This window comes from Myotis nattereri (genome assembly GCF_964212035.1).
Source record: "Myotis nattereri genome assembly, chromosome: 3".
NCBI classification, from domain to species: domain Eukaryota; kingdom Metazoa; phylum Chordata; class Mammalia; order Chiroptera; family Vespertilionidae; genus Myotis; species Myotis nattereri.
The window spans coordinates 190,025,533-190,298,846 of record NC_138077.1 but is presented as its reverse complement, the minus strand read 5'-3'; the positions used below and the strand labels follow the sequence as shown (position 1 = coordinate 190,298,846).

The 273,314-nt window shown below is 46.2% G+C and overlaps 8 protein-coding genes, 1 long non-coding RNA gene and 1 pseudogene across 10 annotated transcripts; 4 read left to right on the top strand and 6 right to left on the bottom strand.

Annotated features, from left to right (window-relative positions):
* Positions 1 to 3,409: 3,409 nt before the first annotated feature.
* Positions 3,410 to 26,671, bottom strand: BMP8B (bone morphogenetic protein 8b; the record flags this gene model as incomplete). Its single annotated transcript, XM_081085879.1, has 7 exons — positions 3,410 to 3,559; positions 5,411 to 5,521; positions 6,077 to 6,156; positions 6,881 to 7,075; positions 15,044 to 15,192; positions 15,570 to 15,759; positions 26,338 to 26,671. 7 exons carry the CDS (start codon positions 26,669 to 26,671, stop codon positions 3,410 to 3,412), a joined length of 1,209 nt encoding a protein of 402 aa, XP_080942005.1.
* On the bottom strand, positions 8,468 to 13,948 carry OXCT2 (3-oxoacid CoA-transferase 2; the record flags this gene model as incomplete). The annotated part of the gene is given in 19 exon segments (XM_081087998.1): positions 8,468 to 8,537; positions 11,397 to 11,412; positions 11,415 to 11,453; positions 11,456 to 11,466; positions 11,468 to 11,648; positions 11,651 to 11,689; positions 11,692 to 11,822; positions 11,824 to 11,894; positions 11,896 to 12,062; positions 12,065 to 12,148; positions 12,151 to 12,206; positions 12,208 to 12,256; positions 12,259 to 12,291; positions 12,294 to 12,320; positions 12,323 to 12,394; positions 12,397 to 12,440; positions 12,442 to 12,667; positions 12,670 to 12,717; positions 13,945 to 13,948. Coding segments are annotated over 19 exon segments (1,368 nt in total).
* A 16,729-nt stretch (positions 26,672 to 43,400) lies between the features above and the next one.
* LOC308515262 (activated RNA polymerase II transcriptional coactivator p15-like) lies at positions 43,401 to 43,793 on the top strand (the record flags this gene model as incomplete). The annotated part of the gene is made up of 1 exon (XM_081085877.1): positions 43,401 to 43,793. Exon 1 carries the CDS (start codon positions 43,410 to 43,412, stop codon positions 43,791 to 43,793), a length of 384 nt encoding a protein of 127 aa, XP_080942003.1. The 5' UTR covers positions 43,401 to 43,409.
* A 13,058-nt stretch (positions 43,794 to 56,851) lies between these two features.
* TRIT1 (tRNA isopentenyltransferase 1) lies at positions 56,852 to 99,862 on the bottom strand (the record flags this gene model as incomplete). The annotated part of the gene is made up of 11 exons (XM_081085878.1): positions 56,852 to 58,412; positions 60,872 to 60,989; positions 61,312 to 61,421; positions 64,372 to 64,449; positions 64,700 to 64,812; positions 65,187 to 65,298; positions 67,528 to 67,670; positions 69,673 to 69,818; positions 70,499 to 70,600; positions 76,804 to 76,941; positions 99,689 to 99,862. The coding sequence occupies 11 exons, from the start codon at positions 99,860 to 99,862 to the stop codon at positions 58,243 to 58,245; spliced, it is 1,404 nt and encodes a 467-aa protein (XP_080942004.1). The 3' UTR covers positions 56,852 to 58,242.
* Positions 99,863 to 113,712: 13,850 nt separating this feature from the next.
* MYCL (MYCL proto-oncogene, bHLH transcription factor) lies at positions 113,713 to 118,463 on the bottom strand (the record flags this gene model as incomplete). The annotated part of the gene is made up of 3 exons (XM_081087700.1): positions 113,713 to 114,311; positions 117,494 to 117,998; positions 118,356 to 118,463. 3 exons carry the CDS (start codon positions 118,461 to 118,463, stop codon positions 113,713 to 113,715), a joined length of 1,212 nt encoding a protein of 403 aa, XP_080943826.1.
* Positions 118,464 to 130,095: 11,632 nt separating this feature from the next.
* On the bottom strand, positions 130,096 to 215,527 carry LOC308515261. The gene is made up of 3 exons (XR_013995649.1): positions 215,445 to 215,527; positions 165,220 to 165,276; positions 130,096 to 130,171 (listed from the first exon to the last, which is right to left on the bottom strand). It is a non-coding gene; the product is annotated as an uncharacterized lncRNA (long non-coding RNA).
* MFSD2A (MFSD2 lysolipid transporter A, lysophospholipid) lies at positions 156,473 to 170,394 on the top strand. Its single transcript, XM_081085876.1, has 14 exons — positions 156,473 to 156,746; positions 158,236 to 158,364; positions 160,052 to 160,176; positions 163,689 to 163,812; positions 163,932 to 164,010; positions 164,579 to 164,736; positions 165,208 to 165,298; positions 165,423 to 165,544; positions 165,744 to 165,827; positions 166,448 to 166,531; positions 166,622 to 166,734; positions 167,478 to 167,621; positions 167,713 to 167,889; positions 169,946 to 170,394. Exons 1-14 carry the CDS (start codon positions 156,654 to 156,656, stop codon positions 170,007 to 170,009), a joined length of 1,587 nt encoding a protein of 528 aa, XP_080942002.1. The 5' UTR covers positions 156,473 to 156,653; the 3' UTR covers positions 170,010 to 170,394.
* Positions 204,721 to 205,157, top strand: LOC308516941 (ribosomal protein uL24-like; annotated as a pseudogene). Its single transcript has one exon. The product of its transcript is annotated as a ribosomal protein uL24-like (transcript).
* Positions 215,528 to 215,636: 109 nt separating the features above from the next.
* Positions 215,637 to 243,419, top strand: CAP1 (cyclase associated actin cytoskeleton regulatory protein 1). Its single transcript, XM_081085874.1, has 13 exons — positions 215,637 to 215,840; positions 230,669 to 230,790; positions 231,393 to 231,496; positions 233,083 to 233,160; positions 235,020 to 235,163; positions 235,264 to 235,349; positions 237,823 to 237,928; positions 239,174 to 239,351; positions 240,474 to 240,658; positions 240,835 to 240,958; positions 241,094 to 241,176; positions 241,504 to 241,647; positions 242,251 to 243,419. Exons 2-13 carry the CDS (start codon positions 230,679 to 230,681, stop codon positions 242,332 to 242,334), a joined length of 1,428 nt encoding a protein of 475 aa, XP_080942000.1. The 5' UTR covers positions 215,637 to 215,840; positions 230,669 to 230,678; the 3' UTR covers positions 242,335 to 243,419.
* A 7-nt stretch (positions 243,420 to 243,426) lies between these two features.
* Positions 243,427 to 265,437, bottom strand: PPT1 (palmitoyl-protein thioesterase 1). Its single transcript, XM_081085875.1, has 9 exons — positions 265,282 to 265,437; positions 259,508 to 259,617; positions 259,152 to 259,279; positions 258,531 to 258,601; positions 256,530 to 256,632; positions 248,954 to 249,044; positions 247,869 to 247,967; positions 246,588 to 246,659; positions 243,427 to 244,950 (listed from the first exon to the last, which is right to left on the bottom strand). Exons 1-9 carry the CDS (start codon positions 265,403 to 265,405, stop codon positions 244,828 to 244,830), a joined length of 921 nt encoding a protein of 306 aa, XP_080942001.1. The 5' UTR covers positions 265,406 to 265,437; the 3' UTR covers positions 243,427 to 244,827.
* Between the last annotated feature and the right edge of the window lie 7,877 nt (positions 265,438 to 273,314).

The following is a 273,314-nucleotide window of genomic DNA, read 5'->3' as shown; positions in this document are numbered from 1 at the left end:
GGAAAACCTGGGATGGACCATCCCTTTCAAATGCTCAGGGGCAATTGGTGGGTGCTGAGCACCTTCTACAGGACAGCGGGCTCCCTGTGTCAGGGAACACAGCCAAGTTTCCCAGCCCTGGCCATTGCCAGCAAATCTCAGCACTTGCCTCGGGCCTTCCAAGCAGGTGAGAATTCAAGTCCTGCCCTCAAAGTATTGCAGTATGTAGTTTTTTGAATGGAAAAACCCAGCTCTGAAGTAAATACACTATCACCCTTGGGACACATTCTGGGAGGAGGCTTAGTGGGCAAGCATGGAAGGGGCTCAAGACTAGCAAGTTCCTTTGTAATAACATCAGCAGGTCCCAGTTGTTAAGCATTGATAGGCCAGACATTGTCCTAAATGTTTATGGACATATCTGATCCTTGTCACAGCCTGGGAGGGAAAAGCCAATATCCTGCTATAGAGAGGAGGAAGAACCAGGATTCGCATCTATTTGGTTCCCAAAACCTATACTCCTGCTATGCTGCTCTTTCCTATGTCCTAGGGATTTTTCCAGAACATGTGGCTTCCCTGCCTTAGAAGACAGTGAGCACTAGCCTTGCAACCACTTGGTCTCAAGGCCAGGTCTGCACTGGGACACCAAGGCTGCCTGTGTTTCTCCTTAGCCTGCGTCTCCATGCGTCCCCCCTCCTGCCAACTGTCCCTCGTTTCTCATTGCTGTCGGTGGGTATGCACGGACCACCCGTATTTATCCTTCTGGTCTGGTGTGACCAGATAAACAAGCCATACCCTGAGCAAGAGAAAGGGAAGCAGTGGCATCGGGGCCGTGTTCCTGCCAGCCTGGGCCACCCACTGCAGCTGCCACGCTCGGCTCAGCAAACAGGTAACTCTTGGAGTAAAATGCATGGGCTTGTGTCCACAATTATTTCACTGCTTGGGGCTTTTTCTATTTGATTTCATTTGGTGACTAGGTCTCAGAAGTTGCTGGAAGTCTGATGGCCAGGTGGGTAAGCAGTGACTTGTTTTTCAATTGTTCTGCTCAAAAACGGACTGCAACTCCTATTCATTCCTGCTGTGCACAGCTTGGTTGATAGGGAAGGGATACTCCATATCTACAAACCTTTGGGTCATTTGACAGGCATTTCTATTTCACCCCTACCCACACCAGGCCATTGCCGGGCACTAAAGATACCAGGGGAAGTAAAAAAGTAGTTGCCAGCCCTAACCAGTTTGGCTCAGTGGATAGAGCATCGGCCTCCGGACTCAAGGATCCCAGGTTCGATTCCAGTCAAGGGCATGTACCTTAGTCAAGGGCACATCCCCACTGGGGAGTGTGCAGGAGGAAGCTGATCGATGTTCCTCTCTCATTGATGTTTCTAACTCTCTATCCCTCTCCCTTCCTCTCTGTAAAAAATCAATAAAATATGTATTTTTTTTAAAAAGTAATTGCCAAAATAATTGGCTATTTTAGAATTTACAGTTACCTAAAAAACAAACCTTGATGTTGAGAAGAGAGAACCTTTACACAGGACAAGAATAGCAAATAGGTTACATGTTATGTACCAATTCGTGACGGCCACCTGGTTCATAGCTCGGATTTGTGATGGCCACCAGCTCGTTTCAGGTTATGAGGCTGTTATTTGGGCTCAGCACTCAGACACGGATTCCATGACTGAAGGCCCTCTCATGTTAAAGATGGGAAATGGCCCAGAAGAAGAAGCACCCACAAGTCAGGTCTCCTAACAGCTAGGCCAATGCTCAGGTCCCTACATTGACTGATTGGGAGCTCAATAGCTTCAAGATAGTCTGTGCCCCTGGGAGGGCCTCTTCCTCAGCACTCACTCCTGGAATCCCTCCCAGTTCAGGGGTCCGGGCTGCTGCCCTGCAGCCTGGCCCAGCCTCCACCCCGGCCCCAGACCTGCTCTCCTGGAGCCTGCCCTCAGGGTGCAGAGTGGATCCCAGGGTGCGCGTCCTTGGGCACACGGGTCATTCTGCCTCTGTGGGCCGTGCCTGTGGGTTGGGGTGGGCCCAGGATCTGCTATTAACGACACAGTATTTTAGGGTTCAGGCAGCTGGACTGTCTGCTCCAGCAGGTAAATTACAGGGTTAGCAAGTCAGAAATCAAATAAATACTCCCACTGCCTCGGCTGCTCCAAGGAGAACAGTGGTTTCCGGGAACCTTCCCACCCAGCTCACCCTAATTACTGCCTGTCACTCCCCTGGGACAGGGGCCTTTTCTTGGGCTCACAGGCCCCAAGAAACAGGACGGGGCTCCTGAGCAGACAGGGTGACGCAGACTTTGGTGACCAGCCTGTGTTTTGACAACTTATGGACACAACGGGTGCCAACAAGTCCCTACCCTGGCCCCACACCTGGCCACAGGCTGCCCGGTGTTGCAGACACATGGCTCTGGGTGGAATAGATTGCTCCTTAGCAGGAGACGGCACGGTTTCAATTCACATGCCAACTCTAATGTGCTGGAAGCGGCTGCCTGGAGTTCTGTGCTGATCACTTGAAATTCTATCCTCATTTGGTAGAAAACAGCATCAAGGTTGATTATTGATGCCTGTCATGCAGAAGAGAAAGGCACGTTATGTCATTTGTGCTGGGCACTGTCATCCTGGGCTACAAATGTGCGCCTGGCTCAGTAAAAAGATACTTTCCCACGGAGCTGAACTCCCAACGTTCAACACGATGACAGACAGTGGGTCAGTGAAACCCCAAGATTTTTTGTTTCTCCAAAGGAAAAATTTCAATGCACTGCATGCTGAGAAAGTATAGACAGATCTAGGGCAGGAAGACAGAAGAGAAATGCCATTGGCCTTAGCCCTTCACCATGCTGCTCGTTCAGCTCTTTCTGGAGTTGCCCCACATGCCTCCCTATGGCCAGCAGTTTGGTAATTCACATCTGAAAATATAGAGCACACAAGGCAAGTCCATGCTCTTTAACAAGTACCCAGAAATGCCTACTTTTCCCACTGGGAAGGGTAGGCAACTGGAGGTGGGCCAAACCCTGTCTACATACCCCCAAACCCTGCAATGGAGACTGGAGGACCTGAGCTGGCCACCTTGGGCTCCAGGTGCCTCTCAGGTCATTACACATCTGCCCACAGCCCAGGCCAGCAATGAGTAAGGGCAGGTCCTCAGAGAGCACTTTTGTGCTGACCCCAGGACATGGCTGGGGCAGAACCCTGCCTGATGACTCCGCCCACCAGAACTAAATGCCAGAATCTATCACAACCTCAGGCAGGGGAGGGGCGGCGGGGCCTGGAAGGACCAGCCCTGGCAGGAAGGAGGAAGGGGCATGGACATGTCGATCTGAGGACTCTCCGTGCCAGTCCTGTCTGTGCTCTGGCTGGGTTTGAGGGCCTCGGCCTCTGGAGCGGGGCTGACCTCGGCGGGAGGCGCTGCAGTGGCCGGCGGGGCCTCAGTGGCAGCCGCAGGCCTTGACCACCATGTTGCGGTGTTTGCGCAGGATGACGTTGTTGCTGCTGTCATAGTAGAGCACGGAGGTGGCGCTCAGCTTGGTGGGCGCGCAGCACGCCTTGGGCACGGCGTCTGGCTTCATCAGGTGCACCTGGCCGGGGAGGGGGCGGCAGGCAGAGTGTGAGCACTGGGGCCTCCTCCAGGACCCGCCCAGCGCCTGGCCTCCCGACCCCTCCCATCTCCAGCCATAGCCAGCGCAGTGTGGTGTGAAAATCTGCTCACCTTGGCCCCTGCCCTGCCCCGGGCCCTTAGGACACAGCTTGGGCACCTGTCAACTCCCTGCCATACCCACTCCCCTCAGACCCGAGGACCCTGCTGGTCCCCAGCACACAATGTGCCTGGTGGCAGGTCCCTATGCTGAGGCCCCTGCAGCACCCCCAGCCCACAGAACTCCTCCACTCTTTCCTCTTCTTGGCTTCTTTTAAAAAAATGTTTTTATTGATTTCAAAGAGGGAGAGGGAGAGAGAGATAGAAACATCAGTGATGAGAGAGAATCATTGATCAGCTGCCTCCTGCACGCCCCCTACTGGGAATCGATCCCTCAACCGAGGCATGTGCCCTAACCAAGAATCAAACTGTGACCTCCTGGTTCATGGGTCGCGCTCAACCTCTGAGCCACACTGCCAGGCTTCTCTGGGCTTCTGCAATGACCCTGATCATGCCTTGTCCACTTCCTTGTGTCCACTTCCTTCCCGTCTCCCCCTCCTGGCTGATCCCAAGAGTGTTCATGGAGCAACTGGATAAAGCCTCGGATTCCAGGTTCACCCCTGGGGGTTCAACACCGTCATTTCTCAAAGCACTTTTCACCCTCCTCACAGCTTCTCAGGTGAGTCTGACTCTGGGCGATGAAGGAACAGCGCACACAGGCCACGGGCGCTGGGGCAGGACTCGGACCAGGTGTGGTGAGCCCGCTCCCTCTGCCTGAACCGCTTCCCCACCAGGAAAGAGCCTGACTGTGGAGCTATTTCGGCCTCCACACAAATATTTATCCTGCGACTTGGCAGGATGAGCTGAGTTAGCACTGGACGCCTGGTCAGGCCCCACTCCGGCGGCCCGAGCTCTGGGGCAGGAGAGGAAGGACATGGGCTTCTGTCCGTGGGTGTTGGGGCCGCTCCGAGGGCCCAGGACCGCCCAGCCCTACGGGGGCTGCAGAACCGGGTGAAGCTTTCTGATGGGGGCCTGTCCGGCAGTCTGGTGGCTGTTCCCCCATGCCCACTGGTCCCGGGAGCCCCAGCTCTGGGCCAACCTGCCAGGAGGACTGTCAGCCGGGCACTGGGCTGGCGTGGGGCCCAGAGCCTCTCTGCAGCCACTGGGAAGCCCAGGCCTCTGCGGGGATGTCAGCCAGCCTGGACAGGGGGCCACTGCTCCCAACTTCCCAGCCTCCATATGAGGTGTCTGGGCTTGGCATTCGAAGGCCCACGTGACAGGAACCAGGCAGCACCGTCCGGGCGTGCCGGCCATGGGCTCTCAGTGGGGGGAGCAGGGAGGGCCTTTCCGACCTGGGACCCGGGGGAGAAGTCGGGCCTCAGGGACCTGGCCTTTCGGAGAGGAGAGCCCTGTGCACAAGGGCTATGGGTGACTCTCCCGACTCGCTGTGAGGAGGGTGGTGAGCACACACGCCTGTCTCTCACCTCGTGTGCACGTGTCACTTGAAGTTGAGCAATCCCGTGCACACGGGCACACGTGTTCAGAGTGCACAGGTGCCCAGGTGGGGTGGACGTCTGTTCTGTGTGTGTGCATGTGAGTGTGCGCACCAGCAGCGAGTCTGCATATGCAGCTGGCCACACAGGGACCTGCACGGGTGTGGGAGTTTAACGACACCTGCACTCAGCTGTGCACCAGCCAAGGTTCCACGTGAGAACCTCCGAGAGACGGAGCAGGTGCCCCCACTCCCCTCCAGGCGGCCCTCCCCGGGCCCGGGCAGCACAGGCTGGGTACTGACCAGGGACTGCACGATGGCGTGGTTGGTGGCGTTCATGCAGGAGTCCAGCGGGAAGGAGCACTCCCCCTCACAGTAATAGGCTGAGTATCCTTGGGGGGCGATGACCCAATCCTGGGTGGGGAATGGAGAAGGTGAGTCCCACCATATGGCCCCTCCCACTAGCACCTGTCACAGGAGGATTCAGGGCTGCCCCTCTCCCTCCCTCCCTCCCTCAGCCTCAGGGACCTGTCACTCACCCTCGGCCCCTCCAGAGCAGCCTCCCCGCTCTCCCTCCCCAGCCCCGAAGCCTGGCGTCCACCCCAAGACCCTCAGCAGACAGGACTGGGAACAAGCCCTGTGGTCCTCGGGGTGGTCCTCCCGCTGCCCCGCCCCCACCCTCCCGCAGCTGCTGTCACTGCAAAGGCTCAGAGGTGCGGCCACCCCGGCCTCAGGCTCCCTTTGTAGCGCTGGCATTTTATGGCTCAGGATGCAGACTGTCTCCATTTTCACAGTTTTTACCAAAAAAGGGCCTTTCCACCATAAAAGTAACACATTCTCCTTTTAGAAAACTTGGAAAACTCAGAAGAAAATAATATGAGAAAAAAATCCCCCAAGTCTACCCCCTCCTGGAGACACCTGACCTTCAGGGGGGTCGTCATTTAGGAGAGAAGGGAGAGGAGAAATTACCAGCCAGCCGAGGTCCTGGAAGCTGACATAGAGCTCGTGCCGACGGCACACCTGCCGACCGTGGGAGCCGTGGGCGCCATCTGCGGGGACAGACGTGGAGGTCTTTCCTGGGGCCCTGCTCTGTGCCGCGGCCACGGGGGCTCCCTGGGCGGGGACGCCCTCACGGGCACATTTGTGGGATAAGTGAACGATGGAAAACCAAGCCATTGGGTCCCTCAAAGCCCATCCCTGCTGCTCTGCTGGTGTCGGACCAGCTCAAGAACCTTCGATGGCTCCCAGTGGCTCCAGAGGAAGCCACGCTCCGCCCAGCCTCCCGCTCAGCCTGTGGGCCTCCTGATGCTCCATAAACAGCCCAGGGGACCTTTCTGCCACCAGGTGGCGGCAGCTCCTCCTTCCCTCCTGAGACACCTGCCCGCACCCCACCCGTCCTGCCACACCCCTGCACAGGTCACGTGGCTCATGTTGAGGCCCGACCCCGATTCTGAGGGTCTCGCCTGGTGGGGAGACCTTCGCCTAAACAATTGTGCATCCCGAAGGTGCCTGAGGGGGAGCCGCGGGCACAGGGGCGGTGCTGCCCGGAGGAAGGGCACCTGGTTCTGACGGAGGCGTCAGGGGGGGCCTGCGGAGCCGGGAGGCCTGAGAGACAGTGCCTGGCCGGTCCACAGGGGGCGCGGGGCAAGGGAGGGTGTCAGGAGGGTGGCTGGAGGGTGACCACTGGCTTGACCCCTTGTGAGGGCCAGAAGGTTCTGCCACCACCACTGGTCCTCGGCCTGCAGCCTGGCGCCCCGGCCGCCCGGGCCTCACCAAAGATCCCCGGGAGCTTGTTGGGCTGCGGCAGCTCATTGGTCTTCTTCAGCAGCCGCCTCCTCAGGGGCCTCACCGCCCGAGGGGCCCGGATGGGGCTGGGGCTCGCCCTGAAAAACGTGACCACGAAGGGCTGTTGGGAGCGCGGTGCCCGTCGCCCCAGCAGACCGGCCAGGCCAGGATCCACGCTGTGCCCTGCGACAGAGAGGAGAGAGGGCGGTCACCGAGGGCGGCGGCTCTGCCGTGGGCACAGCAGCAGCTCTGCCAGGGCCGGGGCGGGCCCAGGGGCCTGAAGGCTGAGGACCTGAGGCGGCCGCCGTGCCCGCTCCCCTCATCTGAAGACCGGAGTCCAAGTCCAGCCCCGGCCCCGGGCAGCGGGTCTGAAGGAGACCATGGGAGGAGGGCCTCGCGACCCCAGGGTCAGCGTTGGTGATGTCACAGAGCCACACGGCGGCCCCCCCTCGGTCTGGGGCCTCCTGGGCCCGAGTCTCCCTTCCCGCGTCCTCCTGGGATGTTCCTGTGGGAGGGTGGCGCCCGGCTGATGGGCGCAGCTCCAGGGCGGGGCTGGTGCTCACCTGCCCGAGAGCAGGCCTCACTGCTTCCCGGCGCCACGGACACACACAGGCTCAGTGGGCGGACACTGGGCCACAGTCCCAGGCCCGGGTTCACCCAGGTCGGTCTCATTCCAGAGCCCGTTCCTATCCTCAGGCCCGGTTAGTGGCTACAAAAGAAAGGAGGGCTGCGGGCAGGGCATGACGGGGCCCCGCCCTCGGAGCAGTGAGGTCTGCAAACAGGAACTGACCCACAGCCTAAAGACTGAGGCCGCTGGGAACGCTCACGCGCCCTGCAGCGTCCACTCCCCCGGGCACCTCTCCCCCTGCCCCTCCCCGTTCCCACGGGACCTCGCGATGCTCTCACTGTCGCAGCAACGTCACAACTGCAGGGAGACTTTAGAGAAAAAATGTCCCTCATGCACCACAATTCACTGAGCGATCAGCTGATCGCTAGACGTTGAGGTTGCTTCCTGGCGTTCATCATAAAGAAGAGGAGGAGGTAGAACCTCTTCACTTTCTTTCCTGTGGAATGTTAGCAGGAGCGTGATGACAAACTCATTTCTGTTTCTCAAACACGGTGACCACCATTCCACTTCCGAGTGCATTCCCCTCAGTGGTGCAGCACGGACACACACACATGCACACCCATGTCTGCACACACACACAGGCAGGCATCATCATGTACAGTGTGCAGACCCACACGTACGTAGGCCTATATACGCGTGCCATGAGCAGGTCTGACATGACCCCCATTGGACACCACAGGCCAAGGACAGTGCCTGCCCCACCCACACGCCTGCTCAGAGGTCAGCTCTTAACAGCTGTGCTCAGACCTGTGTCCATGGGCCTTAGTGAACTGACACCTGATGAATCCTCAGACCAACCTTTGACCTATGACATCACCTGCCACAGAACAAAGCTCTGGGCCCATCAGAGGCTCCACGCAGGACTGAACCTGCTAGGACAGGAGGTCGAAGCTGCAGGCGCTGTTGCTGGAAGGAGCCCAGACAGAAGCCATTTGGGAGAGTTTGGGTCATGGTGAGTCGCAGTCAGGAGGACGCAGGGGAACCACGAGGACACAGGCCACAAGACCCATGGACGCTCTGCGAGCAGAGGGGACAGGCCAGTGAGGCCAGGACAAGGCGGCCACGGAGCCATGAGCAGATGGGCGCCTGTCATCAGGTGGCACTGAGTGGAGCTCCACGGCCTGGCTGACGCAGGGGGACGCCTTGGGCCCAGCAGCCCCCAGCCTGTGTGTGCCGCTGCCCTGTCCCTGTTCTCTGGACAGCTCTGCCCACTGGGGCCCGAAGGACATGCCCGGGGGCTATGCTCACTGTGTGTTTTTCTTTATGCAACTGTCTGTTCGGGGATCTTATTGGGGTGTCCTGGGTGCAGAGAGAAGGACATAGCAGATCAACTAGCAGCACCACTGCGGCAGCACGTCACCGAGGCAGCCTGTGGGGAGCCTGACTGAGATCCTGAAGCAGCTGATCCTAGGTCCCATTTCACAGAAGCAGAAACCAAAGCCCAGTGAGAAGCACCTGCTCAAGGTCCAAAGCAGGCTGCAACCAGCCAGGACACCCCCAACCACCCCCAGCACACCCTGCAGAGGCAGGTCTGGGGCAGGGGGACCGGACTAGGGGACTGACTCCAGTCTTTCAGACGGCCTAACCTGGGAGGCCTGGGCATGGACCCCAGGCCCTCCTTCCAGAGCCCAGAGCTCCCCTCCCATCATCTTGAGCAGGGCTCCCTGCCTTCTCCTGGCTGTCTTCTTGGGCGGCCCCTCGGCTGCCAGCTCTGACAGGCCCCTTTCCAGAAAGGCGGAGATGGGAGTTTGGGAGCCTCTGGGGCCCAGGTACCGCCTCTAGACCTGACCTGTGAGGTGCTGGCAGGCATGCCGTCCCCTTTGCAGTAGATGGGGTATGCGAGGCCATGCCTGGAGCTATGGGCCACACAGGATGGAAGACGCTGCTCCTTTGAGCCAGGTGGGCCCCATGGGACCTCTAGCCTCATCCATATCCGAGGCGCCCCATCAGAGCCCAGATGCCTTGGCAGCTCCCCTGCCCGATCCTGTCCTAATTCATGCGCCTCCCAGCTGTGCCAGGCCAAGCCTCTCCCCAGGCTTCCTTCTGCTCTGGGTGCCCCTGCAGCCCCTGCTCCACCTCAGCCTGAAGTCACGGATGTGACCCTGGTGCCACGCTGAAGGTCACTCGGATGCCTGGTCGAAACCCTGGAGGGCATCCCAGCTGTGGGCCTGGTCTGCTTTTGTCCCTTAGGCGACTTCATCGCGTGAGGATGGGAAACCCAGTCCTTTTCCTCCTTTCTACTGCTTAACAGCCCTGTAACTTGTCGGCCCCTGGGAGCCTCTGCCTGTCCCACACTGCCACTGGGACGTCCCGACTCCCAGGGCACATCTGCCCAGGAGCCCCCAAAGGTGTCTACTCCATCCCACCCACCCCCATCTGGTCATGCCCTGGCCTCTTCCCCCCACACCCCCAGGCTGTGCCCACGGTGAGCACTGCCTCCCGCCTCTCCATCCCAGGACCTGTCCCTTCCTGGGGATGAGGCCCCTGCGAGGCCTCCCTGAAAGGCCTTCCTTGACCAGCTGGAACTCCCTGGTCTTACCCAGGGGCTCATGTTGGTCGTGCGCCCCCTAGAGCCATGCTTAGGAAGTGCAAGCTCCAAGTCCGGTTTTAACGCACCCCTCGGCCCACCCCCGCCCCACACACACCTACGAACTCACTTTTTTCTAAGTCTTTGAGACTAAGGATTCAGGATGGAATCCCTCAGGCCCCTCTTGGATGACAAGAGAATATTAACAAGAGGCCGGGTCGGGCTCCACAACAGAGACGGAGGACAGAGAGTCAGTTCAGGAGGACACAGGAGCACTGGGTCACGGTGAGAAAACCCGTCTGAGTCCCTTGGTTAGGTTTCTAGAACTCCTCCTAGCTGAAGCCACAGCCCTTGGCAACACACAGGGGAACTGTCTATGGAGGAAACCCTGGTGGCACCCACAGCCCCTCCCCTGCATCCTCCCACGACCAGGTCACGTCCCCCGGCGCGGCCCTCCTTTCCTTCTGGGACGTGCACTGAGCCACGCGGAGGCGGCGTGTGGGGAAGAGGAGGTGAGGCTACAGGAAACACAATCCAGCCACAAAATGAAAGGCCCAGCAGAAAAGTCAGATGGGCCAAAGGAGACAATCTTTCATTTAGGCAGCATGTCTTCCCACCAGGACCTGATATTTATGGGTATTTTTTTTTGTTTTAAATTTTTTATTATTATTATCCTCACCTGAGGATGTGTTTTTATTGATATTAGAGAGAGGAAGGGAGGGAGGAAGAGAGAGAGAGAGAGAGAGGAACCTCAATCACTTGCTTCCCACACGCGCCTGGACCTGGGTATATGCCCTGACCAGGAATCAAACCCACGACCCTTCTGTGCACGGGAAGACGCTCCAACCAAGGGAGCCACACCAGCAGGGCTGACGTTTACACTTGCATGTTTTCACAGGACTAGTGAATGGTGCCTTTGCTACCCTCTGGGTGGGGTTACTCCCCGCCCCGCCGACATTCATGAGGGAGGAAACCTTCCCGTGGGGTCCCCTCCAGCTGCACGGCTTTCATGTAAAATCACAGTGAAGAGGCGTCCGAGCCCTGGACGCCTGCAGCAGTGCTTTCTGAGGGCCCACAGCGCACACAGACAGACGCCTGTTTTCCTTTTGTTTTGTTTAAAGTCCCTTCCCTCTGGAGAGAACAGTGTTTCTGGTGGTAGGAAGCCCGAGGGGCCGGGAGAAAACGGGTCAGGCTGCTGGTGAAATGGACCAATGTGATCCCGGACTCCTCTGGATGAGACCCTGAGGTTAAAATGAAAGACACGCCTCTGTGAGCAAGGGCTCCCTCCCAGGGGGGCTGTGAGCTGCTGAGGGGCCTGGCCGTGGTGAGCCGGCAAAGGCGCCCCGCGCGCTCTGATGTCCTCCGGGTTAGGCCTTCCCAGAGCTCAGCCAGCGCCAGTCCTTCCCCTTGTGCACGTCACACGGCCTTTTCCACGATGATTCTGTCCACGCACCGCTTCCCAGTCAGGGGTACTGAGAACTTCTCCAAGATGTGGGGTTCGTTGGCCTTGGTGCAGTGCTCCATGGGGAGCACTACTCTGGCCTTGATCCTGGACACCAAGTGCACCGCACCCCCCATTCCCTTCACCTTCTTTCCGGGGTCATCCAGGTAGCCAGGTCACCGTATTTGGAAACCTGCACGGTCCTAGCTTGGTTAGGTGGGTGTGTCCCCCTCGGATCATAGCAAATGAGTCATCGCTGGAGAGAAAACAGCCCCTGGGAAGAATGATGGCGGTTTGCTTGCCAGCACTGATGAGATCTGCATCCACCTCCTCTTAATGGACGTGGACCCACGCCTGGGACTCCATCTTCACTGTGAAGGTGGACAGTTACATTGGGACGGATATATAGTTGCGACCAGAAGAGGGGTTCCTATGCCCACATTGGCATACATGCCATCCTCAAATTCAAGATCTTCCCGTTTGATGATTTGAGCTGTTACATCATCCGAAGACCTAGCTTTTCCATCTTTCTCTTTCTGGATTGTTAACCACTCAACTCTTTTCTCAAACTTTCCCCTTGTACCATGTGACCTACATGAATGTCTTCTGGGGCAAACAACCCCACACCCACCATTTCTTGAACCTCCACCACGGAGGTTCGGCAGCTGTGCACGTGGGCAGGTTGAACTTCCTGGCGCTCCCACAGGAGATAGCGTTTCGCCAGTGTTTTCCACCCTTGCACCAAAGCAACATCCTTGGTGATGGCCGCTCCAAAAGACAGTGATGCCTGTGAAACTCCTCCCCTCTCTGGGCTGGCTCAGGATGGCCACTGGCCGCTGTGACAGTACCTGATGGGGGCGCCTCCTTCCTGAACCTGAGTCCCGCTGGCCCTGGGCGTGTAGAAGGCGGCACCCCAGCCCCGCCTGCGTGGATGCGCTCAGCCAAAGGGCCCTGGAGTCACCTCCAGCTCCAGCTCACCCGCCAAGAAGTGGTGCTCATAGAGCGCGTCTTGGCTCACATACGGGCAGACCATGCGATGCAGGTCATCTGCTTGGCCACCATAAAGGCCCAGCCCGCAGTGGTCCACGCCCACGTTGCTGCTGATCATAGTCAAATGCTCCACTGGGGTCTGAGCAGCGCCCCTAACATTCTCCAGAATCGCACAGAGCCCAAAGCCCCAACCATGATTTTCACCCCATGAGAGATGTCCTTCACAGCCTCCACGATCCCTTAGAACTTGGCGCAGGTACAAGCGCTGACGGTGAAGCCGCACAGGCAGCCCTTGGCCCGTGAGGACCGTGAGCAGCCGGTGGGGACACAGCCCCTGAGCAACGCGGCCAGGAGCCTGCCAGGAATGGGCCCTGGCAGGGACAGGCAGCAGCCGGCCATGTGCGTCCCAGGCCGCAAGTCACAGAGCAGGGAGGGCTCCGGGCTGGGGACGCGCCAGCCTGCTGGTGCCACCAGTCCGCCCAGCCTCCCTCTCTGATCCAACCCTGGAAAGGTGGACAGCCACAGGGCCTGGGACTGGTTCTGGGGCTCATGAAGGTCCCCAGGGGGCGCCCCTCAGGGGAAGGCTCAGTGGCAAGTCCCTTTCCGGCTCCATCGCTGAACTTCTTTCCCAGGTGCCTGCCCAGTTTCAAGCCTCTAAACCCACTTTTCTGTTTCACTGGTTCCCAAACCTGTGTCCCCAGCGCACCTGTCCTGGAATGACATTTTTGTGGGCCTCAGCCAGGGCTACCAGTGAGCCATTCCCCACTTCAAACCTGCCCCTCTTCTATTTTCCCCAACTCAGGGAAGAAAAAAGTATGTATTTTAAAAACCCACTGGCACACAGAGAACAGACTGATGGTTGCCAGAGAGGAGGGGAATTGGAGGGTGGGGGCTGGATGAAAAGGGGAGGATTAAGAAGTGCAGATTGGTAGTTACAGGCCCTGACTGGGTTCTTCAATGGTTAGAGCATTGTCCCCACAGGCCAAGGTTTCCCTCCCATCGGTCAGGGCACATACAAGAGGCAATGCATAAATAATGAAATTAATGCATAAATAATGAAAAAGCACACTGATGTCTCTACTCTCTCCCTCTCTCTAAAATCAGTAATAACAAAAATTCAAATTGGTAATTACAAAATAGTCCCGGGATATAGAGCACAGCATAGGGAATATAGCCAATACTATTGTAATAACCAAGTATGGCGTCAGGTGGGTACTGGAAATATCGGGGGAAGACTGTAAAGTATATGATTGTCTAACCACTATGCTGTCCGCCTGAAATTAACAGAAAACCATATGGACTGTAAACTGTAAATTAAAAACAAAGCCAATGGCTCCGTCCACTTTATTCCCGACCCCTCTCCCCACTTGTCTCCATTTCTGCTGCTACCAGCCGCCCAGCCCTCACCTGGACACTGGCTGCCGGGGCCTCCCTGGCTTCCCTTCACTCTTGCCCCCACAGCTTACACATCTCCTTGCGGTCAGGGTGTATGCTTATGCATACAATAAATAAAGCTTTTACTCACAACAGTTGAGATGTAGAAAAACTTGCAGAGGTGCTTGTACAGAGAATTCCCCTATACCCAACGCAGTGTCCCCCGGGAAATGTTAAATCTCAATTACTATGGTACATTTGTCACAACGAATGGGCCGGTATTGATACCTTCTTAACTCAACAGCATGATTTATTCAGATTTCATTCGTTTCCCCAGGTCCCTTTCCTCTCCAGGATCCCATCCAGGACCCCAAGGGCACGGAGTCATGGCAACGCCTCAGGCCCTCTGGGCTGTGCAGTTCTCGGGCGGCCCTGTTGTTGGTGGCCTTGCCCGTTCAGGCGTTCTGTAGGCCGCCCTTCAGTTGGGTTTGTCTGATGTTTTCCTCATGGCGACACTGGGCCATAGGTTTGGGGAGAAGACCCCCCGAGGAGATGAGCCCTCCCATCCCCCCATATCCAGGGTACACCAGAGCCCAGTGAGTTTCCATGGGAACCTTGATCGCCTGGCTGAGGTGGTGCTGGTCAGCTTTTCCCAGCGTCCAGTTCCCTCCCCTCCCCCTGCACACTGTCCTGGGGAAGCCAGTCACCGAGGGCTGCCCACACTAAGGGATGGGAGTGACGCCACACCTCCTTGGGGGCTCCTCTATGCAAAGCTAACTCAGACCCTGCCGCCCTCCACTGCTGTGAAATTCAAGAAGCTCCCTAAAAACTCCACCCCTTACGCTGGCTTACCCTAACTCAGAATGCCGCTGCCTGCCTCTCTCAGCTCCTCTCCCTCTGACTCTCCCTGACCCCTCTGCTCCAGCCCTGTGGCCCCTTGATGTAGTCACACAGGTGATCCGGGGGCCCACCTTCGGGCTTTCTGTGCCCACTGCCTGGGATAAAGGAGGCTCCGCCCCTAAACACCTGGTGGATGAATGAGGCCTGAATCCTCCTTCCACAGGCGACAAACAAGGCCTGGAGGGTAAGTAACCTGCCAAGGTCCCCGTCAGAAAGCTGCAGAGCTGGGGTGCAACCCGGACCCTCTGATCAGAGCCCGGGAGGAGGTTCGCTGCCTGACCCCGGCCTTACCGTCCTCCGTTTCCACGTAGAGGCGGAGTCCCAGGTCCTTGCTACGGTTCAACAACCCGTGGTCACTGGCTGCTGTCACGTCCAGCACCAGCCAGCCCTCGTCCTCAGCTCGGAGCGTCTGAAGATCCAAAAAGAACAAGTCAGACTCCCTGTGGATACGAAAGAACAATTAACCGAAGCCGGCACAGCTGCCTTTGTGTTTCCTGTGCCCACCTGGGGACCACTCCTGGGGCGTCGGCCCTCCTGGCCCTGAGCTGGGCGCCTCACCGCCTCATCTCACTGCATCTGCCGTAGAAAGGTGCTGCCGCCCCCGGGGACAGAGGGGAACTGAGGCTTGGGGGCTCAGTGACCCGTCCCAGGCCCCACAGCCAGGACGCCAGGGAGGGGGTTGAAGCCAGGGTGCCAGGGCCTTGGGCCAAGCATCTTCCTCTTGGAGGGTGTGCTCCCAGGAAGCCCCCGTCCGTCCCCCCGGGGTTGGGCCGACACACCCACAGAGTTTGACCGGGAGGCGGGTGTGGGCAGGCACCTGTTGGCCCGCTCTCTGACCACCTCGAACATGCTGACGTGGAGGGTCCTGTTGAGCAGGTGGGTGCTGGGCAGCTTGTAAATCCGGAACTCGGCAGCTGTGACCGCCTCCCCCGCCGGGATCTGGGTCAGGTCAAAGCGGAACTCCTTCCAGGGGGGCTCCTGGTGGCCCAGGGAGCGGCCGAGCTCCACTGCAAGACAAAGCGGGCTGTTCGCTCCTGGCTCTGGGCTCAGGCTCCAGGGTGGCAGGGCCCGTGGGAACCAGGGGCCGGACAGCCTGGGAGAGGCATTTCCTCCCTGGGGAACGGGCTTGCCCACAGGCTCTGCCCCCAGTGCTGACAGGGCCCGGAGCCCGGTAGTGAGGTGCCCAGCACAGCACCTGACGCACAGTGGGGCCAACATGGGCAGCTTCCATTTCTGGCCCCCAAGCCTCCGACCCAGCAGGTCCGGCCCCGCCCCCTCTGTCTCTGGGCCCACAGATGAGCAGAGAGGACAGGTCCCTCCTCTGGGAGATGGACGTCAGACCCAAGGAGAAGAGGCCGAGTGGCGGCAGGGACATGACTGAGTGCACTTCAGAGGCCACCAGGTGTGTGGATGGGACGTGGGACGGTGAGCGCTCACAGCTGACTTTGGAGCTGGGCCTTGAGGGGTGACAGTGAATTTACCACGAGGTCACGGGACAAGAATGCTGCACAGGAAGGGACCAGTGTGAGCAAAGGCCTGGAGCTGAGAGATGACAGCACAGACAGGGAGACAACAGCCATAAAACACAGCGAAGGGCGAAAGGGTGGCAGGGTCCTCTTGGAGCAGGTGAAGGAGGAGGGAGGGCCAGAGGGAGAGATGGAAAGAAACAAGAAGCAAGGTGGGAGTGACAGCTCCTGGGGAGACCAAGTCAGTGCGGGAGTTGGAGGTCCCGTGGTGTGGTGGGATCTGGGTGGGCTTCCTGGAGGAGGTGACATCTGAACTGGCCTCAAAGGATGGGATGACGGAGTCTTGGCAGGTGGGGAGGTGGCAGGGAGGGCTTTCTAGGCAGAGGGGATATCGAATGCACAGGTTGAGTGGGCCAGGGCCACCCACAGATCAGAGGGGGGGGGGGTACGGGCTATGAGTCTGGCGGTGGCCTGACTGAGAAGAGTTGGAGTTCGGCCTAGGAGCATGGCTGTGCCTCTGGCCAGTGGGGGGCCAGGCTCCAGGCAGCAGGGAGCAGGGTGTGGTGTGGAAGCTGTGCATGGAGGTGGGATGAAGCATGGGCTGGAGGGGGACCCGAGGTGGCTCCGTTGCGGGGCCTGGTCCAATACTTTGGGCAAGAGGCCGCTTGTGCAGAATTAATCCCACATGCCCAGCTGCCGGAAATGCCCAGGACAGTATATTTAGAGCCGTCTCACTTTAGCCTCTGTCACTTTCAAACACTAAAAATCTGTGTTTCCGGAAAGCAGGGGCGGCAGCCGCCCAGCACCTTCCCCCAAACCCAACACTGAGATTTTAATTACATGTCTGAGAGTCTTTTTAAAAAGTCTCTCTCTGGCTACCGGGCTCAGTGACCACAAGTCACCAGGCGGGTGGCAGAGGCGGATGTGGGAGCACGTCCTGTCCTCGCGGTGGGAACCTGGTCCAGCAATGGCCGGGCAAACAGCTGTGCTGGGTGGGGCCAGCAGACACACATGTTTGGGCAGGAGATGAGTGTTTCATTCCCAGACCAGGGAGGAGAGGAAATAGAATGCCCATCACCAGACAGGAAGCTGGACATGTAGCAAATGCCCACGGGGAGCCAGGCTGTTTCAGAGACACCGGCGGCACCGGGGTCCTCCCGCACAGGCCGAGAGCGTGGGGGGCAGGGTCCTCGGCAGACACACGCACTCGCACAACTTTGGTGACAATTCCCGCGCGTTCGGGGACCACGCAGACCGAGTCCACTACGGGGCCGTGTGGGAATCCCGGGTCCGCGGGACGGAACAGGCCCCGGCTGTTGGCTGTCACGGGGTGTGGCACAGAGGGAAGGCGTGTCGTTCCTTCACACCCTTCAGCGGACGGACCCTCTCAAAGCACCGCTATGTGCACCTATCCCCAGGCACAGTGGGGACTGGCGGGCGGGTCACCGGGACTCTGTCTGCAGGCCTGAGCTGATTCCCATGTTGGATCCGAGGACCGAGGGAACCAGCCGCAAACCTGCCAGCTCCACGTGGGCACCACGCCGTGCGGCCCCCTTCCCTTGCTGGGTCAAGAGCACCTTGTTCACCTGAACCAACTCTCGTTCCAAACTTCCGTCCTGCGTTTTGATAAACCAGCAGGAGCTCCAGCTCAGGAAACAGCCCCCCTGGCTGCTCCCACCAAGCCCCGGAAGATGGGACATTGTTACAAAAATGCTTTCATCAAAAGTTGGTGCAATTTCCTGATGCATGGAACTGGGTAGAGAGAGAGCAACTTGTCAGCGGGGAGGGTGGGAGAAGGACACCTGTGGTCTTGCAGCTTTTGCAGTTGCTTTGAGTTCGGAGAGGTATTTCCCCAGGCAGTGTTCTGAGAAAGCATGTTCTGGCCTCGATTTCCTCCTTGTTAACTGTGCAGATCAGGCTGCTTTCGCCAGTGAGGCAGCTTCGGCAGCTTGGAGTGCAGGCCCGACCTTGCACCCACCAGGCATGTACTTCCTCTCTGGGCTTCGTCTCCTCTGTGAACTGGGAATAAAGATGCTGCCCAGCTTTCCTCACGGGCCATGAAAGAGCTTTGTAAAGAAGCAATGGACTGGGCGGGGTGGCCACTCAACAGGAGTTTAGGATGAACCTGACCTGCAATCTCCCAACTTTGTGCTAAGATGTGATAGTGCCCTGAGGCCATGTCCGAGATTCCAAAGCCACGGGGTGGAGGGAAAGGGGGACTCTGAATGACGTTTTTCTGTACTCATTTATTTATTCTTTAATTTATCAAGTTCAATTTATCAACAAATATATCAAATTCTTACTGTGTGGCTCGGGCCAGTGTGGCTCAGTTGGTTGGAGCACATCCCATGCACCAAAAGGTGGTGGATTCAATTCCCGGACGGAGCACACACTTCAGTAGCAGGTCTGATCACTGGTCAAGGCCCATGGGGGAGGCAGCCAATCCATATTTCTTTCTTTCTCTCTCTTTCTGTCACTTCCTCTTTCTCTAAAACCAATAAACATATCCTTGGGTGAGGATTTTAAAAAAATTCTTATTATAGATCAGTGCCTGTCTGGCCATGGAACACAACAGTAAACAAGACAGAAGTCAGGTCCCTGCACTCATGTAGTTTACGGTCTAATGGGGAGGGAATATAAACAACAAAACAAGTAAAAGAGGGGATGCCATCTATTGAAAGTGGAACAGAGAGGGCTGTGGGGTCAGGAGTAACGGGAAAGGTGTGGGCAGTGCTTTTCTTAGGGTGGTCAGTATGGCATCCCTTTGAGAAACAGGTAAGAGCGGACGTAAACGTTCACACACGTCACTGGTAGGAATGCTGTGGAGAGGAACCTGGCGATACCCTCTTGCAATACCCTAGCAAAATTGCATATGAATTTATCCTTTGACACATTGGTCCCAAGGACAAGATGGCAAAGGATGAGAAGCCATGTGCACGAAGCTATTCATTGGGCACAGAACACAGACAAAGCTACGCCTTGCTCAATAGGAACCTCTACATGTTTATTTTCCACAAAATTACAAAGGCTGCCCAAAATGTTCACACACGGAACCAGCTTCTATCTGGGGAAGCAGCACACAGATTTAGTTTCTGAATTGCCTTAATGTGGCTTCCAGAACAATAAACAGTCCTGAGTCACTGTGTGCTAATGGGACCCTGGCCTTCTCCTCCAGTCCAATCACACAACATCCGGGTCCCGTGTTTGCAGGAAAGGCCCCCGTGAGCAGGAGGCAGCCTCCACAGCCACGACCACCATCAACATCCTGAGGCCCTGCACCTGCCACTCACAGGCCAGACCTCCAGATGCCACACCCTGCACCCACCAGCCCGACACCAGCAAAGGCTTCGGCTATTTTCGTGCCTGGGAGAAAATGTAGTCACCCAGATGACCTAAGTCTATCTTGTTTCTGTCCAAAAAGTAAGACTGCAAAAGACCCACTCTTGCTCCGGCCCAGAGAGGCTGTTAAGAGAACAGAATCTTCCGACCTGCCCGCCTGTCCTTCCTGCCCTCAAACCCTTCCCCAAGCCTGGCAGGGCCCCAGGAGGGGCCTAAGCTCAGCTCTGTGTTCCAGGACCTTCCTGAGCTGGCCCAGGCCGTCCACACGTCCAGTTGGGAACTGGAAAGGCCCGGTTCCCAACACTCTCTCAAGCCCCCCGCCCAAGAAGCCACTGTCTTCTGGGTGGCCCCATCCCATGTCTGAAGGCTGCTTTCCTCTCCGTCCAGCTGAAAAAGCCCCTTGTCCTCCTCTGACCCCACACAGATCAGCCTGCTGGTCTCGCCCTTTCCCCCATCCCAGGGGCCCCTCTGCCCCCATGGACAGTGAGCAATTTGAGGGCAGGGACCAAGCAGTGTGAAGTGGAAGGAGGAGGCTCCGTCCCCTTCTTCCCAAGAGCTCCTGGTCCCCAGGACAGTGGCCCAGGGCCCAGCACCCCAGCTGTGGGCTAGGGCACTGCTGCTGGTCTGGGAGAGGCTGCCTGTCACGGTGTCTCCATCAGAGGCCACGCATGTGTTTCACTTTCCTGTGGGACTTGCCGGCCTCGAGGCAGAGGGCAGCTCAGGGTCCCGGAGGCGGACGGGCTGGGCCTGTCTGGCTGGTCCTATCTGTAACGGAGGCCGACGGGCCCACTTCAGACCTAAAACAGACCCGGGTCCCCTCGGCCGGTGCAGGCCCACGGGGGAGCCGAGGAATTGATCACCTATCGATTCTGCGTCCTGAAAGGCTTCCTCCCACCAGAAATCTCAGCGCTGCCGAGAGGAGCCCCAGGTTGCATGGCTGCGGTATTTTTAGTCAGTTCTCATTACTGACTTTTTTCAGAGTTCTTTCCATAAATGGCTCTGCACACATAATTACCGTCCGGACCTCAGCCGGCTTCAGACCCCGAATTACAGGGGACACCGCACACTCCACCACATCAAGCCTGCCAAGGCCAAAAATAGATCCAAGGGGCTGTGAGCCAGGGGGAGGCGAGTCCTCAGTTCAGACCCGGGGAAGCACTGACCTGTGGGCGTTTCCCAGAAAGATGTGGTCACATCTCGGGGACACGCCTCTCTCCCGTGGGGAATGTGATCCCTGAGGAGGTGGCCGCCTGTGCCTCCTCTCTGCGCTCACCCCTGGAGGAGCCCCCATCGGGAGGCAGGGGATGGGCACATTCTTTGGTCAGAGCTGCAAAAGCCTTCAGGGCGACCCTGCACAGATGGGGAAACTGAGCCCCAGAAGGGCAGAGACTTGCCAGGGGTCACAGGTCAGGTAAGGGTCCTTCACATGGACTCTGACTCGAGCTGCTATAAAATGAGTGGCCTAGGGTTCCTCTGGGCGGCAACACTGGGACGGGGTCACCTGTCTTCAAGGTTCTTCTCTCAACAGGTGCCCTAAGATGCCTGTTGCAGCCACCCCCCTCCAAGCAGGACCCTGCAGGGACCCGGGATCCCAGGGGAGGACCCAGGGACATGCTGCACCCACTGTCAGTTTCTGAAAAGACAGAGAGCGCCGGCCCTGCTCTCCCCACCGCCAGGCCAGGCTCCTTCCCCGGGTCCCGGCCCTGCCTCCCCCCGAATTCCTCTCCTTCACCTTTGCCCACAGAGACGGGTGCATGGCAGAGGGGGCAGGAGGGAACATGAAGAGTCAGATTTGGTCCCTGCTCCCAGGTGGTTCATGGTCTCCTGGGGAGGAGGATAAAGAGGGTAGACACACCCCTGATCTACAGGCAGAAAGTGACTAACAACCAGGAAGCATGGGGGCTCTAACCGTGGAAGGAGCCTGGCTCTTTGGGAGGAGTGGGGCTGGGAAGACTCAGGTTTATGGAAACACCTGTCTACCCCCTTTAAAAACAGACACGGAGGTGAGTGTTGTCTATGCAGAGGGTATGACACGAGCAAAGGCACTGAAGTAGGATGTGATGTATCAATCAGCTCCCATCTATGAAGTCCCATCCGTGAGGCGGGCATCCAGCTGGCCTCACTGCACGTTTCGCTCAGTCCTACACACACGGGAAGGTAGGCCTCGTGCACCTCAAGGTGTCTTAAGAGTGAGGAAGTGAGGGTCAGAGACTCTAATCTAAAAGGAACCTGTGTAAAGTCTCACGGCTCCCAAGTGGCAGAGTCGGGATGAGCACCCGGTTTGATACAGCCACGGAGGGAGGAGTCCAAGGATGCTCAGAGCAGCTTTCTTCATAACCCAAACCAGAAACAAGCCACGTGTCCATCAGTAAGAATGGATCCGTGTGGTGTGGTCATGCAATGCAATACAATTCATTCACGTGTAAAAAATAACTACAGATACAACATCGTGGGTGAATCTCAACAATATCATGTGGAGTGAAATATGCAGAGGGTATCACACACAAGACTATGCACTGTAGGATTCCATTCACATGAGCTGCAAAGAACAGGCCAAATGAACGTGTGGTGACAGGAATGAGACGGTGGCTGCCTGAGGGGATGGCTGGTAGGACTCCCGGGGCCCTCGTGTCATATGTGCCTGTGTGGTCTGAATTTTGCGTAATGAGCATGTGTTATTTCTGTAAACCCCCAAACAACAGACACTTTAAAAACAGGATTCTCAGTTTACAACGTACATTCAGCCCAGTCCGGTTCAGAGGCCCTCACTGGGCCTAATGATAGGCCAGGCCCAGGGCGGGTGGAGAGGCAGCTTCTACGTGGGAGAAGAGCAGAGGCTGTACAGGCCGGGAGACCACCTGCTGTGTGGCCTTGGGAAAATCAGGGAACGTCTCTGAGCCTCATTCTTCTCCTTAGCAAACATGTGACAGTAGCTATGAGATGGCAGTGAAGGGACAGATGTGGAGGTCTGGGCTGAGGTCGCCCCTGGGTGTCATCTCACATGGTCCCTCAGCAGCCCCTTACGGTGGGTACCGTGAGCTTCTCCATTTTACAGAAGAGGAAACTGAGGCTCTGAGAGGGGGACTGGAAAGTCCAGATCACACTAAGCGTAGGCAGCGGAGGCCAGATGCAAACTCTGTCTGGGTCCCAGGTCAGAACCCTGAGCCCCGTCCTGTCCACTCCCCCTGACCACCCCCTCCTCTGTCCAGATGGGGGGGCACTGTCTAGACTTGACAGCCACCTCCGTGGCTCCTGTGTTTGTCACTTGTCTTTCCCACTACAAGGCCAGGCCCACCAGGGCAGGGACTTGGCTTTGTTCACTGTCATATCTCAGTCACTACAACTGTGCCTGGCACAGAGCAGGTGCCACACGACCATTTGTTGAGTGAATTAGTGGAAAAAAATTGGAAGAATTCCCTAGCGAAGAACCAAAGAACGTGGCCTGGGGCTCATGGAGGTAAAGAGTCAGCCCTTCAAGGTCACAGGGCTGAGAAGGACCTGGGCCAGATCCCCGACTCCCAGCAAGCCCCGCCTCTCCTGTTTGTCAACACCTGTCACCCGAGACCCAGGAAGAAATCAGTCTGGTGCAGGGAAGGGTCAGGACGAAAGTGAAGATGGCTCTATCGTTTCTGGCTGGACTTCTGCCTGCAGTGTGTTCGTGCCTCAGTTTCTCAATGGAAGAGGAGCCCGTCACCTGCTCACATGAGGTGAAAAGGATTCTGGGAACAAGCAGGGCTGGTCCTGCCTGCCTCTTTGCTCCCTCAGCAGGGGCTGGGCCGACCTGCAGTGCCTGCGGTGCAGCCGGTCACACCTGTGCTTGGAGGAGAATGGACTGTTTTGTGAGAAGGTCTGTCCAACAGAGCCACAGGGTCAGAGCTGGGAGGCCCGTTTTTCTGACACCATCACTACAGACTGGATGGGAGACCAGAGGCCCAGAGAAGAGGTATCTGAACCCGGGTGTTGCTCAGCTCAGGGCTGTCTCCTCCCTAAGCCCAGGTGACACCAGGGGAGGTTCTGTCTTCTCCACCTGGGTGTCTGCTCCCATTACTGTGTTCCGGCCATAGGAAGCCAAGTTTCTACATGGATGAGATTGCCAGGCAGGTCAGGCAGGGCCGCCAGGTCTGGCCACAGAGGTCTAGGAGAGGCCTATGGCCACTGGGTCCCACAAACTGCCACTGATGGTCAGGGACCTGGCCGGCACCAGGCCTGGCTTCCCAGGAGCCAGATGAGGCCGACAGGAGAGGAGGAGCAGGAGGCAGCAGGTGTGGGAGCCGGGGCGTGGGAGCTGATAGCACAGCGACTCTGCTATTAGACTCCATGTGGCTCAGGGGCCTGGGGCCAGGGCCTCCAAACAAGAAAAGAGTCCTGCGAGGTGTCTAATCCCCACATCAGTCTAGGTAATTACCAGTTGAAACCACTCTCACTGAGAGTTCTACTAGTGCAATTAGTGTGTCAGAATAAAGAAGTCACTGACAGCCGGCTGGGCCCGCCCACAGCTGGGCTTCCACTGAACAAGGACCAGCTTGTTGATCCCACCGGCCTTAGATCTTATGAAACACACAGAGGTGGTGGAGGAAGAAGCTGGGGTTTGGAATCCTCAGCCTAGATGATGACATGGACATGCTGTGTGGCCTGGGCTGGCCATTCAACCTCTCTGAGCCCATGAAATGAGGCTGGCAACACAGCTTCGCATGGCGCTGCATGGATGAAACAAGGAGTTCTAGAGCTATGGACGTTCAAATGCTAGAGTTTATTCTAAAAATTGGTGGAAACGCCTTTGGCTGGCTTTTAAAATCTGTTTCTGGGTTTCACATGCGTATAAGACACATGGGACTTTCCTGTCACATCTGAACCAGGGCTGGGAAGTAGCTGGGAGGGACCAGAGTCGGTGATGAGGCCCAGATTCACCCTCAAAGAGGAGCTGACTTTCCAAGTATCAACCAATCACACCACGACTCTGAGGATGCTCTGATCACTAGGGGCCCCTTTTATAAGGAGGGGCCTGCGGCTCAGAGAGGGGAGGGACTTGCCTAAGGTCACACAGCAGAGTCAGAGGGGGCCAGGTCTTCCTGCGCTCAGGGCCCTGCTTGATCCACAGCAGCAGCTCCCATTAGGGCTGTGCACGTCTTGACCCAGGGGCCGCTGGTTGAAGCAGGACATGGGCTGGGCGCTGACTCACTCTAGGAGATGGCTCCCTTGGGGCATTTTCCCCGTGACTCCATCCACAGCTCTTCTTGGTCCCGAGCCCTGGGTCAGCGTGTCCCCAGTACAGAGCTCCAGCCTCAGTTCCACATATTCTCTGTCCCTCGTCCCCACCATGCCCTCTAACCAGGGAGGCAGCATCCAGAACCCAGTGACCCAAGTCCTGTGCCTGGCACCGGGCTCTCTGCAGAAGTTAACAGCTGCCTCCTACTGCTCATTGCCCCACCTCAGCCCACCATCAGCCCTCCTTGGCTGTGCCCTCTTCCTGCCCTCCTGCAGGAAGCAAATGGCTGAGGACCTCACAGTTCCTGCTGCTGCTCCATCCCCTGGTTCCTCTGCCTGGGCCACTCTGAAAGCTCCCTCCACCCTGAGAGCCTGGTGCCCCGACAGCAGACATGTCCTTAAGGACCAGAAGTAGAGCCAAGCAACCTGGGCCTGCCCTGGCTGGGCTGCCGAGAGGCCCTGCTATCCCAGCTGTGACAATGCCTCTCCCCGCTTCACTGTCCTCATCTGGGATGAATGTCATGGCTGGTAACTGGGCTCTTGGGAGGACTGGGAGAGGCTGTGGCTGGAGGGAGGCTGGTGGCCTTGGCAAGGTCCTCTCCCTGCTCTCAGCCCCTCAGCTCTCCCCACCTCCCCACCTCGAGCCAAGTGGCAGTTCTTGGGTCCCCAGGTCCAGTCTGGTGTCTTTCTGAGCCCAGGCCCCTGCCCATCACTGGCCACAGACAGGAGGCAGAGGGGACGGGGGACATGATTGAACATTAAGGAGAGTTTAGTAATGGAAAAGGTATTTCTGAGAACTTTAAGGGTAAATGGCTCCAGATGTGGCTGCAGAGGGGAAAGCTGGGCTTTGCCTGGGAGAACAGTGAGGTCCAAGCTGCCCGTCGGGCCATGGCACGGGCCTGGACACACTGCATGTGAAGCGGGTCCCAGGCTCTGGGCGTGGTGACAGAGCACAGACTGCCCCACTGAGCTGAGGCTGCGCCTTCCCACCTGGTCCTGAAGCCACACCCCCGCCTACAGGCTGCCGGGAGGCTGCTGTGGACTCAGGACACTGGGTGCTCCCTCGGCTCTGGTCACTTTGGTGATGTGCCGGGTGCTCTACAGTGAACTTTGTCCCTCTCCTCCTACTGCCCTGATCACAGGACAGCATGGCAGCCTGTTTACTCATCGTCTCCCAGGACTGGACTGCCTTCCCGGCACTGCCCAGGTCCACCTGACGGCACATGATTCCTCCCTTTGGGTGTGTTTGGCGGCGGATGACTGTACTCGCCCTGGGACTCGAATTCCTGCGTCTGCCCCGCCCCACCCACAGCTCACGGACCCCCCACCCTTAGACTTGGCCCCGCTGACCCAGGCAGCCCCCACTCCCCTGCGGGGCCCTTGTCCACCACACGGTCACTCCTGGCTCACCGCCGGGGCACCCACTGTCCGAGGTTGGGCACTGCCCCCTGCAGCCCGTGCTCCTGCCGAGGGGCCACCCTGGGGGGCCCGGACCCGCTGGCTTCCCACGCGCGCATCCTCGCGGAGGTCCCGGGGCCCCGCGGATCACCGCCGCCCACGCGGCCCCGCACTCACCCATGTTGACGAAGCTCATGACCAGGTCGGCGCGGCCCAGGCGCCGCTCGCGAGGGCCCCCGTCCTCGTCGTCGTCGCCGGCCATGGCGTGGTAGAGGTCCAGCATGAAGAGCGGCGCGGACGCGGGCAGCCGGGCGGCGGCGGGCGGTGCGCGGGGCCGGGGGCGCCCGGGCAGCCCGAGCACCGCCAGGATCTCGCGCTGCAGGTCGCGGCGCTCGCGGGGGCCCAGGCGGCGGGGCGGGCCGCCGGTTGGGGGGCGCGGGCCGGGGCCGCCGCCGCTCAGCGCGCACAGCGCCAGCCCCAGGAGCCACAGCGGCCCGGGGCGCGCGGCCATGGCGGGCGGGACGCCGCGCTCACCCGACGCGCATCCGCTTCGCCGCGGCCCGACGCTGAGGCTCCCCCGACGGCGCGCGGCCGGCCGCGCTGGGGCCGCGGGACAGGACGGGCGGGAGGTGCCCGCGGCGCAGCGCCGTCCCCAGAGAACCCGCGGGCACCTGTCGCGGCTCTGGGCCGGTGGCGCGGACGCCAACACCTGCGGCAGCAGCCACTCGGGGACTGCGGGCCGCCGGCTAATGTGTCTGCCGCCGCCGTGCCCTGCAGCCGGGCCGCCGACGAGGCCGCGCAGTCCAGGCGCTCGGGGAGGTGCGGACCCACGAGCCCCGCTCAGCACAACCCGCGGGCTCTGCCGCGCGCCCCGCGGCTGCCAGGTCCAGCGCCCGGCCTTCGGGCCCCGCCTCTCCGGGCCTGGCCAATGGGGGCGCGGGGAGGGGGCGGGGCCAAGGCCCAGAGCCCACCTTCGCGGTGAGAGCTCGGAGTCGTAATTGATGTTGTGGGCGGTGCGCCCGGGAGACGCGACCCGGTGGGTGGTGGGCAGGTCCGACCAGGGAAACACAGCTCAGCTGTCGGGGTCGGAAGGGTCGTCCCGGGCTGCCCTCGCAGCCGCTGGCCACGCCATCGGGCGGTTCGGGGCCGCTGTCCGAGGGCTCCAGGGTAGCGGCCGGTCAGGAGAAACCGAGAACCTGCGCTCCCGCAGGGCGTGTCCTTGCGCGCCCTCCCGCGGGCGGGAATCCCGGGTCTGGGTCTGGCCAGCGAGGGACCCGGCAGCCCCGCCTTGGTGGGCTGTGCAGCCCCAGAACCCGAAAAGAGGCCTCAGTCTCGTCTGGAAGGGCCCCGTGAGTGCCAGCCAGGCCCGCAGAGTGGGCGCCTGCTTCCGCCAGCACAGCTGGGCCCAGGATCCCCGCCACCACAGCTCCTGGCCGGCCTCCCGGCGCCTTTCCGCTGTCCCCTTGCATAAATTCCTGGGGGCCTTTCCCTCCTTGATGGCAGCTCAGTCTCTGCTGCCAGTGCGCCCACCCACCTGGCTCCCGCGTGCCCCAGCCAGCGTCCCAGAAGGGCCGCCTTCGCTGGTCCAGCGGCTGCGCGGTCACCACCAGCTGTGCCCTCTGAAGATCCTGTGGTGATACAACCAGGAGAGGCGCACCTGCCTCCACCCTGCGGAGGCGCTCTGGGGCCTCCCTCGGCGCCAGGGAACAGCCTTTGCGCATCTTAACTGGGAAGGCCCTCCGCGTCTTCCACCCTCGGCGACACTGGGCATTATTGTTAAGTATATAATTAAATAAACCTGCCAACATGCAGGCAACGCGGCTCCCTGCTGCTGTAATGTGCACGTGGGGCCTTGCTGACGGCTCTCTCCTTGAAACCCTCCCTCCCTTGGCTCCCAGACACCGCTCTCCCGCTTCTCTTCCTCCCCCCTCCTGCCCACTTCTTCGGCGCTGACAGCCCTTGGGCTCTGTCCACTGTCCTGTCCTCCCTCTTAGACTTGCATGGCGATGAGCGCATCCACCTGAGACCTTAGTGCCATTAGAAGTCATGCCTGACGCCCAAATACATCCCCGCACAGAGCCACTCCTGGAGGTTAGACGTTACAGCCAGTCGCTGGTTAGACACGACCAGAGCCAGAAACCTGGAGCCGCTGCAGTTTGTCTGGTGGCAGTTTGTCTGCTGACTCTACATCGAATGCTTCTAAATCCTGAGCCTTCCCACGCCCTCCTACACCACGTGGTTCACGGAGCATCTTCTCCACCCGGGAGGGCCGTGACAGGCTTCCAACTGCCTCCTTGGTGCTCATCTTATTCCCCACCTCTCCCTCCCTCCTCATTCCCCAGAATGTATTTCCCAATAACAGTCTGATGTCCATGGTCTTTCACTGCTAACAGCAGTTTCCCAAACGGGTTTTTGAGGGGTTTCCTACAAAAGGGGGTTGGGTAAATACTGTTTGCTCCTTTTCCCCAGGACAGCCTAATGCCATCAACATTTTTTAAGCTATGAGGAGTCCTGCAGTAAAGAAACCTGCTTAGCTTGAACTCGGTGTCTTCCAAATGCATTTGATGATGACTTTGGGGGTTTTTGAAGATCACATCTTGGGGACCAGGAGGCACTATGTGATCAAGCGCCCAGTACTCAGTGGTCTGACATCTGCCAGCTGGTCCTTGCTGCTGACCCGTTTACAATCTTTTTGTTTTGTTTTGTTTTAATAATTCTTTATTGTTGAAAGTATTACATGTGTCCCCTTCCCCCCTTAACCCCCTCCAAGCCCCACCTGCCTCCTGCCTCCTGCCTCCTGCCCCTCCCCTTCTCCACCCTATTGTCTGTGTCCAGGGGCCATGCATATATGCATACAAGGTCTTTGGTTGATGACCTCTCCCCCCTTCCCTCTGAGATTCCGCACTCTGTTCCATGCTTCCATGTCTCTGGATCCACTCCGTTCATCAGTTTATTTTGTTACTTAGATTCCACATGTAAGTGAGATCATGTGATTGTCTTCCTCTGACTGACTTATTTCAGAGTGCTAATATTTTCTTTGTGATTTATGTATTTATTTCACTTTATGGCTGTGTGTGTTTTCATTTTCTCCCATCCACAGATCCTGTTCATGATGATATAAGCCCTCATTGATAACTTTAGCAAGTTCGGATGTAATTTTTGCCTGAGACATGTGATTGCTTGTTCAATCTTCTCCAGAATGTTTTCTCACAAAAGGTGGTGTCTGAGTTACAATCAAAATCTTGTTTAAATCCTGGTCATCGATTTCATATTCTGAATCATTATCAGCCCAATCAATAAATGTGGTTTTTTTCTTCTTCTATTTGTTCCATCTCTTCATCAGATAAAAAATCAACTTCTTTTTGATCTTGTTCGTCTGGAGAATAGAGCTGATTTCCCTGTTCACGATCTTGTCCAGCACTGAAGGTGTACACCTCGCTTCAGCCATGTGGGAGTACCTGGGACCCCTCACCTAGCCTGCTGTTGACAGTTCTGTTCATCAGCACATGTGGTTTCCTTTACGGAGAATGTCCAGATGCCCTTTGCCTCCCTGGCCCAGCATTACCTCTATAATGCCGGGGTCCAGCCCCCGGGGTCCAGGGGTTCCCAAAGGTGTGGATGGAGTCGGCAAAGAATGTTTTACACGGAGACAGTGTTCAGAACTCTCTAGCTCTCTTTAGTCTCGGTGGATCTTCCTGTGCCTGGCTGAGGCCACAGAGAAAGATCCTGAGGCAAGCTGAGCCTTTATTTTATAGTGAGAGGTAAACAAGGTAGTGGTCACCAAAGTTACACTGTTCTTGTGAGTTTCACTTGTTTTTGTTCTTGTTGGTGCTGCACTTCCCTCAGCCCATTAGCTTCCCAGATAAGATCTAGGGAGTCATAAGGTCAAGCCTGATTATTCTTAAGAGGACTGTGCCCTCTAAGCTGGGACTTGTTTGTGACTTTGCCAACAGGTCAGTCCGAGGTTTAACCCTATAGTGGCTCCCCACACTAGAAGAGGCAGTTGAAGCAACAATTTGTCTTCTCACTATTGTCTCTGGCTTCATGGGTAATTACATCCCCCCTACCCCCCCCCCAACTCTCTCATTTTATCAAACTGAAGGGCATTTATTTATTCACGTGTTTGCGCCCTCCACTTCCTCTCCCTGCTGTGAACTTCTTGAAGCAATGATTGACCTTTGGATCCCAGTGTCAGACTCATGTTTAGGGTCTCAGTAAAGATTTGCTGAATTTACTAGACTCTGAGAAAGGTGTAGCCTCCAACTGTCATGAGCATTTCCATTGAGAATTGTTCATTATTGAATGGGAGGCAATGAACTGAAGCAGGAAGCTTTTGGAGTGTGGGGATCAGTGGCCAGCCAGGCTCAGTCTCTTAGCTATGTGACTGGTTTTCTTGCATACCAGCCACAAATGCAAATCCACAAATTTTCACTACTGAAACCACAAGGTTACATTCATAATCTCCAAGATCTATATAAAATATAAAAATGAAACAGCAATTTAAAATAATAGAGAGAACAGTTTTCCATAAGAAAGTTACTACAATAATGGAGATTATCCAATATTATTACTGACACCTTTATCTGCATTTTGTGATGTAAGGACCTGTTTAATACTATCACAGGATCCTGTCCTGGGTTCATTTGTTGTTGTTGTTGTTGTTGTTGTTGTTGTTGTTGTTAATCCTCACTCGAGATATTTTTTCCATTGATTTTATTTATTTAAATATGTTTGTATTGATTTTTAGGGGGAGAGGAATAGAGAGAGAGAAACATTGATGAGAGAGGAACATCATCAATCGGATGCCTCCTGCACACCTTCTTCTGGGGACTTAGCCCACAACCCGGGCATGTGCCCCAGGAATAGAACCAGGGACTTCTTGGTTCCTGGGTTATCACTCAACCACTGAGCCACACTAGCCAGGCTTTCCATTGATTTTAGAGAGAGTGGACGTTATGGGGAGAGACAGAAAGAGAGAAACATCCATGTGAGAGAGGCACATCTTTTTGTTTGTTCCCTTTCCTTGGTTTCTGACTTTCTCTTTATTGTTTCATTCCTTCCTGTTTTTAGGGGTTTGTTTTACTGCTCTTTTTTCACCATCTTAAATAAAATGTTTGCCTTATTTATTTTTAGCACTTTATTGAGGCATAACTTATACAACATAAAATTCCCACCTTAAGTGTACAGTTGAATGATTTTTAGTACAGCTACAGAGTTGTACAACCATCACCCAATATAATTTTATATTTCCATAACCCCCAAAAGAAAGAGACATCATATCCCTTTGGAGTTTATCCCCTCCTAGCACTAGGCAACCACTAATGTACTTTCTTTCTTTATACATTTGCCTTTTCTGAAAATTTCACAAAAATGGAATCATGCAGTATATGACACTTTATGTCTGGCTTCTCTCACTTATATAATGTTTCTGAGGTTTATCTATGATGAAGCATTAGCGCTTTCACTCTTTTTTACTGTTGAATAATATTCCATTGTATGGACATACCACATCTTGTTTACTCACTACCAGTTGATTGGCATTTGTACTGTTTTCATTTGGGGGCTATTTAAATGTCTGTGTCTATAACTCCATATCTAAATCCTCTGAGGGTATGTTTTTCTTGTCTATTAGTTCTACTGGTTTTCTTCATGTTAACTACTTATGTGCCTGTTCTGTGTGTGTATGCATGCAGGTGCGTGTGCTGGCCACTATAGATGTATTTATAAAATTCCTCATAGAAACTATCTCAGGCTTCGGGTAGTGTTACTTTCCTCCAGAGAGGAAGTCCAGAGAGGACTTACTTTTGCTTCTTCCCAGCACCTGGAGGGACTTGCAATCGGGGGTCACCCTAATGCAACTCCAGGGGCTGTGATGGTGTGGAGCTGAGATGCTTTCTTTGTGAGGACCTGTCTTCTTCCCATTTATTCATACATAAGCCCAGAGTTAAGCCTTTAGTGTCCCTGCTCAAAGTGAGGGGGTTCCACCAAGGAACCTTCTTCATGATCCTTGACTCCAAATCCTGTCCCACTTCCCCTGAAAATTTCTGGAAGAATTGCAGGTCCTTGAGTAACATCATTTTGTTCAATGTTGTTTCATTGTGATGTTGATGAGATGCCATAGGAACTTAACCCTTGCTAATATCAATCAGCCTCTGGTAAAAATGGGTTTCATTATACATTGTTTTGCTTAAAGTTCCAGACCTATTGACAATCCTATATAATAAAGAGGTAATATGCTAATTGACCATCAGGCCCTCACAATATGGCAGCACCCACAGTCATAAGATGGTGGCACCCAGTCCCCTCAGCCCCACGGGCAGTGAATTTTCACGCGACCATTACCTTTTTAAAAAATCCTTACCCAAAGATATGATTATTTTTTTTAGATCATCTGTTCTCGGGGAGCAGGCCTAAGCCAGCAGGTGGGCATCCCCCCAAGGGTTTCAAACTATGAGAGGGCGCAGGCTGGGCTGAGGGACTCCCTGTGTGCATGAATTTTCATGCACTGGACCTCTAGTGTTTAATAGGTACTACTCAGGCTTTCAGGAAACAACAGGCTCAAACACAAGGCTCATCTCTCTGAGCCTCTATACTTCCAAGAGACCTGCTCCAGTTGGTAATTCTTTTTCTTTTAAAAAAAAGATTTTATTGATTTTTTACAGAGAAGAAGGGAGAGGGATAGAGAGTTAGAAACATCGATGAGAGAGAAACATCGATCAGCTGCCCCCTGCATACCCCCTACTGGGGATGTGCCCACAACCAAGATACATGCCCCTGACCAGAATCGAACCTGGGACCCTTCAGTCCGCAGGCCGACGCTCTATCCACTGAGCCAAACCGGTTCGGCGGTAATTCTTTATTAACTTGTTAACACATCACTGCCTGTAAATTAGCTTTCTCTGTTTCTTAAATCTTCACTCAAAGACATGCTTAGAAAGAGGAAGGAAGAGAGAAACATCAATGTGAGAGAGAAGTATCGATTGGTTGCCTCCCTTACACGCCCTGACCAGGCATTGAACCCACAACCCCGGTGTGTGCCCTGACTGAGAATCAAACCTCAACCCTTCAGTACACAGGACAATGCCCAACTAACTGGGCCACTCAGCTGGGCATATCAGTTATCGATTGCTGAATAACAAATTACTACTAAATTTAGCAGCTTCAAATGTTTTTTTTGTTTTTGTTTTGTTTGTTTTTTTGTTTTTTTTAAATATATTTTATTGATTTTTTACAGAGAGGAAGGGAGAGAGATAGAGAGTTAGAAACATCGATGAGAGAGAAACATCGATCAGCTGCCTCCTGCACACCTCCCACTGGGGATGTGCCCGCAACCCAGGTACATGCCCTTGACCGGAATCGAACCTGGGACCTTTCAGTCCGCAGGCCGACGCTCTATCCACTGAGCCAAACCGGTTTCGGCAAAATGTTAAATTAAAATGTATTACTTCATACAGTGTCTGAGAGTCAGGGTCCAGTCATGGCTTAGCTGGGTGGTTCTGGCTCAGGGTCGCTCCTGAGCTGCAGTAAGACTGTCAGCAGAGGATGCAGACATCTGAAAGCTTGACTGGGGCGGGAGAGCCCACTTCCAAGATGGCACACTCACACCTGGAGAGATCAGTGCTGGCTGTTGGCAGGAGGCCTCAGTTCCTTCACCTTGTAGACCCCCTGCATAGGGATGCTTGCGTGTCCTCATAATAGGGGAGTTGGCTTCTCCCAGAGTGAATAATCCAGGAGGAAACCTTGATGATCTGGACACTCACTGTCGCTTCCACTTTATCCTGGTCATTAGAAGTAAGTTGTGAAGTCTGAGCCACGCCCCAGGACTCTGCCTCTTGAAGGGGAGTGCCATACATTTATGGACATGCTTTAAACCTGTCATAGTTGTTAAGTAGAGTGATTTTTAAGTGATTTTGTCCAGCTTGTCTAGCTGTTCTCAGGAATAAGGTTGCTCAGAATTATCCAGCTATCATAACCTGAAACACAAGTCTATAAATTTGTCTTTTATCCCAGAAATACAAATTACTTGTTTTATTGTGTACTGATTCTTGCCTGCTAATAAATATTCTAGGCTCTTCAGATTTTGCATAATCATAAAAGATATTTCAGGCTGTGTTAATTCTTCTTTCTTCTTCCTCCCAGGAACATAAGAGTCATACTTAAGAGATTAAAGACAAAAACAAACAAACAAAGAACATTAAGAAGGATCCATCACTTCTTGTCTCTTCATTTTGATGTTTGTTTTTCATGTTTTATTATAAATCTTAAATTTGCAAATATCAAAGTACTGCATTCATCCAAATTAACAATATTAAAATGAACCAATAAAAGTTCAATAAAAACTAAAATATTGCCCTACCAGTGATGGCGAACCTTTTGAGCTCAGCGTGTCAGCATTTTGAAAAACCCTAACCTAACTCTGGTGCCGTGTCACATATAGAAATTTTTTGATATTTGCAACCATAGTAAAACAAAGACGTATATTTTTGATATTTATTTTATATATTTAAATGCCATTTCACAAAGAAAAATCAACCAAAAAAATGAGTTCGCGTGTCACCTCTGACACGCGTGTCATAGGTTTGCCATCACTGCCTATCGTAGCCGGCTCAGAGGGTAGAGTGCTTGCCTGTAGACTGAAGGGTCCTGGGTTTGATTCTAGTCAGGGGCATATGTCTGAGTTATGGGCTCTATCCCCAGTAGGGGGCGTGCAAGAGGCAGCCAATTAATGATTCTCATCATTGATGTTTCTATCTCTCTCCTCCATTTCCTTCCTCTCTCTGAAATCAATAAAAATATAATTTAAAAATAAAACCCTAAAATATTTCCAGGCAGTAGCGACTGGGTAATTAGAGGATGATGATAAGCTGGTGATTTTTCTGAAGCAGAGTGCTCTGTAAAGCGGGTCCTCCTGTCACGTGACTCCCTGGGCCCGGCTGACGTCCCAGTGAGTCCTACGGATTCTAACCGTACAGAGGCCTGTGTGGCAGGAGGCGCCTTGGATACATCCTGGGGCCCTACAACCATAGCTTGAAGTTTATCACAGAATTCCTATCATTAACTGAGTTTGTGGATCATTACAGTTGCCGTTGTGCTATTTGCCTAGCACTATGAAAGTATTCCAATATTTCAACAACTGGCACAGCCATGGCGTTGATAATCTTGCCTACTCATCAGCCCTGTGTAGGTAAGGTTATTCGTGGCGGTACTGTTTGTGATGGCGAAAGTCCAGAAACAAACCAAGTGTCCATTAATAAGGAAGGATCTGGCTAAATAAACTATGAAAAAGCACACAATGGAATACTAGAGAGTTGAAGAAAGGAGCAAGACTGGTTAAGCTACAAGATGCATTGCTGAGTGGGAAAGGTAAGAGGCAGAACATAGTATACCCTCCTTTAAGTAAAAAGGGGGCGGAATAAGAATGTATATTCGGGCCCTGACTGGGTAGCTCAATTGGTTGAAGCATCATCCTGATATGCCAAGGTTGCAGGTTTGATCCGTGGTCAGGGCACATTCAAGAAGCAACCAAGGAATGCATGAATAAATGGAACAACAAATCTCTCTCTCTAATCTCAATCAATAAATTTTTTAAAAGAATGTATATTCATACATTCTTGCTTGTGTTTATTTACATTAAAAGGGTACATAAGAAATCAATAAAATTGATTATTTATAGAAGATGGAAGAGGTAGAATGCAAATACATGTAGCAGGGAGACTACTTAAAGCATATCATTCTACATATGGTTTCTTGAATGTTGTAGATATATTTCTTAGCCGAAATATTAAACAGAATTTTAAAAAGGGTTGAATTGCCCTGGCCAGCGCGGCACAGTTGGTTGGAGTATTTTTCCCAGGCCTCCCCCAACCCCAAATGGCAGATGACCTCCCACTGCACTGACGACAGACCCTCCCTCCCAGTTGTAGGCGCCTTTCTGCCGAGTGGCTAGTGTGAGCCAAACACTTCAGCATGTATTCTCCTTCAGCCTCACAACCATCCAATCTGGCAGGTAAGGAAATGGAGACCTGGAGAGGGTTTGGGTAGTGGTGGGGACGGGGAAGGAAAGACTGCTAAAGTAGCCTTTCCATGAGGGAGGCAGGACCTCTGGGCCTGCATGGAGGGATGCCTGGAGCTGGGTGTTGTCAGAATATAGGGAACAGAAAGGTGCAGGCTGCAGAGGTAGGCAGGCTCCCTAAGGGCCACTTAAGGGATTTGGACAACTGTTCCAGATGAGGCATTTGCAGGTCTGGCCTGTGGTGTGGGCAGGTGGGGTCACTGGGGGGAGGTGCAGGAGTACTGAAGGGGGGTGAGGGAGGGAGCTATTGAAGGAATCCAGGAGAGAGATGGTGAGGCCTGATCTATAGGGTGGAGAGGATGCAAGAGAGGCGAGAATCAGCTGGCTTGGTGACTGATGGCCGGTGGAGATGGAGGAGGAGTGATGAAAATGATGATTAGCATTTATTGGGCACATTCTGTATGTGTGGCTCAAGCGTTTCATACTCACTATTATACTTAATCCTCACAACATCCTGATGATGTTGGTACTATTCTAACCCCCATTTAATAGATGGGAATTGGGGCTCTGAGTAGTGGGAACCTTGGCAGAAGTCACAAAGCTAATCCTAATCCCCAAATCCTGGGAGTCACTGTATGCACCCAGCAGCCAAGCCCCGAGTGCTAGGCTGCTGGTGTCCACTAGGGGGCAGAGAGAAACCAGGAATTCAGAAACAGGCTTCCTATTTTCCTGAGCTTCCCCTTAGCCTTTCTTTGTGGTCAGAGATCTTGGTGATCAAGGGATCCGACCCCTATTTCTCATTTTACAAGAGGATAAGCTGAGACCAGGGAGGAGGAGAGATCGGCCCAGGTGGCAGTGCCTCTCAGGAGCAGACATGGGACCAGAGCCCAAGACTCCAACCTCCCAGCAGTTCCCTGGCCCTGGACTCACTCAGGTGGCCCTCAGCACCGGTGGAGAGACCTCGCAGCCGTGAATCTGGACTGAGGCCGGGCTCTGACCCCAGCTGTGCACTCCGCACACACAGGTGGCCTCACACAGGCCATGCCGCCCTGCACACAGAAAGGCTAGAGCTGCCATTTCCTGGACAAGGCTCAGTCACGACTAAGTTCTTGTGAAGTGGGGAGAGCGCCTCCCACACAGGACTACTGTGAGGATTCATGCAAAGCACCCAAGGCAGAGGAAGTTCTCCAGAAGCGGTGGCTATGTAATTGTTGTTGTTGCTATTTTATTATTAATAGCAAGTTGCCCAACAACCCACGGAGGCGTGTGTCATTTATGCCTGTTCTAAGGAGGAAGAAGTGAGGCTCCGAGAGTCCCACAGACAGCGAGTGGTGGAGCTGGGGTCCTGGGACTCCAGGCCATGCTGCCCACACCTGCCTCAAAAGGGCCTCTTCCTTTGGACAGCTCTTTACTCATTCGTCTACCAAGGACTAGTGCAGAATGCAGTCTGAGCCTGGCCCTGTAGTGGGCATGGGGCGCTATGCCCTGGGCCCTGGGTGGGGCGTGAAATGAGCAGAAACGGAGGTCGCCCGGCCCCGAGCATATGTGCTCCCTGGGTCCAGGCACTGAGCAGTGAAGCTGGGCTGCAGAGAGCCAGGCCTGAGGGCGCAGTCTCAGAGCACCGCTGCCTGGCCCGGGCCTGCTTATCTTCCACAAACTGGAGGTCAGAGGGCCCGGGTGGCAGTGGTCACTAAAGCACAGGGTTGGGGTGCGACTTGGTGCTGGCCTGGGGCTGGGAGTTGGGCTGGGGGCTTGGGCCAGTCCCTGTTTGAATGAAAGAGCTGCGGGGAGGTGGCCTCTTGTCCAGAGCCATAGCCCTGAGGTCTGGCTCATGCGGAAAAGGGAAGGGAGGAGAAGGAACTGCTCAGAGTCCCTTGGGGAGTTTCTGTGCCACACCACACCCTGGGCCCGGAGTCTTCTCTGCTGCTCATCCTCCCAGGCCCCTGGCCACATTGACTCCCCCAGTGCCTGCTGTTGGTTACACCCAAACCCGGTGCAGGGCCCCTGGGCATCCACCACCGAGACACAGGCTACACCTCTGACCAGCCATTGCTACAAGACGGACCTCCTGGCTGGGGGATCCCAGGCCGTGGGGGAGGGGGCGGGAACAGGAAGTTCAGGCGCCCAGCAGAGCCCCTGGGGGGGCGGGGGAAGGAGATGAGGGCCTCCCTCTGGGATGCCCACCATCCAGGGCAGCTAGGAAAGTGGTGCCAGCCGGGCAAGGAGCCTCTCCACCGCCGCCTGAGGCCATGTAAGGACCAGACCTGACCTGGCCCAGAGGTCAGATTTGTCAGCTGAGGAGCTCCAGGCACAAGGAGAGGCGGCCAGTGGTGGCGGGAGGACGCCTTTGTTCCAGGTATTTTCTCAACTGTGCGGCTGGGCTGCCTGCCAGGTGCCAGGGCGCGGCTCTGGCCTCCCGCCGAACAAGCAGCTTTGCCGCCAAGCCCTGTACCTGGCTCAGCTGCTCCTTCCCGCGCTTCCTCTGCCAGGCCCGGGAAGGTGAGAGGCAGGACCTGTGGGCCCGCAGCAGCCGGCTCCCAGCCACTGAGAGAGGGGACTCACTCAGGGCTCCTCTGGGCGCCTGGCACTTGGAACTATGCCTTCTTCCAGGAGAAGGGGCTAAAAACATACAAATACAAACTTTGGTTCAACGAAATAGGATACAACTGCGATGTCGGACATGGCTCTCGATATAAACCCCGGCCCCACCGCCGACTAGCTGTGTGACCAGCACATCACTTAACCTCTCTGTGCCTCAGTTTCTTCATCTGAAAACTAGGGACTGCAGTTGTGCCTACCTCATAGGAGTGTTAGGAGGATTTAACAGGTAATTGCATGTGAAGCCCTCAGAACAAAGCCTGGGACGTTGTGACAGCTTGGAGGTGTTTGCGGTGGTCACAATGGTGACATCAATGAGGAGGTTAGCCAGGACTCCTGGTCACACAAAACAGAAACCACCCAGGGAAGCTTAAGCAAAGGAGAGGAAGTTAACACAAGTCATCAGGGGTGTCACATGGAAGTAGGGTGCAACCAGGCCCCAAGAGGCTGAGAGCTAGACCTGAGAAGCCACTGAGCAGCGGGTCTCGGCATCCCCCGGGTCTCTGCACACATGGCCAAATATGAGCGGCTTCGCTTCTCAGGTCAGGTGGCAGCAGCAATTGACTGGCATCTCTGAACACCAACAGCAAAATCATTGGGGGTTGGGGGTGAACTCATTGCCAATCTGGGTCATGCACTAAACGCCCATCAATGATGGCTGGGGGGACTGCCAGTGACCCAGTCCAGGGGGCAGTCGATTGCCCAGAGAGAGTAGCGTGGGCTGGGCAGACGCCCCCAAGAGCATCCATCTGCTGCAGTGGCGCTCTGGAGTGCGGTCGAGACTTGGGCTCCAGTCCTGGTGCTGCCTCGGGAAATCCCGTGTCTCTGATGCCTTTTCCTCTTGTGATCACGCGGTGCTTCTAGTCTTATCGCAGCACTGGGTTGTGTTGTCATTATGTATGCATCTGTCTTCCTCATTACACTCTGATTTTCATTCATTCTTTCAATATATTACTACCCCCACCAGCCATGTGTTAAGGATACAGAGATGGATCCAACCAACTGCCCTCGAGGGCTCTGTGAAACAGGGCAGCATCACTGTCCAGTCCCGCCCGAGGTCGGGTGCTGGGGCTTTCTCTCTCACACCCGCTGATACTCAGTGTCGAGAGCCCACCCTCTGTGTTATGAGGCTTATAAGGTTCCTGAGCGGTTAGGCAGAGTGGGCGTTCACAGAAAACGGCTCACATGGGCCATGGCATGGGTGGGCACCACTTCTGTGGGGTGAACGAAGGCAGCTGACGAGAGAAGGACTTCACCAGCAAGCGGGAGAACAGGGGACGCCGTGCGGACGCAGGGGCCGTGGGTGGTACCCAAGCTGGCTTGGCTGCCAGACCGGCCTCTGCCGGGCAGTTAGTTTCTTGATGCCGACTCTTCTCCTCTGCACATGAGCTTTCCACCTGCTTCCAGGACCACCCGTCTGGGCTCTCAAGTCCCTCCTTTCCATCAGGCCCGCCACGTAGCTTCTGATACCATTCACGGAGGTGTCCACACTGGAGCCTAGCTGGACGCTGAAAAACTCAAACATGGTTTTTCCCCTTTCTCTTTCCGTTCTTGCTACAAGAGGACTAATTCTTGAAGGCAGTGTGAATGCCCCTGGCTGACTAGGGGGAGGGGCACATACAAGGAAAGGTGAGGCGGGAGCACAAATATAGTATTTCAAGCTGTTTTCCTCCAGCCGAAACCGGTTTGGGCTCAGTGGATAGAGCGTCAGCCTGCGGACTGAGAGGTCCCGGGTTCGATTCCGGTCAGGGGCATGTACCTGGGTTGCGGGCACATCCCCGGTGGGGGATGTGCAAGAGGCAGCTGATCGATGTTTCTCTCTCATCGATGTTTCTAACTCTCTCTATCTCTCTCCCTTCCTCTCTGTGAAAAATCAATAAAATATATTTAAAAAAAAAAAAAGATGTTTTCCTCCTACACCCATCACCCCGTCATTGTAAAGACATTGGAGAGGGTCTCTAGTTGTGTGTGAAGAGTTCCCAGAACTCGGGCTGGGGTGGAGGAGACAGCAGGGCGGCCTGTGCAGTGTGGGTGCCACTGAGCCGTGCCTTGAAGGGATGGGTCAGAGTTCCCAGGGAAACGGTGGTCTCGGAGAGCATCCCAGACAGCATCCACGGGACTGACGGAACATGGGTGATGGAGGAGGAGCTGACCGAGTGCCACCCCCTGTTTGGGTAAGGACGTAAACAATATTAATTTAATCATCACAACAACCCCTGGAGCACCAAATTTTTAAAAATATGAGAGGCACGGAGTGGGTACGTTCTTGGCCCAAGAGCTCCGATCTGGCAAGTGGGATTCAAGCCTGAAAAGTGTGGCTCCAGAAGCCCTATAACCACTCTGCTCTGTCTCGGATTGGAAAGTAGCGTTGTGTGGCTGGTCGGGGTTTCGGCTGAAAGGGTGAACAGAAAGACCAGAGAAGACCTTGTGCGCCATCTCAGGAGCTCAGGCTTTATCCTGAGAGTGAAGGGAGATGGGTAAAAGCTCAACCAAGAGAGAGACAAAGAAGATGCAATTAGAAAGATAATGGATTGGGGGGGCAGGACCAGAAGCAGAGACCAATTAGGCTGTTTAACAGCCTCCGTGAGAGACAGTGTGACTCTCTAAGCAGTGACAGTTGGCACAGATGGGTTCCAGGAATGCTAAGTGGGTAGGATGGTGTGAAAGATACCCACACCCTAATGACTGGAATCTGCAAATGTCACCTTACATGGCAAAAAGGAACTTGCCGATGAGATTAAGGATCAGGAGATGGGGAGATTGCCATGGGTTATTGGGAGGGCCCTATGTGAATCACAAGGGTCCTTATAAGAGGATGATAGATCATAGTAGGAAGAAGGCAAAGTGACGATGGAAGCAGAGGGGGAAGTGATGCAGCTGTAAGCCCATAGGCAGCCCTTAGAAGCTGAGACAAGGCATGGATTTCCCCTAGAGACTCCAGAAGGAACCAGCCTTTCCAACACCTTGATTTTAGCCCCATAAAATTCATTTCAGACTTCTGACTCCACAACTGTTAGATAACAATCTTGTGTTGTGTTAAGCCAGAAGTTTGTAGCTATTTATTATATCAGCAACAGGAAACACATTTAGGGTGGGGCAAATCTAGGTTTACAGTTGTGAGTATACAAACGTTTATTCTTGCATTATTATTTATTAATTATTGTATTATTTTCCATGCAAACAACTGTAAACCACTTTTGCCCCACCCTGTGCAGATGGTAAGACCTGCTGACCAGGCAGTTATGAAAAAAGGAAAGGAAGGGGCCACAGGAAGGATCGAGGATGACAGCCAGGATTTTGACTTGTTTGATGGGACTGGGAATGAAATCATGATAATCAGGATTGGGAATAGTGAGGAGGGGACAGTTTGGGGAGTAGCGGGAGGGCAATGTGTTCAGTCTTGCATATAGCGAGTTTGAAATGCCCCTGGGACACCCAGATGTCCAGGGAGGTCTTGAGTCTGGGATGGAGCTTGGGCGCCATCTGCATGCACAGGTTTGGTCTGAAAGTTGGCAGACCCTCTGGCCAGAGACAGAGGCTTCCTTTCCTAGCTCACACTCTGGGATGTGGGCTCCAAAGTCTCCCCCAGACGGCAGCCATTGAGCATTTCGTCCCCAGTCCTAGAGTTTCCCTCAGACCCCTTTTTGGACTGGGTGGCAGCCTTGTTCCAGATGGCAGCCTCCAAACTGACTCTCCCAAGGTGGTGCTCAGGATGTCACCTCCAGTGGCATAGGGAGCCTCGCACCTGCCAGGGCCTTGCAGGGCAGCCCACAAGGCAAAGGTCCAAGTAGACCCGCTATTCCGGGTGAGCTCCGTTAGCTTCTGAAGGGCCACCCGTCCCACTGGTCCATTTGAAGATGCAGCTTAGTGTATAAGCCACTCTAACTCCAGCTACACCTGTGGGCAGCACCAGGCCGTGACCGTGACCGAAATTTCTCAGGCCGTTTCCCTTGGTTAAACTAAACAGAATACAAAGTGTATGGGGTAAAGTCACATATCATTGAAAAAGCAAAGTCTGCTCATCCTGCAGAACAGGTGGGAGCAAAGGCCTGAGAGCAGGCGAGGTCATTCAAGGAGACTGTGGCCGAGGAGAGGAGGCCCAGGGGAACCAACGGCTGAAGGTGGGCCACAGAACAGAAGGGGGAGCCCAGGGCTGACTTATAGGGGGAACGCAAAGGATTCTTGATGAATAGATCCTTTTGCCTTTTATCTTCTGTAGAATATAAAGAGGAAAGAGACTGGAAAATATGTGTATCAATTTAAAAAAAGATATGTTTATTATCCAACTAACTGAATTACGTGTGAAACTGGATTCTACTTAGAAAGGGCTTAAAAAGTAAATAGTATGAATATAATGTTACCCTAGGAAAATGATGGTATTATCAGTGAATAAAACAAATGCAAATTCAAATACCTTAAAGTAACACTATAGGCCCTGGCTGGGTAGCTCCACTGGGTAGTGTCGCCAAGGTTGAGGGTTCGATCTGCAGTCAGGGCACATACAAGAACCAACTGATGAATGCATAAACAAGGGGAACAACAAATCCATGTTTCTCTCTGTCTCTCCCTCTCTCTTAAAATCAATAAATAAAGAGCGAGGAGCAAGCGAGCAGGGCAGGTCGGCGGCAGCGGCGCAGCAATGCCTAAATCAAAGGAACTTGTTTCTTCAAGCTCTTCTGGCAGCGATTCTGACAGTGAAGTTGAAAAAAAGTTAAAGAGGAAAAAGCAAGTTGCTTCAGAAAATCCTGTAAAGAAGCAAAAGACCAGTGAGACTTCAAGAGCCCCGTCGTCTTCCAAACAGAGCAGCAGCAGCAGGGATGACAACATGTTCCAGACTGAGAAAATGAGGTGCGTCAGCGTACGGCACTTTAAAGGAAAAGTCCTCATTGATATTAGAGAATACTGGATGGATCAAGAAGGTGAAATGAAACCAGGAAGAAAAGGCACTTCCTTAAACCCGGAGCAGTGGAGCCAGCTGAAGGAACAGATTTCTGACATTGACGGTGCAGTGAGAACACTGTAAAATCTGAGCCATGTAAACCTGTACTGTCCTAGTTGTTTTAACCTGTCTTTTTACATTGGCTTTGTTTTTTAAATGTTGTTTTGCAGGCTATTGTATATTTGGATTGCAGAACAATTTGTCAGAATACTTTTTTTTTTAATGTGCATTATTAAAAATGTTCTGAGTGAAGCTAATTGTAACTTTATTAAGGGGGTTGCCTTGTGCCCACCACCTAGTGTAAATTTAAAAAAAAAAATCAATAAATAAAAAGAAAAGAAAAAGGATGATATTTAAAAAAAATAAATAATATAGGCAGGAGCATTTGAGATCTTGCTTCCTGCATATGTCATCAGTTTGGCTCGAATAAACGCTTATAAAAATCCTTTAAAGCTGAAGCCGGTTTGGCTCAGTGGATAGAGCGTCGGCCTGCGGACTGGAGGGTCCCGGGTTCGATTCCGGTCGGGGGCATGTACCTGGGTTGCGGGCATATCCCCAGTGGGAGATGTGCGGGAGGCAGCTGATCGATGTTTCTCTCTCATCGATGTTTCTAACTCTCTATCTCTCTCCCTTCCTCTCTGTAAAAAATCAATAAAATATATTTTTAAAAAAATCCTTTAAAAAAAAAAAAGATAACATTATAGGCCCATAAAACTAGAAGAAACAAAACCAGGCAGCAAAGCCCTCAGTTGGTGAGGCCGCGGGAAACAGGGCACCGCCAACCTCAGAAGACAGCAACAGCGGCCTCGAGGGACAGGAGCTATAATAAAGTGCTTACCCCGGGACAGGGGCCTGGGGCTGCACATAAAAGAGACCCACGTAAGCAAAAACAGGGATTTTGATCAGGAAACAGAGGTATCTCAGGAGCCCACAGAAGCACCTTCGGCCTCAGAAGGGTCAGAAACCAGAAAGTCCACAGGAACCTCTCTCTCTCTCTCCTCCTCGTCTGGACAGACCTCACCCATGGCCTCTTCTCTCCTTCTCTGCAGTCTTTCTGCCGTGCACCCACGTTCACACAACAGAGATTTATTTTGTGTCTGTGCCCAAACAGCAAGCTGCACCCGGCAAAGACTGAGTTGCAATTTGAAATACTCATCCAGGGTCCTCCACTGGCCTCATCTGCAAGGACCCGGCCAGGCAGGTGAGCTCCGACCTCCACGGGGTTGGAATCTGATCCCTTTCCCTCCACAAGAGGACCCTTCATCTTTATGTAAATTTGGGAGTGTGATTAGATAAACAGGAGGAAATGCCCCCGGGTGGAGATCAGAGATCATTAACCTGCCTAAAACTTCTGAGCTCCAGGCCCTGGGTCCAGCCAGGACATCCGGTTAAACTTTTTCCTGCTTCCACACTCCACATCCTCCTTATGCCTCACAGTCCATTCTGCACCTAGCAGCCAGACCTATCTCTTCATGTAAATCAAGATTACATCCTACCCCTGCTAACACACACACACACACACACACACACACACCCCAATAAAACCCTCTTCCGTTGCAATTAGAATAAAATCCAAAATCCTTACCTCAGCCTATTATCCCCACCTGACCCAGCCGAAGGCTGCTTCTGGGACTTTATCTTTTACATCTCAGCGATGTTTCTTTTTTAATGTATTTTTTTATTGATTTCAGAGAGGAAGGGAAAGGGAGAAATGGAAACATCAATGATGAGCATTATCGATTTACTGCCTCTTGCAGGCCCCCTATTGGGGATCGAGCCCATCACCTGGGCTTACTCCCTGACCAGGAACCAAACCAGCAATCTCTTGGTACACAGACGATGCTCAATCAACTGAACCACACCAGCTGGGCACTCTCTGGTCCTGGTCCCTTCCTCCCTATAAAATCAATAAAAACTTTTTTTTTTAAAGTATTTGTTGCAGTCTCCCCATATGCAAAATGGGGAGAAGAGCACCCACGATATTGTTTGAGGATTAAATGAGTTCACACAGGTAAAGGGCTTACAAAATGCTTGCCGCAGAGTAAGCACTCAACATGTTTTCATGCATCATTCATTATTGTTAGTCCATTCATTTGAATTTTTAAGATATATTTTTTATTGATTTCAGAGAGGAAGGGAGAGGAAGAGAGAGATAGAAACATCAGTGATGAGAGAGAATAATTGATCGGCTGCCCCTGACCAGGAATTGAACCGTGACCTCCTGGTTCATAGATCGACACTCAACCACTGAGCCACGCTGGCGGGGCTCATTTGAATTCTTAAAACTAACCTGTCACTCTCCTGCCCTCCATATCTCCTTTATTTTCAGGTCTCTATCAGTTTCCTCTGTGCTCTGAGAGTCCATCTCTAGTTTGTTTTCTTTGCTAAATTTAGCCCTGGTGCTCACCTGGCATTTGTTGCTTCCCTGCAGTTTTTTTTAAAAAATATATTTTTATTGATTTTAGAGAGGAAGGGAGAGGAAAAGAGAGATAGAAACATCAATGATGAGGGAATCATTGATTGGCTGCCTCCTGCACGCCCCCCACTGGGGATCAAGCCCACAACCCAGGCATGTGCCCTTGGTCGGAGTCGAACCTGGAACCCTTCAGGCCATAGGCCGACACTCCATCCACTGAGCCAAACCAGCTAGGGCTTCCCTGCAGTTTTTATTTTAATTTTTTTTAAATATATTTTATTGATTTTTTACAGAGAGGAAGGGAGAGAGATAGAGAGTTAGAAACATCGATCAGCTGCCTCCTGCATATCTCCTACTGGGGATGTGCCCACAACCCAGGTACATGCCCTTGACCGGAATCGAACCTGGGACCTTTCAGTCCGCAGGCCGACGCTCTATCCACTGAGCCAAACCGGTTTCGGCTTTATTTTAATTTTTAAAAATATGTTCTTACTAATTTTAAAGAGGAAGGAAGAACGATAGAGAGGTAGAAACATCGTTGATCAGCTGCCTCTTGCACGCCCCCTACTGGGGATCAAGACCAACACCCGGGCATGCGCCCTGACTGGAATCAACCAGCCACCCTCTTGGTTCACAGGTGACACTCAGCCACTGAGCCACACCAGCTGGGCTCCATACAGTTTTTAATTTAACAGCCGCATTTTAACCTCCTCCACATCTCCTTATCTCGGATTATTGCATTGGCAGGATTGCTGGTTGTAAATTAAATAGGTACCCTCTTTTGGAAGCCTATTGCTACACCAATCAGGTAGTGCCTACACTTCCTTCTGTTCCTTGCAACAGGTCTTTTTCTGAGGCAGGCAGCTCCTCGCGGTATTCAGGGAAATGGTAAATTGCCTTCTGCCACGGTAGACTATTTCTTACTCCTCCTTAGGGAGGGAGTCTACAGGACGTGAACAAACCATCCTGTTTGCCTGGCCTGAGCGGCTGCCCAGGACAGGGAACTCCGAGTGCTAGAATCAGGAACGTCCCAGACAAAACCAGACGCGTGGTCACCCTCCCTCCGGCTCTAGACAACATCAAGGAGGAGGGCAGCCATATTGGCACAGATGTTCCTCCAAATCTGTCGCAAAAGGAGGAGACCATTTTCTAGTATTTAGCACTACCAGCTCTTCCAAGTGGCATTTACACATGTGCAAGTCTCTCAGAAATAAAACAACGTCCTTCAACCCCACGCTTCCCCTTGGCAACCACCCTCTCTCCTTTTCATAACTTAAAGAGCAGGCCACGCTCACTGTGACTACCCTCCTTCCTCCCACTCTCTCTCCAAACCACTGAGATGTGACTTCCATTTGCTACCCACCAACTGAGCCTTCCCTTCCCAAGGCTACCACGATGCTCTCGTCACTAAAATCCACGGAAGGTGTCTCCTTCCTTATGGACATGGCCTCTCGGCACAGCCTCCCCCGCTGCTTACTAAAGCTCTTCCCACTCAGCTTCGAGACCCCAGCAGCCTCCTGGCCGCTCCCCTCTCTCTCCTCAGTCTCTGATGCAAGCTCCTCTTCCACAATTGTTGGGTGTTCCTCCAGTTCTGCGCTACACCTTCGCTCTTCTCACTACACCCCCTGCTCAAGTGACCTCATTCTCCACGGCTTCGAATGCCATCCACGCTGATGACTTAGAGATCCCTATCTCTAGCCCAGAATTCTCTCTGGGCTCAACCTGAATCCCCAGTTCCTCGCTGTACTCCCCATTAGGATTCTTCACAGACACTTCAAGCTCAACCACTCCCAAACTGAACGCATCCTCTGCCCTCAGCCCACGTCTGCTCTTTCTCCAGTGCTCCCCATCTTGGCCAAAGAAACCACCATCAATCAGTTGCCCGAGTGAGAAACCTGAGCCTGTTCTTGACCCATCATTCTCCCTTACCGTCAATATTTAGCCAATCATTAAGTCCTGTAAATTCTACCTACCAAACACTTCAACCACCGTCCCCCTGCCTCTGGTTTGTTTCAGCTGATTCATTCTCCACATTGTAGCAGGGATCTCCCCAGCAAACATATCTGAGGTTGTTACCTTGGGGTTAATGGTTTACAAGGACCTCTATGACCTGCTTCCTGCAGACCTCTCCAGCCTTTCTCCTAACACTCCCCTACCTGACTCACTCCTGTTTCTTCTAGTGTTTTCTTAGATGCCGTTTCTTCAGAAATTCTTCCCAGACTTCCCTGAACTGGGTCAGGAACAACTGTGCACGTTCCCCTCTGTTACAGTATCACCACATCCACTGACGTAGCACAGAAGACTTGGAAGGCTCTGAGGACAGGAATTGTCTTGTTCACTGATACATATCTCTAGTGCCTAGCATGGTAAATACTAGCAGTAAGCACTCATTAAGTCTGCTGAATAAATTAACAAATGCTCCTAATTATAAAGCTCTTATCTGTTTATTAGATCAGGCTCCCAAAGTCCTCTATTTGCCGTCATCTTTAGTCCAGTTCAAGCTATCATGGACCTGAAGAAAAATGATGAAGTGATCATTCAAAATAGCTAGAAGCTATTGATACAATAGAAAGAACACAGCTCTGAGGCCAGGAGACCAGGATTCAGGTCACAGCTCTAATATTCTTCATGCTGTGAACCACTCAACCTCTGTGGGCCTCAGTTTCTCCATCTGTGAACTCAAATGGCTCATCTAGATCAGTGCCTTTCAAAGGGGAGGAGACAATCAGAAGGTCCAGAGGCCCCTGTGACCTGCCCAAACCCCACGCGACTCTGTTTCAATCTATATTATATATTGGAGTTCAGGTAGGACTTTATTTGGAAGAAGGAACAAAAAAGATCCACAGCTAAAACAAGTTGGAGAACTGCCTGGCCGGCATTGTTCAGTGGTTGAGCGTCGACCTATGAACTAGGAGGTCATGGTTCGACTTCCAGTCAGGGCACATGCCCAGGTTTCGGGCTCGATTCCCAGTGTGGGGCATGCAGGAGGCGGCCGGTCAATGATTCTCTTATCATTGATGTTTCTATCTCTCTCTCCCTCTCTTTTCCTCTCTGAAATCAGTAAAAAATATATTTAAAACATAAATAAATACAAATAAAACAAGTTGGAAAACAACTGAACCAGGTGATCACTGAATTCTCTGCACGCGCTGACATTTAAAACAACCGAAAGCCAGGAGTGCCACTATCAAGGGAATTCCTAAAAAGCATGTGAAGATTCTGACTGTGAACGTTTGGCAAGGTGGGCTGGCGCCTCCATCTGCCATCAGGAACCCACTGGTTTTCATGGGATTCTACCTCATTGTGCACATCTAGTAGGACACAGAGATATTTTTGAGTCCACAATAACATTTCTATAAAAGTCTTCAGCCCTCAATCCCCTTGATATTAACAAGGAAGCTCAGGAAGAAGACATAGCCTAAATGATTTTAAGTCTCACTTTCAGGTGGTTCATCACCCCCATCTGGAGATTCACAGCTGAGAATGCCCTGTCCGGGGGGCTTTGCACAGCAAGGCCTTCCTTTTGTGTGGGAAGTACTCGTAGTTACCAGACGCCACTCAGGGTGCAGTCGGAAGACCTGGGCTTCTCTCTTAACCTGCCAGTAAGGGCTCTGTGTCACTGCTTAGGATGTGTATCGTTTGGTCTATTTAGCATCAATCCCACACTCACCCTTTCTGAAAATGGTTTTTGACCTCAGCCACGTTCTAGTCACATGGCTCTATAGGGAACTGCCACGTTCTTGGGCAACCAGCTTTCCTGCTTAATCCAGGGGGAGCGACAATAGAACTCAGCTCTGCACGGAGTCCTTCCTTAAGATCTTTAAATTTGAGACACAGGCCCACTTTGCGGTGGGGAAGAGCTATGAGAAGCGAGGTGTGGAAAATGCCAATGAGCATTTGAAGAAAACCGGTGTGCATGGAGAAACGCACGGAGTCAGCACGCAGAGGAGAACAAGGAGGGAGAGACAGGCAGTGCTGGTGGTGGCAGGCCTGGTGCCCAGCTGCACCTGCCCTGCCCTTTTGTAAACTGTGGTACAATGCACCTAACAAAATTTATGACCTTAACCATTTTTAAGTGTCAAGTTCAGTAGTATTAAACATTGCACAGTGTTGTGCAACCAATCTCCAGAACCTTTTCTGTCTTGCAAAATTGAAACTCTATACCCATTGAACAACTCCCCATTTCCTTCTCTTTCCTGCCAACCTCAACTCTACTTACTGCCTCTATGAAATTGGTAACTTGACAAAAGTGGAATCATCCAGTAATTGTTGTTTTTTTTACTGGCTTATGTTATTTAGCATATCTGTAGGGTTCGTCCATGTTGCAGGATGTGTTAGAATTTCCTTCCTGAAGATTGGATAATATTGCATTGTACATATAGATCACATTACGTTTATCCATTCATCTGTCGAAGGACGCTTGGGGATTATTTCCACCTTTTGGCAATTGTGAATAATGCTATGAACATGGGTGTACAAGAAGGCCTCCAACATCCTCCTAGCCCTTCTGGATATGTACCCAGAGGTGGAATTACTGGATCATATGGCAATCCTACTTTTAATTTTTTGAGGAATCTCCATATTGGCTTTTTGTTTTGTTTGCTTGTTAATCCTCACCTGAGGATATTTTTTTCTATTGATTTTTAGAGGGAATGGAAGGGAGGGGGAGAGACTAACATCAATGTGAGAGAGACACATCGATTGGTTGCCTTCCTGCTCGCACCCAGATTGGGGTCGGGGATCAAACCTGCAACCGAGGTACGTGCCCTTGACTGGAATCGAACCCAGGACCCTTCAGTCTGAGGGCTGACACTCCAACCCCTGAGCCAAACCGGCTAGGGCTCCATACTGTTTATCACAGTGGCTTCAGCATTTTACATTTCCACCAAAAGTGCACACGCCTTCCAATTTCTCCACATCCTCATCAACATTTATTACTTCCTGGTTTCTTAATAGGTAGGAGCCATCCGAATGGGTGTGAGATGTCCTTGCACTTTTGAACTTAGAACCAGAGAAAGCATCGACAATCCCCAAGCGTCCTTTTACACTCCGAGAGGGATGTAAAAGCTCTAAGAGGTAAGGGTTCGGTGCTACTGGCAGCCCTGTCTCCCACCCTCTACAGAAAGTCTGTTTGAAGGGAGGGAGAGAGGAAGTCTCCACAGCATCAGATCAGGCAGTACCAGTTGTAGGTGGGACCTTGATGCCCTCTCACCCTTGAATTTGATGAAACAGCCTATTATCAATTCACCTTTCTGCTGGAGTTTGGTTTGCCTGGTTTCTGCTTGAGTATGTTTCACTTGTGAGCATGGGTCTTAACATAAACATCTTAGTAGAAGAGCTAATTCTTCAGAAATCTTTCTCTTTTCCTTTTTTTGGGGGGGGGGGGAGGGGGTGTCTTGATTCCTTCTTATAAGGAGGTGGACTATAAATAGCTCCTATCTTCCCTCCCCACCACCTTTAGTGTTAGCACGGGCCCTCAGTCTCCATCAATCTCACATTCCCTATGTTTTTTAAATTCTCCTCTTTAAGATCGCATCAGACAAGATCTTGTCAATTGAAATATATCAGAGGTCAGCTCCGACAACTCCCTGATTTCACGGCTGGGGAAGTGGAGAGATTTGCCCCTGGAGCTAATTGGTTAAAGCAGCCTGGAATTCGGGCTCTTTCCATGTTACTAACTTAGTGGAGACTGCAAGTTGCCCACCAAGATCTGTTCTCCCAGTCTTGCTTGGCACATGGCTAGCCTACACTTCTCAGCCTCCTCTGCAGGTAGGTGCCGTCTGACTGAATTCTTGCCAACAGAAAGTGAGCAGTCCCCACACCACGGCCGGGTCTGGGCAGTAAGGCATCAGGGTGTGCCTCCTCCATGCAGTTCCCTTCCCACTGGCTGGAGCCACTGATGACCCAGCTTCCGCCGCGCAGGTGACGACAATGCCCCCAGGAGATTGCAGGCAACGTGATAGCAGGAGCCTGTGTCCCTGAATGACCGCTCGGAGCAGAGCTGCCCCACTGACCTGGGCTGCTCACTTCAGAAATGCTAACTCCCCTCAGAGTTGTTCTGTGAGAAACAAACCTCTTTGTTTTTGAAGCCACTGTTTTGTTGAGTCTGTTACAGCAGCTTAGCTTTTCACCCTAATACAACCATGCAACTTCCTTTGTGTGTATTCAGAATAGCTTTACAAATGACCAGTTAACCATCTTTTTAGAAAAAAAGCCCTAACCTCCCAAGTATGTGATAATCAAATAATGACATTCCTTCCTGTGGCTACTATCCCAGAATGTCTTCATCTGGTTAAATGCTATTTAACAATTGAAACGGATCATTTAGGGAGAGACTCACTTGGTTTTTATGCTTTCATGCAATTAATTCAACAAATATTTGGCTTTCTAGACGCTGGGGATATATAGAAAGGTTCCTACATTTATAAAAGCTTGCTTTCGAGTGAGTAGTGTTGTTTTTGTTTTGTTTTTAATGTTGTGTTTTGTTTTAAGCAGAAAAGTCTGTGTGGAATGTGGAACTGAGTCTAAGAATACAAATAATGACTGAAAGTTACAAAGGATCAAACCATGTGCCTACATTTCAACTGTTTTCTTTTTTTTTTTTTAATATATTTTATTGATTTTTTACAGAGAGGAAGGGAGAGAGATAGTTAGAAACATCGATCAGTTGCCTGCTACACATCTCCTACTGGGGATGTGCCTGCAACCCAGGTACATGCCCTTGACCGGAATCGAACCTGGGACCTTTCAGTCCGCAAGCCGACGCTCTATCCACTGAGCCAAACCGGTTTCGGCTCAACTGTTTTCTTGTTTAGCCCTAAAAATCAATCAAAATACTTTTAAGGACTAAGAATCCAGTTTTCTTTTCAAAGTATTTCCTAACCGCTTAGAACTGCATTGTCTGAACTGTAAGAAGTGTCCATAGCCTAGTCAAGATTTTTACTTTGTCAATTACATCTCAATAAAACTGGGAAGAAGACTTTACTGACAGGTAGACGGACCTAACAGCTTGCTGAGTGTTGGAATTAATTGCCCCAGCCATTCAGACTGGAGATGCTGAGTACCTGGACTTGCCTGGGGATTAGCTAAGGCCAGATGGTGTGAGATGGCGCTCCTCATCCTCACTATAGGCTGAAACAGCCCAAAGCTAGTCTCTATGGCAGGGGTGGGCAAACTTTTTGACTCGAGGGCCACAATGGGTTCTTAAACTGGACCGGAGGGCCGGAACAAAAGCATGGATGGAGTGTTTGTGTGAACTAATATAAATTCAAAGTAAACATCATTACATAAAAGGGTACGGTCTTTTTTTTCAATAGTTTTATTCATTTCAAACGGGCTGGATCCGGCCCACGGGCCGTAGTTTGCCCACGGCTGCTCTATGGTCTTTCCCTTGCCCACTCTCAAGTGAGATTTGCTGAGATTTAGTAGTTGAATGAGAGGTCCTGGCTTTGCCACAACTTGCTTCCTGACTACGGAACATTCATGTTTTGGGCCTCAGTCACCCCATCTGTACAGGTGATATGGCTCCTTCCGTCTCTACATTTATGACAACCACTAGAACTACTTCCCTTCCCTACACTCAACAGCCATGTCATTCAGAGGGAGCAGGCAGAGAAGGGAACGTCTACCTGCCGCAGACCCCGGCACCCAGCAGATCTCTAGTGTTTGACTTCCCCAGGTTCTCTGCTGCTGGTGGCGAAATTCTAAGAACAGGGGCACTGGACACAACCACAGTGCCTTCAACTTTGTAGGTGCTTTCTTTTTTTTTTTTTTTTAAATATAGTTTATTGATTTTTTTACAGAGAGGAAGGGAGAGAGATAGAGAATTAGGAACATCGATGAGAGAGAAACATCGATCAGCTGCCCCCTGCACATCTCCCACTGGGGATGTGCCCGCAACCCAGGTACATGCCCCTGACCGGAATCGAACCCGGGACCCTTCAGTCCGCAGGCCGACGCTCTATCCACCGAGCCAAACCGGTTTCGGCTGTAGGCGCTTTCTTAATAGAAATTCATTTCCAATTGCCAAGAGCAGCAATTTTCAACTGATGCGCCACAAGAATTTTTAAAACATGCAATACCTAGTCAGGGACACTGACCCATTTCCCCCTCAATTGTAAAAATTAAAAAATTACAACAGCCAACACAATAGCCATCTGGTGTGAATGAATCAACATCATACCCTTCTTTTGGTCTCACTGGCAAAAAACTGTATCTGGTATGTTGCAGAATTTTAGTAATTAGTTTATGTGCCATGAGACGAAAAAGGCTGAAAATTGCAGCCAGAGATAGCGATGAGTTGAATGGGAAGTTACTGCACCAGGTATTTCAGATGGAGGGATTAAAGGCTTTTTGAGGGTGAGTTGTTAAAACTAGTTTTTCCTGCTTGTCCACTGAAGCTTTTTAAAAGCTTTAAAACACATTTGGCAACTCGAGTGAAGAGCATTTCAGAAAGACTAAGGTCCCCCCTAAAAACAGCCGGCTTCACACAGCTCCACAGCCTGAGCACTGGAGTCTGCCGGCTCCGCTCAATGCCAGCTCTGCCGCTCACTAGCTGCACTCTCTGCCGGGCCTGCTTCCCATTGGCCAACAGGGACAGACGGGCATCTCCCTCCCAGAGCTGTGTGAGAAGATAATGTATACAAACTGTTGGTCCTGCTTGACTCACAGTAAGTACATCCCACTTCCAGTGGGAAGATGTGGCTTCCACCATGTTAGCTCCTGAAGTAGTTAACAAACTGCGAAAATTATGCCATGTTTAATGTAAAGGCCAACATGGGGTGAATACGATGCTAATTTCATCTCTGACCTGAGAAAATTTTATTCTTGAGATTCAAATTAGATAAAGTGGGGGAGGGTGTAGGGGGGGGCTAAGGTGCAATAAAACTCAAGGGAGCCAGGACACCCCACAGACTGGGAGAAGAGGGAGAAAAGAAGCCACTGAGGTCAAGTAGCAAAACCCAGCTTCCCAGGTCACATGGTAGCATACCTGCTGCCCTGGCCCCGACTCCTGCCCTGGCATCACACCGTGCCACATCAGGTGCCTTGACACAAACCTCCCCCAACACACACACTCACTCCCACACACAAAGGTGAGGCAGCTGCTCACACTGCCTGCCCTTGCAGCAAGTGTCCTTCCTTTGCAGACCTTATCACAGATATCCTATCTAATAAGGTGGGAATATGAAAACTGACCATCATGCCATAACAAGGCTGTACCCACAGAGAGGCCGAGTTCCTGTAACAAACCTTAATGAGCAATCAGCAGGGACCTCAGGGCGCACCCCTCCACCCCAGCACCAGGCCGGGGGACCTGAGGCCATGCCCCACGCCCAGCAGGGCTTGAAATGGGACCTCAGGGCACACCCCCCACCCCAGCACCATGCTGGAGGACCTGAGGCCGCGCCCCCCGCCCCGGTACCAGGCCAGGGGACCTGAGGCTGCGCCCCCCCACCATGCGGGGCTTGACGGGGGACCTCAAGGCGCACCCTCCACCCCGGCCCAGGCTATGGGACCCGAGGCCGCCCCCCCACTCCCGCGCTGGGCCAGGAGAGCTGAGGCTGCGCCCCCCACAACTGGCAGAGGTTGACGGGGGTGGGACCTGCCGGGTCTGGATCTAGCCCAATAGGGGTGGGGCCAGCCGGGTCTGGGTCTCATGCGACTTCGAGGCACACGTGGGTAGGCAGGGACTCGACTTGGGTTCCCGTGGCGTGCCCCAGACTGACAGGAGGAAGATTTTCATGCACATTTTACTAATTTTCTTTCATCTCTGACACTTCTATTACAGAGAAAGGGCAAACAGCAAATTAAAATATTTCCTCTAATTAATTCCCTTTTAATGTGCACGAGTTTTGTGCACCAGGTCACTAGTAATTCTATAATTATATGATCAATGTGGATTTTTCTCATCACCATGTATTCCTAGAGCCTAGCATGGCACATGGCACATCATTTCTAAAATGTGTGCTGGCTGAATGAATGGGCTGGCCATAGCTTGAGAATTTATCAGAGGCTGCTTTCAGCCTAAACTCTGGCATCTGAATAAAGATCACTATACAATGGTGAGAACACTGGGGGACCCTAGGGTGGTGGTCAAGGCCAAAAACAGGAGAACTGACAGAGGTGGCAGGAGAAATCCATGTGTACCCAGGTATTGCCAATAGGTAAGGTGACAGATAAACACAGTATGTGCTATATGCCATTTTTTTTGGGTAAGGGAAAAAATAAAAAATATATACATTTGTATTTGTTTGGTTTTGCTTAAAAATTCTTGAGATATGTAAGAAATTAGTAAGTGATTATCTATGGGGGCAGAAGGGCATGGAGGTGGGAGTGAAATTTCTCAATGAATTCCTTTATATCATTTTGATTTCTGAACTATGTAAAAAAAGTCTGGTAAAAAATAAAACTTTAAAAAAATATTTGAAGAAAAAGAAAGGAGTGAAGCTATGGAATTCAGCGCTGTTTAAAAGCTCAATCAAGTTTGATAGTTCTTTTACTTTACCCTCTCCTTATATGCACAGCTAACAATACATTTACCAAGAATTGCTTTTTAAGGTCTAGCAAAAGTGATCTTTCTTCCACAATCCCTTACTCTCCCTCCAAAGTGAAGTTCTATACAGTTCTTAGAGCCTTTGATATTCTCTTACCTAGGTCAGTTGTCTGTGTATATATACGATATTTATAAGCTTCCTGAAAGCAAGAATCACCTCATTTTTAAAAAATACTTTAAAAAAATATTTTTATTGATTTCAGAGAAAGGAGAGAGAGAGAGAGAGAGAGAGAGAGAGAGAGAGAGAGAGAGAGAATATCAATGATGAGAGAAAAATCATTGACCAGCTGCCTCCTGCACTCCCCACACTGGGGATCGAGCCTGCAACCTGGGCAGCTGCCCTTCACCGGAATCAAACCTGAGACCCTTCAGTCCGCAAGCTGGCGCTCTATCCATTGAGACAAATCAGGTAGGGCAATAATCACCTCATTTTATCTCTGTATTCCCTCTTGCCTAGTTCAGGGACTCTCATATAGTAGGCTCTGAACAAATAAAATATTACTTGAGAAGAGAGTTATTGCTTAATGGGTACAGAGTTTCTGCTTGGGGTGATGAAAATGTTTTGGAAATAAATAGTGGTGATGGTTACACAACACTAAGAATGTAATTAATATAAACTTAAAAATGCTTAACTTTATGTTATATGCATACAGACATATACGTAACATTGTTGGCAGCTCAGGTCATTCCAAAAAGAGAGCTTCAACTGGTGATAACTTAAATCTCTAATAAAATGAACAGAAAGTGTGATCATATGAAGAATGTCAAATTTGAGAAAAAGCCATCTGTTGGTAACAAATCAGACTGTATATAAACTAGATATATACATATATATCTTTTTAAGGACTAAAGAGGCTCTTTCAAACTTTTTCTTTATTTAAAATGTAGATTCCTAGAAACAAAAAAACAAAAAATAGATAAAATGTAGATTCCTAACTCAATAGAGACAGTAGTCACAGTAATTACCACACAAGAGGACCTCAATAAATGTCGATGCCCTTCGTTTTTCAAATCCCATGTCACAGCCACCTTGGGCTGGGTCTCTCCTCTATGGAATTCCAAGAACTGGTTTGGTTCACCTAATCATCTAACTGGGGCCAGTCCTTTCCTGCCATTCACTCAAATCCAAAACTCCTGATTTGTGGGGCGCACAATCCTTTGGTCATCTATAAAAGTGTCTGGAAGTTATCGATATTTTTAGTCAAAGTCAGGGACATAAAACTCATTTTTTAAGGGATATAGTGAATCTTGGTATTTATCAGCAAAAAGAGTCCCTCCAGTGTGAAAAAGTGCAATCTGTGTCTCTTTTAAAAATAGAACCTTTAAGGTTAAAAGAAAAAAATCCCTTCCTGAACTCACATTGCCAGACACATCAGCCACACAGGAGCTGACAAGACCTGCTGTTTCCATGACAGAGAACATGACACTTTGAAACCACACCACTGAATGAAAGAAAATGGCGGGAGCTTTTTGCATAGCAGTCCTCCGCCCAGACTGGGGCACAGACTCACCCTCCCCCTGAACCAGATTCCTGCCACTTTTGCAAAGGCCACTGGCCATGTCCCTTAAACACTAGATTTCAGGTCTTCATCATTCTGCCCTACGGATCCCTTCTCTTCAAGCTCTTTGTCACGGTCTGGGGAAATACTCTGACTTCCTATGGTGGTGAAGGCATCTGAGTCCAATCGTCTTCTTTTCTTCATTTGGTGTAAATGGGATTTGGATTTCATATGTGCTAAATAAAACAACAACAACAAACAACTCATTAGGCTTTTCTAGAATTAATCCTAGCAGCATATAAAATTAGCTATGCAAACCTTCCGTTTAATAATAACAAGAACAACACATGTATTGGTATAGCTGCTTAGCAATTTTAAAGGAAGAATAAGTTATATGGCCAGCGAGCTAGCAAACTATAGCAAGCTACCACGTATCACACACACCCTGCTACGTGCTTTATATCACTAATCCTCCCCAAAATCTTGCAGACAGTACTATGCAGCTCATTTTATATGGGAGGAAACTGAAGCTCAGAGATGTCTTACATTTTGTCCAAGACCACACAGCAGGAGAGCTCCTCAGCTTACCTATAGTTCTGAAAAGGGGCCAAATTTTCCAGAATCAGAACTCTTAACTCAATTTTTTGGTATAGGGCTCCCGTTACAGATACATTTCAACTCACATGACTAAAAAGTTACAAATTCAAATCCTTGTCTGTATTGCAGGACAGCCTGCCACAGGCCTGGGGCACCCAGAGACGCCCTTCCTACTCCTTCCCTGCTCTACAGGTTGCCCCTCCTGCACTGACATCCCTCTGCCTGGGTCAGATAAGCCATCTGAATGACTAACCCACAAGGCTCACATTATGCAGACACACAATGCTCTGGGCAGATAACAAGAAACCTTCTCTGACATCCCTTCTGAGGGTCCACAGAAGCAGTAAAGCTACTATTGCCTGATATCAATTCTGACCTCTCACTCCAGACAGTTCCCACCCTCTGACTAACTCACACAAGCTCCTTTTCACTAGCCTGTTCTTTTTCAAGGAAATCTTATTTGGGAACACCTAAAAAAATAAACAGCTAGATTAAATTCTATTTCTACATATTTAAATAATCATTTTTAAGGGTTTAGAAGCAAAAATAAATAAGGAAGAGGTTAGAAGTCAAAGAAAAGCTTACTTGGGGGGAAAAAGTCAGCTTTGTTCTCCAGCTAGAGGCTAAGGCAAAAATAAATAAATAAATAAAAGGGGGGTGGGGACACTCTGGACTGGCTCTCCATGGCAGCAGGAGATAGGAGGACTTGACAGATGGCACTATAGAAGGGCTTATACAAGCTAAGCTCACAAAGGCTCACAAATGTTGCTTCTCTAAGGCTACCCCTGAAGGACACTGGACAAATCGAACCACTAAGTTTCCTTTAGAAAAAACAATCAGACTCTCTCTCTCTCTTCCCCTTTCATCATTATAAACCAATGACAATCGAGGCTTCTTCTGCTGCTTGGGCAATCACAGCCGTCCCCAGTCTCTGACAATGGAGTTCATTTTGCCAGAGTTACCAGTTAATAGAACTAATCATTTTACTGGTTGGTATGGGGAGAAAAATCAACTTCTAAAAGAATCCCATGCAAAGCAGTACTCTGAACAGAAGGATTCCAGCCATTAGATAATCCAGCTGTGCATAAAAGGAGTGAGCCTTAAACAAGTTTCTAAATGTGATATAAATTCAAGGCTTGGAGGCTAAGGCCCTTTGGGATTTGACTGGGTGACTACAGAAATCCGACAGGGAGTGCAGTGTGACTCTGGCAGAGGCAGATCCAGGCTCTAGAACAGAGCGGAGCCTCCACGCAGGGCTGATCCCTGGTTGGCCGGAAGTACCTTATAAAGGAGACGTTATCCATAACCACCTTCTTTATACATGACTGATAGCCTTGCTGTCACACTTTGCTAGGTTGAATGTTAAGTCTCCCTTAACACTTTTCATCAGTTTTAACAACCACCACCATTTCAACATTACCTTAAAAATTACTGAAGAGCCCTAGCTGGTTTGGCTCAGTGAATAGAGCGTCGGCCTGCGGACTGAAGGGTCCCAGGTTCGATTCTGGTCAAGAGCACATGCCCGGGTTGTGGGCTCGATCCCCAGTGGAGGGCGTGCAGGAGGCAGCCGATCAATGATTCTCTCTCATTATTGATGTTTCTATCTCTCTCTCCTTCTCCCTTCCTCTCTGAAATCAATAAAAATATATTTTAAAAAAATCACTGAAGAGACACCACTTCTGAAGAATGTACTCAGGAAGAGTAACTGTACTTCCTGCTCCTTCCACCTTTGTTTGGGTGAGTTACCTGGCTTCCCTTAAAATCCTACCCCATCCCACTGAGATCTAAACATGAAAGGCCAAGGAACTCCTATAAGGCAAGACCACAAAGGACTCTGGAAAGTTAACTGTAGACCCTTTAGTATAAAATATCTACTCTAGCTGTGGGCATATGATCTTCCTTTGAAATTCAGAATACAGAGATAACTGTCCAATTTGGGAAGATAGCCATGAAATTTGAGTACAGGCTCTCAGAGGAATCTGGCCCTCCCTGTACAAATACGCAGACTCTAGCATTCAACCTAGCAAAGACCTTGAATTTCATGAAGTTCGTGTAACACACCCTTACAGATTTCTCTGTGCCATTCCCCAGACTCTACCTGCCCATTCACGGTCCCCAATGATGATTCGACCACAGAGGTCACACATGTGAGAACTTCTCTTGTTCTCCGTGCTACTGTATGGCATCTTTACTGGAGCAGCGTCAGGCTTACGGCCCTGAAATAACAAAGGGGGTGGGGTGGCAGAGAAGCATTCAATTCAAAGAGACTTGGATATCACTCTCTGATATTAAGGATAGAGGGACAGTCCCAAGATTCTTTTTTCTCATCCCAGAGAGCAGGTGGACTGTGAACAGATTTTAGCAACAACCTTTCTGAATGTGAAAGTAGAAACACAGCCTCCAGGGATCTAAAAGCAGCCAGCCCTTCTGCTCTATTCCACGGAAAAGAAGGCTTGGTTCCCAACACAGCAACAAAGGTATAAGCTAAGGAAAGTTGTTTGAAAACCAGACAATAGACAGTACCATGATAATAATCACCTGGATGAAACTTTGCACAATTTCAAGAGCAGGTTCAAGAACAGACTCCTCCCACTTCAAGGTATCAGATACTTCTAAGCCATATATTGGGGGGACACCGGGACCAGGTCCTAAAGATGACAAAGAAAAGCTGTGAGAGGTCAGCCCCCAAGACATAATCTATTCTGCTTCCAGGACTTCAATTCAAGAAAGACCTAGAAGGTTGACTGGTCTGCAGCCAACAAGTCTAGCTATATAATCCAGAGTCTCGAGTGTAGGATCTTCCAAATCAGAAAGCAAAACAATATAGAGCAATAGCTCTCATAACCAGTGTGGGCTATAATGTAAAGACAGTACAGCAAAGGAGGAAATAAACTAATAGCTTGAAGTACTTCTGAATGGAGATGAGACCAGAGGTAGCCAAGAATACAGCTGTAGGCATTTCATCCATCTGAGCCAACCAGGTTCGGTCTCTGCTGGTAGCTTCCCCAGTTTGTGGACACACTGAATTGCCTTCCACAGCTAGGTTAAGTCAGTTGCCTAAAGGCAAAGAGGATTGCCCCATGGACCAAACATCAAAGTCCTCAGGATGCCAACGGCAGGCAGGTGCTAGCCTTTTGATTGTGCCAACCACAAATAAGATTCTTCTTAAAATGGACTGGGCTGCACCTGCCACCACATGGAAAGGTGAGACAGGGAGGGTGCAGGCAGCATCCACAGCACACCTGGCCTTGGCTAAGCTCTGCACCTGTTTCCAGGCCACTCTATATTTTCCTTTCCCTCTAAGTCCTTTGTTGGGCTTCTGTGCCCTGTCTAAGCACCTTTCAACAAGTTCTCGGCTCCCAGCTGCTATTCCTGGCTTGAGTCCAAGGCCAAGCTGGGGTGGGGAAGTCCCTCTGGCTTCTTGCCAGAACCATATCCCAGCAGACCAGCCCTGGCCAATCACACACAGCTCCTGATTTGCAGGGCAGCTGTGCCTTTCACACTAGCACCAGGACTGTGCGGGCATATGCATGAATGAGGAATGGGCATATGATGCACTCACTGTGCCATCAACGCCTCCTGACTCGGAGATGGGGGAGTTATTGTGGCTTTACCACAGAAGGAAGCTCCAAATCATTACAAAAAAACATCTTTTGTTACAGACTAATTGTAGCCCTGGGGAGAAGAGAAGCTGCATTAGAAATTCATGGTAGTGAACTTCAATTTCAGCTGACTCAGGCTTCCTCTATCTAACAGGACATGCAAAGAAAGCAGGATAAGTAGAATAAAGTGTCAAGAGCCTCTTGGCACCATAACAACAATGGAGAGCTCTGTCAGAGAGTGAGAGCTGGGAGAGAACTTCAGCAATCTGGTGGTCAACAACATGAATCAAGGTGTTTATGTTCAGAGGCACTGAGGAGCAGGGTGGAAGGCCTCGCTGCCCTTATCTGAACTGAAGGCAGAAGTAAAAGGTAAACAGGGGATGATTCAGAAGCATATTTTAAAAGTGTCCACAATGGGTTTCACTTATGCTTAATCTATATGTATAAAAGGCTAATATGCAAAGTGTCCCCTTGGGAGTTCGACCGGGAGACCAGGAGTTTGATTGCTCACTATGATGTGCAGTGACCACCAGGGGGCGGTGTGAAATAAAGGAAGGCTCCGGCTGCCAGCCGGAAGGCCGGCCCTGATTGCCGGCCAAGCCTAGGGACCCTACCCATGCACGAATTTCGTGCACTGGGCCTCTAGTATCTTAATAAGCACACAATTTCTTACCCAAGGCCAATACAAATGCTGTCTAGCTAAAGTTATAGCTAAAGGAAATAAGAAGAATGGTGGAAAGCAGAGCATGGGCTTCAGAATCAGGTCTGCATTCAATCCTCTATTGCTTAATAGCTAGGGGATTCCTAGCAAGTTATTTACTTATTTTTTTAAATATATTTTATTGATTTTTTACAGAGAGGAAGGGAGAGGGACAGAGAGCTAGAAACATTGATGAGAAACATTGATCAGCTGCCTCCTGCACATCTCCTACTGGGGATGTGCCCGCAACCCAGGTACATGCCCTTGACCGGAATCGAACCCGGGACCCCTCAGTCCGTAGGCTGATGCTCTATCCACTGAGCCAAACCGGTCTTGGCGCTAGCAAGTTATTTAACCTGTCTGAACCTCCATTTCCTTACCTGCAAAAATAAAAGAATAACAACTACCTGGAAGACAGAATAACTTATGTATAGCACCAAACTTAGTACCAAGGATCAAATGAATGAGATTTTCCTTTCCTTTTCCTTAAAAGTGCTATCCAGCCCATGTGTTTAGTGGTTGAGCATCACAGGTTCAATTCCCAGTCAAGGGCACATAGCTGGGTTGCAGGCTCAATCCTGGGCCCCAGTCAAGGGGCAGGTGGGAGGCAACCAGTCATGGATCTGTCTGTCTCTCCCCCGCCCCCACTACCCCACCTCCCTCCCTTCCACACTCTCCAAAAAAACTGATGAAAAAAATATCCTCGGGTTAGTATTAACAACAACAAGAAAGTGCCATCTAGGGTGCAGGTGCAGGGTAGAGGGTGTCAATGGGGAAAAGGAAGGGGGACATCTATAATACTTTCAACAACAAAGATAAAGTTTTAAATAAAATAGTGCTATCCAACTAAAATCAAAGGTGAAGCAGTTTGAAGCACCACATATCTGAACACAGAACACTATGGTGAAGGTTTTATCTTTATACTACTCATCTGGCCCAAAAACCATTTTAATTAGGAAAGCCTTCCTATAGAAATTTGATTGCTCTTCAAAATTAGAACCTAAAACAACCCTGAGCACCAGCTCTGCTAAGATGTTGCTATTTTGCTCTTCCCAGTTTGCAGCCAGCATGCATATGTTCAAGGCATAAAGCAGACTTCTCATTGGAAAGATTTGTTTTCTGAGACATCACAAGAAAATATCCCTGGACGATCAATTATGCAATAGACACCCACCCAGGTCATGTCTCCAATCTTAATACAGGTCCAGAAACTGAAGTTCATTTTCTGAGTGAGCTGAGGGCATCTATAGTCTATTGAAAACAGACCCAGGGGATAAGGAAAAACATGAGACTTACTGCTCAAAAAACGATTTTTAACCCATCGGTTTTGCTTCCGGGCATATCTCTTAGTCACTTGTTTCAGGGCCTCAATACCTGAAAGATAAAGTAGATATAAGAACCTCTAAGTACTTTTCACCCTGCCAAAAGGAAGGCCCATCCAGCCCAGCAGAAGAGAACATTAGCCACAGCAGCACACTAGGGGACATTTGGTCGACAAAAATCTTAATTCTGAGCTGCAGGCCATTTGGGACTCTTCTAGCCTTAGCTCTTTCTCAGACCATACCAGCAGGAAGCTCTGTCACCCAAGGATGTCCATGGCTAGGTTAAATGGAGAAATTCACACCTTTCTTTAGGAGCTGGTTACTAGTCTCTGGTGTGCATTTTCCCTCAGTGATCAGGTACTCGTGAAATTCCTTGAAGCCAATTGATTGGAAGATACCATGTTGATAGTCCTGGCTGGGAACAGGAGAGCATCAGCAGATGAGCCATTGCATCTGAGCACTAGCAGGGGCCTTGGAGATGATCTAGCTGAGCCATTTCATCCCTCAGATGAGGAAATTGAGATCCTTAGCAGTTATTGCCTCTCTGAACTCCTTCCTCCACCACCCCCACCAACTGCCAGGTTACTTCCCTTGAAAATTAACTCCTGAGAATGCTTGACAGATTAGAAAACTGCAACTGTAACAAGTACACCAAACCTCCTCCAACAAGCCTTGCCAAGGACAAAGGCTAACAAACAAAAAGATCCAAAGCCAGTATTATGTTTATATAGTCTTTTGACCATAAGCAAAGGATGGAGAGTAGGTTAAAGTAGTAAGTCAAATCCTCACCTATTTTCTTCAATTTTCTTCTGATTATAGCGTCTGTGAAAATCCCTCAGTTCATCCAAGAGCCCAGCAGCAAGCATGTCATCCACCCTTTTATCCAAGCGCTCATCTAGAACTTGAATCAAATTAACCCATCACCAGTAAGCCTGTTGTAAGTGTGTACTATATACTTACATGATGAATGGACATGCTGCACAAAGAACAGAATTTGTGCAAATGGAAGAAAGGGTTCAAAGTCCAAAGATCTATAATAATAAAGGGTAATATGCTAATTAGACCTTCTGGATGAAGCCGGGTCTGTGAGGGAAGCCTGGGTCCCGGGTGCCAGGAGTCGGAGGGAAACCCAGGTCCTGGGTGCCAGCAGCCCGGGAAAGGAAGGCCTACTCTTGCATGAATTTCGTGCATTGGGCCTCTAGTTATATGATAAATCATTTCATATGACATTTAGTCACGCTAAGACTCTGCAACTCCAATAAAAACAGCCAGAATGAAACACACATCTTCTTATTATATAAAGAGAAAGCATACAATTGCACCTTTTAGGGAGAACAAATATTTTTTATTTTATTTTATTTCATTTATTTATTTTTTAAATCCTTACCCAAGGATATTTTTCCATTGATTTTCAGAGAATGGAAGAGAGAGGGAAAGACAGAGACAAATATCAATGTGAGAGAAACACATGAATTGGTTGCCTCCTGCACACGCCCTGGCAGGGCTGGGGAGGAGCCTGCAACCAAGGTACATGCCCTTGACCAAATCGAACCCAGACCCTTCGGTCTGTAGGCCAACGCTCTATCCACTGAACCAAACCAGCTAGGGAATGGAGAACAAATATTTTATTCTCACATGGAATGTATTTCCATTGTTTATTTCAGAGGCAGCAGAGAGCCCCCTGGTTTACCCTTACTTTTTTTCATCATAGTTGTTACTCTAACGTTGTGTTATTTCACATTTAAGAATTCTCAGATGACTCCTTCGATAGGAACAAGGAACTTTAGTCCAAAGCCATCCTCAGTGTATCCTGAACTACTGCGCCAGACAATTGAGTAAGAGGTCATAATCATTCAGATGCGGTGGTCAAACACAACTTTATTATAAATCAGATACCATTATATTATGCTAAATTACAGGACATATTTTAATTTACAAAAATTTAATTTGGCCCTGGTCAGTGTGGCTCAGTTGGTTGGGCGTTGTCCCATGCACCAAAAGATTCAATTCCCAATCAGGGCACATGGTGGGGGATTCAAGCTTGATCCCCCACAGAGGGAGTGCAGGAGGCAGCTGATGGATGTTTCACTATTGCATCAATGTTTCACTCTCTCTCCTTTCCACTCTCTCAAAAAATCAATTTTAAAAAATCTCTTTAAAAACTTTTTTCATTGTGAAAACATTCTTTTTTTATAAACTTATAACTAAAATTCATAATAAATTTTCACCATTTCAGTCATGCTCTTCTACATCTCTGCCATTGCTATTTCATTGCCTGCAATGGAACTAACCCATGTTCCTGTCTTCCTAAAAAATTTGCATGTATTGAGGACTCTAGATGTGTCAGGCACATTCTCAGTACTTTATTTTATTAACTCAACTAATCTTCAACGAAGCAGTGAGATATGTACTGAAACATTATCTCCATTTTGCAGGAGAGAAAATGGGGGGCACAGAAAGGAAAACTAACTTGCTTTAAAACTCACATAGCTAGAAGATGATGGGTCAGGAATCTGAATCCCAAACAGTCCGGCTCAGAGACCATGCTCTTAATAACCACACCATACTGCCTATTCTCAAATAGTCTCACCTTTCCAGACCTAGCTCACAGGTTACCTATACAGACTGGTCCCTGACTCCCCCGCAGAGAATGTTCATCACTTTCTAGCCAACATTTATCACAATGTAGTATCTATCTCATTATTTGTTGCCCCACCAGACTAAGAGCAGGCACTGAGTCTCATATTCATCTCTGAAATCCAAGTACCATGCAGAATACTTGACACTTCAACCTCTTCCACAGGAGCCTCCCTGCTCTTTAGCTTTCTCCTTTGGCTCTTCCCTGGATAGCAATCTCTCTTCCATCCCACTCATCCCATCTTATCCCACCCTTGATATCTTATCCTGGTGCAAGGGCTGCCCTTACTCCCTTTCCAGATAGATACTTAGGGGGATGGCCTTACTGTGCCTTACTAAGTCAACAAATAATGGTAAATGAAAATAAAATTAATAAGTAATACTTATTTAGTGTTTATTATGAGCCACTCATGGTTGTAAGCATGTTATATATAGTAATATATTACTGTAAGATCTAACTCGAATGAACTCTAGGGCATCAAAGGGCTTTTACCTGACTGGTCAGCATGAAGCCAGAGGATGCAAGAGTTAGGGTACTTCAGAGGGCCTCCAAGGGGACCACCACCTTCCTCTGCATGTTGACGATGAAGAAATTCACTGTGAGAGATTCCCGTTTCTTCAAACACTTGCAAACTCCTAAGTCATTTAGGGGTGGGGGGAACGAGGGGGTAAAAGCCATAAAAACTATTAGGAAATATTAATTCTCAAGGAGAGAGGGTGTTTATTATAAAACATCTCATTCTCACTTTCACTGCATCAGCCCATGAAGATATGAAAGTCCAGGTTACTGATTCTATAGCTATTCAGAAAGGGGTCCTAAGAAAACTTTAGGTAAAGTAAGAAATAATACTGTTCCTTTAAAAACATATCAATTTTTCTAAAATCAGTTAAACAGGTTTAGAAACAACAGGTTTCTTCTATACATACAAAATGGGACTTACTTTCAGGTAAGCAGTAAAAGAACTTGTTTGGGACACTTTGTTACAAGCTAACAAGTCTAGTCTCGCTAGAATGCCTTTCCCACAGTAGAAAAGTATGTTGTATAGCCAGCTCATCAACTTTCTTTTAAAATATGTCTAAAATTCTGACTAATTCAGTATTCTACTAGCACAAAGACCAATGAAAAAAGAACTCACATACTTACTCTTAAGCCACCATACACTCTGTCAGTATCTGTTATGTTACACAGCACTAGGTAATTTAACTCCCAATTCTATACTCTACCACTCTGGGTGATTGTAAGTTATCAGTGTGAAAGTGATCTTTCCCTTCCTGACCCAATTCTACTTCCTGAAACCCTAGCACAAGAGTAAAGACCCCTTGTTATTTCACATCACTGGTCATTCAAAGAGGATCTATGAGGAAAAAATGTATAGTGACAATATCTCACTTTTCTGGAGGTTGGACTACAGGCTCAAACTAAAAGGAAGATGAAAAAGTCCTCCAATCCTCAGACTCTAGAACTCTTACTTAGACTTGATTGATTCCGACGAAGACACAGTTCTCAACTCATTACTAGTTTAGAAGTAGAAAATGAGGAGAGGTGATAAGAGAGAACTACTTGATAAAAGGAGAGGAAAATATAAACCAAGCTCCAGAATCATATCATAAAACAATATAAAAATGAATGTTCATCATAATGTTCCTGAGTTTTCAAAAAAAATTTTTTTAAGATTTTTATTAAAATGTTTGGATACTAGAAAATATAACCTTCATTTATCTACTAGACTATGTATTATCAACAGGGTGATATTGCCCTCAAAGAGGCAAAAACAACCCTTACCTAATACGAGGTGTGTGTCCCTCCAAAGGGCAACCATACCCAAAAAAAACCATAATTCTCCAGTATTAAAATTTCATTGGTGTGAAGAAGGAAAGGGGCATAATTAGGAAAAACAATTCTAAAAAGGCTTCTAGGTGGGGTGGGAGGCAATAATGAAAAAAGAATTCAGTAACATGATCTAGAACATTCATTTGAGTGGAACACTTCATAATCCCTATCAATACCACATGTTGCCATATTTAATCTTTATAACCATCCACATAGTTGGTACTTCGTTAGATCTTCTACTCTACCAGATACTCCCAACACAGAAAAATACAGCCAACACATGAGGCTGCAATTTCAAAACAACCTAAGAAAACATGACCTTATGAGTTCATGCACCACCTCTCTCTTCCCTGAAGAAAATCTCCATGTGTAAAGGTGAGCTGATCTATGAGACAGTTTATAACTCTGCCTCCCACTGGGAAAGCTGTTGGGGCAGAACTCAGCATTGCACAATCAATTATGAAACCCAAGTCACAATGTAAACCTACTGCATGCCAGAAAAATTTATATGAAAACTGTTATACAAGCAAAGATCAAACAGAAAATGAAGCAAGATTACATAGGCCCTAGGGAAAAACTATATTGTATATGTATTTTAAATGTAACAACAAAGTAGGGTACAACTATTTATTGAGGGAGTTGGTCTGCGGCAGTAACTCAGGGCCTCCTAACCTTTTAAGCTGTAACTCATCAATCTCCACTAAATACTATTATCACACCTCTCTCTCATCACCCAGGCACACTGAAGAACTGACTATCCTCTAACTCTAAAGGAACTCAGGGGTCAGTGGGCCCGGGCTTTCTTACCTGGCCACTTTGCGCTTGTCATGTGGGTGCAGCTTGGCAGCCATTTCTGGGTCCACCTGGCTTAGGCGTTGGTGAAGTACATGGCCATCTTCCTTTTCAAGCTCTACTTTCCGGTCAAACTCTTTCTCAGTGCCCATCTCCTGGGGCTATTAAATGAAGGTGTATAAGTAAATTTAACTCAACAATTCAATAAGCACCAAGACAGTGTGTGTACCAGGCACTCGGCTAAATGTTAGGAATACAGAATAGAGATGATTCGGAAGGTCTTGCCATACAGTGAGAGGCAGATCATAAACAGAAAATTCCAATACATCAGGGTAGTGCTATAAGGCCACAACAAATAAGAGGAAGGGGATATACTCTGGTACCCTGCTTCCTTGTCAGGAATACAAATAGGCACCAGGGCTAACATGTCTATATTAAGACATACAGGAGTCTAGTGTTCCCAGCAAGTTTGACCAAAGAGTAGATCAGAATGGCCAAAGTCCCACCCTATGCAATAGCATCTCTGTAAGAAAGGTTAGTATTGGATATCTCCCTGACACAGATTGTTACAGCCAGGAAATGCTGAATCAGACTAGTGCGCTGCTAACTATATGGAGATGCTAATTAATCCACAGAGGAGCATTTTTCCCACACACAGCCCCTGCCCTTAGGCCTGCCTGGAGGAGCACACTTCACATATGGAGGTGGCATTTGCTTCAGAATATTAAGTTGAAAATTACAGTTGCTGAGTATAAGAAATAGGCAAGAGTCCTTCCACTAAAATTAGCTGGTAAGAAAAAAGAGCCCATTTTCTTGTGACTTACAAGTGAACTAAACATACCTTAGCACTGATAAGAACTTTCCAGAGTAGAGACTCAATGTAATAATTGGTTCCTCCCACGACAATAGGAATTTTGTGTCGGGCAAATATATCTTCAATGTGAATATTAAGAAAGACATCACAATATTTAATTTCAGAAGAGAATCCTGACTCACTCAGAAAGGAGGGTATTAGCAAAAAAACCACATTCACTTGGAATTGATACTAGTCTTCACTGTTTGCCATGAGTTCTCAGAATTATATTCTATCAGTTCTGGAGGGACTTTCATAAACCAGAAACATAAATGACTGTAATTATTTCCAATTCTAGAACTTTCTAGGCCTTGCTGCTAAAATTCAAAGGTTGCTTGGTATTCCAATCAGCTTAATGAGCACAAGTCCAAGGACTTTCACAGAGCCAAGTGTCAGCTGCTCAGGAGCCACCAAGGTGACGTCTGACTTTGCTTTCTAAGGCAAAACACAAATTGGTTCTCTGAGACGTGGCTTAGACTCGGTCTTCCCATTATGTGGTGGTAGTGCACATTTCAGCCACTTGAGACTCCACTAGAAAAACTCAGAAGCACTGGTTCTAACGACAAACAGATTTCAATTACTGGTTCCAGTTCTTGGGCATGTTATTCAACCTGAGCTTCAGTTTTCTCACCTGTAAAAATCCTCATGAGTTCTTATGAGGATTAAATGTGACAATGAAAGTAAGTCCCCAGTCACAATGCCTGAAATATCTTTTCAATTGTGTCAGCATTCAATTTATAATTTACTTCAGTCACTATTGTTTTTATGTCTCTGCTACTTTGAATTCTTTTCTTTAGAACTCCGTTGAACAGGTAATTATCTGCTTTAAGAAGGCTTTGCTTCTGAGAATAATTGATAAAAAGAGACTTTCAACCCAAACAAAGACTCATTTACACACTTCTTTCCCTTGCCAGCCAGTCAGAGTGCACAGACAAAGATGATCTCTTTTCTATCAGAAGCCCACTAACCTTTAAGAAGTTGGGGTGGGGTGGAAAGATGTTAGCAATCAAGGATCATATAGAAAAAACATGTGTTTCTTTAAAGATAAATTCTATATTGCCCTCCTTAAATTAAGTACAGGAAGTATACAATTACACAGTAGTTGTAATAGAACTTCAAATATATAATTAACAAAAGGAAAAAGGACAAGGAAAACAAAAAGGGAAGGCTAAAAACAGTGAGAGAGCAGCAGTGGGGGAGAGCGGAAAAGAGGGAGGGAAATAGGCAGGAGGAGACATGGAGTGAGAAAGTGTAACGTGTTTGCACAAGCCATGAAACGACTGTGATCCCGGGCAAACCCTCTGTCTGGGCCTCAGTATCTAGTACCTTCATCTGTCTAATCAAGAAGGCTGACTGGCCCTGACCGGTTTGGCTCAGTGGCTAGAGCGTTGGCCTGTGGACTGAAGGGTCCCAGGTTTGATTCCGGTCAAGGGCATGTACCTTGGTTGCGGGCACATCCCCAGTAGGGGGTGTGCAGGAGGCAGCTGATGGATGTTTCTCTCTCATGGATGTTTCTAACCCTCTATCCCTCTCCCTTTCTCTCTGTAAAAAATCAATAAAATATATTTTTTTAAAAAAGAGAAGGCTGACTGGCTACTTCTGAAGATACTTTCAATTTTGAACTCTGCTTGTAGGTTCTTACCTAAATTCACTACATCGCCAATCCTATAAATGACCTGATTAAATTAAATCATCCCCATTGTTGCTGCCCTTTGGAAATTTTAATTCTCTCTCCATTTTCTTTAAGTTCTTCCTGAACAACCAAATTGTCCTATAGCAACAATATACTTTGGTGATTTATTTTATTTTCCAAAGGGCTTTCATATAATTTATCTCATCTGATACAACTGCCTTGTAGAGCAGGTAGGGCAAGAATTACTATCCACATTTAAATCTCTGCCCTTTGAGAGGCAAAAAAAACACCCAAAAACCTCATTATTTTTATTTGGATGGTCCTGATTAACAGTAAGGACAAACCCTTTTTCATGTTTATCACCATTTCTATTTTTTCTTTGTGAATTAGTACTCATGACCTTTAATTTTTGTACTGATTCATAAGAGTTCTTCATATTTAAGTATATTAACATCTTACCTTTCCTGTGTTACAATATTTTCCCCCTGGTTTGTAGTCTGTTTTGGGGTTTTTTGTTGTTTTTTTAAATATTCTTATTGAAAAAATATTTTTATTGATTTCAGAGAGGAAGGGAGAGGGAGAGAGAGAGAAACATCAATGATGAGAGCAAATCATTGATCGGCTGCCTCCTGCACACCCCCTACTGGGGATCGAGCCTGGAACCCAGGCATGTACACTTGACTGGAATCAAACCTGGGACCCTTCAGTCCGCAGGCTGACGCTCTATCCACTGAGCCAAATCGGCCAGGCTATAGTGTGTTTTTTAATTTTATTTATGGTGGGCTGTTTTCCCCATTTTATACACACACACACACACACTTCAGAGAGGAAGGGAGAGGGCGGGAGATAAAAACATCAACGAGAGAGAATCATTGATCAGCTGCCTCCAGCATCCCTCCACTGGGGATCGAGCCTGCAACCCAGGCATGTGCCCTTGACCAAATTGAACCGGGGACCCTTCAAGTCCACAGGCTGATGCCCTATCTACTAAGCCAAACCAGCTAGGGCTCCCCCCTTTTTAAAAATATATTTTTTATTGACTTTTTACAGAGAAGAAGGGAGAGGGACAGAGAATTAGAAACATCGATGAGAGAAATCTATCAGCTGACTCCTGCACACCCCCCACCGTGGATGCGCCCGCAACCAAGGTACATGCCCTTGACTGGAATCGAACCTGGGACCCTTCAGTCCGCAGGCTGACGCTCTATCCACTGAGCCAAACCGGTTCGACTCCCCCCTTTTTTTTTAATTATAAAATATCCAATATATACACAAGAACATTTTGACATATGTAAATTATGAAGCCCAGTAATAAACAAATACTAATGAACCCAATGTAAGAAAAAGAATGTTAGTCATTCCTTTGAAGTTTCTGTGTATTCATTCCCAAATCAACCCCCAACTTCTCCTTTCTCTGAGGGAACCACTATCTTGAGTTATTTCAGGGAAAAGAAGGGTATTTGTTTTTCATCATTCCCTTGTTTTTCTCTACATTACTACTGATGTGTATATATTAACACATTAATATATAAAATACATAGTCAATATATAACAATATATAATTATGATCAGTTTTGTTTGCCTTTTAACCTTTATAATGGTATGAACATGTATGTATCCTTCTATAATTTTTCATATTTTATGTTGTTTTTGAGGTTCTTCCACATTGATTGATACATGTACCGATAATTTATTCATTTTCACTGCTAAAAAAGTAAACTTATATGAACAATGCAAATGTTATACATTCTTCTGTAAGTAGGAATTACAGTGTTTATATGTTTTTGCTGCTTAGAGGAATGCTATTATAGAATGAGATCTACCACATATCTCTGGGTATACTTGTGACAAGGTTTCTCTAAGTAGATACCTAAGAGTTCTAGCTGATACACATTCTTGCCAATACAAATTCTTAATCCTTACATATTCAACTCTAACAATTTTCCTTTTCTGCCCAGCCGGTGTGGCTCAATGACTGAGCCTCAACCCACGAACCAGGTCATGGTTCAATTCCCAATCAGGGCACATGCCTGAGTTACAGGCTCAATCCCCCAGGAGAGGGCATGCAAGAGGCAGCCAATCAATGATTCTCATCATTGATGTTTCTCTCTCCCTCTCCCTTCCTCTCTCTGAAATAAAAAAGTATAGCCGAAACCGGTTTGGCTCAGTGGATAGAGCGTCGGCCTGCGGACTGAAAGGTCCCGGGTTCGATTCCGGTCAAGGGCATGTACATGGGTTGCGGGCATATCCCCAGTAGGAGATGTGCAGGAGGCAGCTGATCGATGTTTCTCTCTCATCGATGTTTCTAACTCTCTATCTCTCTCCCTTCCTCTCTGTAAAAAATCAATAAAATATATTTTAAAAAAAGTATATATCTTAAATATATATATATACACATACATACTAGAGGCCTGGTGCATGAAATTTTGTGCAGGGGGGGGGTCTCCCTTAGCCCAGCCTGCACCCTTCCAATCCTGGGATCAGGCCTAAACCAGCAGTCGGACATCCCTCTCACAATCCAGGACCACTGGCTCCTAACTGCTCACCTACCTGTCTTCCTAATTGCCCCTAACTGGCCCCCCTGCCACCCTGATCACCCCTAACCACCTCTGCTGTCGACCTGATCGCCCCTAACTGCGCCCCCCTGCTGGCCTAGTCGCCCCTCACTATCCCCCCTGCTGGCCTGGTCACCCCTCACTGTCCCCCCTGCCGGCCTGGTTGCCCCTCACTGCTCCCTCTGCCGGCCTGGTTGCCCCTCACTGCTCCCTCTGCCGGCCTGGTTGCCCCTCACTGTCCCCCCTGCTGGCCTGGTCGCCCCATGCAGCCTGCTGCTCAGTCATTTGGTCGTCCCTCACTGACCCTCCTGCCGACCTGGTCGCCCCATGCAGCCTGCTGCTCAATCATTTGGTCATCCCTCACTGACCACCCTGCCGGCCTGGTCGCCCCTCACTATCCCCCCTGCCGGCCTGGTCACCCCTCACTGTCCCCCCTGCTGGCCTGGTCGCCCCTCACTGCTCCCTCTGCCGGCCTGGTAGTCCCTCACTGACCCCCCTGCTGGCCTGGTCGCCCTATGCAGCCTGCTGCTGAATCGTTTGGTCATCCCTCACTGACCACCCTGCCGGCCTGGTCGCCCTATGCAGCCTGCTGCTGAATCGTTTGGTCATCCCTCACTGACCACCCTGCCAGCCTGGTCGCCCTATGCAGCCTGCTGCTGAATCGTTTGGTCATCCTTCACTGACCACCCTGCCAGCCTGGTCGCCCTATGCAGCCTGCTGCTCAGTCGTTTGGTCGTCCCTCACTGACCCCCGCCAGCCTGGTCGCCCTATGCAGCCTGCTGCTGAATCGTTTGGTCATCCCTCACTGACCACCCTGCCGGCCTGGTCGCCCCACGCACCCTGCTGCTGAATCGTTTGGTCGTCCCTCACTGACTACCCTGCCGGCCTGGTCGCCCCACGCAGCCTGCTGCTGAATCGTTTGGTCGTCCCTCACTGACCACCCTGCCAGCCTGGTCGCCCCACGCAGCCTGGTGTTCAGTCGTTTGGTCGTCCCTCACTGACCCCCCTGCCAGCCTGGTTGCCCACCGCAGCCTGTTCGGTCATCCGTTCAGTTGTTTTTGATGTGACGGCCCCTAGCTCTTTATATATATAGATATAGATATTTAACTCTGAAATCATGTCATATATAAAGAGGACTTGGTTTTATTTTTTTCCAAAACAATGAACTGTCTCAGGAATAATTATTAACTACTGCATTATTTCTTCATTTATTTTATTTTATTAGATATAGACTGTTTCACAAATTTGCATGTCATCCTTGTGTAGGGGCCATGCTAATCTCTGTATCATTCTAATTTCAGTACCTACATATACTGCCGAAGTGAGCACTCTTCACTATTTTTAAATGCTATCTTAATAAGCTAATATATATGTCCATTTGAATTTGTATCTGAATTTTCTATTCTGTGCCATAATTTCCATGCTATTTTAATTATTATGAATTTTTAATGTCTTAGTATCTGGCACTCCAGATGTTAAATGCAGTCTGGACATTAAAATATATGGACAGCCCCCCCCCCCCCCCCTTTATACTATTCCTTTTTCAAAAATTGCTGGTATTACCCAGAACAATTTTTTTCCTGTCCCATCATTTCTACTCCAAATATCCCTTTGAAATTCTAACTGGAAGTCCATTATATTTATAAATTAATTAAGGGTAGAAAACTGAAGCTCAGTGAGGTAAATATTTAACCAATAAAATTCACATGATCAAAAGAGGGGGTTCTAAGGCTGGAACACAGATTTTTCTGGTCCTAAATCAATGTTTTCTCCACTAAAACAGTGCTTCTCAAATTTTAATGTGCACATAAATCACCTGGTACTCTTGTTAAATGCAGATTCTGATTCATATGAAGTGAGGCCCAAATTCAGCATTTCTAACAAGCTCTCGAGGGATGCTGATGTTGCAGTCTGAGGACAAGACTTGAGTAACAAGGACACCATATCTTTCAATCCACATATGCTGATGGGATGCTCCCTATTGGTAGTGAGGTCTTGCGTGCCCTTGCTTAGCAGAAACTGTCACTAGAAAGAAAACTTCTTTCTTGGCTTGGGCTGCCTTGCCATCCATCAAGCCTAGTTGCTGTCTTTCCTAAGGATATCACAGCAGTTGCCTTGTTCCTGAAGTCCACCACTGTGTAATTTGTCACAAGAGGATCCACAAAGCTGATCATGTGGTGCTGGCATAGTCTCTGCTCTTGGGTAGAAACCTTGTTGGTGATGATGTCTAGGCCTTCATAAACCTAGGAGAGAGAAAATTAGCATGAGAATGTCATAGGCCTCCTTTACTGTACACTTGATGGGTGGAAATGGTGATCTGCTCCTCCCTCCAGCCAAATACTTGACTGACCTAAGGCACCAGAGTAAATGTGATCTAACCAGAGCATACCCAGATCCACAAAACCCAAGGCAAAGGAAGCAGAATATAGAACACCAGCTTTCTTATCAAATATAGGTTTTCCCCACTTTCCCAAAGTACAGTGTTCCTATGAAAACTTTCCATAAGATAAAATGGGGTAAAGCAAAGAAGCAATTATCATTAATTTATATGAGAACAATTTTGATCTTTCCCAGACCCCAAATTCAATCTATATACATTGTATATACATCTATACAATGTCTTTATTTTGTTCACCACAATTGAAATGCTTACTTGCATCCAATTTTACACTAAGCATAACACCCTTACAAGCTTTTTTAGGCTTTGCTGACACCTTAGGACACATCTTACTAATGGATACACAAAATAAATTGAGATAAAGCACAGATGCTCACAGACACTGTTTGAAGCTATGAGGGCTCGACACTGAACTGGTAGGTGAATTTCCCAGGGAAAGGGTTGGTGCTATCTTTATAACAACTTGCTGCAAAACAAATGATGAACGCTATTTTCACTTTTTGCCTTTTTTCATAAAAACAAAAATTCTCTTTGGATTTCTTATAGTAAACAAAAATAGTACAGGTTTCCCACACTATCCAAAAGAAGAGCATTTCTATGAAGCCTTTCATAAAATTAAATGGTGTAAGGCAAAGAAGCAATTACCATTAATTTAAAAACCCCTTAATTAATTAAAAATACTCTTCAGATTTCGTTTGGTTACCAAAAACAGGTATTAATGTAGATCCTACTTGTAAAAGTGAAGTGGCTTTACTGAAAACTTTTGAAAAGTGGGAATACCTGTCGTGGCTATTAGCTCAGACTTAAAAATGAAAAGGTTATGTAAATCAGTGCCCAAATGAGAATTAATTCTGCAAGATTAACCAGAGGTTCTTTGGCCTGAACTTTAAGCTTCTAAACATGGATAGGCTGTTTTATTTATTCTATTTATCACAAGTCTCCAGAAAGGTAACATTTTGCATTGCTCATAGTTCTACTTCAAATGCTTACACATCTTGGGATTTAAGTGGCTCTGAAAGGTTTTTAGAATCTGTATTAGATTGGCTATCTACAAGAATATATATATAAAACACACAAAGTCAACTATTCTTTAATAATAAATAAATAAAACACATAAACACTTTGAAGTCAGACCCCTAATACTGCTGTACTCTGGTGAAAACATAGTGATAACCAAATTACTGCTTAGCACACCATAAATGCTACATAAGAGTTCTTATATAACAGTCTAAATACTCAAAGGCAAGCCCAGCAAGTGTGGCTCAGTGGTTGAGCATTGACCCATGCATGACCCAGGAGGTCACATTTCCATTCCCAGTCCGGGTACATGCCCAGGTTGCGGGCTCAATCCCCAGTAGGAAGCAGTCGATCAATGATTCTCTCTCATCACTGACATTTCTATCTTTCTCTCCCTCTCCCTTCCTCTGTAATCAATACATGTTTTTAAATAAATAAATAAATACTGAAAGGCAATATATCCTATCTGCAAGCTCTTGATCTGCCAATTGAACTAAAAAGTTCAAGTGTACTTTTTCTAAATGCAAGTTCTCAGATGGAGAACAAATCTGAAAATACTAGTTTGAAAGGAGGGATGAATGCTTTGAAATTAAATGTTCTCTCTGTAATCACTGATTCTACAGGGAGCACTGAATGAACAAATAATAAGTTCCATAGAGCCCACAATGATGTTAAAAGCATTTTTTATCTCACATTTCCCTTTACTTATATGGGTGTCATATAAGTACAGTACAGTAAAATAGTTAGAAGGAAAGACCCTGGCGCCAGACTGCCTCAGATCAATTCCTAGACCTGCCACTTACTAGTTATTTGTACTTGGAGTGGTCACTTACTAAGTTCCCTGTGATTCAATCTCTCCTCAGTAAAATGAGGATGATAGAGTCTATCTCATAGGGCTGTTATACGGATTAAATGAGTTAATATATGTAAAGCACTTATTTTGCTTGGCACACCGTAAATGCTACATAAGAGTTCTTATATAACTACTTATATTAAGACCACTACCACTACTATTATCACAACAGCATAGGGAGAATGGGAAATAATTTTAGTGTCACTATTTACTGAACTATACAGTTATGAATTAACTATTCATGTTATGGTATACATTATCTATCAATTAAAATCAATGCTCAGCCAAAAAGCAAAAACACAGCAATATTTTACACATTTGCACTAAGAGTAAATATGTAAACAAACCAAAAAAAACCCCAATCCATTTTGTAAATGTTACTTTTGGTCTATAAAGATACTTATATTGTAGATGCCACAATTGGGCTTATAATTTCATTAGCTGCCTAGAAAACATTCATCCAATAAAATAGGTTAGATTTGTAGCTGATTGTTTTACATTTACCCTATTTTCCAGCTTCAATTATATATGTATTTTAAAATATATTTTTATTGATTTCAGAGAGAAAGAGAGAGAAACATCAATGATGAAAGAGAATCATGGATCGGCTGCCTCCTGCATGCCCCCCACCGGAGATTGAGTCCACAACCCGGGCATGTGCCCTTGACCAGAATCGAACCTGGGACCCTTCAGTCCACAGGCCGACACTCTATCCACTAAGCCAAACCAGCTAGGGCTTCAATTATATTTTTCAGTGTGACTCTACCTATAGAACAGTCAGCCCTGGGTGCCAGGTAGAGGACCTGTGGTATCTTTCAAAAGGCAGCAAGTCATTCTGTTCCATTTCCCATTCTTCCAGAAGACACCTGAGATCTGTGTACATAGAAATTACTGGATAAAATAATTCTCTCTGCACAAATCAGAATTTGACAATATTAAGGGAACTCTGGCCTCTTTGTGAGGCTTGATAACTGACACTGAAAAATTATAGGTTTAAGCTACTTAGCTAATTATCAACATAACTGACATTTCAGCAAACATTCACTGAGCATCTACTATGTGCCAGGCACCCTGCAAGATGTTTGGTATGCAAAGATTAAGGAAGGATCCCTGTCCTCAAGGAGTCCAGGCTAGTAAGAAACACAGATACAAATAACGTAGTACAAGGAGATAAGAGATATAAAAGTTCATGAGAGTTATTAAAGTTTGACTACACACTCTTTTCTAAATACCACAACCCCAAAACATTTAATTTAATGGTTTAGGTATCTAACTGGCTGCTTACTGATAGGGAAATATACCTCTTTGTCTCACCTGTAGTGAGGGTTTATTTCCAGCCTGAAAATTTTTTGGGAAAAGGTCACAAGGCTGAAATAACTCAACTCTCCAAGCCAACCGAGGTGAAGTGCCTAGAGGGGCTAATGAACGTGAGAGGAATCTATAAAAGACCTAGAGGAAAACCAGAAGAATCTAGAGTTGTGATTGTAAACCAGAAGTGAATCTGTCCACCAGGAGATACCTGCAGTGTCTGGAAACATTTCTGGCTGTCACAACTACGGAGGTGGGGACACTGCTGGCCTCCAATGGGTAGAGGCCAGGGATGCTACTCAACAACCTACAATGCATAGGACAACTTCCCATGCCCACATCAAAGAATTATCCAGCCCAAAACTGTCAACAGCCCCAAAGTTGAAAAACCCTGATCCAAAGAAATTTCACCCTGGAAAAACTCACCAAAATTTTTATGTATACAGCCAAGAGCCAACTCATGCTGTAGGGTGGCCCTAATGAGTGTGCTAATTAACAGCATCCTGGGCACTGGGCAGATCAGAGAGCTCTGAGTGCTGGCTGGCTCTGATACCCCAATACAGCCTTTTACAAGCAAGAGTACAGTCAAACCTCGTTTCTTGAACATCTCCCATCTTGAACAATTGGGTTGTCGACCAAGTGGTTCACAGAAAAAAAATGTCTCTCGGTTGTTGACTAAAACTTCAGTTTTCCACCTGACAACTCAAACGTTTCATGTTGATACCTCAGCATCACAAAAAGCATCTCTCAGGCAACAAAGGAGAGAATGCTTTTGTTGCTGGCTAAATCAATGATTAGCACAATTTTAAGACATTATGTTGCTAAGGGTGTGAAAGTGCTCACAAAATAAGAATCATATGCAAATGAATAGGTAGAAAAACTGTTGTTTGGATAAACAAAAAGTAGCTAGCCAGTGACAGCATCTCAGAGGCAATGATATATTAAAATTCATTTAAGGCTAGCAAGGATGGTTCTATAAAGGTAAGAAGTTTTTATTTATAGACTAAACAGTACATTAGATATGTACTGTATATAAGAAAAGTTAAAAAAGAATCATTTGGGGGTCTGGAATGGATTAATTCAATTTATATTATTTCTAATGGGGAAAATTATTCGGTTTTAGAACAATTCACTTCTCAAACAGTCTTTCTGAACAAATTAAGTTTGAGAACCACGGTTCCACTATAAAAGCAGCTTCCCCCTGTTCTCCCCCCAGTTTGGTTCCTTCCCTCCAAGTTATCTTCCTCTTTTGACTTCATTTCCTTCCCAACCAAATTAGATCCTGAAGTCCTTCAATCACTTTCTTACCCCTATGGATTACAACTGCATTGAAACACACAATCTTGGATTACGGATCAATACAATCATAGCTACCTACCCCCACCCCCAGCTCCATTGATATCACACTCTCTGAGATCACTAATGAATCTGACTGCCAAATATAACACTTTTCCACTAAGCTCCCAAAACATGTCATGAAAAGGAAAACACAATCTGGTACTATTGAGCTCCCTCTCCTTCATAAATCCTTCTTTGGGGCTTCAACTGCACTAATCTCTCTAGCTTTTCCTCCTATCTCACTAGCCCTTCCTCAGTTTCCTTTACTGAGGTCAGCCACTGCTCAATTAGCAATGTCTGTCATGGGAACAATATGCATTAACTGGTGGCCTATGGGCAGTAACACAATCTCATATGAAGTAACCTTAGCCATCATTCTCTTATCAATTTTACTTATAAACAGCACCTTTACATTATCAACATTGATCACTACTCAAGAATATATTTGACTAATTTTTAGGGCATCTACCTGCCATTTCTATACTATAAACTTTCTCTGGGTGACATTCATGGCTTCTACTTATGCTCATAACTCCCCAAATCCATATTTGCAACCTAGTTCTCTCTCATGTTGCCATGCCAGGCCTGGATACTTAACTGCCTAATGAACATTCCCATCATCAATGAGAGGCATATAATATAGTGAAGTGGTTAACAGTAAGGACTCAAGAATCAGGTTTCCTGGATTTAAGTTCTGGCTAAACCACTTACTAGCTATGGAAACTTGGTCAATGTAACTTATTTAATCTCTGTGCCTCAGATTTCTTATTTATAAAGTGAGGATAATCTTAAATATAACCTCAAAAGGTAACCGTGAAAATTAAATAATTAATACATGCAAAGCATATGGTATAGGGCCTGCCCTATAAGAAACAGTCAATAAATGTTAGCTAGCTAGCACCATCATCATCATCATCATCACTCCAAACAGGCACCTGAAACATGATATGCCCAAAATTGAATTCCTTACCTTCCCAGCCATACTTGAGTGAACCACCCAGATCCCTGGTTGGCATACTGCGGCTCTTTGGCCCCTTGAGTGTGGCTCTTCCACAAAATACCACGTGCAGGCACGCGTACTGTGTGACTGAAACTTCGTGGCCCATGCGCAGAAGTCGGTTTTTGGCCTGGGCGAGTCTATTTTGAAGAAGTACTGTTGCTATCTGGCTCTGCTGACTACTGAGTTTGCCGACCACTGACCTAGATAATCAAACTAAATACTCTGAAGTGATCCTAGTATCTGACTCCCTCATCCCAGTTCCAATCTGTCTCAACTTCTACCTATACTAGTTCCTAAAATTATCTCAGTTTATCACATCACCATTACCACATTTCCCACTGCCACTAAATCAAGTGAAGGCTTCATGATTTCTCAACTAGACTATCCTATCAGCTTCCTCATTGATCTTCTTACCTTTAGAGTATAACCACTCAAATTTATGTCCACTACAGCCTGATCTCAACCAGTCCCACACTCTTTAGCATTACTTCCCAACGAAAGCCTGCCTTGAGATGACTCCCCAGCTGTACTTGCCCTCTGTCTGCCATAGTAGCCTGCACTTACCTCTATCACAGAACTTATTGTACAAAACTTTAAAACATTTCTATCTCCCCCACTCGACTACAAGCTCTGAATGAAGAAATGGTGTATTTTATCTCTAGTCTCAGCACAGAGCCTCATACATAGAATATACTCAACGAATACTGGGTCCAGATTGCTAGATCCTATGCTGAGTTTCACATCCTATGAAGTTACATTGCCCTTGTTTTATCAATGAGGAAATAGAAATTAGACACATTAGGTAACCTGCCCAAATTCACACAGCTAGTTAGTGGCAAAGGCAAACTATGAATCAATTTTACAGTCAGTGTTCTTTTTCCACTATATTACTTATCTCTGTTCTGTACAAATCAGCTTGTGACTTTGGGAAGTCAACTTTCTCTCCTGAAACCTCAATGTCCTCACATCTAACATCCCTTCTAATAGTCCAAGCTTCAGAAAAAAACTTTTGGCAAAGGAGGGTAAAAGAAACAATTATTTGTTTAGAGGATGTTGGCACATCCCAGAAAGTTGATTTTCCTTTTTGATTAAAGAAATTTGAATTTGATTATTCAACTGAAGAGAAATTGAAGAGTAGGGAAAAGGTCAGCATCTTGACTTTTATTTCTTAATAAAAGGATGAGTTTTGTAAAAATTTACGCTTTATTATGTTAGAATGAATTAGCTGCAGGAACATCATGGCAAGCAACTACTCCTTTTTAGCTTTGTTTGGCAAAAATTCAACTGCAGACCTGCTGAATATATCAGACAGATTAAGATGCTCAATAAGTGGGAGAACCTGTACCTGACTTGTTCAGTCAGTCTGGTAAGAGGAGTGGTTTGGAATTTATAGTGCAGATCATGGCCTGTATTCTTCCTATGCCTGTCTCTAAGGGGAAAGGGACTACAATAATAATATAAGGCCATGCTTCTCAAATTGAGAAGTGCATACATAAGATGTATGTGATGCATTCTTCCAGAGCATCAATCTTACCAAGTGGTAAAAGGAATTTGCAACATTTTTACATCTAAATAAGATGTAGGGTAGAGAATGCAAAATTGGCACATTTTTCAGAAATTCAGAAATCATCCACTAGTCCAGTGATGGCGAACCTATGACATGGGTGTCAGAGGTGACACGCGAACTCATTTTATTTGGTTGATTTTTCTTTGTTAAATGGCATTTAAATATATAAAATAAATATCAAAAATATACATCTTTGTTTTACTATGGTTGCAAATATCAAAAAATTTCTATATGTGACACGGCACCAGAGTTAAGTTAGGGTTTTTCAAAATGCTGACACGCCGAGCTCAAAAGGTTCGCCATTACTGATCTAATCCAATCCCCTGAAATTTTATACTTGATAATACTAAGGCTGAGAGGGCTCCCCTGTCCATATAATTGACTGGTGGTAGAGACAGGACTAAAGCCTGGATGCTCTCCCTATAATACAAACTGTTGCAGCAGCCTCATACCAACAGAATTTACACCTCTTTTACTCTGGTCTATTTGCTCGCTTGAAGTACTGAATTCCTACTAAGATGAAATTAAATTCCAGTGACTGAGAATAGTTACCATACACCGGACCCCTTTCAAGGTTCTCAAGAGTTAGTATGACAAAAGGCAAAACAAACACAAACTCATAGTCACAGACAAGAGTAAGGTGGTTACTGCAGGGAAGGAGGGTGAGGGTGGTGTAGTAAAGGGTAAAGGGGGTCAAATATACAGTGACGGAAGAAGGTCTGAGTGTCTGAGGTACAGATTGCTAGATCCTATGCTAAGGAAAACAAAATACAGATAATGTATCATACAACTGTATACTTGAAACCTTTATAATTTTATTAACCAATGTTACCCCAATAAGTTTAATAAAAGAGTAAATGTAATAGAAAGATGGAAATATACACATAGACAATGCTATGTGTTCAATGAATGCATAAATAAGTAGAACAAATCAATGTTTCTGTCTGTCTTTCTCCCCGCTTCCTCTATCTAAAAATAAAAATTTTAAACAATAATAATGTTTCTATTCTATGGCCATCTTTACAGCCTCATGATTGCCCATTTTTGATGGTTTCGGTGATATTTTATCTTATGATACCTGTGATAGAGTATAACAGCTGAGGTGCTCCATTATTTGGAGGTCTACGTCTAAGTTAGGGAGAGGCAGTAGAGTATAATGAAGGCAGAATGCCTGGGTTCAAATTCTGGCTCTACTATCCAACTATAGCCATTATCTGGCAAGTTATTTAAGTATCTAATTTTTCTTTGCCTCAAGTTTTCTTACCTATAATCTTCACTGGGTTACTCTGAGACTTAAGGCTTTTAGAATAGTGTCAAGCAGATGGTAGGCACTATATGAGTGCTTGATATTATCTATATTTAATTGGTGGAGGCTAACCAAGATTTTCCTTGGCTCTTTGTATTGAGACCCCTGCCTAGGGTTTAAAAGAGAACCACAAAATACCAGAGCTGAAAGGAGCTTTAGACACAGTGACAGACAAACAGCGTATGGCCCACAAAGCCTAAATTATTTACTACCTGGACCTTAACAGAAAGTCTGCCCATCCCTGGACTAATCCAATCAGTTTCCCCTATCTAAGATATCCGAAGAGGGAACTAAAGCCCAGAGAGGATAACCTGTCCACAGTTATATATTCAGTGAGTTAGTGGGAAAGCTGGGACTAAAACCTAGTAAATAAGAATAAAGATTAACTATAAATTAGGAAAAATATTGGCAGCTGAAGAGTTAAATAAATCATCTATTTCTAATGGATATTTACTGAATATTATAAGCCTTGGCATCAATGTGTGTGTGTGTGTGTGTGTGTGTGTGTGTAATTTTATTTTTGCATCAGTGTTTTTTAATGCTCTCCAGGTAGATCCAATGTACAGCTGGAGGCGAAAACCATTGTGACAAGTACTGTGCTGTGCAACAAGATATAAACTAATCACCTTCCCCCCTCAAAAAAAATCAAGGAAACTGACTGGGTAGTTAACCAAAGGTACCCATACCTATAGAATCCCATATTTCACTTGCAATTACCTACACGTTTGTGTAAGGAACTCCACAAAGAAGAGCAACAGGAATGCACAGTGAAGACAAAGAGGCCCTGGGTATATCTTCATTTACACTAGAGAAGAGAGTCAACATCATTTTTTATTTACATTTGTACGTTCCAACAGTTAAGTGAATTATAAATTTCAGACAAGAACTCTTTCTGAAAGAATGTTAAAATAACTTGTACTCCTAAAAACTGTACAAGAATATACTAATTTAAAACTTTTATATGGCAAAAAGGATCATAAAAGTCAAAAGACAAGTGACCAACTAAAAAAATACTTCTGATGCATGAGATTATACAAAGGGTTATTACTTGCAATACACAAAAAGCTCTTCCAAATCAATAAATACAAGAATAAAAACGATTATATACAAGTGGACACAACAGGAATGAACAGGAAATTCAAAACATAAAATACACAAATGGTCAATGTACCCTTAAAAAAAACAATTAACCTAAGAAATGAAACCCATTTCTTGTTTACCAGACTGGCAATGAAAGAGACAGGTAATACACAAATTGCAAGGGTGAGGGGAAACAGACATACAGCTGGTTCAAACCTTTTTTAAAGCAGTCTGGCAATATGTATCAAAATATAATGTGTGCATCTCAACAACAACAACAACAAAAAACCCAGTTTAAAAAACGAGCAAAGGACCTAGTCTCCAAAGAAAATATACATATGGCCAACAAACACATGAAAAGATGCCCAACATCATTAGTCATTAAGGAAATGTAAATGAAAACCACAATGAGACACCACTTTCCAACCCAAGAGGATGGTTATAATTTTTTTTAAAGGAAAATTAGTGTTGGAAAAGATGTGGAGAAATTGGTATCTTCATAGATTGCTGGTGGGGATGTAAAATGGTGTAGCCACTGTGTAAAAAGAGTTTGGCAGTTTCTCAAAAAGTTAAACATATGACCCAGCAATTCCATTCGTAGGCATAGGCCAAAAATAACTGAAAAGAAATACATGTACACATGTATACATGTACACATGTTCACAGCAGCACTATGCACAACAGCCTAAAGGTGTTAATCTCCATCATTAGATGGACAAATTGTGTTCTATATACAATGACATATTCAACCATAAAAAGGAATGAAGTACAAATAACTACAAGTGAAGAAGCCAGATGAAAGGTTGTATATTGTATGATCCCATTTATATTAAATATCCAAAATAGGTAAAAACAAAAAACAAAAACAAACAAACAAAACAAACCAGAAAGCAGATTGGTGGTTGTTAGGGGCTGAAGAGAAAGGGGACTAGGGAGTAACTGCTTAATAGCTACAGGGTTTTCTTTTGGGGTGATGGACACATTTTGGAACTAGATAGAGGTAGTGGTTGTACAACATTGTGGATGCACTAAATACCACTGAATTGTTCATTTTAAAATGGTTAGTTATGTAGAGCACTTCCAGCACCAGGTAGATGGTAACCATAAAGTTCAACCCTTTGGTCACCTCGCACCAAAAACTGCAAACACGCTTCAATGTCCCCTCACACATGCACTAGAACAGCCGTGGGCAAACTATGGCCCGCGGGCCGGATCCGGCCCATTTGAAATGAATAAAACTATTGAAAAAAAATACCGTACCCTTTTATGTAATGATGTTTACTTTGAATTTATATTAGTTCACACAAACACTCCATCCATGCTTTTGTTCCGGCCCTCCGGTCCAGTTTAAGAACCCATTGTGGCCCTCGAGTCAAAAAGTTTGCCCACCCCTGCACTAGAAGATGATCATGTTGTCCCCGCTCCCCAAGGAGCTGTGGCAGAAGTACAACGTCTGCTCCTTGCCCATCCACAAGAATGGGGAGGTCCAGGTGGTTTGAGGACACTACAAAGGCCAGCCTGTAGGAAGGGTGTACAGAAAGAAACAGGTCATCTACATCGAGCGGGTGCAGCGTGAGAAGGCTAACAACACATTGTCCACGTGGGTATTCATCTGAGCAAGGTGGTTATCACCAGGCTAAAACTGGACAAAAATCAGGAAAAAATTCTTGAACGCAAAGCCAAATCTCAACAAGTTGGAAAAGAGAAAGGCAAATATAAAGAAGAACTCATTTAGAAAATGCAGGAATAAATGTAACCTGTTGTACAACCACAGTTTAGATGTAGATTTTTAGCCTGGTGTATATTCCTTTGAGACGTTTCAAGATGTCTCGAGAATATTTCATTTCCTTCCTGTTCTGTTATTGATATGTACCTCTGTAAACCTACTGTTGCTGTTTTAATTTTATGAATAAAAATTGGAAAAGTTGAATTTCTAAAAAATAAAAAAGTTAACCCTGGCCTGTGTGCCCTGTGATTAGAGCATTAACCTGCGTACCAGAGTCGAGGTTCAATTCCCAGGCAAAGGCACATATCTGGGTTGCAGATTGGATCCCAAGTACAGGAGGCAACCAATCGATGTGTCTCTCTCACATCAATGTTTCTCTCTTTCCCCCTTCCACTCTATCTAAAATCAATGGAAAAATATCCTCAGGTGAGGATTAACCAAAAAGGAAAAAAAAGTATACCCTCTAATAAATGCCTTAGAAAAGTGGAAGAAGAAAAAATAATGTATACATCCTCTCATCCTATGAATTTACCCTGAAGAGAATCATACAAAAAGATGTATGTGCAAAGATGTTCACCTTAGCATCATTTATTACAGCAAAAAACAGAAGAACCCTCTAAATGTCCTTCAGTAGAAATCTGGTTACATGAATTATGATACACCTGAATTCTACACAAAAATTAAAAACAATAATGTAGATAGAGAGCTTTGCTATCCAATTTCAAGACTTATTATAAAGCTATAGTAATCAAGAAAATGTGATATTGGCAAAAGAATAGACATAGGTCAATGGAACAGAATAGAAATAGCCCCACACAAATAGAGTCAATTGGTTTTTAACAAAGGCGCAAAGGAAAAAGGATAGTCTTTCAAAAACAGTGCTGGTATGCCCTGGCCAAGTAGCTCAGTTGGTTAGAGAATCCTCCTAATTGACCAAAGTTGTGGGTTCGATCTAAGTGTTCCCTGAATGGCAAAATTAGCCCAGATTGAGACCACTGATGTAGACTTGTATACATTAATACATAAAGATATCTATAACATACTGCTAAGAGGGGGAAAAATAAACAAGACACAGAATAGCATGAAATATATGCATCAATTTACATAAAAACACATACACATGGACAAAACTTAGGGACATTATGCTAAGTGAAATAAGCCAGTCATAAAAGACACAAATACTGTATCATTCCACTTATATGAAGTACTTAAGAGTAGTCAAAATCATAGACACAGAAAGTTGTATGGAGGTTGCCAAGGGCTGGAAGAAAGGAAAATGGAGAGTTACCCTATATAATAAAAGGCTAACATGCAAACAGACCAAATGGCGGAACAACCGAACAACCGCTCTCTATGACTTGCGCTGACCACCAGGGGGGTCACGCGGAACATGGCGGGCATCGGCCACGGCAGGATAGTGGAGCAGGTGAGCGAGGGCGCCAGACCAAGGTGGAGCGCCGATCACTGTCATCAGGGTCAGCCTCTGGTGGTTACAGAAAATTCTTTGCTCCCGCAGGTCGCGGTCCCACCTGGCGCTCGCACCTGCTGCCGGCATCAACCCCGCTCACACCCGCACCCACTGCCGGCACCAGCCCCGCTTGCACCTGCAGCCGGCACTAGAGCCACTGCTTGCACCCACCGTGGGCACCAGCCCCACTTGCACCCACAGCCAGCGCTGAAGCTGCTGCTCACACCCGCTGCCGGCACCCAGCGCCAGGTCCCGATCGCTCAGCTCTATCAGCAGGTGCGAGAGGCAGTTGCTGGCCCCAATTGCCCCTGAGGGCTTCTCCACCTCCACCGCTTCTGAGGGGCAATAAGGGTAGCAGCCACAGCTCACACCCGCTGCTGGCACAGTCCGCGAAAGTGAGCAGGGCTGGCCCCATCAGAGCATGGGAGCAGTGGCAGCGGGAGTGGGGCTTCTGGCAGAGAGGGGATCAGGGGCCACGGCAGGAGGGGCCGGGCGGGGGCGTGGAGGATGGGCCGAGACCCACCCTTGTTCCCACTGCAGCCTCGCAGCCCACAGTTCCTTTCAAGGTGCACGAATTCATGCACTAGGCCCCTAGTTGTTTAATAAGTATAGAGTTTCAGTTTTACAACATGAAAAAAGTTATGAAGATGGATGGTGGAGATGGTCACGCAACATTATGAATGCATTTAACCATTGACCTGTATACTTAAAAATAGTAAGAGAGTAAATTTTATGTGTATATTTCAATTAAAAATTAGGGGGAAAAACACACATACACATGTGCATATAAATACATAGATAAATGTCTGGAAGGATGTGCATCAAAATATTAAAATGATTATCTCTGAATGCAAAGACTATGGTGATATTTCCTTTGTACTTTTTAGTGTTATCTGGATTTTTTTCCAATAAGCATGTATCCTTTTTTCCAAACATAAAAAAGGCTTTTGTGCCCAGCTGGTGTGGCTCAGTGGTTGAGCATCTACCTATAAACCAGGAAGTCACTGTTAGATTCCCAGTCAGGGCACATGCCCGGGTTGCAGACTCGATCCCCAGTGTGGGGCATTCAGGAGGCAGCAGATTGAGGGTTCTCTCTCATCATTGATGTTTTTATCCCTCTCTCCATCGCCCTTCCTCTCTGAACTCAATAAAAATATTTTTAAAAGGCTTTTGTTCTCTATCATTTTGTTTCAAAATGATCCCATTTCAATAACCAAAATCCTATTAGTCTGTCTCCAAAGTGACAAAATGGTTACTTGCTATCCTTAGCCACAACCCAACTCCAGCCTCTTTCATACCCAGGCTAACATAACAGAATCCTAAACTGTTCATCTCTCCACCCAGCCAGTGGAGTTACCTTATAACACAGATTTACTATCACTTCCCTATTTAAAACCCAAAATTCCATAGCATGCTTTCAATGGCCTCTAAAATTTGTTCTAAGAGTCTATATTTTTAGTTTGGCCTCCTACAGCTGTCTCTCAAGTATCCTAGATGCCAGATAGTTGCTGGTCACTCCTTGAAAACATACCATGCATTTTTTTTACTCTTTTTACTTTGCTCATGCTGTTCTTATGTCAAGAGTATTCTTCTCCCGCCCTGGCTGGTTTGGCTCAGTGGATGGGGCACTGGCCTGGGAGCTGACAGGTCCCGGGCTCGATCTCCGGCCCCAGTCGAGCACGTGCGTAAGGGAACCAATTGATGTGTCTCTCTCACATTAATGTTTCTCTCTGCTCTCCCCCTCCCTTCCACTCTCTCTAAAATGGAAAGATATCCTTGGGTGAGGATTAACCAAAAAAAAAAAAAGAGAGAGAGAGAGAATATTCTTCTTCTTTCTCTGCCTGATGAAATGTATACAGTAGAATAAAGGAAAAGAATGGAATGAAGGACAAATGGATAAACAAATAGGAGGAGGTGGAGAAAAAAAACATAAAATAGCATGGAGATGACAGTTCAAGAAAGCAATTTTTGGTAGGGATGAGATTATTATAGTGCCTACCTCATAAGGTTATGGTGAGACTATTAAATGAGATAATATATGTCAAACTTTTAGAACAGTGTCTGTTATCTATAATAATCTATAATAATAAAAGCATAATATGCTAATTAGACCAGATGTCCTTCCAGACGAAGCCACGGTGGGGGCCGAGGCAGCTGCTGCAGCAGCAGGGGACCTTGCAAAACTTACGTGTATCGGGCCTGTAGTGTGTGTGTGTGTGTGTGTGTGTGTGTGTGTGTATTACTGCTATTTTCAGTATTGTTATTATTATTCATGATACAGTGCTAAGAGCTTGAACTCCTGCTGCCACAATGAGGAAGGAGCAGTGGTGAGGCTCCAGCAGGGCTCCAAAGGTAACCAAAGAGACAAACGGGGCACTGGTCTGATTCAAATTTATTCAACAAACTACACGCAAAACCAAAACCAACTAGGTTAAGCCATACTAGAGTACATACAGAGCATGTAGGTGAATTCCTATACACCGCAAATAACTTTTACTCCTCAAACATATATCCTTTTTAGAAGTGGAGCTGTTTCAAGTGAAACATGAGGACAGTACTCATGCTCACACATGTGAATCTGCAAGTCTTATCTACGCTCCCCAACAGTTTTCCATTTGGCCAGGAGTCATTTCTCCTTCCTTACATAAAACAGGTGGTTTGACTACAAAGTTCTTCTCATAGCTGCAAAAAAAGTGAGTATATATGTAAAAACCACCCACACTTAATAATGTAGCAAAGGAAAATTAAATTCACTCACAATAGAGGTGAGTAAAGAAACCTTAGAGACTCATCCTATATAATAAAGAGGTAATATGCAAATTGACCATCACTCCAACACACAAGATGGCCACCACCATGTGATCAAAGATGGCCTGCAGGGGAGGGCAGTTGGGGGGGAAACAGGCCAGCAGGGGAGGGCAGTTAGGGGTGACCGGGCTGGCAGGGGAGTGGTTAGGGGGTGATCAGGCTGGCAGGCAGGCGAACGGTTGGGAGCCAGCAGTCCTGGATTGTGAGAGGGATTCCCAGATTGGAGAGGGTGCAGACTGGGCTGAGGGACGGACACACACACACACACACACACACACACACACCCATGCATGAATTTTATGCACTGGGCCTCTAGTATATACATAATTTTAGATGAGTCAAAAATTTGAGATTTCCTTCTTTGCCTCTTATCAGGCTCAGTCCTATTAAAAGATTGCCTCCAGAGAGGTCAGAGTGGGACCATCCAGTTTGCAGCTCCATGGAACCATAAAAGACACACTCAGGGGGCAGACTCAGTGAGCACCAAAGCCCCATCGAAGCAAGTCTAGCCCCAGAGGGGTGTCTCCAGCACAGAAGTTCTCCCACTGAAGACACAGCTGATTCTCACAGCCAATTGGCCTGGAGGTCAATTCCTCACAATGATAACTACAACAATCAAGGCTTAATTACAACAAGACTGTGCACAAAGCCCACAAGGGGGGTGCACCAAGAGTGTCTACCTCAGATAATTGGGACACTTAGCACAGAAAGGCACTCTATCGACACAGCGAAGCATAAAAAATGCCGAGACAAAGAAACAGGACACAAACGACAGGATTGGAAGAAAGCAAACTGCTGGATATAGAGTTCAAAACCACACTTTTAAGGTCTTTAAAGAACTGTCTAGAAGCCGCCAATAAATTTAATAAGGCCCTTGAAAAGACTGGTGAGACCGCCGATAAATGCAGTGAAATCTTCAAGAAGACTGGTGAGATTGCTGATAAATGTAGTGAGATCCTCAAGAAATCTAATGAGACCCTCAATGTTGTGATAAAGGACCAATTAGAAATTAAGCATACACTGACTGAAATAAAGAATATTATACAGACTCCCAACAGCAGACCAGAGGATCGCAAGAATCAAGTCAAAGATTTGAAATACGAAGAAGCAAAAAACACCCAACCGGAAAAGCAAAATGAAAAAAGAATCCAAAAATATGAAGATAGTGTAAGGAGCCTCTGGGACAGCTTCAAGCGTACCAACATCCGAATTATAGGGGTGCCAGAAGAAGAGAGAGAGCAAGATATTGAAAACCTCTTTGAAGAAATAATGACAGAAAACTTCCCCTACCTGGTGAAAGAAATAGACTTACAAGTCCAGGAAGCGCAGAGAACCCCAAACAAAAGGAATCCAAAGAGGACCACACCAAGACACATCATAATTAAAATGCCAAGAGCAAAAGACAAAGAATCCTAAAAGCAGCAAGAGAAAGAAAATCAGTTACCTACAAGGGAGTACCCATAAGACTGTCAGCTGATTTCTCAACAGAAACTTTGCAGGTCAGAAGGGAGTGGCAAGAAATATTCAAAGTGATGAATGCCAAGAACCTACAACCAAGACTACTTTATCCAGCAAAGCTATCATTCAGAAGTGAAGGCCAGATAAAGAGCTTCACAGATAAGGAAAAGCTAAAGGAGTTCATCACCACCAAACCAGTATTATATGAAATGCTGAAAGGTATCCTTTAAGAAGAGGAAGAAGAAGAAAAAGGTAAAGATAGAAATTATGAACAACAAATACACATCTATCAACAAGTGAATCTAAAAATCAAGTGAATAAATAATCTGATAAACAGTAAAAAAAAAAAAAAAAAGATTGCCTCCAGATAACCCCCATCTCTTTTGGTTACCAGGTTTTCATGACTTTTATTTCATATCCTAGTAATAAGCCACTGTGATCCACTATCCCATCTCTCCTTCATATCCCTCCCCGATGCATCCCAGACCTCCCTTGAGCACTATCAGACAGTAGGCCTTTAGTTTAAAAGAAAAAAAAAGCAAAACACTGCTCCTAAATTATGTCCCAAAGCGGACAAAAAGAACGTAGAACTCTACATCTATTAAATGGCACGTAGCCTGCTTACTAGTCAGACTGCCAAAAATCATTTGCTTCTCCTCTTGTAGGTTTAGACAAACACAAAGGGAACTATGCTCCTATGTATGACTACTACTTCTCCACAGGACCTGAAGGACTAAGGCATTAGAGATACTTCCTCTCTATAAACCCAAATAGAACACTGTTTATTTTCTCTTGGCATACAGTTAGTGGTCTGTATTTCCAGACAGTCATTGTACATCTTTTGGCAAGTGCCTTCAAGTTTCTCAGTACAATGTTTCATCCAGTCACTGAAGGCAATGCATTGTACCTTGAATTTACATGCCAAGAAAAGACAGACTGAAAAGAAGACCTTCAGTATCACCTTCCTGCAATAGATGAGACACTACAGGAGTTAGAAAGCCCAGATCCAATTCCCAGGTGTGCAAGTGTCTTGCAGTATGATCTCCAGTCTGCTCTTTAATCTTTCTGTACTTCAGTTTTTCCATCCTGGAAAACAGGGATTGTATTATCTTCCCCTCCCTGAATTTAGACTCTTACTGCTGACTGAGAATATTTATGTTTCTATAATTTGTGAAACTGGGGTTTGGAAAACTCAGAAAATTAAGCATAAATGTCATTTCTCACTTTTGTCAGGTCTACCATGCAGAATCCACAGAAAGTGGATTTAGCAGGAGTCTCTAAATAAGTAATCCCTCAGAGAGTAGTTCTGACTTCCCATTCAACAAGTAACACCCATGAGAATGGGAGGCAAGAGGCCAGGGAGGACCTTCAGATGCTACATGGCTAGCTACAGAAGCAAGTCATTACACATCAGGCTCCATTACAGTATTATCACCCTAGACATGCTATCCTTAACACCCCATTGTAGTTCTACCTCAAAGAAACTACCTCAATATTTAAAGCACTTACTTAATTCAATGTTTACCAAAAACAAGCACTTTCCCTGGATGGTAACTGCCCTGGTAAGGGTTGCCTTGGGGTGACCCTACAATTAAGGCAGGACAAAGGGATGACACCCCAAGTATGAGTGAGGTGCAAGACAATTTAAGATTTAAGGCAGTATTTTACAGTCCTTTTTGAGTTACTAGTACACTTTTTTTTAAACTGTTAAATGACTTTTTTAAATTAAGTTTTATTGTTGAAAGTATTCTATATGTCCCCCCTTCTTCCCCATTGAGCCTTTCTAGCCTGTCCCCAGGCCTTCACTACGTACGGTCTGACTAGTACACTTCTGAAATACAAAATTCTGGACAGGATTCCAAAAAATTATTAAAATGCAAATGTTGGTTTTTAAAAAGATAAACTTGGACCCTAGCCAGTATGGCTTGGCTGACTGGGCGTCATCCTGTGTACCAAACGGTTGCCAGTTCGATTCCGGGGTGTGCAGGAAGCATCCAACTGATGTTTAGCTCTCACATCAATGTTTCTCTCTCTCTCTCTCTCCTTCTCCCTTCCTCTCCCTCTTAAAAAAAAAAAAATCAATAAAAAATAATTTTAAAACAATTTTTTTAGCCCTCGCCGGTTTGGCTCAGTGGATAGAGTGTCAGCTTCGGACTGAAGGGTCCCGGGTTCAATTCCAGTCAAGGGCATATACCTTGGTTGCAGGCACATCCCCAGTAGGGGGTGCGTAGGAGGCAGCTGATCGATTTTTCTAACTCTCTATTCCTCTCCCTTCCTCTCTGTAAAAAATCAATGAAATATATTAAAAGAAAAAAGAATATCACTTTGTGCCCTGGCTGGTTTGACTCAGTAGATAGAGTGCTGGCCCAAGGACTAAAGGGTCTCCAGTTCGATTCCGGTCAAGGGCACAGCTAAAGTTGCACTTCATGAGTGTGTCCAGCACCATGTGGATATGGCTGGACACTAGTTAGAGTGTCGCTGGGCACTCTAAATAGCAAAAGCTCTAGAATAACTGGGAGGCAACCAATGGATATGTCTTTCTCACACTGATGTTTCTCTCTCACTGTCTCCCCCCGTATCTTCCACTCTTTCTAAGAATCACTGGAAAAGTATCCTCAGGATAGGATTAATAAATAACAAGAAATTTTAAAAAAGAATGTCACTTTGTTCATATGCTTACAAAAAATTTTCTGACTCAACCTCAAGTCACTGAAAAGCATCACCTCCTTCCATTAGCTAAAAAACAAGCAAAGCAGCACTACCCTAACAGGGGGGCATGGTAAGCAGATATAGAAATGAAGAACTGAATATTCACAGTGAATGGGGCAAAGATACTTTATTTTATTATTTAGACTGAAAAGTAAAATCAAAGGTCAAAGTTTTTCAATGGGACCAAGAGGAAATGTTATGAATATCCAAGATATAATCAAAATTAAATACAACCTATACCCAATTCAGAAAGCTCAATAATCATTAAAGTATTTTTCATATATTAATTAATCCTCATGGCATCTCGAGGAAGTTTGATTCTCATATTCTAATTACTTATAACCACAGGAAAAATCTGCATGGACCAAGATGCACCATTTTAACAAAACAAGTCAACAAATATTTTCTTCTTTCTTATCTATCTATCCCAACTTCACCTACCTTTCAAGTCCCTTTTCAGAGAGATTTCCATGACTATGCCATCCTTCACTGATTTCTCCCATCTCAGGAATTATTTAATTTAATTTATAATAAAATCTAACACTTGTAGCCTCTCTTCTCCCTACCTGTCCACCTTACAAAGCATCATTAATATCTCAGTTCAAACACTTATTAACTCTATTTTGTTTCATGTTTAGCTGAAATAAAACTTCTTGAGGACAGGGATTATGGTTTTGTCTCTCCAAAAGGACATTTCAGAATAGTACCTACCAGTCCTAGCTGGTTTGGCTCAGTGGATAGAGTGTCGGCCGGTGGACTGAAGGGTCCCAGGTTCAAATCTGGTCAAGGGCACATGCCCAGGTGCGGGCTTGATCCCCAGTGTGGGGTGTGCAAGAGGCAGCCGATCAATCATGCTCTCATTATTGATGTTTCTATTTCCCTCCCTCTCCCCTTCCTTTCTGAAATCAATAAAAATATATATATTTTTTAAAAAGAATAGTACCTACTATATTTTTACCACTTACTATGTGCCATATGTTGTATTAAGTGCTTTACATACTTTATCTCCTTTAATCAGTACAATAATATTGTGTTGTTGTTATTATTCTGCCTATTTTACAGAAGAAAAAACAACAGTACGAAGAGGTTGGGCTGCAGTTGCATATCTTAGAAAAGATAGGGCTGAGATTTGAGTCTCAGCCCTAAAGTCTATCTCTAGAAGTTGGCACAAAGTAGAGATCACAAACAATATTTGCTGAATTATCCTAATCATCTCGTGTGTGTTGACGGTTGTATCACCCCAAATGAACTAATGAGGGCAGAAACCTTGCCCAGAGGTTTATAAGGTAGAGTGGGGAGCGCTGCCCCTCCAGGCCCCGAACCTAGGTGGAATTTCACATCAAGCACCTCATTTACTCCATAAAAACGTCTATTTGTAAGTTCTCTTCAACAAATAGCACCTGTAACTCTTCCAGCAGAGATTTACCCCAAAAGTCACCCTCTCTCAATCCGAACACAAATGCTCCCAGGTGCCATGTGTGCTGCCTTCCTTCTGGGCCTCCCTCTGGTTCAAGGAAGAGGACAAAGCCTCCTGCTCCCCCGCCCCCCCTCCCGCTGCCAGTAGCTTAGAAAGTTCAGCTCCTGCCGGGCCAGCCGGCTCAGTGGCTGCGCAGCGACCTGTGAGCCAGGAGGTCACCCATCGGTTCCCCTGTGTGGGTCATTTGGGAGGCAGCTGATCAATGATTCTCTCATCATCGATGTTTCTATCTGTCTCTCCCTCTCTCTTCCTCCCTGAAATCAATAAAAATATGTAAACTTTTTATTTTTTTAAATATATTTTATTGATTTTTTACAGAGAGGAAGGGAGAGAGACAGAGAGTTAGAAGCATGGATGAGAGAGAAACATCGACCAGCTGCCTCCTGCACATCTCCTACTGGGGATGTGCCTGCAACCCAGGTACATGCCCTTGACCGGAATCGAACCCGGGACCTTTCAGTCCGCAGGCCGACGCTCTATCCACTGAGCCAAACCGGTCTCGGCTAAAATATGTATACTTTTTAAATTTCAGCTTTTTTAAACAAGCATTTACCAAGTGCCTGGTCTTCTTCAGAAAAGGCCATCCTGCTCTTCATTCTAACTCTATTTTAACCCCAGTTATTAATCACGACAGCCCTGTGAGGTAGGTAGTGTTTTCTCCACTTTACAGATACATAACGTCCCCCAGAAAACTACATTATGAAGGTCAGGAGGCCGGTGGCCGATCAGGGGCTGGAATCCAGGTCTCCTGCCCATCCAGCGTGTTCCGTTCCCTCGGCAGAAACTCGCAGATAGTAACCGACCTATTCTGGTGTCGCTGGGCACTCTGAAGAGCAAAAGCTCTAGAATAACTTTCATTTAAAAGCTAATTATCGCCCTGACTGGTTTGGCTCAGTGGATAGAGCGTCGGCCTGCGGACTGAAGGGTCCCAGGTTCGATTCCGGTCAAGGGCATGTACCTGGGTTGCGGGCTCATACCCAGTAGGAGATGTGCAGGAGGCAGCTGATCGATGTTTCTCTGTCATCGATGTTTCTAACTCTCTATCCTTCTCCCTTCCTCTCTGTAAAAAAATCAATAAAATATACTTAAAAAAAAAAAAAGAAAAAGCTAATTATCGGACACGTATACGTCAGCCTTGTAGGTTCAAGTACTATCTCCTCTACCTACCGGCTCCGGGGCCCGGAGAAAGTGTACGGCACCTCCTTCGGTGAGTTCCCTCGTCTATACATGGAGATGATAGTGCCGACCGAACAGTAATGTCGTGAGAAGCAAATGAGACGAAAGTGAAACGCCTGCAACTGTGTCTGACAGGCGGTGGGCGGCGAGTAATGATGGGCTCCCTTCCCCTACCCGCTCCGCCCCGCAGGCCTCGGGGTTCACTCACTCTCTCTCCCGCTCCGGGGCATCCCCCTGGCCCGAGGCCTGCACGCGCGCGGCCTCCGGCTTCCACGGGCCGGGGCCGGCCGCACCGTCATACCTGCATGGAGTCGGCGCTGACGACCTCGCCGCCCAGCCGCTGGCCGAGCTGCAACGCCAGGGTGGACTTGCCGGTGCCCGTGGCCCCGAGAATCACTACAAGCGGCAGTGTCCGCTGCACGCCCCGGAGCCCGGGGCCCACAGACAGGGCGCGTGCAGCCACCGCCGCCGCCATCTTGAAGACATCTGCGCTTGCGCGGGAGCAGCTGTCCCCATGGCAACCGTCAGTGCGCCTGTGCCAGCCCGGGGCTCAGCAGGGAGGGGGAGCCGGGAGGAGGGAGCTGCGGTGTCAAGGTCCCCGGGCTCCCGACGTGAACGCCGCCAACTAAGTGGTGTCACAGCTCCAACTACCAACTCTCTACATAGGGGCTGGCAGTCCTATCTAATAGAGTTATCCCCATCATTCTTTTCCAGCACCCAGTTCTTCATAGCACTGATTACAATATAAAATTATAAATTGACCTCTTGTCTGTTGTCTGACTTTCCACTCCAGGCTGCTGGCTCCATCAAAGCAAAGAACAGCTCCTGCCCAGGTCATTGCTGTATCTCCAGTACCTAGCACAGCACCTGATACCGAGTAGGCTCCCAATATTGTTGCTGTTTTAAATATATTTTTATTGATTTCAGAGAGGAAGGGAGAGAGAGAAAGAAACATCAATGATGAGAGAGAATTATTAATAGGCTGCCTCCCTCACGCCCCACACTGGGGAGGGAGCCCAGAACCCGGGCATGTGTCCTGACCTGGGATCCCACGGTGACCTCCTGGTTCACAGGTCAACGCTCAACCGCTGAGCCAAGCCACCAGAGTTTGTTGGGGTTTTTTTTAATGAAGCACTTTACAAGTGTCAGACTTTTTAAAAATAATGAATCACCCTTTTTTTATTTTATTTTTCTTATTGGTGAGAGAGAGAGAGAGGAAGACAGAGGGAGAGAAAAAGAGAAACATCGATTTCTGTTGTTTCACTTGTTTATGCATTCATTAGTTGTTTTCTTATATGTGACCTGCCTGGGGATCAAACTCGGCAACCCTCTAACCAACTGAGCTGGGAGGCCAGGGCCCAATATTGTTAAATAGAGAGGAGAATGGCTTGCCTATCTAGTGCTGGAGCCAGTCAGCTCAGAGGTGTGGCATTCTCCAGGATCAAATCTGCCCTGTTATCAGGCCAGGGTGGCTGCACTAATGTTTTCATCCCACAATGCAAACTCAGACACAATCAGAAGACAGGGAAAAACCCTCCATCCCTTTGGGGAGAAGATGCAAGAGATGGAGTGAGAAAAAAGAACAACAAGCAAACTACCCACAAAATATGAAGAAGAAAAGTAAAGCAGGCAGAAAGGATGAAGTAGTAGCAATCCTCCCATGTGGCTCAGTGGTCAGAGTGCAGTCCTGTACACTGAAAGGTCAGGGGTTTGATTCCCAGTCAGGGCCCATGTCTAGGTTGTGGGTTCGATCCCCGACCTGGTCAGGGCACATGCAGGAGGCAACCGATGGATGTTTCTCTCTCACATCGATCAATCTCCGCCCCCCCCCCCCCCCACTTCGCAAAATCAATGAAAATGTCCTTGGACGAGAATTAAAAAAAAAAAAAAAAGGTGAGAATTAGAACAAGAGAAGACCAAAATCCAGGGGACTCCACCATCTTTAAGAAAGGGCTTTGGAATCAGATGGACTAGGTTCAAATCCTTTGCTCTGTCACTTATCATCTGTGTGGCCTCATACAATTAGCCTCAATTTTTGTATCATTAAATACCTCTCAAGAATATCATAGGGAGAAAATGAAGTAATGTCTGAAAAGTGTCTGCTACAATGCCCTGGCACAGAACAACCATTTTTTGAACACTTTGTATTATTATCAAAGTAACACTCCATCTGCCTCACTAAAGAGGTAAGAGCAGCAGCCTAAAGGTCCAAAATTTTCAGTAATGTGTAAAAGTGTCTAAATACCTACTGTACTAACCCCTTCTTAGCCAATTTAAGAGTTAATTTTTTTCTCCCTGAGATTACTTGTCTCTGTCTAGCTCTCAGATCATGTCACCAGGATCCCCTGGGCCACAGGAATTACTCCTGGAAGTTTAGAGCATATGTGAGAATATCCGCCAATATGTGCCCTGCCTGGAATAACTACGAATACATTTCTTAATCACTTGGATCACCCCTGGCATAATGGCCACTCTTATAGCCACACGTATTGTTTGGAGAACACCAGATCCCAGGGTCCCCATACCTCCTTTCTCAATCCAATCTGCTTTGATCAAAAGCCTTGTTCTCTCCAATTTGTGGTACCTGCCTGGGGCTGGAATTAAAATCAAAATGGGAGGCCACATATTGGCAGACACTCTCAACATGATGGTTGTTAACTGTAGAGCCTTTGCCTGGAGACTTTCAGAGGGTACAGTTACCATGACAACCAACAGAAAGATGACAGGCTGGAGAAATGATGCAAATAAAGCAAAAGGGAGGCTAATTTCATGATGACAATCTGACCATGACAGAGTATGCTCACTCACAGATGGGAAAGCATAGTCCAAGTCCTGACCAGGTGACTGTTACTAGAGAGAGGAAAAGAAGGGGGTGGAATTTACCACCGAGAGACCAGAAGAGGGAGAGGCTGGTTGCCAAGGCAACTGGGAAGAAAGGAATGAAAAAATGGAGCTTTACCACAGCAGCAGAAAATTGCTTCTAGCCAAGCAACACAGGACTGTTGCTATAGAAACAAAGAGAACAGGGATCCTGTAGACCATGGGGAGAATTATCACTAAAATGCTGAGCAGGGAAGACTCCTAAATCAGAATGGAGTCCAGGGTCCAAAACAAATGAGAAGTGAGAAAAACATGGTACCGTTTCCATTCATTGTAATTCTACCAGCCCTACCAAAAGGGAATGGGAACATATTTTGTAATACCTTTATAGTATTTTATTTGTACATCTGTCTCCCTAATGATCCTCTAAACTCTACTAAGAATAGTTCCTGCAGGTGATCTGTAATTTGAAATCCTAATTGGAGAGATTAAGTTCAAGGGAAAATCAGGAAATTGAAGCCTATGACCAAGAGTTAATAAGTATTTCTGAAAACAACATAAAACCCTCTAGGGCAGCGGTTCTCAACCTGTGGGTCGCGACCCCTTTGGGGGTCGACCGACACTTTCACAGGGGTCACCTAAGACCATCGGAAAACACATATATAATTACATATTGTTTTTGTGATTAATCACAATGCTTTAATTATGTTCAATTTGTAACAATGCAAATACCTGCATATCAGATATTTACATTACGATTCGTAACAGTAGCAAAATTACAGTTATGAAGTAGCAACGAAAATAATTTTATGGTTGGGGGTCACCACAACATGAGGAACTGAATTAAAGGGTCGCAGCATTAGGAAGGTTGAGAACCACTGCTCTAGGGAGAAGCTTTGCAGGATAATAAGGAGACAAAAGGTTACAAAGGGAAGTCAGAAAAGCTACATGTAGTCATGCCCAGGTATTAGCTTTGTCCCTCTCTCCACCTTTTATGAGGCCAGATGGGATGGAGCTCAATCTTTTCTGTAAGATAGCTCAAGAGGAAAGGGAGCCTTTCACTTAAAGTATCTATATCTATAAAAGCCTAAGTGACCATTACGATGGAATGACTGGAACGGCGGGAACGACCAGAATGACCGGCCACTATAACATGCATTGACCACCTCGGGGCATACACTCAATGCAGGAGGTGTCTCCAGCCCGCAGTCCCCAGTCACCAATGGGGCCAGGCCAACCTCCCGGTCCCTCCCCCGAGCCGGCAGGCCCCAATTGCCTGATCAGGGCTGGGCCCCTGGACTGGGATGGGGATCTGGGGATGGATGGCGGCGGAGGCATCCCCTTTCCCAGGGTGTCCAAGGGCTGGCTTCCTCCTCGAGGCCGGCGGCCAACCTCCTGGGTCTTTCACCTTGTTTTTCTCCTGGCTGGCAGGCCCAAATCAGCCTGCTGCCCACCCTCCGCGGTGGCAGTTGGCCCCTCCCCACCTGGCCAGCAGGCCCTGATTGCCTGATGGGGGCTGAGCCCAAGGTGGGACGGGGAACTGCGGGTGGGTGGTGGTGGACACCGGCTGCAACAGAAGGAGGGGGAGGAGGCAGAGGGGGCGGGGAGGTGGGGAGGCGGGGAACCTGATGGGCCCTGATCACCGGCCAGGCCTAGGGACCCAAGCCGTGCACAAATTTTGTGCACCAGGCCTCTAGTATGTATATATGTAGAGGTGAAGGATGCATGCAGAGTTTATCTCCAACATACTCCACTGCTTACAGATTGTTTGGGGTAAAGAAATTCTAGTTTAAAAGGCAAAAATGGCCCAGCTGGTGTGGCTCAGCAATTGAGCATCGACCTATGAACCAGGAAGGAGGTTACAGTTCTATTCCAAGTCAGAGGGGCCCAGCCTGACTATAGAGAGCACATGCCCGGCTTGCGGGCTCCATCCCCAATTGGAAGGCAGCCAATCAATGATTCTCTCTCATCATTAATGTTTCTAGCTCTTTCTCCCTCTCCCTCCCTCTCTGAAATATATATATATATATATATATATATATATATATATATATATATATACACACACACAGACACACACTGAGTGGCCAGATTATTATGACCGGCCAGATTATTATGACCACCCCATCAGTACTTCATTGACACTTCCAAAAATACTGAATATTGAAAACTTCCTAAACAAATACTCTCAAGGTTTTATTATTAGTATTATTTGCATAACTAATTCACTTCATTGTACTGATGGGGTGGTCATAATAATCTGGCCACTCCGTGTATATTATATATTTTAAAGGCAAAAATGTTGGGATAGGTTCAATCTGGAAGGGCATATCTAAAATGCAGGAATGAGGTACTAGGGATGCTCAAATTACTTGGAGGGTAATAATTCCTTGCCTGCCCTTCTGAAAGTCCACAGCATCCACTAATTGTCACCCACAGTGTGTGAGTGTTGTACCCTAGGAGCAGATGTATAGTCAGGCTGGGCCCGTCTACCTACCTCCTGTTCTTTAGGAAACTGGGAGCAGAACATTGGGTTGGATGCACATGGGAACATGATAGAAAAGGAGAAAGAGAGAAGTGCAGAAAGATAGAAGGGAAAGAAAAAAAGAGAGAGAAGGGAAATTTGGGTGATGACTCGTTAGTGTTTATTATGTTACTTTCTATCCTCTGTATATTTTAAATAATTTATTTTAAAAATTTTTGGAAAAAGAAAGAAACTTGAGAAGGCTAAAAGTGAAACCATTAGAGTGGAAGGTCCATTCAAAGTGAAGCATCTAGCCGTAACCGGTTTGGCTCAGTGGATAGAGCGTCGGCCTGAGGACTGAAAGGTCCCAGGTTCAATTCCAGTCAAGGGCATGTACCTTGGTTGTGGGCACATCCCCAGTAGGAGATGTGCAGGAGGCAGCTGATCGATGTTTCTCTCTCATCGATGTTTCTAATTCTCTATCCCTCTCCTTTCCTCTCTGTAAAAAATCAATAAAAAATAAAAAATTCAAAGTGAAGCATCTGGAATGGGATTCTGGAGGATGCTGTGACAGTCTGGACAGAAGGAAGAAGGTGGGAGGACTGAAGCATCCGTGTCCAAGGTAAAAGAAGAAAGTTGGGTCAAAGACAAACACCAGTTTTTTTGGTAAAACTCAAGGTGCCTTTGCAACCTAACCCCATACTAATTAGGTATCGTAAGTAAAAAATATTTCCTGCCGGAGTATTTCATGGTGAACTTGGTACTTGTATTAGTTTCCCAGAGCTGCCATGCTGCCATAACAGATTACCACGGAGGGGGTGGCTTAAAACAATGGAACTGCACTTTCTCACAGTTCTGGGCCAGAAGTTCAAAATCAAGGTGTAGACAGGCCATACTCCCAGGCTTCCATCTATGGAAGAATCCTTCCTTGCCTCTTCTAGCTTCTGGTTGCTGGCAATCCTTGGCATTACTTGGTCTGTGGCAGCATGACTCCAGTTCTGCCTCTGTCTTCACATGGCCCCCTTCTCTGTCCGAATTTCTCTCTTTTTTTCCCTTGTTTTTTTTTAAATTGATTTGAGAGAGAGAAACATGGGTTTGTTGTTCCACTTACTTATGCATTCATTGGTTACTTCTTGTATGTGCTGTGATCGGGGATTGAACACACAACCTTGGTGTATCAGGATGATGCTCTAACCAACTGAACTACCCCACCAGGTCCTGAACTTCTCTCTCTTTAGGATACTAGTCATTGGATTAGGGCCCAGCCTAATCCAGTATGACCTCATTTTAGCTTGATTACATCTGCAAAGATTCTATTTCCAAATAAGTTCACATTCACAGGTTCTGGATAAACCTGAATTTGGTGGGGGATATTATACAACCCAGTACAGTGTCTGTCAGTAATCACAACACATCCCATTGGTTTGGTGAATTGCTGTTTCCAGCGGTGATTGGTTAATTCAAATTTGGGAGCATCAGAATTGCGCAAAACAGGCAAGAAGAAGAGAGTAGAGCTCACTGTGTTATACCTAAAGAGTTACAGGGTTTGCTTTAGAGCACAACCGACTATTTTCAAAAGACACTTCACTTTGGACCTTCTGGGCTCCCTAAGAGAGCCCGCATACCCGCAGGTCATCCCTGAAGGCTGCAAAATCAGAGTGGGGAAGGTGCAAAAGGAAAAAGAAGCAGAGGTCCTTGCCAGTTCTAATCTCAGGGCTCTTTTTTCTTTTCTTTCTTTCTTTCTTTTTTTTTAATATGAAATGCTTCATGAATATGTGTGTCATCCTTGCGCAAGGGTGATGCTAATCTTCTCTGTATCGGTCCAATTTTCATTTATTTATTTATTATCCTTTCAATTTTAGTATATGTGCTGCCAAAACGAGCACCTCACGACTCTTTTAAGCTTTATCCTGTACTCCTCGGCCCTCCTCTTTCTCATGGCGTGGCATTCTGGACCTTCATCATCTTTATATCTTGAGTTCCAAGCCTGTGTCTTCAGTTCAAACCCTTTCTAAAGCTTCAGTGTCACATTTCCCACTTCCCCTGTTTTGGATGACCCATCACTTCAATCTCTGTGTCCCCAACCACAATCAGTTTCTTTCTTCCCTGACTTCCCTATTTCAAAGAATCACAGAGGATGTTTGCTATTGAAAGGATCCTCTTAGAAATCTAGTGCAAACCCTCTTGTTTTGTAAAAATGAGTCCAGTCAACAAAGCACACCAGATTTTTGCCCTTCCCCTAGGTTCCACATAACCTTCCCAACCCCCTTTCCCCAAAGCTATTCCCTTAGTCTAGAACGCATTCTCCTCTTCATTTAGCCAAATACTACCGGTACTTCTAGTTCCAATATCCTCCACAGGAACTTTCTTAATGACTCCAAACAAAGTGCTCTTCCCCTTCTGAGGCTTGTCACCCTTGTCTGAGACACAGACTGCCTTAGCTTGTAATCATGTTTGCACGCTCATAAACTTTCATAAGGAACTTTATCTTCATAAGGAACTTTAGCTTTATCTTCATTGCTCTTAACTACGTGGGAGCTACCATTCCAGGAACTTTTCATATAATAATTTATTTACTCTTTACAACAGTTATTGAGGCAGGTGTTAATATTATATCCATTTTAGAGGAGAAGGAAACTCACTTGGGGCGGTGATTTGCCCAACATCACATGGGCAGTAACCTCAAGTCCCTGTCTTTAACCTTTATACAGGGTGGAGCAAAAGTAGGCTTACAGTTGTTCTTATGGAAAGTAGTACAATAATTAATACGAATAATACAAGAATAAACTGTTTCGCATACTCACAACTGAAAAACTACTTTTGCCAAACCCTATACTCTGCCATCTATACCACCTCCTGTGAATATTTTTGTATCTTTGCATCTCTGCAGGTCTTGGCTCTAAACCCTATTCCAATGTTTTTCTAAGTGTGACCTCAGGGATTCCACCTCCCTGCTTGCTCATCAGCAACGTAGATTTCTGGCCCTGACCTCCTGCATCAGGGTTTTGGAGGTAAATTCTAAAAACACCCTCAGATTTGAAAATCTCTGCCTGAACAAAATAGGCGTTAGAGGATTTAATGACTGAATGGAGTCAGTTGACTCCAGCTCAGACCGAAGGTATTGCAATACCGAGTAAGGACAAATGGAGGACACATATGTGCACTGGCATCATAGACTTGCGGCTCCTGCCTGCCATGGGTCATGGGATGCTGTGGACCCATCAGAGATTCAGATCTTTGCTCTCTTCCTCCTCTGCCCATCTCAGTCTCTCCAAACCCTGGCTACTCCTTCCTGGATAATTTACTGCCTCTTGAGGCATCAGTATGTGTACTCAGATTACTTCAAAGTAGTCCACTTGGGAAGCTGTCTTCTTTTATCAATCCCTCCTGTCTGTCACCTTTCAATAGGATGAATCTGTACCCTAGGTGTGGCTTGTTAAATGGCTTAAATAACACTAGTCATTTGGGGAGAAAATACTTGCAAATTACATATCTGATAAGGTTAATATACAGAATATATAGAGAACTCCTAAAAAAATCCAATTAAAAACTGGGCAAAGAACTTGAACAGCCATTTCTCCAAAGAAAAAATACAAATGGCCAATAAGCACATGAAAAGATGCTCAATATCACTAATCATTAGATTTGGTGCCAAAACCACAACAGCTACTACCTCACATCTGTTAGGATAATTACTATTAAAAAAAAAAAAGTGGCCCTGGCCAGGAAGCTCACTTGGTTAGAGAGTCATCCTGATATGCCAAGGTTGCAGGTTCAGTCCCCAGTCAGGGCATATACAAAAGCAACTGACGAAGGCACGAATGCATGAATGGGTGGAAAAACAAATCGTCTCTCGAAAAACCAATACATTTTAAAAAATGGTAAAGATAATAAATTAAGATAACTTATGTATATTTTACTACAATAAAAATAATTGGGGGGAAACGATAACAGCTAACATGCTCATAGAATGCTTACCATGCGGCAAGCACTGGTCTAAACACTCCACATGTGAGAACTCACTACAAAAAAACACTAATCATTTACTCAGCACTTACTATTGCTCGCAACAATCCAATGAAGCAGGTGCTACTATTTACACCTATCTTACAGATACGGAGGCGAGGAGAGGTTAAAATTTGCCCATGGTCACAGAGCTGGAAAATGCAGAGCCAGAGTTAGAACTGAAACCTGTTGGGTGTGAGAGCCCACTTAACCATATTGCTTCCCACAGTTTAAAGGTGATCCATCACTTCCTGGGCACTGAGTCTCATTGGACGCCTGGCACTGAATCTCATTGTTTTTAATAACTCACCTGATTAGAGACTTTAAGAACATATTTACATTTCTTCTGCAAAAGAATGGTAACATTAATACAGTGGATTCCTTTGGCAGCAATTCTAAATAAAGACATTAACAAGAGCTACTCACCGGACTTAAAGTAGAAATGCCCACACCCCAAGGCAACTTCAGCAGACACATTTAGATACCTCCCCTTCATCCCTCATCAATTATCTCCCAACTGGTTATCTTATCCTTAGAAAGGAACCTCTCTCCTCTCTCTCCCTCCCATCACCTTCCAGATCTACAAGGCATCCCCATGCCCCTTTTCTTCCTAAAGTGAATCTTCTGCAACATCCTGACCCAAGGAGCACTTTAGACAAATTCAGTGTCTAAGATAACTCAAGCTGTCTCAGTCCCCCTGCCCCCCAGATAGCTGCCAATAGAGGCAGGAGTTAAGCACATGCATTAACCTTTTCATGTCTAAGAGGACAACTTTCTTTTCTACACCAAGGGTTGCTTCTTGGCTGCCCCTTATTGTCCGTGCCCACATCCCCAAGTTGGGTGTATATTCTCCTAAATTCAGGAATAAAATTCTAGCTATTTCCAGACAAAGATAGAGGTAGGAGTCTATAGAAACGAGCTAGGAAGGAGCTTAAAATACTTCACATTCCAGAAACACCCTCCCTTCCCCCCAGGAGATGGCTTTATTCCCACTCCTTTCTCAGCAGAGTTGGACTCAAAGGAGCTGAAGCTTGGAGTCAGGCAGCTGGTGCTAGCTGTGTGGGCTTAGATAAATGACTGAAATGTCTCAGCTTCAGTTTGCTTATCTGTGAAATGGGGGTGACACCATCCTGTTCTCCAGGTTACCATGAGGATTAAGATACGTAAAACAACTGGCATCTTATTGAGGACCAGGAATTCATTCAAGATCTAGTAAAGGGAGAGAACTCCTACAAATGAGTTTCTTGACAAATGTTCTCAAAAAAGGATGGGAAGCCTGGCTGGTGTGGCTCAGTGGGTGAGCACCGATCTATGAACCAGGAGGTCATGGTTCAATTCCCAGTCAGGGCACCTTCCCTGGGTTGCAGGCTCGATCCCCAGTGTGGGGTGTGCAGGAGGCAGCCAATCAAAATGATTCTCTCTCATCATTGATTTTCTCTCTCTCTCTCTCTCTCTCTCTCTCTCCCCCTTCCTCTCGGAAATCAACTATATATATATTTTTTAAAGGATGGGAACAGCCCTAGCCAGTTTGGCTCGGTGGATAGAGCTTCAGCCCACGGAAAGAAGGGTCTCGGGTTCTATTATGGTCAAGGACACATACCACATTTGCAGGCTTGGTCCGGCCCTGGTCTGGGTGCGTGTAGAAGGCAACCAATTGATGTGTCTTTTTCACATCGATATTTCTCTGTCTCTCCCCTCCCCTTCCACTCTCTAAAAATCAATGGAAAAATATCCTTTGGCGAGGATTTACAACTAAAAGGATGGGAACAGAGTTGACATTAACTAAAAGGAAAATTAAATTTTAAGACAAGAGTCCCAGCAACCCAAGTCTCTTTCTATCAAACAGCTACTTATAAACTGGGTTTGGTGATGTAGGGGCAGTGAGGGTGGAGTGGAAAGTTTACCTGACAGGAGTCTGGGTTTGGGATTCTGATTTTGTTATGCGACCTTAACCCTCCAGTACCATGTGGCAGATATTGCCTACTTACCAGGTTGTGATGAGGGTCACTGGCTAAATGCCAGGAATTTATAGTTGTTGTTTTTTTTTACTCTACTCAGGCTCCATAGGAGTGCCGGCAGGCAATACCAACTCAGGTTTTAGCCGTAAGGCAGGGGTAGCTCAAGCAAGGTGGCCTTCTCCCACCATGCCGCTCATGGCCCTTCGAAACAGCAACCGCTTCCCTTTCCATCCCACTGATGGGCAAAGGGGCTGGTTATGGAACATATGCATCACTTCATCCCAGTAAGTGGCAGGCACAATGCGCCCCCCCCCCCCCCCCCCCGCCCACACACACACCTGGAGTTCCAAGCAGCAGTTAAGCGATGGAATTTCATGTTTACCTCCTCCACACACCCCATGCTAACAAAACAAGCTGATCGTTACTATACTGTGGGGAAGATATTCAGAGGTGGTTTCAAATCCCAGCTCATTGACTTACCAGCTGTAACTTTGGGCAGTTTTGTTTCGCTCTAAGAACCTGTTTCCTCTTCTGCAGTCCTGGTGGGTGTGGCACAATATGGAGAAGTAAGCTCAGGCATAGGCAGTACTCTATCAGGAAGAGCTATTATTAAGTTCTCTCCTCTTGCATTTACAGCAACTTTATAAGAACTACGGGAGGAAAGGGAGTCTTCATTCTCCTTCATTAAATCCAGGGAAAAAAGGGGGGAGGGTCACATTACATCACAAATTCACTGAGAATTTCTAAAAAGACATCCTGCCATGGGTCATCAGACCACTAACGTAAGAACAGTACCACCCTAAATACAAGGCTTTACAGTTTAGAAAGTGGTTTATCATCTACTACTTCACTGAATACCTGCCAAATCCCTGTGAAGTAGCATTTATCCCCATTTTACAGATAAGGAAACTAGGACTCAGAAAGATTAGGCTAAAGGCACAGAACAAGTGGTGGAACCTGGATTTCAAGCCTTCTGAAGTACAAATTCAGCATGCTTTGCAATTCACAAGGGAATTTCGTGTTCACCAAGAGCCAAGCCTACGTTGTTTAGACATGTCTGAAATGGCATTTCAGCAACCCAAAGTGGAATGACCAGGTGAGCAATGTGGTTAGAGAAATGCAACCCTCTGGCTCCTTTGTAGCTACCCTGAAACAGTCTTCCTTGGTTCAGGGAGACTCAGTTGGCATAAGCTGCCCCCACTCTGACATGTTTGAGAAAGTTTTATTAGCTGTCCCAGAAGGCAACATTTTTAAATCAGGCGATCAATAATTACAACTAAATACATAATTTCAGATAAACTTGCCTTTCAAAATAAGTCAAGACTCTCACAACAGGATAATTGCCCAAGAGCTTTTTTCTTGTACAAAAACGCCACCACTTTGCAAAAGGCATACAAAAATACAGTATTAAAAAAAACACACACAAAAAAACTGCTTCCGGTATAATACCCAACAGCAGCTCATAAAACACAAGCTATTCAGGTGAGACATCAGTAACCTATTTCCCACCCATTCTCCAAAGACAGTTCCAGAAGTCACTTGGCTCCAGAAAACCATGCTCCAAAAGGTAGAGAGGCTTTCTCCAAACTTCCACTGGGGTTTTCTCTAGGGCCAAGAAGCAACCTCAGAAACAGACTCTCGTGCATAACAGGTTTAGAAGTAGCAGGTGGCTTTCCAGAGCCACATACAGCTCTCAACCATCCTTCCCTCCCCCACTTTCAAACCCACAGCCAGCAGAGCCCTGGAAGGGGGGGTCGATCCTTTTTTCAGAATAGGCTTGGGGGCTCGTGAGGTTGCCCACAAGACACTACAGGGTTAGGTTTTTTTACAGACTGGAAGTTGCACCTGGAAGCCACTTGGAGGTGCGGAGTCCAGCTGGGGCAAAATGCACCATGGTCCACTGAGCAAAGCCCCCACCCCGGGAAGCCAGGCGGCCTTCTGGAGCACTGGATGAGTCCCAGCAGCTCTCCCAGGAAGACCTTCAGTAAGGCCCAAGTTCTGAGACAGGGATCTGACTCATGGCAGGCTGGCAGGTGGCCCAAGGGTGGCTGCAGAGACACAAGCTCCTTGGAGCTGCACGAGGACAGGTTTGCACGGTTCTAGTAGAACTTCAAACTTATCAGTCAGGGCTTGAGATTAGAGGAAGCTGCGAAAGAGGAAATGGTACAGTTCTCACTCCTGATGTGCCTGACGACCGCCTTGAGAAAAGATTCCAAGATGGAAGACACCTGGGTGGGGAACAAGTTCACAGCCAGAACCCCAAGCCTTCCCTTGGTTCGGACCCATGTCCCTGCATCTTGGGGAAATATTTCTGACCTCTGGGAAAGGGGTGCTCTAACGCCCATTGCTAACAAAGGCAGAAGGAAACAAAAAAGTCCCTTGTGAGGACAGAATGGTCTTTCCCTCAGAGGAAAGGGCCCAGAGGGCTTTGAGACGAAGAATCTAGAGGCCAAGCTCTTTAAATGTTCTCAAGGCAGCAGCATTGAGTGGAAGGAGGGGTGTCATCTGACAATATATATGTATATATTGGAGGTTTCCAACTCCTCAGCTACTGTAAAGTGTCTGACAGTGAGGTAACGGTCCATGTTGATCAAGTCTGCGAGCTTGTCTTCACCCAAGACAGCTCGTATGTCTCCTGGAAAAAGGAGCCTCAGGGAGTGCATCCAGGCCCAGCTGTCCCAGCATCACCCCAGAGACACCAGTGGGAGCATCCCTTCCCAGCCTAAAGCTCATCCGGAGTGTGAGATTTCATGCAGGCTGGAGGCCCCGACAACGTCCACCACCTGTTGCATAGCATCTGTCAGGCTTTTCTTCAGAGCTAGTGAGCTAGGCAGACCCCAAGGCTCCTCAGTCAGCTGCCCGCCTGAGAAGCCAAAGGCGCCAGAGAAGACACAGTGCTCCTGTTGAGTCAGGGAAGAGGGAGAGCTGGGTTTCCAGGGTGCACCAGCTGCAAAGCATCCTGGGATCTACTGTCCAGACTGTCCCGCCGTAACCAAAATGTGCAAATTACTAAAGGGGAGAGGGACGGTTAAAAAATTAACTCAGGTCTTTGTAAGAGCAGTCAGGCGTTTTGGTCAGTTAGTAGCCACTGAGATACGCAATTCTTTTCTGCAGTTGCTGCTGCCGGCATCGAAGCTGCCTTTTCTCGGTAGCCATCCTCTTCTCCGCCCCCACCAGGGCCTGCAAGTATTCCAACGCCTTGCTCAGGATCACCACTTTAGGGGCCTTGGAGCAGCTGGCCAGGGTGGGTACCTGGTCCCTCAGGGCCAAGAACCTTGAACGGAGGTCATTTCGCCTTTTGCGCTCCAGGAAGTTGTGGTTCTTCCTCTTGGTCACATCCTCGGTGTCAGAGCTGACAGGTCTGGGGTGGCAGGACTGGGGAGCCTCACTTTCTATCGGCAGGGGGCTCCCAACCTCTTCATGTACCTCATCTTCCTTTTCCTCTGGAGCATCTGTCTCCAGAGCCTCTTCTTGAGGACCTCTCTCTGGAGGCCCTTCTTGGGAACAGCTCTCGGGAGGAAAACGGGCGGCATAGTTGTGCTGTTGCTGATGGATGGAGATGTGGAAGTGTTTCATGCAGGGGTCCAAAGGGTCTGCTCGCACTGTGATGGTGACTGGCTTCCGCACACCCAGGGACTGTCTCTTCTCCACTGTCACAACATCAATTTCTTCACCCTCTGTCCAAGAAGAGAGATCAAGAGAAAAACACACCCCATGAGAAACATATACAAGGATCCTACGCTGGGAAAGGAAGTGACATTTTTCTAATTTAGATATAAGCAAACTGAAGTGAAGGGAAAGACAGCTGATTCATTTGTAATGGGTAAGGGCAGTGTGGAGGAAAGGAAGGGAAATAAGCAAGAAGGGAAATATTCTCCAATTTCCTTTTGCACAGCAAGGCTTAAGTAAGAACAAAAGGCAGGCCCAAGCCAACAGCCCCCAGTCTGCACAGGCTCTCCCCTCCCCCACTGAGAGGATGGAGAGAAAGAGCTATCAGCCTGGGACAAAGTTTAGCTATAAAGATCTTCCCCAGTCGGGTTCTTTCATGCCCCATCAGAATTGTAAATGAGGGGTCTGTGGGCAGAGTTGCCCTTTGTTCCTGCCCAGCACAGCCTGCACTTGGGGAATTGTTACTTTTCACAAGTTATAAATCCTATTATTCCCCCACCTCTCTATTCTACTATCCCTTTCAGACGAAGATTCAGAGAAGGGAGGGCTGCAAGGCATCTCTCATCTCTCCACACCCACAGAGGGGAAGGAAAGGTTTCCGTTAGGGGCATTTTGCTATCGGGTTCAATGGGTTTCTAAAGTCATCCATCATTTATAGGTTGCCTGCCCCACCCCCTTCCCTGGACCAGAATAGGGTTGGATTTGTAATTGCAGGTCGGCAAAAGCTGCAGGAACTTCACAAAGGTACGAGCGACCATTTCCACGCTACCTGTGCCAGGGATAAGAACCAAGCAGAATACCCCCATGCAAGGGCTGAAACACCAGGGGCCTGGACATGCCCCATCATTCCCTGGCTTGAGGGTCTCTTAGGTTACCCCAACCAGGAGAGGGGCATTTAGGGGGAAACCTTCCTGCTCCACACGTTTTTCAGACCTCCACATAGCAGACCACCTAACGCATTTCAGCCTGACAACAGAAGAGCTCAGTTCTCTGTCTCTTTTGCATATCAGGAAGCTTGAGCCCCTTTGTCAGGAAGGCTTCCATTGTGTGGACAATCGCATTACTTCTCCATTAATAAAACCTGACCATTCAGCCCTCCTGGCCCCAAGGCCTGTGATTGGCTGGCTAAGCTGTGTTTGGAATGCTGTTTTACCCAGCCCCTACCGGCTATTGGCTGAGCTTTGCCATCAGTCACTCTCCCCACCCCCCTCATTGTTTGCAATCTGTTGCATTTTGTTCTGAGCCATGTGGCCTGTGAACCAGGAGCTTGCAAACAGGTTCAGGTTAAAGGGCAGGTCAGAAGATTATTCAGCAGGCTCCCCCGCATCCCAAACTTTAATATTTCAATGTTAAACCTGGTGGCTGGGAAGGCTCGGCCTAAGGAAGAAATAATGTAAGACCACTATTCCCCTTTTCAGAGAGCAGCGTCTAACTCTCCCCAGACAAGGAAATGCCCTCAGCTGGACAATCAAGGCCAAGCCCCTCATATGCCAAGGGAGAAACAGACCTAGATCATCCAAATCCACACATCACTTTTGTAACATTCTGGACCTCAAAGTAAGATCTCAAACTCCCAAAACAGTGCTCTTCCCACTCTTCCACTCCATCAGCCTTTGTAGAGATCTATCTTTACTGGTTTCTTGATCTCCAAATTCCCATTCCAGCCATTAAATAAATACAAGCTTTTGGTATAGGAAGCAAGCAGGTTAAAAATGACCTTAAACACAGTGGACTGGAAAATAGTTGACTTTTAAATTTTTCTTGTTATCCTTACTTTTTCCCTTCAAGTGTATGACGACTTCCATACCCTATTCCAGGGGTCCTCAAACTTTTTAAACAGGGGGCCAGTTCACTGTCCCTCAGACCGTTGGAGGGCCGGACAATAGTTTAAAAAAATAACTATGAACAAATTCCTATGCACACTGCACATATCTTATTTTGAAGTAAAAAAACAAAACGGGAACAAATACAATATTTGTATTTGCATGTGGCCCGCGGGCAGTAGTTTGAGGACCCCTGCCCTATTCCCTAGTCCCCTCTAAATGGTCATGTAAAGTTATCCTTAAAAGTGAACAAGTGGGACATCTGTAATACTTTCAACAATAAGATACATTTTTTAAAAAGTGACAGGCTTTTCTCTGTCCTGCATCTTATAAAAGCACCCGCTCCGATATTTCCTATGGATACAGAGGTCCGAGAAGAGGGTAGGCTAAGAACATTGTAGCCTGGTGGCCTGGGATGCTGGTCTGCCCTTAGTGAGGTTTACACTTGCATTCAACGGTGGGGAAAGTGGCCTGGAATTCCATATCCTTGACCCCCCAGCATCTAGATTCTAGAGAGTTTGGCACAAAGTAGGGGCCAGCGAACCTTTTTCGAATGCACGGAGGCAGCTGAAGCTCTCGGATGGATTGGGAGGGAGTTAGAGGGACACCTTTCCAACTCAGGCCAAAGCAACAAGGCAAGACGTAGCCCTTCTCCGATAAACTACACTGAAGACCCTCTAAACATCAAGAAGTACCTGGTTGAGATGGAGGGTTGGGCAAAGAAGCTGGCTAGATGGCAGGAAGCTGGGGCTCACCTCTAGTGATTTCCTATTTCTAAGCCTCAGTTTTTCCATCTGTTAATGGTCAGGGTTCATTCCTTCCTTGTCTCATGGGTAATGGTGTGGATGCACAAATGATAAGGGATGGGAGCATTTTAAAGTCAAGCAGACAGGAGACTAGGTTTTTAAAAGGATGAAGGCTTTGGCTTTGCACAAAAGGCTCCTCAGCTTCCTCTCTCCCTAGGGGAGTGTGAGTTTCCCAGAAAAAGAGGCAGTAACAAAAAACTTCAAGCCTGGAGTGACCCTGAAGGGACCTCTTCCAGCCTCCCAGGACAGAAATCCCCTACTGTCCAATCCCGTATTGTCCTCTCCAAGCCTCACCCTTGTCTCCCTTGTCCCCTGGGGTTCCAATCATCATCAAAGAAGCGCTGGCTCCCACGCCACTTCTTCAAACTGTTTACTAACACACCCACGTGCCAGACAGACACTGCTGGGGGCTACACTGGCAGCTTCAGCCCGAGGAAGGGGGAGGTGGCCGAAGGGCTTGCGAAGATTCAGTGCCTGACCTCAAACTGCGGCAGAGTTTTGGCCACCCATGGGGTGCCCCCCTCCACACACACCTCCTGATCAGCCCGGGGCAGTCCTTACCCGAGTCGCTAGGGCTCTCGGACCCCGAGCAGGCCTGGGTCTTGGGCTCGCCCAGTGGACAGGGGGCAGCGGGCACCGGGGTGCCGACTTCGAGGCTGGGAGCGCAGTCCGGGGCGGCGGGCAGCTTCGGCGGGTTCCCCCGGGGCGCGCCAGTGGCGATCCGGTCGCTCACCGCTCTCTCCAGCCGCTCCCGGGCTGAGAAGCCGCTCCACATGCAGTCACGGCGGATGATGGAGGCGTAGTTTCTGCCCCAAGCTTTCGAGTGGCCCCGGGATTCTGCCTCATCCCCGGCGCCCCCTCCGGGCCACGGCTCCGGGGGACCAATTCCAGGGGCCGGGTCCCCGGCGCCGGGACCCGAGCCCCAAGGCGGCGACGTGGGAGGCGACGGCACCAGCTCGAATTTCTTCCAGATGTCCTCGCTGGGCGCCGTGGAGCGGTAGAAATCCTCCCCGCAGTCATAGTCGTAGAAATAGTGCTGGTACGAGTCGAAGTCCATGTCCGCTCCCTGCGAGAGGGAAGGGGGACGTGCTGATTGGGGTACGGGCCCGGGGAGGGAGGCGTTCCCGGATTCCCAAGCACAGCCGGCTGCAAGGCTCTACCCCTCCCGAACCTCTGGGCTTGGAACCCACGCCCTTCCCTCGCGTCCCGGGAAGCCCGGTGCTGGGTCAGCGAGCCCGGGGAAGCCGCTCACAGAGCGCGGACGCGGCTGCAGGAGCGAGTTCAAAGCAAACTTTGCCAGCGCCGCCCGGGGCGCAGCTCCCAGGGCCCAGCCGGGCCGGGCGGGGGCGCACTGTGCCCAGAAGGCAGCCTGCAGCCCGCCCCCCGGGACCCGTGCCCGTACCCAGGCGGCCCCTAGTCTCACCTCGCTCCGGCCGCCCGCCACCGGGAGCGGACCCGCTCGGGGCCGGCTCGGGGCAGCCCGGCAGCCCGCACACAAGCACATGCGCGCCACCGAGCGCGCGACCCGCATCCAAGAGCGCGCCCCCGCGCGCGCCCTCTTTCCCTCGCTCGTGCACGAAGCCCCAGACGCTGCTACCGGGATAGGCGCGGGAGCGCGAGATGCAGGCGCATTGTTTCCCGGCTGCCTTATATCTCGTTGCGCGCTCTAGGCTCCGGGACCCGGGGGCGGGCCCTACGGGACAAGCCCCTCCTCCTATTCGCCCCCTCCCAGCAGTCGACAGGTGGGGACTCGGAGTCTCCGCCCCACCCCTGCTGGCGGCTCTCTCCGGCTCCATTAGTCCCTATACCCCACAAATAAATTGCACACGGGGGAGGGCAGGGCAGGCGGCAAGCTGATGCAGCCCGGCGGTCGCCTGGTGGGGGAGTGACTCTTCCCCAAGACCCAGACGGCCCCTGCAGACCGAACTAAAACGGTGGTCCTTGCCCACTCCGGGCTGGGAACGAGGGCTACTCCCCGCCGCGCCCCGCCCTGCCCAGCCCCGCGAGTCTACTTCCCAGGCCTCGCCCAGCCTCGTTCAGGTGCGTCTGGCCCGCGGGGGGTGAGGTGGGGAAGCCCTCGCACCTACACCGCGCCACCTGGCGGCCCGCACTCCCGCGCTGGGGCTGGTCCCCAGCATCTGGTTCTTCACCCGGTGACCGGTTTCTTTAGCTAGGTGTTACAGACCAGGGCCCCAGCGAAACGAGGTGGTGAAGATTCCGGACTTTGGAGCCTGAAACTTCACTTTTTTTTTTCTTTTTAATCCTCACTCGAGGATATTTTTCCATTGATTTTTTGAGAGAGAGTGGGAGAGAGAGGACAAGACACAGAGAAACATCGATGTGAGAGAAACACATGGATTAGTTGTGTCCTGCCCCTCCGCCAACCAGGGCCCGGCAGGGGAGGAGTCTGCAACCAAGGTACGTGCCCTTGACTGGGATCAACCTGGGACCCTTTGGTCCACAGGTGGATGCTCTATCCACTGAGCCGAAGTTCACTTTTCTGTGCCTCAGTTTCATCTACAAAATGAAGGGACAGTAATACCTTCAGAAGTGCGAGTTTTTAAGAAGATAAGGGTATCTAGAGAAGGAATCAGGCCAGGAGGGAGGCCAGCAGAACAGAGCCCCTGGTGCGGTGGTAAGGAGGATAATTTTCCTCCAGGGCCAGGCCACGCGGAGGCCTCTTCCTTACACCACACACAAAATACTCTGTAGGAGTTGTAGTATTAGAGGAAAGAATGGGAATTTGGCGTCTGGAAACTGTTCAAGCTCTTACTTTGCTACTTGCTAGCTGTAGAGCCAAGACATTTGAAGGCCTCTGTCTGCCTACCTGTAAAATGGGAACATTGCTTGCAGCTGCCTCTCTGGCCAACATAATGGACATGTAAACCCTTTATGTCATTTTACATGTAGACTATCTTCGGTAAAAGAGGAAAAGCCAGACTATACAGTTATTCTATTGAGACCAAGGAAAGTAACTTGGAATAGCTGCCAATTAATCTAGAATGCTTCACCTGGCATTCAAGGTCTTGTCTCTGTCTGCAAGCAGCAGCCTGATGGCCTGCTATCTGTGTCTTTCCCTCCCACCTCTGCAGTCTAAGAACAACAACTACTCACTGTTGGCATCCCAGCAGAGAGAAAGGAGAGGTACAAGTAGTTCCGTGTTGTTGGAACATGGGACACACAGTGTGAGTTGATATATGAGTTGGGAGGAGGCAGGAAAGATGATCCCCTGAGCTTTGGATATGTTGGGTCTAAGGTGTATGTGGGACATCTTTGAAAGCTGCAACTAGCTCTTCCTAGCTTTGCAACCTCAGTACCTGGTAGGTATTTATGAACTTACTGAGTGATTCAGCCAACCAGATATTATTGAGACAGCCTGGGTGCCTTACTTTGTGCTAAACAGAGGCACAGATCAGGGAAAATTCAGGTCTGGTTGCAGCCCTGAGGCAGAAGGATTGGAAATGTCTTTTTGGAGACTTATTCTCTGGTCCAGGGGTCCTCAAACTACGGCCCGCCGAAAACATTTATCTGGCCCACCAGGTGTTTTTGCCGCCGCTGTGTGCATAGGAATTTATTCATAGTTTTTTTTAAAACTCTGGTCCGGCCCTCCAACGGTCTGAGGGACAGTGAACTGGCCCCCTGTTTAAAAAGTTTGAGGACCCCTGCTCTGGTCCATAAAAATGTCTGAAGTGGTTGCTGTATCAGAGTTCTTGGTTACAAATGACAGGAACTAACCCTGGATAAATTTAAGCAGAAAATCACTTTATTGGAAGGATTTTGAGTTTAGAATCCATTGGAAGCTGGGAATCTATGCTTGGAATATGAGTCTTCTTTCTTTATCTAGACAAGAGTCCTTACTCAACAGCCCCTCTCCGTGATTCATTGTAGTAGGTGATATCTGGGGGCAGCCAGGAGATGACTCCACCTCAAGAAATAGGATACAGTAAATTGTCATCTGAGAGGCTGTTCCTTCACTTTGCACTTTGTTTGATGTTGGTCTTCCTTACCAGACTATAAACTCAATGAGGGCAGAGACAAATACCAGTCTGGCCCGCGGGGGGTGGGCAGGGCCAGCGGCAAGCTGTAACTTAGAACAGAGTCTGGCACATCATGGGTGTTTTGTAAACGTGTTGCCTGTTTGACTGGACCTACATCTCTACTGCTTTAAAATAGAAATGTGTCAGCTTCCAGTGGCAAGGTATTGGGAAGGGGTAGTAGGCCCATGTCTTTTCATCATGAAGGTGGCAAGAAGAAGGGCCTGGGCCCGGCCAGCAGTTGAGCTCACTGGTTTGATTCCTAGTCAGGGCACATGCCCGGGTGGCAGGCTTGATCCCCAGTAGGGGGGGAGTGCAGGAGGCAGCTGATCAATGATTCTTTCTCATCATTGATGTTTCTGTCTCTCTCGTCCTCTCCCTTCCTGTCTGAAATCAATTTTTTAAAATATTAAAAAAAAGAATAAGAAGCCCCTGAAGCAGCCCAAGAAGCAGGCCAAGGAGGTGGATGAGGAAGGTAAGGCATCTGAGCAGAAGCAAAAAGAGGAGCAGGGGAGACCCGCGGAGCTAAAAGTGAAGGCCACAGGGAGGGGCGCCCTGGCCACAGGTGGTATTAAGAAACCTGGCAAATAAATGGTGATGGGAAAGGAAAATAAAATAGAATACAAAATAAATGAATAAAAGTAAATTTTTATAAAAGAAGGAGGAATCTGGCAAAGGGCTCTCTCTCCCTCTCAGGATCACAGCTGCGCCTTTCCTGTCCCCTTCCGCTTCCCCCCAGTCGCATTGCCTGTACGCTTCTCTCTCCTAAGCTCCAAGGGCCCCTTCTTTTGCCTCTGTAACTTGTTTCCAAAGCCCATTTCTTCTATGGCTCACTTCTTCTACTTCTGTGACTTTCTAAATAAACTTTCTCTTATTAAAAAAAAAAGAAGAAACACCTATGGATTCTTTTATAAAATCACCCCCCCCCCCCCCCGGGATTCAGGGCTCCGTTCTCCTGGCAGTTTGCTAATTTTGCGTAGCAATTAGTACTGACTTCTCAAAACGGGCTATCCCAATACAGTTGGAGAATGTCCCACGTAGTTCCTCAGAGACCGTGGGTAACCCTGTGCTTTTTTATTGCACACTGGAAGAGGCGGAACTTGAATAATTACTAAATTCCCAATCGGAGTGGTCTGGAGGAAGACACAGCAATCCGAAACTAGACATTAATTCAAGCCCTTCCTGAGACTGGGCAGCAAAGAGCCAGGATATGCCTTATTTGAAAATCTGTCCTACCTATTCACTGGCCGCACAGGCCAGGCCACATGGTCCTCTCTTGCAGCCAATCCAACTGTGAGCAGCAGATGGGATAATTTGCATTTTTCTTCTTATATTTTCTTTGACAGGCAAATTAAAGGGTTTTTTTTTTTTAATTAAAAAAAAAAGAAATCTGGCAAAAGGTGAGCTGTTCCTTGTGCCTGGTGATCCTTCATTCCATTCCTGTTTGTTTGTTTGTTTGTTTTGTTTTGTTGTTTTTAATAGTTTATTGATATTTAGAGAGAGGAAAGGAGAGAGAAGCATCCAAGTATTTTTATTGATTTCAGAGAGGAAGGGAGAGGGGGAGAGAGATAGAAACATCAATGATGAGAGAGAATCATTGATCGGCTGCCTTCTGCATGCCCCACGCTGGGGACTGAGCCTGCAACCTTGTCATGTGCCCTGACCAAGAATTGAATCATGACCTCCTGGTTCATAGGTCGGATGCTCAATGACTGAGCCACGCTGGCTGGGCTTACAAATTTTTTGTAACAGCAAAACATCAATGGGCTGCCTCCTGCACACCCCCTATTGGGGATCAAGCCTGAAATGCAGGCACATGCCCTGACCAGGAATCAAACTGGCAACCTTTTGGTTCACAGGAGAATGGCCAACCAACTGAATCACACTGGTCAGGGCAATTCCATTCCTGTTTTAACATATGGATTCCCTGTCATAACATCTCTTGGCACCTATAGCTAGAATGAAGTATTGTCTTGGAGCCTGTTATACATTTAGGAATAAACTTTTGTTTAAAATAATAATAATAGTAATAATAATGCAGTGGCTAATCTCTTTAGTTCTTCTCATTCGGCCAATTCAACCTCAACTGTGAGGTCAGAGTAAACCCAGCCCAGAATCCTGTCAACTTGTGCTCTTCCATCTTTGTTGTATTCCGAGTTCTGTACTGCCTGGAATTAAACCAGCTCACTTGAAAATAAAATAATAAAATGAAATGAAATGAAATAAAATAATAAATAAAATAAAATAAAATAATAAAATAAAATAATAAAATAAAATAAATAAAATAAAATAAAATAAATAATAAAATAGAGATGTGTCAACTTTAGAGATAGGGACAGAATAACTTAGGCCCAGTACAGACTATAACCTGAATAACTGTATTAATGCAGCTAAAGAAAAGAAGGTGCCAGTTAGGAGGGGTCTGGACAGAGATCAAGAAGAGTTGTCAAGCCCTAACCGGTTTGGCTCAGTGGATGGAGCGTCGGCCTGCGGACTGAAGGGTCCCAGGTTCGATTCCGGTCAAGGGCATGTACCTTGGTTGCGGGCACATCCCCAGTGGGGGGTGTGCAGGAGGCAGCTGATCGATGTTTCTAACTCTCTATCCCTCTCCCTTCCTCTCTGTAAAAAATCAATAAAATATATTTAAAAAAAAAGAAAAGAAGAGTTGTCAAGGCAATCACCAGAGTGTCCATCCCTGCACTGCCTGGGGACAAGATGCTAGTCCAGGGACACGGGAGACGGAGGCATCATTCTTTGAAACCACCCAGTTCAACCCACGCTTCACTGGTGCTGTGGGTCACCAAGCAACATGCTGAAAACCACTCTGTTCCCTGTGCAGATTCGCCTCCAGGGAGAGAGTGCGCTCAGCAAACAAGAAGATCCTGTCTGCTTCAAAGCTTTGCCTCCCTTTATAAATTAATGAATTGGTATTTGATTTGAAATATCGGTCTCATGAGCCTGGCTAATGTGTGTCTGTTTATAGAAATGCTGCCACTTTTAGGGCTGACAGCTCTGGTTTCTTCGGAGATGTCTGGAGCCAAGATAGTGATGAATTCACTAAGGTAACAAATGCTACCCTAGGGACGCTCAATTTGTCTGCAATTTTAAATTTTCTTTAAAAAATATTTTTAAAATGTATTTTTATTGATTTCAGAGAGGAAGGGAGAAGGGGAGAGAGATAGAAACATCAATGATGAGAGAGAATCATTGATCGGCTGCCTTCTGCATGCCCCACGCTGGGGGTTGAGCCTGCAACCTTGTCATGTGCCCTCACCAGGAATTGAATCATGACCTCCTGGTTCACAGGTCGATGCTCAATGACTGAGCCATGCTGGCTGGGCTTAAAAAAGATTTTTAATCAAAATAAGACATGTACATAGTGTTTTAAAAATCAACTAAATGTATGACAAGGTTAAAACAAAAAGGCAGTCTTCTGCCCTGCCTTTTCCATCCCTGATTCCCATTCACAAAAGGCAACTAGTCTTTTTGCTGTTTTGTTTTTTTTTGTCCCCAGTACTTACTTCCATATTTTGACCAATCCAGAGAACCTATTTTTTTTCCTGATTTAAAAATTCTTATTGACATTTTACAATAAAAGGAGAAGATGTAGCTCTTATATTTCCCTTTCTACCCCCACATACTTGGTCTTCCCATTTTTCCAGTAGAATTATAGTTCAAATTTAAAATTAGTCAATATTTATAGTATTTTGGCTATATGAATACGGAATACTAACTATATTTCCTTTCTTCTACATTTTTTTTCAGATTTAAATTGTCTCATTTTTCTCTTTTGCTTAGATTTCTATGTATATGACTTTACATATCCATTCCCACTAGAGCTACAATGATCACTTAACATGGTCAAACATGTCAAGTTTGTTTTTTTTCTTGAAAATATCCCTTCTTGGAGCCCTTTGTCTTTCTGTTCCAATTTGAATTTATTGATCTGTAGGCCTGCTCCACAATTTTCATTCTGCAACTTTGTCACCATCATCCTGGAAATTCCCTTTGCTTCTCTCCTATTCTGGCTCCCGTTTTCTGGAGCTCATTTCTTCTTTCTTGATTTACTTCCTCCCATTGGTTAAGCACATCCTCCAGCAGCTGCCTGAGAAAGGGTACTTTTACCTTGCATTTCTGAAATTGTCTTTATTATACTGGCACCTTTGGTTTGTGTGTTTAAAATATATATATATATATATATATGTATATATATACACATATATATATATATATATGTATATATATACACATATATATATATATATATGTGTGTGTGTGTGTGTGTGTGTTTTAATTGATTTGAGAGGAAGGGAGAGGGAGATAGAAACATCAATGATGAGAGAATCATTGATTGGCTGCCTCCTGCACGCCCCCTACTGGGGATCAAGCTGAAACATGGGCATGTGCCCTAATTAGGAATGGAACCAGTAACCTTTTGGTGCATGGGATGGCACTGCAACCAACCGAGCCACTCCAGCCAGGGCTTCCCCCAGAATTTTAATTAATTAATTAATTAATTAATTTTTGTTTTGTTTTCTTCCCAGAATTTTAAAGGTATTGCTTTCCTGTTTCTTAGTAACCAGTGTTGCTACTGAGAAGAGTAATATCATTTAATCTCTAAACCGTTGTATGCGACCTGTTTCCTCTGGAAGCTTTTAGGATGTGCTCTCTTTGTCTTGGCATTCAGGAAAAAAATTTTTTTTCTAATATATTTTTATTGATTTCAGAGAGGAAGGGCGAGGGAGAGAAAAATAGAAACATCAATGATGAGACAGAACCATTGATTGGCTACCTCCTGCACCACACAGGGGATCGAGCCCACAACCGGGCATGTGCCCTGACCGGAAATTGAACTGTGACCTGGTTCCACTGAGCTATGCTGGCCGGGCTACATTCTGAATTTTTTCATCGGTGTGGGTCTGTTGTATAAGAAAGAACTTGACTGGCCCTTGTATGAGCTTCCACCACTGCCTCTTCCTAGGAGGTAGCCTGGAAATCCTTGGAATTTCCTGAGTGATAGAACAGTCGGTTATTCCTGGTGGGCCCTAATGGTTTATGCTAATGAAGGTACTCATGGTGAGTGGCTAGATAATTTAAGATGATTTAGGGAAAGGGCTGGCCCAGCCAGAAAAGCCAATTATGCAATTACAGGGTGGAGGCTTTGAGCCATGTGTTATCTGCCTGCCTTCTGGGAAGGAGAAGGGGGCTGGAAATTAAGTGGGCAATGATTCCATCAATCATGCCTACATAATGAAACCCAAGTAAAAACTTTGGACGCTGAAGCTCAGGTGAGCTTTCCTGATTAACAATAGTATATGTGTATTCTACACATCCATGTGCTGATAGGATCTAACTTCTCCCATTTATCCCTTCCTTCTATTTTTTTTTTTTCAGCCTTTACCACTAATTTCAGAACATTTCACCACTCCAAAAAGAAACCCCAGAGCCATTAAGCAATCATTCCCTCCCTTGTGAGTTTATATATTTTTTCCTAAATCATTTACTGTCATTTTAATGGAATTTCAAGAGTGAGTGGAGATAAACACATGTGATCAATCCTCAGGTTTAGCCAGAAATCTGCTCTTCCTTTCAAACTGCAACAATTCTCATTTTCATGAGGTAGATTCCTGAGCCAGGTTGTCTGAGAGGGCCTTTTGGAGGAGGGAAACTTGATCTGAGCCTTAAAGATGTCTAGGATTCCAGCGGAAGTTAAGGAGATGAAGGTGGGAGAGGATGCGAAGGGAGCGTTAGGGAGGAGAAGGGGGAAGGAAGGGAGAGGAAGGTCTTTGGCAAAAGCACCAGAAGAAATTTAATCAGATTAAAGTCTGGTTTCTTATCCCATGTCTGTGGCTCTGTTACCTCTGCTTGAATTTCACTGAAAAGCAGCCCTTTCCTTAGAACCCTCAGGAATGTGGCCTTGCCTTGAGTGTAGGGAGGAAGGCGTTCTGGAGACGTGGTGCCTCACTCTCTGCAGCCAGCCTAGGGTAAAGGCCAGGCCTAAAGAGATGCGAACAGTTTTCAAGAACAAAGAGAAGTAGGCTGAGTAGAAAACTTATCTGCTGGCAGATAAATAAATAAAAATCACACGTATCTGTTCGCAGACTGTGTTACCCGGGGCCAGCTTGTACGGACTCAGTTTCCTCATCTGTACAGTGGTTATTGCCAGTGGCATTATTGGAGAATCAAATAAGATGCTGTTTGCAAAGTGCTTATCACAGAGCCTGGCCCAGAAAAGAATTTCAAAACCCTCCGTTTTCTTCTCTTTCTTTCTTTGGAGGTTAAAGGCGAACAGTATGGGTGGAGTCTCAACCAAAGCCTTGAATAGCTGACTGAGGACTGATGCTGAAAGCCATGCAGAATTATAGGAGGTTTGTGAGTGGAGGAGTGACACAGAGATATCTGTGCTTTAAAAAGATCACTTCTGGCCTGGCCGGCGTGGCTCAGTGGTTGAGCATTGACCTATGAACCGGGAGGTCACAGTTCAATTCCTGGTCAGGGCACATGCCCAGGCTGTGGGCTCGAACCCCAGTGTGGGGTGTGCAGGTGGCAGCCGATCAATGATTCTCTCTCATCATTGATTGTTTCTATCTCTCTCTCCCTCTCCCTTCCTCTCTGAAATCAATAAAATATATATTTTAAAATGAAGAATGTAATATTAAAAAAAAGAAAACAGCACTTCTGAAGAAGAGAATCCAAGCATAATGCAGGAGAGTCCCTGAGTCCCAACTCTACATCTGATTGACTCCATTTTCTTAAATGTGTCCAACCCTCATCCGTGTTTCCCCAGTGGGCTATGAGTTAAAGAAAACATTTAATCCCTAACACAAACAGGGTCTCTCAGCTTGCCTTCTTAGAGATAGGCCTAATGGGAGGAGCTCCCCATACTTGAAGGGCATGTGGGATGAGATGGGATTTTGAGAAGCTCTGGAGATTGTGATATGGCTGAAGCGAAGGGGGCCTTCCAGGCACTGCCCCTCAGAGAGGGGGAAATGCTTAGTGCCTGAGGACAACTGTGAAACCATATGGCCCCCCTTAAAAAAACTTTCCTCAAGATGGATGATAAACCTCATCCATACCCTGCTTTGGGTTCTGAACTCTAGGCACAGGTAGAGCAAGATAGTCACCTGGAATGATTCTTCTGTCCACTAGAGGGAAACCCAGGCTAGGGAGATGGTGAATGGGCACAGGATCTCTGAGGCTGGAGGAAGCAGAGGATATGCTGTGTCTGATTCTCTCGTACTAGTTCCGTGAGAGCTGGTTGCATTTTCAGGAATTGTGGGAGCTGCTGGTTAAACACAGTCATTAAAAATTAAATTATTGCCCTGGCTGGTTTGGCTCAGTGGATAGAGTGTCGGCCTGTGGATGAAAGCGTCCCGGGTTCAATTCCAGTCAGGATCCCAGGCCCTGGTCAGAGCACGTGCAGGAGGCAACCAATACATGTATTTCTTTCACATCAGTATTTCTCTCTGTCTTTCCCTCTCTCTTCCACTCTCTCTAAAAACCATTGGAAAAACATCCTCGAGTGAGGATTAAAAACATATTAAAATTAAGTAATATAAATGTACACTTAAATTATATCAAAACCAAGATAGTAAAGACTCTGAACTTAGTCCTTACTTTTTATTTTACTAGATCTTGCTATTATCTATTGCACCTGTTATGGTGGGAGTACTATATAATGGTGTGCTACTGTCCAATTCCAACTTTGGGAGCTTGGCATTGACCGTGGTGGAATATTTACTCCATGGAAACCCACAAATGCTACATTCAGGGTTTCTCCCCATTCTGTGCTAAATGCTAGATCTCACTGAGATCGAGGCCTTTTCCACATTAGGTTTTGTGGGAGGACATAAGCTTTTCCAGCTGTCTGGCCAACACAGACACACTTAGAGATGTCCCCATGGATTCAGAAGGCAGAGGGGTGAGAGAGTGGGGGTGGGGGGAGCGTTCTTGTGTTGTTGCAGGAGTTTGACACAGAGGTCCTCACCCAGTCTCAGGCTTTGTGCAAGCTGCCCTGCCCCGAAATCTCTCTGTGCTCAGGCATGCCTTTCTCTCTGCCTAGTTCCCCCAGTAGAAAGGGTGCTTCCTGAGGGGTAGGAAAGTGCCCACCTGGATGTGTATCCCCAGGCCTGGCCCATGTTAGAGTGGCTACACAGAAACCCTATTCGGGAACAGGACTCAGACAGATCTGGGCTCTGCCAGCCCTACCCGCATGACTTGGGAAGGACATTTAAGCCCATCTGGTCTTCAGTCTCCTAACTTGTCAAATAGGGATAAGAAGACTCCTCATGCACTGCTGCTATGAAGATTAAGTAAGATTATTCACGCCAAGCTCTCAGCTGGGCATTCCATCACCTAGGAGGTGTTTCCTGATGTAGAAGCTATTATACGGAGGGGTGGGGTAGGTACTAAATTTAAATCGGCTCTGAGTGCCTGACCTCCCTGACACTTTGTGTGGCAAGGAGATGGGAGCAGGACGGGAAGGGCCAGGAGGCGACAAATCCGTGGTGGCACTGCTGGCAGAAGTGTCCCAAGCACAACTTGGAATTGGAATTGGGACGGGGAGCCTCTAGCCAGGATTTGGAGAACGCTGGGTGCCGGACAAGAGGCGCCTCCTTAGTAACCCCCTCCCCACCTCCAGGCTGGGTGGGGCTTTGGGGCCGGAGGGCGGGCCACCGGACATCGCAGGCCCCGGGCTGTGCGCAGGAAGCGGCGGCCCGGGCCGTCCTGGAGCTTCAAAGCGGCGGAAGGGAGGGAACAGCCCGCACCTGCATTGTGCAAGCCCGGCTCCCCGCAGAGTCGCCGCGGACCCTTGGCGCTGAGATCCTGGCCTGCGCGGCTAGGGCCCGGCCCTCGGCTTTCAGGCAGGTAGTGACTGGACACAGAAGACTCTCTGCACGTTCGTCCATTTATTTCTACATTCACTCATTCATGCATCCAGCGGTTATCCAGCTCCCGCAGGAGCTGGTGAGCGGAACAGTCCGTGATTCCAAGGGCCTTCACAGTTCGCGGCTCTGTGGTCAGATGGCTGGGTCGGAAGCCTGGCTCCTTCACTCGACCAGCTGTGTAATTTAGGCAAATTACTTACCCTCTGGCGTCAGCGGATGGAGAGCTGGATTAAATGCGTGGGGGACTTGTGATCCATTACTTCCTTGAGTGTTGGATTTAAATGAATCCACGTGAAGCACTTGGAACCATGTCGTGCCTGCAACGACCAAGCATTCATTAAATGTAGGATTTTTTAAAAAAAAATGCTCTGCAACTTACCAAGTTAATTTTTTTAATTTATTGATTTTTATTATTATTATTATTTTTAATATATTTTATTGATTTTTCACAGAGAGGAAGGGAGAGAGATAGAGAGTCAGAAACATCGATGAGAGAGAAACATCGATCAGCTGCCTCCTGCACATCCCCCACTGGGGATATGCCCGCAACCCAGGTACATGCCCCTGTCCGGAATCGAACCTGGGACCCTTCAGTCCGCAGGCCCACGCTCCATCCACTGAGCCAAACCGGCCTCGGCTAATTTATTGATTTTTAGAGAGAGAGAAACATCGAATTGTTGTTCCACTTATTTATTTATTTATTTAAAATCCTCACCCGAGGATATTTTTTCCATTGATTTTAGAGAGTAGCAGAGAGAAGGAAAGAGAAAGAAATATCAGTGTGAGAGAAACACATCTGTTGGTTGCCTCCTGCACGTACGTGCCCTCAGGGTCCTGGCTGGGAAGGAGTCTGCAACTGAGGTATGTGCCCTTGACTGGACTCGAACCTGGGACCCTTAGGTAGATGGACACTCTATCCACTGAGCCAAACTGGCTAGGGCATTCCACTTATTTATGCATTCTTTGGTTACTTCTTGTATGTACCCTGACCGGGTCCAACCCCCAACCTTGGCTAATCAGGATGACATTCTAACCAACTGAGCTGCCCCGCCAGGGCTAGGATTTTTAAAAAATAGTTTTTATTATTGCAAAAGGCCATCTTAAGAGTCCTGTGAAAGATGTACTGGAAGGGCCCAAAGTTATATACTGAAGGTCTGAACAGTGGATTTAAGATGATTTTTAAAAGTTTTTTTCTTGTTTGTTTTTTTAGCCAAACTGACAAATATACAGGGGAGCAACATCTCATATGCTCTCAGATTTAAAGATTTTTAAAAGCTAATATCCAACATTAAAAAATTGTGACATTTCATCTAAAACTCAGATTTGGTCTTAAACGATCCAAGGCCTAGGAAGCTTGTGTTTCATAAGCTGCTATTGGGTGTTTTGCTACAGGCAGTCTCTCTCTCTCTCTCTCTCTCTCTCTCTCTCTCTCTCTCTCTTTTACAGTACATTTTTGTATGCCTTTTGCAAAGTGGTGTTAATTATACCAGAAAAAAACTCTTGGGCAATTCCACTGTTGCAAGGGTCTGCAAGGCAAGTTTATTTCGAAAGGCAGACGTTGTAATTATTGATTGCTTGATTTTAAAATGCTGCCTTTTGGGACAACTAGTAAAAGATTTCTCAAATATGACAGAATGGGACAGTCTGTGCCATTGGAATCCCCTGAATCAAAGAAAAGATCTGTATGCCATTGACTTTTCCCAGTGAGGCTAGAGGCCAGAAGCTAGTGAGTGGGTGGGAGGTGGGCAGTCCTGACCAGGAAGTGGAGTGGAGGTAGAGGGAAGGAGCAGGCAGATGACAGGCACTTAGTAGAACTGACAGGATGTGGGGTATGAAGGAAAGAGCGGAGGCTGGGCTGACTCAGGTTTCTGGCCTGGAACAGTGGGTGGGAGGTAGACCCATTCACTCACTGACTTGCGGTTCAGAGGAAAAGAATGAGTTTGCTTTTAGCCATGGGGGTTCTGAGAGTCTGGGTCTGTTATGAGGAGATTAGTGGTCTGGTGGTCAGGAGAGGGAGCTGGGCTTAGATGTGCCTTGGGGAGACGAGAGGCCTGGGGAGTGGGTGAAATCACCCCAGGGCTGTGTGGGATGAGCAGGAGGCCTAGGATGGACCTTGAGGTCCTGTTTACAGTAAGGGATTAAGGATGATTAAGGGATTGGATTAAGGACTTTAAGGGATTGGAAGGATAGTAAAGGAGAGGAAGAGGAGTTTGAAAGACTGCAATACCCAACTGCCTCCTCAGATGGTTTCAGCCTTCATCCTGCAGGACTGGACCCTGGCAAACCTCACTGCAGAGGTGGACTGAGGAATAAGTGGGCAGAAGGGATTCTGACTGGAGCCTGCTGCAACCCAAATGAAAGGGGAAGAGGGGCAAGACCCCAGGCTCCTGCCTGCCTCCCAAGGTCACTCGGTGGGCTTCTGGGACACTATTGGGAAGGGGATCTCAGAGGAAGGGCCATGCTGTGCCTCACTGGCTGGACAGAGAGCAAACAGGGCACCCAGGACATTCTTCTTAACTGAGGGGCAGTTGGGTGGCCAGGGGTGCCAGTAGCTGCCACGTGGTAGGATACCTGCAGGTCAGGCTAAGGAGCCCCATCCCTTGTGCCCAGCGTGTATTGTGATTGTCATTGATAGAGGCCAGCCGACTTGCTTGGGAGCCAGAAATTTGGGCTAGGGCAGGGCTGAGCTTGGAACATGCATTGACTCTTACTATGTGCTAGATACCGCACACGTTTCCTCTAATGAGAACCTTATGGAGGAAATAAAATTCCCCCCATTCTACAGAGGAGGAAACTGACGCTCAGAGTGCATAGCAACATTCCAAGGACACGCAACTGCTGGGAGGCAGAGTTGGGAGGACAAGGAGCTCAGGCTCTGCTCCTAGGGTTTCTCCTACGGTAGCCCCTCTGCTGCCATGGCCTCTCAGCCGCCTGGACCCCTGGGCTCTACCTTGGGTGTCCTCCCAGCCTCCACTCTCTCCCTCACCCTCAATCTAAAAAATGATCACCAAATCCTGCCCCCTCTACAGATCTTGCATCTGTTCCCTCTGTCCATTCCTGGAAGGCTGTGGCTTTTTTTCCAAACAATATGAGAAGGTTTATTTTAAAAGTCACAGAGGTGGAAGGGAGCTGTAGGAGAAATGGGCTCAGAAACAAGTTACAGAGGCAAAAGACGCGCCTTTGGAGCTTCGGAGAGGGCAAGGGAAAGGTAACATGCCTAGGGAGAAGAACGGGGTGGGGAGAGGCACAGGCATGCTCCCAAGAGGGAGAGCTGCCCTGGAGGCATTGCCCCTGTTTGGGCCTCATGATCTGCTCTGGCTATTACATCAGCCTCCGCTTTGGTCTCCCTGCCTGCCAGTTCTCCCACCCCCATTCTTTCTCCACATCAGCAGCTAGAGGCTCTTTTAAAGCACAAGTCTGGCCTGGCTGGTGTGGCTCAGCAGTTGAGCGTCGACCTATGAACCAGGAGGTCAAGCTTCGATTCCCTGTTGGGGCACGTGCCAGGGTTGTGGGTTGCAGGTTCCATCCCCGGTGGGAGGGAGTGCAGGAGGCAGCCGATTGGTGATTCTCTCTCATCACTGATGTTTCTGTCCCGTCCCCCCCTCTCTCCCTTCCTCTCAGAAATCGATAAAAATATATTTTAAAAATAAATAAATAAAATGAAATATAAGTCTGACCATGTCCTTCTTAATACTTGCCAAGGATGGCCGGGTGCCCTTTGATAAAAATCCAAATTCCTGTGCAGGTGGGCTCTGATCACCAGCCTCAGCAGCCGCATGTTCACTGGCTCCCCTGGCCTGTTCCAGCCAAATATGCTAGTTCACCCTCCTCTGAACAAGCCGGGAGCTGGGCTTTCTCACCTCTGGACCTTTGCTCCCACTGCCTACTCTGCTGACCACAATCTCCCTCATCCATCTCCGCCGACTAAAGTCGGGCTTGCTCCGTAGAAGGCCCCTTTGCCAGAGCCTAGTGTGCCTTGGATTAAACTTCTCTGTGTTCCTATCTCTCTTTCCTACTGAGCAGCATGAGCTCTTGTGTGTCCCTCCCTCTGCGCCCAGCATAGTACCTGAAATGCTGGGGAGGCTCTGTAAGTGTGGGGTGGGAACACCATGGCCTCCATCTCCCATCCTCTCCAACCTGGCCTCTGGCTCCTGGTTCAATCCCTCGCCCTGGCCTGGGTTCACACCAGTGGTGATAATAGCTCCAGGTCAGGCTCTTGGCTCACTTCCAACTCTGATTCTAGCTCTGATTTACTTCAAGCTTTAGCTCCAGCTCCTGGTCTAACACTAACTTTGACTCAATATCCAGGACTCAATGTTTAGCCCAGGGGTCCTCAAACTACGGCCCCCGGGCCACATGCAAATACAAATATTGTATTTGTTCCCATTTTGTTTTTTTACTTCAAAATAAGATATGTGCAGTGTGCATAGGAATTTGTTCATAGTTATTTTTTTAAACTATTGTCCGGCCCTCCAACGGTCTGAGGGACAGTGAACTGGCCCCCTGTTTAAAAAGTTTGAGGACCCCTGGTTTAGCCTATGGCATTGGGTCTAAACTTACAACCCATCCAACTGCTTCCTACTCTCCTGACCCCCAGCTTCACTTTCCTGGGCTGACGTTTCCTGCTTTCCTGATTAGGAGGAGGGAGAGCAAGAGAAGACTAGAACAGAGCTCCATGCAGCCTCCCCACTTCTGGGATAACCCCAGCCTTGGAGCCACCTTGCTGGAGCATCCTGGCCCAACCTCAGGCCCCTGACCACTGCTGCGGGAACAAATAATCCCAGGTTCACAGCATTTGAACCATTTACTGGCTGTAAGGATTTAAGCACCTCCTTGGGCCCCTATTCTGCTCCAGCCGAACAAGCCCGGAGCTGGGCTTTCTCACCTCTGGACCTTTGCTCCCACTGCCTACTTCTATGAAATTGGATAACAGATGATGTAAGAAAGACAAGAGACAATGCTGTGGAGGTCTGGGCATGGCGCCTGAAACAGTGTAGATGTCAATAACCTTGTGGGCCTTTGCGCTTCACCCTGTCCCCAGGTTCATGAGGTCAGCTCCTGCAGGTGCCCAGCACATTTCACAGAGCCCATTACATAAGGGCTTTTCTGTAACTATGATGTTGGTGGGCCTGGCACAGCCTTGTTTCCTGGCTTCAAGCTTGGACTGTTGTCCCTGGGGCCTCTTGGCCAGTAGGGGCAAGGCCAAGGCACTATACTGGATCCCCTGCCCAGAACTGCATGTCCCTGATGTCAGGAGTAAATACAGACCCAGAAGGTACTGGGGGAAAGGCTGGTCTCCCCTCTGTGGCTCTCCCTTGTTGTGGGTTGAATAAAAGTATTTGGATCGGGGAAGTATGGGTGCTTCCTTCTCACCTCTGATTGTCTTGCTGAATTTCTGTCTCATCAAAGCTGAGAAGACAAGAATTCCAATGGATAAGGGAACTTGGGGACCCTGCCCCTCAAACACAGGAATCAACAGTGGAGGTCAGGGTGTCATCTGGAGATGAGAGAATGTATATGTATGGATGTATGTGTGGCATGGTGTGTGGTAAGTATAGTCATGTAAGAATATCATGTGTAGTATGTATATGTCTGTATGTCATGTGTGTGTGTCTATAAGTGATGTGGGTAGTTGGAGGGCTGTGCCTATATGTAGCATGAGTATGGTACATATATGTGACTTTTGTGTATTACTATCTATATATGTGGTGATAGATGTAGACCTGGGTATGTGATGTAAACAATGTGTGTTGGTGTATCTATATGTGATGCGTGTCTCATGTGAAGTAGGACGAGTGTGAGCTGGAGAGTTGTGTTAGGCAATGGGGAAGTGTTGGTGTGTTTGGGATTTCCTGCTAAACTCTCTGAGGTGGCAAGGTTATTGTCCATTCGCTGCAGGGGTATTAGGGGCAGAGTAAGGGGGTTGGGCCTATTCTCTAAAGATCCAACATCCTCCACACCCAGCTAACCGCCCTGCCCTGATGTCTGTAAATACTCCAGGGAAATAAATATAACCTTTGGAAGTCTTGGTGATGTGTCTGGGAGAACGCTCCAGCTGGTAGCTCATGTGGGCAATGCCCTGCCTTTGACCAGAGGTGAGGTCAGTGAGGTCAATGGCCTTGCTGCCACTAACAGGTCCTAGATGATTGCCTCACTGTTGTCTCAGTATTGCAGCCCTGCTCCAGAGCTTCCAGAGACTCCCTGTTGATTGGCATCTCTAGAAACTCCAGGCCCAAGAAGGAAAGTTTAGGGATGTGTAAGGCCAGGCCACACCCAGGCTTCTGAGCTCTGGAGGAACCTAATTTTAACCCCAGCTGTCTCCTCCCTGCTCCACCTCTAGAGGTGCCTCCCCTCTCAGAATGACTCCTTAGATTATGTGATCCTGCCTGTGTCTCCCATCGTTCCCAGATACGCACTCCCTGCTGGGGACACCCAAATTGCATTTTCAAGAAGGCACTCTGCAGTCTACTGCCAAAAACACTCTACTCTGCCCTGCTAGCTCGGATTCATCCCTCAAAATTCAGGTTAACTGTCAGAATGCTTTCTGAGGCTGAAACTACTAGTTGTTCCCTAATATCCATCCATGATCCTGCTTGTCCTTAGTCATAAAACTCTGCTTTTTAGCTGGGCACAAGGTTGGCCTGGAGTAAAAACCGTATTTCCCAGAATTCCTTGCAGCTAGGCATGGCTTTCACTTCTTTGCACTAAGTGCTGGTCAATAGAAGTTGTGAGCAGAAGAGTTTTGTGTAACTTCCAGAAACTACTTTTACAGGGAAAGTGTGCTATTTTCACACCTTCCTCCTTTAAAAAAATGTTTTTTATTAATTTGAGAGAGAGACAGAGGAAGAGAGAGAGAGAGAGAAAGAGGCATCAATGGGCTACCTCCTACACCCCCCCTACTGGGGATCCAGCCTGCAACTGGCTCATGTGCCCTAACCAGGAATTGAACTGGCGACCTCTGGGTGCATGGAATGATGCTCAACCAACTGAGCCAGGGCCACACCTTCCTCCTTCAGACTGGCAGAATGCAAATGTGATGACTAGAGCTTGAGCAGCCATACTGGACAATGAGATAGAAGCATCATGTGAGGGATGGCAGAAGGCGGTAGAGCTATAGAGCTGGGTTCTAATGATTATGGATCCACCATACTAGCTTTGGAATAGTTAATTCCTGCCTTTTAACTGCTTGTAATGACTGTTATTTAGGGTTTTCTGTCATCTACAGCCAAACCCAAGCCTAATTGATACACTTTTTTATTAAGAGACTAGAGGCCCAGTGCACAAAAATTTGTGCACTGGTGGGGGAGGAGGGTGGGGGGGGGGTGTCCTTCAGCCCCACTTGTGCCCTCTCACAGTCTGGGACCCCTTGGGAGATAACCACCTGCTGGCTTAGGCCCACTCCCCAGGTGGCAGATGGCAGGCCCGATCCCTCGGTGCCTGCCCCGCCTCCCTCCGTCATGCACACGGCAGGGCCGATCCAGGGTTTGAGGCGCCGCCCTGGCTTGGGTTGCACACAGGACGCCCGAATGGCGGCCGTGCGGGCTGGCCAATTGCTGCTGCACCGCCTGGCCGCCCCAGGTCAGGTTGCACACGGACACCTGCCGCCCCGGGAAGCAGATAGCAGGGCCGGATGGTGGCAGAGCAGGCGGGATGGCGCTGTCCTGCCCTGCCTGCAGTATTCAAATTAGCCGCCATCTTTGTTGGCAGTTAATTTGCATATCGTGCTGATTAGCCAATGGGAGACGTAGCGAGGGTATGGTCAATTACCATGTTTGTCTATTATTAGATAGGATTTTCTCGCTTTAGCTGGTTTTTCTCAGTGGATAGAGCATCAGCCTGAAGGGTCCAGGGTTTAATTCAGGTCAAGGGCACATGCCTGGGTTGTGGGCTCGATCCTCAATAAGGGGTGTGCAGGAGGCAACTGATCAATGATTCTCTGTCATCATTGTTGTTTCTACCTTTCTCTCCCTCTCCATTCCTCTCTGAAATCAATAAAAATATATATTTTAAAAAAAGAGATTTTCTCGCCCTGGCTGATTTGACTCAGTGGATAGAGCGTCAGCCCACATACTGAAGGGTCCTAGGTTTGATTCCGGTCAAGGGCATGTATCTTGGTTGCAGGCTCAATCCCTGGCCCTAGTCGGGGCTTGTATGGAAGGTGGCCAATTGATGTGTCTCTCTTATATCCATGTTTTTCTTTCTGTGTCTCTCCCCTTTCCTTCCACTCTCTCTAAAAAATAAATTGGAAAAAATATTCTCAGGTGAGGATTAACAAAACAAAAAACAAAAAGGATAGAGAGACACTGAACAGACTGTCCAACCTCAGAGGGAAGGCAGGGGAGGGGGAGGGGGGGTAAGAGATCAACCAAAGAACTTGTATGCATGCATATTAACATACACATGGACACAGACACTGGGGCAGTGGGGGCTTGTCCTGGGGGATGGGAGTGGCCGGAGAGGGATCAATCGAGGAGAAAGGAGACATATGTAATCCTTTAAACAATAAAAAAAAAGAAATTTTCTTTTATTTTAAATCCTCACCATAGAATATGTTTTTTAAAAAAACACAAGAATATATTTTTTAAAATATATTTTATTGATTTTTTACAGAGAGGAAGGGAAAGGGATAGAGAATTAGAAAGATGGATGAGAGAGAAACATCCATCAGCTGCCTCCTGCACAACCCCTACTGGGGATGTGCCCACAGCCAAGGTATATGCCCTTGACCGGAATCGAACCTGGGACCTTTAAGTCCACAGGCTGACGCTCTATCCACTGAGCTAAACTGGTTACGGCCAAAATAATATTTTTATTGTATTTATTTTTTAAAATATGTTTTTATTTATTTCAGGTAGAGGAAGGGAGAGGGAGAGAGAGAAAGAAACATCAAGGATGAGAGAGAATCATGATCAGCTGCCTCCTGATGCCTTCCACTGGGGATCAAGCCCACAACCCAGGCATGTTCCCTGACCAGGAATCGAACCATGGCCTCCTGGCTCATGGGTTGATGCTCAACCGTTGAGCCACACCAGTGGGGCTGGTATATTTTTATTAATTTTAGAGAGACAGGAAGGGAGAGAGAGAGAGAGAGAGAGAGAGAGAGAGAGAAACACTGATGTGAGGAACATCGATCAGTTGCCTCCCGTAGTACCCTGACAGGGGATCGAACCCACAACCTGGGTATGTGCCCTGCCAGAGTCAAACCCTCAACATTTGGTGAACTGGGACAATATTCCAACCAACTGAGCCACCCGGCCGAGGCCTACACTTTAATTGGCTCAGATGTTTCTTCTCTTGTCCCCTCAGCTCTCTGCCAAGACACTCCAGTCTAATTTCCTAGCTCTATCTGCTCACAAGACCCTGAGCTCAAACAGGCAGGGTTCATGTCATTCACCAAGCACAGTGTGTAACAAAACAAAAAATTTAGTTATGTATTAACAGCTATGTGAAATTCACGATCAGGCATCCAGATTTGGGTGGAGCTATAGATTGGGGAGTTTTAAGTATAAATATGATCGCTACAGGGATGGGAGAAAATGGGGTAAAGAGGAAAGAGGAGCAAAGAAAGAAGTCCTTAGACCTTTAACACTTAAGGTCATGTGAGTAGAAAAAGACCTAGAACAAGGCTGAGAAAAGCAGTAAGTTGACAAGGACTGGGCAAAGGGCTTCGGAGCAGGTGAGCTCAGAGAGAACATGTGATCATGTGGTTTCCTCCAGCAGCTCGCAGTAGCCTGAGATAGGAGCAGAGAAGGAAATCAGCTGGGTCTGACCCACGATGAAGGCAGGGGAAGGTGCTGGCAAGAGAAATGCCAGCCCTATGGCAGGTAAAACTAGGAAGTGCTGGTAGGTTGGGTGAGGATAGAGCGGTGGAGGGATGGGGTTGAAAAACAGGTGATGTGGACCTGCGGGCATGCGCGAGCTGAAGGGAATTTGACATTTTTTCAGGGCCCAACCAGGGCATGCCATGCCTGGGATAAAATCAAGGCCACCAAGTAGTTGTTCTGGTTCTGCAGAACCTCAGCCTCCTTCAAAATCTTTCCCGAAGAGCTTTGGGAATCCCAGGGGCTTTTCATATATGCCCAGAGTTCCTTCATGAGGCTTGCTTCCCATTTCTCTTGTCTTGCTCAAGAGAAGCCGACTCTTGTCATGCTAATACCCAATGAAGGCTCTGCTGCTGGTGAAGCTTAAGGGGGGCTGATGTGACTGCTGGTGCTCACCTGAGAGGCCACCCCTGACCAAAGTTAAGGGCACTACTGTTGAAGGAAGCGGTGGTCAAGGGCTCAGGATTCTAGAGTCCAGGACATCTGGGTTTCCATCCTGGCTTTGCCATTCACCGGTTCTGTGACCTTGAGCAAGTTGACTAACTTCTCTGAGCATAGATTTCCTTACCTGCACGGGAGGCTAATAAAGAACCTACCTCATGGAATTGTGGTGAAGTGAAAATGAGGGGGAAATTTTTTAAATATATATTTTTATTGATTTCAGAGAGAAAGGGAGAGGGAGAGAGAGATAGAAACATCAGTGATGAGAGAGAATCATTGATTGGCTGCCTCCTGCACGCCCCACACTGAGGATCAAGGCCGCAACCTGAGCTTGTGCCCTGACTGGGAACCAAACCTGTGACCTTCTGGTTCATAGGTCGGTGCTCAACCACTGAGCCACGCTGGCCAGGCTGAAAATGAAAAAAGTTTTTTTAAAGAAATTTCTTCTTTTATAAAAAAAATATTTTTTATTAATTTCAGAGAGGAAGGGAGAGGGAGAGCAAGATAGAAACATCAGTGATGAGAGAGAATCATTGATTGGCTGCCTCCTGCACACCCCCTCCTGGGGATCGAGCCTGCAACCCGGGCATGTGCTCTTGACCTGAATTGAATCCAGGACCCTTCAGTCTGCAGGCTGACGCTCTACCCACTAAGCCAAACCAGCTAGGGAAAAAATGAGAACATTTATGTAAACCACTTAGCATAATGCCCAGAATGGGTGGCTAATGAATATTAGCAATTACAAAAATTTTTTGATTAATCTTCACCTGAGGATATTTTTCCATTGATATTTTTTTTTAAGAGAAAGAGAGCCAAAAGGAGGAGGAGAGACAGAAAAACATCGATGTGAGAGAGAGAGACACACATCGGTTGGTTGCCTCTTGCACAGCAACTGAACCTGCAATGAGGCAGGTGCTCTTGACCAGAATTAAACCCGGACCCTGCAGTCTGAGGGCCGACGCTCTATCCACTGAGCCAAACTGACCAGGGCAATGCTTTTTGTTATTTACAGTTGACCCTTAAACAACACATTTGTACTAAATAGGTCCATGTATATATGGACTTTTTTTCAATAAATATACACCTGGCCCTCTATATCCCCATTCCAGGTGTCGAATCCATGGTTGGGAATGTGTGGGTGTGGAGGGCTGACTATATGCATTGTTCCATGCCGTTATTTATTTATTTGTTTGTTTGTTTCACATGGTGGCTGTTTACCACCTTCCTGGGCTTTTTATTGTTGTTGTTTTGTTTTTTTATTGATTTGAGAGAGTAAGGGAGAGAAAGAGAGAAACATCAATGATGAGAGAGAATCATTGATCCGCAATCTCCTGCACACCCCCTACTGGGGATCGAGCCCTGACAGGGAATTGAACCCTGACCTCCAGCTGGTTCATGAGTCAATGCTCAACCACTGAACCACACTGGCCGGACTCTATGCTGTTGTTTTCTTTGTTGTTGTTTTTTTTGAGAGCAAGGAGAGGGATAGAGAGATAGAAACATCGATGAGAGAGACTCATCATTGATCAGCTGCCTCCTGCACACCCCCCACAGGGGATTGAGCCCACAACCCAGGCATGTGCCCTAACCAGGAATGGAACCAGCGGCCTCTTGGTTCCTGGGTCAATACTCAATCACTGAGCTACACCAGCCGGGCATCTATGCTGTTTTTTATAAGGAACTTGAGCATCCCCAAACTTTGGTATTTGCAGGGGGTCCTGAAACCAATTCCTGGTGGATACCAAAGGACTACTGTGGTTAACTTTTAGGGGAATCTAAAGTTATATGTGGATATATATATATATATATATATATATATATATATATTAAACACATAATATACTAAGTAGACTGGATGTCCTTTGGACGAACCTGGGGCTGTGAGGATGTGAGGGAAGCCTGGGGTCCCAGGTGCCAGAGGGAAGCCAGTGCCACCAGCCTAGTCTTGCATGAATTTCGTGCATGAAATTCATGCACATTAAAAAGGAATTAATTAGAGGAAATATTTTAATATTTGCCCTTTCTCTATAATAGAAGTGTCAGAGATGAAAGAAAATTAGTAAAATGTATATGAAAATCTCCCTCCTGTCAAGAGTCTGGGGTGCACCGCAGGACCCAGAGTCAAGTCCCCACCCACCCCGCACTTGCCTCCAAATTGTGCAAGACCCAGACCTGGTGGCCCCACCCCTGTCAAGCCCCGAAGGACAGAGGGCGTGGCCTCAGGTCCCCAGCCCGGCACAAGGGCTCAAGGGCATGATGACCATTTGCATATTAGCTCTTTATTATATAGGATATATATTACTGATTATATATATATATATATATATATATATATATATATATATATTGATTTCAGAGAGAAAGGAAGAGGGAGAGAGAGAGAGAAACATCAATGATGAGGGAGAATCATTGATCAGCTGTCTCCTGCACCCCCCCTAATTAGAATCAAGCCCTCAACCTAGGCATGTGCCCTGACTGGGAATCAAACCATAACCTCCTGGTTTAACCACTGAGCCACACAGATGGGGCCATATGTGGATTTTTGACTGCACGGGGAGGAGATTGGTGCCCCTAACCTCCATGTTGTTCAAGGGTCAACTGTATAATCCTTCTTACATTCACTAACTCATTTAACAAATAAGCTATAGACATTCCCCCACATGTGCCCAGTGCTTCTGCCAAAAGGTATTTCCTGATATTTCCCAACATTTAGCATGTCCCCTCCTCCTGCTGTGGCTTTGCACATGCTGTTTGCTGTGCTTGAATTGCCCTTCACTCCTCATCTGCCTGGCCAATTTGCCCTTTGGGCTAACACTTAGTACCTCAAAGAACTTGCCAAGACTTATCAGGCTGGGTCAGATACTTCCTCTGGGCTTGCACATGACCAGGGCTATCTCATTGCACAACTCCAGGGGGGACCGATCAAATAGAACCCTATTGTTTTGTGACGTGGCAACGTTGCCCATATCTCTCCTCTGTTTCCCTTTATCATAATTTTTATCAGACACTTACTATAATGACTTATTTACCTGTTGATCTCTACCTCTAGACTCTGAACTCCTCGAGGACTCTGTCTGACACAGTGTCAGGACTTAGTGAATGCTCATCTGAATGAAGGGATTCTGCATGCATCCTTTTTTTTTTTAATATATTTTATTGATTTTTTACAGAGAGAAAGGGAGAGAGATAGAGAGTCAGAAACATCGATGAGAGAGAAACATCGATCAGGTGCCTCCTGCACATCTCACACTGGGGATGTGCCCACAACCCAGGTACATGCCCTTGACCGGAATCGAACCTGGGACCTTTCAGTCCACAGGCCGACGCTCTATCCACTGAGCCAAACCGGTTTTGGCAGCATGCATCCTTGCATTTTGGGACTCCCAGTTTGGCTGGGAAGACAGAATGGACAAACATAAAACATGTCAAATATTGAACATGACCAGAAGTTTCACAGCCCTATGTGTTTCAGACCGAGATTTTCTAGAACAGACAAACAGTAAGGGAGGATGAAATGGTCAGAGTGGTGGACTGGGGCTGAGACATAAAGAATGAGTTTGCAGCCCTAGTCGATTTGGCTCAGTGGATAGAGCATTATCCCATGGACTGACGGGTCCCAGGTTTGATTCTGGTCAAGGGCATGTACCTTGGTTGCAGGTACACCGGCCCTGGTTGGGGTGTGTGCAGGAGACAACCAATCAATGTGTCTCTCTCGCATTAATGTTTCTCTCTCTCTCTCCCTCTCTTTTCCACTCTCTCTAAAAATCAATGGAAAAATATCCTCAAGTGAGGATTAACAAAAAAAAGAAAGAATGAGTGTGCACTTGGAAAACCCAATGCCCCGCACTTTGGGTTGCTCTACTCAGAAATGGGAAGAATTCTAGCCTTCCCCCATGATGTTCATCTAGGCCAAAGTGAAGGAAGTAATCTTTTCAAAGTTCTTACAAGAATGTTATATATCTAAGAGGGACCATCATGGGTTGATGCTCTTTGCCAGGCGTCCTGCCCCCGCCTTTTTTAATGCATGCTAATCTGGGGCATGGCTTGAAGCAAGAGGATGTACCCAAAGCAACTGACATTGCTCTAAAAAATAATTTGAGTTATCCCCATTATGGGCAGGGATCAGAGTACAGGGCTCTTAGGAGAGTGTGACCCCACCCAATATGGATTTAGACAATACTGTTCCTGAGAATAAACACTTTTTAAAAACATATATTTTATTGATTTTTTACACAGAGAAAGGGAGAGGGACAGAGAATTAGAAACATTGATGAGAGAGAAACATCAATTCAGCTGCCTCCTGCACACTCCCCACTGGGGATGTGCCTGCAACCAAGGTATATGCCCTTGACCGGGATCGAACCTGGGACCCTTCAGTCCACAGGCTGATGCTCTATCCACTGGGCCAAACCAGTCAGGGCAACACTTTTTTTTTTTGTAGGAGTGTGTGTGTGTGTGTGTGTGTGTGTATGTGTCTGTATTTGATCTACATTTAACCACCCCTCTGTCATCCCCACTTGGCCCAAAAGGCCAAATCTGAACAATGAGGAGGAGGTATAGCTCCTCACTTCTCACTGGCAAAGAGACTTTCAAGAGATGGGACACTGAGAGAAAAAATGCCAAGCCCACCCTAGGTTATTTGGCTGAAGCCCATTTCCTGCACCCCTCCCACCTCCTGCTGTGATGTGCTTTTAGGCTGATAACTCAGATTTGGGGAAGTGTTCTGCTAAGTATTTCTTTTAAAAAATATTTTTTAATTGATTTCAGAGAGGAAGGGAGAGATAGGAGCATCAATGATGAGAATCATTGATCAGCTGCCTCCTGCACACCCCCTTCTGGTGGTGATGGGGAATAACCCAGGCAGGTGCCCTGACCAGGAATTGAATCATGACCTCCTGGTTCATAGGTTGACGCTCAACCACTGAGGCACACCAGCTAGGCTGCTACGTGTTTATTATCCTGTTGCTCCTATCCCATTGGCATAGGGGGGTGAGGTTTCCCGCAGAGTTTGATGGAGATTTTGCTTGGTGAGAAGGTGGTCTCTTTCTGTGGGTGCGAGGGAAGGAAAATCTGACACAGGAGAATAAAGTTAGAAACTGAGTGTCCTCATGAGGGGACATTCTGTTAACAAGTTTTGGTTCTCTTTTTCCCTGTGGGCAGTCATGTGACACGTACAACTTAGAATGATTTCTTCTAGTTGTATTTCCTTACAGGAATTCCTGCCCCTTCAGTGAAGTCTGTCGCAGGCACCTGGACCTTGAATTCATGGCAGCATTGTAGAGACAGCATGTCCAGCAGGGGGGTTGGAAAGGAGGCCTACTGGACATTAGCTCCAGAGCAGGAGAGGGAGAAAGGGGATTTTCCTTGAAGGGGAATAAAATATGAAGCAGTCCATTGTAGGGTGAAGGCAGTGAGGGTAAAGGGCAGGACTTCAACAAAAGCTTAGGTAAACCCTGGAAACTACCTTTTCTGGGGATGGAGATCTTCAAGCCCAGCTTCTGGCTGGAACAGAGGGTGTGGTGACATCTCAGGGAATGAGGTAGGAGAGTTAGATGTGGGTGCCCCTTCGTCCCAGTCCCAGTTCCTGTGGCAGCCTGCCTCCCATGCCCTCCTTCCCTCAGGGACTCAGGCTGTAGGCTGTGCCCATGCTTCTTCACTGCTCTGTGCTCTCTGGGAAGGTCCTGGATAACTAGCAGGATGCATTCTGACCACCTGAAGACACCTCCACATAGCCCCTGCCCTACCCTTTACCTCTCTTTTCTTGCTGGTGGTCGAGGAAGTCCTCCAGAAGCTCAAGGAAAGCTACAACCACCTTCACTTTGGCCCTTTCTACCATGAGGGAGCCAAACTGAGTCTCCAGCCGGAGGAGTGGGCTGAGGGGAGAGGCTCAATAATTTGCTACTTTCCCTTCTGTGACCACCTACTCCTACCCAACATAGTAAGCCCAGAGCCTGGAGTTCAGAGGGCAGAGACCACAGCTTACCACCTAAGGTTTAGAACCCAGCCCAGCCCAGCTCCAGAGGTCAGCTCAGGGCCTAGAACAGCCGTGGGCAAACTACGGCCCGCGGGCCGGATCCGGCCCGTTTGAAATGAATAAAACTAAAAAAAAAAAAAAAAAAAGACCGTACCCTTTTATGTAATGATGTTTACTTTGAATTTATATTAGTTCACACAAACACTCCATCCATGCTTTTGTTCCGGCCCTCCGGTCCAGTTTAAGAACCCATTGTGGCCCTCGAGTCAAAAAGTTTGCCCTCCCCTGGCCTAGAACCTAGAGCCCAAACAAGCCCAGCTCTGGTCCAAAATCCAGCTCAGAATCCAGAACTAAAGGCTGGAGTCCAGAATCCAGACTAAGAGACCAGAGCACAGCTCACTCCAGGACCAAATACCAGCCAGAGCCAAAAACCAGGGCTTAGAATTTAGAACAGCTGAGAACCCAAAGCCAGAAGGCCCAAAGCTCAGAGCCTAGAATTCAGGCCAAAGCTAAATCCAAAATCTAAACTCCAGAGCAGTCTGACTTCAGTTTAGAACCGATCCAGTGAAAAGCCTACAACCCAGCACAGACCCATCTTAGCTCTAGAACCTAAAGTCCAGCCTAATAATTAGGGTGGTCTAGAGCCCCACCACACCCAGCCCAGAGCCTAGCAGATCCTTGATGCTCCTTTTAGGGGCAGCCCCAAAGGGAGAAATCAAGGCTGCAAACTGAGGAGGAGGAATTCCAGATCTCAACCTTACTTCTGGCTGGAGGTGAAAAGGAACTGATTATTTGTGTGTGTGGCAGGGGGAGTGTTCTGTGGTCCTCCTAGCCCTGGCCTGGAAGGTCCATCCTGGGGAGTCAGATAGCAGGCAAAACATGGGCCGCCCCTCAGAATCCCACTGCTGCTGACTTGCTATGTGACCTTGAACAAGTCCCTTCCTTTCTCTGGTATCACTTCTCCTAGAAAGGAAACCAGGAAGTGCTTTATTTAGACCCATAGATCGGGGAACATAGAGGAAGGAGTTATTACAAATAGCCCTTTCATCCATGTAGTCTTTCATTCATCAAGCATTTATGGAACACATATAATAGGTAAACTTTAAGCAGGGGTGTGAAATGGTCAGGTTTGTGGTCTTTTAAAATTTGTCTGTTGTTGGAAACTGGATCAGAGGGAATCAGTTAGGGCATTGCTGCAACAGTCCAGGAGAAATGGGATGAGGGTCTGAGGATGACAGTAATGGCACTGTTAACTTTATAAAGTGACAGATGTAGTCACTTCAATCCTCTGCTCAGAATCTTTTCATGTCACCCCCCCCCACCCCCCATCTTCAGGGTGAGGATGCAGGCCTCCTTCCATCTTCTCAGCCTTAGGGCTTACCAATTCCCATCCAGCAAATGTCCAGAGAGTCCAAGCTGCTAAGTGTTTCTGTACTCACCATCCTCCATCACATCTCCAGGCCTGTGGTGCTCCCTTTGCCAGGCACCATCCTTCATCACATTTCCAGGCCTGTGGTGCCCCCTTTGCCTGTCACCATCCTTCATCACATCTCCAGGCCTGTGGTGCTCCCTTTGCCTGTCACCATCCTTCATCACATCTCCAGGCCTGTGGTGCTCCCTTTGCCTGTCACCATCCTTCATCACATCTCCAGGCCTGTGGTTCTCCCTTTGCCTGTCACCATCCTTCATCACATCTCCAGGCCTGTGGTGCTCCCTTTGCCTGGCACCATCCTTCATCACATCTCCAGGCCTGTGGTGCTCCCTTTGCCTGGCACCATCCTTCATCACATTCCCAGGCCTGTGGTGCTCCCTTTGCCTGGCACCATCCTTCATCACATCTCCAGGCCTGTGGTGCTCCCTTTGCCTGGCACCATCCTTCATCACATCTCCAGGCCTGTGGTGCTCCCTTTGCCTGGCATGCCCTTCCATGTCGCAGGCACTCTTACTTGCCCTTCAGGTTTCGTTCCATCATCGCCTCCTCGGTGAAGCCTTCCCAGGCTTTCACCCCTCAGACAAAATCTAGTGCACTCAGATCTCCATTTAGGTCTTTGTCACATTACTTTGTAACTTTTCCTGCTTGTGTTTGTCTCCACAATTCGATGTGACTTCCTCAAAGATCACCCATGCTTTACTCAATTCTGTGTTGCTGGGTGGGCCCAAGTAGGCTTAGTGAACACAACACCAAGGCAACTTTCACCCCTTCTCCAAGTATCTTTTCCTTTTCTTTTTTTTAAAGGCCTCATGTCCTGGCTGGTGTGGCTCAGTTTGTTGAACATCGTCCCATACACCAAGAGGTCGCAGGTTAGGTTCCTGGTCGGGGCACATGTCCAGTCGTGGGCTTGATCCCCAGTAGGGGACCGATGTTTCTCTCTCTCCGATGTGTCTCTCTCCCTCTCCCTTCCTCTCTCTCTGAAAATCAATAAAAACATATTTTAAAACAAACTAACAAAAAAACAACCTGAAACTATTTTTTTTAAAAGGCTCTCATGTTTCTTTTGAAAAAAATCCTCACCCAAGAATATGTTTTTTATTGATTTTACAGAGAGAAGAAGGAAGAGAGAACCATCGATGTGAGAGAAATATTGATCAGTTGCCTCCCATCTGCACCCTGACCTGGGATTGAACCTGAAACCTTTTGGTGTACAGAATGATGCTCCAACTAACTGAGCCACCCAGCCAGGGCAGGCCCTCATGTTTTAAGTTTTTAAACCCAGAACAGAAATGTGTTTTTCCATTGTCTATTTGTTATTGTTGTTCTTATTTATTTCTTTTTCTTTATTTTATTTATTTTTCAGCACCATTTATCCCCCCCCTATACCCTCTCCTACCTCCACACCCGCCCCACAATCACCACACTGTTGTCTGTGTCTATGAGTTTTTCTCTCTCTTTCTTTTTCTTTCAATCTCTTCCTCCATCATTGTCTGTTCATCAAAGGCATCTTGCCAATCAGAGGAAATGGATAAAGGAAAGAAAATTATCATTTGTTGAGATCCAACTGGAAGGTTTGTTTTGTACCCACAAATTGTCTCACCTGACCTTCAGGATAAAAATGTGAGGCATTATTACAGATCAGATAAATGAGACTCAAAGAAGTTAAACGACCGGCCCTAAGTCACAGAGCTAGCTAGGGACAGAAGTAGATTGAAACCCGGATGAGCCTGACTTTAAACTGCACTTGTCAAGGACCTCAGCGATGCCATTATCTTTTGCTCCTGATCAGCATACGATCACCACAAAGTCTGAAGGCAGCCACCAAAAGCCGGAGGCCTCCACATGCCACAGTGAAAATGGAAGCAGCCATCACATGGTGCTGGGTTGTCCAACATGCTTTTTGAGCATGTGGGGCGGGGAGTCGGGGGGTGGGGGGACTTCTGGGCTTCCCAAGGCAGGCTTTGCTTCTGCCATGCTGACCTGAGTCCAGCAAATCATGTACTCGGAAAGACTCTTCCAGTTCTGAGAGGGTCCAGGCCAGGAGATCAAGGCAGGGCCTCCATGTGGTGGGAGCATGAGGAAAGCCAGGTCAGACTCCTGGCCAGCCAGGAAGGGAGAGGTATGGTTCAGGCTTCAGGCCCCACCCCCGCTCCTGCCCCGAGTACACCTCACCTGATCTTGTGGTTCCTGAGGCTATGGGTAGGTTGGTCCAACCCCTGGGGCTCCCTCAGAGCGTGCCAGGGCCTGAATAGCTATGACTCTCAGCTGACCTACCCAGCTTCTTCCACTCCGTCGTTCTTAGGTCTTCTCAGCACTCAGAGTTTTCTTGGCAAGTGGGATTGTTTCTCTCTCCTGGGCGGACGTTGAACTTGGGGGAGTCCAGGATGAGAAGATGCAGGGCACTGGTTGGTGGGGGCAAGGGAGGGCCACCAGGTGTCCCAAGTGTCGATGTAAGAAACATTCAAACCTGTAGAGAATCCTTAAGAGTTTATTTGAGCCAAACTGACGACATGTACTGGGGAACAAGTTCTTAAATGTTCCAGAGAACAATAGTTTAGCAGCTTCTTTTACGCATTTGAAATTAAGGAGGGGCTGTAAGGAAGATTGAAGAGAGCACTGTGGGGATTGGATCAGAGGATATTAACAAGGTTATGTGCTTTCTTAAGAAAGGTTATGTCTTTAAGGGGTGTTACTGCTGACATCTCAAAGGTATGTTCATCTATCAGGGGTGGGGAACCTTTCTTCTGCCAAGAGCCATTTGGATATTTGTAACATCATTCATGGGCCATACAAAATTATCAAGTTAAAAATTAGCCTGCTATATTTGGTCAAACGTTTAATTAACGCACCTCACCCCTAATGCCTTGGCATGGCAAGACCAAATGATTTCTCGGGTCTTATATGGCCCTTGGGCCAATGTTCCCCACCCCTGAAGATGCACAAGAACAATGGACAGAGCTTGCTTAAGGCTAAGATAAACCTATTTATTTATGTATGTATTTTTGAGAGAGAGAGAGAGAGAGAAAGAGAGAGAGAGAGAAACATCAATGTGAGAAACATCAGTTGCCTCCCTTATGGACCCTGACCAGGGATCAAACCCACAACCTAGGTATGTGCCCTTACCAGGAATAAAATCCAAACCCCAACCTTTTGGTGTACAGGACAATGCTCCAACCAACTGAACCACCTGGCCAGGGTGGCAAAGACAAACATTTTTTAAAATATATATAGTTTTATTGATTTCAGAGAGGAGGGGAGTGGGAGAGAGAAATAGAAACATCAATTATGAGAGAAAATCATTGATCGTCTGCCTCCTGCACACCCCACACTGGGGATTGAGCCTGCAACCTGGGCATGTGCCCTGATCAGGAATTGAACCGTGACCTCCTGGTTCATGGGTTGACACTCAACTACTGAACCACACAGGCCAGGCAAGATAAACCTTTTAGTAAAAAGTTAGATGCCTAGGCACTGGTTGGTGTGGCTCAGTTGGTTGAGTGTCGGTCTGTGCCCCGAAAGGTTACCGGTTCAATTTCCAGTCAGGGCACATGGCCGGGTTGTGGGTTCAGTCCATAAGGGAGGCAATCCACCAATGTTTCTCTCTCTCTCATTGATATTTCATGCACTCTCTCTCTCTTCCTCTCTCTTTCTAAAAAAAATCAATAAAAACATTTTTTTTTTTTTTAAAAAAAGGGAAAATAAAACTTATATGCCTAGGGCATGATCCACCATGACTTGCCTACTTAGGAACCTGTGAGGTGACTTTCAATAGAACCCTTTTATTTCATCCACACAAGGAATGTCTGGGAACTCTTCATGCCCCTCCTCCCCCTGACAACTGAGGCTCAGAAGCCAGACTCACCACCCAGCCCATTCCTGAAGCCCAGGATAGGGGGCCTCTCTCTGGAGTGGTCTCTAGCTTTGTGGGATCACGGGTCAGCCTTGGGACTTGTGCCCCACAATTGCCCAACCAACATCCAGGCAGGAACTGGCAGCCTCAGGTGACTTCAAGAGTCCTCAGCTACTTTTCCCCCAAAGAACCTCTCCTGGGATCCTCAGGAGTCCCTCCTTCCTACTTTCTGTCTGCCACCCCCCATCCCCGCTCTGCCACCCTCCTCCCCCCACACCCCCCCACCCGGGACAAACAAAGGGACTAATTGGGAACAGGTTGAAGTATTCCCAACACCGTAGCTGTTCCAGGAAGCTCTTGTTCCAGCCTGTGCCTCTTCAACCTGGCCATTCCCTGGGCTCAGGCCTTAGAGCACCATCCGGCAGGATGTAAACTTACCAGTGGCTATTGAACTAAGTATTGTTAGGGTATGGGCTGGGCTCCTTTTCTCCAGAAGTCAGGGTGGTAGGTCTGCTAGTTAGGGACTGAAAAGATCTTACCATTAGATAACAGACCGTAAGCTATACTACTTGGCAACATTGGCATCTGACAACACCTTCACTTAGCAACAATCTCCTAGCACCAACACCTCAACAGCTCTACCTGACAATCCTGCCTAGAAGCATTCCGGTCTGCTAAAAATACCACCTTGAGTCCCTGACATAGAGCTAGTCCCTAGCCATTCATACCAAATTTTCTCCCTTCTGACTTAAGTGGTCTTACTTGGTGAGGTTTTGCTCAGCATACTAATACTGATAATGATAATAATAAACGCTTTTAAGTGCTTTCTATATGGCAAGCAGTGTTCTAGGCACCCCACTTAATCCTCGTGACAACCCTATGAGATAGATACAATTATTATCCCCACTTGGCAGGTGGGGAAAGTGAGGATCAAAGAGATTCACTAATTTGCCCAAGAGTAACCTGTAATGGTAGGGTAGGCTATGAAGCCTGGTAATCTGTCTTCTGGGATCTTTGCACTTACCTCTGTGGCTCTGTTTCCCAAGAAGCTCAGGGGACCTAGGGAATTCCCCCAAAGGCCTTCAAGGGAGTATTCTGGGGCATTGAAGAAGCCCTCAAGGCTGGGCATGGTGCCCTGTGATGGCACAGATAGGTGCAGAGCAACCAGGTGAGCACTGACGTTCATTTGCCTTAGGTCATGAGGCTGGGCTAGATCCAGAAAGGGTTAAGGATGGCCAGGAGGGTGTTCCCACCACAGAGCAGGGAGCTGTTGGTCTGCTCCTCAGGGAGAAGCCCTTGTCCGCACTGCTATCCTAGGTAGAACATTGCTATGAAAAATGGGCCCAGGTCTCTGCTCCAGGCTCTTGAGGGTAATAGGGCTGGAGAGGTTACCTTCTGTCCATTGTGGACTGGAGCCTCACCAAAGCCCCTTGGGCTCCAGGCCTGGTGGTGTGGGGGTATGAGGGTAGGAGGGAGAATGGCAAGAGGCCCAATGGAGATACATGGTCAGGACTGTATTCATCTGGAGGACAACATCTCTAAGTGACAAATTCATTGACAGAAAAAGATGCCTGATTCTGGGGTTATAAAATTAGTTCCTGCTTCCCCTCTCTTAGTTTTAGGTTCATCATGGTAAATAGGGGTAACAACAACTACCCTTTTCAGTGGTGGTGTGAGGAGTAAATGCGATTGTGTAAATGGCAGGTGCTTTCCTCGTGCTTGCCCAGCACACAGTGGGTGTTCAATAATTGGGAGCTGTTGGATTAGCAGTTAATGGTAAATGAGTGTCTGTAGTGATGTGTTATGGGGCTCTTTCCAGACCAACAGTAGGTATGGTGGAGTTGAAGTCCCAAGGAACAGCCTAGATCTAAACATAGAGAGGGAGAGCCCTGGCTGGTGTGGCTCAGTTGGCTGAGTGTTGTCTCATGCAATGAGAGGTCACTGGTTGGATACTCAGTCATGGCACATGCCTGCGTTTCGGGCTCCATCTCCAGTAGGGAGCATGCAGGAAGCCGCTCAATGTTTCTCTCTCTCCCTCTCTTTTCCTCTCTCTCTAAAATCAATAAAAACATATTTTAAAAACTAAACTTAGAGAGGGAGAGAAAACAGGGGGCAATAGAACTGACATTCAAAACAATTTTGGTGCCCTAGCCGGTTTGGCTCAGTGGATAGAGTGCTGACCTGTGGACTGAAGGGTCCCGGGTTTGGTTCTGGCCAAGGACATATGCCCACAGTAGGGGCCTGTGGAGGCAGCCGATCAGTGATTCTCTCTCATCATTGATGTTTCTGTTTGTCTCTCACTCTCTCTTCCTCTCTGAAATCAATAAACTTTTTAAAAAATTTGGTGAAAACACAATACAACATACAGATGATGTATTATAGAATTGTACATCTGATATCTATATAATTGTATTAAACAATGTCACCTCAATAAATTCAATAAAAATGAAAAATGGGGTTTTATCTTTAAAAAACCATATAGACAAAAATTAACAACAACAACAAAAAACCCACAAAATTTTGACATGCTGGAATAAGCAAGATGACATTGTCCTTCTGTAGCTTCAAGTCTTTGCACAAAGCAGAGGCAGGGGAAGAGACCTCACTTGACCCCAGCTCCAGTGAAAAGGATCTGAATGATTTAGTTGACCACAACCTGATGGGAACTAATCATGGGAGAGAAAGACTCGGGAGCCCAGCAGCCTTAGGCTGCATTAACAATGTCTCCAGTCCAGACTAGGGGAAATAATGGGCCTATTGTGTTGGCTTGGTCAGGCCATATCTGGAATCTTGCATTGCTACACTGACAGACTGGAATCAGGCCAGGACTGGGACCAGCTCAGCCTCAGCTCCCAGGCACTTGTGCTAAGCACTTCCTGTGCATTTTCTTGTTTCACACTAAAATAACCCTTTGAGATAGTCACTCTTTAAAAAAAAAATCTTTATTGATTTCAGAGAGAAAGAGAGAGATAGAAACATCAATGATGAAAGAGAATCATTGATCGGCTGCCTCCTGCAAGATCGGGAATTGAGCCTGCAAGTGGGGCATATGCCATGATCATGGGATCGAACTGTGATCTTCTGGTTCATAGGTCAATGCTCAACCAACTGGGCCAGATACTCTCTCTTTTTATTGTTGTTAATTCTCACCCGAGGATATTTTTCCATTGATCTTTTAGAGAGAGTGGAAGAGAGAGGAAAAGACAGAGAGAAACATCGATGTGAAAGAAACACATTGATTGGTTGCCTCCAGCACGCACCCTGACCAGTGCCTGGACTGGGGATGAGCCTGCAACCAAGGTACGTGCCTTTGATTGGAATCAAACCCAGAACCCTTTGGTCAGCAGGCTATCCACTGAGCCAAACTGGCTTGGGCCAAACAGTCACTTTTAATATCCCTACTTTATACATAGGAAGGTTAACTGGGTTGCCTAGAATCAATCACACAGCTAGTAAAAAGGCCTGTGGCTTTTCTGAATGGGCCTCTCTTGTACCTGGGGAAGGCTGAACATGCACCATTGAACATATGTTTATTTATTTTATTTTATTTTATTATTTTATTTTATTTATTTCATTTTATTTTATTTATTTTATTTTATTTATTTTATTTTATTATTTTATTTTATTTTATTATTTTATTTTATTTTATTTTATTTATTTTATTTATTTTATTATTTTATTTTATTTATTTTATTTTATTTTATTATTTTATTTTATTTATTTCATTTTTTTATTTTATTTTATTTTATTTTATTTTATTTTATTTTATTTTATTTTACATACTAGAGGCCCGATGCACAAAATTCGTGCAAGAATAGGCCTTCCTTCCCCTGGCTGCTGGCACCAGCTTCCCTCTGGCACCCGGGACCCAGGCTTCCCTTGTAGCCCTTGTTTCATCTGGAAGGTCATCCGGAAGGATGTCCAGTCTAATTAGCATATTACGCTTTTATTATTATAGCTATTTTTATTGATTTCAGAGGGGAAGACAGAGGGAGAGAGAGAAGCATCAACGATGAGAGGGAATCATTGACTGACTGTCTCCTGCATGCCCTCTACTGGGGATGGAACTCGAAACTGTGCCCTGACTAGAATTGAACCGTGACCTGGTTCTTAGGTCAAATCTCAACCACTGAGCCACACCAGCCGGGCACCACCAGGTGTCAGAAAGACTGTTATTGGCATCTATGTGTGGTCTCTGTTCTAGACTAATGTCCTCTCATCTTCTTTCAAGGACCAGGTTGATTACTCAGTACTCTCTTTTTCAAACCTTTCTTGAATTATTTCAACCCAGAGTGCCATTGTAGCTTTGTATCTCCCAGGGCTTCTTGCTGGGGAGACACATGCGGTCTTCGGGTGATGTTTGCCAGAGGAAAGAGGGAAGGCTTTGGGATGGGACAAAATCTTTCTGGCCTGGTTCCCCCACATGTGCGTCTCCCTTTCTTCAACTGTAAAATGGAGATAATAATAGTACCACCCTCATTTGGTGGCTGTGAGGGCTGAATGACATCATGGTGAGCATCTAGGAAGCTCTCCATAAAAGGCTGCTCTTATCATCTACGTGTAGTAGTGTAGTAGCGGCTGTGGTCCCCGCTCCTCTCCACAACTTGGGGGTTTGGTGACCGCAGGGGAGCGTTGCCTCATCTTTCTCCCCATCTCTGAGGGCCCCAAAGATGCCAACGGCAGGAAGAGGAAATGGGGAATGAAAGAGGGGAAATGCCAGTGCCACATCCTCCAGGTTTGGAGGAGAGGGAGACTCAAGCGATTCCAGATTTTAAAGGGGGTTCTGAAAAAACTACAGGGAGGCTTCTGAGTCCCTACCTTTCTCAGACTTGGGGTCGTGGAGTGCAGGCTGAACTCGGGGAAAGCTTGTTCTGGGAGGCCACGCGCGCGCTCAGCCTCAGGCTTCAGCTTCTGGTGATGTCAGGTGGCTCTCCCCGCCTTCACTCGGTAGCGAGGTTCGGGCTTCAGAACGTGGCTCAAAGACTGAGCGCCTCAGGGGTGGAAGGCGGGGGGCCGGCGGGCGAGCGGATTGGCTGGAGGCGGGGCAGCAGGGCGCCGGGATTGGCCGGCTCCGGGAGGGGGGGCCAACCTTTAAGAGGTGCGAGGGGGAGTGTAAGGGAGTGTGCACTCGCGTCTGCCGCCGGCCTGCGGGCTTACTCTCGCGCGGTGACTGTGGCGGCGGCGGCGGCGGCGGTTACTGCCCGGGTCCGGACGGAGCAGAGGCCGGCGGAGCAGGAGAGCATCCCCGCGTCCCGATACCAGGCGGCGTGGCCCGCGGGTCATGGCCAAAGGAGAGGGCGCCGAGAGCGGCTCCGCCACGGGGCTGCTGCCTACAAGCATCCTCCAAGTTGGTGAACGCCCGGCCCAGGTGAAGGTGAGAACCTGGCATCCGGGTGGAGGGCCAGGGCCGGTGTGTGTGTGTGTGTGTGTGTGTGTGTGTGTGTGTGTGTTCGCGCGCGCGCGCGCGCGCAGGCTGATGGGGGCATCAGGATAAGCCTGGGTCTGGGATACATTGGGCTGCCCGCGGACTGGCGGCCCCAGGGGCAGGGGTGAGCCTGGAGGGGCCCTGGGGGCCGGGAGCGATGAAGTAGTTTGTAAACCCCAGCACCCCTTTTGCTCACCCTCCCTCCGCACCTCTACGGAGCGCGCCGAGCGCGCCAGCCCACGGCTCCACGAGGCTCCCGGCTCTGCCTGGCTGTCTTTCATTCTTCTGTGACTTGCGCGGCTTAGAAGCCAAAAAGATTCTAAAAGCCAGAGAGACCCCAGAAGTCTGGGAAAGTCCTCTTGGTTCCCCATATCTCCCCCATACTCCCCACCCCCACATGCCTACGTTTTCGCCTCAACTCTGTGAGGGCCGCTCAAGTTCATTCATAAGAACAAGGACTCCGCTCTTAAAGGAGCCGCATTCCTGAGGCGTTTGTGTGAGTGTGGGTGCAGGGGCTCATCTCCTGCCTGTGCTTTGGGCGTCTTGACCTTGGGCACCACCCCCAGCTCTTCTCTGGATATAATGAAGGACCGAATGAAATCAGGTAGCCCCAGGGAGGGATCCCAGGTCATAGATTTCTGCCTGGGTGGTGATTGCCTTTTACTTTTAGTTTTAACTGATCTTTGAAAGGAGCCCAGGCAAGCAGTTAAGCCGCTGCCGTGAGTGAGTAATCTCTACTTTTCCATGGGCAACCTCAACCTCCCTGCTGCCCCACCCAGAGAGAACCCAGCCCTGCACCCGGAGGCTTTTCCTCCCCTCTCCAAGGTCCCCTAGGGGCTAAGGAAGGGCAGGGCAGCTCCTGGGTTTGCCTGAAGCTCTGGCTGCCCACAGGGGCCAGGGATGCTCTGGGACAGATGGAAGGAACAGCTGTGCCTGCAGTCAGCTGGGCTGGGCCCCTACAACTCTAGAGCCCTCGCCCAGTAGGCAGGTGGGTCCTGGCCTCTGAGCCAGGGCAGGAGCTGGGGCTGCGCTTCGGCAGCTCTTGTCAGCAAGAGGATTTTCAGGTTGTGGCAGTTGGTGCTGGGTGGGGACAGGTCCGCTGCTGGAGCATGTTCCTCTTCCAACCTGGAAACGAGCATGACTGAGGCCTTGGGGGGAGTTTTTTAAAGAGGGTGGGCTGATAAGAATCTGGGGGTGGGGTAGGTTGGGTGGCTTAAGGGAAACTTCTTAAGTATGGACTCCCCTTTTCCAGGTTCCTAAGAATAGAGAATACCTTTCTTTTCTTGTGGGAAGTGCTATCTAGCTGGGTGGGAATAGAGCAAGACAGATTTGTTCCGCCTGGCAGAATTGTCTGGAGGGATGGTCCTGTCTTTGGAATTTTCTAGGATGGGGACTAGGAACTTGGGTCTCCTTTTATGCTTTTCTCTTCTCCCAAAAGGAACCAAAGAAGAAACAACAGCTGTCCATTTGCAACAAGCTTTGCTATGCAGTTGGGGGAGCCCCCTACCAGATGACAGGCTGTGCCCTGGGGTTCTTCCTACAGATCTACCTGTTGGATGTGGCTCAGGTGAGTGGACTGAGCATGCCAGGGTTCCTGCAGCATCCAAGGTTTTCCCCACCTGTGAAATGGGACTGGGAATCCCGACTTTGCTGCCTGTCAGAGTCACACTGGATGAGAAATAAGGGTTTGGAAGTATCCAGAATGAGAGTCTATATGCCCCAGGAGGCATAGCTGCCGAAGTCAGGCAACTCCTCCTTGTCTGGCAAGAGCAAGAGAGCCTGGAAGGGTAGGCGGTGGTATGAGGGAGAATGGAGCCTGTTGGTGACGCTGTTCTTAGAAGAGACTGGCACACCATGTCCCCAGCTGGACAGCAAGCAGTCAGCTGGCTTGGCTGTGGGGCTGGTAGATATTGCCAGGCATGTGGATGAGGTGCATCTCATTTTCACCTGAGGAGCAGAGGCATGTGGGGGGAGGGAGGGGAAGGCTCAAGTGCTGGACTGAGTTAGGTGCCCAGTACATGGGATCTTTGACTGGGAGGGTATTTAAGGTGAAGCTGGGCTCCTCTGTACTCGAGAAGCTTTAGCCAGAAGCTTGGCATCCTGAGAATTCATCTTGTCTGAGAGAGTGGGAGGCTGCACAACCACGGATCTCAGGGCTCCCACACTGGCCATCTTTTTTATGTAGTATCGGACTTTGCAAGCAGGGCATCTCAGTTGTATGCATTTACATGTCGGGAACACTGAGCCCCAGAAAGGACAAGTGGCAGCATTCAACAGCTAGTTTTCAAGCAACTTTCATGGGTTGCGCCCTGAGTGGGGTGCAAATATGAGGAACCTGCAGCTAAAGTGTAAAACTGTGTTGTATGTTAAAGTTGGAAGTCTGATTAGGGAGACTGCCATGTGGGAGAGGCCAGAAGTTCCCCAGCTTCCTGGAGCAATAGCAATAGTAGGGTCTTTTCTTTTGAAATATGTTTTTATTAATTTTAGAGAGAAAGGAAGGGAGAGGGACAGAGAGAGAGAAACATCGATGTGAGAATGTAACATTGGTCAGCTGCCTCCTGCACAAGATTGAGCCCACAATCTGGGCATGTGGCATGACTGGGAATTGAACCAGCAACCTTCCGATGCATGGGATAACACTCAACCAGCTGAGCCACACCGGCTGGAGCGCAATAGTAGGGACTTGATGGGTGAGGGAGAGACAGAGACCAAAGAAGCTGTCTATTCAGGCCTAGAAGATTTGGGGGAGGAAATAGCTTGAGTGGGTAGTGATAGGCCACTTTTTAAAAGCATCTATAGGTTCCTTTTTCCACGTCCAAGATAGAGCTTGAGCCATAAGGTAGGGATCATGACTCCCATTATATAAATGGGGAAATTGAGATCTACTGTGGTCCTAACCAGCAAATGGTAACTCTGGTATCAGGTGGCTGGGGGGTCAGGGCTGTGAAAGGGAGGCAAGGAAATCATTCTGGATTCATTCTAATTGATGGGAGTGTTTCAAGGGCAGTGAAGGGGAGGATGTAAGGGAACAGATCTGGGAAAGTTTCTAAGGAGGCACACAGTGCTATAGCTATCAGAATTGTTACTGTCATTATTAACAAGGCAAGTGAAGGTGCTTAAGGCCTGAGTGAGAGCAGCACAGTCTGCCAAGGGTCTGGCTGAGGAGGGGAGGGAGCCCCTGCTATTGCCTACCAATGAAAGCTGAGGTAGGTAGAAGGATGAAGGGGTCATTTTTTGCCTGTTCCCCATTCCAGGTGGACCCATTCTCTGCCTCTATCATCCTATTTGTGGGCCGAGCTTGGGATGCCTTCACAGACCCCCTGGTGGGCTTCTGCATTAGCAAATCTTCCTGGACCTGTCTGGGCCGTCTTATGCCCTGGTGAGTAGAAGAGGTTCCTTCAAGATGGCAGAAGGCAGGGCTTCAGCATGAATACTACCCTTCAGTTTTTCCATGTGCCTTGTCACAAGCTGAGGGGTGAGGAGAAGGAATGACGCAAAAACCCGAGTGTCGAAATGCTAGCTGAGGTCAGCTACCCCAGGCATGGGGCCTGGATGCCATGCCAGTTTATCTCCAGTCTGGCCAAACTGTTAAATTGAGCAACTTCCCCCTGCCCAAACCCTATTGCTTCCCAAGTTCCATTCCCTTCAATGAAACTGGAATTCTAATTTTTCCCACTGAGTCACTGCCCATAGTAGGACAGGTAGTACTGCATAGTGGTTGAGAGGAGCCAGCCTGACTCATTTTGAATACCAGCTTCACCACTTACAGCTGTGCAACCTTAGACAAATCACTTAACATCTCTGAGTCTCAAGTTTCTTCATCTGTAAAATGGGGACAATAATATGCCTATCCCATAGGGTTGTTGTAAGAATTTCAAAGGTTATTTTATTTTATTTATAAGTACTTAGAACAGTGCCTGGCACAGATTAAGTGATATCTAATTTGGCACCCCTTCAGAATGACTCCTAGTGGGGGAAGACCGAGAATGGGATATAAGACCCATAACCCCTTGGTACAAAACCTACAGTACTCAGCCTCCGACTATCTGGCAAAGTAGGAGGGGTGCTACAACAGATCAGACAGCAAAGGAGGCACATGGGACAGGCGGAGAGGCGGGAGCTCTGGTTCCCTCCAGGACATCCTGCTTGGTGGTGGTGGTGGTGTGGGGGGGATATTTCCTTTCATCTCCAGCCCATCCACGCTCAAGTGGGCGCCTTCCTGCCCCTGGGGTGCCCATACCTGGTCTCCGGCCTTCAGCCTTCAAAGCTCTTCCCACAGCCCCCGCCTCTCCCCCACAGCTTCCTTTCCCACGAGCCCCCTCCCACTACAATCCTGCCAGTCCCTGGCTAAGGCCCAGGCTGGGGCCTTTGATCCAAGACTTCAGGGCCAGAGGGCAGGACAGCCTGCCTTACCTGGGCAGCCTGCTCAGGGCTCCCTAGGCCTGGAGCCACACACCCAAGAAGCTATTGTACCCGCCTCCCTGGGAGCGAGGCGGCGGAGGCGGGGCTCCACTGCCACATCGCCTCATGAGGCCCAGCCAATGGCAGGCAGCCCCTCTCGCCAGCCCAATAGGCAGCAGTCCAGCCCGGGTTACTCCCAGTCACATTCAGTTCCTCGTCAGCTGCTGGCGAGCAGAAGACGGAGTGTCTGACCAAAGCTGACGCCCTTGTTCCCTGAGAAGACACGTGGGTCTGGGAGGGGTGGAGGAGGGCTGGGAGGGAGAACTGGGGAGGCCCTGGGCAGGTGTGGCAGCAGCTTGGTGAAGTTGCTGAGGCCCTCAGGCTGGTTTCTGTTTTAGGACATGTCCTCACCTGTGTGGGTGATGCCTCTCGAGTGGCACTACCACCCTTGTCTGAGGGCACACTGGACCACTCATGGGCTGAAGGGCTGCCTTGTAGTATTGTGACCTTCTCCCCGTCCATGCCACAGTTAGCACCTAGGACCTGACACCCCTTCAGTCAGTATAGGAAGAGGCTGGGCCTTTCTGAGTTTGTGAGCCACGTGGCCCATTCTCCTCCCAGGCTTTAGACCAGATCTGCCCTCAGCCACCATTTAAATCCCCCTTTCAGACCAGGAAGACTTTGACAGATAGTTTCCTGGGGGTTCCCAAGGCTGTCCCATGAGAGGCAGGGTGTCAGCAGGGCCACATGGGAGGCCGAGATACAGCAGGGCTGGACCTGAGGCCTGACTCCCAGCCCAGTGCTCTCCACAGCTCCCTGGCTGTACTCTTCCCTTTTAGTTTTCCTGGTGTGATAATCACAGCAAACACTTACTATATCCCAAGCTCTAGTCTACATTTTAATACCAACTTATTTAAGTCTCAAAACGACTTCAACCCTAGAATATAGAATCGGGGTCCTTACCTGGCTTGTAAACCCCTATATGACCTGGTGTCCCATTTCCTCTCTAATCTTACCTCCTAACTGCATGGTGCATGCTCACTCCACTCCAGCCTCACTGGTCTCCTTGCTATTCCTCATACCTGCCCGGCACAATTCCCGCCTGAGGATGTTTGCACTCACTGTTCCCCTTGCCTGACACACTCTTGCCTCAGACATCTGCAAGGCCAACTCCCTCCTCTCATTCAAGTCTTGGCACAGATGTCACCTTCTCAAAGAAGGCTACCTTGTCTACTCAGTTGTGAATTGCACCCCCATACTCCTAATTCCCATTTAGCCTGCTTTATTTCTTTAACCCATAGCAATTAATCACATTTTATTTATCATTTTTTAAAATTTCTACCCAAGGATATTTTTCTATTGATTTTTAGGGAGAACAGAAGAGAGAGGGAAAGACAGAGAGAAACATCGATGTGAGAGAAACACATCCATTGGTTGCCTCCTGCATGAGCCCCAACCAGGGCCCAGGCTGGGTAGGAGCCTGCAACCAAGGTACGTGCCCTTGACCAGGACCCTTCGGTCTGCAGGCCCATACTCTATCCACTGAGCCAAACCAGCTAGGGCTTAATCAACTTTTAATATGTTTATATGACTTTTTTGTGGTAAAATATACATACCAAAATTAACCATTTTAACTTTGTTGTTGTTAATCCTCATTTCCCCCCCATTTATTTATTTATTTATTTTTAATATTTTTTTTCTCCACTGATTTTTAGAGAGAGTGGAAGGAGTGGGAGAGACAGAGAGAAAGAAAAGAAACATTGATGTGAGAAAGAGACATCAATCGGTTGCTTCCCTCGTACGCCCGGACTGAGGGCCTCCGAGATGGAGCCTGCAACCAAGGTGCATGCCCTTGACCAGAATCAAACCCTCGACCCTTTAGTCCGTGGGCCAACGCTCTAACCACTGAGAAAACTAACTGGGGTTTAACCATTTTTAAGTGTGCAGTTTAGTGGCATTGAGTATACTCTCATTGTTGTGTGACTTACTAACCATCCATCTAAGCTGAAACTCTATCCAGGGGTCCTCAAACTTTTTAAATGGGGGGCCAGTTCACTGTCCCTCAGACCGTTGGAGGGCCGGACTATAGTTTAAAAAAAAACTATGAACAAATTCCTATGCACACTGCACGTATCTTATTTTGAAGTAAAAAAACAAAACGGGAACAAATACAATATTTGTATTTGCATGTGGCCCGCGGGCCGTAGTTTGAGGACCCCTGCTCTATACTATTAAACAGTAACTCCCTATTCCTCCTCTCCCTAACCCCTGGCAACTACCATTCTTTTTATCCCTGTGAATTTGACTACTCTAGTTATGTCATATAAGTAGAATCATACAGCATTTGTCCTTTCGTGTCTGGCTTATTTCGGTTAACATAATGTCTTCAAGGTTCATCTGTGTTGTAGCATGTGTCAGAATTTCATTCCTTCTTAAGGCTGTATAATATACATATTAGATGTGTATAATATATATCCTCCCCTCCCTCAGGATCATCTTCTCCACACCCCTGGCCATCATTGCCTACTTCCTCATATGGTTCGTGCCTGACTTCCCACAGGGCCAGATCCTATGGTACCTGCTTTTCTATTGCCTCTTTGAGACACTAGTCACGGTGAGTGTGGGCACCTCCCCTGGATGTGAGGGCAGTCCCTGGGGCCTCTAGGGTTGGTGCCCAAAGCCACATCTGTTTGTCCATCGTCTGACTGGCCGAGGGCCTCTCTTCCATGCCAGTGTTTCCACGTTCCCTACTCAGCTCTCACCATGTTCATCAGCACAGAACAGAGTGAGCGGGATTCGGCCACGGCTTACCGTAAGTCTCTCCCTAAGCCACTGATCCCACCTACTAGGAACCCTGGGTCCCCCATTCCTTGACCGTCCTGCCACATTTCTTCCCTTGCTGGGAATGAATATGAAACCGTCTTAAAAATAACTCAATCCCCTTATGGCTCTGGTGAGACCAGACGCTAGTCTAGACCAGAGGCAGGGACTAGTCAGAGGTCACACAGAGCAAGGATATGAGTTTAGTGGTTCTCAACCTTCCTAATGCCGCGACCCTTTAATACAGTTCCTCATGTTGTGGTGACCCCCAACCATAAAATTATTTTCGTTGCTACTTCATAACTGTAATTTTGCTACTGTTATGAATCGTAATGTAAATATCTGATATGCAGGATGTATTTTCATTGTTCGCGACCCACAGGTTGAGAACTGCTGGAACTTAGGCCAAGGTGCCATCTGTCCCACCACCCTATGGCCACCCTACTTGGAGCTGCTACCATGATCTGGGGCTAGAATTTGGCTTCTACTCATCTGAACTCCCTCCCTTGGGGCCCACAACCCATGGGTCCCCTTCAAAGAACCTTCTCTTTATTACTTAGGGATGACTGTGGAGGTACTGGGCACAGTGCTGGGCACAGCGATCCAAGGGCAAATCGTAGGCCAAGCAAATATGCCTTGTCTTGAGGACCCCAAAGATTCAGCAGTGGCCACGGAAGATGCCAATCATACACACAGCACCACCTCACTCAGAGAAACGGTGAGGCCCCTGTCAGGGCAAGGGTTTGGGGAGATGAGGAACAATGGGGTGGTTGCAATCATCCTCAAAACAGTAATACTGTTGCTAAATGTTGGACATTTGATATGCAAACTATTAATGTGGCCATGGCCACTTTGTAGATAAGGAAACTGAAGCATAGAGAGGCTAAATAATTTGCCTCTCTATGAGTGGTGATAGAGTTAGTGAGTTGCCGAAACTAGATTTGGGAGAGATTTTTCTGTGGGTTCTCAGACTCCATAGCCGGCTTCTTAAAATTTTGTTCTGCTGGACTTTTCCAGCAGAACAGCCTTGGGAAACAGCAATAGGCCGAGGATGACTTTTCCATTTCACAGATGAAGTCAGTGAGGCCTCAGAATAGAAGGACTGGTCCAAGGCCATTGAGTGGAGCTACTGAGTTGAGATGAGACCAGACTGACTGTCTCTCTATGCTGCCTTTATCCCGCTTTATAGAAAAATGCATACCTGCTGGCGGCAGGGGTCATAGCCTCCATCTATGTCGTCTGTGCTGTCATCCTGGTCCTGGGCGTGAGGGAACAGAGAGGTGAGAAGCCGTGAGGCGGGTGGGGTGCAGGCCCCAGCACAGAATGGCTTTGTCACTCTGCCTGGGTCTCAGGCTTTGGAAGGAGCTTCTGCTCTCTTTCCTTACTGTTCCCTCTGGTCCCCAGAAGCCTATGAGACTCAGCAGGCTGAGCCGATGCCCTTCTTTCGGGGTCTCCGACTGGTCATGAGCCATGGCCCATATATTAAGCTTATTGCTGGCTTCCTCTTCACCTCCCTGGCTTTCATGGTGAGTGGGGGTCTGACATGTTCAGCCTAGAGGGGGGAGGAGGTGAGCAGAGGATCAGGATGTGACAAGCCTGAGAGATGGTGGAGTGAGGGGTGGGGGTAAGCAGAGACCCCTGGAGCATAGGGAATGTCTTGGGGAGGCCCAGCCCCAATATCACGTGTTTCTCTGTGCTTCCCCCCTCCCTTGTCCTGCCTCCCAGCTGGTGGAGGGGAACTTCGCCTTGTTTTGCACCTACACCTTGGGCTTCCGAAACGAATTCCAGAATCTGCTCCTGGCCATCATGGTGAGTGTGGGGCCCCGAGGCTGGGTAGGCAGCCTGGGCGGAAGTGGCAGAGATTGCGAGATGGTTCTTAGGAGAGTCAGAGGGTATTTCTGAGACTGACCCAAGGTCATAAAGGGGTGAAGGAGGTTTCTCAAAATAATTTGGTTGGATCTGACCTATCATTGCTTAGATAGGAACGTGAAAAAGTTTGGGTGCGTGTGTGAAATCCATTATGTTGTACCCTTAAACTACTAATACAATGTTGCATGTCAATTATATCTCAATAACATGGGATGGGAGGAGGGAAGAAAGAGTTTGGAGTTAAATGGAACAACACTGGCCATCTTTTTTATGTAGAAAACTCCTTGCTTAGAGTTAAGTGTCCAAGCAAGAGCAAAGAGGTAGAGGCCAGGAACTGTAGAACTTCGGCTTAGTGTGCTCAGAAAAGGCAGGAGATGAGGTTGGAACCTATTCTCAGCCCCCTTTGGGAGCCATCAAAGGTGCCTGTCAACTTCCTCACTGCTCAGATGAGGTCATCTGGCTGATGTCAGGCAGGGCTGGGAGTACCTTTGGGGTCCTGGGAAGGGCAGGAGGGGTTCCACAGCTCTAACCCACTTCCCTCACCCCTTTTACATCTACAGCTCTCGGCCACATTCACCATTCCCTTCTGGCAGTGGTTTCTAACCCAGTTTGGCAAGAAGACGGCTGTATATATTGGGATCTCAGTGAGTGGGACTAAAGGGGGAAATGCCTGCGCTAGTGGTTGCTGGTGGGAGCTTCCCAGCTGACTCATCTTCCTGTACCCACTTCCCTAGTCAGCAGTACCATTTCTCATCCTGGTGGCCCTCATAGAGAGTAACCTGATTGTCACGTATGTGGTAGCTGTGGCAGCTGGCATCAGTGTAGCAGCTGCCTTCTTACTACCCTGGTAAGTATATAGACCCACCTGGGTATATTTCCCAGTTCTCCACCCCCACTTCTAAAGTTCCTTTGGGATAATTCTGTGAGGGCTTCTCTTCTCGAAGGCCATTCTGTGGGCCCAGGTTGCAGGTGTGGGGCAGGTCTTCCCATATAGTTATACAGGTTGTAAACTGTAAAAGAACACCTAATCAGCTCTGGCTGGTGTTGCTAGGTGGTTTAGAACATTGACCTGCCCACCAAAGGGTCCGGGGTTTGATTTCAGGTCAAGGGCACATACCTGGGTTGCAGGTTTGATTCCTACCCTGGTCAGGGTACATGTGGGAGGCAACCAATCGATGTGTCTCTCACACATTGATGTTTGTCTCCCCGCTTCTCCCCCTCCGCATCTCCCCCTAACCCCCCAGCCCTCTCAAAAAAAAAAAAAAAAATCAATGGAAAAATTATCCTCGGGTGAGGATTTAGAAAAAAACACACACAAAAACCCCACACCTAATCAGACTGAGAAATGGGGGCTTGAGTCTAGTCTGCATGCTGCTAGTCCAGTGGAGCACCTGGTGGGGCTAGTTCACCATAGGAAGGAAGGGGCCTTAATCACATCAAGTTGCCATCTCCTCACTGAGCTGTGTCCATGGGGCTGCAAACTCCCAGAGAGCCACCTCTTCTCATTGACACAGAGAGGTACCGAATGGGCTAGTAGGGGCCTGGGGTTCTAGGTGGGTGGGTCCTCATGGCTGTCACTACTCTGTACAGGTCCATGCTGCCCGATGTCATTGACGACTTCCACCTGAAGCACCCCCATTCCCACGGAACCGAGCCCATCTTCTTCTCCTTCTATGTCTTCTTCACCAAGTTCGCCTCCGGAGTCTCACTGGGCATCTCTACCCTCAGTCTTGAGTGAGTAAGGTGGGGGCCTGGGACAGTGCTGGACAGGTACAGGCCCCAGGCATCCCATCCTTACCACTCGCCTTCCTACTGGGTCCCACAGCTTTGCCGGGTACCAGACCCGTGGCTGCTCCCAGCCAGCACCCGTCAGGTTTACATTGAAGATGCTGGTGACAATGGCTCCCATAGTCCTCATCCTACTAGGCCTGCTGCTCTTTGAGCTGTACCCCATTGATGAGGAGAAGCGGCGGCAGAACAAGAAGGCCCTCCAGGCTCTGAGGTGAGTGAGGGAGGGGACAGGAGGTGGAGGAGAGGCACCATCCAGACTACGTCCTCAGCTTATGCATTCTGTGGCCATTCCAGACTTCCACACACCTTCCCTTGACAGCTCTTCCTCCACCCCTTTCCCCTGCCAACTTATAATGGTTCCAGCTGATATTTCGCTTTTTAAATATATTTCTTATTGATTTCAGAGAGGAAGGGAGAGGGAGAGAGAGATAGAAACATCAATGATGAGAGAGACTCATTGATCGACTGCCTCCTGCATGCCCCCCACTGGGGATCGAGCCCACAACCTGGGCATCGAGCCCACAACCTGGGCATATGCCCTTGACTGGAATCGAAGCCGGGACCCTTCAGTCCGAAGGCCGACGCTCTGTCCACTGAGCCAAACCAGCCAGGGCCCAGCTGATATTTCTTAAACATATAGTTGCATGCCAAGTGGTTTTACACTTATTTATTCATTCAACAAATGCTTATTGGAAGCCTACTATGTGGTAGGCATTGCTCTAGTGAATGAAACAAAAATCCCTGCCCTCAATGGTTGAGCGTTGACCTATGAACCAGAGGTCATGGTTTGATTCCTGGTCAGGGTATGCCCAGGTTGTGGGTTCAATCTCCAGTGTAGGGCATGCAGGAGGCAGCCAATCAATGATTCTCTCTCATTGATGTTTCTATCTCTCTCTCCCTCTCTGAAATCAATAACAAAAATATATGTATATATTTTTAAATCCCTGCCCTCAAGGAGTTTGTTTTAGAGAATATACATTCATGACCTTCTGTAGTCCTCCGACAACCCTAGGTGTCACAGAGCACTATGATTCCCACTCTGCAGGTGAAGAAACTCAGGCTTAACCAGGAAGAGTGACTGGCCCAGCTGATAAAGGGTAGAGCCGGGTTTGAGGCCTGGAGTTCTGACTCCACACCATGTACTCTTCATGGCACTCCTGGCATGCAGGACCTCAGGTGTGGCCTGAGCCCTGCCTTTTGGGAGACCAGAGGGCAGGGTGGAGTGAGTCATGCCAGCCCATCAGCCAGCCTAGGTCAGAGCATACTCCTTGGGCTTGTAATGTCTTATGGGTAGCAAGAACAGTGATTAGACCAACCAGCAGTTTCTTGGCTGAAAGGGAGAGTATTTTATTTTTATTTATTTATTTACTAGTAGCCCTGCGCGCCAGTAGCTCTCTGCGGGGCCTGGCCCCTCCTCGCCCACTGCCCAGAGGCCCATCCGTGGCCTGGAAATGCAAATGACTGCCCTCCCTGTTCTCAGGAACTCCGATAAAGGGCTTCCTTCCACTTTCATGGGCTTTCACCCCTATGCCTCCGCCACCAGCCCCTCCTGTCACACTATCCTCCACCCCCTCCACCCTCTGGCCGCCCAGACTTGACCTTGCCTGGGAGTTGGGGGCCACTTGACTCTGCTCAGCTCGCCAATTCCTTCTCTTCTTACACAAGTGTTCCGTGCCCCGGCCTGGCCAGAGGCCCATTCACGGCTGGGCGCGGAATGCTTGCCTCATCACCACAGCGATGAAGCAAGCATTCCTCTAGGCCGCTCACGCTGCCCGCTCTCAGCGGCTGCCCTCACGGGACTGGGGGCTCTAGCGAGCTGAGAGGACTGGGTGCCACCATCTTGTGGCTATGGGCGCCGCCATATTTGTGATGGTTAATTTGCGTATTACCCTTTCATTAGATAGGATTTTAAAATCCTCACCCAAGAACATGATTAGAGAGAGAAAGGGGGTTGGGGCAGAAAAAGAGGGAGGGGGAGAAAAAGAGACATGAAAGAGAAACATCGATCAGTTGCCTTCCATAAGTGCCTACAATCCAGGAACCCAGGTATGTGCCCTGACCAGGAATCAAACTGGCAACCTTTTGGTGCACAGGATGACACTCAACCAACTGAGCCACTCTGGCCAGGCAAGAGACAGGGAGGGTTTTAGACTTGCCTGACAGCTGGCTAAGATTGCAGGGCCAAAGATTATGCAAGGAAGTAGGCATGTGGGGACAGGGAAGAGGTAAGTATGATTCTTCTAACCTGTCTTCTCTGGCTCTTGCAGGGAAGAGGCCAGCAGCTCAGGCTGCTCTGACACAGACTCTACAGAGTTGGCTAGCATCCTCTAGGATCCGCTGTGTTGCCTGAAGTCACCAAGCACAAGGCCTGAGTCACCAGGTCACACGAGGAATCTGGGTCTGCTTGCCTGCTCCAGGTGCCAGGAAGGGAGCCAAAGACTTGAGAGTATGTGGCCCAGGACACCTCCAATGCCCACCTTGGGCAGTCTATTCATACAGCCACCTGCCTCTCTCCCCGCCCATGGGGCCGAGCCCTGGGGCTGCTACTGTGAATATGCCAAGGACTGATGGGGTCTAGCCCAGGACACTAATGTAGAAACATTTTATACGGACACTAATTAATAACTTAATGACTGTGTATATAGCTATGTGTGTGTATGTATATGTCTGTGAGCTATTAATGTTATTAATTTTCATAAAAGCTGAAAAACAGAGCACTATGTTTCTGTCTTTGTCCTTCACCACTGAGGCCTTCTGTGCCAAAATTCAGATAGTGAGAGGGGAGCATTGAGCCAAATGGACCCTGGCTAGGGAGAATGAGTCTAGAGGTGTGATAACAGCATTAGCTAACATTAACTAAACACCTATCTGTACCAGGCATAATGTGGAGTATTTTTTAATATATATATATATATATATATATATATTTTAGAGGCACAGTGCACAAATTTGTGCACCAGTGGGGTCTCTCGGCCTAACCTGTGGGATCGAGCTGAAACCCGCTCTCCAACATCCCCCAAGGAGACCTGAATTGAAAGAGGGTTCAGGCCAGGCCAAGGGACCCCACTGGTACATGATTGGGGCTGGGGAGGGATGCTGGAAGTTGGCCAGCTGGGGAGGGACCACGGGAGGGCTCCACGGCCGGACCCCAGCAGCAAGGTAACCTACTGGTTGGAGCATCTGCCCCCCCTCCGGGGAGGTCAGTGCACATCATAGCGAGTGGTTGAGTAGCCTTAGCATATCATTAGGATATTACGCTTTTATTGGTTGACCGGATGACCAGATACTTAGCATATTAGGCTTTTATTATATAGGATTTTTTTTTTTTTTTTAAATTTCAGAGAGTAAGGGAGAGGGAGAGAGAGATAGAAGCATCAATGATGAAAGAGAATCATTGATCGGCTGCCTCCTGCATGCCCTACACTGGGCCCACAACCTGCAAATGTTCCCTGATGGGGAATTGAACCATGATCTGGTGCCGGAAGCCAGTCCATCCTTGCTGCTTGACACAGTCACTGCAGGGAAGAAACATCTGCACAGCATATGTTTCAAGGGACCTGGCGTATATGGCATACTGTTCTTAATATGTTTGCGCACCTTCTTGGCGCTATGTGTTTTAACCAAGGTCACCTCTCCGAGAAAGGTTGTTTCCCCAGGTAGGGATTTTTCCCTGAAGTTAGGGAGGGAATAAAATCCCTTAACTAAGTGCCAGGCGGGTAGTTAATCACTTTTAACTACGAACAATCACCCTTAAGCTATATAATCTTTACTCCCTGGACTGGAGATAAGAAACGCCCTAACCTTTGGAATAGAAATTGACAGGATTAAAATCAACTGGTATAAATACAGATGTAACAAGACAATAAAACACAGAACCTGGCTGGGGAACCTAACCAGAACTTGGCTAGAGATCCTGGCTAGGCTGCTGATCAACTGAACGCTGTCTCCATGTCATTCCTTCTTCGCCGACTCCGTCCACACCTTTGGGGACCCCTGGACCTGCTGGGGTTGGACCCCAGCATCTGGCACCTGAACAGGGACTTGAACCCTGGACCCTAAGAACTTGGCTGGAGATTCTGGACAGAACTTGGCTAGAGATCCTTGCTAGGCTGCTGATCAACTGAATGCTGTCTCCATGTCATTCCTTCTTCGCCGACTCTGTCCACACCTTTGGGGACCCCTGGACCTGCTGGGGTTGGACCCCAGCATCTGGCGCCCAGCAATCTGGCAGGCGAGAATTCTACCACTGAACCACCAATGCTCCAGCTAAGCAATCTGTTTCATAGGTCGACGCTCAACCACTGAGCCACAGTGGCCGGGCATGGTATGGAGTCTTTACATTCACTTTGTCGGTGTTCTCAACCCTGGAAACCATCCTGCTATGTCAGAATTTGTCCCCATGTTATTTATTTTTTAAAAAGAACTTTATTGATTTTAGAGAGAGGAAGGGAGAGAGAGAAAAGCATCAATCAGTTGCTTCCCACACATACCCTGACCAGGGATGCAACCCACCACCATTTGGTGTGCGGGATGATGCTCCAACCAACTGAGCCACACCAGCCAGGGCTGGACTTGCACCCATTTTAAAGATGAGGAGCCCTGGCAGGTGTTTCTCAGTGGTTAGAGTGTTGGCCTGCACACCAAGGGGCTGCAGGATTGATTTTATGCCCCTGTTGGGGTGTGTGTAGGAGGCAATTTATCCATGTGTCTCTCTTACTTCGATTTTTCTCTCTCCCCTTCCACTTACTAAAAGAAAAAAAAATCAAAAGGGGTGGAGGGAAAGATGAGGAAACTGAACTCCAGTGTTGAGAGGAACTTGGCTAACATCACATAGCCAAGAGGACCTAACGAATTCCACCTTAGGTCTGTGAGACTCCAATATGTTCACCACCAACCTCTGCTCCCCTTTGTCTGATAATGACTGATCTACTGTCAGATAGTAGCTCTGCCCAGACCCGCACTGGGTGTTCTGCATCCTGTGTAGGCCTGAGTATGTGGGCCTGGCTGTGCTAGGGCAGGTTCTGTGTGATGGTCCATGTGGTGTCCTAGAGTCCTGTGATTCTTCACAATTGTTGGAAAGTGAGAATGTACCTGACTGGGTATATGTGTGTTAGTTGAAGAGGGGTTTCACTGGTGTGCAGGTGAAAACCACCTCTGGCAGGGAGCACAGTGGCAGGAGGCGGGGAGATTGAAAGCCTAGTTTGTAGCATGTGCCTATTTCCACAGTGTAAACACTCCCACTATAACCAGTTGCTAGTTCTACATTCTTGCAAAATTCCTGAAAATTTAACAGTTGGCTCTTGCAAATAGATAGGAGCCTGCCCTGGCACATCACTGGATTTTATACACTTTTTAAAAATATATATTTTATTGAGCCCTAACCGGTTTGGCTCAGTGGATAGAGCAGCAGCCTGCGGACTCAAGGGTCCCAGGTTCAATTCCAGTCAAGGGCATGTACCTTGGTTGCGGGCACATCCCCAGTAGGGGGTGTGCAGGAAGCAGCTGATGGATGTTTCTCTCTCATGGATGTTTCTAACCCTCTATCCCTCTCCCTTTCTCTCTGTAAAAAATCAATAAAATATATTTAATATATATATATAAAAAATTGATTTTTTTACAGAGAGGAAGGGAGAGAGAGTTAGAAACATCGATGAGAGAGAAACATCGATCAGCTGCCTCCTGCACAACCCCTACTGGGGATGTGCCCGCAACCAAGGTACATGCCCTTGACCGGAATCGAACCTGGGACCCTTCAGTCTGCAGGCTGGCGCTCTATCCACTGAGCCAAACTGGTTAGGGCAAGGATTTTATACACTTAAGCCAAGCTCCAAAAATCAGAAAAAGTAAAGCTGTTAGGATCAGGAGCTACCAGTCCAAACTCTCTATTTTATCGATTGATAACTGAGGCCCAGAGAAGAGAAGCACTTATGAGTACTTAAACTTGGGTGTGGGGCTCCATTTTTTGCTAATGAAGTTCCGCCATGCCACTTATCCTATGTAATAAAGAGGTAATATGCAAATTAACCCTCACACCCTCACAAGATGGCTGCCTATGACCAGGCCAGTAGGGGCGTTAGTGAGGGATGACCAAATGATTGAACAAGCAGGCTGCCTGGGGTGACCAGGCCAGCAGAGGGGGCAGTTAGGGGCAACCAGGCTGGCAGTGGGGGACAGTTAGGGGTGACCAGGACGGCACGCAGAGGCAGTGAGGGGCGATCAGGCCGGCGGCGGGGGGGCGGGGGGGTGTGCATGGCGGGGCAGTTAGGGGCGACAAGGCAGGCAAGCAGGTGAGCGATTAGGAGCCAGTAGTCTAGGATTGTGAGAGGAATCAGGCCTAAACCGGCAGTCGGACATCCCCCAAGGGGTCCTGGATTGGAGAGGGTGCAGGCTGGGCTGAGGGGACCCCCCACCCCATGAACGAATTTTGTGCACCAGGCCTCTAGTAAATTTATAAAGTGATACTAATAGGCACTTAATAAAGATCAGTTTATTAGTGAATGCTAACCACCAAGTCCTGTTGTTGTTTTTTAAAATTTCTATGCTTTTATTTAAATTTTTATTGTTAATACTATTGCATATGTTCTCCATCCCCCACCCCCTTTTCCCACCTTCACCCAGCCCCTGCCCCCACCCATCCCTTGACCCTCAATGCACTATTGTCTGTGTCCATGGGCTATGCATATATGTTCTTTAATCCTTTCACAAGTCTTGTGTTTTTTTTAATTGTTTTTAATTTCCTAAAGCACTCACACTTGCTTCTTTCCCATGCCTACAATTATTAGATGTTATCTTCTCTTCTTTCCCATCCCTACAATTATTTATCAGAACACTAAAACCAGCATTCTCACTGATCTGTCTTTGATTTGATCTCATATTCCTCCTACAAACTACCCAAGATAACCAAGCAGCTCTCCTGTTTAGAAACCCTCCTGTGAGTCCCTGTTGCCTTTAGGAGGAAGTTTGAGAGCCCCTCCAGCCTCACCAGCCCCAGATCGAGATATAAGCCCTTTTTGCAGGCCACTGACCAGCCCTGGAATATTCCTCTGGCCTCTGGTCCCCCTGGCAGACATTGGCCCAATGTGTCTTGGTTTCAGTATGCTTCTCTAAAGTCATTTCTGACCCCCTACCCTTAGGGGCAGCTTTGAAATTTCCATGCTCACTTCATTGTGGTCTCCCACATGAGTCCAGGGCCAGGTATAGTGGGCTGGGGCTTGTGGAGCTAAATAAACACGAGCTATGTCAAGAGGGCTTTGTGAGCCAGGCCCAATTCCTAGTGACCCACTACGATGCTTCTCTCTTGGCTTCCCCCAACTGTACACTTGGGATTTGGAAATGAAAACCCTTGCCTCTCTCCAGTTTCATGCTCACAGAAAGTTGTTCTTTTTTTTCAAATTTGTTTTCCTTTTCAAAGACCCCCAATGGAGGGTTTGGGGGTGGTATAGGTGGGCGAGTGGGAAAGCAGTCTGAGGTCCCAGAACCCCCTCGGGTCACTGGCTACTCCAGGTTCCTTTTGGACAGCTCATATCTACCCATCCTTGGGGAGAAGTGCCATCCTGACTTTCTTTCCACTTGGATCCAGCATTACCAAAAAAACCCCTGCTTCTCCCCTTTTGACCCTGTCCTCAGCAAATCCACATAACCCCTTACAAATCCCTGCCAAGGACCAGATGTAGCTTTGGCTCCACCAGCTGGAAGAAAGGAGCAACATCTTTCACTATTGCAAAGAAGGAATTCCAGGTCTGTCATTGACTGGCTTTGTGATCTTGATTATCCACTTATTGAACAAATATTTATAATGGACCTACTATGTGTCATGCACCAGCTACACCCTGAAGATAGAGTGGTGAACAAATTAGGGCTTACATTCTCAGTGGAGACCAACGACAATGAAGGGACATATAAAGAAGTTCAGATTGTAATAAGCACCAGGAAAGAAAGAAGCAAGTTGATAAAGGGAACTTGTGTGGGGGTTATTTTAAACTGATGAAAGAATTTTCTGAAAAAGTGATGTTTGTCTTAAAGCATGAAGGAGAATTAGCAGACATCGAAGAGCTTCTAGGAAAGCAATGCAGGTGGAGGAGACAGCTAGTGCAAAGACCCTGAAGTAGAAAAGAGCTTGGTGACTTCAAGTCCTGGAAGAAAACAGTGTGGCCAGAGTGGAGTGAACAAGAGGGCAGATGGCATGAGGTGAGTCTAGAGCAGCGATGGCGAACCTTTTGAGCTCGACATGTCAGCATTTTGAAAAACCCTAACTTAACTCTGGTGCCGTGTCACATATAATTTTTTGATATTTGCAACCATAGTAAAACAAAGATTTATATTCTTGATATTTATTTTATATATTTAAATGCCATTTAACAAAGAAAAATCAACCAAAAAAATGAGTTCGCGTGTCACCTCTGGCACGCGTGTCATAGGTTCGCCATCACTGGTCTAGAGAGGTATACAAGAATAAGACCATCCAGGGCCTTGTAGCCCACAGTGAGAGTTTTGCCATTTTTTAAAATATATTTTTATTGAGAGGAAGGGAGAAGGAGAGAGAGAGATAGAAATATCAATGATAGCCGAAACCGGTTTGGCTCAGTGGATAGAGCATCAGCCTGCGGACTGAAGGGTCCCAGGTTCGATTCCGGTCAAGGGCATGTACCTGGGTTGCGGGCACATCCCAAGTGGGAGATGTGCAGGAGGCAGCTGATTGATGTTTCTCTCTCATCGATGTTTCTAACTATCTCTCTCCCTTCCTCTCTGTAAAAAATCAATAAAATATATTTAAAAAAATATATCAATGATAAGAGAGAATCATTGATTGGCTGCCTCCTATATGCCCCCTACTGGGGATCAAGCCCACAACCCAGGCATATGCCCTTGACTGGAATTGAACCAACACCCTTTAGTCCCCAGGCCGACACCCTATCCACTGAGCCAAACCAGCTAGGGTGAGAGTTTTAATTTTATTTTGAGACCAAAGAGCCATTAAAGAGACTTAAACAAAAGTGATTTCTTTTTCTTTTTTTAAAATGAAGACAGTGGCAGATGGCACAGTGCTTTGTAGGCCATGTTAAGCACTTTGATCTTTATCCTAAGAGCAGAAAGAAGCCACGGATGAGTTTTAAGTAGGAGAGTCATATGCTAGATCAAGATGTGGACAAAAAAGGGGCTCAGATTTATATCTGATATAAAGTAGCCTCATAGGGTTGGATCATATAATTTCTAAACTGGGCAGGTCAGGGCAGGTAGTCACTGGCTCAGGCCTATAAAAAGTTTAATCTTTGCCTTAAGCAAGCCCTATCCCTTGTCATATATATATATATATATATATATATATATATATATATATATATCCCAGTGCACAAAAATTTGTGCACTCGGGGGGGGGGGGGGGGGAGGAGGTCCCTCAGCCCGGCCTGTGGCCTCTCACAGTCTGGGACCCCTTGGGGGATGACCACCTGCTGGTTTAGGCCTGCTCCCCGGGGGATTGGGCCTAAGCTGGCAATCAGACATCTCTCTGGCAGCCCGGCAGCCCTCAGGGGATGTCCACTTGCCAGCGAGGAGCAGGCCTAAGCTGCAGTCAGACATCCTTAGTGCTGTTGAGGAGGCAAGAGAGGCTCCCACCACCACCGCTGTACTGGCAGCCATCAGCCTGGCTTGTGGCTGAGCAGAGCTCCCCTATGTGGGAGCACACTAACCACCAGAGGGCAGCTCCTGCATTGAGCATCCTCCCCCTGGTGGTCAGTGTGTGTCATAGTGACCAGTCATTCCCAGTCTTTCTGCTGTTAGAGTCAGTTTGCATATTACCCTTTTACTATATAGGGTAGAGGCCTGGTGCACGGGTGGGGGCCGGCTGGTTTGCCCTCAAAGGTGTCCTAGATCAGGGTGGGGGTCCCGCTTGGGTGCCTGGCCAGTCTGGATGAGGGGCTGATGGTTGTTTTCAGGCTGACCAGCGACTGAAGCTCCCAGCCTCTCCTTTTTTTCTTTTTTCTTTTCTTTTTATTCTGGGATTTATTTACCCTCTATAATTGAAACTTTGTTGCTTTTGGAGCTTAGAGTGGGCTGCAGCAGGCGGAGAACCTCGGCTTCCTCCATCACTGGAGCAAGCAAGCCTCCTGCTCACTTCAGCTGCGTGGCTGCTGGCCGCCATCTTTGTTGGCATTTAATTTGCATATCTCACTGATTAGCCAATGGGAAGTGTAGTGAAGGTACGGTTAATTACCCTTTTTGTCTTTTATTAGATAGGATATATATATATTGATTTCAGAGAGGAAGAGAGATAGAAACATCAATGATGAGAGAGAATCATTGATCGACTGCCTTCTACATTTCCCACACTGGGATCGAGTCCGCAACCTGGGTATGTGCCCTAAGGGAATTGAACCGTGACCTCCTGGTTCATCCACTGAGCAATGCTGGCTAGGTTCCCTTGTTCTTATGCATCTAGGTTAACACACCTTTGAAATGTCAAACTAATTCTCCTTTTCAGACCCTTAGGAGGTGTAGCCATCCTCAAGGAGTACATAATATTGTTAACTATCCTGTAATCCCCACCTTGCTTTCTCCCACCTTCATATAATCTTCCTTAGTTCCCTTAATTCCAAAGTATAAAAGGAAATGCAAAATTGTCATTCTCCAGAGTACTTGTGATCTTGGTTCCCAGTATGTCATCAATTTGGCTCAAATAAATTCTTAAGAAATTTTCTACATGTTTGGACATTCTTACTTGGACAAAGAATTTAGAAAGACCATATCATCTGCTTTGTGGAGAAAATATTGAAGGAAGTGAAAGTGGAAGCAGGATGAGTTGTGTAGAGACTGCTCTTGCAATATTCTTAAGCAATGAAAAGGACCAGACTGGGTGGTGATAACATAGTAGGTAGTTAGACATAAGCAGAGTAGAAATGATAAACCAGTGATGGACAATTATAAGGTGGAACCTTGCCCCCAGGGTGACCTTTCCTCCCCTAGCATATCGAGCTTTAGAACCCCTGACCTTTCATACCTTTGGTCATACGGTTGGGCCCCTTCCCTTGCCTTTCCTCCCCAGGCATGTTGACAATCATGCATTAGACCCACTTAGAGGAGGAACAAGGAGGACAGAGTATAACCTCATATAACTCCCATATAAGCCCTTGCAGGACCACTCCCTTAAGCATTAAGCCCTCTGGCCCCATCAAACAATTTTAGGAACAAAGCCTCAGGTCTGTTGACCATAGAGACAGAGTTTTGGTCAAACCAGAGATAACATCTAGGCCTAAGTTGTGTTTCAGCTCCAGGCCCGGAAAAGCAGCAAGGCCAGCCCAGTGACAGCATGGCTGATGTCAGGACCAGCTACAATGACCAATGATCCCCTGCCCTGGAGTTGACCCATCAGCGGAGACCAAAACCCTCAGTAAACACACCTGGAAAAGCTATTCTATTGAGATCCTCCCCTGAGATCTCCCCTAAAAACTCCTCCTTTGGAAACCAGATAAAAGCCTTTAAGACAAAAGACCCAGTGGAGCTCTCTTTGGAGCATGCCCAAGCCTTTCCCCCTCTTCTTCCCTGAGGTGAGTTTTCTTTGCCTTTCTCCTAAGCTTTGTAACTTGTTTCCTGAGCCCTTGCAGCCCAGCTGGCCCACTTCTTCTATCTCTGTGACTTTCTAAATAAACTTTCACTGGTGATATGAGTTCCTTGGCTCTGAATTTTTTCAAGGACTGATAGCTAACATCTGGTGCTGTTTTGCTGTTAACAGTGGCAGTGAAAATGGAAAGAAGACAGATTTGACAGCTGGATGGCCTGGATAATAAAGAGAGATTGGGGTGGGCAGGCAGGGGAGAGGGAAAGAAAGACAGAAATAGGGCGATGCCTAGATTTCTAACTTGGGAAACAATGCTGCCTCAGGGATAACTGTAAGAGGAACAAGCTTGGGGGACAGAACAATTCATTTCTCACCTCTTTGTGTCCTATATAATAAAAGACTAATATGCAAATAGACTGAATGGCAGAATGACTGGTCACTATGACTTGCACTGACCACCAGGGAGCAGACACTTAATGCAGGAACTGCCTCCTGGTGGTCAGTATGCTCCCACATGGAGAGCGCCACTCAGCCAGAAGCCGGGCTTATGGCTGGTGAGCACAGCAGTGGTGGTGGGAGCCTCTCCCACCTCCACGGCAGTCAGACATCCCCCAAGGGCTCCAATACTACGAGAGGGTGCAAGCCAGGCTAAGGGACCGCCCCCCCCTGGAGTGCACAAATTTTGTGCACCGGACTGCTAGTTATTCTATGTAATAAAAGCTTAATATGCAACTTGTCCCTTTGACTGGGCATTCAACCGCTCGCTATGATGTGTGCGACCACCAGGGGGCAGCATGGAACATGGTGGGTGTCGGTGACGCAACACTGGCAGCAAGTGGCAGTGGAGGCACTGCCAGCCCTGATGGGCCCTGACAAGAACAGGATCACGGCGAAATAGTGGAGCAGGTGTGCAGGCAGCACCAGACCAAGATGGGTGCAAGCAGAGTCCCAATCGCCCCACTGATCACCCTGCAGATGGTGACCAGCAGCTGGCAGGCCCTGATCACCCGATCAGGACTGGGCCCCAGGCTGGGACAGGGAACTGGGTGTGAGTGGCAGTGACCAACTTCTCATGGCACCCAGGTAAGGAGCTGCAACCTCTTGCCAGCTACCTGGGGGTAGGGGTGGCAGGGATGGAGGTGTGGTGAGAATGCAGGGTGTCTGCTAAGCTTACTCTCACTCCTCCAGCTATCCTCCCCCAGGATGCCAGGGCTCGTGCACCAGGGAAGTCCCCCCCCACCCCACGCTCAGGTGCCAGGCACCCACGAGGAGCCTGCCCTGCACCCAGTCGGCCTCTTCTGGGTGAGCCAGGCCACAGCCGCTGAGACCACAGGGGCCAGTGGGGCTCCCCATGGAGCAGCTGGTCTGCGAGGCCAGCCAGGAGAGAGCACACTGCCCATTCGGCTTCCGTGCAGCGCTGCTGAGCGGCCCAGAGGCCCACATTGTGCCCCGGCCTGCGGTGTCAGGCCGCACTCACCACATCTCCATGTGGGGACTTGGGACCACGACTCAGATGGAGGAGGGCTCATGGGGTCCAGGGGCCCAGGTGCTGCCTAGGGCCCAGAGGTCAGCTGGGACCTGCTCTTCCACACCAGATGCTCGCACTTCAATCACTGGCCAGGCCTAAGGACTGTACCTGTGCATGAATTTCATGCACCAGGCCTCTAGTTTTCATATAAAAAAAGGAATCAGCCCCAGTTGCAGTGGCTCAGCGGTTGAGCGTAGACCTATGAACCAGGAGGTCATGATTCGATTCCCTGTCAGGGCACATGCCCAGTTGCAGGCTGAATCCCCAATTGTGCAGAAGGCAGCCAATCAATGATTATCTCTCATCATTGATGTTTCTATCTTTTTCTCCTTCTCCCTTCCTCTCTGAAATCAATAAAAATGTTTTGTTTTTTTTAAAGAGTGGATTATTTCAGGTAAGGTTAACTTTCCTTAGGGGAAAACAGGGGTCTTATCAATCAGATTACCTTACTAGTGTTTTCAGGAAATTCCAGACTGACTGATTTAAAATTTCATTCCTTGGGGAGATTAAAACTGCAATTAAGTTAGGTATTAAGTTTTGGTGGGGTTTACTACAAGTGACTCCATTTTGGGTCTGTTGTTTCTTTTTAACATAGTCAATGCAATTAGATAAGAAAAACAAAAATTGGAAAGGAGTAGGTAAATTTATCTTCATCTATCAATGACATATTTGTATTCTAAGAGAATCCAAGTTAATCAACTGAAAAACAACTATCAACAAGAAAATTCACTAAAGAAATGAGTATAAAATTTTTATTTTTATCCTCACCCAAATATATGCTTATTGATTTTAGAGAAAGATGAAGGGAGAGAGGGGGAGGGAAAAAGAAAGAGAAAAACATGGATGTGAGAGAGAACATCAATCAGTTGCCTCGTATACACTTTTGGACTGGGGATTGAACCTGTAACCTAGATATGTGCCCTGACTGAGAAATGAACCTCAATCTTTTGGTGTACAGGACAATGCGCCAACCAATTGAGCCACTTGGCCAAGGTGGGTATAAAATTTAAATTAAAAAATCAATACCCTTTACATAAAACAAACAGTTAAAACTGCATTGTCCAAAATGATAACCACTACTACATGTTGCTATATAAATTTAAATTTAAAATAACTAAAATTAAATAAAACTTTAAATTCAATTTTTTTCACTCATACTAGTCTCATTTTAAGTTCTCGATAACCACAAGTTTTATAGAACTTGTTCATTGTTGCAGAAAGTTCTGTTATCCAGTGCTGAGTTAGAAGATATGGTGAGAGAAAACAACATTTATGAGCTCAACAAAATACCTGGGAATAGAAAAGAAATACTGTAGCTATTTGATTAGTTTTTGATTATAGGCCCCCTGTCTGGACCTCTCTGTATTCCAGGCAGGGTTAGAGGTTCCTCCAAGGGCCCCCAGCATAACACACAGCTGATCCTCATTCTTTGCAGATTCTGTATTTGTGAATTTGCCTACTTGCTAAAATGTATTTGTAACCCCAAGAAGGGAGGCAGGAGAGAGAAGGGAGAAGAAAGAAGCAACAATGACAGAGGAGGTAGTGGGCCAGAGAAGGTGTTTTGGATTAGATCCAGAGCTTCCGCCTTTTCCTCCAGGGCAACTGGGCAGGTAGGGTGGGGCTCAAATCTCCTGGGCAATCAAGGAAATCCCTGATTTCTGTGGCTTGAGGCCCTTTCTGGGGTGAGGCCCTAAAGAGGCCCAGCCCAGAGTCAGCTCTGATTGCTCACCTTCCAGGAAATTGCCTTCAGTTTGGCAGAGATTCCACTGAAATTGTCCTAGGTTGGATGGACTGCGTCCTCACCCCAAAGCTTTCAAAAATCACCTGGATAGTTTGGGAGGAGTCTTGGATGTCTTGGGGTGGCCTACGGTCAGAAAAACAGGGAGCTATCTGCCCTTCTAGTGGTTCATAAGAAATGGGGAATGAGACCTAGAGCCTCTACTGTCTCCCATGACAGTCATGGCAGTCACTCATCCCAGTACCTTCCTCTTCAGGAGTCTCATGCAGCCTCAAAGGATGCCTGTATGTATTAGGGAAGGCAGAGGAACAACCCAGACTAGGGATTTGCACAAGGTACACAGTCAGAGTCAGAAGAGAATGGAATCTAGGGCTTATTCGCAAGCTCAGAGTTATTTTTCTTTTCCCACCAAGTTGTTTTTCCCTCCCCCTTCACTTCCACCAGGACCCAGTCTCCAAAGCTAGTTCCACATTTTTCTATGGCTACCAGATCATTAGCTTGGTCATAAATGATAACACCGAGGAACAATGCAGTGGGGGAGGACCTGTTCCACTCCCTGCTTACAGGGACCCAGTGGCAGAGGCTACAAGGGCAAAGACCTAGGTTTTCTAACCCTGAGGAGGAAACTGGTCTTGCAAGGTGTGTCAGGCCATAAAAACTGTGAACAATACACTGCCCTGGGGGAGGGGGGGAGGTAGTTATTGCTGGCCCCAGGACAGATCATCGGATATGGCCTGGGAATTTCCAACACCTGCGGGCCTTCCTGTAAGCCCACAAAAGGGGGCAGAATCATATCTGCAAGACAAAGACCCCAGAAGGTTATAAAAAGTGAAGCCCTCTGCGTGTTACTCACTCTGATTTGGAAATTATTCCTGAGTCCACTAGTGTTAATAAGCAGGGTCCCTCCCTTTCTCTAGGAAGCGTGCTTGGTATTTCTTTGGTCTTCTGCAACAGTACTTTTAAAAAAATATATTTTTTGCCGAAACCAGTTTGGCTCAGTGGATGGAGCGTCAGCCTGCGGACTGAAAGGTCCCAGGTTCGATTCCGGTCGGGGGCATGTACCTGGGTTGCGGGCACATCCCCAGTAGGGGGTGTGCAGGAGGCGGCTGATCGATGTTTCTCTCTCATCGATGTTTCTAACTCTCTATCTCTCTCCCTTCCTCTCTGTAAAAAATCAATAAAATATATTAAAAAAAAATAAAAAATAAAAAAAAATATTTTTATTGATTTCAGAGAGGAAGGAAGAGGGAGAGAGATAGAAATATCAATGATGACAGAGAATCATTGATTGGCTACCTCCCACACACCTCCTACCGGGGATTGAGCTGTGACCTCCTAGTTCATAGGTAGACAGACACTCAACCACTGAGCCACGCCAGCTGGGAGCCAGATGTTCTCATAAATTCTGGGAAAAGTCACAAAGTAAAAGGGGGACCTTGAAATCCAGTCTGTTGCCCAAGATATCTGGCAGAGGAACCTTGAAACCTATAGACAGAAAAGTATAAAACCCTTAAATCTCTACCAGGCAGGGTGCTCAGACTAGCTGGGTTGCCCACTGTACTATATGCCAAGTGTATTTTTCATCTGTATATATAAAAGCCTAAGTGACTGGCCAACCACCAGGGGACAGATGCTCAACGTAGGAGCGGCTGAACAACAGCAACTTTGCAGAGTGCCCTCTTGCACTCCAGGACCCCTCAGGGGATGTCGAACTGCTGGTTTCAGCAGGCCAGGCAGAGGGATTCCATCAGTGCACAAATTTGTGCACCAGGCTTCTAGTTTTTAATAAATTTTCTTGCTTTGCTCCCATGCTGCTGTCTGTCACTTGTCTTAAATCTTTCTTATAAGATTGACAAGAGCTGAATAGTAGTATAGCCCCCTCCGACTCAAGGGACTTACCAATAACAGTTGTATTTGTACTAAACACAGACAGACTTTTTTCTTGTCATTATTCCCTAAATAATACAGTATAACAACTGTTTACATAGCATTTACATTGCATTAGGTATTGTAAGTAATCTAGAAATTATTTAAAGTATATTGCAGGATTTTCATAGGTTACAAGCAAATACTACACCATTTTATTTAAGGGACTTGAGTATCCTTGGATCTTGATATCCTCTGGGGTCCAGGAACGAATCCCCTGTGAATACTGAGAAATAACTGTACAGCGATATGAACTCTACCTAATTCAAGATATAGAACATTTCCATCCTCTGGAAGGTTCCTCATGCTCCATATAATCAATATCCATTCCACCAGAGGTAAAAACTACAATAGACCCCCTTATTTGCAGGGGATATTTTTCAAGCCCACATTAGATGCCTGAAACCATGGGTAGCAACAAACCTTATATATAATTTTTTTCTATACATACATATCTATGATAAAGTTCAATTTATAAATTAGGCACAGTAAGAGATTAACAATAATAATCAGTAATAAAATAGAATTATTATAAAATATACTGTAATAAATGTTACATAAATGTGGTTTCTCTCAAAATATCTTATTGCACTGAACTCACCTTTTCACTTAAAGCACTTTACAGCTTCTCTTTGGCATATTCAAATTGCCAACATCATTATTCTTGCACTTTGGGGCCATTATTAAGTAAAATAAGAGTTACCTGGCCAAAACCGGTTTGGCTCAGTGGATAGAGCGTCGGCCTGCGGACTGAAGGGTCCCAGGTTCGATTCCGGTCGGGGGCATGTACCTTGGTTGCGGGCACCTCCCCAGTAGGAGATGTGCAGGAGGCAGCTGATCGATGTTTCTCTCTCATCGATGTTTCTAACTCTCTATCTCTCTCCCTTCCTCTCTGTAAAAAATCAATAAAAAATATATTAAAAAAAAAAAAAAAGAGTTACCTGAACACAAGCACACAATACTATGACTGTTGGTCTGATAACCAAGGCAGCTACTAAGTGACTAACAGAAGAGGGGTGCGTACAATGTAGATATGCTGGATAAAGGGATGATTCATATCCCGAGCAGGATGGAGTGGGATGACGTGAGATATCATCATGCTACTCAGAACAGCACACATGCAATTAATACTTATCCATTTTTTATTTCTAAAGTTTTCCACTTCATTTTCTCAAATGATGATCTTGGTTCTTATTTAATCAGAAAAGCAATCAGAAGGTAACCTCTATGTTCTACTACCACCGCATCAACCTACCCACCAGCATCTCCACTGCCTTATTCAAGCACATTCCTTCTACAATTAAGTTATTTCTCCCTCTTGCATCTTCCATTTTCCCCTTTTACTGATACATTCTCAGCAACTTACAAACATGCCATGTTATCTCCTATCTTAAAAATCATATAAAATCAAAATCCTTCTCTGACAGCACACTTATTTTCTAGCTACCACCTCACTACTCTAATCTACTTTATAACAAAACATTTTGGAAATTTGACTCTATCCTCTCTCTACTCCCATTTTCTCTTTTTTTAAAAAATATATTTTATTGATTTTTTACAGAGAGGAAGGGAGAGAGATAGAGAGATAGAAACATCGATGAGAGAGAAACACCGATCAGCTGCCTCCCGCACACTTCCCACTGGGGATGTGCCCGCAACCAAGGCACATGCCCTTGACTGGAATCGAACCCGGGACCCCTCAGTCCGCAGGCTGACGCTCTATCCACTGAGCCAAACCAGTTCGGCCCTTTCAACCTTTTAAATCTGCAGTGGTCCTCCTCCTCTCCACATCTTTTCTAGTTGTCCCTTTACTGTCTTGAAGTGAAATTCAGGAATAATGTAACTACTGTATTAGTTAGAGCCTGGAAGGAAACAGATGGCACACTCAAGCCAAGTCCAGTTGAGGCCAGTTTAAGCAAGGGATTATTGACAAAGATGTAGGCAAAGTTAAGAGAACAAACAAGGAATAAGAAAGAATTAGAGGGTGAAAAAATGTCAAATAAACTCATCAAAATTTCTCAAAAAACTAGAGGGAGTGTCTGCCATCCTTAGGCCTAAAGGGCCAAGATAAGGGAGTGGTATGTTCCTTTGGTTGAACCCAACCAGAAAGTACAGGGCAAGGGAGCTTGACTCATGCCTTTCATAAAGCTGGCCCCCCAGGGCAGGAAGCAAGGGTGCAAAAGAACATCGGGTTTGGAGGGGTAAATGCAGACTATCCTTCACCCCCTCCAAATTATCTTCACATGTAATTTCAAAATAATGAATTTAAGTCCCTATAATAAAAGGAGAAATAAGGGGAAACTAATGCATACAACTATATATTTGAACATGTAAAATTATGCACAACTTCAGCAGAAGCTCTAATGTAATAATCAGGTGCTTGCAGCCATCCATCCCTAGAATCACTGTACCTGCCAAAGCTGCATACGCAGACTGATTTAGGATTGGCATCTAAAATACAGAGAGCATGCCGAAACCGGTTTGGCTCAGTGGATAGAGCGTCGGCTTGTGGACTGAAAGGTCCCAGGTTCGATTCCGGTCAGGGGCATGTACCTGGGTTGCGGGCACATCCCCAGTAGGAGATGTGCAGGAGGGAGCTGATCGATGTTTCTCTCTCATCAATGTTTCTAACTCTCTATCTCTCTCCCTTCCTCTCTGTAAAAAATCAATAAAATATATAAAATAAAATAAAATACAGAGAGCAGTGGTGTTATTGATTTTCCAAACAAGACAAAGCACTCTCTCCCATCAATCACATTGTTGGGAAGCTCAGTGTATACTAAAACCATATAAAAAAATACTGTGTATGTGCAGAACCGATGTAGGTTGAAATAAATATAAACATATTTTCACCAAATGAATGTCCAATAGGACATTTGAAAATGATGTAAAATGTAAGATAATTTCTATAATATAGGATTATCTTGTGCATTGCAGGATGCTTAGAAGGCCTGGCCTCAACCATAAAGCCTTATAGTGTTCCTCACCCTAATCATCATGATCTCCCACTCCTATATCCCCCTTCTCAATGTTTTGGTGATTTTCTAAAACTTTCTCTAGTGGGTAGATCATTCCGGTAGAGACTCATTGGCCTAGATCCGTGGTCGGCAAACTGTGTCTTGCAAGCCACATGCGGCTCTTTGGCCCCTTGAGTGTGGCTCTTCCTAAGCCTTAGGAGTACCCTAATTAAGTTAATAACAGTGTACCTACCTATATAGTTTAAGTTTAAAAAATTTGGCTCTCAAAAGAAATTTCAATCGTTGTATGTTGATATTTGGCTCTGTTGACTAATGAGTTTGCCGACCACTGATCTAGACGAGTCTCAACGGGCTGACTGGGCACTTCAAGTCTCTGCCACGTATCTGTTCCATGCCAGTAGGCTACCTCAGGAATATCCTCATGGAGATGACAGAAACACAAGAAAGAGCAAGGCCTCTCGAGTTGTAGACTTAGAAGCACCATACTTGCACTTCTGCTTCATTCTATTACCCAAAGTCAGGCACGTGGTCAAGTCCAGAGACAGAGGCAGAGGACACTTCAAAGTTAAATGCCCAAGGGGGTGGATGCAGAGAGGGTAAAGATCATTCAACCCATCAGCAAGACCTATCAATTCTACCTTAGAAATACTTTCCACACCTGTCCAATACTCCTTCTATCTTATTGCTACCACCACTTCAGTTCACCATGATCTCTCTTACCTATCACCACCTGACTGCTCTGTCCAAATCTTTCTTGTCCATTCCTTCTCAGACCATTCTCAATGCAGCAACAAGAATAAACTTAGAAAGAAAACCTGCTCTGACCACTCATTTAATTAAGTCTGCCAAATGGTTTCCTATTGTTCTCAGAATAAAGGTGAAAATCCTGACTAAGGCCTGAATTGTTTTCAATTTTCAATTGAGGGGTTATTTTATTTATTTACTTTTAAATATATTTTATTGATTTTTTACAGAGAGGAAGGGAGAGAGATAGAGTTAGAAACATCAATGAGAGAGAAACATCGATCAGCTGCCTCCTGCACATCTCCTACTGGGGATGTGCCCGCAACCCAGGTACATGCCCTTGACCGGAATTGAACCTGGGATCTTTCAGTCCGCAGGCCAACGCTCTATCCACTGAGCCAAACCGGTTTCGGCGAGGGGTTATTTTAAAGCAAATAGGTGAACCTGGTGAAAGGGAGAAAGAGAGTGAAGAGGAAGTGTGGGAAAGAGAGGTTTCGTAATGACTTCCATGTGAGGACAGCCTGGGACCCCTTTCTCCAACCTCATCTCCTTCCATCCTTTCTTTCACTTTATGGTTGGAACACATCATAATTCCCCAACTTGTACACTATTTCAAGCCTCTGGGGTCTTACTTGGACTGCTCTGTGTCCAAGTAGAGTTCTTTATCCCTCCTTTTGGTACGGATTCAAAACCTTCTGCCTTTCTCCTTTCCTTCTAGGGAAAAAGAAGAGAGGATAAGAGCCCCCCAAAAAAGAGAGGAGAAGAGCCCTGATTGGTTTGGCTGAGTGAATAGAGTGTTGGCCTGCGGACTGTAGGGTGTCAGGTTCGATGAGAGAGAAAGAGAGAGGAGAGGAGAAGGGAGAGGAGGCCAGTTTAGGAGTACCCTAATTAAGTTAATAACAATGTACCTATATAGTTTAAGTTTCAAAAATTTGGCTCTCAAAAAGAAATTTCAATCGTTGTACTGTTGATATTTGGCTCTGTTGACTAGTGAGTTTGCCGACCACTGGCCTAAATCATCTCCTCTGGTCCTGTGAATTTAAATACACTGCACCTTCCAAATTACTCATTCAGCTTCATCCTCTCTCCTGAATACACATTTGTAGACTCAATTTCTACTTGATGTCTCTATTTACATCACTAACTGACATCTCAAAATCTTGAATCTACACCCCAACACAGGAACCCCACCCTTCTCTCCCAGACTTATTTTAGTTTTGGAAGTGGCAATTTCATTCTTGTAGTTGTTTTTGTATTTTTGTTTGTTTTGTTTTGGTCTTGTAGTTGTTTAGGCCAAAAACATTAGCATTATTCCTGACACCTCTCATTTCCCCATACCCCACATTGGATCTATCAGCCAATCCAGTTGGCTCTACCTTAAAAATATATTCCAAGCCTGCTGAGCTCAGTGGTTGAACCAGGAGGTCACAGTTTGGTCAGGGCACATGCCCGGGTTGCAGGCTCAATCCCCAGTGTGGGGCGTGCAGGAGGCAGTCAATCAAGGATTCTCTCCCATCATTGAAATTGTATCTCTCTCTCTCTCTCTCCCTTTCCCTTCCTCTCTGAAATCAATAAAAAAATTTTTTTAAAAATTTGACGAGTAAATTTAAAGATCAAATTGGCTTTATTAAATCATTCAATAATTGGGTAGCATCCTATCTAGCAGATACAAAGGCGTTCCAAAGAGCTGTACAAAATGGAAGGCTTTAGCCCTGGCCGGGGAGCTCAGTTCCTTAGAGCATCATCCCAATATGCCAAGGCTGCCAGTCTCTGGTTAGGGCACATACAAGAAGCAACCAATGACTGCATAAATAAGTGGAACAACAAATTGATGTTTTTCTCCTTCTCCCCCTCCCCCCTTTAAATCAATAAACAAAATGGAAGGCTTAAATACACAGGAAGGGGAAGAGACAAGTCTGGCAATAAGATCTTTTTTTTGCAGAAGCAGAATGGACTTCATCCACATGTGTCACAGCCTTTATAGATTCTGTTGCTGCTGCCTTTGCAAGAAAGTCAGCTAGGGCCTTTCCCTGATACTCAGGTCAGTCTTTTTAGTGTGCACCTCAATTTGATGACAGCAATTTCAGAGGGTAAGAGAATAGCAGTAAGAAGGTTGTTTACTTGTCCATTTTTAAAAAATATTTTTTATTGATTTTTTACAGAGAGGAAGGAAGAGGGATAGAGAGTTAGAAACATTGATCAGCTGCCTCCTGCACACCCCCTACTGGGGATGTGCCTGCAACCAAGGTACATGCCCTTGAACGGAATCGAACTCGGGACCCTCCAGTCCACAGGCCGAAGCTCTATTCACTGAGCCAAACCGGCTAGGGCTACTTGTCCATTTTTAACTGAGGTCCCAGTTGACATAAGAAAACCCCTGCCATCCCCAAATCATGGACAACCCCTAAGGCATATCAGCTATCAGTATATTAACCATTTGTCCTTTTGATAACTGGCATGCTCTGATAAGGGCATGGAGTCTGCTTGTTGGCTGATTTAGATCATGGGAGACTTCCCCTCTCAAGGAGTTCAACAACATAACCAGTCTGGTAATTCCCTTTTTCATTTTTACAATATGACCCATCAACAAACAAGATTAAATCCAGATTAGTCAGAGGAGTGCCTTGTAAATCATGACACAGTGTTGCGAAATGGGATGTCATTATCTCACGGTCATAGGGCTCATCTTTGTCAGGCAGGGACAGTAGCTGAATTAAGAATGTGATGTTTAAGATGCAGATTAGGTGGTGAAAGCAGAAGGATCTCATGGGAGGTTAGTCTGCTTGGAGAGAAGTGTTGAGTCAATTCAGAGTTAAGAAGACTCTGAACAGTGTGTGGAGTTTGCTAAGTAAAAGTCATGTTTTGGCATGAGCATTCCCGGGGTTTGGTCATCTCTTTCATAAACAAATAAGGTGAAAAGTTTTGAACAGTTAGGTAGCTGTAGGGCAGGTGGTTCTTGCAACCCTTGTTTTAGTCTTTTAAAGACCTGCTCATGTTTATTTTCCCAAGGAAGGGGTCCAAGGACTGACATTTTAGTAAGTTAATAGAGTGGAGAAGTCAATTAAGAAAAATTAGGGCCCTGACCGGTTTGGCTCAGTGGATAGAGCATCGGCTTACGGACTGAAGGGTCCCGGGTTCAATTCCAGTCAAGGGCATGTACCTTGGTTGCGGGCACATCCCCACTGGGGGGTTGTGCAAGAGGCAGCTGATTGATGTTTCTCTCTCATCGATGTTTCAAACTCTCTATCCTTCTCCCTTCCTCTCTGTAAAAAATCAATAAAATATATTTAAAAAAGAAAAAAAAAGAAAAATTAGGAACCAATAGCCAGTCAGACCTAGAAATCCACAAAGCTGTCACTTGATTGTGGGCCTAGGAAATTCTTGGATTAGCTTAATTCTTTTTGGAACTAGCTGGATTCCTTGAGTGCTTCTATGACCTAGATAATGAACAGTGTCTAGAGATAATTGTAATTTTTCCTTAGATCCTTTATGTCCCTTTTCTGCTGACTGTTGTAGCAAACAAAATCCTGTATGGCCACCTCTTTGGTAACTGAGCATAGCGAAAAATCACCTACATATTGTAAAAGGGTTGATTTCCTGGGGAACTAGAGGATGCTTACATCTTGGTGGAATACTTCAGAGAAGTAAGAAGGGGCCTCAGCAGATCCTTGCGGAAGGACTGTCCAGGTATATTGTTGATTGTTCCAAGTAAAGGCAAGTGGATACTGGCTGTTGGGGTCTCTAGGGATGCTGAAAAAGGCTGAACAGAGGTCTACAACAGTGAACCATCTTGAATCTGGTGAAACTTGTGACAGAAAATTGTTCAGGTTTGAAATAACTAGGACATGGAAAATAACTATCATGTTAATAGCTTTCAAGTCTTGGACAAATTGCCATCTTCGCCCATTAGGTTTTTGGAATGGCAAGATTGTCCCGGTTTTTTGTTCCACATGGCAGGTAGCCAACCCATAGCTCCTAAGTATACATCTCCTCTGTGTGAACTTCCCAGATTGAATTGAGTTGGACACTCCTTGTTCTAATTACAGATTAGAGAGAGGGAGAGAGAAAGAAATGTACCCTAGAGTTGTATACTTGGTACATAGAGCTGCCCACAGGGGGGTAAGATACTTCAGGTGGTACTTTAGGGACTTTAGCTCTCAACTATAGAGATATTTAGGTCCTACACTGTATTTATCACCTGCTGAGAGACCAAGACGTCTCTCTCCTATGGGAAAATCTCTTTGTACTCTACTGGCAGCCAACCTCAACCTTCCAGGGACAGCTAAGTTCAAGTGGAAAGAGCCTTATATGCAATCTGAAGTCCTGGGATGGTATCAACATCCAGTTTACCACTTACTAGCTGTGTGACCTCGGGCAAGTTATATAACTTCTATGAGCCTCTGTGTACTCATTTCAGAAAAATCAGAAAATGCTAACAATTGTAACTAGTAAAAGAAAACCACACTCTTTGTCCCTTTCTTTCTCCCTTTCACAGGCTCCTTTTTATATAATATGCACAAGCACAGCCTGGAGGAGTTTAAGGGTTTAATTTCAAAGCTTTGGCAGGGCCTTTGTGTCTTTGTGTAGAAAAGGGAGAAGCCATTAAGAGGTACCTGACTCTTCAATAGGCCAGCTCACTATTCCCAGCAGGCCTAAAAGAACACAGTTTGGAAGGCCAAGGAGCAAAGAAATAAATACAACTGTTCTGCATTGCAATAGAAGTCCTAACTCCACTGTGAGAGAGGCGGCTTTCCAAATTATGGTGGTAGAGGGAATGAGGTAGCTAAAGCAGGAACAATTAGTGAAACCCAAGAGTGGAGAATTGTATAAACCTCCAGGGGAAGGTAGGTGAGAAAGTGTTATTTAGGACATGTATGGGAGGGGTAGGTTTCCCCTTCTTGTTCAGACACAGCCAGTGGCACCTCTATCCCACAGAGGCCCTTAGAGGAAGTTAGTAAATGGTGCCCCCTCCCTGAGTAGAAGCAGCTCTGTGCCAGGATGCAGGACTTGGTGTGTGGAGTGTGGGCTAGGCACCATCTTCAAGGTTATGCTCAGTGGCCCTGCACGTCAGCCCTTATTGTAGACTAGCGGGCTCAAGGAAGATCTACCAACAGGAGTGGACCCAAATGGACCCAAATGGACCCAAATGGAATCACAAGGGTGATTCCTAGGATTCTGCCCCCCCCTCCCTTCGCCCCCCTATCTCAAGCCATACCTGGTAGGATGAGAAAAGGAGAGGCCAAACACACAGGTTTTATATGTAAACCAGCTCCCTACCCTTCAAATTACGTAAGATTATCTCTAACCTCTAATCCCAAACTGAATGGAAAAAATCTGCACATTGCTTAAATCCTGTTAATTTGCAGGGGTTACATTTTCATATTATCCTTCTGGGTTCCAGATTCCTTCCAATTATATGCTGTCCCCTCTTCAAGTTTTATAAAAGCCACTCATACTAAGCATTAACTTGAGTATTAGGTATTATAGAAAATTAGGAGTGGGAAGGGAGAAGATGAAGGATGTACACTTAAATTTTGCATAAGGGAAAACTCCAACCGTAAAATTCTTTTCAGTTATCCTGCCATTCTACAGATTTCTCACTGACATTTAACTTCATGTACACCCAATCTTCCAGAATTTTGCTGGCTCCCATCTCTTTCCCCTTTCTATGTCCTCCTTCTTCTAGAATTGCCTTATATACTCCAAATTTGTCTTCTCTATTATGCAGAGCAACTTAGCTCGCTTCAACTCTGAATCTGCAACATAAATCTAAACCCAACAAGTAGTCTTATACTGTGACATATGATATAGTTGTAAGAACCTAAGGGAAAAAATATTAGCTTTGTTCAACCAACCAATTTGCTGGTGAACCTCCATATATTAAGTATGTGATACTTAATAAATAGGAGGCATAGAATATTAGGTAAAGTTGGAAGTAGAATGATTTTTTTAGCCACGCTGAAAATTTGAATTTTCACCTTGCCCTTCACATTGCTGGGAGATGTGGAATATTCTGCATATATAGTTTAGTCAGGAAAATATTGATCTTTTATTAACTTGATCTATAAGTAAAAAATTAAGGTCTCTCAATAGTGAAATTTTTGATTTGCCACTCACTGAGGTATGAAAGAGAAGAAGTTGGGTTATATGGGGGTCTGAGGATTATATATTTTTATAATGGTGGTTTAACATTTAAAAATTATTATTAAAAATGTAACTCAGTGAGACTTCAATGTGTGATGAAGGGAGGGGTACTACACCTAGGAAGTGCTAAGACTAGTCCAGTTACTTTGTGCAATTTTGTGTAAAGATGGAGCTACCTAAGTTAATGCAAGTCCAGAGTGTTTTGATTGTCCATAACTTGGGGGCAGAGATCAAAGCAAAAAGGGGGACACACCTGATGTCAAAAGTGTGAGCGTAAAAAGGAGAAACACTATTTTTTCTTCTAAACTCCACATATAGTAATATGAAGAAAGCCAGATATATTTAAAAGTAATTATCCTTTTCTTTCCTTTTCCTTTGCCCTAGAATAGCATATGGTGTGGGTTGGTGATGGATAAGTTTGTCATTTTGTCCACAAGTTGCACAATATGCAGGGGGATCATGATGGAACCAGGGAACGGATGCCATAACTGGATGTGGGCTGTCTCCTTTTAGAAATTGAGTGTATTTTTTTGTTTGCATGTGAGATAATTATATTGTTAGGCAGAGGCATTTAAAAAAATTATATATGATATAAAAAAAAGTGGGAAGACGTTGCTTGGCAACCCATGGTTGGAATGCAGAAAACATCTGTTGTTTTTCTCTATCAGCATTCTATCTCCTTGTTTTGTACACTGCCTCTTCACCATTGCACACTGGTTTGATGGGGCTGTCAATCATCATTCTCTGCCCTTCCCTAGTCAGAGGATGGTATCTAATCCCAACTAAGGCAAATGGAAGAGCTTCCTCTGTCTCTTTAGTGAAAGACAGGAGGACAGAAAACTCTTGAAGCTGACTCATTCTGGGGTAGCATTCTGAAGAGACTTTTTATTCATTTCTGCTACCTACAAATGCAGAACTGCCCTGATTCCTGAATATGTTGAAACTTGGCTGCTCAGATTGTCTTTTGACTTTATGAATTTTCATATTTTATTTCAATAAGTTCCTTCATGTTTCACCTTAAGTTATCCAAACTTAGCTTCTGGTGCTTGTAGCCAAAGTACTTTAACTAGTAGTTGGTCCCTTAGCATTAAGCTCAATTAAAAGGGTCCCATAGCCCAGCCAGCATGGTTCAGTGGTTGAGCATCAACCTATGAACTAGGTGGTCCCAGGTTTGATTCCCGGTCAGGGCACATGCCCAGGTTGTGAGCTGGATCCCCAGTGTGGGGCATGCAGGAGGTAGCCGATCAGTGATTCACTCTCATCATTGATGTTTCTCTCTCTCTCCCTCTCCCTTCCTCTCTGAATTCAATAAATATATATCCTATATAATAAAAGCCTAATATGCTAAGTGTCTGACACGCACTGACCACCAGGGGGCAGATGCTCTGACCAGTAGGTTAGCTTGCTGCTGGGGCCCGACCAATGGGGACTGGGCAAGATGGGCTGGACATGACCTGGAGCCCTTCCAAGGTCCCTCCCCAGCCCCGTGCACCGGTGGGGTTCCTCAGCCTGGCCTGCGCCCTCTCGCAATTCGGGACCCCTTGGGGGATGTCAGAGAGCCGGTTTCAGTCCAATCCCTGCAGGATCCCATAGCAAAAGGACAATAAACTCAGAAGAATACCATAGATAGCAAAAAAGACCCGCAAATGAGATGATATTTAATGATTCAACTTTTTCAAATCATGTATATAGCACCTTTCTCCCCAGACATTCCAACACAGTGTCTGGATTGGAAAGGTTTCAGGAAGGGTACCAGTAATTGCTGATACATTGTATTCAGAACTACCATTTAGGTATGGCCTTACAGGTTTTGCACTACAAAAAACTCCAGGAACTTCCATTCACAAACATTATGATGTGTATGGTGTTTTTGGTATTGTGTAGTGCAGTGACCTGTTACTCCCCTCTCATAGTCCGTTACTGGATTTGTCTTTTTTTTTTTTTTTTAAATATATTTTATTGATTTTTTACAGAGAGGAAGGGAGAGAGATAGAGAGTTAGAAACATCGATGAGAGAGAAACATCGATCAGCTGCCTCCTGCACATCTCCTACCAGGGATGTGCCCGCAACCCAGGTACATGCCCATGACCGGAATCGAACCTGGGACCCTTCAGTCCGCAGGCCGACGCTCTATCCACTGAGCCAAACCGGTTTTGGCTGGATTTGTCTTCTTATGACAGCCTCATGCAGCCTCCTCCTTCCCTTTAATTTTCCCTCAAGTGCACACTTGAGCTTCCTGAAATCAGTCAGGGCCATACCAACCCATCAGATGAATTTGTATGTGTCTGAATCAAATAGTGGACAGAGATCAAGATTGTTTCTCAGGAGGTTCCTGAGAAATTAATGTATACACTGAATGTGTCCCCATCCAAATTCATATGTTGAAGACCCAACCCCCAGTGTGGCTGTTTTTGGAAATGGAGTCTCTAAGAAAGCAATTAAGGTTAAATGCGGTCATGATGGGGAGTCCCTGACCTGACAGTATTAGTGTCCTTATAAGAAGAGACACCAGCCCTGACAGGTGTGGCTCAGTTGGTTGGGCAATTTCCTATGTACCAAAATGTTGTGGATTCAATTCCTGGGCAGGGCACATTTTCAGGTTGTGGGCTCGATCCCTCGTAGGAGTTCGTGTAGGAGGCAGCCAATGCACATTTCACTTTCATGTCGATATTCAATATAAAAAAAAAAAAAAGCCCTGGCCAGTGTAGCTCAGTTGGTTGAGTGTTGTCCCATGCAATGAAAGGTAACTGGTTCAATTCCTGGTCATAACACATACCCAGGTTGTGGGTTTGGATGCAACCAATCAATGTTTCTCTCCCACATGGATGTTTTTCTCTCTCTTTCTCCCTTTTTCCTGTCTCAGCAGGAGTTACTCAGAGGACTGCTCAGTTGTAAACTCAATTTTCTTATGGAAAAGGAAGAAATGATTCAAAGGGTTGAACCAAGCCCACAGTGAAAAAGAACAACTCTCAGGCAATTGGATTAAGCTCTAATCAACATAGACTTGTTGGACTTCAGAATTGGCTCTGTTGTGTGTGCCTCCTACTTTCCCTCTCTTGGAAGGGGAATGACTATACAGATTATCCTGTGCCTTTTCCACCATTGTGTGTACAAAATATATAGGGGAGAGATAACTTGCCTCTTACAGTTCACAGATCTGCTATGTAGGGAAGGGTGTTAGGGAGAGACCAAATGAAGAGGTAAATTAAGAGGCTCTTAAAAATAGTCCAGGCAAGAGACAATAGTGATTTGGAGTAGATAGCAGTGGGAAGAGGAATAGGTGGTGAGATTCAGAATATATTTTGAAACTGGAGCCCACAGGCTTTGTTGATGGAAGTGGGACATGACAGAAAAAAGAGTTGAATATGACTCCCCAGTCTTTAGCTTGAAGAACAGAGTAAATGAATGTTTCCCTCAAAGCCTTTTGATTGTCTCATTTTCAGAGAAAATTTTTCAAGTGACCTACAATGCTGTACCCATTTTCTCACCTTTCACTTATCTACTCCTATCTAGTCTCTGCCTACTACCACTTTACAGAATTGCTATTGATAATATCACCAATGGCAACCATGTTTCTAAATCCAATGGACACTTTTCCATCCTCTTTTCATTTGATCACTATTGCATTTAGTACAGGTATCCACTGACATTCTGAAATATTTTCTTCCCTTGGCTTCCTTTCTTTTTTTAAAAAAATATATTTTATTGATTTTTTACAGAGATGAAGGGAGAGTGATAGAAAGTTAGAAACATCGATCAGCTGCCTCCTGCACACCTCCTACTGGGGCTGTGCCCGCAACCAAGGTACATGCCCTTGACCAGAATCAAACCTGGGACCTTTCAGTCCACAGGCCAACGCTCTATCTACTGAGCCAAACCAGTTAGGGCTCCCTTGGCTTTCATGATTTTCTGTTACCTCTCTGGTTGCTCCTTCTAACTATCCTTTTCTTTTCTTTTTTTAAAAATATATTCTATTGATTTTTTACAAAGAGGAGGGAGAGGGATAGAGAGTTAGAAACATTGATGAGAGAGAAATATCAATCAGCTGCCTCCTGCACACTCCCTACTGGGTATGTGCCCACAACCAAGGTACATGCCCTTGACTGGAATCGAACCTGGGACCCTTGAGTTTGCAGGCCGACACTCTATCCACTGAGCTAAACAGGTTAGGGCCTAACTATCCTTTTCTGGCTTCTCTTCCAACTACTATTAATGTAGCTCCTCAATAGCTCTGGCTGACCTTTTTCTGGTCTCATTTTATATTCTTTCAATCTTAGGACTCCTAAATCCACACCTCCTGGCCAGACTTGTCTTCAAAGCTCCAGTCCTAGGTCTACCTGCACATTCAGGAAATCTCACAGACACCTCAAACTGAACATGTCTAAAACTGAACTCATCACTTTTTCCCCTCAATCTTAGTCTTCCTCCAGTGTTCCCAGTCTCTATAAAGAAATACCGTCTCCCCAGCTGCTCAACCCAGAAAACTAATAGTCTACTTGACTACTCACACACTCTCATAAACAACCTAGTTCCTGTAATGTCCAACTCTTAGATCACTCACTCTCAAATCTGTCCATTTCTTTTTATCTACTGCTGTCCAAACCATTCGCATATCTTGCCAGGACATCTGCATCAGACCCTCACTCCTAACCCCACTGGCTTCTACCCCATGGCCAGAATGTTCTTGTTCAAACACAAATAGGACTGTGTACTTTCTCAGTTTAAAGTCTTTCAGTGATTTCCTAAAAGCCTTGGAATCTATATATATAAAAGGCTAATATGCTAAGTGTCTGACTAGTCGCTATGACGTGCACTGACCACCAGGGGTCAGACGCTCAATGCAGGAGCTGCCATGACGTGCACTGGCCATTTACAGAGAAATGGCACTGCGAACCTGGCACCCACAAAGCAACACTTGGCTTCCCCCAAGTGGGACACAGGCCCCGCCACCACTCCGGAGCCACAGCCCACCAAATCACAGCCGATGCTGCCAAGACCCCATGGTGCAAAATGCAGCCCACAGTCCAGCCCAGCCCAAAATGGTCACTGTGGGTGCTGGGTAATGATGTCATGTAGCAACATCCCGCTTCCTCTCCCTAGTGACGACTAGCCTCCTTGCAGTTTCTTCAGCCCAGGAACACGACTTGCTTTATAGCCAGATGCAAACATTTCACACTTTAACCAAATGTCTGTAAAGCGTTTTCCCGTGCCTCATCTCATTTGATCCTCACAGAAGTCCTGGAGTAGGTAGATAGGAGACTCGGTGGAATCCTATTTTCTGTTCATTAGCCAGAAAACAGATTTAGAAAGCTTAGAAACTTGAGCTGCCTGAAAAGAAGTAAGAAATGGTGGACCTTGAAAATGACTTCAGGTTTTCTCACTGTGCAGAATATAGTCAAACACTGCTGCAGTTAAATATTTTACCCTTTGTTCTCCCTGCATGATCTACAATAATAATCTGCTTCCTGTTGATATTTACTGCTGTGTTGCTGACAACTACCTGAAAGAGAATTTGGGGTGCTTCACTGACTGGGCTGGGAAAAGGTTTAGCTAAATCAGAAAGCAGATCTAATTAAGCAAGTTTATTCTATATATACTAGAGGCCCAATGCACGAAGATTCACGCAATAGGCCTTCCTTCCCCTGGCTGCCGGGGACTGGTTTTCCTCCAGCACCCGGAACCCGGAACCCAGACCTTTGGTCCAGCTGCAGTGGAGAAGCCAAGCCTCTTCAGTCTTCAGTCTTCACTCTGGCCGGAGCCTTCTGTCTTCGCTCTGTGCCTGCATATACAAATTAACCACCATCTTTGTTGGGTTAATTTGCATAGTCACTCTGATTGGCTGGTGGGTGTAGCGGAGTAACACCAATTTGCATGTTTCTCTTTTATTAGTGTAGGTAAAAGGCTAAGTTGACTTGTGCATGCACAATACATATAAAGCTCTTGCTGGCGCCAATCGCACACATGTGTTTCCATCTGTCATTGTTGATCATGAATTTGACTGACACTTCTATTACAGAGAAAGGGCAAATAGCAATATTAAAATATTTCTTCTAATTAATTTCCTTTAAATGTGCATGAATCCATGCACCGGGCCACTAATATATTATAGAATCCTTCATATAGTTTAAAAGAGCTTTGCAAGATCTGGACCCTGATGTCTCTTTCACTTCAATCTCTTATCACTTCCCTTTATTCTCTGTGTCCAGCCACACTGAACTTTTCTCAATCCCTTGAAACTGCTGATCTTTCTCTCACCTTTGGACCTGCACACTTTTTCTCTCTGCTCAAACAGCTCTTCTCCAATCTCTTTGTTTGACTAATCTTACTCATCCTTCAGGTCTCAGTTAAGAAAAATTTCCTCAGGGCAGCTTGCCCTAATCTCCCCAGATTGTCTGTTTACTGTTTCTTGAATCTTTAGAACAAGCATGTCAAACTCAAAGGCTAACAGGGACCAAATAAACAAGGTTTAAGTTTAGGTGGGCTGCAAATAAAACCAAAAGCTTCAATTTTCATGGAAACGTAGGTTTATTTCAATAGAGATATGCTGAATACAAAGGGCTGAAGTAAATAAGTAACCGTTAACATAAAATAATAGAGTATTTTAATAAAATTAATATTTTTTCTTGAACATTAACTTACCAGACACTGAATAACTGCACAAATTAATAAGCGTAACACAAATAAACCTATTTTTCTTATTCTCCAAAAGTGAAATATTTCCTCTTGCACACACCAAACAAGTCAGTCCAAGACTAATGACATGGCAATCAGCTGCTAAAATATTCACTGCTCGTATTAGTGGAGAGAAATGGTGTGCCTGTGAGTAAGGCACATAGGAAAATGAATGCAACATGATTATAGTAATGAGTCATTATGAGCATTGTAGTTCGTTATTAATAATTATGTATAACAGGATATTGTGAAAATTAAGTTATGAAATTTTTTTAAATATATATTTTATTGATTTTTTACAGAGAGGAAGGGAGAGAGATAGAGAGTCAGAAACATCGATGAGAGAGAAACATCGATCAGCTGCCTCCTGCACATCTCCCACTGGGGATGTGCCCGCAACCCAGGTACATGCCCTTGACCGGAATCGAACCCGGGACCTTTCAGTCCACAGGCTGATGCTCTATCCACTGAGCCAAACCGGTTTCGGCAAGTTATGAAATTTTTAAATTTTTATTAAAACGTTTCTTGCATACTGTTATTTTGGCTGAGCTGCAAAAATATTCATTGTGGGCTGCAAATTTGGCATGCTTGCTTTAGAACATCTCTTTGTCCATTTAGCCGTCACTTGTGGTTAGTGAGGAAAGGAGAGGGATAGAGAGATAGAAACATCAATGTTGAGAGAGAATCATCAATTGGCTGCCTCCTGCATGCCCCATACTGGGGATCGAGTCCACAACCAGGGCATATGACCTGATCAGGTATTGAACCGTGACCACCTGGTTCATAGGCCGGTGCTCAACCACTGTGCCACGCTGGCCGGGGCTGCTTGTGATTCTTATAATTATTTAGTGGAATATGTTTCATGTTGTCTTCCCCACTAGAGTAATTTCATGACATTCTGTACCTATTTTATTCACCTTTATATCCACAGTGCCCGGTAGTGCCTGGCATGTAGTTAGATGTTCACTAAGTATTTCTGGACTGGCTGACAATCAGGGAAGGTCCAAGTAGCACTGGCCTCAGGCAAAGGCTATAATTACCTAAGGCTACACCCCCATCCCTTTCCTCCCTTAAGGAAATTTGTAAGGGCCAGGGGAAATGCAAACACCGGATGACTTCCTGCACTGTCTAGTACAAAATGAAAGAATATTCATCACAGTTTTACTTATTAGAGTGAAAAAATAGAAAAAAAAAATCCAACATCTCCCAAATGTGCAACAATGTGGAAATGGCTACATATATTACTTCAGTAGTTTAAAAGTATTGTCTAATATAGTTAATACTTATTTTTCAAATTGAACTTTCATGGGGCTCAATATCTAAAATGCATTAAAATTGTGCTATTTTATTTCCTTTCCCCTTGCTCCTCCCTTTCTCCTCAAATCTTGAAGGCTTTCCAGTTTCTGGTTTTACTCTCTCTTCTCTCTCTCTCTCTTTCTCTTTCTCTTTAAAAATATTATTTTAGAGAGGTGGGGGGAGAGAAGGAGAGAGACAGAGAGAAACATTGATCAGGTGCCTTCTGCACACCCCCTACTGGGGACCAAGCCCACAATTGATCAGGAATGGAACAAAAAAACTCTTTCAGTGCATGAGACAATGCTCAACCAATTAAGCCCCACCAGCCAGGGTCATTCTCTCTTTTAAAGCCAGGACATTGTTTCTGCTTAGGGTTCCATGAGACACTCCCAAATGGTCTGTTGTGTTGTTGTTAAGCTGGTTCAAGTTGGTTTTCTGTTAATTGTAATTAAAAACAAAAAAACGTAAATAATACTGTTGCAGTTTGAGATTTACTTATGTAATGGAAAAAGAATTGGCTTTGGAGTCAAAACTGATTTTAAATCTAGGTCCTGACTTTGAGCAAGTTAACCATTTTTAACTCAATTTTCTCATCTGCAAAGGGAATTATACTTAACTTTTGCAAATATTAAAAAATACAAATAGCCAGAACCGGTTTGGCTCAGTGGCTAGAGCGTCGGCCTGCGGACTCAAGGGTCCTGGGTTCGGTTCCGGTCAGGGGCATGTACCTTGGTTGTGGGCACATCCCCAGTGGGGGGCATGCGGGAAGCAGCTGATCGATGTTTCTCTCTCATTGATGTTTCTAGCTCTCTATCCCTCTCCCTTCCTCTCTGTAAAAAATCAATAAAATATATTTTTAAAAAATACAAATATATTCAAAGAATTGATATTGAGTAGGCTCTCAACAAGTATATCAATAACATTAAAGTCTTACTAGAAGTCGCTCTTAACCCCTCCAACTTGAAGAAGTGAATAACTGGATTCAGGGTAGCCAAAACTAGCAAGGCTGCCATCTTGTGGTGATTTACTGACATACTGTCCAAAGTCATTTAATATATTTGAAGCAAGATACTCAAGAACATAAAGCTACATGAAAGGATGGCAGACATACCAGAGAGCCATTGGAATGAAGATAATAACTAAAGATACAGGATAAAGGTAATTCATCATTGGAAAGCACAAGAAATAAAGAACCTAAGACTGAACTTTTAGGAACTGTAACATGCAGTAGAGAAGTCAGAGGAAGAAACAAAAGAAGTGATTGATGAAGAAGGAGAAGTAAATAAGTACTTTAGTGTATCACTCAAGCCAGGGTTGACATATATATTTATGTTGATAGCTAACCTGATCCTGTTTTTTGTTTTTCAATACTTCAACAGCCATTACAAAAGCCAACCCAAGGGGGGAAAAAAAGCCAACCAACACCATCTATACTTCTACACTAATAAAAGAGAAACATGCAAATTGGTATCACTCCACTACACCCACCAGCCAATCAGGATGAGTATGCAAATTAACCCAACAAAGATGGCAGCTAATTTGCATATGCAGGCACAGAGCGAAGACTGAAGAAGACTGAAGACTGAAGAGGCTTGGCTTCTCCGCTGCGGCCGGAGCGAAGGCCTGGGTCCTGGGTGCCGGAAGAAAACCAGTGCCGGCAGCCAGGGGAAGGAAGGCCTATTGCACGAATCTCTTTGTGCAACGGGCCTCTAGTAATTATTATAATACCACTAGAGGCCTGGTGCACGGAATTCATAGAAGGGGCTCAGCCCTTGCAGCTGCGGCAGCTTGCCTCGGCCCTCACAGCCCTGGCTTCATCCAGAAGGACATCCAGAAGGTCATTTGGCTGTTTAGTCCAATTAGCATATTATGCTTTTATTATTATATTGCCCAGGCTATTCAAATACTATCGTTCCTCTTAAATCAATGTTTCACCTTCCTTCTATATCTTATTACAATATACCACTAGTAAGAATTTTACTAATTATGAGATTACTGTATGTCAAGGGTTATCATCACTCCATTTACCACCAACAATGGGATTCTCATTGCTGTCTGATCCAATTCCAGAATCCCATCCTGAGACTTTTATTTCTAAGGTCACACCCACCATCAAATCTTTTAGACTTAATTTCCCCCAAAAGTATAGCCTGAGACAAGGGCATGAAATAGGTTTTTTTGTTTGTTTTCAGAAGTGATCCCATGGAACATGAGTCAAAGAAGGGAAGAGTAAAACAGGAAAGTCAGGCCAAGGATGAGGGATAGGAGGTCACTGCTTTGGACACACGGGGTTCTATTCCCCTGGAAATATTCTGAGGCCATGTAGAATGTGTTTTTCAATTGTCCAACCAAGGGAAGGAAGAGAGAAGTATTCATTCACTGGCTCCTGCCTTCATTGGTGAAGGATTAACTCCCTTGCACTTTCGAGAGTTAGCACTTTCAGGAGCACTTCTGGAGCCAGACGGTCACCGTGAAGTTCAACCCCTTCATGACCTCGGAACGCAGCAAAAACCGCAAACGCCACTTCAATGCCCCCTCGCAGAAGCGCCGCAAGATCATGTCTTCCCTGCTCTCCAAGGAGCTGCGGCAGAAGTACAACGTCCGCTCCATGCCCACCCGCAAGGACGACGACGAGGTCCAGGTGGTTCGAGGACACTACAAAGGTCAGCAAATCGGCAAGGTGATCCAGGTGTACAGAAAGAAATACGTCATCTACATCGAGCGTGTGCAGCGTGAGAAGGCTAACGGCACAACTGTCCACGTGGGCATTCACCCCAGCAAGGTGGTTATCACCAGGCTAAAACTGGACAAAGATCGGAAAAAAATTCTTGAACACAAAGCCAAATCGGAAAAGAGGAAGCCAAATATAATGAAGAACTTATTGAGAAAATGCAGGATTAAATGTAACCTGTTGTGTAACCACAGTTTAGCTAGGTTTTTAGCCTAGTGTGTATTCCTTTAAAATTGTTCAAGATGTCTCTGGAATATTTTGTTTCCTTGCTGGTTTGTTATTGATATGTGGCTCAGTATATCTATTGTTGCTGTTTGGATTAATTTTATGAATAAAAATTGGAAATGTTAAAAAAAAAAGAGCACTTTCAAGATGACACAAGGGTCACATGGCTGTGTAAATTCCCATGGGCATCCTATGAGGCTAATTCCATGAGAGAAGCCCTGAGGCAGAAAACAAGAGATATTTGGAGAAAGCAGTTGAACTTTTGGGCTGTCAGGTCATACCTGCATGCACCTGATAGCCACAGAAATGGCTGGAGTAGAAAGGTGGCCAGCAGAAGTAAGAGACAACAACTTGCAGGATAGAAAAGTAGCCTATAGGATGCACTATAAGTTCTGAACCAGGAACCAATGTGTGGTGGTGTTTTACTCATAGCCAGAATAGATGGATCCCGGAAGAAAAAGGGTAAATGTGGAGTGGCAATTCTATTATACTTAATTGACTACTTTTATTTATTTTATTTTTATTTATTTATTTTTTGAGAACCAAATTTTTTTTTTTAATTAAATCTTTATTGTTCAGATTATTGCAGTTGTTCCTCTTTTTCCCCCCATAGGTCCCCTCCACCCGGTTCCCACCCCACCTTCCACCCTCAGCCCCCGCCCCCACTGTCCTCATCGATAGGTGCACGATTTTTGTCCAGTCTCTTCCCGCATCCCCCACACCCCTTTCCCCGCCAAGAATAGTCAGTCCACTCCCTTTCTATGCCCCTGATTCTATTATAATCACCAGTTTATTCTGTTCATCAGATTATTTATTCACTTGATTTTTAGATTCACTTGTTGTTGTTCATAATTTGTATCTTTACCTTTTTCTTCTTCTTCCTCTTCTTAAAGGATACCTTTCAGCATTTCATATAATACTGGTTTGGTGGTGATGAACTCCATTAGCTTTTTCTTATCTGTAAAGCTCTTTATCTGACCTTCAATCCTGAATGATAGCTTTGCTGGATAAAGTAATCTTGGTTGTAGATTCTTGGCATTCATCACTTTGAATATTTCTTGCCACTCCCTTCTGGCCTGCAAAGTTTCTGTTGAGAAATCAACTGACAGTCGTATGGGTACTCCCTTGTATGTAACTGACTGTCTTTCTCTTGCTGCTTTTAAGATTCTCTCTTTGTCTTTTGCTCTTGGCATTTTAATTATGACGTGTCTTGGTGTGGTCCTCTTTGGATTCCTTTTGTTTGGGGTTCTCTGCGCTTCCTGGACTTGTAAGTCTATTTCTTTCACCAGGTAGGGGAAGTTTTCTGTCATTATTTCTTCAAAGAGGTTTTCAATATCTTGCTCTCTCTCTTCTTCTGGCACCCCTATAATTCGGATGTTGGTACGCTTGAAGCTGTCCCAGAGGCTCCTTACACTATCTTCGCATTTTTGGATTCTTTTTTCATTTTGCTTTTCCGGTTGGGTGTTTTTTGCTTCTTCGTATTTCAAATCTTTGACTTGATTCTTGCGATCCTCTAGTCTGCTGTTGGAACTCTGCATAATATCCTTTATTTCAGTCAGTGTATGCTTAATTTCTAGTTGGTCCTTTATCATAACCTCGAGGGTCTCACTAGATTTCTTGAGGGTCTCACTACATTTATCGGCGGTTTCTAGAAAATTCTTGAAAAATCTTAAAAGTGTGGTTTTGAACTCTATATCCAGTTGTTTGCTTTCCTCCATTTCTGTCATTTGTGACCTGTTTCTTTGTCTCCGCATTTTTTATGCTTCCCTGTGTTGGTAGAGTGGCTTTGTGTGCTAGGTGTCCTATAGGGCCCAGTGGCTCAGCCTCCCCAATTACCTGAGGTGGACACTCTTGGTGCACCCCTTTGTGGGCTTTGTGCACAGTCTTGTTGTAGTTAAGCCTTGATTGTTGTAGGTATCACTGGGAGGAACTGACCTCCAGGCCAATTGGCTATGAGAATCAGCTGTGTCTACGGTGGGAGAACTTCTGTGCTGAAGACACCCTTATGAGGTAAGATTTGCTTCAGTGGGGCTTTGGTGCTCACTGAGTCTGCCCCCTGAGTGTGTCCCTTATGGATCTGAGGAGTTGTAATTGGATGGTCCCACTTTGACCACTGGGTACACTGGCTCTTGGATCTCTGAGGAGGTGCTAATTTAGCCACTGCCTGAGGCTACCCAGCAGGAGCTACGAAGAGATCTGCAGATTCCCCTTCCTTGTTTGGGGTTTGGAGGTGCCCAGATGAGGCCCAGCTGTGAAGCAATGCAAGCTGTTGTGGGGCCTTGGGCCTTCTCTTGGAAGTTCTGGGTCTGTCTGGCCCAGCTGCAGTTTTGTTAGGTAATTTTCAGATTACAAAGGGTCAGGGCATTCATATGCAAAAGCCTCTGCCACAGCTTGGGTGGGGCAGGGTCTCAGGGAATCAACAGGGGGGGAGCAAACAGCTATGGCCGATCCTCAGCCCTGCCCTAAGGGGCCCTGAGTCTCAGTGTCCTGGTAATTGCTGCAAGCACCTTTGAGAGAAAGCCGCCCTCAAGTTCCGAGTTCTGCCAGATAGTCCAGTTTCTCCCCATATGAGTCTAGGTCCCCAGAGACTCACCCAGAACTGGAGTTCAGAGCAGTTGGGGGCTTGTGATTCCCTCCTGATTCAAAAAGACAGCCGCGCCCTCAGTTGCCAGCCCTTGCCACGTGCGCCTCCGTACCTCTGCGCTTTACTTCCACGCCTCCTCTGAGTCTCAGTGTGCTTTTCTCTTTCCTTCTAGTTGTAGAATTTCCACTCAGCCAGCCTTCCTGTGGTTCTGGATGATGTCTGCTTTGTCTTTTAGTTGTATTTTTGAATTTGTTGTCTTAATTGACTACTTTTAAATGTTTATCTTAGTGTCTTTGTGATTCTGAACATGGCTAATCATGTTTTATTATCTTCTACTAGAGGACATGTAAATAGTTTCATTGGATTGGAAACTAAGGATGGCAGTTGACAATTTGGGCTTGTTATTTACCAATTTGGGCTTTCATGCCAGTAGGTGAATAGATTTAAAAGACAAAGGTGAATTCAGTGGTGTGCTAGAGCCAGCTCACATAGGCTTACAAGAGTCAGTTACGTGCTTGTATTAGTTTCCTATTGTTTCTATAACAAATTACCCCAATTTAGTGCTTAAGACAACACAAATTTATTACCTTACAGTTGTGCAGATCATCAGAAATCCAAACTGAGCTAAAATCACGGTATCAACACAGCTGTGTTCCTTTTAAAGGCTCTAGGTGAAAATCTGTTCCTTGCCTTTTGCAGTTAGGGGCTGCCCACATTCCTTGGTCATATCACAAAGACTTCTACTTTCACTGTTACATTTATTTTTTAAAAATATGTTTTTATTAATTTCAGAGAGGAAGGGAGGAGACAGAGATAGAAACATCAATGATAAGAGAGAATCATTGATTGGCTGCCTCCTGCAGACCCTATATTGGGGATCAAGCCCACAGCCCAGGCATATGCCCTGACCAGGAACAGAATCGTGACCTCCTGGTTCACACAGGTCATCGTTCAACCACTGAGTCACGTCAGCTGGGCTTACATCTCTTTTTCTGCCTCTGCCTCTCCTGCTTCCTTCTTTCCCTTATAAGGATACATGTGACTGCACTGGGCCCACCTGGATAATGCAGGATAATCTGCCCATCTCAAAATCCTTAATTTAATTATATATGCAAAGTCCTTTTGCCATGTAAAATAGCATATTCACAGGTTCCAGAGATTGGGATATGGACATCACTGGGGGACCATTATTTCACCCACTACAGTGCATTTTTCTCAACTCTATATTCAGTGACATAACATTGGTTGTTTAAAATTGGCCCTGGAGGTAATATTTACACTGTAGAAATTGGAAAATTCTTCAAATCAGGGATATTATCGCTGGAGAGCTTATTGTTAAACTTTACCTATCTCTGATTGTGATGATTGACTGGGATGAATGAGCCTATTATCAAGGCAAAAGAATTTTCATAATAGAGGAAGAGAGGATTATGGATATAATCCAGAGGATACCTAGGGTACCTCCTATTCTTGCCATGTTTAGTGAAAACAATTATGGGAATATCATACAGGCAGCACCACCAAAGTCTCTAGTCCCCCAAGAAAAAAGGTTTGGGTCACCTCTAGAAAACTTACTTATATGATTAAGTTCTAGTTAATGCAATGTAAGTGGAAGTGATATATGCCACTTCTGGATCAGGGCCTTTAAAACAGTAGCATGTCTCCTTCATGCCCTCTTCTCTTCCCATCACTATGACCCTGAGGAACTGAGGTGCTGGTTGAAGACCAAGAGAGTATGGAATGGGTAGTAGATATGTGAAGTCAAGACTATCAACCAAGGCCAGGCAATCAGGTACAGAAAGGTTTCTGGCCATGTCAGTTCAACAGTTACATACTATATTTAATTTTCTCCTCCTTTCCTCCCCCCACCTCATATATGTAGAATGTGGTATATCGTGGTGGTTGACTATATATATATATATATATATATATATATATATATATATATATTATTGATTTTTTACAGAGAGGAAGGGAGAGGGATAGAGAGAAACATCGATGAGAGAGAAACATCAATCAGCTGCCTCCTGTACACTCTCCAGAGAGGATGTGCTCGCAACCAAGGTACATGCCCTTGACCGGAATTGAACCTGGGACCCTTGAGTCCGCAGGCTGACACTCTATCCACTGAGCCAAACCGGTTAGGGCTGTGGTGGTTGACTTTAAAGTTCAATCCATATACTGAAGAACATTGAAGCAGGATCATTATGGAACTGAAGGAAGAATGAACATTATTCAGCACTCCTGGACCTGAAGCTACATGATGTAATTAATGAGACTTCGGTTGATTCCTGTTTGGGAGTGGGGAATAAATGTAATGATGATATTTCAGGCGATAAAAGGTAGGTTATTTTAGTTAAGAGTCTTGTTTTGTTTCATTTTTTGAAGTGGAAGTATAGAAAGAAGGGTATATGTTGATGTTGCGCTGTCCCAGGGGTTTATTAATGTGGACTTGTATCATTCTTATTGGACACTCAGCATCTGCAGCCCCTTCATATATTTGGGCAATATCCCAAACAGAGAGAGAGTGCACACCTTATACTATCAAAGCTGACCATGCTCACTGTCACTTTCCTAGCATCACAGACCCAGCCAATCCTATCCTCTGTTTAGTTTGGGTTCCCTGAGACAAGTGAAGTGGGGAAGAGAGAAAAGTCAATACAGGGTTCATTAATGAGCAGGTTACTTCTGTGGACAACTGGGGGCTCAGTTCCTATGGGGACTTTCAGAAACAGTGTGAAATGAACACGTTGGAAATGTCCCTCTGAGGGAAAGGAAGCTGCAGTATTTGTTGACTATTGTTTCTGGCTATGAGACAGAAAGCAGGGTATGCTTTATGGAGTTTGGCTCAGTGAATAGAGCATCAGCCTGCGGACTAAAGGCTCTTGGGTTTGATTCCGGTCAAGGCCACATTACTGGGTTGTGGGCTCGATCCCCAGTAGGGGCCATGCTGGAGGCAGCAGCCGATCAATGATTCTCTCTCATAATTGATGTATTGATGTTTCTATCTCTTTCTACCTCTCCCTTCCTCTCTGAAATCAATAAAAAAATATTTTAAAAAAGAATAAGTCAAATGGAATCACAGAGATATCAACTCATATTACTGAGCCAGTAAAACTGCCCATTTCCATTCTTCCTGTATATGAAAAAAAAACCCACTTTGTTTTAAATGTTTCCACAGTCAAGTTTTCTGTTATCTGTCGCAAAAAGCATTCAAATTCCTAACTGATTTATCTAGTCTTACTTGCAGCCAAGGGCACAGGCCACAACTTGGAATCAAAAGGTAATGATATAAAGAATAGACACTGTGGGCAACCTTTCTTGTGATGGGATAGTAGTGGCAGTGGTTATGGTGGCACCATCCATTGTGTTGATACTTCAGACTTTATTTTGCTTCTTGGTGGTCTTCACCAGGGACATAGACAATAGACTCTCTGTATTGAATAATTGTTACTACTCATTGAGTCAATGATTTTTGTAAATTTTCTCTCTTAATCACCATATCAGCCATTCAAGATGGATATTAATATCCACTGACCTGACCAAGATTTCAAAATTAGCAAGTGGCAGAGTTGGGATGCAGGTTCAGGTCAGAGTGACACCAAATCCAGATCTTAACCACTACATTATAGTGCCAATATTTATTTTGCCAACTTGTAATTTTTGGACTTGAGAACCTAACTCAGGCTGGATCCTAGGGCTACCCTAAGAGGGGAAGAAAGATGGGCTTGCATCTTTGTCTGTCATCAGCCCCTTCTGGCAGGGGGAGAGAGGATCCGCCCAAATGCAGACAGGCTCTGAGCCAGGCAGCACAGATGCAGGCAATCCTCTGAGCCACGTCGGGAAACATTCCAGATAAACCGGGAAACATTCCAGATAAACCGCTAGACTTCTGTGTCTGAAATGCTGAGAGATAAGAATCTTGGAGACAAAGATAAGAATCTCAGAGACAAAGCTATTCCGCAGGCTTAGAAATGTGCTGAAATCTAGGCAAAATGAGAAAATGGCAAAGTACATGAAGACAGGGCATGTGTGAGAATCAATCAACTCTGTTGTCAATTCTTTTTTTTTAAAATAGATTTCAGAGAGGAAGGGAAAGGGAAAGGGATATAGAAACACCAATGATGAGAGATAATCATCGATTGGCTGCCTCCTACACACCCCACACTGGAGATCAAGCCTGCAACCTGGGCATGTGCCCTGACTGGGAAATGAACCGTGACCTCCTAGTTCACAGGTCGGCACTCAACCATTGAGCCACACTGGCCAAGCATCTGTTGTCATTTCTTGTTTGCAAAATGATTAACTGCACTCCTTTCTTTCTTTCTCTTCCCAAGACTGGATTTGTAAGTCTAAGGCTCAAAACCCTAAAATACGAATCCAGTCTTCCTCTCACCTTCCATTCACCCATGCTCCAAGTCTCAGAGCCACCTTGGCCCCTCCATCCTTTTCATTTAGTTAACATTTTCCATAAATATCTATTGAGTATCATTTTTGAGCCAGAGAGGCAAGGACTCTCACTTCAAGGTACTTACAGAGAAAGAAGACATTACAAGATAATTGCACAAATAATTAATTAAGATTGTGAGACCTGCCAGGAAGGAAAAGTAGTATTCAATGGGAGTATATCCCTGGGGAACTAGATCTAGACTGAAGGCTCAGTCAAATCATTCTCTTTCCATTTGTCTTACTCCTTATCCTCCTCCTCCTCACTGCTCCCTTTATAAGAATGGTGTCTTTTGCATTGTCCCTTCCCCTGCATCCCCCTACCATAGCCTTGATTCAGGCCCTTGATACATTTTTGTATCTGTCTTCTAACAGGTTTCTCTACCCCCCCCCCTTTTTAATATGTTCTTATTGATTTCAGAGAGAGGGAGAGAGAGAGAGAGAGAGACATAGACTCATCATTTGGTTGCCTCCTGCATGTTCCCTACTGGGGATCAAGCCTGCAACCAGGGCATGTACCCTGACTGGTAATCAAACCATGACCTCCTGTTTCATGGGTCGACACTCAACCACTGACCCACACCAGCCGAGCTCCCAACCCCTTTTTTTGCCCACTCAAGTCCATGCTTTGCATCACAGCTAGAGTTATATTTCTAAGTGAAATACGACCAGCTCTTCCTTGCTTTCACATTAAGGTTTTACCTCTCTTGCCTGGCACATTGCTCAACCTCTTTTTTTTTTTTTTCTTTATCTCCAATTTCTACAGGAAGCTCTCACGTCAGCCATCTCCACTATTATTTACTCATGTTTGCTCTGCAGTGTTCTTCCCATTTACCTCAGCTCAGTAAATGACTATTCTGAATTCAAGGGTCTCACTGAGCACGTGCTTGATGAGAGCCCACCATGGATGAGGCACTGCGTAAGATCAGTGAAGAAGAAAAAGCTGGAAGCCAGTAGTCAGCCCTTGTTCTGATGACTACTCCAGATGTAATACCTGTTTCCACAATAGACTGTAAGCTCCATTAGGGCAGTGAGAGGATCTGAATTATCCACTGCTGTGACTCTAGTTGTGCCTGGTACAAAGTAGCAGGGTGCCTAGCACAGAGGAAAAAGTCAATAATTTTTTTCCTGTGTATAAATAAATGAATGAATAAATAAAAGTGACAAACACTCTTAAATTGCCTCCCACTAGAATTGTAAATGCACATGTTTAGAGTCCTTAAAAGATTAGAAGTGTCCTAGGGGGAGGGGTTGTGCCTTACTCATGCGTGCACTCTTTACAAAAAAAATCACTTTTATAGAGTGGTTTCACATAGGTTATTTACTGCCTGTTTCACATTACAACCTTACGAAATTTTTTAAAAGATTTTTTAAAATTGATTTTACAGAGAGAGGTGGGGAAAGAGAGAGAAAGAGAGAGAGAGAGAGAGAGAGAGAGAGAGAGAGAGAGAGAAATATCAATGTGAAAGTGATACAATGATCGGCTGCCTCCTGCACGCTCCCTACAAAGGATCAAGCCTGCAACCAGCATGTGCCCTGACCAGGAATTGAACCCGCAACCTTTTGGTGCACAGGATGAGCCCAACCAACTGAGCCACACCAGACAGGGCAACCTTATAAATTATTGTCTCAATTTTACAGATGGAGAAACTTCCTTCCTTCCTTTCTTCCTTCTCCTTCCTGATTCCTCATCTCTCCTTTTCCTCTAGGGTGCGTATGTGGTCTAGGTATTTCCTGTCTTTAATTGAGAAAGAAATTTAGAAGGGCTAAATGTAAAGGTGATTACAATGAGAGCCAGGGAGGCTATTTGCCCTAGGTTGCACATATATGAAGCACTCAAATACAACCTTTTGATGTTACATCTGAATAAAGTCAAAGTCTGTGTGTGTGCTTGTGTTTTCTTGTTAAATGTAAAAATGTACAATTTTTGTACAATATTTTGTCTTGCCATTTTTCTTGTAAACATACTAGGAGTCATAAAATTGGGAAGAGGCCCAAGTTCAAAGAAATTAGGTAACCTGATAAAAGTCTGGCCCCTACTTAAGGGCCTAAGCCAGGACTAAAACCCAGGATGTCTCCTCCTCCAGAGAAGCAACACTGCCTCCACACTGCCCCAGATGATTTCAGTTTGGTCTCTATATGGAGGTCAAGGGATTTAAAGTCAGGTAGATGTGTTCCTTTCAAAGGTAAAACAGTTACTTTGCAACCTTGGCAAATAATTCAGCTTCCTCATTTTAAAACGGAAGGCTATAATGGTACCTACCGCAGCGTGTTCCTATTAGGATTAAATGAAAATGCATGCACTTGAAGTATTCAGTGCAGGCCTGGCATGTAGTCAGCGCGTAATAAATGGTAGTTCTTATTATAAGAGCTGCATTTGTGGAATGAATGACTGGCATATAACGCCTGCATTCAACTTGAAGCTTGGAACTACCACAGTCGCTCAATTGAAGGGACAGGAACTATATAGCCAATTTTTGCTGGAAATAAATCTTTGTGGGAGGATAATCAATAGTTGGAAAATGTGAGCCTTGAGGCATCAAAGCTCTGATCCCCAGGTCCGAGCCAGGAAGACAAGCCTCCCCGGCGGGCTGCAGCGCCGCGCAGAACCTCCCCTGAACTGAGTGGCAGCGGGCGGGGCACGCCCAGCCCGGGGTGAGGCTGCTTCAGAAGCCGGGTTTTAGTGGAGTGGAGCAAGCAGTATCTCTTCTAATTCCGCTCATCTTAGTCTCGGAAACCACACCCTGGGGGCTTGGAGGAAGGACTCCAAACCCGCGGGGCGGAGGCTTCCGCGAGGCCCCAGACCTGACCATCTATGGTCACAGAGCGCACCGAACTAACAGGAAGTGGGGCGAGCTTCCACCTTCCCAGTCGGGGCAGAGCGAGCGAGGCCGCGGCGGGCACGCCCAGAAGCCCGGGGCTGAGCCCACGCGCCCTCGTCCACCCTCTCCTCACACCCAGCCTCTGCAGGTCCACCCAGAACACTGCCCAAGGCCAACGTCACAAACGGGGAAACCGAGGTATACACGCCCCGAGAGAGGCGGAGCTTAGCCTTCATCGCCTCGCATAGTTGATGGCCGCCGAGAACTCCGCCCCTCAGAAAAACTACCCCTTGGTCCCTCCAAGACCCCTTCTGGACGGTTGTGAAAAGGGAGCGGCCGTTGCCATTGAGTCCGTACCGGTAGGAGCATTAGCCACTTACCTGTCCTCCTTCTCTGGAGGTGGAGCTTAGCCAGCAATTTCATCCCTTCATTGGTCCCGGCGCCTGCGGCCCCACAGTTAGATGGAGGCGTGGCCAGATAGGACACGCCCTTCGGGGGGGTCGCTCCCGCCCTGGGGGCGGGGTTGTTATGCCTGTGCGCTCCTGGCTGGCGGGTAGACGCCGGGGCGTGGTGAATAGGGGGTGGAGTCACGAGCAGGGCGGCCGGACTTCCTCCCCGCGCTCCTCCAGCCAGGCATTTCAGCTGGCCGTTCGTTTCCGGTGGGGGTGCCGCGCCCAGTGAGGGCCCGGAAGTGGGTCGCGCGAAGATTGCTGGGCGGTTCTTGCCGGAAGTGGAAAGCGGCTGTTCGCAGTCCGGAGGTGAAGCCGAGCTCTGAGGTGAGGGTTCGCGGTCCGGTAGGGACTGGGCTGCCTTCCGCGGCCCACTGGCCCCTGGCGTTGTTAATGGCCTATGTGCCTGGCCTATGTGCGCGTGGTGAACCCTGCCGAGGCGTCTGGGGCGGAGGCCCTGAGGCCGACCTGGTAACCTGGGCGCGGTCTCTTGAGGTGGGGCCGGGGTGACCAACTGAATTGGGCTCTCCCGGGGTGGCCCTTCCCCTGGATTTCGCGGTCCGGGTCATCAGGTTCAGCGGAGGCCTGATTCCTAAGATGCCCTGACTAAAAGGAACCTCCGAGACCTTAGTAGTCTTCCTTATCCCCATCTCGCCCCCATTGCACGGATGGGTAAATTGATCCCGGAAAGAACAGGCTGGTCTACGATCGTATAGCTAATGAGGGAAATAATTGGAATCATGACTTCAGTTCTTTGAATCCAAGCCCCAGATCCTTACTACATTCTTTCCCCGAGAACCTGCCTCGGTACGGTTTTCCGGTTGGGTGTCCTCTCTTTGGCATCTGTAAGTTAAAGGGCACCAAGATAAAGGCTTCTTGGAACTATTTTTTTTTTTTTTTTTTGTAATGCCGCGTGTTTGGGATGCCCGGGGAGTTTCTAAATGGAGAGAGGGGCAGGTCCTTGTATTTGCATTCGAATAGTCCTCCCTTCCTCCTAGTCTGTTGCTCTTATTCTGAAGAGGCAAGTTAACTTTATTGCGGGTGTTGCATACTCCTGGTCCTGAAATCAGGTGGCTGAGGTTTGGTCTTGCCCCACTGCTGAGTGTCTGTGGCCATAGATGCCTTATTTAACTTCTTTGAGCCTCTTTCTCCCCCCACCCCTACCCCCCATCCTTTAGGTGGAGATCTCCACTCACCTCACAGAATTAAATTTAGAACAAATTGTGTTTACTCTGTCTCAGGCACCCTGCCACATCCAGGGAATGCAGTTTTGAAACAAAACCAGCTAGATCCTGCCATCAAGGAGCTAACTGTTTGCAGGGACGTTTGTTTAAGAAGTAATTATAAATGTGATGTGTTAGGAAAGAACACGGGATGCTATGGAAGTATGTAACAAGGGGCTCAGGAAAATTCCTTCTGCAGAAGCAATGTTTAAGATGAATTTTGAAGGATGAGTAGGAATAAGAGAGGATGGCAACCTTTTTAAGGCAGAAGTATCAGAACTGCCAGTTGAACTTCTTTGTAGGAATTCCTGTTCAAGTGAAAAACGGGACAGCCCATCACCAATGATTTCTCGAGCCTTTAACATGTGTGAGGCACAGATTAAAGGAGGCACTTGGCCCTGGTGGCTAAGAATACAGTTCTCATAGAGTGGAGGAAGGGGCAGACTAGTAAAGCAGGGGTGGTTTACAATGTTCAAGTGCACTGTGTGAGCACAAGGCTGAAAGGCAGTAAGAGGAGAAATACCTGAGCCAGATTTTCAGGCTTTGAGGAGGAAATGGGAGCTAAGTCTTGGAGATTTATTTAGCCATATGGTGAATCTGAAAACGGAATTGCCGTGCAAAGCGTACAAAACCAAGGACATGGAGGTCTGGACATGTGAAGGACCATGGCTAGTTCAGTGTGACTAGAATTCTAGCAATGCTTGGAGAAGTGAAGGAAATGGGAAGGGGTGGGGGTCAAATATGAAGGACCTCGTAAAACCATGTTAGGAAATATGGATCTGGCCCAACTGGAGTGGCTTAATGGTTGAGTGTCAACCTATGAACCAGGAGGTCATGGTTCGATTCCCAGTCAGGGCACATGCCTGGCTTGCAGGCTTGATCCCCATTGGGGAATGTACAGAGGCAGCGATCAATGATTCTCTCTCATCATTGATGTTGCTATCTTCTCTCCTTCTCCCTTCCTCTCTGAAATCAATAAACATTTTTTTTTTAAAAAGCAATGTGGAATATGGATCTGACCCTGAAAGCTATGAGGAGGCTTTGAAGGCTTTTATGTGGGAAAATTATGTTGTCAGATTTATGTTTTATTGTATTTATTTTTAAATATGCTTTTTAAAAATATATATATTTCATTGATTTTTTACAGAGAGGAAGGGAGAGGAATAGAGAGCTAGAAACATCGATGAGAGAGAAACATCAATCATCTGCCTCCTGCACACCCCCTACTGGGGATGTGCCTGCAACCAGGGTACATGCCCTTGACTGGAATCGAACCTGGGACCCTTCAGTCCGCAGGCCGACGCTCTATCCACTAAGCCAAACCTGTCAGGGCTAAATACGCTTTTATTGATTTTAGAAATGAAGGGAGAGGGAGAGAAGCACTGATGTGAGAGAAATATTGATTGGTTGCGTCCTGCATGGCCCGCCACCCCCCACCCCACGCCAGGGAGCTAGTCTGCAAGTCCGACATATGCCCTGACCAGGAATCGAGCCAGTGACCTTTTGGTGCATGGGATAGTGCTCAACAACTGAGCCACATAGGCCAGGGTAGATTTATGTTTTAGAAAGCTCAGTCTGTCAAATGGGAAGAGACATGAGAGGAAGTAGACCAGTGTTTGGAAGCTGTTTTCATAATCATGATTTTAAATAGGGCAATGACAGTGGAAAGAAGAGGAGGAATCAGGCTTGAATAATGTTAAAAAGATGGAATCCATAGAACTGGAGGTTGGTTGCTTATGGGAGTGAGGAAATAGGAGTAGTCTAGGGCAGTGGTCGGTAAACTCATTAGTCAACAGAGCCAAATATCAACAGTACTTCTTCAAAATAGACTCTCCCAGGCCGAAAACCGACTTCTAAGCATGGGCCACGAAGTTTCAATCGCACAGTACGTGCACGCCGCACGTGGTATTTTGTGGAAGAGCCACACTCAAGGGGCCAAAGAGCCGCATATGGCTTGTGAGCCGCAGTTTGCCGACCACTGGTCTAGGGTGATTGCCTGGTTTTCTGGCTTAGGGAACTGGGTAGTACCATTCACCAAGATAGGTATTATGAGAGGGAAGGCTGGGTTGAACAGGTGGCAGGGAAAGAAAATTAATTTTGGATATATTGAGTACAAGGTGTTTGCAGCACATCCAAGCAAAGATGTCTAATAAGGTACTCAAATAGTGGAAACAGCAAGAGCAAGATGTGGAGGCAGGAGAGGGCATGAAGTACTGGAACCTGGAGTTTGTGGCAGAAGATAAGATCAGTAAAAAGGTAGATGCCTGCCAGGTTTTGAATGGCTTTTGATACCTTATTTGACTGCACTTGTATTTTATTCTGTGGTTGACAGCTTGCTTATTGTATAAGTTGTTGCAGTCCAACATAAAGAAAATTCTATAAGAACTTCCTGCTCTTTTCTCACCCCCCACCCCAAATACTTTATGAATCAGGTGGACATAATTTATGCCTCAAGTTTAAATAGAATGTAGCAGTGAAAGTACTTTGTCATGTACAACCTGTCTTGCAAACTGAAAATGGTGGTAGTGTTAAGATTCGAATAATGTGTTTTTGCCTTGAGGAGGTTAGCTGTTTAGTTTGTAAAATGTTTTGTTTCCAATAAGTGGTGATCTTTATTGTCACCCCTTTTCTTGGTTATACATACATTTGTTTAATTGCTATTATTTTTTTTTAACGAGGGACTAAGCCTTTAAAAATTTACTTCCTCCTTTCAGTTTTCTGAAGCATTGTGAGTCAACGATTCATTTTACTTAAACAAGCAAATGCAAAATATCATTTGAATTTGAACCCTCTGGTTTGGAATTTAATCCTGAGATTTGAAATCTCAGGATTCTCAAGCCATAATTTACCCAGTCCTAGTGATTATGCCTTGGAATTGTCATCATCAGTTTCTTTACTTTCTACTAACCTGGCTTTCATGCCTATACTTCAACTTCTGCACCACAACTAGACTAATCTTACGAAGAACCATTTTCATCTCATTACCCTTCACTTTGCCAAAGAATCATATTACCAAAGAATCAAATCTAGCCCTGGCTGGTTTGGTTCAGTGAATAGAGCATCAGCCTGCAGATTGAAGGATCCAGGATTCTATTCCAGTCAAGAGCACATGCCTGGGTTGCGGGCTGGATCCCCAGTAGGGGGCATGCAGGAGGCAGCCGATCCATGATTCTCTCTCATCATTGATGTTTCTGTCCCCTCTCTCCCTCTCCCTTCCTCTCTGAAATCAATAAAAATACACTTAAAAAAATCATAGGAGAAATGGAAATAAACATAAAATTTTAAAAAAGAATCAAGTCTAAACTCCATTGTCCAATTTACAAAATTCTCCACAATCAGACTCTTATCTTAGTTTTTTTGGATGTTTCAGATTGACAATATAATTTAGAAAGTCCTAAACTGCCACATTAGCATTTTATTTGTATCTCTTGAGCTTCCCTTTGCTCCTCACTATATTGGGACAGGTTTTCACAATTTGGCACAGTTGACAATTTGGGCTGGATAATTTTTTGTTGTGGTGTTGTCCTGTGCATTGTAGGATTTTATTTGTTTACTTATTTATTTTTAATAGATTTTTATTGATTTCAGAGGGAGAGAGAGATAGAAACATCAGTGATGAGAGAGAATCATTGATCGGCTGCCTCCTGCACGCCCCCTACTGGAGATCGAGCCAACAACCCAAGCATGTCCCCTTGGCTCAGTGGATAGAGCGGCAGCCTGCGGACCAAAGGGTCCCAGGTTTGATTCTGGTCAAGGGCACATACCTGGGTTGCAGGCTCAGTCCAGCGTGCAGGAGGCAACCAATCAATGATTCCCTCTCATCATTGATGTTTCTATCTCTCTCTTTCTCTCCCTTCCTCTCTGAAATCAATAAAAATATGTTTAAAAAAAAAGAAAAAGTATCATATCATAGCTATGATTGTGCAATGCCTTATCTCTCCAACTAATTTTTCTAAAGGCAGGCTCCATGGCCATGCTTAGCACAGTGTATGGCACATGAGAAGTACTAGGTATCCTGCAATGAATGCATCATACGTTTCATTGAGACATCAATAATTATTATTTATTCAGAGAATTCCTGGGTGGTCCTTGAAGGACTTGCCTTTTTGGGTTTTTTTGTTCTTTTCCTCAGAGGGTGTGATCTTAATAGAGAAATGCTACTGATTTAGGCACTCACTAGAAGAAAGCTTTGGGTTAGTTGACAGCGCAAGTGAGGAGATTTATAGAGGGTGGAGCAAAAGTAGATTTACAGTTGTAAGAATGAGAAATACAGAATTTATTCTTGTATTATTTATTAATTATTGTATTATTTTTCATATGAACAACTATAAGCTTACTTTTGCCCCACCTTGTATGTCCCCTATATTGGGGATATATAAATTCCTGTTTTGTTCATGTTGCCTGCATTTAGGCAGCTTGGTTTAGTGGACAGAAATTATTTATTTTAAACTGCATATAATTTATGATGTTGTATTCAATGTTTATTTGATTGATTAAGTTGTTATAGTTTATCATCTTTAATGCAGTTACAGCATCCACCATGAAGCAGTTTCTTCGTGATATACTGTTCATGTAAACAGCATAAAAAGAATCATGGCTCTAAAAATATTCCTCATGCACAGTGCAGCTTTGTTTGCTTTGTATTACCAAACCTGTCATGTCAAACTTTTCCGTCTGACTGGAAAATAGTTATAGTTGAAATGTTTCATGGAAGGAATGAGCTTGCATTTTTTGTTTTGTTTTGTTTTCTTTTTCTCCTCCAGAGGTCATAAAAATTCCTGTATTTAAGTTAATTATAGACTTATAGTCACAGATCTTTTCATACATCTAATTGTAGCTAAATCATGGGTAGGGACAAATGGCATCCTTGAATCTATCTTTATGCATGAGAATGGGAAATGCTGTTCTGTTTAAAGCCACTGCCCAGCTGAAATCAGCCAAAGCAGTTTTTCCTTATACAATGTCAAAGATGCCTGCTAAATGTTCCTATGCAGTTAGTCTTCATCATATTCCTTGCATGTAAGACAGAGAGGAACCCATTGCCACATAAAGTTATGTTTGCTCCAGACCTTTAAAACAGCTAGTTCCCAAGTCTTGACTCCAGCTTGTACATTATTACTAGCTTTACTCCTGGAGTTTCAGATAGAGGACCATGTTAAGGAGGGAACAGGAGACAAGTGCTGATATTGAATTGGATTCTTTCCCTCCCTAGAAGATAGGCCTTTCATTCTCTTAATCTAAGCCTCGGGTGGCAATGACTCAGGCACTAAATGTCATTGGTTTCATCAGTGAAACCAAATGCTTGGGGAAGAACAGTGGCTCCTGATTTGGGTTAGATTTAGATGGCATCTTTACTGGGGCAAAGTGGTGTCTGTTCTTTGGTTTCTGGGTTAAAACAGCCAACTTGTAAGTATCTGTCATTAGCATGTCTAGGTTTTGCTTTCTGACATGTTAGAGGCTAGTGATGAGAATTTCTATATTGTTAGTAGAACTAAGTGATGCCTTATAGCTCACTGGTAGCTAAAGAGATATTCCAAGTGGAGCTGTTTGGCTTTATTTTCATTATAAAGAAATTATATAACTTTGTTAAAGAAAGTTTGGAAAATGGAGGGGTAAATTGTCCAAAACCCCATCACTCTAATGTGACAAATATTTTAAAATTTGTTTTCTTAAAGTCTTTTTTCACAGTGCATTTAGCTACTCTGTTATAATCAGAAGTCTAAGCTAACATTGTAGTGAGCATCTTCCCACCTATCATTTTTCCCACATTAGGATGATTTTCTTAGGATAATGTCTCAGGAAAAGAATTACAAGTCAAGGCCAAGAGAAGCCTTTTGAAGTAGATCAGTTGTACTATCATAGTATACAGGCTGAAATGTATAGTTTCTCTTCAGTTTCATTATAACTTAAGGGAACAACTACCAGACAAAGTAGAAAACATTTAAGTGTAGCAACTTCCTACTCAAGTAGAAATTCAGACCACTGGTTTAATTGCCTGATGAGATGAGACAAAAATTGCAGGAGTAACCTGGTTCCATTTACTTTTGCACAATTTCCTTGAGTAGGCAGGAAGAATTGGGTTGCTTCAATTGTTAGAATGATGAGAGTATGAAGCAGCTTTGACAGGTATCACAAAAGCCATTTCTGATTTTACTTCGTTTCAGATCACAAAAGAAATTGCTGGAGAACCAATGTTCTAGTTTCTTTTTGCTCTGCATGATATCCCTTCAAGAGCCTATCCATTCTCATGACTTCATGACATTTCTTTGCTGATGACTTGCAGACATTGATCTCCAGTCTTGATCTTCCCAAGCTTAATTTCTAACTACTTAACTGGCCATTTCTATTTGATGCTTCATCTCTTCACATACTGCATATCCAAAAATGACCAGGTTTTTTTTGCCCTAACTAGAACATTGTAGAACATGTTTCCGTCTATAGTGTCATCATTCTCTTAGGCCACTGGATTTGCAACTCTGGAGTCATCTTCGGCTCCCTTTTTCTGAATGCTACTGTATTCATTAGTCAGCGCTGCACAGTTGTTACTTGTTCTGTGTTTAATGCACACTTGTTTTGTGTGACCTTCAATGGCAAACCAAGATCAGTGGGTGGAAGTTGCAGGGAAGCCAATTTTGCCTCCATATAAGGAAGAACTTTTAAATACTTTGAGCTGTCTGAATGGGATGGGCTGCTTCCAAAAGTCTTGGGTTCTCCACACTGAAGGTAACTGAACAGAGGCTACCTGACTAATTGCTGGGAATGTTGAAAGGACTGTTTTGGCATCAGATGGTGTTTTTACAAGATAGTTCCTGCACTCCCTCCTAATCCTGAGAGCCAGTGATTCAGTGGAAGGTAGCTTTGTTTCTCCTGCAACTCCCTTAGGGCAGAAAAACTACTTTACCATTCTTTTATATTTCCACAGCACTTAATTCGTGTGCTGGTCACTTACTTGCCTAAAACTGATTATTTGTGGGTTACTCTATTCTTTTCCTGTGTTTCCTGTATCTGGTTAGACACTAGATGTTATGGTTGTTTAACTTTGAAATATAAAATATATTTTTTGTAGTAGCCTTCTTATTTTACAGATGAACAAGAGCTTTCAACCTAACTTAAACCCTAGTATCTTCCTTTTCCCCCCAAATCCCATTCTGTTTCTCAGACAGTATTTGTTTTGTGTGTGTTTTTTCTCAGATAGTATTTGTAAAATTTAACTTTCATTATATTATTCACTCAAAATCCCTGAATGGCTTCACAATTATCACAACATCAAATTCAAATACTGCCTGGCCTTCCCATGATACTTCACATTGCATGATATATGCGGTCTTGTACTTTTTATGCATTGCCTTGTTCTTTCTTCTTTGCTTCTGATTGCTCTGGAATGTCTTTCCTTTTTTTCTTTTACCTTTTCTATCAAGATGCCCCACTTCCCTCCAACCAGATTACTTTCAATCCTCATTGATTTCTTCTGAGCTCTCAGACCACATAGTAATTTATACTCTACTAGAGGCCTGGTGCACGAAATTCGTGCACGGTGTGTGTGTCCCTATCCCTCAGCTCAGCCTGCACCCTCTAAAATCCAGGACTGCTGGCTTCCAACCGCTCATCTGCCTGCCTGCCTGATTGCCCCTGACTGCTTCTGCCTGCCAGCCTGATCACCCCTAACTACTCCCCTGCCAACCTGATCGATGCCTAGCTGCTCCCCTGTTGGCTTGATTGCCCCTAACTGCCCTCCCCTGCCAGCCTTGTCACCCCTAACTACCCTCCCTTTCAGGCATGATCACCCCCCAACTCTCTTTCAGGCCTGGTCCCTCCCAACCGCCCTCCCTGCAGGCCTGGTTCCCCCCAACTGCCCTCCCCTGCAGGCCTGGTTCCCCCCAGCTGTCCTCCCCTGCAGGCCTGGTTCACCCCAACAGTCCTCTCCTATAGGCCTGATCGTGACAACTGCCCTCCCCTGCTGGCCATCTTTGACCACATTGGGGTGGCCATCTTGTGTGTTGGAGTGATGGTCAATTTGCATATTACCTCTTTATTAGATAGGATAATTCAGAACCATACAACATTCTGCAAAGAAAAAGCTTTAGTATAAAGGTTGACACTTTAACTTACCCTGATCCAAGTGAAGTTAGATATCTAACGACTTTTAAAAATATAGTCTTTATATAAGTGTGCATGTGTATATTGATTGCAGAGAGGAAGGGAGAGGGAGTGAGATAGAAACATCAATGACAAGTTTTCAGGATTTATTATGTTGCCATTTCATCTATGTTGTCCTTCTCAATAAGAATGAACGCTTCTGGAGGGCAGACACTGTGTCTTCTATTTCTGTAGTAGCTGCCACAGTGCTAAGCACTTTCATTTATGAGCATCTTCTGTGTGCCAGGTTGTTCTAGATGCTGCAAATTAATGGGGCTGGGGTTGGGGGAAGAGAATGGATAAATATCTGTCCTCCTGGGAGGCCTACATTCTAGCACACAATATGCAGTGATAACATTTTAACTACATTTTAAGGCTCTCAAAGTCACTAGTCATCTATAAAATGTACTCCTTCAATCTTAAATCTTAAATCTGTGTGCTAGGTGAGGATCCATTAAATGACTGTTCTAAAGTAATACAGTTAATACTGCAGAGTTGAGACTCAGACTTGGTTTCCTGAATCCTAGTTTTATTTAGATTTGTGTAATTAGGTTTGCCTCTTTTTCTAAAGCTTTTATGATAAATAGTTGGGAACCTATACATTCATTTATGAAGCTTACATATAGTTCTTGGTTATTGTCAATCAAAAAATGGCAAGGAATGCCTCGCCATCATGGCTCAGTGGTTGAGCATCAACCTGTGAACCAGGAGGTCACGGTTCGATTCCTGGTCAGGGCACATGCCCTGGTTGCGGGCAGTGTCTAGTAGGGCGCATCCAGGAGGCAGCCAATCAATGATTCCCTCTCATTGATGTTTCTATCCCTCCCTCCCTCCCTCTCTCCCTCTCTGAAACCATTAAAAACATGTTAATAAACAGAAGAAGAAGAAAGAAAGAAATGGCAAGGAACAAGATGAGGCGGAGTTTTCTGCTCTGGCAATTCTGTATTTTGGAGAAAACTCTTATTTTAAGCATTTGCCTTCTAGACCTGTATCATCTAGCCTGAATGTGAAAAATATTGGCCTCCATGGAGAAAATTGAAAGCTGCTAATAATTTAACTAAGACACCATAGAGAGGCCTTGAATTCACAGTACTGTGCTTAGCAAACAATGGGGACTGGATGCTCTGATGAAACATAGAGTCACATAATTGCTTAAAAGCCAGGTGGGCCGGCCAGTGTGGCTCAGTTGTTGAGTGTTGACCCATGAACCAGGAGCTCAGGGGTCTATTCTTGGTCAGGGCACATGTCCGGGTTGCAAGCTCAATCCCCAGTAGGGGGCGTGTAGGAGGCAGCTGATCAGTGATTCTCTCTCTCATTGATGTTTCTTTCTCTTTCTTCCCCTTTCTGAAATCAATAAAAAAAATATTTTTAAAAAAGCCATGTGGGGTCGTGTAGAGAGATTTAGAAAATTTGTGCCCAGTGCCTAGGTCAGTGATGGCGCACCTTTTGAGCTCGGCGTGTCAGCATTTTTAAAAACCCTAACTTAACTCTGGTGCTGTGTCACATATAGAAATTTTTTGATATTTGCAACCATAGTAAATCAAAGACTTATATTTTTGATATTTATTTTATATATTTAAAAATGAGTTTGCATGTCACCTCTGACACGCGTATCATAGGTTCGCCATCACTGGCCTAGGTTCTCTGCCTACTGGTTGTTTGATATCTGGCAAGCTTTTTAATTTTTGTTAGTTTCTTTTTTTTCTTCTTCTAATGAATTGTAGAGAGTGGAAGGGAGAGAGAAAGAAACATCAATGTGAGAGAGAAACACAGATCCATTGCCTCCTGCACACCCCCAACCAGGGATCAAATGAACAACCTACATATGTTCCCTGACTGGGAATTAAATCCGCCAACTTTTGGTGTATGGGGCCACACTCCAACCAACTGAGCCACAGCAGGGCAGTTTCTTTATTCTAAAGATAGGAATCAGTATCTTCATAATATATCTCATAGAATTAAGTCTTTTTTTAAAATCAAGTCTTAGAAGAAGCAGTTTGGTGATATAAAGCACACCTATAAGGGACTATTATATTTAATATATAATTTAATAAACAAGAATTGGTTTGGAAATCTCTATAGCAGTGTGATTTGTGCCCAAGAAGGCAGCATTTATTTGAAAGATCAGGGTTTTTGTAAAATCCTAAAATAGACAAGCAAAAAAGAAAGTAAGGGGAAAAAACCACTTCTCAGATTTGTCAGAGAGAGGAAACAGCCAAACTTGTGTTGAGGGGAGGGAGAGGGTAAAGGCTATTATTATTATTATACTAGAGGCCTGGTGCACAGGATTTGTGCACTGGTGGGGGGATGTGGCCCATGGGGAACGGCCTACTGCAGGAGCAGCTACTCATCCAGGTCAGCCAAGCAGCTGTGGACCTGCCCTCTGAGCAACTGCTCCCAGAAGCAGCTGCTCATTCTGGTGAGCTGAGCGGCGCTGCCACTGTGGGAGTGCACTGACCACCAGGGGGCAGCTCCTATGTTGAGTGTCTTCCCCCTGGTGGTCAGTGTGTGTCATAGCAATTGGTCGACCAGTTGTTCTGGTTGTTCCGCTGTTCGGTCGCTGGGCTTTTATTATATAGGATAGGATTTTTATTACCTCAAGGACTCTTACCAACCTACAGTATTTACAGTGCATAGTACATTTATAGTACATGGTTTCTGCCCTCAAGTGGCCAGTTGCCTATTAAATGATTAAATAAATGATTTAAAACGTATATGTTAAATGTGTGGTAGAGGTAAGTGCACAATGTGTGGGAACACATATTGGAAATGCTTCTTGGAGAGGTATTACTTTAGTTAAGACTTAAGGGACCATAAGAGTTCTGGAGAGGGGGCAGATTGAGAAGGAAAAGCATTTGAACTAGAAAAGCTTCCCTGGAGAAGGCAGCACCTTAGCTAAGTATTATAAGGCAGTAGGAGGTCTGAGACAGGTCAGATTAGGAAGGAAATCAACAAAGCAAAGAGGATAGCATTATAAAGGCGTAAAAGTGAGAGAAAGTATGACTCTTTCTGGAAAGTGCTAGTAGTCCTGGATTACTGTACTGTGCTGAGGAAAGGTGTGGCAAGAGATAAAACTGTAGTTGTAGGAGATAAAGCAGGACCAGGTTCCAGGTTATGGAAACCTTGTTTGGACTTTACCCTGAATGCCCTGGGGAGTATTGAATAATATTAAATAAAAGACTATCATAATTACATTTGCATTTAAGAAGGATCACTATGGTAATATGGAGACTGGATAAAGAGAGTGTATTACTAGAATTGGGAGACTGGCAAAGAAGTTATTGCAATCTGGCAAAAGTTATAAATTCTTAATTTTTGTCAATCAGGATGATGCAAGATGGAGCCTGTAGATTTTGATAACTGATTAGATTTGAGGAGTAAGGAAGAAGATAATTTAATTAACATCTATGGAATCCTTACTATTTTTGAGGACTGAGCCAAGTACCTCTACATGCATTTCCTCTTTTTTTTTTGGTTTTTTTGTTAATTCCTCACCCAAGGATAATTTTCCATTGATTTTTTAAAATATATTTTTATTGATTTCAGAGAGGAAGGAAGAGGGAGAGAGAGATAGAAACATCAATAATGAGAGAGAATCATTGATTGGCTATCTCCTGCATGCCTCGCACTGGGGATCGAGCCCGCAACCCAGACATCTGCCTTTGACCGGAATCAAACCTGGGACCCTTCAGTCTGCAGGCCGACGCTCTATCCACTGAGCAAAACCAGCCAGGGCTTCCCATTAATTTTTAGAAAGAATGGAAGGGATGGGGAGAGAGATGAAACATCTCATATCAATTAGTTGTCTCCCACATGGTCCAGACCAGGGCCAGGGATTGAGCCTGCAACCGAGGTACATGCCCTTGATCGGAATCTAACTTGGGACCCTTCAGTCCACAGGCCAATGCTCTATCCACTTAGCCAAACCAGATAGGGCCACGTCTTTCCTCTTGATTCTCACTGTAGCCCTTTGGATTTCAAACTGCGGTCTCCGTTACACAGATAAGGAAGCTGAGGCTCAGAAAGTTTGATAACACTCATAGTTACAGAGCCAACGAGTGCTGTTATTCAAACCCCTATCTGTCTGACTTCTCTAAAGACAATGCTCTCAACCCTCTATACTTGACTACCTAACAGTTTCCAGGCTACTAGTTTGGTCAACCAGGTGACTGATGGTAGTGCTGGATTACTGAGACAGTGGGGGTGGGAGATGGGAAGTTGACTATTTCTGTTTTGGACATTTCATCTTGAGATGCCTTTGAGATATCTAGGTAGAGATGTCTCTAGGAGGAAGCTGGATTTAAAATTCTGAATCCCAGAAGAATGTCCTGCACTGGATATGCTGCTCTGGGAGTTGTTAATCCATAGGTGGTTGTGGCCATACCACTCAGCAAGCAGGCTGGATAATGATAGTGGAAGGTTTGGGAGTGGATCCAACCGCCTAAAGAATGTGAATGTGTGCATAGACAATGAGACAAGGTGTACCTTTTGGTCCCTTCAGTTCTGGACATTCTTTCCCATATCATCTCACGTTTCATCCTACCCTCACCAAAAACAAAAAACTAGGTGCTGTTCTATATTTGGTTAGTGGTAGGATGAGATTAGCTATAAATGATCGCTGTTTTGCCCTTCCTTTCATTCTGCTTAACTTAGCAGAACTAGCTTGTTTAGCAATTAAAGGTTACAAGTGGAGAGAAAGGAGCCAAAATCCCATGAAGCTGTATTAAGCTTTTAAGATTGGTGAGTCTTCACCAACCTTGGCAGTTTTTAGAGACACTTGTATTGTGTTTCTGTGTTAATACTGTAGCATCTATTGTGGGAACATGGAGAGAACATGTTTTAGAACAGGTGGTATCTATTAATGCTTGGGAGTTTATTATATTTGCTGCCTTTCCCCCTGGGATTTATTGTGTGTGGTAAATAATATGTTTATCCCTGGAGAGTATGCAGAATTGACAGCAATTCAGGAACTCAAGTGATGGTAGCATAACATGAGGGAGACTATATTGGCTGCTTCTAGTTTCTCTGTTTGTGAGTAGAACAGAGTTGGAGACTTCTGCTGCATCTCCAGGCCAAGGAATGGAAAGGTTTGTCTGGTTTGCATTCTTATTTTTTTTCTTTTAAACAACATTCTCTGGAAGTCATCGGGCCCAGAGAGACTAGAGCCCATACACAGGAAAGAATGGACAGGGATACTTTATCTTGTGAGCTGCTTATCTCTTCGACAGAGAGGATAATGTGTTAACTTGAGAAATTCTGGCATGTCATCTTTGGGGAAATTGTAGTTGTTATGGTCATTTTAGGCAGCTTCAAGGGAGTTGAGTTCATTCAGCTTCAATTACCTGAACTAATTAATTCTTTGAAATGGAATCCCTCCAAGTCAAGGCTTTGATTGAAATTTCACAGATTTTGCCCAGCTGGCATGGTTCAGTGATTGAGCGTCGACCTATGAACCAGGAAGTCATGGTTCAATTCCCCGTTAGGGCACATGCCTGGGTTGCAGCAGAAGTCTCCAACTCTGTTCTAAATTTAAAATTTTGTGATACCATATTCAGTAAGTATTTGAGTGAGTAAACATTTGCTTTCAGTGAACACCTTTTCCTGGGTAGTTCTCTTGCTTAACGAGGTCTTTATGATCTTGCAAATGTTCTAGACTTCTTTTCCATCTTATTTTATTATTAAATGACTCTGTTCCTCAGAATTGGCATCCTCTTCATCCCTCAGTATTCTTTCTTCTCCTTAGGTAGGTACTATGTAATATTAAAACAATAGATGACTTTTTATCTGTTTCAGCAGGTGGTGCATTATGGCTGACATGCAAAATCTGGTAGAAAGATTGGAGAAGGCCGTGGGCCGCCTAGAGGCAGTATCCCATGCCTCTGACGTGCACTGTGGGTACGGAGACAGTGCTCCAAAAGGTAAGCAGTATACAGCCCGGCAGAATATTTTGAGTGAAAACTCAGTGTCTTGGTCTGAAATTTTTTTCCTCAGTGTATTCTCTCCTTTGGAACCAACTTCCCAAAATGCTTAATCTAGAAAGTTCATTGCCTGTAATTCGTATTGCTGTGAACAGATAAGGGAGGAAGTGACTTATGCAGGGAGGCCTGTGGTTAAGTTATTTTAACACAAGACTTCCTGCTTGTGTGCTGTTTCCTGTTCTTTTGCAAAATGACTCCAGTGTAAGACAAATGACAGGTGATATTAAAATTTCCTCTCCCAAAATGATTGGCAAATTGGCCATTTTGCATATGCGCCAATTGAGTCATAGAGTGTTAGAGCCAAAAGGAACCTTGGGGGATCATTTTTTAAATTTTCATTTTATACATAAAATTAAGCTCAGAGAGGAAAAAAGGACTTAGTCAAGGTAACACAACCAGTTTTTGTTGGTAGGTATTGGAACTAGAACCTAGGTTTCCTGCTTATGTTCATTGTATAGCCTTGCCTCTCCACTTTTATATGGAAGTGCCTTTTAACAAGTCATTTTTCTGATGCTTGACTGATTATTGGTGTCTGTCTTCAGCAGGAGCAGTTCCCTATGTGCAAGCATTTGACTCACTGCTTGCTGGTCCTGTAGCAGAATACTTGAAGATCAGTAAAGAGATTGGAGGAGATGTGCAGAAACATGTAAGAATGTTTTGCCCTTTGCCCCCCTTTTAAAGACTGATGGCTTTCTTTAGATTCTGTTTATCCTTGATTTAAGAGCCCTTTGTGAGGCTCACGGCTCCTTTCTAGCTAACTCATGCCTGAAGTTCAGTCCAGACACTGGAACCATCCTCAAATTTTTCTGCTTTTATCACATATTCTATGTGGGCTTCTTTTATATACAGATAACTTGCTTGGTTCATCAAATAGGTCTCTGTTCATCTTTGTTGTGAAAACTGCTACCAGTCTCATCCCAACATGTTCTATAACCAAGCCTATGGTGGCTTATTAAAAAAAGGTCACTATCATGACTTAGCATTTATAAAACTATGCTTGATAGTTACTGGTTATGCTAATATGAGTTATTTTCACACGTATCCCACAGCAGGAATATGAAGTAGGCAGTGACAGGTGCCTGTCCACCCACCTCCCTTCATTTGCTGTTACCTCTCCACCCACTTCCCTTCATGTGCTGCCACCTACTTGTCACCACCACCTGACATTCGTATGCATATAGTTGGTCTCTCTCTTTGGGATCCAAAATCCTTCTAGTCTTTTGAGTGATTCATTGTAAGCAATAATCATGTTTAGGATCTTCCTGACCCTTCTGCAGGACTGATTGCTTGATCTTTGGAAGATTTATTTTTAGCCTGTTATAAACCATCTGTTGGCAGTGGTGTTAGCTCCAGAGAATGGGACTGGGCCTTAAATAGGGGTATTAGAAGCTTGCATTTTTACTTTAAATAGTCTGTAACATATGAAAACATTTTAAAACATGTATCACTTTTATATTTAAAATGCAAATCCCGAAGAAATATATTATCTTATTTTAATTTTATATTTTAATAGTGCTTATAGCCCATGTTTCTTAAAAACTTTTTTTGACCATGACCCTCAATAAGAAAATACATATTTGTAACAGATATGTTCACAAAATAGCCCTTATAACTACTTGTACTGCACTCTCATTTACTTGTTGTTGGGGGAAAATAATTTCAAGCTGACATACTGTGCTTACTGTTTTGTTTTATTTTGTTCTATTTCATTTAATAAAGTGCTGGTTATGGCTCACTAAATTGATTTTGATTAATTACCTCTGAATGGATCATGATCTAACATTTGAGAAATAGCTTTAACCTAAAGGAGTAAATACCTTGAGAATTTTAGACATAAATTTAGACTTTTGCCTATATTTCTGCCTCTTTTTTTTTTTTTTTTTTTTTAAGAAAATAGGGTCTGGGTGTTGTTCTTGTTTTTGTGAGAGGCCAGAAGGGCTTTTTCAATGAACTTCATATCACACTGCATGTGCAGTTGCTAACTTAATTGATTTCATCCAAGGCTAGCCCTCATCTTCATTTCCTGGATATGTGTCCCTGATTAGTGCAAGAGGATCAGTGGTACATGTAATGCTGCCATCAGTCCCTGGAATCTGGAATACCCGAGGAAAGCAACGCGAAGTGCCTAGGTTGCTACCAAAGTACATGGAAGTGGAGGTTTCAGGTTATTCTTATCAGGACCTCTCCAGTTGTAATGTGTCATTGATAGCTGTTTCTTCTCCTTTCCGGCAGGCGGAGATGGTCCATACAGCTCTAAAGTTGGAGCGGGCTCTCTTGGTTACAGCCTCTCAGTGCCAGCAGCCAGGAGGTGTAAGTTCACTACTAGTTGGTTTTGTTTTGGTTTGATGTTCAGAAGTTGAGAGGTTTCTGCTGATCTATCACAACATGCTAAAATAAACCTACCAGGCTCATGTATGATCACAATATCCAGAAGTAGAGTCAGAATTAAAGTGCCAGTTCTGGGACTGTACTATTGAGTATTTATTGAGTTGTATTAGCTTTTCTTCTGTCATTTTACTTAGGATTGTAGTTACCCCTGGGACTTTGCTGCTTCCCTTTTTTTGTTTAAGAGGAAGTTTACTTTAAAAGTTACAGAGGTAGGAGAAGTGAGCTGTAGAAGAAATGGGCTCAGGGAACAAGTAACAGAGGCAAAAGAAGGGCCCTTGGCGCTTAGGAGAAAGATAAAGGCAAGGAAAATGTACCTGGGAGAAAGGTGTGGGCATGCTCCATAGAGACAGTGGTGCTACTCTTTTAATAAACAGCCTTTTTTAGCCTTTTGGTTGAGGCTAAATTTATTGTCCCCTAAGCCCTTTGGGTCATAGGAAATGGTTTTCTTGCTTTACTGTGAAGTGGACTGTAGTAATGCTGTGTAGATCCTAAAACTTCTAAAGTACTGCTTCTCCCCTTTAACGCTACTTCTACCTCAAAATTGTACACTGCCAAGTATAAAAATGAATTAGAGAAAGTTGAGATTTTTGTTGGAGCCAAAGATTTTAATTTTGTTTCTTCTTTTTGCATTTGGCTTTCCTGGGCAGAGGGGCAATAAAACTCCTGCTAATGTTATATTAAAATCTTTGGACCCTTGGCATGCCTAAATAATGTAAAAAATAGTGTAAGATAATGTTAAATATATTAGACTTTAATTATTAATCTGTCTTGAATGGTTAAAGCATTTTGTTTAAACCTTTTCTCTAAAACAAATCAGATAGTTGAGACACTATTATAGTTCCCCTGATGTAGACTAGGGACTGGCAAACAACAGCCCACAGGCCAAATCTGGCCTGCCACCTATTTTGTAAATGAATTTTTTTTTTTGGAACACAGCCATGTTCATTCTATTACTGCTTTATGCACCACAATGGCAGAATTGAGAAACTGCAGAATGTTTGCTATCTGGCTCTTTACAGAAAGTTTGTTGACTTTTGCTCTAGACTGCTAAGAACTGAGAATTAAGATGTTCAGAAAAACTGAGCTTTAGAGAAAGGATAAAAACACAGAAACACAAGCCATCTTTTTTGCTAAGCTGCCTGCTCAAATGACAAACCCCCTAATTACATTTGACTCAACAGATCTCTACTTAGCAGCTGCTATATGGCTAGGAATGTGTTAAAGGCTATAAGGATTATAAAAGAGGGTTAAGACAAAGCCTTTGTCTTTGAAGAATTAATGAGTTGGCAGGCGGGGGTGGTGAGGGGGATATAGCATGGGGTCATTAATAGTTTGGGCTGGTGTGTGATACAGTGCCAAAATTGGTTATGCTGACAGTAAGTGCTGTAGGAGGCCATTGTGGCTGGAGTTGGAGGGCAGTTCCTCATGAAGCATGAGGAGCATTTGGATAGATGGAGAAAGAAGAGACCATTATGAGTAAAACCCCAGAAATGAACCAGTATCTCCTATTAGTGGAACAGAAGAGAGGCTGAAATGGTAGAATTTTGTGATATAGCCAGAGTGTGAGTCCTAATCATGAAAATTCAGCCTGAGAAGTTGGAACTCTATGAGGAGAGAGAGATGAGGAGCATTATTTTAGCCATATGAATCTGTGCAGAATGAATACAAAGTTTATTTGGATGCTCGTTGTAGTCCATAAAGAATTCTTGCCTTCAGGATAGAGCTGGCAAAGCTTTTATAGAAAGACGGTAACATGAATCTTTTTCTGCATCTTTTCCTAGAATAAGCTTTCTGACTTGTTGGCTCCGATCTCAGAGCAGATTCAAGAAGCAATAACCTTTCGGGAGAAGAACCGAGGCAGCAAATTGTTCAATCACCTGTCAGCTGTCAGCGAAAGTATCCAGGCCCTGGGTTGGGTAGCTGTGGTGAGCAGCTCAGCTTCCATGGGAGGGGAGGGATAGGGTGAAAAAGGTAAGGAGATAGGGCTGGAGAGGCTCCGAGTCACCGACAGCTTCTCTTTCTTAGGCACCCAAACCTGGTCCTTATGTGAAAGAAATGAATGATGCTGCCATGTTTTACACAAACCGAGTCCTCAAGGAGTACAAAGATGTGTAAGTCCGGCCATTCCTCAAGGGGTAAAGGACAAACCCAGTTGGATAGTTGTTGGAGTAGTGCTTCGGGGTTCAGGGTTGGCCTTGGCTGCTATGTTAGTTCTCCTGGCTCAGGGCTGCTTTCTAGAAATTTTAGCAGATAATGGCACCTAGAAGGTGCATTTATAAGCAGGAAGTGTTTCTCCTTCCACTTTTGCTTCTTCAGGGTTTGTAGAGGCCCAAAGTTTTCTAATGCGTACCCTTCCAGGTTTAGGAGGTTTTGCTGGAGATAAATGGACTAATGCCTTTTTTTATTCTGACCTGATATGTTTATTATTTTAAAGCTCTAAACTTGCCCTTTTTTTAAAATATATTTTTTATTGACTTCAGAGAGGGAGAGAGAGAGAAAGGTCAGTAATGAACGAATCATTGATCAGCTGTCTCCTGCATGCCCCCTACTGGGGATCGATCCCATAACCCAAGCATGTGCCCTTGACTAGAATCGAACCTGGGATGCTTCAGTCCACAGGCTGATGCTCTATCCATTGAGTCAAACTGGGTAGGGCTGAAGATATGTTTATTGATTTTTAGAGAGAGAGGGAGGGAGAGAGAAAAAAACATCGATCTATTACCCCTCATACGTGCCCTAATCGGGAATTGAACCCACAACCTTATGGTGTACAGAACAACGCTACAACTCACTTAATCACCCTGCCAAGGCTGGACTAATGCCTTTTAATTTGCCTGTTTAGATAAGATTTTTTTTCCCTTTGTTGAGGATTTCCAAACAGCCCATTGGCAAAAGTTTTAGTAAGATTTTCTAGGAAATTATCCTGACTATTGATGTGGTCAGGTAAAGTGAGAGGACGGCTACCTGGCCAGTGCAGGAATTAAGTAAGGGGAGTCATTGTATGGAGTGACTGCAGGTAGCTATTACTTAGCTGCATAGCTACCTAAACCCTTCCTTTCTTCTGTTCATCATCAATCAACCAATATTTGTTGAGTAACTACTTTGTGAAGGAGTAAGCCTTCATGTGTGTGAAGTATGTCCCAGAACACCAGGCACCTCCTTGATCTTTCTAGCAACCTGGAATTAAGCATCACATGTTTTGATTATACCCCCTCACTTTACAATTGAAAAAAATTAGGTCTTATGCTAAATAACTATAAAGTCTTCTAGCTCATATATAAGAAGAGATGAGATGTGAACCATACTTCAATACAATTTCCTCCTGAAGGGAAGTTTTTTGGGTTTTTTTTTTGGGGGGGGTGCATATCCTATATAATAAAAGCCTAACATGCTAAGTGTCTGGTCGGCCATTCAGCCAATCAAAGCGTAATATGCTAATGATATGCTAAGGCCACTCAACCGCTCGCTATGACATGCACTGACCACCAGGGGGCAGACGCTCTGACTGGTAGGTTAGCTTGCTGCTGGGGTCCAGCCAGTCGGGACTGAGCAAGACAGGCTGGACACGTCCTGGAGCCCTCCTGCAGTCCCTCCCTGGCTAACCAACCTCCTGCGTCCTTCCCCGGCCCCCATCGTGCACCGGTGGAGTCCCTCGGCCTGGCCCGCACCCTCTCACAATCCCAGCTGTGGGACCCAGCTGAATTTCATGCACCGGGCCTCTAGTTTTGACATAAGGAACTAGGTCATATAGCTCTCAAGTTTCTTGGAGTTCAAGAGTTTCACAGTGATGGCTTTCACAGTGAAAGATCTCTACTATGGCTTCATGCACAGAATGATTACTTTCATCAGTTTTTATGTATTAGGTTCTGTCTAAGGTCTACTGTGAAAAAAACAGTTTTGCTACTTTTAATTTATAAAAAATATTTTTATTTTTTAATTGATTTCAGAGTAAGATAGAAACATCAGTGATAAGAGAGAATCATTGCCTGGCGGCCTCCCGCACTCCTCCCACTGGGGATCGATCCTGCAACCCCAGGCATGTGCCCTGACCAGGAATCAAACTGTGATCTCCTGGTTTATAGATTGATGCTCAACCATTGAGCCATGCCGGCTAGCCAGGCTATATATATTTTAATTGATTTTGGAGAGAGGAAGGGAGAGAGAGATAGGAACATTGATGAGAAAGAAACCTCAACATCTTTTGGCTACCTACTGCACACCCCAACTGGGGATGAAGTCTACAACCCCAGCATATGCCCTGACCTGGAATCGAACTGTTCATGGACCTACACTCAACCACTGAGCCACACTGGCCTGGCAACAGTTTTACTACTTTTTAAAAAAAAGTTTGAATAATACTGCTATAAGAGAAAGATATAATCTTAAGTGCCTATCCTAATGGACTTTGGTCTGATTAGAGAATAGTTTTTTTAAAAAAAAGAAAAGCTCAGTGATGATAGAAAAGCTACAATTGAGCATAGCCTAAGGAACACCAGGCATGAGGATGTGAGCTCACAGAGAGGATTCTGGAATCACTATTGTAATGTACCCTGACTGCCCGTGATGAGTGCTTTAATTTTCCAGGGATAAGAAGCATGTGGATTGGGTTAAAACTTACTTGAGTATATGGACAGAGCTGCAGGCTTACATTAAAGAGTTCCATACCACCGGACTGGCCTGGAGCAAAACGGTCAGTGCATCCTCCTTCTTTTTACTCACCCAGGATGGGGTCCACAGGTTTCTTAGACTTTGGCACTACCAAGGTCCCAGAGCAATGTTAGTCTTTCAGTGTAGGGTAGAAAGAAAAAGGAGAAGGAAAGGGAAAAAAGAAAGACTAAAGAAAGCAAGAGTCAGAATATTCATTTCTGTTCAGTTTCAGTAAACATGAGTGGGGAACAGTGGAATGGAGGGGAGACATTAACGAGTTACATTATTTCAGCACTCTTAAGGCTTAAAAATATAGATACAAAACCCCAATATAAATCATCAAAATAAATGCTATAATAAAGATACACTACAGCAAGCATGTCAAAGTTGTGGCCGGCGGGTTTAAATAAACGAGGCATGTAGCTCGTTGGCCACGAGTTTGACGTGCTTGCACTACTGAGTATGCGAAAGAGGAATGATTCTCACTGGGAGAGATTGTACTGAAGGGATATATTCTGGTCTGAGACTTTTTGCAAGTCTAAGGCAGTGAGAAGTGGGGGAAATGGGGAAACTAGCATGTGGCAAAGCTTAAAGTAAATACAGAAAAATCGGTCATCTCGGACTTCAATAAGGAAAGATAGACTTTTAGGAGAAAGGGCAGGGAAGGAAAGTAGGTTGAGACTTTTAGACTTCATAATAGGTGATAATTATAATCGATATTTGAGCAAGAAAGTGATAATGATCAGATTTGCCCTTAAGAGGGCCTCAGTTTCCAGGTTAGGGATAAGGACATATGCACAGACTTTGAAAGTGTTCCTAGTGCTAAGGGCTGCTATAAAAGAATTTGTAGGAGATGTAATCAAAATACAAGGAAGATTTAATGAGATTGAGGGGTTGCAAGACTTAAGGAAGATTGAACAGCCAAGCGTGGGAGCTGATGTCTTTCACTGAGATAGAGATGAGGTGGTGATTAGACAAGTAGGGGAGCAGGCAGGAGATGAAGAACTCAGTCTTGGACTTGTTGAGTCTGAGATAGTGGTGACACACTTAAGTAGATTTTTAGAAGTATGGGTTTAGAGTTGGATTAGAGGCCAAAGAAAAAATGTGAAGGGTGAAAAGAGCTGAGTTGGATCTTAGAAAGGGTGGGAAGGAATAATCAAGCTTTACTGGATAGCTTGACTAGTATTTATCACTGTATCAGGGGTGTATCCTGCACACATGTAGGACCCAGTTGGAAATGGTACAAAGGGGAAGAGAGTATGACTGTTGTTTGCGTTTATTGTTCCAGGGGCCTGTGGCAAAAGAACTGTGTGGATTGCCATCTGGACCCTCTGCTGTATCAGGTCCTCCTCCCCCACCACCAGGCCCACCTCCCCCACCAATGCCTACCAGTTCAGGGTCAGACGACTCTGCTTCACGTTCGGCACTGTTTGCGCAGATTAATCAGGGGGAGGCCATCACACATGGTGAGTACTTTGGCAAGAAGAGTTGGTACAGTAAGTTGCTTGGGCCAAACCTTACCAACTAGGGATTGGACAGTGTGAAAAGCAGAACTCTGGTTTGTGTATGGTAGAATTCATTTGGGATGTCATATTACATTTAGTTGCCCAAAGGGACAGCAGAGTTGGCTTAAATAGAAATTTTGAAATTAGGTGATTGTAGTTGGAGGAAGCCAACTTTAGAGGAAAGTGATTTATTATTAAGTGGCATGTACTGAGTCCCCTGTTGTGCCAAGGCATGGGGCCTGCAATTTTCCCCAGAGCTTTTTCCATGTCTACTTGGGATGACGTGTTGGGGGTTAACTTCCTCAGCGGATACATAATAGTCATGGAAAATTTGCATAAGAATTACCTAAAGTTGGTGTAGAGAAAGTATATACTCTTATATAGCAGGCAGAAGTCTAAATTATATAGCCCTATTTTGGGGATCTACTTATAAAGTATCTAAAAGACCAGTTTTATAGTATTATTAATAGCTAAATAATATAACAACCTAAATATTCAACAGTAAGGGAAATTGTTAATTGTAGTTTATCCTCTTGATGAAATACTATGCAGTCATTAAATCTCTTTCTGCAGTGAACCAAGCAGAGTTTACGAAAAATCTAGTATTTAAACTACTACCACCAGGAGTGGTGGAGCTAAAAAGGCCATTCAATATTGGTTATGTAGATTGGCCATGTTCAGGAGTAAGGAGTGGGTTAGCCTGTTGAGGGTAATTATGGAATCTTTTCCCTAAAATTAAAAAAATTTAAAATAGCCCAGCCAGCGTGGCTCAGTGGTTGAGCGTCAACCTGTGAACCAGGAGGTCATGGTTCGATTCCTAGTCAGGGCACACACCCAGGTTGCGGGTTCAATCCCTCCATACATACACATATGTTTTATCTTTTTGAGTGGAACTATATAAGTTAACCTTAGGGTAGAAGAGAAATTATCAAGGTGCTTCTCTAAAATTGCTTTTGAGAGAACATCTCAAAGGCTCTAGTTTTGGCTTTAATTTTTTGTTAAGAATCAGTCTGAGTTAGTTATTGCCTCAGCCCAAAGCCCTGATATGAAGGACAGAAACAAGATAGCTTGTTGTTCTTTCAGCCCTAAAACATGTACCTGATGACATGAAGACTCACAAGAACCCTGCCCTGAAGGCCCAGAGTGGTCCAGTACGAAGTGGCCCCAAACCATTCTCTGCACCTAAACCAGGAGTTAACCCATCCCCTAAACCAGCCACAAAGAAGGAGCCGGCTCTACTTGAACTGGAAGGCAAGAAATGGAGAGTGGTGAGTTAATAATTCCGGGACTCGGGTAACAAGGAGTGGACGGGGTTTTAATGGAGCACAGCTAAATAAATGCAGGGTTCTGACTTAAATTGCAAGAAGGAAAGTTTGTGATAGTCTGTTTTGGGGATGGTGTGTGCTTAGCGATGAGATTGCTGAAAGGGGTATCTCTTTAACAGGAAAATCAGGAGAACGTTTCTAACCTGGTGATTGATGACACAGAGCTGAAACAGGTGGCTTACATATACAAGTGTGTCAACACGACATTGCACATCAAGGGCAAAATTAACTCCATTACAGTAGGTGAGTCCTTGTTGTCCTAAGCAAGCTCTGTTTTAGAGCCTGAGCGGGCGGAACCATACCTACCCTGTTCCTAAGATTCTTAAATATATTACTTTCCTTTAAAGTTATACTGTTGACCTGCTCCCTTTCTTCTAGATAACTGTAAGAAACTCGGTCTGGTGTTTGATGACGTAGTGGGCATTGTGGAGATAATCAATAGTAGAGATGTCAAAGTTCAGGTAACTTGATATTTTGGCTTTTTCCTTTGGTCCCTGAGGAATTAATTGAAAGAGAGACAGAGCCGACCCACAGATGTTGCTGTGGTGGGAATCTGATTCTACAAAGTCTGTAAGCTGAGCTGCTTTGGACGTGGCAGAAGCGGAGTTGGCTCTTAGAGTGAGCTCTTTCCAGCACCCATCCCAGCCTGCCCCAGTATCCAGTATCTGTTGTGCACCTGCAAGCTTTTCATGTAGTTGTTAAATCATGTGAAACAGTGGAAGCTTTTCCTGTAAATTTGTTACTCTCCCCAACTGCTGGGACTTAAGTGTTCTTGGTGTTCTCTGCAGGTAATGGGTAAAGTGCCAACCATTTCCATCAACAAAACAGATGGCTGCCACGTTTATCTGAGCAAGAATTCCTTGGACTGTGAGATCGTCAGTGCCAAATCTTCTGAGATGAATGTCCTCATTCCTACAGAAGGCGGAGACTTTGTAAGTTTCTTGATCTTTTTAGTATTAAGATCAGAAGGGACTGAAGACTTCTTACATTAGACAAAGTGAGTTGAGGGGCATTCTGCCCTGAGTAGGTCAAACTCGGCGACGCACACTTGAAGCACAGAAAAGTGTGACGTAGTCACACGAGGTAGCGCTCCAGAGGAGGGTAGTACGGCCTTCCTTAGGTTGGGCAGCCGCTCAGGTAGTAAAAAGGAAAGAGAATGTGGCACAGCACTCTGTTGAGTTGGTGCCATGAAGCCATACATCTTCTCATCTATGCTTCATAGGCTTAACAGTCTGTTCAGCATCACTGTCAGTGAACTGGACAGAACAGATCCAAACGTATACCTGCCTGGCTTTGGAGCCTTTGTTCTCATTCCCACACTGCAGTGCTCCTCCACTGTGTCAGTGGTAGGGGAGGCATTAGTAAAAGATGTGGGTGGCAGGGCCAGTGACATAGCCTTTTAAGGGAGGGTTTGGTTTCTCACTACATTTTGCCTGCTCTCAGAGCTTAGTGGAAATAAGCAAAGGAAGAAAAGTGTAAGACTGAATCCCAACTTATTTTTTTGCTCATATTTAAACCTGTTTCTTTATTTGCAGAATGAGTTCCCCATCCCAGAGCAGTTCAAGACCCTATGGAATGGGAAGAAGTTGGTCACCACAGTGACAGAAATTGCCGGATAAGCGAAGTGCCACTGGGTTCTTTGCCCTCTCCCTCACACCATGGGATAAATCTGTATCAAGACGGTTCTTTTGTAGATTCCCTCTACCTTTCTGCTCTTAAACTGCTTCTCTGCTTTGAGAAGCACAGCTACCTGCCTTCACTGAAATATACCTCAGGCTGAGATTTGGGGTGGGCTAGCAGGTCAGTTATCTTCTGCAGGAAGGGCCAGCCTTTTCCTGTCAGCTCAACCGCACCACCAGTCTGCTCTTACGGAACTGCAGGCCAGGACTGGTGTGTTTCAGCTTTCAGCCTTTGGGGATTATTCCACCAGTAGTCTTTTGGGAAGAACAAAGCAGTCCCCAGGAATTAACAGCTCAGAAAGTTCACACAAGTTAATCTTTTCCTAACAATGAGCATGAGGTAGCAGAAGCTGGTGTGATTCCAGCTGGGTCTTCTAACAGACTAATTTTTCACTGTTGACAAGTGAGGCAAGTGTTGCATTGGACCAAAGGCTGAAGCTTGGCCATCTAGCATTCCAAGCAAGATTGTTTCCTCTAAGTATTCCTTTTATTCTGCATTCCATCGGGGCTCCACCTGAACCTGAGACAATAGGTTCTCCTGTACCAGTTGCTGTGGCAGTGCCTGCACCCAGGCCAATTTAGAGTCTTGGACCCTTTGTTTCTCTGGGATCCCTGCCCAGCACCTTCTTAGAGATGACATAAAAAGAGGGGGGGGAAAGGAAAAACGCACCATTCTAAGGAATCTGGCATTCCTCCTCCCATGCTAGGTGCCTGTCATCCATCTTCACTGTCTCCATTGCCCTGTCATGCTCAACAGCTTTTGGCTTCTGTCCAGGCACCTGAACAAAGGACTACAATCTCCACTGTAGGCTGGTTTTCGGTTTTATGTAAGAATCTTGCACAGCATTGCTAATATAAATTTCAGTTTTTCCCTCTAGGACAAACACATACCAAAATATGCAACTTTTTTTTGGTGGGAAGAGATATTGTCCTGTGACTTGTACCCATTTCCTGAGGCCTGTAGAAATAAACCTTTATCTACTTAAAGTTATACAGAAAATAGAATAAAATTAATACCAAACTTGCTTAGTATTTACCTGTGATATTTATTGTACAGAGTTGTAAGAATATTGAAAACATGACACGAAGTTTAAGAAGCTACTCTTTAGACAACCTCATACAATTCTTTTCACATCCCCCCGCTTCTTACCCGTAAGCCTCATCTTTTAGTTGGAAAAAAAGGCTTAAGTGTAGGAAAAGTCACAAAGAGTAAACTTTACAGCACTAACAAGATCCTTTTTTCATGTAGCTAATCATTTCCCCAAATTGACATGCTGCACAGGTCTTCCAGAACAGTTTTGATAGGTTTTCACGGGCAGGGAAGTTGGGGCTAACATGTTCAAACTGCTCAAATAGTGTGGGGAATGGTAGAATAAGGTTAGTTTTCTGTAACATAACAGGAATTCTCAGAGTCCTTAATTTGGGTTGATCTCCAAGGAGAAAAGGGATGTGCAATATTCCCCAAGCTTTTTGAGGAAACAATCTTTTTTTCTCTCTCACAGAGCACATCTTAAACAAGTTTGGAGTGTACCAGTAAATATGATTTTTTGTAATGGAAATTAGCCTGATCTCCATGTTTCCTCCCATTCTCTGTTAATACCAGTAACAGAGTGACTGAATCCAGACCACTAGTCACATTGGAGATGACATATTGAGGGTGGAATGGAAAGAACCAGCCACCTCCTCAGTTTTCATCTCCATTTCTACATTTTTCTTCACCTCCCTTTCTAAGTTAAGCAATACCATACTTCCTCCCTTAAACACTCCAATCGGGTGTTACCTCCCTCCTTTTATCACAGCAACTAATGTGTCACAATCGGAGGAGACCAAGAGTGCTACTGAAGCTAGATGGTGGGCTAGCAGAATTTGTCTAATTGCTAAAGACACTACAGAAGAAAACATACTCAGGGAGAGGAGGGTAGCCTTAGATTATATAGCAACATGCAAGCAATACTCTTGTAAGCACTGGTTAAATCCCACCAGCAAAACTGAGAGAGCATGTCTGTGACCACCTCAGGCCTAGGTATTGGCCCTCTGGCTTGAATGTGGCTAGATTTATGTGAGAAAGATGTTTGCCCTCAGAATCTATGTCACTTGTAGTTTGTTCAGTCTCTTCTGGGCCTGGGCACAGTTCTGGCACTGACTTGCAGCAGACTATTTCCTGAGACAGCTTGACTACATCAAATGGTTGTAAAATAATCTCTGTGGTTATTAACTAATTAAACTTGCATTCAACACCATATGCTGATAGGATGAGGCAAAGGATAAGATTTGGATCTTAGATCTTTCTAAGTAGGTCATGTTAGATGATGACTAGAGAGAAGGGTTAGTTGCAAGCTGGACCTGTGCTCCGGCTTGGGCATGAAGGGAACAGTCTTCACTCGTGTGGAAGTGCTGGGGGCGCCCTGAGCTCTGGTGCAAGTTGCAAAGGTTTCACTCAAGGAAGGGTATGATGTGGGCATAAAACCATTCTTCAGACAGTTGGAGATGGTCCCCTTCTACAGCCAGGAATACTAGTTGTCCTGCATTGTCCATTTCTCTTAGCCCCAAGCGGTCCTGCAGAGAGAAATGCCATAATTAATCAAAGGGCTCACTGAAAAGTTTTGGAATAAAAGAAAAGGTTAGCTGAGCCCTGGCCGGTTTGGCTCGGTGGACACCGAGTGTTGGCCTGGGGACTAAAGGGTCCCGGGTTCGATTCCAGTCAAGGGCACATGCCTGGGTTGCAGGATCGATCCCCAGTAGGGGGTGTGCAGGAGGCAGCTGAGCAGTTATTCTCTCTCATCATTGATGTTTTTATCTACCCCGCTTCCCTTCTTTGAAATAAATAAAAAATAAAATGTTAGCTGAGATATATTCTCAAAATGCAATCTTTTGCCTAAGTATTACAATTTAGGTGTATTGTCAAAAATGCCAAAAAGGATACCTCCTATTTTTTCCCCTAAGCATTAAAATTATATGCAGCTGAGATTATTCTATAGTTTTATATTTTGCTTTCTAAAGTTTTCCAAACCTTTTGGAGGACAAAACTGCCTCAAAATGTCAGTTAAGTGGAACTGAACCAAAGACAGGAGAACATTAGCTCAATAACTTAAAACATCCAACCCCTAGGTAACAAATCTGGGACACTTTCATATCTTGCAGTTGAAAACATTGCCCGTGTGCCACAGAACAAATATGATGCGAAGATGAGCAGTTATGACAGTGTCAGAATGTTGCTTCTGTGGTTACCATCAGTTTGAGTTTCACAATAAGGAGGCTCTTAAGTTGTAATTTCCAAAACTTAACAGACCCTAGCTTCCCTCTTACCCATGAGGGGCATCAAATGTAAGAGAAAAGCCGAGAGAGGAGACTAGGCTTCTGAAATGTAAAGAAATTGGAGTAGAAGACAACTGGTTCAGACATAACTCCTGTGCATTTTGGGGAGTGTATCTCTGACACAGTCTTTAGTGTGGAGCTGGAAGTGGTGAAATGCTGCAACCTCTGCTTGAGAAACCATCTGCTACAAAAAGGAATTCACACTCTAGTCCAGCCGTGGGCAAACTACGGCCCGCGGGCCGGATCCGGTCCGTTTGAAATGAATAAAACTATTGAAAATAAAGACCGTACCCTTTTATGTAATGATGTTTACTTTGAATTTATATTAGTTCACACAAACACTCCATCCATGCTTTTGTTCCGGCCCTCCAGTCCAGTTTAAGAACCCATTGTGGCCCTCTAGTCAAAAAGTTTGCCCACCCCTGCTCTAGTCCCATAACCTCCTGCAGGAGGAGCTCCCCTTGTCAGTGCCTAATTTAAAAACACTTCCACGACTATTAATGTTTTAAAGTAACGCCTGTCTCCTGTTTTCATTATGCCTAGGGGGCTTGTTGGATTTGATCCAGTCTACATCTCAGCAAAAGAAGCCAGTTCTAACCTTTTTACCAGAAAGGAAGAGCTAGAAAGGATGTGTCCCTTGGTCATGCTTGAAAACCATGAGGTACAGGTCCTTCGACGTTCAGGATGTAGATTCTATAGACCAGCACCTAATAGACTAGCGCAATAGTCAGCAGCCTAGCCAGCCTCACCGAGACGGGTCAGACGCCTCACGACCACTTACTGCTTTGGGGTGTACAGGACAGGATCTATCACCCAAGAACCCGGCAGCTTCAGGAGCCAGGAGGTGAAAAGGACAGCACCTCTCCCCACCCAGTTACCTGTGTGTACAGAGTGGTCTTCTGTAAAGGAATGGTTTCCTTGTCTTGTCCACTTCTGTAAAATCCAAACCACTGCAGGAAAGGAGGAAGAAATACGCAGATCACATACATGGCATATATACTGCCAAACTAACTTAAAACTGGCTGGTAGCTAAGCCGAACCAACAAATGACATCATGAAGGTATAGTAAGATGGAAAAATAGAATATGTCTTGAGTCATCTCTTTTTTAAGGGTAAATCTTGAGAGATGAGTTATCTTTTCCAAAGAGCTTTCCAATTTCCCAAAATTTCTGCTTCCGATAATTATTGAGCAACTACCCTCTGAAAATCCTTATGCTGAACTAGACACTCAAAGATGAATACATAGTCAGTTTTTCAAAAACCTCTAGTATAATGAGGCACAGAAACAACTAATTGTTTAGCATACTTTTCTATAAAGGTCACATACAAAATATTTTTGGCTTTAAGAGCCACATGGTTGCAACGATTCAATGCTGCCATTGTAATGCAAAAGCAGCCACAGACAATATTTTTAAAAACTCGAGTATGGCTGTGTTTCAATGGAATTTTAATTATGGACACTGAAATCTGAATTTCATATAATTTTCACTTCATCAAATATTTTTTACTTTTTCAACCACTTAAAAATGTAGAAACTATTCTTAGTTCATGGGCCATACGAAAGCAAGTGGCAGGCTGGATTTGGCCTGCAGGCTATGGTTTGCTAGTTCCTGGTGGTCTGATGTGATGAGTGCTATATCTACCTGAAATAGGATAGCATCCTAAATGGATAAAGTGATCTGAGATTGGCCTTGAAAGGTAAATAGGAGCTTGTCAGGTGGAGAAGCCCAGGGAAGGGCATTCTAAGAGACTGAAAAGCTTGAATAAAGGCATGCAAGAGAAAAAGCATAGGCTGTTTGGGGCATTTCAAGTAGTACAATGTGATCAGAGAATCTAAAGTGGATAGTGTAGGGAGATTAGGTTGGAGAAACAGGCTGAAGCCAGGTCAAGGCAGACCTTCAATGTCAACCTTAGGGACTTACAGACTTTGAGTTGGTGATTCTTAACTAGGGGTCACAGGTCTCTGAAAATCTAATCAAAATTATAGTCCCTCAGAGAATTCAACGTTACCATTTTGCATACTCTGGGTGGTGTCGCATTTATAGACCTCAGGTGAAGAACCCCTGCCCTACACAAAGGTTGGTGGACGGACTAAGGTTTTTCCCCAAAAGTCATTTACTCAAGGTCTCCTGTCTTGTGGCCTGCCCAAGCAGTCTCACCTCAGAATCCACAGGGTCCACAATGGAATCATTGAGGAATTTCACCATCACAAACTTCTTCAGGGCCATAAGGTTTTTCTTGTAGGACTCATTGACACCCTGGGGGGAAAGGCCAGCAGTATCTCAGAGTCATCATCAGGTTCCAGCCGGGGGATTAAAGCCTTTCAGGCTGCTTTTTCAGTTTCCTGCCCAGAATATACCTGTACAGCCTTTTTCTTAACATCCTATCTGACTGGCATGCCCCCAGCAACCAGGGTGCCATCATTAATCTGTCACAGCACTCCACAGGTATTCAGCATATAGGTTAAAGACATCTAGCCAGAGAAAGCCAAGGCAAAATAAGAAGCTGCAAGTTCTGAGTGGTTCTGCTATACGACTGTTTTTCCCTCTTTCAAAAAAAATTGTTTTAAAAAGACTCCAGCCTTGGCTGGTCTGGCTCAGTTGGTTGAGCATCATCCTATGCACTGAAACGTCGCTGGTTTGATTCCCAGTCAGGGCACAAGCCTAAGTTGCGGGGACCTGGTCCCCAGGGTCGGGGTGGGTACAGGAGGCAACCAATGTTTTTTCCCCTCTCTCTTTTCCTTCCTCTCTCTCTAAAATCAATAAAGATATTTAAAATAATATGAAATTTTTTAAAAACCTCTAGATAAACAATATAAATTAAGCCATCTAATTTACCAGAATCTCCCAAACCATGCTTATATTTGGGACAAACAGTCCCCTTTTAGTATCTCTTCTAAGTAAATCTATTTTCTGTGAAAATGTGACCCAAAAGGGACCCACCAGGAAGACTTCCCTCAGTAAACCAGCAGCTGTGAAGTTCCATGTAAGCCAGCCAGCAACCCACTGAGCTGACCATGCTTCAACACTAGGAAAGGGAAAAGACATAAGGGAAGAGAGCCAAATGGATTTCAGCCTCCCTAAAAGGAACTGAATCTCAGAATCACTGGCTCCCTTCCTAAAAACAGAACTTCTGTTTCCGGGGTTGTCTGGGATACTTCGGGTAAACAGTCACTGCTGATCTTTTTATAAATGTCCCAGATAGAAAAATGAATACATAACAGCAGCCTGGCTTGGGTGCTTACTCTCTCCTGATTAATATCTGCCAAGAAGATGCTGTGGTTGCGGTACATGTCCTCCTTTATGGGGTCGTGCCAGTATTCTGCTTGCACCAGCCTGCAGGGGGAAAAAGAAATCAAGGTGACCAAGCTGCATGTCAGCATGCCCCTCTGCATAGGTCACCAGGAGACTTCAAAGGGTCAGAGACCGGAGTCCTCAAGTCCCAGGCCTTGCCCTCTAATAGGGAAGACAAGACTTCCACCTACCAAAGTTCATCACCTAGACACCTGAGGCAAGGATGTGCTATTTAATACAGTAAAGAACATCTTAGCCTGGCCTGTTTGGCTCAGTCGATAGAGCATCGGCCCTCGGACTGAAGGGTTCCAGGTTCAATTCCAGTCAAGGACACGAACCTCAATTATAGGTTAATCCCCAGCCCTGGTCGGGGCATGTGCAGGAGGCAACCAATCGATGTGTTTTACTTCAGTGTTTCTCTGTCTCTCCCCCTCCTTTCCTCCCTCTCTAAAAATCAGTAGAAAAACATCATCAAGATGATTAAGAAAAAAAACAAACAAAAAATATCCTAAAACTTAGGAAAAGGACCTATCAATATGGTTCCCCTGTACCACTGAGCTTTATCACACTTAATCATGCTTCCAAGTCATGAAGACACATGCTGTCCCCTCCCACAACCCCAAATCTTTCACTCTCCTTTGCTGTCTACTCATCCTGTAAGACTCAGCTCAAATACCACAACTTCTGCCTCCTCTTCACCCATTTATCTCTTCTCTCTCATCGTGCTGATACTGGGATGGAGGTCTGATCTTTCAATCACAAAGCATTTATCATACTACTAGAGGCCCAGTGCATGAAATTCGTGCACTGGGTGTGTGTGTGGGGAGTGGGGGGTCCCTCAGCTCGGCCTGTGCCCTCTTGCTGTCTGGGAGCCCTCGGGGGATATTCAACTAATGGCAGTTGAACATCCTTAGCCCTGCCACAGAGGCAGGAGAGGCTCCCGCCACTGCTGCTGCACTCGCCAGCCATCAGCCTGGCTTCTGGCTAAGCGGTGCTCCCCCTGTAAGAGCACACTGACCACCAGGGGGCAGCTCCTGTATTGAGTATCTGCACCACCCCCCCCCCCCCCCCCCCCGTAGTCAGTGTGTGTCATAGTGACTGGTCGTCCCATCATCTGGCTGAAACTGGCTCTGTGACATCCCCCAAGGGGTCTGGGATTGCGAGAGGGCACAGGCCAGGCCAAGGGACCCCACCAGTACACGATGCGGGAGGCTGGCCAGCCAGGGAGGGATTGCAGGAGGGCTCCAGAGCATGTCCGGCCCGTGTTGCTCAGTCCCGATCAGCCAGACCCCAACAGCAAGCTAACCTACTGGTCAGAGCATCTGTCCCCTGGTGGTCAGTGCACGTCATAGCGAGCAGTTGCAAGGCCTTAGCATATCATTAGCATATTATGCTTTGATAGGTTGAACAGCCAACTGGACGACCGGACACTTAGCATATTAGGCTTTTCTATCTATATAAAAGCCTAAGTGACCATCACAACTGAACGGACGACCAAATAGGCTGCGTGGGGCGACCAGGCCGGCAGGGGGGTTAGTGAGGGGCAACCAAACGACTGAGCAGCAGGCTATGTGGGGCGACCAGGCTGGCAGGGGCTGGGGGGAGTGGCAGTTGGGGGCAATCAGGCTGGCAGGCAGAGGCAGTTAGGGGTGATCAGGCTGGCAGGGGGGCAGTTTAGGGGTGACTAGGCAGGAAGGCGAGCAGTTAGGAGCCAGCGGTCCAGGATTGTGAGAGGGATGTCCGACGGCAGGTTTAGGCCTTAACCTAGGGATCGGACCTAAACTGCAGTCGGACATCCCCCGAGGGGTCCTGGATTGGAGAGGGTGCAAGCTGGGCTGAGGTTCCCCCCACCCCCCCACCCCCCCCCCCACCGCATGAATTTCATGTACCAGGCCTCTAGTATTATATAAGATTGAGTGATACTAGTTTTCAGGATTCTGATATGTCATGCAATTTTTAAGGACAATAGGCAGGTATTCGGTGGTTATATTATTATTTCAGACACAGATCAGTTCTCTTCACACTTTTTTACTTTCTCTCAGTCTCTCTCCACTTCCCCTTCCATTCCCTCCTAGCCCCCCCCTACCAAAACTGACACCTCTACCATAAGTTCTCTCAGAAGTTAGTTCCCACTTAGCACCTGCATCCACACAGCAATATTCCAGCTGGAGAAAAAGGCTGAGCATGGACCTAATGAGAGATGTCCTCTGGGGAAAGGGAGGAATTAGAACATGAGTAGGACTTTCTATCCCAGTTTAGCAGGAAAAGAAATCAAAATTTCTACAAAAGGAGCCAGCCAGAGTGAAAGAGCTGCCCAGAGGTAGTGATCCTAGAAGCACCACTCAGCAGAGCAGCATGGCACTAGAGCCCACTGAACCATCTACATCAGAGATGATGGCAGCTTCTGACGTCCAGGAGATGGGGCTGAGGTTCAAGGAGGCAGCAGTCAGACTGTCAGCAGTCAGCGTGACACATATAATCTGATTAAAATGTATTTGAAAGCTTTTAAATGTTTACTTTATCCAATTTTCAAAAGGTGACGAATTCTGAACATTTATAAAATACTGGTATTAGTGGTGGTCTTATTTTGTTTTGGCATTGTTATCACTTACTGTGTGAGAGTATTGGTCCCGCCTCTCCCCTACAAGACGGCAAGCTCCTCAGCAGTGACCACCTGGCGGATGCTCAGTGGGAAGGGTTTGCCGAATGAAACAGAAGGATGTGGGGATGCTAGACAAGTTATGAGCAAAGTAGGCCTGGCAGTAAAGGAGGGTTAGGGTTTAGAGATGTGACAGGAGGATAGTTAGAACAAGGGAAGACAAAGCTTCAAGAATAGGTGGCCAAGTGTGAAATGCTGAGAAATGCTGAGCACTGAGCCCACACACTTTTCACACAAGTGGACACTCAAGCTCCTTCAGAAAATGTAGATAAAGAATACAAAGGCCCTAGATCTTGCCAGGCCCAGTTCTGGTGACTCAGAATGGCAGGGGGGAGGCCCAATGGCTAAGGATAAAAGAAAGAATAAAAGCAGTAATCACAGATTGGTCACCTTTATGTGTGAAAGGAAACAGCTAAGGGGCAACAGGAAGAAAAGGACATTTTGTTTTGTAAGAAGCCTGGTGCACACTATTCAATCCTTACAAGAATTCCATAGAGTAAGTACTATTATTATACTCATGTTTACAAGTGAGCCCAGGGGAAGGATGTGAGGATGAGCTAAGCTGGAAGTGCTGCAGAAGGCGGGGAGGTGAAGGAGAGGGCAGCTCTTCAGGAGGTGGACAGAGAAGAAAAATGGTTTGTACTATTTACCTCCTTTTTACCACTGAAGGGCCAGATTCAGAGAGCTTAAGTAGCTCTCCCAAAGCCACCAGCCAGCACTAGAAAGGGTAAGACATGAGTCTAAATCTTCTGCGTCCTCACTCTCCAGTGCAGCACACGAAGAGGCAGGGAAGAGCAGCTCCCAAGCCAGAACTTCCCAACCACAGGCCACCCTTGGTGAGATAAGCCTCCACCCTCGGAGGCTAGCCACTGTGGCTTAGAGAGTATAATAGTAGCACATAGCACTTACTATATACCAGGCCTATTGTAAGCACTTTATATATATTAAACTATTCCATCCTTACAAGAATTCCATAGAGCAAGTACTATTATTACACTCATGTTTACAAATGAGGCAACCATACTCGGAGTGATTAAGCAGCTTGCTCAAGGTCGAAGTGTTGGCATGTAATAGAACAGAACACAGGAGGGGAAGACTGGGCTTTTCAATACAAGGATGTTCTCTGAAAGTTGTTTGTTATAATGAGAACTAGAAATGAGTACAATATGGAATCAATAAACTGTGAAGTCATACAATAAAATGTCATGCAGCAAATAAGACAAATCAGCTTTATGTATATGTAATAACATGTTTAGATCTCAAAAATGTAATACTGAGTACAAAAATCATTTGTAGACTAAAATACACAATAAGATATAATTACATAAAGTTTTAAATATACAATATAACACTATTTGTTGACTGATTGTGGATATGTATGTATATGGTACAAACTTTTAATAAGCTATATTCTGATTGGACAGTGGTTGTCACTATGGAGGGAGGGCAAAGAATGGGATCTGGGAGAGATATGTAAAAAATTCAATTGTATCTGAAATGTTTGTTCTTAAAAATATCTGAGACAAATATGACAAAATACTAATTTTAGGTACACAGAAGCTTTAGGTACACTCTGTACTTTTTTTTAGCATGTTTCATGGATTTTTTTTTTTTTTTTTTTGGAGAGAGAAGAAGGGCTCCGAGGGAGAGAGAGAAGCATCAATATGAGAAAGAAAGATCGATCGGTTGCCTAGAGTCTCGTAGGCACCCTTACCTAGGACAGGGCCAAAACCTGGGTACGTGCCCTGACCGGAAATTGAACCAGCGACCTTTTGGATGACATTCAACCAACTAAGCCACACCAGCCAGGGCTCTCTGTACTTTTATTTATTTAGCTAATCCTCACCCAGGATATTTTTTCTATTGATTTTATTAGAGAGAGTGGAAGGGAGGAGGAGAGACTCACAGAGAGAAACATCAATGTGAGAGAGACACATCAATTGGTTGCCTCCCACATGTGCCCCAACTGGCACAGGGGATTGATCCTGCAACTAAGGTAAATGCCCTTGACCAAAATCAAACCCACAACCCTTCATGCTTCAGGCTGATGCTATATCCACTAAGCCAAACGGGCCAGGGCACGCTCTACTTTTATGAACAACTGAAAAGTAACTGAGGCAGCTTGAGTGGTTGCCTCAGTATTTCCAGGAAAGGGTGTGGCAAGTTGAGGGCAAAGAGGTGGGCAAAGTGGGACAACTGAAGACAAGCACTCTTTGAGCCATGGGGGTGGGAGCGCAGGCGCTGCAAAGCAAGGGGCATGCAGGCTGGGAGCCAGGGACCAAGGAGAGGGCCAGCTGGGAGAGCAGAGCTGGCACAGAAGACAAGAGGCCAAGGGTGGGGGATGGCAGGGAGAAAAGGAGGAAGGAGAAGTCAGGAAGGGCTGCTAGTATGTCAGAGGGGGAACCACAGGGCAGATTTCAGTCAGAAGGTGAGAGACAGCTGTTACACTCACCATTACTCATTGTCCCCACCATGCACTTCCTCACTGCCCTGGCCAGTGGCTGGGTTGGAGCAGTTGTCCATACACCAAAAGGTTGTGGATTTGATTCCGTCGGGGAGTGTACTGGAGGCAGCCAATCAATGTGTCTCTTTCACATAGCTGTTTCTCTTTCTCTCTCCCCCTTCCTCATTCGCTAAAATCAATAAACATCTCCCCGGGTGAGGGTCAAAAAACAAAAACAGCCGAAACCGGTTTGGCTCAGTGGATAGAGCGTCGGCCTGCGGACTGAAAGGTCCCAGGTTCGATTCCGGTCAAGGGTATGTACCTTGGTTGTGGGCACATCCCCAGTAGGAGATGTGCAGGAGGCAGCTGATCGATGTTTCTCTCATCGATGTTTCTAACTCTCTATCCCTCTCCCTTCCTCTCTGTAAAAAATCAATAAAATATATTAAAAAAAAAAAACAAAAAAAAACGACGTCCTCGCTGCGTATTCAGGGAATTAGGATATCAAATTTGCTTTGCTATGGTTAAATTATTTGAACAGTATAGAAGACATGTTCCGAGGTCTCTGCCTAAATCAAAACCATCCTCTCTCGTGTGGGAACTGCACCCTTCCTGCCCCCACCTACCAGTTACAGGAGCGGGTATAGTTGGTACCATGTGGTCCCACACTTCTCTGGTCACAGCTAATGAGAACAAGTGGGAACCTGACCTGAGCTGGGGCATGGCCCCTTCCCTAATAATTTGAATTGGGGCAGAGAGATTCCAGCCTCAGGCTGAGATAATTTCCTAAAGGAGCTGTGCCAGGTACCATGGCACAGGGGCTGGTCTGCATGGAGAGAAAAAAGAAGCACTGAAACAGAGGGAGCAGCACTGACAACAGCTGGAGAGAGACTGCCTTAGCTCTGGGTGGTTCCATTTCTTCCTTTCTTTTTTTTTAAAGAATGGTTTATTGGTTTTTAGAGAGAGAAGGGGAGAGGAAGAGAGAGAGAAGCATCAATATGAGAGTGCATCAATCGGCTGCCTCCTGCTCACTCTGCCCCCTTCTGGGGATCGAGTGCAAACCCAGGCATGTGTCCTTGACCAGGAATTGAATCTAACAATTCTGATTGCCAATGGTTGTGTTTGGTTCACAAAAGAAATATAAAGAAAAGGATGTGCTTTTCTTAACCATCTGAGTTAGAATGAGAAGAATAAAGAGTAAATTAAGAACAAAGTGTAAGGAGGCTATGTATATATCCATGAGAACAAAGAATATGTAGGACATTAATAACCAAGCTATGGCTAGTCAAACCATGTAAGAGGATAAAGCTTAGCAGTGGTTAGAGCTGCTTGAGGGAAGATGGAAATATCACGTATCTTAGTTTCCTTCACTGACCATCAGGTGGCACTGCTGACCCAAGATAGCTTTGTAGCTATGCATATAGCCACTGAAAGAAAAGGAAAAGAGCTAGGGTCCGGTTGCTTCTCTGTGAGTCACTCACAAGGCTATACTTTGGAAAATGGCTTCAAGGAAGTGTTGTATTGAAGAGTTGTTGTTAGACAAGAATGATCCACTTGGAAAACCCACAGGACAGATACCATCACCAAACTAATTAATCCCAGTTATCACCTAGAATACTCTAGGTCAGTGGTCAGCAAACTGTGGCTCGCAAGCCACACGTGGCTCTTTGGCCCCTTGAGTGTGGCTCTTCCACAAAATACCGACTTCTGCGCATGGGCCATGAAGTTTCAATCGCACTGTATGTGCACACCCACACATGGTATTTTGTAGAAGAGCCACACTCAAGGGGCCAAAGAGCCGCATGTGGCTCGCGAGCCGCAGTTTGCCAACCACTGCGGTGTATTGAATCTGAATTTCTAACAATGGAACCCTAGAATCCATTTTTAATGAATTTCCCAGGGGTTCTAATGTATATTTTAATTTAGAAACAACTGAACAAGAACATTTCCCAAAAGTGATTCTATATGCTTTTAAATAGCCAGACACTCAAACACACACACACACACACACACACACACACACACACACACAGAAAAACAATACCAAACACATTGAGTATTGGGGACGTTGACGTAGGAGACTAACCTCGCGCTGCTGACAATATAAAGAATCTGCCCTCCAATATTAATAGTAATTGCTTGGGCTTGGTACTTCCTAAAGGCTTTTTCTTTGTTTAAGATGAACATTTATTCTGTTGTAATTACATTCTTCTTATATAGAAAAATGTCCTCTGTTTCTTTTTAAAATTATTATTAAAGCAGTTTTAGGTTTACAAAAAAATAGATAGTAGAGAGGTATTTATGAAAAAAAAATCACACTTGAATATCACTAGCAATCATTCCTGGAATCACTGTTAGCATGAAAGTCAGCATGATATTTTCATGAAGTGCTGGTTCTATATCCTTTTCAGCTAACCATACATACCGTTCTTGAACAGCTTTATTGTAAGCCCCAGCATTCAGTGTTTTTCTGATCAAGTCACAGATGTGAGAGCTCTCTCCTGGGCACCGAGGGAGTCCAAAAACACCTAGAGTAGTAGAAGACAAATGCCCATTCCTTTAATAATTACGTACTGAATACCTACTATGTCCAAGGCACTGTGAGAAACAAGCAAAAAAAGCAGAGCTTGACCCTGATTTCACTCAAATATTCTTCAATAATGTCTTGAGGATTAACACTATCACTAGCTTCCTCTTGGTCCCCCCACACTCTTTCCTGCCTAAAAATCTTTACATCTGGTCCTCCCTGGAGGATATACAGGCATACATCAGAGATACTGCAGGTTCAATTCCAGATTGCTACAATAAAGCGAATATTGCAATGAGTCATTCAAAGTCTTTGGTTTCCCAGTGCATGTAAAAGTTATGTTTACACTATAGTGTAGTCTATTAAGTGTGCGACAGCCTTTAGGTCTAAAAATATAATGTACATACCTTAATTTAAAAAATACTTTATTGCTAAAAAATGCTAATAACCACCTGAAACTTCAGCAACTTGTAATCTTTTTGCTGGTGGAGGGTCTTCCCCAGATAGTGATGAAAATATAGTATTTGCAAAGTTCAATAAAGCGAAGTGCAATAATACAAGGCATACCTGTACTTCTCTTGCTGCTTCAATGGCTGGACTCATTTGCATCTCGCAGGTCTTAGCTTAGAGAAGTCATATCTACCTACCCTAACTCAAGTAGTGTCCAACCCCATTTCTTCCCCTCTCCCAGTTATACTTTCATCCCCATTATCCTCAATAACGTTTTTCGGGGGTACCGGACATAGTTCTGAGCACATATTGACAATAATTCATTTAATCCTCACAACCACCCTGTGGAATAGAAATCATTTCCAGCCCCATATTACGAATTTGAAGCTTTAAAACAGAGAGGTTCAAGGTTAAATAATAAGTGCTACAGCCAGATGAACACAGCACTTTTGGCTCCAGAGCCTACACCTTTAACCAATACAACCACAATTCTGTCTCTCAAGTATTAACCCTTTTATTTTTTTCTTTATCGTAGTTACCGCTGTCTGTATTTATTTTATTTGTTTCATGTTTATCTCCCCCCACTACCCCCAGTAATAGAAGTTTCATAAAGGAAGGGACCTTGCCTTATTTCTAGGTTTTCAATAAATATTTGAATGAATAAAATGATAAAGCTGTTTTTACCAATTTGCACTTGAATAATATTCTCACTTTTAGAAAGTATTTCCTACCTATTAGTTCACTTCATCCTCTGAAAAATTCCCACAAGAAGAGCAGAGCCTTATTTTGGTTTCCCTCACCTGTGAAAGAGACCTAAGAGACCAAATTACTTGCCCATCAGTAATAGTTAATTGGGTGAATCCAGTGTCCTGATTATAAGGAGACTCCTTCCACCCCTTCGCTATACCACCTAATAGCTATACCCATCAGAACAGAGATAAAGTTCTATTCCAAAGACACATCCTTCCCCAAGAGTCTATAATTCTGTCTACATAGAAAACCTGTTGTTTTCCAAGGATTTAATAGCTACTGTTACTTTTACAGACAAAAAAAAGCTTACACATCATTCTTTACCTAAGCCTAGATATCACCAATGCCAGAAAACAGGAAAGGTTGTTAGACTTTCCTAATTCCTCAACCAGCACCAGCTACGGGCTGCAATCATCTCACCTCCAGGAAATCATGTCAATTAAATTGGAGAGAAGTAGATGACACATATGATTCATTTGTGTTCCAGGCCTATGGAACCCTAAGTATCTTCCTATTTCTTCAAGAATGCTGGTTAGTTTGTTAGAAGCTGGGGGGCAGGGGGAGGGGGCGGGGGACAAACAGAATTTTGCAAGGATGGCTGGCTGACTTCTTGTATAAATAGAGCTGCTAGAATTTTTTTTTTTAATCAAATGGTCATGTGGGTTAAATGGAAAAAAAGAGGCACAGAGCCAAAGTTACCTTGATGTTGTCCCCCAATTGAGATCAGATTGATCATGGGAGGTGAGGGACATCTCTGAGCCACTGCCCTCCTGAGGGGGGAAAAAAGGATTATCACCTCTGACTGTCAGATGGAAATGTATCACCAACAATCAATTCCTCAGATTCCTCAGATTCAGACACTTAATTCTCTGTGGTTCTCCAAGGCCACAGGGTTTCAGGATTTTCCTCTGATATGACCAAATACAAGTTTTTATTCTTTCATAGAAAATAAATTAAATTCCACATAGAGCTTCTGACATGGGGACATTTTAGAATAGTTCCCGGGGGCTGGCTCTGTCTATGGGGCACGCCCAAGCCTTTCCCCGCCTCCTTCCCCAGGGCATTTTCCTTGCCTCTCTCTTTCCCCTCAGCTCCAAGGAACCTTCTTTTGCCTGTCAGTTGTTTCCTGAGTCCATTTCTTCTACAGCTCACTTCTACTTCTGTGACTTTATCAATAAGCTTTCTCTATAGTTTGGGGGAGGAGGTAGCATAGCTTCCCTTCCATAGGTGAAGATCCAAAAATAATTAGAGGAGTCAATCTATTGGAATCAGAAAAAAGAAGTCGATTCCATGTAATTGGTATAACAGAAGGGAACTTACAGAAATTGGCCTCCCTGAGAGAATCCCATAGCATTGTAGCCTTGCTGCAATTTAGGATCCTTCGCAAGAATCTCACACACTGATGTTACTTGGGAATTGACATTCAAGAAGAAGCTATTCTCCACATCCTAAAAGAGGAACCACAGAGAAGTGAAAAGATGGGGCTGAAAATCAACAATGGCTTCTTCTAAGAGGTGAACTTGTTTAGTTTAGGTTGGTATCCTCACATACGCCACTCAAGAGTTAACTTGCCATTGCTTGATATGCTGCAAAAACATAAGGCAAAGCATTTGAGCAGTATATTCTATGAAACTAGTCAGCAAACTTCCAAGGAACAGAGCTGTGAAGAGCCTTACCTCTATCAGCGTCTTCCCAATCTCTAGAGATAAGACGTAAATTCCAGGTATTTTCTTCTCAACCATTTTTTTGATAAAACCCATGCTTAGGGGATTACAACAGCTGTCTCCTAGACAACAAAGACAATGATGGGAACTTATGCATCATACGATTTTTTTTTAAAACTTTTGTGCTTCAAAGGGCATTATCAAGAATGTGAAAATACAACAAACAGCATGTGAGAAAATATCTGCAAAACATATATCTGATAAGGGCTTAATATCCAGAATATACAAAGAACTCTTATAACTCAAAAAGAAGATAACATAATTAAAAATGAAAAAAAAAAGGATTTCAACACACATATCTCCAAAGATGATATACAAATGGCCAAGAAGCACATGAAAAGATGGTCAGCATCATTGCTCATTATGGAAATGCAAATCAAAACTACAAGGGGATACTACTTCGTACCTTTATGAAAGGATGGCTTTCATAAAATAATTTTAAAAAAATGAAAAATACCAAGTATTGGCAGGATATGGAGAAATAGGAACCTTTGTACATTGCTGGTGGAAATGTAACATGACACAGCCACTGTGAAAACAGGCTGGTAGTTCCTCAAAAAGTTAAGCATACAGTTACAGTTATCATATGACCTAGATATATAACTTCTAGATACAGACCCAAGAGAAATGAAAACGTGTGTCCATACAAAAACGTGTACATGAATGTTTACAGCAGCATTATTTATAACTGTCAAAAGGTGAAAATGACCCAGATGCCCACCAATGGATGAATAGATAAAGTAATTGTCACACACACACACACACACACACACACACACACTGACAACGTGGATGAACCTGAAAACATTATTATAAGTGAAATAAGCCAGACACAAAAGGTCACAGATTGTACTGTTCCCTTTAACGGATATATTCAAAATGGGTAAATCCACACAGACAGAAAACAGATCAGACATGTCAGTGAGTTGTGGGAGAAGGGGAACGAAGAATGATTATTTACTGGGCACAGGCGCTCTCTGGGATAATAAGAACGTTTTAACCAGAGAGAAGTAGTGGCTGCACAGCACTGTAACACACCAAATGCCACTGAATTGTCTGCTTTGTTATGGTTAAGTGTACGCTACATGAGCTTCTCCTCAATTGAAGAACGAGCATCTTTGCTTAGCTCATGTTTATCAAGGAATAAACTTCAAAAGCCCACACAATGTAACTGGGACACCAAATTTACAACTGAAAAATAAGCAGAGGTGGGTATTCCCCTCCCTTATCACACAAAATTTAAGGAGGCGCTCACTCTCAGATTCATGTAAGTGCTGACCCTCAACTTGTAACAAACTAGAGCAGCGGTTCTCAACCTGTGGGTCGCGACCCCTTTGGGGGTCAAACGACCCTTTCACAGGGGTCGCCTAAGACCATCGGAAAACACATATATAATTACATATTGTTTTTGTGATTAATCACTATGCTTTAATTATGTTCAATCTGTAACAATGAAATTGGGGGTCACCACAACATGAGGAACTGTATTAAAGGGTCGCGGCATTAGGAAGGTTGAGAACCACTGAACTAGAGAGTGAGTACTTCCTTAAATCTAACCCTCTAGGGCAGTGAGATGGTCCGAGGCAGGCACACTGGTGTGCTGCAAGTATTTTGAAAACATGCAATACCTGTTTAATCATGGGCACTGACCTCTCTTCCCTTAGACTGTCAAATGAAACAATGGCAACAGCCAACACAACAATAGCCATCTGGTGTGAATGAATCAAAATTACACTTTTCTTTTTGTCAGATCAGCAACAAACATATTTTTTGCTGTGCCGCAGAATTTTAGTAATTACTTGGTGTGGGCCATGAGACGAAAAGGATTGAAAATCATTACTGAGGGCTTCCTTGTTTCACCCAAGGCCCAGTCCTGTTTCTCTTCCCGTTTTAAGGAACCAGAACTAAGAATGGGAAGCAAAGTGACGGACGGACCACTGAGTGGGAGAAGTGGGATGAGATCATTTTCCATTTTAACTTAGTTATCCTGTTTTCGACCTGAGAGGAAGCTTAAGAATTACTTTTTAAAGAGGAAAAGGCTAGGGATTACAGCCTCTTAGCTTTTGCTCATAGTAGCATGCACCGCACTGAACTGCAATTGTTGGTTCTTACCTGCCTCCCTACGGACTGACTGTGCTCTGGAGGACTGACTGTGCTCAGGAAGGACTGACTGTGCTCTGGAGGACTGACTGTGCTCTGGAAGGACTGACTGCGCTCTGGAGGACTGACTGTGCTCAGGAAGGACTGACTGTGCTCTGGAGGACTGACTGTGCTCTGGAAGGACTGACTGTGCTCTGGAGGACTGACTGTCCTCTGGAGGACTGACTGTGCTCTGGAGGACTGACTGTGCTCTGGAAGGACTGGCTGTGCTCTGGAGGACTGACTGTGCTCTGGAAGGACTGACTGTCCTCTGGAGGACTGACTGTGCTCAGGAAGGACTGACTGTGCTCTGGAGGACTGACTGTGCTCTGGAAGGACTGACTGCTCTGGAGGACTGACTGCTCTGGAGGACTGACTGTGCTCAGGAAGGACTGACTGTGCTCTGGAAGGACTGACTGTGCTCTGGAGGACTGACTGTGCTCTGGAAGGACTGACTGTGCTCTGGAGGACTGACTGTCCTCTGGAGGACTGACTGCTCTGGAGGACTGACTGTGCTCTGGAGGACTGACTGTGCTCAGGAAGGACTGACTGTGCTCTGGAGGACTGACTGTGCTCTGGAGGACTGACTGTGCTCAGGAAGGACTGACTGCGCTCTGGAGGACTGACTGCGCTCTGGAGGACTGACTGCTCTGGAAGGACTGACTGTGCTCTGGAGGACTGACTGTGCTCTGGAGGACTGACTGTGCTCTGGAGGACTGACTGTGCTCTGGAAGGACTGCCTGTGCTCTGGAGGACTGACTGCTCTGGAAGGACTGACTGTGCTCTGGAAGACTGACTGTGCTCTGGAGGACTGACTGTGCTCTGGAAGGACTGACTGTGCTCTGGAAGACTGTGCTCTGGAGGACTGCCTGTGCTCTGGAAGGACACAAAGCATCTTGTGTTCTCATTTAACTCCCCTGTAGCGACCCAGGCCCTGGCACAAAGCCCTGACAGAACTGGCTAATTTGCTAATTCTAATTCCTCTCTGGACACTTTCCTTCAACCCATTCCAACAAGACTCTCATTCTTTCCAGAAGTGCTTTTGTCAAGGTCTTTGGTGATATTCATGTTGCTAAATCCAGTTACCAATTCTCAGCCCTTACCTTGCTTGACCTGTAAACATTCCATAGTTTGATTACGCTCTTCCTCTTGAAACATTTTCAGCTGTTCCCCAGGAATTGCACTCTCCTGACTTGCTTCCACCTTCCTGGTTGTCCCATCACTGCCTTCTTTGCTAGTTCCTTCTCATCTCCTCAACCTCCATATGTTAGGAGCGCCTCAGGGCTCAATCCTCAGACCTCTCCTTTCTTCTGTGTACACTCACTCCCTAGGCCAGTGGTTCTCAACCTTCTGGCCCTTTAAATACAGTTCCTCATGTTGTGACCCAACCATAAAATTATTTTCGTTGCTACTTCATAACTGTAATGTTGCTACTATTATGAATCGTAATGTAAATATCTGATATGCAGGATGGTCTTAGGCGACCCCTGTGAAAGGATCCTTCAACCGCCAAAGGGGTCGCGACCCACAGGTTGAGAACCACTGCCCTAGGCTGTATAACCTCACCCAGTCTCACAGCTTTAAATACCAAATATATGTTGAAGGCTTCCCCAAGTTAAATCTCCAGCCTGCACCTCTCTCCTAGACTGCACACTCCAAATACCTCTACATCTCCTGGATGTCTAACAAGCATCTCAAACTTAGTAATTCAAAAGCAGACCTCTGATCCTCTCCCCACCCCAAGTGTGCTCCCTACAGGCATCCCCACTTTGGGGAAATGCCAACTTCATCCTTCTGGTTTTCAGGCCAAAACTGATGGAGTCATCCTTGATTCCTTTATATCTCTTTCATTCCACATCTCATCTGTTAGCAAATCCCTTTGGTTCCATCTTCAAAATATTCCAAACTTTGACCACTTTTCCATTTTACTATACTGTTTCAAGCCACTGTCATCTCTCTCTTTTTAAGTTTTATTTTGTGGTGTTTGTTTGCTTGGTTTTTTTGTTAATCCTCACCCAAGGATATTTTCCCATTGATTTGTAGAGAGTGGGAGGGAGGGAGAGAGACAGAGAGATAGAAAGAAACATCGATGTGAGAGAGACACGTCGATTGTTTGCCTCCCATACGAGCCCAACCAGGGCCGGGGATGGAGCCTGCAACGGAGGTACCTGCCCTTGACCGGAATCGAACCCAGGACTCTTCAGTCCGCAGGTCAATGTTCTATCCACTGAGCAAAACTGGCTAGGGCCACTGTCATCTTTTTTTTAAATTACTACAATAGATTCCTAACTTGTATTCCTGCAAATGTCCATGACCTCCTATAACAGTGGTTCTCAACCTGTGGGTCGCGACCCCTTTGGGGGTTGAATGACCCTTTCACAGGGGTCACCTAAGACCATTGGAAAACACATATATAATTACATATTGCTTTTGTGATTAATCACTATGCTTTAATTATGTTCAATTTGTAACAATGAAAATACATCCTGTATATCAGATATTTACATTACAATTCATAACAGTAGCAAAATTACAGTTATGAAGTAGCAACGAAAATAATTTTATGGTTGGGGGTCACCACAACATGAGGAACTGTATTAAAGGGTTGTGGCATTAGGAAGGTTGAGAACCACTGTCCTACAATCTATTCTCAACTAGAGTGGTCCTTTTAGTATATGTGCTGCCGAAGCCAGCACTAGAGTGGTCCTTTTAAAATATAAGTTCAGATCATGTCACTCCTCTCAACTCCCCTCTCCAAGGGCTTCCCATCTCATTCCAGCCAAAGCCCCCACAGTGGCCTTAGTGGGCCTAACAACATCTGCAGCCCCCCTCTCCCAGCCCCGACCTAAACCCCTATTTTCTTCTCCTTGTTCACTCAGTTCCCACCACACTGACCTGAATGTAGTTTCTGGGACATACCAGACATACCTCTGCCTCAGGCCCTTTGCATTTGCTACTCCTTGGACCAGATGGCCACAGGGTACCTCCCTTGCCCACTTCAGTCTTTGCTCAGATATCACTCTCTCAGTGAATCCTTTCCTGATCTTGCTCTGTAAAATTGTAAGCCACCATCTTCAGTTTCCATGCCCCTCTCTGCTTTATTGTTTTATTTTTCCATCGCACTCGGCACTTACCTGTATAGCCTGTCTCTCCCACTGTTATGTAAGCTCCAGAAGAGCAAAGAATTTAGTCTGTTGTACTCTCTACTGTATCCTCCGCATCTATAGGTGCGCAATAACTATGTGACTCGCTGCCTAACAAATCCCTGTTCAACGTGTGCATGAATCAGAGGACGGATGCCCGGGTCGCTGCAGCCACAGCCCAGCTCTGCTGAGCGGGTGCCAGGTGCTCCATCCTCACTGCTGTGAAGATGACACACTCCGCACAGCAGTGCACAGCCCCTGCGAGCGCGCACCCAAGCACAGACCCTCCCCACGCCGCTTCCCAAGCAGGGCAGCCCCCAAATCCTCACGGCGGCTGGCGGCTGCTGTGGGGCCGCGGTCCGCCCCTTGCACTTGGCAGACGCGAACCCGGGCTGAAAGGGGAAGAGTCGCCAGACCCGTTGGGTCCTCCGCTCGCTCACTCACCCATCCCGTGCCAGATCACCAGCGGCAACGGCCCGGCCGGGTCCCGGTGCCCCAGCCGCAGGGCAGCGTAGGGCGCCGGCAGGAGAGCGACAGCCAAGAGCCACAACGTGCTGGGCAACGCCATCTTCACTCAATCACATGACCGCGCCCGCTCCTGGCTGGTCCCGGCGCGAGTTGGGCGGAGCGCTTCCCCCGGCCCCGCCTCTGGCCCCGCCCCCGCCCCGCCTCGGCCCCGCCCCCGCCTCCGCCTGGGCTTCCCCTGGGCGGTTGCTTTAGCGGTGGGAAAACTCATTAGTCAACAGAGCCAAATATCAACAGTACAACAATTGAAATTTCTTTTGAGAGCCAAATTTTTTAAACTTAAACTATATAGGTAGGTACATTGTTATTAACTTAATTAGGGTACTCCTAAGGCTTAGGAAGAGCCACACTCAAGGGGCCGAAGAGCCGCATGTGGGAGAGCCACGGTTTGATAGACGGGATACCTCGGTGAGTCAGTAACGTTTATTCTCCACTTCACAGCAAACACTGTCCCAAGTGCTCTAAGTCTGTTAACTGGTTTGTTCTCACAACAACCGTGTACACTTCTCCCCATTTTACAGTCAGGACACTGAGGCGCTGAGAATTTGGGTCAGCTGCCAAAGTCACAGAGATAGCAAACTGGGGGTTCTGTTACAGGCAGACCAGAGACAGCCCTTCCCCACCCTAGCCCCCCAAAAAGATGTTCTTGGACAGCCCCCTGAGCCAGAGGGAGAGGACTGCACCCAACCTCAATTCTTGTCTTCTCGTATAAATTACTTTTTAAATATATATTTATTGATTTCAGAGAGGAAGGGAGAGGGAGAGAGAGATAGAAACATCCATGATGAGAGAGAATCATGGATAGGCTGCCTCCTGCACTTCCCATAGGGGAGCCCTGCAACCGGGCATGTGCCTTTGACTGGAATTGAACTGGGGACCCTTCAGTCCGCAGGCCGCCGCTCTATCCACTGAGCACACCGGCTAGGGCCCTATAAATTACTTTAAATGAGAGACTCTGTGTGTTGTGATAAAGCCAATTTATTAAAGAAGCAAGGCAAGCACATCTATACATCTGATTTGTGAAGCACAGACTGGCTCTCAGCTAATCTGAAGAGGGAGTTGGGGTCCAGGTGTTATATCCCGCCCCCCCCAGTGTTGCTTGGCGTGATTTGTGGCCTTTTCAGAATTCATGAGAAGCACCTGGCAATTTTATCTTTCCAAGCCAAGACTGCTAGTTTTTCTGTTAAGGGAGTAAAACGGCCCTTTTTTCATTTCTCCTTCCCTGCACTTTCTTATTAGGGGAGGATTTTAACCATTTGCTCTCAAGTGTCCTTGGCTGGGAAAGATAATGGCTTGTTATTTACGAGCTGGCTGCAAATTGCCTACACTGTTTGGTCTTGTTTTGACTTTCTTCTCTGGGCTTTAATTCCTCTCGCCCTGAAATTTTCCTAGCTTTTCACAGCCCTGTTAACAGTTCCAAAGTCGTCCTTTTAACCACTGCATTGTACTGCCTTTGGAAGAAAACTACTTTGGGAAGAAAGAAAGGAAGGGAGAACTCAGCTCTCTATTAGAATTGGAAGGGATGGGGGCGGGATTTTTCCAGCCAGGGCCATCAAGGCAGGGTGTGTGGTACTTATTAAAGATCTAGAAGGGAAAGGTGGGATTTCAGCAGGCAAAGATGAAATGTGGGAGAAGGACTCAAATGAGCTAAAGTAGAGAGGAGGAAAAGTAGTGTTTTCTGGAAATATCAGGGCTTTCCAGACTGACAAGAACAACTGTGAGATGTTTAAGAGTGATGAAAACCCTGCCTGGTTTGGCTCAGTGGATAGAGCATCTGCCTGCGGACTGAAGGGTCTCAGGTTCGATTCCGTCTTTGGGCGGGTTGTGGGCTCCATCCCCAGTAGGGGCTGTGCAGGAGGCTCCATTCCCAGTAAGGGGTGTGCAGCAGGCAACTGATCAATGATTCTCTCTCATCATTGATGTTTCTATCTCTCTCTCCCTCCCTTCCTCTCTGAAATCAATAAAGTAGTATATTTTAAAAAATGAAATATATAGATAAAGGTTGACTCAAAGCTCTCGCTGGCGCCAATGTAGACAGAGTAGGAATATTCTTACCTGAACCCGTTTTCGGACAGGGTTAGTTATATGTTGCTTTCTCTCCAGTTTGAAGAGCACGTGACTTCAAAGTTAAAGTTGTAAATACTTCATCACAAGGGAAATTAGTCAAGCACGCTGCAAGTGTTTTGACTCTTAATGTGATATACAGGGAGATATTAGAATAAGTTTAATCAATTTATCAGTCATTGTTTTTAGCAATGTTGTTTTTATATCATGTTTTTATTGTTTTTATAGCATGTCTTTGTTGTTGATATAGCATGTGTTTCTTCTAATTAATTTCCTTTCAATGTGCATGAATCTGTGCACCAAGCCACAAGTATATAAATTAACAATGTGAAATAATATGACAAGGAAATATTGGGCCCTGTGAGAAGGGTTTATGGAAGATTGTGTGAGTATGCTGATGTCCTGATCTTCTATAGCAGGATCAATTGATTCTAATTTAAAACATGTTTTTTGAAAGAAAAAAATATATCAAAATTGCTTTTTCTAACCTTAAATTGATATTTTAAGAAATAATACATTTTGTAGTGGTTAAACATTTACTTGATTCTTCAGCTTTTATTTTAGTGTTTTTTAATTCTGTTAAATTCAAGTGAGCTTGAATTTAATACTTTATTTATTTGGGGGTGGAGGGTGAGGAGTTTTTAGGTAGTTTTATTTTCTTGTGCAGGTAAAGAAGACAGGGGATTCAAATCCAAAGCTCTGTCTTCCCAAAGGGAGGCTTAGCCATTGTTTATACACACTATTTGGTCAATTACATGTTGATTTATTTGCAACTGACCACACTTCTTTGATTGGGTTCCTGTCAAACATCCTGTTCACAGCCACTTCTGCGAGTATACTTTGTTATTTTTATTTATTTTTAAGTATATTTTTATTGATTTCAGAGAGGAAGTGAGAGGGAGGGAGAGATAGAAATATCAATGATGAGAGAATCATTGATCGGCTGCCTCCTGCATGCCCCATACTGGGGACCGAGCTTGCAACCTGAGCATGTGCCCTGACCAGGAATCGAACTGTGAACTCCTGGTTCATAGGTCGATGCTCAACCACTGAGCCACGCCAGCTGGGCTACTTTATTTTTAAATAACTTATATAGTATGATACCATTTAAAAAGGAGATATATCTATGTACCTGTTAGTCTATCATACTATCTATGTAAAGGAATGGAAGAATATTTAGAATGATGTTAATAAAACATTAATAATGGTTATATTTAGATGGTGGGGTTTAAAAGTTTTAAAATGTTTTTTCTTTGTGCTTTTTTTTGCATTGTTTACATTATTTATAATGTATAATTGTTATAAGAACAGTAAGCTGATTTTTCTTAAAAACAAACCTTCAACACTTCTCCTTAATCTTCGGGACATGGCTGAAACTTTTGTATTCAAAGTAAACACCCATGCCCTAGCCGTTTTGGCTCAGTGGATAGAACATTGGCCTGTGAACTAAAGAGTCCTGGGTTTGATTCTGGTCAAGGTCACATGCTCAGGCTGCGGGTTCGATCCCCAGTGAGGGGTGTGCAGGAGGCAGCCGATCAAGGATTCTCTCTCATCATTGATATTTCTATCTCTCTCTTCCTCTCCCTTCCTCTCTGAAATCAATAAAAAATATATTTTAAAAATTGCCAAAACTGGTTTGGCTCAGTGGATAGAGCGTCGGCCTGCGGACTGAAAGGTCCCGGATTCGATTCCGGTCAAGGGCATGTACCTGGGTTGTGGGCATATCCCCAGTAGGAGATGTGCAGGAGGCAGCTGATCAATGTTTCTCTCTCATCAATGTTTCTAACTCTCTATCTCTCTCCCTTCCTCTCTGTAAAAAATCAATAAAATATATTTAAAAATATATATATTTTAAAAATTAATAAATAAAAATAAAAACATATTTTTAAAAAAGTAAACACCCCAAAAGGAGGACCAATGTATATTTTAAACAATAAAGACTAAAAACAACATTAATAAAAAAAGTAAACACCAAGACTATTTTCCAAACCTGATTTCCTTTATCCCCACATTAACAGAGCTTATCTGTAACATATGTTCCCTGAAAATCCCTGCTTCAGCTCCTTTTCCCACATGATTTTTACCATTTTGAATGGGCTCACCATCTTTGTTTTATCTCCACAAATACAGTCCATCTCATAAAGCTCAACCTCTGGACCATCTCTCCATGGCCCTCTTCAGGGCTCATCCTCCTCCCCAGCATTTTTTAATCAAATAGTTAAAAGTATCCATGTAGAGAAGTATGGAGTTCTTACTTCCTCTGGATTTAGTTTTAAGAGGAACTATTTAATGAGAGGCAAGTCAAGTTCTCTAAATGTAAGTCAGTTCCAGGTTATTATTTTAATAAGTAGCCTTTGAAGCTTATTAATATAATAGGAAGTGAGACCTTGCAAAGCCTGAATTTCAGTGTAACTTCAAGGAGTACTGAAAGTTAATAAGATACATATCCATGCCCTAAAAAGACAAGGAACAATAGTAACATAGAGAAGGATCTGAATACTCATACGTTTCCATTTTCTTTTTTGCACACAGTAACGCCTTTTTATTATTATTATTTTTTTAAATATATTTTATTGATTTTTTACAGAGAGGAAGGGAGAGAGATAGAGAGCCAGAAACATCGATGAGAGAGAAACATCGATCAGCTGCCTCCCGCACATCCCCCACCGGGGATGTGCCCGCAACCCAGGTACACGCCCCTGACCGGAACCGAACCCGGGACCCCTCAGTCCGCAGGCCGACACTCTATCCACCGAGCCAAACCGGTTTCGGCTTTATTATTTTTTTTTAATTTAAATTCTTGATTGTTTAAAGTATTCCATGAGTCTCCTTTTCCCCCTATTGACCTCTCCCTGGCCACTCCCACCCCCGAGCACATGTCCTCACCCCCTTAATGTCTGTGTCCATTGGTTATGCTCATAAACAAGTAACAGTTTTTATATATTACATTTTTAAATAAAGTTGCTTGCTATTAAAAAACATATTCATTGAGAAAAAACCAAGATGGTGGCATAGGTTAACGTCGGAGATTGCTGCCTCAAACAACCACTTCAAAAAACAACTAAAAGATGGAACAGACATCATCCAGAACCACAGGAAGGCTGGCTGAGTGGAAATTCTATAACTAGGAGGAAAGAGAATATCATACCCAGACTCAGAGGAGGCGCAGTGCTGAAGTGAAATACTAAGGTGCGGAGTGCACGCGGAGCGGGCTGGAGGCGGAGGGCCTGGTTGTTGTTTTCAATCGGAAGGGAGTTTCAGACTCTGAGCTCCTGATCCGGGCGAGTCTCTAGGGACCCAGACTCAAACGGGAGAAGCGGGACTGTCTGGCTTCGGTCGGAACTCGAAGGCAGCTTTCTCTCTGAGGTTTGCAGCGGTGGCTGGGACTCTGTGAGGCAGAGCCCCTAGGGATGGAACTGAGAGCAGCCATAACTGCTCGTTCCAGCCCGCCCTGTAGATCCCCGGGGACCCGCCCCGCCCAAGCCCTGCGCAGAGCCATTAGCCGGATAGCCTCAGGCAAAGGCTAGATTAGCACCGCCCTAGAGATCCAGCACAGAAGCTCTCCCACTGCAGACACAGCGGACTCTCATAGCCAGTTAGCCTGGAGGTCAAATCACCCCCGGTATTGCCGACAACAATCAAGGCTTAACTACAACAAGGCTGCGCACAAAGACCACTAGGGGGTGCACCAAGAAAGCATAAAAAATGCAGAGACAAAGAAACAGGACAAAACTGTCAATGGAGGATATTGAGTTCAGAACCACACTTTTAAGGTCTCTTAAGAACTGTCTAGAAGCCGCCGATAAATGTAGTGAGATCCTCAAGAAATCTAATGAGACCCTCGATGTTATGATAAAGAACCAACTAGAAATTAAGCATACATGGACTGAAATAATGAACACTATACAGACTCCCAACAGCAGACCAGAGGAGCGCAAGAATCAAGGCAAAGATTTGAAATGCGAAGAAGCAAAAAACACCCAACCAGAAAAGCAAAATGAAAAAAGAATCTGAAAATACGAAGATAGTGTAAGGAGCCTCTGGGACAGCTTCAAGCGTACCTACATCAGAATTATAGGGGTGCCAGAAGATGAGAGAGACCAAGATATTGAAAACCTATTTGAAGAAATAATGACAGAAAACTTCCCCCACCTGGTGAAAGAAATAGACTTACAGGTCCAGGAAGCACAGAGAACCCCAAACAAAAGGAATCCAAAGAGGACCACACCAAGACACATCATAATTAAAATGCCAAGAGCAAAAGACAAAGAGAGAATCTTAAAAGCAGCAAGAGAAAAACAGTCAGTTACCTACAAGGGAATACCCATACGACTGTCAGCTGATTTCTCAACAGAAACTTTGCAGGCCAGAAGGGAGTGGCAAGAAATATTCAAAGTGATGAATACCAAGAACCTACAACCAAGATTACTTTATCCAGCAAAGCTATCATTCAGAATTGAAGGTCAGATAAAGAGCTTCACAGATAAGGAAAAGCTAAAGGAGTTCATCACCACCAAACCAGTATTATATGAAATGCTGAAAGGTATCCTTTAAGAAGAGGAAGAAGAAGAAAAAGGTAAAGATACAAATTATGAACAACAAACATGCATCTATCAACAAGTGAATCTAAGAATCGAGTGAATAAATAATCTGGTGATCATAATAGAATCAGGGACATAGAAAGGGAATGGACTGACTATTCTTGGCGGGGAAAGGGGTGTGGGAGATGTGGGAAGAGACTGGACAAAAATCGTGCACCTATGGATGAGGACAGTGGGTGGGGAGTGAGGGCGGAGGGTGGGGCGGGAACTGGGAGGAGGGGAGTTATGGGGGGAAAAAAGAGGAACAAATGTAATAATCTGAACAATAAAGATTTAATTTTAAAAAAAAACATATTCATTAATCATCAAGATCTAGATACCTACTGGCTTTTTAAATAAAATAAACAGAGATTTCACCAAATGACCCCGTATGATAAGTACTCTTAGACTGAGAAACAATTTATTTCCGTCATCTGGGCCATGAAAAATGACCACGATACTTTTACAGGATTCCAGAGCAGGAGGAATGGGGAAACTGAGACAGGAAAGTTAGAACAAGGCCAAACAGTGTGGGAAATGTGCAGCCAGCTTGTAACTAACAAGCCATTATCTTCCCCAGCCAAGGTCAAGAGAGCAAATGGTTAAAAATAAAAACAACACCTCCCTCAGGAGAGAATGCAGAAAGGGAGGGGAAAAGGGGAAAGGAAAAAAGAAGGCAAGTTTACTCCCTAAGCAGAAAAACCAGTAGTCTCAAGGCTTGGCAAGATAACGTTGCCAGGTGCTTCTCATGAATTCTGAGAAGGCCTCAACAAAGTAAAAAGGGACCTTGAGAATTAATCTGTACCAAAATAGTCAGCAGAAGAATGTTGAGACCTGTAGACAGGAGAGAATATAACGCCTCAGACCCCCACCCAACCTGCTCTTCAGGTTAGCTGAGAGCCTGTCTGCGCTTCAGCTGCAGTGGTTCTCAACCTTCTGGCCCTTTAAATACAGCTCCTCACGTTGTGACCCAACCATAAAATTATTTTCGTTGCTACTTCATAACTGTAATGTTGCTACTGTTATGAATCGTAATGTAAACATCTGATATGCAGGATGGTCTTAGGCGACCCCTGTGTAAGGGTGGTTTGACCACCAAAGGGGTCTTGACCCACAAGTTGAGAACCACCGAGCTAATGTATAAGCCAGATGTATATAAGGTTGTTTGCTTTGCTTTTTCAGTAAAGGTGCATGCTTTAATGACTTTAGTAAATTGGCTTTTCACAGTCAAGGTCTCTGGTATAAACTCATTTATATGAGAAGACAAGGACCGAGATTGGGAACAGACCTCTCCACTGACTCAGGGGG

Bases quoted from the DNA above. Each gene is read 5' to 3' on its own strand.
- CAP1 (XM_081085874.1), top strand. From the start codon at position 230,679: ATGGCTGACATGCAAAATCTGGTAGAAAGATTGGAGAAGGCCGTGGGC. The intron at 231,497-233,082 runs GTAAGAATGTTT...CCTTTCCGGCAG, and splicing joins GAGGAGATGTGCAGAAACAT to GCGGAGATGGTCCATACAGC. The intron at 237,929-239,173 runs GTCAGTGCATCC...TTATTGTTCCAG, and splicing joins GACTGGCCTGGAGCAAAACG to GGGCCTGTGGCAAAAGAACT.
- MFSD2A (XM_081085876.1), top strand. From the start codon at position 156,654: ATGGCCAAAGGAGAGGGCGCCGAGAGCGGCTCCGCCACGGGGCTGCTG. The intron at 163,813-163,931 runs GTGAGTGTGGGC...CTTCCATGCCAG, and splicing joins TCTTTGAGACACTAGTCACG to TGTTTCCACGTTCCCTACTC. The intron at 164,011-164,578 runs GTAAGTCTCTCC...TTTATTACTTAG, and splicing joins GGATTCGGCCACGGCTTACC to GGATGACTGTGGAGGTACTG.
- PPT1 (XM_081085875.1), bottom strand. From the start codon at position 265,405: ATGGCGTTGCCCAGCACGTTGTGGCTCTTGGCTGTCGCTCTCCTGCCG. The intron at 256,633-258,530 runs GTAACTTTGGCT...CTACTACTCTAG, and splicing joins AATTGGGGGACAACATCAAG to GTGTTTTTGGACTCCCTCGG. The intron at 244,951-246,587 runs GTAACTGGGTGG...TTCTCTCTGCAG, and splicing joins AGACCACTCTGTACACACAG to GACCGCTTGGGGCTAAGAGA.